The following is a 253752-nucleotide window of genomic DNA, read 5'->3' on the forward strand; positions in this document are numbered from 1 at the left end:
TGAGCATTCTCTAGGGCAGTGATGGTGAACCTATGTCATACATGCCACAGGTGGCACACGGAGCTATATCGGAGGGCACGTGAGGTGTTGCCCCATGTCAGCTCCAGCGAGTATGTTGGCCACCTGATTTTCAGATTTGGGGAAAGTCTGTTTCGTCCCCTAGAAGCTTTAGAGAAGCTTCCTAAAGCCCCGGAGTGGCAAAGCCCAACAGGCAAACCTGAAGTTTGAAAAAACAGACTTCTGGTTTGCCCATTGTGCTGTTTGTCGCACTCTGAAGGCTTCAGAGAAGCTTCCTGATGCCCGGAGCATAGTTCCCTCTAAGCTGAGCAGTGAGCAATGGCTCACTTAAAAATCATCACCAACTCAGAGTTTTTCAAACCTGCCCAGAAGCCGAGAGGGAAAGAGTGAGAGGGAAAGAGTGCCACCCAATCCTGAAGGGACTGCCGCTCAGACACTATACTTTTCCGCCCACCCCCCCAAAAAATTAGAGGGAACACTGGCCCGGAGTATGAAAAACAGCCCAATGGGCAAACCGGAACTTCGGGAAAACAGATTTCCGGTTTATCCATTGCACTGTTTTCCCTGAAGCACAATGGGCAAACCGGAAGTCTGTTTTTCCGAAGTTCTGGTTTGCCATTGGGCCGTTTTTTATGTCCGTTTTTTCATCATCCCAGGCTTCAGTGAGTCTTGTGCGCATGTGTGGGGATGGGGTTGGGCGCATGTGCAGGGACAGCACGCAGCAGGCACATGCATGGGAGAGAGGAAAAGGATATGGGCATACATGTGCTAGTGCACACACACACATCCTTTTGACACGTGAACCAAAAAATGGTGCCCAATCTTGGCAAATTTTAGACTTGTATAATGCAGCTCCCAGAATTCCCAATCCACTTTGGTTAGCTTGCTCTGTAACATACAAACAGATGTGTTCTAATACAGGGATCCCCATCTTCCAGGCTGCAAATGGACAAATCCAATACAAGATATTAAAATTGAATATTGCTTATTTTATATATTCCCAATAAAACATTATTGTTTCCAAGTATAACCTTTTGATATCCACTATTGGTGAGGCCCAAAATAAAAACATGAAGCTTTATTTGCTAATGTATGAAATGAAGTTGCATGCTTGAAACCATCCCAACCTGCCATTCCGGTCTGTGAAACCAAAAAGGTGGAGACCACTGTTGTAATAGATAGGAAAGTGGAAGTAAGAGCTATTCCTGCATTGTTTCTTCAAAGTTGTAGACAGGTAGAGAAGAAACATGTATATTTTTCATTGAATACATCTATGTAAAAATAAAAAACAAAGCACTGAGGTCGATATTGTTTTTTTCCTTTTTTCAGAAAATGTTTTACATCACATGGAAAGTATATTTTAGAAAATTAAAAGAATATTATGCACAATGTGATATATTTACCAACAGGCCCTGAACATTTCTTCCCCAAATAATTTCCTATCAATTATTGGATGAGTAGCATACAACTGAATGATACGTAGCATGGATATCTCTGAAGGAAGGACCAAACTAAATCTTTCCAGAAATCTTTCCAATAAAACCATAATAGGAATAGCATTTAGACATATATTGCTCCATAGTGCTTTTACAGCCCTCTCTAAGCAGTTTACAGAATTAGCATATTGCTCCCAACAATCTGGGTCCACATTTTACCCACCTCGGAAGGATAGAAGTATGAGTCAACCTTGAGCTAGTGGTGAGATTTGAACTGCTGAACTACAGCTAGCATTTAGCTGAAGTAGCTTGCAGTGCTGCACTCTAACCACTGGTGGGTTCTTTGGAAATAAGCAACCCCCTCCCCATATTTAAAACTGTATTTTTAATGGGAAAGGGAAGGACTTGATGGCTTTAGTTCCTGAATTCAGTTTCATTTTGAAGAGTTACTCTTATTCAACTGAGTCAGGAAGGAAAGGGGGTGATGGTGGCTCCAGATGTAAATTGCTTTCAGAATATCTGACAGTTTTTGCCCAGGCACGAGGGCTGCTCTTCTGAAGAGAAAAATGGTAATGATGGTGCTTGTGAAACAAAAATATATGTGTGAAAATGACCTCTCAGGCTTCTTATTTGTCAGGCATCACAGAGTTGCTTTGCTTTCAGTAACTATTAAGCCTAGTCAAAAAAGGAGCGTAGCAAGGAAAGTACAGTGGTACCTCTACCTAAGAATGCCTCCTACTTACGAACTTTTCTACATAAGACCCGGGTGTTCAAGATTTTTTTGCCTCTTCTCAAGAACCATTTTCCACTTACAAACCCGAGACTCCAAAACTGTAACCAGAAAAGGCGAGGAGAAGCCTCTATGGGGACTCTCTAGGAATCTCCTGGGAGGAAACAGGGCTGAAAAAGTCAGGGAGAAGCCTCTGTGGGGCCTCTCTAGGAATCTCCTGGGAGGAAACAGGACCTCCACCCTCCCTGTGGTTTCCCCAATTGCACGCATTATTTGCTTTTACATTGATTCCTATGGGAAAAATTGCTGCTTCTTACAAATTTTTCTACTTAAGAACCTGGTCATGGAACGAATTAAGTTCGTAAGTAGAGGTACCACTGTTCTCGGAATGGGATTTCCTAAAAATTATCCCTTTTTAAATACCTAAACATGATCCCTCTCCTTTTTTTCATCCTAATTTGTTCAGTTGTTTCCCCCCTGTTCTTTTTCTGCCCGAACAGCTACACTTTCCTGAATTGTCAGGCTGTTTCTTTAAATGTTCCATTTCCACTGGGGAATGTGTATATATATTTATATTTCTCTGAGTGAAAGTGGTTTGTGCATGCAGAAAGGATCAGTATTGTAAGTGGGGCACTTTATTTGATTTTGATCAGTAGTTAATAAATTAATAAATGTGGTACCAGAAATTGTACTCGTTTACAGGGAAAATAATTTCCAATAAACATATACATATCAAGGCATAGGGAATATCTAGGGCTGGTTTTAGCTGGAGTTTGTACATAGGATTTTAAAAAGTTCTTTGAAAATTGCAATGTATTTGTTGTATATTGCATTATTGAGAGGAACTGCTGAAATAAAGTATTTCTGACAATCTCTGGAAACACCAAATTTTAGCATTCCTACTATAAATGTATAAAGCAATTTAAATTTATTTTAAATTTTATAGATGCATATAATTCCAATCTATTAGGTTTAAAGTAATTGTTTATAAGTATAAATGGAGTTGGAAAATAAATTGTATAAATGTAAAATGTTTCATTTCACATATATAAACTGATGTTTGTTTTTGAATTTGATTTGAAACTTTAGTACATGTTCCAGTTTTTCAAGAAAATCAATGTGAAAACAAGTACAGCATTTTTAAATGGGCAGATAATTTAGAAAATTGGTTTTTTTAAACAAAAATCAGTTTTATTCCAAATTTATAATTTTCAAAACTGGAAAAAAAAATAAACTTCAAAATTTTAATCAATCAAAAAGAATGGTATTTGTGTATTTATTGCCAATGCTTCAGCTCTAGTGAGAACACAAAGAGGCTAACAATTGTTTTGAAAAAAATTAGAAAGTAAGCATATTAAATTTGTATTAAGATTGCTTAAAATGAAGCTTTACGGTTCTTAATTTTGAAGAGAATGTAGGCTAGCTGAATTATGAAGGAAATGTTGGACAAACAGAAAAAGCGCTCTTCCGTATGTGATATATGAGCCAGACAGCAAAAAAACCAAAAAAACCAAAAAGTATTTTCAGGAACTTAGCACCCTGTAAAGCAGTTCTCAACCTGAAGGTTGGGACTCCTTCGAACGACTGTTTCACAGGAGTGGCCAAACACCATGGGAAAAGTCAAATTTCCTATGGTATTAGGAACTAAAGCTTCTATTCTGGCGCCTTGGAACATATTTTTACAATCTGACCAATCAGGCGTTTACAGTGGAGGTGTCTCTCTGACCTTCTTGCCAATCAGCTTAAAGCTCTGTTGGGAAAACTGGTGCTAGACTTATGGTTGGGGGTCATCACAACATGAGGAACTATATTAAGGGGTCGCGGCATTAGAAAGGTTAAGAACTACTTTGAGAACCAAGTTTGTAAGTTAGAAGTCATCCATTAGAAAGTCAGGCCCTAAGCTAGTTAGGACATACTAAATTAATACTATCAATTCTGCCAGGTACATCACAACCCCACAACACCACCACCACCCCCGTATCTTGAATTATCTATGAATAGCTCATGAATGGATACACAAATTCAGCCTTCACTTAAGAATCTAGTAATATTTTTCAGGGGGAGATTGTAAACCTATATTCTAAAGCTGGTTTTATATTTCCAGTAGCATGAGTATGACTGAATATATGTTCATCTTAATGTCCATCTTTAAGCCTATTACGGAATTATTTATTTAGTGTTTGTCATAAAATGTCAGGGAACTCTACAAATGCTAGACACAATGCAGTCCGACAGCCTAAATTGTTAGTTCATTCGGTTTGGCAATTACATACTTGTCCTTGCTGCATCCTAGAGGGGACGAAGTAGCTTACACCAGTTGACTAGCAGTGCTCGGGTTGTTGGCTTTTCTGTGGGTCTCACCTTGCCTTGCCTCATGTTGCATTTCCTAGCATTCTGGCCAGGTCCAACACCAGCTTCCACTGTTTGCACACACGAACTCACCCACTGAAGTAGTGTCCATTTATCCACTCACACTATTTCGAACTGCCGAGTGGCAGGAACCAGGGAGTGAGTGCCTGTTTTTTATATATACTGTTTTTATGAGATTATTAATTTAAATTGCAACTAGATGGGTGGGCATTGGATTTGGTATTATGTACTGTACTGTTTTTTTATTATTGTTGTGAGCCGCCCCGAGTTTGCGGAGAGGGGCGGCATATAAATCCAATAAACCTAAACCTAAACCTAGAGCTGGGCTTGAACCATCGAGTTTCTGGCCACCATTTCTGGCTAGCAATTCCAAAATCATTAGGCCACTTTGCCACCACATCCCCATTACTGAACTTGGGCAATATTCAATGGTACTTACTGCTTCCTTGGAGTTCCAGTGGCATTGGTATTGGCATTTCAGACTTCCAGATCTTTCCAACACTTATATGTAGATACTGAACTGTACACATGATAAGACAAAACTCTACTGTCAAACAATGATCTCTCAAAATTACTTTCTGGAATCAGTCCAGTTGGAAGTACTGGAGCCAAAACAATCCTCAAGTGGTATATAGACTATTGTGAAAGCTGACATCAAAAGCCGCTGTGAAATGCAAAGGACTAACATGGTTCTTGAGACAGAGTGCTTAGAAACAATATAGATCTCAATTTATATCTGTTCATTTAACAATGGTTCAAAATTACAATAGTCTCTGAAAAAATGACTTGTGATCTGTCATCAAAGTTACGAGTGTCACAGTACTCTATCACAATTTGGATGCTGGGCAACCAGCTTGCATGTATGATGGTCGCAGTGACTTGCTGTCATGTCATTGAAATTTTTCAGCTTCCAACAAGCGAAGTAAATTGGGGAAGCTGACTTTGCTTAATGGTCACATACTTAACAATTACAGTAAAAATGATTGTGTCACAATGTACATAGCGAAATAAATCAGAAGCTTCATAAATGACTGCATTTATGCTGATTCAAATAACCTTTTATAAATATAACAGAAGATTTCTACAATACTACATGTTTTCACAGACCGCATGGCAAGATATTTTCACAACAAAGTACAATGGAGAACTAACTAAACCATGCCATTCTTCTTCCTTAGTTTCTGAACATGCTCAGTCAACACTATGATTGGCTGAGTGAGTTACCAAACAAGATTCATTTTCTAACCTTGTTCTGATTGGTTTTCCCAGTCGGGAACAAATCTCAACAGATTGTTACCGTAAATTATTTCCAGTCACATGATTCAATTTACAACCACACCAATTTATAACAAATCTCTGGTCCCAATTGTGGTCTCAATCAAGGACTACTTTCAGTGTAAACTATCTAGGCCAACTTTTATTCCATATTGAGCTAGGGCTTCAACAGAGGAATGCATTCAGGACTATTTCCAAAATATCAGGTGACTGGATTATTTTAATCAGTTGTCTTCTCCAAATAATCAAAATCTCCAGAATGATCTATTCATAACCACAGAGCTCTATAGATCTCCCTGCTTTCACACCACTAGCTCCATACAAACAGAAAGACTAATTCTGTATGTGCTGCAATGAAATCATTGGGCTAAATGCCAATGAGAACTTGTCTGAATCAATGTGCAGAATACAAAATCCTCAGTTATTTAGGAGTGATGTATTCCAATTTAAAACACAGTCAACATGTGGTGGGACTTGTTTTTTGGCAGTGTATGAGCCACATGGAACTCCATCCCTTTGGAATATCATTATTCCATTAATTAATATTCCATTCATTAAGAAATTAGACTGGCCCCCACTTTGACAAACTTTCGTAAGGCCCTGAACACTTGGTTTTGCCAGCGGTCCTGAGGAATGGAATGGAGCCTATCAAATGACTTATTTGACTATGTCTTGTCACACATGACTTTCCTTGCCACATAGGTTGGCATATAGTTTTACACAGTTGTGAATGAATCACTGCAGTTGATAAGATGGTAACACGATTGTGAGATGAATCTGCTTCCCCATTGACTTTGTCAGAAAATAATAAAAGATGTTCACATGACCCCGGACACTGCCTAGTGTCATAAATGTGAGTCCGTTGCCAAGTATCTAAATTTTGATCATGTGACAATGAGTATGCTGCAGTGGTCATGTGAAAAACAGTCATAAGTCACTTTTTCCAGTGTTGTCATAACTACGAATGGTCATTAAATAAATGGCTGTAAGTCATGGTTCTTTTTCACATCTTGAATCAGAACGAGTGGAATTGTAATTGAAGGACTTATAATACATTTTGGTCTGATTTTCATTTTACTGTTTTTAGTTGCATTGTTATTTTCCTTGTGAGATGCATTAGTTGCTTTCTTTTTCTTTTGTACGCTACCCAGTTGAGTGACCATGTACATGTTATAATAAATAAATATTATAAATAAATATATCTATGACCTTTACAGCTAACTCAAGAAAAGTCAATGGTAGCAACACATTAACTGTCCCACCAACCCTGTTTTTTTAATCAAATTTGCTAATAAGCCCATTGGAAATACAAATCTTAACTTCATTTAGCTAATGTTGTGGTTGGCTCTGGCCCAGCTCCTGCCCCAAGGAATGTGGAGGTGAATGTGGGGGAAACATCCACATGCCACAGGCCTGTTTTGCTCCCGATAGAATCTCCCGATGAAGGCTCCCCTGACGAAGGAAGTTTGAGTGGCAGGGAAGAGGGGAGTTTGGCTGACAGCCCAGGAGATCAATCATCTTTATCATCCCTGGATTCTGAACAAGAACTTATGACAGATCCACGCATGCGTAGAGTGATGCATAGGAGAGAACAACTGAAGGATTATTACAGGAGATACGTGAGGCCATCTGTGGTTGGGTGGGGCTGCTGTAATTAGTGCTACAGATAAAAAGAACAGCGTGCTGGTTTAGCCTTGTTTCATAGTTCGTCAAGATCGTGGTTTTGCTGTTTCCCTCTTCAAGACGGTGTGTGGACTTTCTGGACTTTGGAATTTGGACTCAATTTCCCAGTTGGTGGGTGAGAAATTGGATTGCATTTAACCTGTGCCTTGTGTGTACCAGAAAATCCCTTTGACATTTAAAAAGGGAGTTTTTTCTGCTTTTCTGTATTTAGTCAGACACCAGTTGTGCAAGATAAAGACTTTTGGTTTTCTTTCTATCATGTGGTGTGTGTCTTCCTGGACTAATTACCCTGTAATTACGGGCGGTTGGGACACGCCGGCACAACAGCTAGGTTTCAGTGATGTCAGCTGAAGAGCCATTCAGAATTAAGTGCTAGTTAGCAGATGTTTCACTACCAACTAACTTTGAAACTCTTCTGATTAATTTAAAATTTTAGTCATTTAAACACCTATGAACTAGCAGTAAAAATACTCTTCATCTACTACATATCAATCCTAAAAAAAAGTAAAAGTAGCAGGATCACTTAAATTTGTTGGACATTGGAATATTTCCATTCTGTCATCAAATCCCTGAAGAAATGGCAGAATCTGAGCTGCAAGGAGTTTTTATTGCTGTTGTTGTTATAATGATTTGTCCATTTAGTTTAGGCTTATTTACTGATTTACTAGAAACTGCTCAAAGTAAATTAATGAATTACTTTAGAAATTGTTTTGTTGCATAGCTTATTAAAAGTTAAAGAACTGTAGAACAAAAACAACCCACTAGTTTCAAAATTATATTTTTTATGGCTGTTAAATAATTAAATAAAACACCGAGCAGATAGGTTTAAAAAAATATAGATTTGATTAGTTAACAAAACTTTGATCTGAAACACACACAAACTTTTTTTGCATGTAAGTAAAGCAATATTCATATTCACTTAAAACGTGATTATTTCTCTTGATATCTCATATTATATTAAAGTGCAGATAGTAAAATATTTTTCAAAGGTAAAATTGTAGACAAAATTCATATACTGAAAACAGAGCTGAAACAAACATTTTCTCAGTATTTTGAAATTACAAAAGTCCAACTTGGTGAATAACAAAAAATGGAAACTTTATATATCAACCTGAAAACAATAAAAAAGGAGCAACTCCAAGAATTTTTTTTCCAGAGTAAAACTATTAAAAATTTAATAAAAGTATTATGAGTAAAACATTACAGTGCAACATGATTCTTAGAGTTTAAAATTAGAAAATTATTTTCCAAATATTTCAATTATCAATTATATATATATATATACAGTGAACCCTCGAGTTTCGCGTCCTCAAGCATCGCGAAAGGGCTATTTCGCGAGTTTTGAACCCGGAAGTAAACTCCACCATCTGCGCATGTGTGCGTAGATGGTGGAGTTCCCCAGCTGGGAAGCTGGGCGGCTTCCCTGGGTCTTTCCCCTCTTGCCCCGTAAGACCCCAGCGGCGGCGCGAGCAACGGCGTGGGCGGGCGGGCGGCACGCGCGGGGACACCCCAGCTCCTCTGCCCAGCTGGGGAGCGGATCTGGGGTTTCCCCAAGCGCGCGCGCGTTGCTGGGGCCGCTCCCCAGCTGGGGAGCGGAGCCGGGGTTCCTCCAAGCGCGCGCGCGGGGCCGCTTCCCAGCTGGGGAGCGGAGCCGGGGTTTCTCCAAGCGCGCGCGCGTTGCTGGGGCCGCTCCCCAGCTGGGAAGCGGCCCCAGCAACGCGCGCGCGCTTGGGGAAACCCCAGATCCGCTCCCCAGCTGGGGAGCAGCCCCAGCAACGCGCGCGCGCTTGGGGAAACCCCGGCTCCGCTCCCCAGCTGGGAAGCGGCCCCAGCAACGCGCGCGCGCTTGGGGAAACCCCAGATCCGCTCCCCAGCTGGGAAGCGGCCCCAGCAACTCGCGCGCGCTTGGGGAAACCCCAGATCCGCTCCCCAGCTGGGGAGCAGCCCCAGCAACGCGCGCGCGCTCCCCAGCAACGCGCTGCGGGCGGCAGTGGAAGTAAAAACACCATCTGCACATGCGCAGATGGTGTTTTTACTTCCGCACCGCTACTTCGCGAAAAATCGATCATCGCTTGGGGTCCTGGAACGGAACCCTCGCGATGATCGAGGGTTCACTGTATATACAGTGTTCCCTCGATTTTCGCGGGGGATGCGTTCTGAGACCGTCCGCAAAAGTTGAATTTCCGCGAAGTAGAGATGTGGAAGTAAATACATTATTTTTGGCTCTGAACAGTATCACAAGCCTTCCCTTAACACTTTAAACCCCTAAATTTACAATTTCCCATTCCCTTAGCAACCATTTAGATTATTACTCACCATGTTTATTTATTAAAGTTTAGTAAAAAAAAATTATTAAAGGCGGATGAAAGTTTGGCAATGACATAGGATGTCATTGGGTGGGAAAAACCGTGGTATAAACTTTTCGCGAAGTTCGAACCCGCGAAAATCGAGGGAACACTGTATATATATATATATATATATATATATATATATATATATATATATATATATATATATATATATATATATAATACACATACAGGGGGTGGGGAGTATTTAGTCAGATACCAGTTGTGCAAGTTCTCCCACTTAAAAAGATGAGAGAGGCCTGTAATTGACATCATAAGTAGACCTCAACCATGAAAGTCAACATGAGAAAACACATCCAGAATATCACATTGTCTGATTTTTAAAGATTTTTTTGCAAATTATGGTGGAAAAGAAATATTTGGTCAACAACAAAAATTCATCTCAATACTTCGTTATATATCCTTTGTTGGAATCTGCTGATGAAGGTTTCTCTGACCAAGAAGACATGAGTGACAGGGAGGAGGAGAGTGTGGCAGACAGCTCAGAAGGAGATCAATTATCTAGCTCCTCCTTGGATTCAGAACAAGAGTTAATGATACAGCCACGCATGCGGAGAGCGATGTATAGGCAACAACAACTGAGAGATTATTATCAAAGAAAATGAGGCCAACTGTGGTTGGTGGGGCTGTGGGTTTGGCCATTGTGGAGGATTATCTGATCATTGTGTTCCGTGATTGCTTTACTGATTTTGACTTTTTGTGTGCTGATTTTTCCCCGCTTTGAAACTAAACCAGAGCAAAGTGTGTTTCACTTTGTGAAAGAAGGACTGTGAATTGCCTCACAGCTGCAAGCTAAGTATCACAGAACTGATAAGGGACTTGAACAAATTACCAGTTTGTTTGGAGACAGTGCTCTTTGCTAAACCAAAAGAGGGCTTGGTTTAAGTGCATTTTCATTATAAAGAACATTGTTTTGAATTTTCAAACGTGTGTGTCTGAAATTTGTACCTGTGAATTTTTGGGAGGAGTCTACCAGAGAGCCCGACAGAACATTTGTAGGGGACCAAATACTTCTTTTCCACCATAATTTGCAAATAAATTTGTTAAAAATCAGACAATGTGATTTTCTGGATGTATTTTCTCATGTTGTCTCTCATGGTTGAGATCTACCTATCAATTACAGGCCTCCCTCATCTTGTTAAATGGGAGAACTTGCAAACTGGTGTCTGACTAAATACTTTCCCCCCCCACTGTACATATTTAAAAATATTAAAAATAATACAAATGATGTAAAACAGAGCTTTTACCTATTTCACGGTACTTGTAGATGAATTTTTGGCAAAAGATGAAAAGTGTTTAATGGTTTATTTGGCATCTCCAGATGACAGATCATATTGATCTACAAACTTATTTCTGTCTGATTCAGTACTTATTTCCGACTGAGGCCGTTCGGTAGAAGCACCAAGTTCTCGCATTTGGTTTCTCTGTGTGGTCTCTAGTTCTTCCAAACGTTTGCGAAGCAGTGAAAGTTCTTTCTGATGTTGCTCCTCCTTCATAAGAAGTAAAGGAGATGAGGAAAGGAATGTTATACATTATTTAGCACTTTTATTTTTAAAGATATTTAGAGCCATGGAAGATTCAGGCTACTGGTTCGGGCCATCAATGATATGTTCTGATTGTAAAATATTCAGTTGCATAAGCAAAAAACAAACGCAGTACTTTAGTACGATGGAGACAATAAAGATGCTTATATTTATTTATAGGAATTTACCAGTAGCCAGAGGAATTAAGAAATTAGATTGAAAGTTTAGATAACCTTCACTTACAGAAATTGTAAGATTTTAACCAAAATAATAGAATTAAATAAAATTCTCATTTCTCTTTCAATACTATTGTCTAGGCCAGTGATGGCAAACCTATGGCATGGGTGCCACACAGAGCCATATTTGCTGGCACACGAGCCATTGCCCTAGCTTAGCTCCAACGTGCATGTATGTGCTGGCCAGCTGATGTTTGGCTCGTACAGAAGTTCTGGGAGGGCGTTTTTGGCTTCCAGAGAGCCTCTGGGGCAATGGGAGAGGACGTTTTTACCCTCAGCCAGTTCCAGGGAAGCCTTTGGAGACTGGGAGGGCAAAACACAAACTTATTGGGCCCACCAGAAGTTGGGAAACAGGCTGTTTCCGGCCTCCATAGGGCTTCCGGGGGGCAGAGGAAGCTATTTTTGCCCTCCCCAGGCATTGAATTATGGGTGTGACCACTCGCGCATGCGCGATAGCATGCATGCATGCTCTTTTCAGCACTCGAAGGTAAAAAGGTTCACCATCACTGGTCTATGCCGAAGCCAGTTTTGGGGTGGAGCTTAGGTATGCCACAGTTTATACTACTTCACTATGCATTTTCTATATAATAGGAGGGGGGGTTGTATGAGGTAGTTAGTATGTAGCCATAACAAATTCTTTCTAGAAAGCCAAGGTCATCCTTTGTCTCTGCGCCTCTGCACGGAAGGAGATAGGTGGATTCTGCCAGCATGGCAATACGGGATTGGACAATGTGATGGATTTGTGGGTTTGGGGGCAAGGACTTGAACTTTCAACTGGGTGGTGAAACCTGGGAAAGTTCAGATTTGGGTTTCACCCAGATGTGCCAACATGGCTCTGTTAATAAATTGGAATTTTGAGGAATACTTTGCTTTAGACTATGATTTTATTTTGGATGCTACTTGGAATCCTGACAACTATTATATCAAATTTTATTACGGAAAATTGAAAAAATATGAACTTTAATTTTTATGCTTTTTGAAGCACTATTACCTACTCTGTTATATGGGAATATTACATACCTGAAGGAAGGGGAAGGGTAATTCTCGCCCAGGAATCAAAGATGAAGATAAGTTAGTTGGATTCAGCGTTGGGATGCTTGGAAAAAGAATCAGTCTGCGGAACTCATTATGTCTCCGTTGCAGATCTTTTAGTCTTTTCTGAAGGTGGAGGTGTTCTTCAAAAGGAATATTTTGCCTATAACAAATATAACTAAATAAATTTTTTTTCCTACTAATGGTTTCCTTGAATTGTGGTCCAGCCTTTTCTTTTAATCAACCAAGAGTTGACCCATTGGTTCTGATACAAATTGACAGACAACTTGTCACCCAAATCTGACACTGTGACCCAAAGTCACCAGCCAGTTTCCATGCCTAATGCAGAACTAGAATTCACAGCCTCCTGGTTTCTAGCCTGAAACCCTAGCCACAACACCAAATATATCTCAAATAAATAATGAAATGCTGATGGACAAATCTAACACAAGATATTAAAACTGAATATTGCTTCCTTTACATATTCCCAATAAAACATTATCGCTTCCACGTATAACCTTTTCAAATCCCCTATTGGTGAATCCCAAAATGAGAACATTTTGAGCTTGAAATAGGCTGGTTGAAGGCAAGTAGAAATGCTTTAAGTTTGATATTGTCAGGAGATGGGGTGTGGCCAAAAGCCACGGCAAGACAGAGTTCCCCGCATTCGTTGTCAGGAGACCCAGCTCAACTGGCGCTGTTGGTAAGCTGGGAGGGTGGCAACCCCCCCTCTCCCAGGGAGCCAACATAGACCTCTCGGCCTGTGGCAATTGAAGATAACATTGTTCTAGCTGCGGCAGCCACGAATGGCTGGATTGTTTTTTAAGATTGGAGTCACCTGGGAAGGAAGGTACAAGATTGTGTGCTGGAGAGTGAGAACAAAATGAAAGCCAGTGAGTGTTTTTACCGACAAAAGCTTTAAAAGCCCCTTTTGAAAACTTCATGGCAAATAATTTTTTTATTTTTTTCTCTCCAATCACAGTACAATAAAAATTATAACAACAACATCAAATTGTTTTACAATAAATGAATTCCAGGAAGTTATAGAATATAATGCTACCACCTTCACTTTTGACATCTGAACAAAAATAACTGCCCAATTTTTTAATGCTATAAAAATATACTATTAGCTAAGACCCCATTTAAGCTGTTCCGAATTCTAGTATCTCACATTGAATAGGCTGAAATGTTTCAAATCTCTCCTAATCGCTTCCATATCAATTTTCATATATAATCAATACCCTTTGCAAATAGTTAATGTCTATTAATAAAATACCTTTAAAAACATTTGAAAAATTCTTACAGTAGCGTAGACAAAGGGGAAAAAATAAATCTAATAATATCACCAAATATTGCCTAATAGAAAGTGAAGGGACATCTTTAGATCAGTTCCAAAAGACTGAAGCAGCTTATTTTCAATTTGAAATGACAGTTTCCAATTGAAAAAGGGTTCTTTTACTTAGAAGCATTTTTTATACTTCTAAAACAGTTTTTGATAGGTAGTATCATGGTTTCAAGGTAACAGTACTGCTAACAACAAAACATATGTATATATAGTACATACAACTTTCTAAAATATATTCAGAAATGTGAAAATAAATGCAATGAGCCTATGGTCTTGATCCAGGTGGGCCAGCTGTAAGTTCCTTTTAAAACATAATGCTTTCTCATTAAATAAGACAGCAAAGACTGTACCTAAAATGTTTTAACAGCAACAGTATGAAACATTATGCAATTCAGAATCAAACAAAATAAAAGAACCGTTGTACATACCTGAACGGTCTTCTCAGTGCTCTGGAAGGAGAGTCCATCATGGGTTGTAAACCAATCCTATTGGTAGAGACTGAGTTAATTTAAATAATTAATTAACTGGCACCGCCCCCTTAGCAGCCCCCATGAGCCAGTTTTAAAAACGAAGACAATGTAAAAAGCAGAAAAATTTTATTAACTTCATAACCAAACATAAACTTTAACAGTCCCAGCACTCCGGCGACCTGGCCAAACACCATGCCGGGTGGGTATGGACTCTCCTTCCAGAGCACTGAGAAGACCGTTCAGGTATGTACAACGGTTCTTCTCCATTGACTCTGGAAGGAGAGTCCATCATGGGATATACCAAAGTTCAAGTCCCCTGGGAGGGAAAAGGCTGGGCCGAGGTCGGTGGAGTGACACACACTCGCTGTAAGACACGCCTGCCAAATGAAGCTTCTGCAGAAGCCAATGAGTCCAGTTTATAGTGGCGTATAAAAGTAGAAGATGATGACCAAGTAGCAGCTCGACAAATATCTTCCAAAGAAGCTTGAGTTGACCAAGCCGCCGAAGTAGCCGCACTTCTAGTGGAATGTGCCATAACACCGGTGGGAGGAGATTGAGACCTCGATGAATAAGCCTCAGCAATACAATCCCTAATCCAGCGACTAAGCGATTGGGAAGAGACTCCAAGACCCATCGTGGCTTGAGCAAAGGACACAAAGAGTCTTTCAGTCTTTCTAAAAGATGCTGTCCTCCTGATATAGAGCTTCAAGGCTCTTCGGACATCAATCTTGTGCCAACGAAGTTTGGAAGGATGTTGACCATGTGTGCAAAAGTCCGGTAGCACCAGTTCTTGCCTTCTGTGGAAATCCGAATTCACCTTCGGGATGAACGAAGGGTCCAATCGCATCACCACTCTGTCCGGATGGAACACACACAAGTCCGGTCTGATGGACAGTGCCGACAATTCCGAGACCCTTCGGGCAGATGTAACTGCCACCAGAAACAAAGTCTTAATGGATAACAACCTATATGAAATGGACCTCATGGGCTCAAAGGGAGGTCCCGTGAGTGCACGTAGCACTAGGGTAAGATCCCACGTAGGGAATCGCCGTACTGGGGGAGCGTGTTGATTAATAGCTCCCTTGAGGAAATCCCTCACCCATGGATGGTGAGCCAAGGACCTAAAATCTGATACCTGAATTATAGTGGACAGGGCAGCCACTTGTCGCTTCAGGGTGTTAGGGGCCAATCCCCGCTCAATCCCTGATTGGAGAAATTCCAGAACTACAATAAGCGAGGCCTGCTTTGGATCACAGTGGCGGTTAGAGCAAAAGTTGCAGAATGCAGCCCATGTTGCTTGGTATATTCGCACCGTCGACGGCCTCCGAGCCGCCTGCATCGTTGCAATGACCGGGTCCGGAAGGTGCTGCTGCGTCAGTCTCTCCCGCTCACACGCCAGGCGGCTAACTGGAACCATTGAGGATCCGGGTGACAAATGGATCCTTGAGTGAGGGAGACTAGCTGATCCGGTATCCTCCAAGGAGGGGACACCGAGAGGGCTACCAGGTCTGCGAACCACGGCCTTCGGGGCCAGTATGGAGCCACGATGATGACTTCGGCACTCTCCCGGATTACAATGTCCAGAACTCGTTGAAGGAGACACGTCGGGGGAAATGCGTACAACAGACCTCTGGGCCATTGGGACAAGAGGGCATTGACCCCTTCTGCCCCTGGTGTTGGGAACCGGGAATAAAACCTCTCCAGCTGCGTGTTGGCTTGTGACGCAAAAAGGTCCACCAGAGGGGTCCCGAAGCGTTGAATTATCTGATGAAAGACTCCGGGATCGAGCTTCCACTCTGCTGGGTCTAGAGTGGACCTGCTCAGCCAGTCGGCTTGAACATTGCTGGTCCCTGCAATGTGTTCCGCCGACAGAGAAGCTAAGCGGGACTCGGCCCAGGCGAAAAGGGCCGCTGACTCTACCATCAGACGGAGGGATTTCGTTCCCCCTTGATGGTTGACGTGGGCCCTGGTGGCCACATTGTCGGTTAAGACCAACACATGCTTGCCTTGAATCCAAGGGGAAAAGGCCTGAAGAGCCAGAAAAACTGCTTTGAGCTCCAAATAGTTTATATTGATCGGGCACAGATCCTCCGGAGACCACAGTCCCTGGGCCATATGCAGTCCCATGTGGGCCCCCCAGCCCGACAGGCTGGCATCTGTTGTGAGGATTAAGCGGTCCCGGTTGCAGAAGAGTGACCCCTTGTGCAAGGCTGGGGAAGTCCACCATCGCAGCGACACTTTGACATCTGAAGGGAGCCGCACTAACCTTTGTGAATGACTCAATTTGGCCTTCTGCCATGGAAGAAGGAACCATTGCAGTGCCCTGAGATGATGACGAGCCCAAGGCACTATGCCGATAGTCGAGACCAGGGTCCCCAGAACCTTGGAAAGGAATGCGAGCGACACCCGCTGTTGGTGCTGAAGCTGTAAGATTAGTTGACGAATGTTTGCCATCCTTTCTGGGGACAAGGTCACAGTCCCTGTGGAAGTATTTATCATGGACCCCAGGTGTAACAGTCTGACTGTTGGAGAAAGATGACTTTTTTCCTCGTTGATCGTGAACCCGTGGGATTCCAACGTCTGCCTCGTGACTGCCAAATCGGCCAGCGCACTCTGAGAGGAGCTGGACAGGACAATAAGATCGTCCAGGTATGCTAGGATTCGAATTCCCTGGGACCTGATATGGGCAGTCAATACGTCGAGTAGCTTTGTAAATGTGCGAGGGGCCGAAGAGAGGCCGAACGGCATCGCCCTGTATTGGTAATGGGAGCCGTCTAGGTGGAACCGGAGAAACCTCCGATGAGCCGGCAGGATTGGGACATGCAAGTAAGCCTCTTTTAAATCTATGGACGTCAATAGATCCTGCCTTCGGATTGCAGCCAAGATGGTCGAAAGAGAATGCATCCGGAACCGTCGATACTTGATGTAAGTATTGAGGTTTTTTAAATTGAGAATCATTCGGACCCCTCCCGATGATTTTGGTACAAGGAAGACCCTTGAATAAAAGCCGGTACCTACTTCTTGCCTGGGCACTTCCTCTATTGCCCGTATCTCCAAGAGATGGGCTATCTCCTTTGTAAGTTGTAACCTTTTCTGGGGGTCCCTCTGAACTGGGCACTGAACATAACGGTATGGAGGGGACTGGAGGAACTCCAAACGCAAGCCCTGGGAGACAGTTGCTAACGCCCACCTGTCCGAGGACGTAGTCCGCCAGGAGGCCTCGAAAAACTGGAGCTTGCCTCCCAGGTGTTGATGAACAGAGTCACTTAGGGCGCTTGAAGCCCCTCTGGTTTCCACGAAAGGGCCGCCTCGCCTGTTGATACCCTCTCTGGCGATCCTGGAAGGGTGCTCTATCTCCCCGGAATGTGTTAGAATTATACTGGGGCTGGGAATAGGGTCTAGCATTCTGACCCGCTGGAGCAGAAGAGTCCCACCGAAAGGACGGCCTGCGTTGGTAGGGGGTATAACGACACTCCTGGCGCCTGTAAGCTCTGGGGAGGGACTTCTTCTTGTCCTTGTCTTCCACAAGGACGGGATCCAACGCTTCCCCAAAAAGCTTTTCCCCTTGAAAAGGCGCCGAAGCCAGATTCCATTTCGACTTTAGGTCTGCTGGCCAGCTTCTCAGCCAGAGGAGGCGCCGCGATGCCAAGGTGGCCGCCATACTCCTGGCCGAAAATTTAGCAGCATGCAGAGAGGCGTCTGCAGAGAACTCCGCCGCCGCCAACAGCTTTCCCAGATCCTGTCTCAGGCGGCTTTCATCCGGTCCCAGCCGGACCTGCATCTCCTGCAGCCATACTATAGATGCCCTGGTGAAAAAGGAAGCAGCCGCCGCTGCTCGAAATCCCCAGCTCGACATCTGGTGTGTTTTGCGAATCAACACCTCTGCCTTTCTGTCCTCAGGCTTCAAGCTGTCGCCTGTCTCAGAGGGTACGAATGACTTGGAAATCAGCTGCATGACAGGCTGATCTATAGGAGGGAATTCCAATAACTTCTCCACCTCCTCATCACAAGTGTAGAATTTTCTTTCTACTGCAGAGGGACCCTGAGCTGCAGCTGGGTGTTGCCAGGGTCTTTTCACACTTTGCACAATAATGTCAGAGGATGGAATGTGCTCTGACTCAGGTTGGGGTTCCTTAAATAGGACTGTAGCCGGTTTGGTCCCATCCGGTGTGTCTGATTTTGCAGGACCTGGCAAGTCTACAGTTAGCTTGGCCTTACGAAGCAAAACCCTAAAAGTTGAGGCCTTAAAAAGACCAGCAGCCACAGGCTGTTCTGGCGGTGTCTCATCGTCAGACAGTTCATAGTCTTTGTCAGATTCCTCCAAAGGGTTTGCTTCCTCAGCCCAAGACCCCATACCTGAGGGGGGCGGTGCACACCACAGGTTCTTTTGCACTGGGGGGGTTGCTGAGTGACTTGTTGCACCCCCGCTGCCATCCCCTGAGAATAGGCATTGTTAATTAAATCCTGCACTGATGGGGACATCTGATGCCAGGAATCAGGTTGTGTTCGCAACCCTGCTGCTGTGGGTGTGAAAGTAGCAGATGGCCCTTGGCAGCTCCTCACTGAATGTGATGCAGAGCCTGGTCTAGGCCCACTGTGGCCTGGAGATGGCAGAACCGGATTGATGGTAAATTGCCTATCAGGAGACCAGTCTTTGTCAGAGAAGGATTCAGCAGGCCTCATAGCAGGCAAAGGAGGCAAGACCTCTCTGGCCATAGTTAATTGAGAAGGCACAGAGGGCACTGCTGGGACCAGAAGGGCAGCTTCAAGTCTTTGCTCTAAGGCCTTGATACGCCTCTCTGCCTCTTTAATTGATGAAGAGGAGGCCTGGGATGTCCTAGACTTGTCCTTGGACTTCGAAGCTTTGGCCTTCTCCTTGGGGGCCACTGAGGGAGAGGTCACCTTATCAGGTGTAGCGTGACCTTCCATAGTACTCACAAATCAGCAAACAACACCACAGACTTCAAAACGCTGCTCCTCGACACTCGCTTCTCTCACAGAGAAATAAAATGGCGATCGGGAGCTAAGCAGGCACTGCACATGCGCAGAACTGCCTGTAACGTTCAATCGCGCCCAATAAATAGGCGGAGAGGAACCCTACCGCCCTTCGGGTAAAGAAAAAACGCGGGAAGTTTTCCCCCTTATTTTGACAGCCCGAAAATGGCGGCGCTCTGAGGCGATTAATCAACCTGCTTGAGTCCTGGAACCGAGGCTCCGCAGACTTGATCCCAGCCAGCTGCAAAATTCCAAATACGGCTTTAAAACGCCGCTCGCAGCAAGAAAAACCGGCTTCGCTATAGAAAAGCGGCTGCGGCCGCGGCGGCTTTAATCCCGGCCGCCGAACAGCTGAGAGGCGCTGGCAGGCTTCCAACCCGCTTTTTTCATGCCGCGCAAGCAGGGAATCGCCGATTCAAAGCTTCCCAGTGGGGGGGCGGACCCCCCCACCTTCAGCTCGCAGCCGAGTCTGACCACGGAGGTCAGGGACCCTGGGCTGTGGTGCTCCTCGATCAGGGTGGTACCCGCTGAGGGAAGGGCCCCCCGAGGAGATAACGTTGGGGGTGGTGCCCACGGAGGGCAGAGACCCCTCTGGAAAATCTTCTTCAACCTGTAGTGAAGACAAAAGAAGAAAAAAAATTAAAAAGCACCACTTTAATAACAGTTAACATTGAAAACATAACATTTTAAACACTATTTAAGTACTCAGTACAAAAACTACAGTCTCTACACTTAGACTGAGTTTTTAAAACTGGCTCATGGGGGCTGCTAAGGGGGCGGTGCCAGTTAATTAATTATTTAAATTAACTCAGTCTCTACCAATAGGATTGGTTTACAACCCATGATGGACTCTCCTTCCAGAGTCAATGGAGAATTATACCTGTTTAACACTTGGTTTTCTGTTTCTAGTTCTTCTCTCTTGGCTTCTAAGAGTTCTATCTTGTTCAGTAATTTCTTTTGCTTGTTGTCATTAAGTGTCTTTCTCTGTAATTAATACAATATAAAAAAATTTAAAGGTTGAATCTCATATTTAAATATACAGTTGCATATTTGCAGCCTGACCAAAAACCTTCCCAATCACAAACATTCATCAGGAAAAATAGTAACAAGGGCATCAATTCTTGTTCTTTTGAAAATAACTCTTATGAAAAAGACAAAATTTAGCCCAATTAAAATTAGCATCATGTTTATATTAAGTTCATATATCATGGATTCTCAGCCTCACAAACTTCAAAGAAATGTTGGTAATAGATATAATTATGTTATAACGTTATTTACAGATTAGGATCTTCCTTCAGCTATATTACAGCAAAAACTTTGATTCAACTAAAAAGGAAGAGCTTTTCAAAATTATGCACATGAGACATGCCTTTTTCTGAGCATGCGCTGCTCGATACATTTTCTCTTTTGTTGCTTTATACTTGTCTTCTATCTCTCTGACGTGCTGAGTAAGTTTATGTTTTTCTTCTAGCCACTTTACTTGTTTATCTTCCAAATTCCTAAAAAACAAGCAGTGGTTATTTTACAAATCAATTCTACTTCTTCACAGAAGTGAACATTATAAATCCAGATATGACTGTCTTCCTTGTTTGCTACCTGAACGCATAAAGAATACTTGATATGCCCAAATGAATTCCAGACAATCCTAAAGAATGTGATTATGATTTTAACCATGATGGCAAACCTATGGCACGTGCCACAGGTAGCATGCGGAGCCATATCAGAGGACACGTGAGACATTGCCTATGTCAGCTCCAGCACGCATGCACTGGCCAACTAAGGCCATTTCACCCTACAGATGCTTCAAGGAAGCTTCCCTGAAGCTCCAGAGTGCAAAAAAACCACCCAACAGATAAACCGGAAGTTTGGAAAATAACTTTCCGTTTGCCTGGTGTTGTGTTTGGCTCTAGGCCAGTTCCCGGGAGCTGGAGATTTTGATGTGGATTTGTGGGAGTCCTCTGTTTATCGGAGACCTGTCTGGTTGCCAGCTGACTCGGACAGTGAAACTGGCTCACAAGCAGAAGCAGACAATGGGGGAGAAGAATTAGACAGGGGGATGGGTGCAGCCAGCCCACCAGCCAGTTCTCCAGCTAGGGTATCCTCAGACTCAGAAGCGGATGATATCATGGGTGACCCAATCTTGGATCCCCATGTGCGCAGGATTCTGGAACGAAGGGATCAGTTGCGCAGGCGCCAAAATAGATAAGGGTGTGCAGCTGTTCAGGGTTAATTATCCTACAGAGACTCCGATAAATACTAGAGTTTGGGAGTGCTGGGGTGTGGGCCTTTATCAGTTCGAGTGTTTGGAAGAAGAAAGATTTAAGCAGTGTGGGACTGCTTTGTTTTCAAGAACTCTTGTGAACTTTGACATACTTCAGTTCAGAAGAGCTGTGGGGAATTTGGCGTGTGAGAACTCTGGCTTTATAGCTTCGTAATTTATTCCTCTGTTTTGAAGCGTCGGCATCAGAGAAACCTGGGGTGTGAGTAATTTGTCACCTCTTGGGAATTGTTTTACAAGACTCTGCATATAAAAGAGATTGATTTACTTTTCTTGCCGTGTGTTTGAAAATTATTCTGAATTCATAGGGGGCTGATTGCCATTAGCCCGGCAGAACACCCGTTGTGCTCTTATTTATTTATTTATTTATTATATTTGTATACCGCTCCTCTCTGTAGACTCGGAGACTATTTTGCATTCCATGGCTTTAGAAAGCTTCCCTGAACCCTCCGGAATGCAAAAAAAAAAGCACAACAGGCAAACCTGTTGTGCTCTTTTTTTGCACTCCGGGGCTTCAGGAAGTCCGTTTTTCTGAACTTCTGGTTTGGCTGTTTTTTCATGTCCCAGGCTTCAGTGAGGCCTGTGCGCAGGCAGGGATAGGAGATTTATGCACATGCGCGGGGCAGCATGGGGTGTGTATGGGGGGGGGAAGGAGTGTGGGCGCCTGCACGCATGATAGCACACTCGCACACACCCTTTTCACATGCAAACCAAAAAAGTTTCTCCATCACTGTTATATAATATAAATACTAAGAAAACACTAAGCAAAAAGATAATCTGTGATGGGTTTCATGCTGAGAAATGGCATTTCTTATGCTTCAGAAAAATTTCTTTAAGCTATAGTAAACTGTATTCACTTATAGAGAAATGTATCTGTGAATCCCTTCCCATAAAGGTGGCTTTCTAGTGGGCCTAAGCAGCCCATTTTCTTGGGAGTAATCACTATCCTTTTGAAAAACCTTCCTTCCCCCTGAAATGCAGCAGGCCCCTACTCCTAGGTTTCCAGAATGCATTGAATTGCTCGCTTTCCCCACAAAAATTAATGTACAAGGAGACAGGAATTCAACAAACGGCAATGTTGATATGTGTGAGCATTATATATCATATTTTTGGTGTATAAGACGCACCTAGATTTTAGAGGAGGAAAACAAGGAAAAACGTATTCTGAACCAAATGGTGTAGTATTATATTGTTCAATAAAATACCAGTGTAGCAGAATATTTTTTTACAACCATGTATACTTTTGAAAACCATGAACACTTTTTACAAACTTCAAACTTGACAGCTTCAAAACTTGTGGACTTCAACTCCCAGAATTCCTCCTCCAGTCATGCTAGCTCAGAAACGGAAGTTGAAGTCCAAAAGTCTAAAATTTGCCAGGTTTAAAGACCCTTGCACTCCTAACCCCTAACTCAGGGCTCTTCAAACTTGACAGCTTCAAGACTTGTGGACTTCAACTCCCAGAATTCCTCCTCCAGTCATGCTAGCTCAGAAACGGAAGTTGAAGTCCAAAAGTCTAAAATTTGCCAGGTTTAAAGACCCTTGCACTGCTAACCCCTAACTCAGGGCTCTTCAAACTTGACAGCTTTAAGACTAGTGGACTTCAACTCCCAGAATTCCTCCATCAGTCATGCTAGTTCAGAAATGGGTGTTGAAGTCCACAAGTCTTAAACTTGCCAGGATTGAAGACCCTTGCACCCCTAACTCGGGGATCAGCTTGGAAAATAATAACATTCTTAGATTGCCATAGGGTTTTTTTACTTCTTCCCTGCTGATTTTTTGGCCCTCTTATCCATAATCTAGCAAGGAAAACCAACTAAAGTCCAATAGAGCATCCACTTCATTCCCCTCCCCAACTGGGCTGTTTTCTCTCTGTTTTCTGAGAGAAAATAGCCCAGTTGGGGAGGGGAATGAAGTGGATGCTCTATTGGTCTTTGGTTGGTTTTCCTTGCTATTAGTGGGCCAAAAAATCAGCAGAGAAGAAGAAAAACCATATGGCAATCTAAGAATTTTATTATTTTCTAAGCTGATCCCTGAAGTAAGAAACAAATGCAGCACAGACTAGCATTGCTTCTCTGTCATAAAACTCTCACAGTATCTCTATGTCAGGGGTAGGCAAACTTGGCTCTTCTATGACTTGTGGACTTCAACTACCAGAATTCCTGAGTCAATCATGCTAGCTCAGTAATTCTGGGAGTTGAAGTCCACATGTCATAGAAGAGCCAATTTTGCCTACCCCTGCTCTATGAGAACCTTGCAGAGGAATTATTGGGCACAAGCTCAGAAAGGCAACTGACACACCAAAAAGCTTTAGGTCATATTCCCTATTCATTTACTTACAATTGGTTACTGTTTGAGGAGTCAGATGTTTGGGGAAGGAAAGACAACAGCTGAGAGAACCAAAAAGGTTGTAACTGAGGGAACTCCCCCCCCCCCAAAGGTAAGGACATATTTGCAAAATAACATGGAAATGCCAAATTTCACAGAGATCACACTATATGCTATAATACTATGCCACTTTCTGGACAAAGACCTGGCTCATGTGTCTGGGGTACACAGTAAATGTTCTAGGAGCAGGAGACCGCAGGAAAAAAGCAAAGTTATTGGCCTTTATAGTGGTGGCTTACGGAAGCTGGAGGAAAGTTATATGGACCAGTCATCCCTTTAGTCAGGATCAATTGGCAGGCTGACAAATAGGCCAACCTGAGGAAGAAGGGACACAGGTTTGCTCTCCTTTCCCATCAAGAATCACTTAGAATTTGTTTCTGCAGAAAGCAAGACTAAAATATTTTGACTCTAAATTGTTAAATAATTTTGATATTTTAGAGAAAACTGTTACAGACAAATGAACCTATACTAGATATCTAGGGGAAGTTGCTCTTCCTGACATCCAATTTTTTGGTTGCAAAAAAGTGCAACAGTAACATTGCATTAACAGTGAAATCATACTTCTCTGAATCTGCTTGAGCTCTTTCTGCTTGACTTCGTGCATTCCGACATTCATGTTTTAACCTCTCCAGCATTTCCTTGAGTTTCTGATTGGAATCCAATAAATCTTTCTCTGACTGTGAAAAGGAAGCCACTCGAAGCTGCAGATCATGGAGTTGCTGTAATGGAAATATCTTATGAAATAAGCAATTTCATTTATCAAATTCTAGAGTAGCGGTCCCTAACCTTTCCAGCTTGAAGACTAGAGAGAAGAGAGAGGATGATTCCATGTGAGCAGCAAGTGCACATGTGAATGCGTGTAAGTCTATTTGCATGGGCCCGTCACTTGTGCAAATAGAGCTGCATACAAGAGTGCAAGCGCCCACTGGTCACACATATGGAACTATGCACACACATTAACCTGCTACTTGTGCGGTCCGATTCCAAATGGGCTGCAGCTCAGTAGTGGAACTCAATCTGAGATTGGTGATGCCTGTTCTAGAGTAGGGATAAGCATGGTTTCTGTGATCCCCAGTATGGTCACTAACACACAAATCTGCTATTTGGAACAATGTACTTTATTTTTAAAAAATGTTTTGGAGGATTCAACTAAACACACATTATGATACTGTATGAAAGAAATCCCTGTATTATTGTTGTGAGCCGCCCTGAGTCTGCGGAGAGGGGCGGCATACAAATCTAATAAATTATTATTATTATTATTATTATTATTATTATTATTATTATTATTATTATTATCAGGAATTCAGCACAATTAAAATTGAATATTTCAATGTTAAAAATTTACACTGCTCTACAAAGGGTAGATATTAAAAAATTCTCATGAAGATACTACCCTTCGCAAAACTTAATAAGTCAGAATTAGCTAAAAAAACTAATTGGCAGCAAAGCAGAAGTACTTCATCAAAATCAGAAATCGCTTACCACAATCCATCACCATAAAGTATGGCTCATTTAAAAATGAGATTAAAGTGATAGATGGCCATACTTAGATACCCTTCACCTAACATTTTTCTAATTATGTGAAGTCAGTTGAAAGCTCAGAACCAGAGCAAGAGAATGGTAGAAAATAGGAAAATTAGTGATGGAGAAAGCAAAAATTGGGAATTTAGTAGAGAAGTTGGTGGGAGGAGTATCCTGACTGCTGGCTAGGGAATTATGGGAGTTGCAGTCCAGGTATCTTCAAGTTGCCAAGGTTGGGAAACACTGCTCTAGATTATCTTTTCTTTGAAGATTATTAAGAAGTTTAAACTGGTTCAAAACGAGGCAATGCATGCATTTTCTGGTACTCCAAAGTTCACCTATGCAACACCATAGTTGCATGTATATTTCAGGTGCTATTTAAATGTGCTGCTTGTTATCTTTAAAGCTCTGGTGGTGACATCAAAAAAGCAACTTTTAAACTAGTCGTGAAGGGAAAGTTGGCAAGTGAAGGCACCAATCAGTTCAAAAAGTTGTAGACCTTTCAGAAAATCAACATCAGCACCGTGAAAACTTATATACTGCCCAACTCTTAGCAGTCAAAGAAATAATAATAAAATAAAATGTGCCAAGTGCAATAAAATAATGGATACAAGAAATAAGGCCAATATTGGAAGTGATTAATGGATATACATGATAATTATGTTTTTAAAAGTTGCGAGAAGATCTCATTTCAACGCTAGATACCTCCAAGCCAAGTTACAGAATTAGATATCATAAATGAGAATGGAAACCTGATACAATGAAAAGAATTGATGGCATAGTCATTCTTGACTACAACTTTGTAGGAAGAACAGGTTAAAGGTATATTAAGGGAAATACTGGTGTTTATAACAAAGAGGTATAAAATAATACACTAGACTAATTTTTAGAGTGAGCTGGGAAGTATATAAATTTAATAAATAAATACACTGCAATACCAAATTCCTCATGTAATATGGACATGTAAAAATAAAAATGAATATTTAAAATTGTATCGTTCTTCCTAATACTAAATACTGTGACCAAATAAATTATAGATTCTTGTATGTGATGCTGATTATTTCTAGACTTATTTGTAGCCAATGAATAATAATAATTAATAATAATAATTTATTAGATTTGTATGCCGCCCCTCTCCGAAGACTCGGGGCGGCTCACAACAACGATAAAAACAATATTATACTGAAGCCTCTTTTTCTATTTTTGAAATGGAAGATTGCAATGAAAAAAGAAAAAAATGCAAAATATGAAATAAAACAAAACCATCCTGCGAACTGCTACAAATTAAAATAGATGAAAGAATATAAACCAATTTCATACCTGCTTTAGATTTGCATTTGCATTTTTCTCTTTTTCTAGATCCTCAGCAACAGTAATTCGTTCTTGAATCTTTATTCTACAGGTCAATATGAAGCAGAGCTGTAAAATATTTCCTTCAAAACATGTCTACATAGGTGGTCCTTGAGTTAATTGATAATTGGATCTGAAATTTCAATGGCGAAGTGATGCTGTTGTTCATCATGCATCCATCCATATATATACTATATGCCATCCATCGCCTGGAAGTGACTCTGAGTGGCTTACAATCATTGATTTTTTGCTAGAGGATATCACATGGCCTCATTGCTCATTGACAGAAAACAGATCACTCTTTGGAGAACAGCAAGCATACCTTTCTCACAATGCCTCAGAAGATCTCAGCAGCTTTTCAAAGGCTTTCCAAGCCATCATCTTATCTTGAACTATCTGCAAATAGCTTTCTCTGTTCTCGTGATGCACTATTTAGAGGATGGCATAAGTGGTCTTGAGAATAAAGCCTGACTTGGCCCTAAACTGCCTCATAGAGACCAGGCTGCAAGTGCATTGTCAGCAATAGAAGGAAGACGGCTAAGACCTATTGGGTGTGGCAGGACTTGAGGAACAATGAGGGGTTTGTGAAGCAGAGGCCTGGGAGCAATTGCAGCTAGCTGAGACTACTGAGTGTTCTGGGACCTCAACTTCAGCCCCAACAGTGCCACTGAGGAGTATTGCTATTCAGGGCCACTGTGTAGAATGGCCAAAATGGCAAAAGATATGGGAGAAAGATTGATGGGTACCAAGAGCTGAAACATCATAAATGTGGGTAGACTGCCAAGTACCCAAATTTTGATCTCATGACCATAGGGAGTTGCATCTGACATAACTTCAGAGACTGGTTATAAGTATCACATGTCTACTGCCACTGTAACTTTGAACAGTCATTGAGTAACAGAATTGAAGTATTTAAATATTCTGAATAACTTAAACTCTCCTTTAATTCTTAATTGAGCATAAAATGCCACACAGATACAGAAAAAAATTGGAACAGGCATATTAGGGCTGTTAGATAACTGTTGAATTTCAAGAAATTAATTAAATGGAACATGAACCTTGCAAAATGCTGGGAAATACTACACCAGTTATAATAAAGAAGCAGCTAAGGCTTTATACTCAGGAAAGCATTATTATTGCATAAGTAGTAAAATAAGGCTAAATTATATATTTATCCTTGATAAATGCTAATAAACTGGTAGCCAGGGAAGAAGTGACAAAGAGATAAGGGAGATATAAAGAAATTTAAACATTTTTCTGAGTTTAAACAGCAAGCCCTTTCTTTTTGTTTTTTCTGCTTTTATCCCATCTTTATTATTTTACTTGTGTTAATTTTTCAATCTCAAAATGAATTTTAATAAATTTTGTTTAATAAGGTTGAATGAGTAAAAATGTTGGAGAATTAGATATGGATAGCAAAATCTGTATAAGAAACTGCTGAAAAAAACTTTTATTCTTACCAAATTAATATAAAACTGGTGATTTAATAAAGTGCTTTATAAACAAATAGGATTAGTAATAGTTCTGTGCTTTATCTTTATTGGAAACTAAGTGCTTGCTTTAATATCTAACTTGTGTAAATAAAGTGTTACATTATAAGAACTTTTTAAATACATGATTAAACTCTTACATAGTACCTTACCTAAGATTTTGGATTTCCCTTTTGGTAGACTCTTCTTCCAAGCGCAAAGCAGATATCTTTTCTTCATACCGATCTTTCTCTGATTGTCTCTGAGCATCTTGTTCCATTTTGCTTTTCTCTAGTTCAGTTAATTTAGTTTCAAGTTCTAATCTGAAATATAACAAATAACTTTAAAAAGCAGTTGTTTAAATGATAGGATTATGTTTAATAGGAGGGGAGAGGGGGTGCCTTCAAGTCAGCACTGCCTCTTGGCGATTGCTGGGGGGAGGGGAATTCCTGCAATTTTCTTGGCATATTTTTTCTGAAGTACAGTAGTTTGACATTGCTTCCTTCTTCATTGAAGTACAGTGATCCCTCGATTATCGCGAGGGTTCCGTTCCAAGACCCCTCGCAATAATCGATATTTCGGGATGTAGTGGTGCGGAAGTAAAAACACCATCTGCGCATGCGCGCCCCTTTTTCCTTGGCCGCACATGCGCAGATGGTGGAGTTTGCGTGTGGGCGGCGGGGAAGACCTAGGGAAGGTTCTTTCGGCCGCCCAACAGCTGATCTGCTCTGCAGCGCGGCAGCAGCGAGGAGCCGAAGATGGGGTTTCCCCGTTGCCCAGGCAACGGGGAAACCCCATCTTCGGCTCCTCGCTGCTGCCGCGCTGCAGAGCAGATCAGCTGTTGGGCGGCCGAAGGAACCTTCCCTAGGTCTTCCCCGCCGCCCAGGCAAAGGGGAAACCCCAAGATCGCTTGCCGCTTGCCCGTTCAGCTGCCCGCCCGCCCGCTTCGCTTGCCCGTTCGCCCGCCCGCCCGGCCGCTTCGCTTGCCCGTTCGCCCGCCCGCCCGCTTCGCTTGCCCGTTCGCCCGCCCGCCCGCCCGCTTCGCTTGCCCGTTCGCCCGCCCGCTTCGCTTGCCCGTTCGCCCGCCCGCCCGCTTCGCTTGCCCGTTCGCCCGCCCGCCCGGCTGCTCGCTTGCCGCTTGCCCGTTCGCCCGCCCGCCCGGCCGCTTCGCTTGCCCGTTCGCCCGGCTGCTTCGCTTGCCCGTTCACCCGCCCGCCCGCTTCGCTTGCCCGTTCGCCCGCCCGCCCGGCTGCTCGCTTGCCGCTTGCCTGTTCGCCCGCCCGCCCGGCTGCTCGCTTGCCGCTCGAGAGCAAGAGGGGGAGAGATAGAGAAAGAGAGAGAAGGAAAGAAAGAGATGAGAGAGGGAGGAAGAGAGTGTGAGAGAGGAAGAAGCAAGATAGAGAAAGAGAGAGAGAAAGAAAGATGAGAAAGGAAGGGAGTGACGTCATCGGGTGGAAAAATCGCGATATAGCGATTAGCGATGTTCGAGATCGCGAAACTCGGGGGATCACTGTATAGCCATTCAGACAAGCAGGTTTAAAAACACCTTCTACCCATGGGCTGTCAGACTTCTAAACACAATCACAATCACTCCGTGTACATATAGAAATGTATGACTATTTTTTCCCCCAATTACTTAAATAAATTGGGAACTGTATTGTCTTGTATTTTCAGTTATGGATTGCACCAGTAATCAATTTCAACTAAACCAATTTCATTGTATACATGATGTACAATGACAATAAAGGCTGCTGCTACTATTATTACCATCATCATCACCATCACTATGGCTGAGAGACAGGGACTGACCCAAAGTCACCCTTAGGGCTTTGCCATAAAATGGGATTAGAACTATCAATCTCTGAGTTGCTAGTCTGATGTCTTCACCACCATACTAATCTGACTTTGATAGCCAGACCAGGTCTCAGACACCCATGTCTTAAAGAAATGTTGATATCAACCTAAAGCAGTGAGGCCAACTTATGGCACAGGTGCCACAGGTGACACGTGAGCCATTGCTGTAGCTCCGTTCCAATATGCATATGTGTGCCGGCCGGCTGATTTTTGGTTCCCACAGAGGCTCCAGGAGGGCATTTTTGGATTCCAGAGAGCCTGCAGGGGGATTGTGTTTTTACCCTCCCCTGCCTCCAGAGAAGCCTTTGGAGCCTGGAGAGGGTGAAACACAAGCCTACTTGATCCATCAAAATCTGGGAAATGGGCTGTTTCCAGCCCTCAAAGGGCCTCTTAGGGTGGGGGAAGCTCAGGCATTGAATTATGGGTGTGGGCACTTGTGCATGCACGATAGTACGTGCACACACTCTTTTGGCACCCAAGGAAAAAAAAGGTTCGCCATCACTGCCCTAAGGTATATACATGCAATTTCTGTAACTTCAAAATATCTCTTACTGGCAAAGCCCTAGGAGTAAAGCAAAAACTGTATATGCTGTATTTCCTCATGGATGACGTTGACATAAGTAAATCCATTTTTTTGACAATGGAAAGGACGGGGAAGAAAGAAATGAGGTATCAAAAACGGTATTATAATTTATTATTTATTTATTTATTATTTGGATTTGTATGCCGCCCCTCTCCGAAGATTTTGGAATAATCCAAAACAATGTAATAGAAATGTCAATGGCAATTAAAATAGTATCAATTGTTATAGCCAGGACAGGAAGCACAATGAATTATAATCAAAGAGAATCAAAGGCAAAACATTGCAGCTTTTATTTTTTAAGAAACTGGGGGGAACAAACTCCAAAATGTACATACTTCTCCTCCTGCAATGCTGCAATTTTTTGGAAGCCCTCTTCTTTGGCAGCTTGTACTTTACGTATTAATTCACGGTCCTTTTCTACTGAAAGCGCTTTGTGCCGTTCAAGAGTTGTCTTAAGTATTTCGTTATCTGAATGTAACCCTGTTGTTAAATGTTTTAAAAAGTTATTGTTCTATAGTCCCAATTATGCTGAGTATTTAAAAATATTACAATTTTTACACAAACACTGAAAAAATAAAATTGACTCCTATGTTTCACATATATAATTGCCTAACCAGACAACCAATGACATTTTGGGTAATTCTTTTTTCCTTGACTTACAACAGATCATTTAGTGACCATTTGAAGTTACAATGGCACTGAAAAAGGTGATGTATGACAATTTTTCACACTTATGACCATTGCAGCATCCCCATGATCACGTGATTTACATTTGGATGCTTGACACTTGGTTCATATTTATGACAGTTGTAACGTCCTGGAATCCCGTGATCATCTTTTGCAAACTTCTGACAAGCAAAGTCAATGGGAAAACCAGATTCAGCCATCTGTGTTACTAATTTAAGTTATGCAATGAATCACTTAACAAATGTGGTAAGAAAAATTAGGCAAAATTCACTAAATTTCTCACTTTGCAACATAAATTCTGGGCTCAATTGTGGTCATAAGTTGAGGATTACATGTATAGACTTGCACTGTTTCATATACAGTGTTCCCTCGATTTTCGCGTGTTCGAACTTCGCGAAAAGTCTATACCACGGGTTTTCAAAAATATTAATTAAAAAAAGACTTCGCTGTTTTTTCCCCTATACCACGGTTTTTCCCGCCCGATGATGTCATATGTCATTGCTAAACTTTTGTCTGCCTTTAATAAATATTTTTTTTAATAAACTTTAATAAATAAACATGGTGAGTAATAATCTAAATGGTTGCTAAGGGAATGGGAAATTGTAATTTAGGGGTTTAAAGTGTTAAGGGAAGGCTTGTGGTACTGTCCATAGCCAAAAATAGTGTATTTACTTCCGCATCTCTACTTCGCAGAAATTCAACTTTCGCGGGTGGTCTCGGAACGCATCCCCCGCGAAAGTCGAGGGAACACTGTACAGTAATCCCTCGTTTTTTGCGGGGTATGTGTTCCGAGACCACCTGTGAAAAATGAATTTCCGTGAAGTAGAGGAAAGGTAGTTTTTATGTATTTAACGAGTATTTGGACTTTTAAAACCCACCCTTTGCATTAAACTGTCATTCTATAATGTTTCTCAGCTGGAAATACCTGTGATATCCTACCACTTTCTTTAATAGAGTACACTAGTACTGCAGAAGAATTTTATGAATTTTTAATGGATTTAAAATTTTCAATGGATTTAATGGATTTAAGCCCCCTTTGAAAACCCGTGAAGTAGCAAATCCGCAAAAGATGAATCGCAAAGTAGCGAGGGATTACTGTAATACAATTTCTCAGTAGGAATATACAAATATAATTTATTATGGATACACACATATACCTCTTGCCTAAAAACAAAATGTCACAAATTTTAAATAAATACTGTACTGGAAACAACGAATATTTTAAAGCCAGGCAGACATTTTTTTCTCATCTAGCAATTACTATCATTATACCCCACAATTATTACACTTATCTCTGTGAGCGCAGAGCTAGGTAAGGGTGATAATTGGATAATTAGAGAAAATCAGTTCATGATAATTAATGGTCAAATGTTAATATATAAATAATAATGAACATAATCTCCTCCCTCTATATCCTCTTGCTATGTAGAATAACTACCTACAATTGACTGATTCTATACTAAGTGTAGCAGCTGGGATCACTGGAACTTTTTAAGAACAAGTCAAAGATTTTTCTAGTAACAAAACAAATGATGTGGCCAATGACAAAAGCCATATTTACTGGATAAATTCCCCATTATTCACTCTAGCCATCCAGAAAGATAGGCAGTCAACACCCCCCCCCCCCCAAAAAAAAACCACCACTCCACATTAGGTAGTGTCACCCATGCCTTCTATTTTCTAATAAATGCTGATGGTTCTAAGCCATTGCTGGACAATGCTGCTTCTGCCCGCTAATGCTCTGCAGTATGGCAGTTTTAAAAAACAAAACAAATTTAAGCTTTTAAAAAATAATATAGTGAGCCTACTATGCACCAAGGAATGTGCCTAATGTCCTAATGGTAGGGACCTGCTCAAAAAAACACAAAGTGCATTTGGGAAGTCATCAAATAAATATCAGTGACTGCTCTTGTTATCAGATATTGTTCATTTAGCAACCCCAACTGAGAGATGAAGTGAGGCAATCGCCAAACTAAAGACGACTGAACTGTGCTTACTAATTTTTATTTTAGTCTTCCCTTTACAGCATTAAAATGAAACAACCCCAAATAGCCATATGATTCCAAACAGTGGGTGTTCATTCCAGCACTGGGATAATTAGCAAGAGCTGCTTAAAAGTAAGCAAAAGCCTTTAGAGGTCAGATTCTTAACTTGCTGTCAGCATTTTTTAGGGATGCACTACACTGCAGAGAAAAGCAACTCAAGAAGAGATTTTTTTTTAAGCAATCTTTTCACTTCATGGGGTATGAATGGGCCCAGCACAGGACCAGTGCTAACTAATTGTAAAGGCAAAGACTGAATGTAAGGGAATGGGTGGATGACCTAGGGAATGAGGGAAAGAGATGCCAACAATCAGGAAATAATTAGACAAGAAAGGAAGGATCCCCTGGTGCTTTAACTGTCAGAGAAAACAAAAACGTAGGAAGCACCTGCCTAGATGGATAAAGCAATTAAAAAGCAGTGGCTGGAAGTTTCAATATTTCAACTTGCAAGGTTCTGTTAATATAGCCTTACAACATTGTAAAATTAGCTCATCTAATTATGTTTAATATTTTGTTTACCTGGGAGAGCTGACACAAACAGAGAGATGCTGCTAAGATTGGTTGCAAAGTTAAATTTTCATTACCATCATAATAGCAGATGATCGCTCTCCAAGGCAGCCATTAAACAAGGACTACCTGTATTATATCTCATCCAATAAACATTTGTAGTTGGTATGTTAAATAATTGAAATACCTTCCAATGCACTTTGAATTTTGTTCCTTTCTTTTTCTATCTCACTCTTTGCTCTTGCTGTCTCCAGCTTAATGTTTGTTATTTCTATCTTTTGTGAATGCTTCAGTTCTTCAATCTATAGAAAAAAGAATGTATAATCAATTTTTAGTTTTGGTAAAAAGATACTGCAAAATTGTCTTTTCATAATGGTAGTAAAATGGTAAGATTATCTCATTGCCAAGACCCACAAACACTACAAACTGTTCTTCTGAGCTCCCTGCTTTAGAAAAGTAACCTAGTTTTAGCTAAAAACCTGTAATATTTGCACTCCTCTGCTCTTATGAAATATTTTGCATGTATTATTGTCAAACGAGACTTTGCAGGCTTTGTTAAGAGCAAGATATTTTTCTCAAGTGATCACCACTTTAAAAAACTTCTTTCCTAAAGAGATTTTCTAAATCATCTTGTACTTTAAATTTCTTTTCTTGCTTTTAGCTACAAATAGATTTTGTTTCTGATTTATCGTATCTTCTTACTTTAGTGCAAAAAATGACCAGCCCTATATTGATATTGCTCGATGCTTTTTAATTTAATAGAAGGGAATTTCATTTTCACTTTTTATAGGCATCCTTGGATTACTTGGAATCCCATTTGGGACTGGGATTGCCCTTTCTAAGCAATATGGTCATGAAATGTGATATCTAGTGACCACATTGCTTAGTCATGCCAATCACAGCAGTTCCAATTGCGGATATAACCCTTGGATGTCCTTAAATGGGAAGAGATGGGAATCCCAGGTAAGGAGTATCACAGTGGCCGAAGGGTTACATGGGGAAGGGAAGAAGGTATACAATACCTGGAAAACCCACTATAAGTACCATTTATTCAGTGTTTTCATAACTTTGAGTGGTCTCTAAACAATTGTTTTTAACCCCAAGGACTACCTGTATGTATATTATAAAGGATAGGTGACTAAAAAGTGCTTAAAAGCTGTTTCATACCTTTGCAGGAAATATAAACAAATGTTAAAAAGGAGTCATGTTTCTGGAGAAACATGCTGGGACTTTCAGTAATGTATATCCTTCCCTCCCAACTTAATACCACTTTTCCCAGCTTATCCCTTAGCCTCAATTACACACAAAAAGACTCCCACCTAATGACTTTTAGAAGAGATTTCCTGATATATGTGAATTTCTCCCAATGGATAAGCCTCATGCCTCCCCATCTTCCTTGGAATTGATGCTGATGCTCTAATACAAAACTTATCTCCTTTTGTCTCTGCCTATATGGTTAGAGATGACAGAGTGGGTGTGTGCTCCAGGTTCCTTTTTTAATATTGACTTCTAATGGGAAGTAGAAGATGTGTCATCTCGGTTGCAGTGCCTGGAGATGTGCCCCAGAGTAAAATCGTATTAATATCTAGTTTGACTGGTTTACTATCATCATCAATTTTATTGTGGAGTTTAGCTTTTAATACATATGCTATCCTGAATGAGTTGGGCATAAAATGACCTTTTATAAATATGAGTTATAATTAAACAATATAGTTTATATTGTGATGATGAATGAAATGTCTGCAAGAAAACAACGAAGCTGAGAAAGCATCAAGGGCCCCATAAATAAGCCAGTTTTCATAGTTGTGGAATTCTTGGTGCTCTCTCGCTTCCTTGTTTTCTCGCAGAGCTTTCATCACCCAATTAGGTAACATTTTCGGTGCTAGAATGGAGTGAGATTTACTCTGTTTATATACCGTGGCTTGCTCTGTTGGTGTTGGTGGAAATGTTGTTTTCTGCTTTGTAGTTCCTTGATTGGGGTATCGTTTATTGCTTAATTATTGGCCGGGCGTTAATCCTAGTATTAACCTCCTCAGAATGTTAAGTTTCATTTCCTCTTTTCTCTAAAACTTCCCCTTTCCTATAAACTCCTAAAATAGTCTGCATTAATTCTACTATTTTATCCCCTGTCCATCACTAATACATTTGTTTATTGCTTACTACCTCCCTCTTCCATTTTATCAGAACTTTCATTAAACTAAACTAACAATCAAAGTTAGTGGACGTTGAAATCCCAGACAACTATCAGGCAGGCCAGTAGGCAGATAAATGGCTGTTACAAAATGGGGAATGCCCAAAAGGATGTGAGAGTGGCAGGGAATGGAGTAATTCGAAGTGGCCACTACCAAGTGTAAGAGGGCGCAGGAATGGCAGGGAAGGCGTGAACATGGCACAGTTTGGGGTGGCTACCACCAGGTGAAAGAGAGTGCAAATGAGCATGGGAGTAGTAGTATGGGGTGAGGGGGACTTCAGGTGGCTGCTGGTGGGTGAGGGAAGGTGTGTGTGGGGGGGGGGGTGGCCAGCAGAGGGCCTGGGGTGAGGGTTTGCAGGTAAGAGACACTTAGTACAGTGGTACCTCATCATACGAACTTAATTGGTTCCAGGAGGAGGTTCGTAAGGTGAAAAGTTTGTAAGATGAAACAATGTTTCCCATAGGAATCAATGTAAAAGCAAATAATGTGTGCAAATCCTTCAGGAAAATCCCAAACTTTAGAAGGGAGGCGAACAGAGGGCAGGGAGGAGCAGCTAAAGGGGGCGTGTGGAAGAAGCAAGGCTAGGCTAAGGGGTGAGTGGGAAGGAAGAAAGGCAAGGGGGGCGCCCCTCCCTTTTCTTTCTTAAAAAGACACCGTTTCAGTGCCTTTGCAAGCATGCAAAATCTTTACTCCTCCAAGCTGCCCCTCCCTTTTCTTTCTTCAAAAAAGGGGGGGAAAAGAAACCCCTTCATCCCAGCAGCAGCTGCTTGGGTTCGTAAGGTGAAAATAGTTCGGAAGAAGAGGCAAAAAAATCTTAAACACCGGGTTCGTATCTTGAAAAGTTCGTTAGAAGAGGCGTTCGTAAGATGAGGTACCACTGTATTTTATAACCTTCCCTGCCAGCCTCCCCATTGATTTTGCTTGTGCTAAACAGACAAAAAAGACCACAAATCACAATCATGTGTTATGGAATACTGCAACTTTTGTAAGTGCAGGTTGGTTGTAAAGCCCTAAGATCATGAGTAATTCAGAAAGCAAAACATTCTAAAGCATTCTGTGAGCACCAGTAAGCAGTCTCTGTCACAGCCAATTTGCCATTTCTTTATCTTTCATTTCATTTCATTTCATTTATTGGATTTATATGCCGCCCCTCTCCGAAAACTCGGGGCGGCATATAAAGCTTTATAATTGCAATCTGTCAACTCAATAACATGTATCTTTATGTCAGAAAAATACTCATCTTAACTACAGTTAAATCATGCCCAGTGATGTTTTTCACTGATATTGTTGCCCTCCTCCATTTCCTTATGTTACTCTGCAGGCACTGAATATAGCTATCTTTAGAAAAGAAAATTACAACATGCTTATTTACAATTCAACACAATTTGAAAGCTAAATGTACAGTACTTATCTTCCTGCCTCATTAACCCACACACACACACACAAAACTAGCTTTCAATAGAAAATTTAAATCCAAAAGACAATTACAGTCTGAACTGAGACAATCTATAGTTTAAGTTCTCCTGTACAATAATTACATGTTGGTGATCATTAAGTAACAAGAAGAAAGCTTTTGAAACCCATCCGCAATGTTAAATGTATTCCATAATCTGCTAGTGTTTGGGAGCTCAAAAAAATTAAGCATGTTTTAATTTTGATTATCACTCCCCCACACACAAAAATGGCAGCTAGATTATGAACACAGAATACTATTACATATTATAAATATTTGGTATGTCTCTTCAAAAACTCTTAATTATTACTAAAGGCCCTTCAATTAAAAATAAAAGATTTAATATCTTTGCAGATCAATTTTACATTATCTAATTAGCAACCTCTAATTGCTAATAAAACGATATTTCCTTGATATCAAGTTACTGTGCTACACAACAGTTCATCATAGAAGGTATATCACCAGAACATCTTCCCAAACACCTAGATAAATAGAAATTAATACATGACAAACAATCAAGCAATAAATAATACCCAATCAAGGAACTACCAAGGAGAAAAGAATACTGTACTCCCACCAATATTCACAGAGCAAATTTCTGTATGAAAATTGACTGGCGAGTTGAAGCTGATCAAGAAATGTTAAGAACAGATTTTTCTAAATGCAAGCCTTTATAGGATAGAATAAAAAAGCAAACCCCACTCCCAACTACCACCAAGGTATTCCTCAATTTGTTAATGAAATGCCTATAAGAAAACAACTAAGTTCAGAGAATATCAACTCCAGAGTTCAACCTAGGGCTACATATATTCTCTTCAGTTGATATCAGAAATTACATTGTTGTGATTCTATTAAAGTGATCCCTCGATTAGTGCGGGGGTTACGTTCCAAGACCTCCCGCACTAATCGATTTTCCGCGGTATAGTGGTGCGGAAGTAAAAACACCATCTGCGCATGCGCGCCCTTTTTCCATGGCCGCGCATGCGCAGATGGTGGAGCCAGGGAGCGACGAAAGTGCGGAGGCTGGCAATGGTTGTTTTTAATGTCGGCCACCCACCCAGCGCCTCCAGCCTCCTCGCCGCTACCCCCCGTCCGCCCAATTCGCACCACCGGCTTTTTTTTGCGATTGCAAAGCTGATTGGCCGAGATTTCGGCCAATCAGCAATGGCCGATGTCAGTTTGGTGATAACGTATGACGTCATCAGGCGGGAAAAAACGTGTAGAAAAAAAAACACGGACTATTTTTAAATGTATTATTTTTTGAAAAACCGTGGTATAGCGTTTCGCACTAATCGAGACCGCACTAATCGAGGGATCACTGTATTCTAAATTTTATATATGTGAGCTTCAGCTCACATAGCGTGTGTGTGTGTATAATTTAGAATATATATATATGTTTGTGTGTATGTGTGTGTGTCACATGTTTTTGCTGAATTTTTAAAATTAAGGGAGGCTAGGATAGCGCTCCAACAGAGAAAAACACACACATACACATATATATATTCTAATAGATCTATCCTAGTCTCCCTTAATTTTCAAATTCAGCAAAAACATGTGACACATACAGAATATAGTTTGTCGGTTATGAATAAATTAACTGCCTTGGAAATGGCCCTGGGTTGGGCCGAGAGGCAAAAAAGGAGCTGTGATGTTCCTTCAATATACCAGGGTGATTCGACACAAAAAACATGTAACCCTTCCCTGGTACAGAGCTGAAGGGATTGTATACTGTAGCCTAGATGTTAATTCTCTGCCTTACAAGGCCAAGGTTGCAAGTTCAAGTCCCAGTGAGGGTATGGCTAGCTGATGAGGCCAGAATAAGGATGAAAGAGATCTATCCCAGTCTCCCTTAATTTTCAAATTCAGCAAAAACATGTGATATATATGTATGTATGTATGTATGTATGTATGTATGTATGTATGTATGTATACATACATACACAGTATATATATATTCTAAATTACACACACACACGCTATTATTTCTGAAGGAGAACTTACTTTAAATAGTCCCAGAGATTTTTAGAATTAAATAACTAGTTGTTTGCTTGAATGGTAATAATTTAACCATATACATATAAAATACCAAGGTCAGTCTTTAGCATTTTTGGTTCAAGCTTTCAAAAATTAGGCAAGGGACAATTTTTGGCCTATTTTTGGGTCAGGGCTCCAAGAATTATATGTATCTTTGTTGCCACCCGGTGGTCTACCAGATTTTTAGAGATGGGAATCTAATAGCTCTAATACAGTACTGTATTGTCAATGAGGATTCACATAACTAAATATTATTATATGTTCTCCATATCTTCCAAATAGAAAGTGAATATGTCAAAATAAAAGCTAAAAAGCTCAAATTCTCTAGGACAGTGATGGCGAAGCTATGGCACGGGTGCCACAGGTGGCATGCAGAGCCATATCTGCTGGCACACAAGCTGTTGCCCTAGTTCAATTCCAACATGCATGTATGTGCTAGCCAGCTGATTTTTGGCTCACACAGAGGCCCTGGGAGGATATTTTTGGCTTCCAGAGAGCCTCCGGGGGTGGGTGGGGGGTGTTACTCCCCCTTTGCTCCAAGGAAGCCTTTGGAGCCTGGGGAGGGCAAAATACAAGGCTATTGGGCCCACCAGAAGGTTGTTTCCGACCTCCCAAGGTGCCTCCAGGAGGCAAGAGAAGCTGTTTTCGTCCTCCCCAGGCACTAAATTATTGATGTGGGCACTCATGCATGCACGATAGTGCATGCCCACGCTTTTAGTACCCGAGGAAAAAAAGGTTCGCCATCACTGCTCTATGACATCTACTTTTCCAGGTGAATGAAAAGTTGTCAAATAAAAGAATATTTTATCATTTGAGTTTTGATATCTTGGGAGAAATAACTTGGCCAGAATCAGTATAACTAGTTCAAATGAGAACTAAATCTTAAATATGATAACACTGAGGTCAACTAACATTCTGATTTGACATAAGTGGCTTCATAATAACAGCTATTAAATATGGCCCAATTCGATATGTCTCCTTCAATATACCTGAACATAGAATACTTACTTTAGTATTCAAGGCATCAATCTCTCGTTCAGCTTTGTGAAGCTTGCCTATTAAGTCTGTATTTTGTTCACGGCTTATCTGCAATTCTTTTTCAAAGCGTTCAAGTTGCAACTTACCAGATTGTTTTTCTGCCTTAAAATTAGAAAAAAATGTGTTCATAAATTGAATTCGTTGGGAGAAATTATTTGAATTATATTCTGAGATTTTACGTTGAAGCATTTCTACTGATGTAAATTAAATTATCTTATACTATCTTACATTATCTTTAGGTTGTAGTCTTGAGCATTTATCTAAACATACTATTTTTATTAACATTACAGTGAATGTCCATTTGGATAACAATAGATTTTAACTTTGTAAGGCTATGATGGTTATTGTGTCTTTTACAAAGCAAAAATAGATATTTGTACAACTGTTAAGAAATAAAAAAACCCTCAAATGAAACACCATCAGTTTGGAATCAAAGAGAACTACCATAGAATATTGTTTTGAGTGCTCCCAAACCTCTTTCAAAAGCATTTGTGATTTTACAGATTGCTGACAGCAATCAAGATAAAAGAAGGAGGGGGCGTGGGAGGGAAAAGACTAAGAGAAATCAGTCATCTAGTTTTTATAAGGTTGTCTAATGTAATATAGTCTAGCTAGCATGCAACATTAAATAATGATTTAGCCTAATGTGCAAAAATCTTGTCATATATGACTTCTTTCTTCCAGATGACTTTCATTTTTAATAGAAATTTATTATAGTTCAGAACTATACTTAGCGCTAATTGTGATTTAAGGAAAGGGCTGTCACCCAATTCTCCAAATATGAGACTTCATAGCTGAAAATAACTCACTATTTTTAAAAAGAATAGTTTATAAGAAATTACTTTCTGAAATTCTTAAGAGTTTCCTTTAAGAGTCAGAAGATAATGATTAAGGATTATGATGTACAGAATTTGAGGGACAAAAAGCTTCTACTACACCATGCAGGCATAACTACATAGGTGTAAAGTATTTAAGCTGGAGTTAAGACATTTCCAAAAATATGATTAAGATAAAATAACTTTTACTCTCTACACAACACCACACATTAAAATGAAATTCTGATACACTGTTCTCAAAAGAAGGAATATTGCCCACTGAACAATGTCACCATTTCAAGAATAACAATAATATAATAATACCAAAAATGCCAAGTTATACAAAAATGGCACAAAACCTTACAATCGCAGTCCATTTTTAATAGCTAATTGAAAAAAGTCTTGAGATTTAACAAGTATAATACTATATTGAATAAAGCTGTTACAGAATCTAATTGTTTCAGATACAAGAAGCCTCCTCTCACAAGACAACAAAGAAAACTTAGTCACATAATATCTCACCAGTTTAAAAGGAACCATTTATACATTTTAGGGAACTGTACAATTTTGTTACCTATTTTTTAAAAAGCTGATCATTAATATTCACTGATAGCTTGATGTGCATTTTGAAACTGATCAAATTCTTAAAATTCGTACACATAGCGTGCATTTTTATAATGCTTATACAGAAACAATTCAGGTGGGGGTTTTTTTACCTCCAAAGTTCTCATTGTAGCTTGCATCTCAGCTAACTGTCGCAACTGTATTCTTTGCACATTTTCGGCTTGCACGCCAGAATTTTCTTTCTGTGCTCTTAGTTCTGTTACTTCTGCTTCTAATCCCTTCAATTTCTGCACTAGTTGGGCTTTTTCTCTTGACAGTACTTCAACACGCTTGTTATCTCTTGTAGGATCAATACTAAGCAGTTGATTACGCAATTCTTCTTTATCGTTACCCAGCCTTGTTACCTATTAGAATTTGAACAGAAAACAGTAAGGTCCCAACACTGTCCTCAGGGTAGTCACACTTAGAGCAATATCAAAGTTTACAATTAATGGGGAAATGAAAATACTCAAATTTTTGCAATGTAATGCAATTTTTTAAAAAAAGTAATACTGTGGTACCTCGTCTTACGAACTTAATTAGTTCCGTGACGAGTTTTGTAAGTAGAAAAGTTCGTAAGATGAAACAATGTTTCCCATAGGAATCAATGTAAAGGCGAATAATGCGTGCAATCCCAAAACTCACCCCTTTTGCCTTGCACTGCTGGGAATCCCCACCTCTGGACTTCCATTGCCAGCCGAAGCACCCGTTCTTGCGCTGCTGGGATTTCCCTGAGGCTCCCATCGCTGGGATTCAAAGCAGCACCGGCAAAAATGAAGGAAATCCCAGCGAGGGGAGCCTCAGGGAAATCCCAGCAGGGCAAGAATAGGCGCTTCGGCTGGCAACGGAAGTCCGGAGGTGGGGTTTCCCAGCAAGGGGAGCCTCAGGGAAATCCCAGCAGCGCAAGAATGGGCACTTCGGCTGGCAATGGAAGTCCGGAGGCGGGAAAACCCAGCAAAAGGAGGCTCAGGGAAATCCCAGTGCTTCGGCTGGCAACAGAAGTCCAGAGGCGGGGCATCCCAGTGGCAGCGGCGGCTTGGGTTCATAAGGTGAAAATAGTTTGGAAGAAGACGCAAAAAAATCTTAAACACTGGGTTCGTATCTTGAAAAGTTCGTTAGAACAGGCGTTCGTAAGACGAAGTACCACTGTATATTGAGCAGATTTGCACAAACACTTAAAATTCTTCAAAGTACTGTCCTTGGGCCTCTACACCTTTTTTCCAGCGACTCTGCCATGACCGGTACGCGCACTGGAAGGCGTCTTTGGGGACCCCTCTCAAGGTCTTCGTCATGGCTGATCGAATCTATTCGAAAAGCAGGTTCCTTTCAGAGCTGCCTTAATCTGAGGGAACAAAAAGAAGTCTGTTGGGGTGACGTCAGAACTATAGGGGAGGTGGGGCAGCGTTAGCACCTAAACTTGGCCAGGAACTCAATGACTCGTAGCATGTTGTGGCAAGGCGCGTTTTTTGTCGTGGAAAAAATGTGTAGAGGCCCAAGGACAGTACTTTGAAGAATTTTAAGTGTTTGTGCAAGTATGTTCAATAAATTACTTTAAAAAAATAATTGCATTACTTTTGGAATGCACCCTGTAGAAAGAATACTTCTAAAATATGAGTACATCTGTTTAATCAGATCTATACAGTAGAACCCCGACTTACGAGACTAATTGGTTCCGGAAGGAGGCTCGTAAGTCGGAACGCTCGTATGACGAAACATTGTTTCCCATAGGAAACAATGTAAAGTCAATTAATCCGTGCAACAACAAAAAAACCCGCTGCCGCCGAACGCGGAAGTTAGCGTTCAGAGACAGCTGCGAAGCAGCGCGCGTGATTTAAAACGTGGCAGCCGGCCTGAGGGGCTCGGGGGGAAGCCCCCGAGCCCCCCAGGCCGGCTGCAACCTTTTAAAACACGCGCGCCGCTTCGCAGCTCTCTGCTGAATCCGGAACGCTAACTTCCGCGTTCGGATTCAGCAGACAGCTGCGAAGCAGCGCACGTGTTTTAAAAGGTTGCAGCCGGCCTGGGGGGCTCAGGGGGAAGCCCCCGAGCCCCCCAGGCCAGCTGTGACGTTTTAAAACACGCGCGCTGCTTCGCAGCTCTCTGCTGAATCCGGAACGCTAACTTCCGCGTTCGGATTCAGCAGACAGCTGCGAAGCAGCGCGCGTGTGTTAAAAGGTTGCAGCCGGCCTGGGGGGCTCGGGGGGAAGCCCCCGAGCCCCCCAGGCCGGCTGCAACCTTTTAACACACGCGCGCTGCTTCGCAGCTGTCTGCTGAATCCGAACGCGGAAGTTAGCGTTCCGGATTCAGCAGAGAGCTGCGAAGCGGCGCGTGTGTTTTAAAAGGTTGCAGCCGGCCTGGGGGACTTGCCAGCACCCCCCCGAGCCCCCCAGGCCGGCTGCAACCTTTTAAAACACGCGGGATACGAGCGCCAAGGAGCTGTCTCCTGAAGCCGAAAGCGGAAGTTAGTGTTCGGCTTCAGGAGACAGCTCCTTGGCGCTCGTATCCTGAATGTGAGCTCGGGAGGCGAACAAAAATGTCGCTCCCCTCCCAGCTCTTATCTCAAGTAGCTCGTAAGTAGAGCTGCTCGTATGTCGAGGTTCCACTGTATATCAAATTCAGACAAAATATGAAAAAACGAATTCAAACAATCAGATTTAGCTGTATCCACAAAGACAGAAAAGGGCTAGGACTGGTGCTTTCAAAAACCTTTTCTAACATTTACCCCAATTTTTTTAAAGGATCTACAATCAAACATTAGAGGAATAGCCAAATTTGCTGATGACACTAAATTGTTCTGAATTGAATCCTGGAAGAATCAAGGCAATTTTTTTTTTTTACTCAGGGCATAATTAAACTTTGGATTTGCTATCACGAGATATGAAGTTAGCTACAAGTTTACATGTCTGTTTGTGCCATTGAATCACTGTTGACTCCTGGAAACTGGCTAGATATGTCCCTGCGGGGGAGGGGGGTTATAGTTCATCTGCTATTGTAAAAAGAGACAGCTGGAATACATGGCCAGGGGTATGATCCAGCACGACATGATCATGTTATAAGAGGATCCCTATAACACAACCAAAATTAAAAATATTTTATCAACAATTCTGTTCTTTACTGTGCTTCTATAATGGGGAAGTCACTCAATCTGATAATCCTTTGCTTGTTTTAATAATAATAATAATAATAATAATAATAATAATAATAATAATAATTTATTAGACTTGTATGCCGCCCCTCTCCAAAGACTCGGGGCGGCTCACAACAGCAATAAAACAGTACAATGCAAATCTAATGGTTAAAACTATAACTAAAAACCCACTATCTTAAAAAAAACAATATTATACAGTCACAACCACACATAACTCTTAATGGTCATAGAAGGGGATACACTAATTGCCCCATGCCTGGCGACATAGAGAGGTCTTCAGGGTTTTGTGGAAGGCAAGGAGGGTGGGGGCAGTTCGAATCTCCAGGGGAAGTTGATTCCAGAGGGCCAGGGCCATCACAGAGAAGGCTCTTCCCCTAGGCCCCGTCAGACGACATTGTTTAGTCGATGGGACCCGGAGAAGGACAACTCTGTGGGACCTAATTGGCCGCTGGGATTCATGTGGTAAAAGGCAGTCCCATAGGTATTCTGATCCGAAAAATCATTCCTTTTCGTTCATTTATTTAAAAACACCAAGATTAGGAAGACGGTAGAGACAAATATCTTTATCAATTTTATAATCAGAAAATGATTCACTGTGCCCATTTATAGCGCTCTTCCCAGCACAGAAGCAACAGTAATAGTAGCACCTGCATATTGCCAGTAATATTGGTGTCCAATGTCCATTGTGCATTGCAGTACCTTTTTCCACACAAACTTCAAATAAGCATTTGTAAAAAATCTTTTCATCGCTTTTGACACTTTCAACCTTACATTCCTTCAAAGGTTATTCCATTCCGCAAGGGGAAAACACAAGCCATTTGTGTTCTATGCATGTTAGTCAGAAGGATAAATCTTGTCTTGGATCAAGCTAAAACAATAGCCTATTTCAATCTAAGAATAAAGAGTTTTTTCTGAAATGGACCCTGAACTGAAAATTATGTTCAGTATACAGCCCTATTACTTTCATTTCAAATGAAAGAAAGGAAAAGAAAGTAATCCACTTACACATCTCAAAGCATGATTACAATTTAAAATTAAAATCCTAAGCAAACCTATTTGGGATTAATCTCATTGAAAACAAAAATGAAGTTACCAACAAACATGGAATCATATTGTAAGCTGGATACGCCGATCAATCTTTTTAAAAAAATAATCTAAAATATTATTCTACTGATATAATTTTATATTACGACTCACCTCAGCTTCGTATCTTATTTTATTTTCTTCTAATACACGGGCATGCTTTTCTCTCTGATGTTCAAATTCTGATTTCAGGAAAGTATGTTCATAACGAAGTTTGTTATATTGTGTTCTATATTTTTCTAATTCCTAAATTAAAAATAGCAGGTGTGATTCAACTGGAGCAAAGCAAACAAAAATATAAAAAAAATGTTTTCTTATATGTAGCATAAATAGAATTAGAATTGTAAATGCCTAATAAGAGTTATAACAAAAGCTGCTTGCGCTTCATAATACATCCCAGCAATATTAAAATCATTTGAGGCAAACAGTTTCTTTATGAAGCTCAATTAATCAATCCCTGGTGTCAACCTCTTATAAAGTTTCATCTCTTTTTAAAAACAAACTATTTCAAGTTCTCCATCTTATAGGGTGCATTCCAAAAGTAATGCAATTTTTTAAAAAGTAATTTATTGAACAGATTTGCACAAACACTTAAAATTCTTCAAAGTACTGTCCTTGGGCCTCTACACATTTTTTCCAGCGACTCTGCCATCACCGGTACGTGCCCTGGAAAGCATCTTCGGGGACCTCTCGCAAGGTCTTCGTCACGGCTGATTGGATCTCTTCTATGGACAAAAAATGCACCTTGCAACAATGTGCTATGAGTCCGTAAGTTCCTGGCAAAACACCAGGTGTTAATGCTGCCCCACCCACCCCCATAATCCTGACATCGACCCAGCAGACTTCTTTTTGTTCCCAGCCCTGAAAGGAACCCGTTTTTCATCCATAGAAGAGATCCAATCAGCTGTGACGAAGACCTTTCAAGAGGTCTCCTAAGCAGTGTTCCCTCTAATTTTTTGGGCGGTTGGGCGGAAAAGTATAGTGTCTGAGCGGCAGTCCCTTTGGGACTGGGCGGCACTCTTTCCCTCTCACTCTTTCCCTCTCGGCTTCTGGGCAGGTTTGAAAAACTCTGAGTTGATTATGATTTTTAAGTGAGCCATTGCTCACTGCTCAGCTTAGAGGGAACTATGATCCTAAGACACCTTCCAGGGAGCGTACCGGTCATGGCAGAGTTGCTAGAAAAAATGTGTAGAGGCCCAAGGACAGTACTTTGAAGAATTTTGTTTGTGCAAATCTGTTCAATAAATTACTTTAAGAAAATAATTGCATTACTTTTGGAATGCACCCTGTATGTTATCTTTGGAAGAGCTTGCTTGGTTTATATAAACTGCCAGAATTACTTGTGTGAAATGGGCACCTATATAAATGATGTATATAAAATGTCAAACATGCTACACTGGAAAGGACGAGGACTTGTTAGAAACCAAAATACAGACCAACGTTTTATTGGTTAAATCTAACATTTGAACTATATGATTGGTTATGCTTAATATTACTAGTTTAAAATAAAACATCAAACATTTCATTGATGTAAAAGATATTTTAAATTGTTCTATTTAAACAGTGTTGATTGAAAATAATTAAAACTCTTAATGTTTAAATTGCTGAAGTCATTGAGAAATAATAAAATAAATATTATCAATATTAATTGTGGTTTAAAATGTCAAATATGGTCCAATCATGTGAAACCTTGGCTTGCAATCACAACAATTTACAACTGCAATTATGGGTTCAATTACATTCATAAATCAAGAACTACCTGTATAATTATAGCCATATTGCCATGAAATAGAGCCATGCCGGTTAACCATTGTAGATTTCAACCTATTTTCATTTCCCCACCAGTCTGTAATAAATATTATACTTATACAGGTGTCACTATATTAAACAAAATCTGAAATCATAAGTTTTTTAATGTTTTCCTTAGACCTCAGTTTTATAGAGGACGCAATATATTTAATTGTATTTTAAAGACAAGCATGAAGCATTTAGGAAGCCTGGAAAACAACTGGTGAGAAAACCTTAAAAGTATACAACTCATATAATTTCAAATTAGCCATACAACTCAGGCAGATGACTGACTGCATTATCCATTTAAAAAAAACTTCTCATCAATAGAATAAATCTGCCAAATACTCTTACTTTCATATTTTCAGTAAATGTTTAACAAATTGCTATTATAATATATTTTTTTCCATTTTACTTACATCATCCAGCTTGCAAAAGCGTTCTCTCGAATGTGTCTCTACCTCTTGATGTATTTCTGCTCTCAGCAATTCAAGCTTCTGGGGAGTTATTACCTACAGGACGGTAGAAGTAGCTATAAAGCAAATAATTAAATTGCAGTGGAACTGAAGTATTTACTAGATGACTGGATGACTTTCAGCGGGTCTCTATTTAATTTTATCTCCCAACATTTTATGAGGGAAGATTTAGGGAACAAGCAAATTTGAAGTCACAAGACATTAGCCATTACAGTACTTGATGATGTGACTAGAGCAACCACACAGATTGCAGGAATGGGAAAAAGCAAGTAAGTACACCATAGAACCCAGTCAAGGTTAATAGCAGATGCCCTGGATACAGAATTGGAGTTAATGGGAAAGAATCTGTGGGGCAAGGAAATTATAGTGCTAAATTTGCCCAACTCATTTAGTAAATATAACCCAAAAACCTATAAAACGACTATACATGATTCGCAAATCCAGCAACTATCTGTTATCCTGCATTAGCTTCATGAGGATAAAATGAAAACAGGAAGAATAATACAGCTCCTATGAGCTTTTGGAGGAATAATAGTATAAAACAGCGGTTCTCAACCTGTGGGTCGCGACCCTGGCGGGGGTCAAACGACCAAAACACAGGGGTCGCCTAATGCAGTGTTTTTCAACCAGTGGAGACATGGTCAGGTGTACTGCAAAGAAGGAAGCTCAGGTTCTGGTCTCACAACCTTTTGCTGAGGGCGCAAAGAGCAAAAAGTTGCGAAACAGGAAGCTGAGCTTTCTTCTTCGCGCCTTCCAAGTTTTCCGGCAGCTGCAGTGCCCCGCCCGGCTGGAGCTTCCCTGGCGGCGGCAGGTGAGCTTTGGGGCCTGGCAGGAGGGCGCTGACAGCAGCGGCACAGGACAGTAGCCACGGGACAGCAGCAGGGTGGTTGGCCGAGAGTGGGAGCTCCAGGGCGCCGCGAGCTTTAAAGAAAAAGGCAGAGAGGGCGAGGCGAGAGCGTGTGTCTATGTGTGTCCCCTGTGGGGTGGAAACGGCGGTTGTTCCCGTTGCTCGGCTGACGGCGCTGGCAAAACCAGAGCTCTCGCCTCACCCTCTGTCTGCATTTCTCTTTAAGGCTCGCCTGAAGATGGGAGATTGGGGTGGGGGCCAATGGATCCACGCCCCCTTCCGCCCGACAGTCACGGCTGGCTGAGACAGCTTCGCTCCAAGAGAGGCGGCACCTGACCGGCCCCTGCCACAGCCTTTCTGAGCGCTCTCGGACCTGCCTGTCTCTGCCTAAGCCGAACTGGGTGAGCGTTCTCCTTCTTTTCTGCGCGACCTGAGCGCTTGGAGGGCCCGCTACATTAGAGGAGAAGGGCCTCCTGGGCTGTTCTGCTGCCACGCTTGCCGCTGCCGCCACCACCTCTGCTGCAACAAGAAACTCAGGGGTTTGCCCCAACGTCACTGAGCCCTGCTTGCTGCGCCTGGTGTGGACCTGGCAAATGTGGCCCGTTGTCTCCTTTTCCCTACCCTTTCCTAGGGACTGCGCGGGGCAAAAATCGGCCATCCCGCTGTCTCCACGCTCGCATTTCCTGCTGCCAAGACGGGAGGAGAGCATGGCTTCTGACACCCGGGATGAAGCTTCTTTGCCTAGAAACCCCAGCAGTCAGGCTTAGGGGAAGGAAGATGCTTGCGTCTCTCCAGGAAAGGCTATATTATTCATTGTTAGTCAACACAGAGAAATGAGAGAGACCTGGAGGGAGAGAATGAGAGAGAGGGTGAAAGAGGGAAAAGAGAGGGAGAGAGAAGTGGAGAAAAAGAAAGAAAAGGGAAAGAGAGAGATAGCAAGAGAGAGAGAGAGAGAGCAAGAGAAAGACGGAGGGGGGGAGAAAGCGAGCGAGAGAGAGAGTGTGTGTGTGTGTGAGAGAGAAAGAAAGCAAGAGAGATAGCAAGAGAGAGAGAACAAGAGAGAGACAGAGAGCAAGAGAGGGGGAGAAAGAGAAAGAAAGCAAGCAAGAGAGAGAGAGAAAAAAAGAAAGAGAGAGAAAAGGAGAGGAAGGGGAGGGAGGGAGGGAGGGAGAAATGAGAGCAAAAAGGAGAGAAAGAGAAATGAGAAAATGATTGAGGCAGAGAATGAGAGGAAAGAGAGAGAAAAAGAGAGAAGTGACTCTTGATTTAAAGCATATGATAAAAAGCACCCAAAGAATAAGAGAGAGAAAACCCCAGCCCTCACCTGTTTTTTGGAAATGGTTCAAGAGTTTTTGTGATTAATCACTATGTTTAAATTATGTTGGATTTGTAGAAATGTGAATAGATAATGCAAATCAGGTATTTACATTTTGAATCATAATTGAAAAAATTACAGAAAAATTACAGTTTTGAAGTAGCCACCAAAATTATTTTGGGGATTGGGGTCACCGCAACATGGGGAACTGTATTGCGGGGTCTTGGCATTAGAAAGATTGAGAACCACTGGTATAAAACATCATTTATATGACCGAAATTGCAAGGTCACAAGCCTAGGTCTACAAGCCTAATTATCTTTAAGTTATTACTAATCAAATTTAGCTTTTCTAATCGAGAAACAAAATTGGATGAGGAAAACATTTACAAAAGCAGCATAATTTTACACTTCTTCAACTATCCCAAAAAAGTTGAATGTGGATAGTAACTATTATGGCAAACTAAGTTGGCATAATAAACTACAGAAAACTGTGACAGCTTATGATATTTACTTTTTAAGAATATGCAATGGCATTTTTTTTAGATGTTTAAAGAAAGGAAAGTCTGCAAGTCTAATACTCTAGGCCAGGGGTGTCAAATTCTATTTCATTGAGGGCGACATCAGGGTTGTATTTGATCTTGGGGGTCCGTGGTGGGTGTGGCCAAGGTTGGATATGGCCAGCTCGATGTCACTTGTGTTGGGCCACTTTTGGTAGATAGATAGATAGATAGATAGATAGATAGATAGATAGATAGATAGATAGATAGATAGATAGATAGGGGGGGAAATCCCTTCTTTTTTATTAAAAGAAATTAATAATAAAACAAAACCAAAATCTATTACTATTATTACTATCTTCTCCTCTTTTTCCATCCCTGTCTCCTCCCCCCTTGTGTGTGTGTGTGTGTGTGTGTGTGTGTGTGTGTGTGTGTGAACTCTTGAACCATTTCCAATAACAGGTGAGCTATTGGAAATGGTTCAAGAGTTCACACACACACACACACAAACGGCTGGGGGTTTTTTTCTCTGTTATTATTTGGGTGCTTTTTACCATATGCTTTAAATCAAGAGTAATTTCTCTCTCTTTCTCCTTCTCTCTCTTTTTTCTTTCTCTCTTTCTATTGCTTTCTTTCTCTCTCACTTTTTCTTTCTTTCTATCTCTCTCTCTTTCTTTCTTTCTTTCTTTCTCTTCTCTCTCTTACTATCTCTCTCCCCCCCTTTCTCTCGCTCTCTCTTTCTCACTTACTTTCTCTCTCCCTCTCTCTGTCAGCGAGGGGGCTGCGAGAGCGCTTCAGGAACGCCTGCCCTGCCTCTACTGCAGCCCCCTTGCTGAAAGTCTGGGACGAAAGCTCTCCCAGTGAAGGGGCTGCGAGAGGGGCAGGGCGGGCATTCCCGAAGCGCACAGAGAAAACCCTCTCTCGCAGCCCCCTGGCTAGGAGCACAGAAGTGGAGAATGAGAAGCCACAGCCACCGCCGCGGGAGAAGTCGCGCCCCAAGGCAGGAGGCGGCAGAGGAGCAGAGGGGGCGGATTGGGCAGGCGGGGGGCAGGGCCGAGAGGCACCGTGGGAAGGCAGGGGCAGCCGCGGCTCCCTTCCCTTCTACTGCCGGTGCCTCCCCCCCGCGGGCTGGCAGGGGTATGGGGAGCGTGCGCCCGTGGGAAAGAGTGCGCGGGAGGGTATTTTGGGGTGCACGCGTGCAGCTTACAGGGAACACTGCTTACAACCCTCTGCCAGTGAAAATGGAGTTCGGGAGAGCTGTGTGTGGTTCTCCCAAGCTCCATTTTCACTGGCAGAAGCACCGCAGGCAGGTCCTTCATTGTTTGCAGGACGGCTCCAGGAGCCAGATCTAACCTTCCTGTGGGCCAGATCTGGCCCGAGTTTTGACACCTCTGTCAGCGTATGAGAGATATGAGCTTGGATAGCCATAACAACAAACCAGCTAATGGGAATTGTTTGGTGACTAAAAAACAGGATCTGTTGTGAGCCATGGGAGACAGTTCAGAGCCTGGACATGGCTTAGCTTAACTGGTCTCTATATAAGAATTAGTTCCACATATTGGCTGAAAAATACTTATGGTATTTCTTTATGACACACTGCAATAGTAAAATACTTTAATTCTTTAATAAATGAAACTAGTTCTATTATCCAAAGTCTAAAGATTCTGCAGCATCAGCAGTCCTTCTTAATGCTGGCAAATGGCTTGAAATGGCCAAAAATAATATGAAATGTTACACTTAATTGGAAAAAAAGTAACCTTCTGCCTGATTAGCCATAACAATTCTTGACATACTGGTCAACTTAACAAAAAATAGCCACTGATGAAAACTTGCTAACTATAAATTATCAGGCCTAAAGATTATAATCTTGAACAATATACCAAAAATTTAACATTTTCAAAACTTGTAAATATTGTCTTACCTGTAATTTTAATTCTTCTGCTTCTGTAGTTTTATTTAATAATTCTTCTTTAAGTTCAGCAAGCAGCAATTGAAACTTTTCCTGGACAGTTTTCTTTTCAAATAATGATTGTTCCAACTCTCTTTTTGATTTGATATATTCCTCAACGAGCCTGCAAAAAGTTACATAAAATTTTAAATCATGCAACAAATACGTGCCTGGAAGAGGTACTTGAAGGCGTGGTGTTGTTACTTTTTAGCCCTTTCAAGGACTTCTGTACATGTACGGACACACAAAGAGAAGATACTTTATCAAGGACAACTGGTTCACCACTTATCTCAGAAATGTCGTTCACATACGGCCAGAAAATGTTAGGGAATCATAAACGCAGCCAAGTAGCAGTTTCATGCATTGTAATGTGCATGAAGAGACTTTTACCAAAGGTTTTTAAAAGACTAATCATTCATAACTTGCAGCAAAAGTAGCAAAGGAAGATAAATAAACTGAGGTATAACCGTTTGAAATTCAGACACAGTGGTATCTCTACCTACGAACGCCTCTACTTACGAACTTGTCTAGATAAGAACCGGGTGTTCAAGATTTTTTTGCCTCTTCTCAAGAACCATTTTCCCCTTACAAACCTGAGCCACCAAAAGTATAACTGGAAAAGGCAGGGAGAAGCCTCCGTGGGACCTCTCTAGGAATCTCCTGGAAGGAAACAGAGCTGGAAAAGGCGTGGAGAAGCCTCCCTGAGGGCTCCCTATAGTTTCCCCAATCGCATGCATTATTTGCTTCTGCATTGATTCCTATGGGAAAAATTGCTTCTTCTTACAAACTTTTCTACTTAAGAACCTGGTCATGGAACGAATTAAGTTTGTAGAGGTACCACTGTATTTAAATTAAGAAAATATGAAAACTAAAATATTTTTTCAAGCTAAAACATGTTAAGAAGACTTAAAATAGTAAATGTGCTTTCCTCCATAGTAAACTCAAGATCAAGAAACTAATATTTATTTTACACAAGTTAATAGCATTAGAATTACTTCTTACAGCCTCTTGTTCTGTGTGCAAACTGTTCTTCTGTTATAGCTTATCATAGAAACTCAACTTTTAAAATCACATTACTATAAAAAGTTCATAAAAGAATAGCTTTGATATATTGAATCTATACATTTTATTAAAGTAAATGTGATACCTAGTATGTTCTTCTTTTAGTGTTTGATAATTTGTTTTATGATGTTCACACCGAGCCCTTTCATCAGTTAACAGTTTTTGCACTTCTGCTTGTGAACTGGCAAGATCACCATTTTCGCCCACTGGAGAGAAGATATTCGGCAAAGCATCCATTTTGACTGAATACTAATGAGATGACAATCAGGTAAAAATGCTGTCAGTGCAAGACTATCACCGTCATAGAGACTGCTTTCTCTCATAAGGACATCCCCAGAGACCAAATTATCTGTACAAACAAAAAAGCACCCAATTAATAGTTAGTACATGGTAAAAAAAAATTCTTAAATACATATTGAAAAACTTCATTTTGCTACCAAACAACAGTTCACTAAGAATCTATATTCAATTCAATTCAATTCAAAGTAAACCAAATATACTAAATTGTGAACAATACATTATGATTTTTTTTTCTTTTGCAAGAGTATTGACTGTCCCTTTGGGTGTAAAGAGCTACTCCTGAGGGATACTGTGAACTCTGCATGAAAGCCAATCAAGTTAACCATGTGCTTTGATAAGAATGTATCAGGCTTAACTATATAGAGTATAGAGTAGGCCATATTATACAATTTCAGATTTAAAATTGTCTTAAGGAAGAAATACATATTTTTAAAAGATAAAATCTCACACTTTGAAACAGTACAAGGCATTTTTGTGTGATTTTTTAAAAAATTGTAAATCATTTTGTATTTTCATCTTTAAAATACTTTCTATCCTGGGTTGTGCAGCACTGCTACCTATAAATTGTCTGAAATATATGGAGTTTCAAATGAATATGGACATTAAAAACAGAGCTGCCATAATGATTAAGGTAGAGAAGCTTGCTGCAAGACTAAGTTGGTCATTCTTTTTTAACTAAAACCTACTTCTCAAGAATGTATGTGAAGAAAATTGTAGTGAGTACTTCGCATACTGACTTGAGTTCCTGGGAAAAGATCGGATGCCAATCTAACTGTTAAATATAAATACCAAATATATGAAAACTACAATAGTATTTTGGTATTTGACTGCTACAAAACTCATCAAATTTGGTACTTGATGCATTTTGATGTGAAAATATTGTCCCAGTATTAGTAGTTTCTTTGGTATTTGGTGTGGTGCAAAAGGAAGAAGGGAGACAGCAATAGAGGGCGGATAGGAAGCTGGCCATGCTGGGAAGTTCATTGACATAGGAAAAAGGATAGTCAAAAAGTTCCTCCCAGACTAAACAAACTATCACATGGTAAATCACCTGGTTTATTTTGGCATTCATTGTTTTTAGTATTCAGCGTGTCTTCTAGAACCAATTAATATCAAGTACTGAGGTGCCATTGTATATAGTAATAATATTTCCACATTTTACTTATGATATAATTCTCAAATTTAGTTTTGTTTCTTTGTAAACTGTTTTTAAAATTGTGAATTAACAATTAAACATAATGATTTAGTAAGAAAAAGTAATAAAAGTATTCGGATTTTACTGACACCTTCTGGGATTTTTTAATAAATACTTAAAAATAATTTCTCTAGTCTAAAATATGGGTAATTTATTTTCCATTGTGACCCACTCCATTACAGCTGGGGTTGCACAATGAGACTTCACTGAATTAAGCAATATTATAGCCAGAACCAAAAGTACATGAGGATACCTATCCCCTTCTTTCACTTTTGAACAGCTCTTCCTTTTCATACAAATTACTGAAACATACTCAACTGGATTACTTAATAAAATACAATTCATTGGATTTGTGTACAATTCTAAACTATGGATTATGGATTACCAAAAATAACTACCTTCACACCCAAATTAGGTTTTGATTGTAAGCAATTTAGGGGGAGGCTTTTTTTAAAAGAAATATGAACAGGCTTGTTCTGAGAGCAGCTGGCTTCTGCAAAGTAGACTTTGAGAGCAATTCCACCCTGCCTAAACTTGTAACAAGTCTAAAGTGAAATTTGACGGTTGCTAATTCTATGTTTCTTAAAACAATTTACCAATCATAGTTGCAGACCCAGAGCCTTGCAGTGTGAAATAATATTAGCTTAGTCTGTTAATGAAGTCCAGCTTTTTGATCCATTATTTTAAAATGGAAAATTTTTCTGACACTAACAGCAAAGCTAAAGATCACTGTTGCAATAAAAGCAAGCCTATATCAAGAAGCTATGGTAAGTTACAGATCTTTTAAGAAATGGGGGCTTTTTATCCCTTGTCCAGTTCTAATTCCGATGAAATTGTTTGTTTTATTCATGGAAATAAGTGAATAATTGAGCATTTTAAGGGGTTTGTGTAATGAACCTACAAAAACCTCTCTTCCAGGACTCAAAAAACAGCAACATCAAAACAAACTGCAAGGTTAACACAGAAAATTGAACTAAATCATTTTAGACAACATATTTTGGATACAATTATCAGTATAGATCTATTATTTGTATACTATCACTATCGACCTAGGGTGATAAGATGAGAAGCAAATGTTTACAGAATTTTGTTTTATATATAAGTAAACAGCTGATACAAACCTTCCCTGCTTTCCCCCCCTAAAACTTCAGGTGGTGAAAGATCCTGTCACATTAAATCTTATCCAGCAAAATCTCATTAGCAGCTGCTCAGTCATAAACCCCAATAATTCCCACCTCCCCTCAATGAGCATGCAAAAGCCTGGAGTCTGTTTTAGGATATCAATAAAGGATTCTTGTGGAGATTTCCGCACAATTGAGACGTCTTCCATCCATTTTCCCTAAGTTGCACAGATCAACTCCCCTAGATTCAAGCGATTATCAGGTAAAAGACCAAACCCGATAGTATTTTTCCCCTCATTGCTCAGCAAAAGAAAGCGTCATTTCTGAAATGTATACATTATAAATTCGTGGGCTTCCAGCCAAGGATATTTAATAGGCCGGGAAAGGCGTCGCAGATTTAACGCGAAACCGTATGAGTTCATTAAAAACCACCCTGTACATTACGACATTTTGCAATAAAGTCACATTTGAATTAAAAATATGTGGATTGCCCAATGTGCCGGGAAGTATCCTAACCCTACCGGCCCCTTTTCGCCCTCTTTCCCTCACCTACCAGTTACAGAGCAGGCGTCGGGTGCCTGTTCGGCTGTTTAAAAATGGCGCCTCGGGACTATTGCCCCGCCCCTTCGATTTTATTTGAGACCTCTCGGGATCCGTATGCACTTTTTACCTTTCCATTTTTGTAAACTGCAGGACCGACCCCGCGTCGGTTTAGGGTTTTTTGTCGCTAAGCACCACGGGAATGCGGAAAAAGGATCGCCGCTTTGGAATGGGAATCGAAGCGCGAAGTGACGCGGGAATATAAGAGGCGGAGCTTGTGGTTTCCCAGCGTTGATTGGCTCAAATCAGATTGCCGCCGAGGTCGCTTTTGTGGTAAAGAAACGGCGTTTGAAACCTTCGTTCTGGTGTTAATGTTGATTAGGTACCGTGTGCACAATGCTCCTATTGAGCGTGTTGAGAACGCTGGTTATCTCGAGCCGCCTCTCGGAATAGCACATAGCTTAGTCCCATCCATCAATGTGTTCCACTTTCCTCAGTTTCCTAAGCATAACGCCTCCCCCTCGCCCCGAAACCTGTCACTACACGTCCCGAGTTTGTGCTTATTGATCTTCCCCTCAAGGAAGCTGCCAACTTTTTATTGCAGTCTGAGCTATTTGTATTATTTGTCTCTAAAATTGCCTAGTTTTTTAAAAATATAACTCAAAAGTATCTGAGTTATTTTCCCTCTTATTCAACTTGTACAAGCCTTTAGGTTTCTGCTTTTTGTTGTAGAAATTCTTCATTAACTTGTCTACAGAAAATATGACATTGTTCTGCTTGGGATGAAGCTACTTCTCTAAGCACTATAGTCTTACGTTCTTGAAACTAAGGATACAAAACGATTACTACATTATTCCACATTATGGTCACTAAGCATTGCAGAAACCCTACTACCTTTGACTTAATATTTAACTTTAACTTGGATAATAAATATTATTTTCATAATAAACTTTCAGAATTTTCTTTCAGGCTAAAACGTTATCAAAATGGTACAGTGTTCCCTCGATTTCCGCGGGTTCGAACTTCGCGGAATGTCTATACCACAGTTTTTCAAAAATATTAATTAAAAAACACTTCCCGTTTTCCCCCCTATACCACGGTTTTTCCCGCCCGATGACATCATATGTCATTGCCAAACTTTTGTCTGCCTTTAAAAAACATTTTTTAATAAACTTTAATAAATAAACATGGTGAATAATAATCTAAATGGTTGCTAATGGAATGGGAAATTGTAATTTAGGGGTTTAAAGTGTTAAGGAAAGGCTTGGGATACTGTTCATAGCCAAAAATAGTGTATTTACTTCCGCATCTCTACTTCGCGGAAATTCGACTTTCGTGGGCAGTCTTGGAATGCGTCCCCCGCAAAAATCAAGGGGGATGGGTATGTTTTTCCTATCGCAATAAATGAGGTTGAATGTGAGTAATTTTAGAAGAGCTGTACGTGTTTATATAGTATATAATGTATATTTTTGTAGGCCTGCATGTAATATGTACAGTATGTACACATATGGCATATATACATAGAATTAAATAGTATATTTTGGATGTTCAGTAATAGTAAATAGATAGGGAAAATGTATCTCTTTGAGGCTAGGAGAGGCCAGTCACCCTAGCCCTAACCCTCGACATGAGTGATGTCAAATTGGCCACCTTTAAGCCAGTCACATGGTTGTCAGGCCCCTCCCACCTGATCACATGACCAGCAAGACACACCCACAAAATAAGCCACACCCACTATGTGGTAGTAAAAAAAATTGTGCGGCCCTTCACCACATGCCACTGCTTGTAGCCCATCTGTGGAATCCTTTTGCAGCAGCTTGCCAGGTGATCCATCACTGTTTCCTCAGCTTCTTTGCATAGGTGGCACTTACTGTCTGTTGTTGTTTTGTCAATTCTAGCTTTGTACATATGTCCTTAAGGCCTGGTGTTGAATAGCCAGAATTAGACTCTCAGTCTCTTTCTTCAATTTTCCTGGTCTTAGCCATTGTCAGGTATTATTATTATCTGTCTTCCCTATTTTTTTTAATGTATTGTCCATGTAGTCTTTCCATGCCTCCATTATGCTATTTATTTGGTCTTTCTTGTACGCTGGTTTAGTCTCTCCAGTAGTCAGTAGATCTTCCTTCCAGTAAGCTATTAGTGCATCTTCATCATTGTCTTTCAGATATTCTTCCAAAGCTATTTTTTTTCAACTATCTGATGTATTTGCAACATTCTACACCCAACTATTTGCCTTGGTAGGTGTAGTCTATCAATGTCACTGCGAGGATGAAGGGCATTGTCATTATTTTTCTATCTTCCTGTCCATTGCTTTTAGTTCTGTGTGAGTCCAGTCCATTATTCCTGCTGTTTATTTAATGACTGGAACTGTCCAGGTGTTAACTGCTTTGATGGTATTTCTTCCATTGAGTTTGGATTTTAAGGTATTCTTCACGCTCTTGATGTATTTACATTATATTATTATTATTATTATTATTATTATTATTATTATTATTATTATTATGATGTAGGTTATTCTTCCTCATGACATCATATCACTTATAAGCCATGTATCATTATAATCTTGCTTTAGCATCAGTTACTGGCCAAACCAATAAATTCTTTTAGGATTCCTGGCCAATAACCCTATAATGGGCAATGCTTATATAAGTTTATTTGCTATGAAATTTAAAGGTCAGGAAGAATCCCAAGGGAAATATTTCTAAAACATGTGTCCATTCAAGGCAGTAAACAATACTGCAACATGTCCATTGTTGCAAAGAACCTTCCAGATGATCTACACTTAAGCCTCTAAAAGGGCAAGTGTTCCTGACTGCCTTTTATATCTTAAAAGCCATTTTATTCTGACTAAAAACTTGTTCTTGAGCCAAGTGCCAAGAACATCATTTTCTGCCGGGTCTTTGTAAGTTTACATATTAGGGCAGGGGTCCCCAAACTTGGCAACTTTAAGACTTGTGGACTTCAACTCCCAGAATTCTCCAGCCACCAAAGCTGGCAGGAGAATTCTGGGAGTTGAAGTCCACAAGTCTTAAAGTTGCCAAGTTTGAAGACTTTTGTATTAGGGAATAGCCTAGTGATAAGTACAATATTCATTTATACCACTTTGTATAAATTTTTCTACACTGAAATAAAACTGAAAGTGCAAATAGTTGTGGATAGAGTAACAGGCTACTTTTGAGCTATTCGTGGAAGGTAAAATATCTGGCATATCTCTATAACACTTCATTCAATGTCCTGCAATGCAGATGTAGATCTCAGGCTTTGTGACCCATTTTACATTTGCCTGTCATGCCAATACAATATCTGTAAATACCAACATCCTCCCATCCTGGAGAAATCAACTGGATCTAGTGATTACATGTCCTCTAATCTGGGGGGAGGGAGAATATTTTTATTTCCTATAAGGGGGTATGCAGCAGATTTCACTGCTGTTCTAATGTTCATCTGACTGAATAAATTATTCCACAAATAAAACAATTGTAATAAAAAATGTTTACCAAATTATTTTGAGTGTCACATTGGATAGGTCAGTAAGTATTTTAAATAAACAATACCAACTACATTTAAAAACTTTATTTAAAAATAAAAGTCGGTGTGTCCTTGTCCCCTATGAAATTTGTAGAACACAATAAAGAATAGTAGCACATTTATATGTTTGCAGTGCCCCACAAAACAAACATGGTATGATTATATGTTACATATACAATGACAAAATGTCAATTCAGTGCAAAGGGATTCAGATTTTTAAACATGTATCAACGATGCCCAGTTGTCATTATCTTACAAAGGAAAGATAAGGAGGAAAAAGGATGCCTGAGGTACAATTTTAATCCATGAAATATAGGTAATAAATTAAAATCTACGAAACAGTTCAATCATTCATCATGCAAATAGTATATGCACTGTCCTCAAAATTTCTATCATGAGATAGTTCTATAAACGTTTTAGTAGTCTGTAAAGTTATTAAAATGAAGTATCTTTATTCAATGCAAAAATTGTATGCAACACACTACCAGTTTAGTTCTATATTGCACATTTTGTTCTATAAGCAATGTCATTAACATGATGCAATAGAATCTATATTACAAATAATTCTTAACATGAAGACTTTCTTTTCTCAGAAGGAATTAAACAATAAAATATGCATATGGAACTTAAATCCTTGATGCTTATTGTCAAAACAGTATGCTGCTGTGTTCAATAGTGAAGCAGACTTCACTGATAGTTTGAGGAAGTAAAACATACAATTCCATAAATGGAATAAAATTTGAGAATAAAAATATAAAATAATGTAATGTAATGAAAATTAAAATAATCCAGTATATAGGAGGCTGCCAAACAGATATATGTTTTCCAAAAAAATATATACTTAAGTGTCTTGATCAAATGTAAAAAAGTTTTGTACCCCCAATAAAATATCATATTCTTTTAAGTTCTTCCAAATCATTTTGGATTAACTGTGGCTCATCAGAAATAAAACCTACAACAGTTTATTCATTTTGGGTTTCAGCTGAAACAAAATTTGCAGAGATCGCAGAGTGTTTTTATAGAGCAATAGAATAAGGCTATTACCTATTGTCCATACTCTTACTCCGACACTAATTTTTCTTCCCTCCCTCCACCATCAACCAACACCATTGTCTCAGCATGGCATAATCCATCTACCTCTTCTCTATTTTGCATGTCCATAACAGATATATTGTAGCAAAGGGAAGTACAATAAATTTCAAGACAGTTGCTCAGTTGATTTGATCAAAACAGCTAATCTTGTTTATTATCAGTGTATATCCCAAAAAATTGGAATTGGTTGTTGCTGTTGCCTCGACAGTGCATATACAAATGTGCAAGTACTGCAAGAAATGACCTCCCATGCTCACTGGCAATTTAAGATAGAAGTGAGAAAGAAAAAGATAGTTTAGTAATTTCAATGAATTGTTCCTGAAGATTTATGAGGCACCTTCTTAAGTTTTTAAAGAAGGTTTTGAACATAGGCTTCTGTTAGTTTAAATTGTACTGTTGAATTGATAGTTATCACTTGTACACAAAGTTCTGTTGTATCACACCATTGGCTATTGTTGTTTAATTACTGAGTTTTATCTTATTATTTTCACTCCTTAGAAAGATTTTATTAATAAAAATAGTCTACAAATACTTTGGGGTATGATATGTGTCTGTGTATGTAGTTTTGAAATTACCCGTATATACTCAAGTATAAGCTGACCCGAGTATAAGCCGAGGCACCAGTTTTTGCCATGAAAACGGGGAAAACTTATTGACCCGAGTATAAGCCGAGGTTAGAAAATCCAATGGCTACTGGTAACTTTTAAAAATGGAAACCACTAAAATTACATTAATTGAGACATCAGTAGATTAAATGTTTTAGAATATTTATTTTAAAGAAAACCAGTAAACTAGCTCTGTAAATTTAAAAGAGGGTAAACAAAAGCAATCTGGTATTAACAATAAATTAAAAAGTAAAAAAGTAGCTCAATCAGCAACCAAGCTAAAACCTAAGAGTTAAAATCCTTCAAAACTAGATTCCTCATCAACGGTATGTCCATCATCAACTCCCAGAATTCCTGCATCAGCAATGCTACCTCAGGAGTGGGAATTGAAGTCCACAAGCCTTAATCTTGCCAGGTTTGAAGGCCCTTGCTTAAATCAAACTTCCATATGATAAATATTCAGATTTTCCATTTAAAACATGCTTCGTAAGTTAAAATCATTACTATCTCAATAGATCAGTAAATAACAATTTACAATCATTAATTGTAAAATCTTTCTTCTACATGATATTTATCTTGCATAAAGAGAAACCATACTCTAAAAAAAAAGGTAGATCTATTCGTATTAATTATGTAGAACAAATGATTAATGCTAAAATTCATACTATTACATTATCCTAACCTTTGTATTGTTTTAAACAAGTCAGCATTAACAATCCTCTTGGGTATGATAAGTATAATTGGAAGAAAAAGTTTAGTTATACAGTTATCCCCATTTGAAGCAACATTTTATTACAAAATTACCTCTTCTATTACTAGAAATGAATCAAATTTAAATGGGTAACCTACATTTTACTATCTGATCGAGAGAAAGCCATGGTTCTTTCGTTCTGAAAGTCTCTTCAACCCTCCCACCCTTTTCCCCAGTGCTTCCTGTAGAGGAGCTGTGATTGGTCCAGCCTGCTGCCAATCAGGCAGCTCTCTCAGTGCCTCCCTTCTGTGAAGAGAAGAAACTGATTGGTTCAGCCTGCTGCCAATCAGGCAGCTGAGGGGTGTTGCCTGCAAGAACAGAAGCAGCCATGCAAAGAAAAAAGCCTGGTGTTGGCAGAGCCATCAGGTTTCCTTCCTCCCTGCCTTTCACATTGGAACTGTGCGGCTTTGGGAAATGCTGCACGGGAGTTTTCAGGTCAGTGAAGGTCAGTGACTCGAATATAAGCCGAGGTTAGATTTTCAGTACGTTTTTTGTGCTAAAAATCTTGGCTTATACTCAAGTATATACGGTAAGTGTTGACTTGATTAAACCCAATATAATATGCATAATATTGCCAAGTGGAGAGAACGTGATTAACAAGGCAGGATGTGATGCAATTTAAGAAATTGAAGGGGGCGTCAAGCAAAAATACTTAGGATTGGCTGTTATTCAAAGTGCTTTTTAAACTAATTTATTCCTTTATACTTTAACAAACTGATTTAATTGCTATCTCTTAGCTTGAGAATTATAAATTTTGTAGAATGCCTGTACTAATATGTCATCACTTGCAAATCTCATTTTCAGTAATAATATATCCCCTCTTGTGCAAGACAGAACAACTTAAATGTTCGCCATCTTCCTAAAGACCAGAAGAAAACAGTTGGCCAAAACTTTACCAAAGGGTCTTCTAAAGGTTGAGAGCAGCTACTGGAAATGCTTCCTTCTAAGGCAGGAGTATCAAACTCAAGGCCTATGGGCCACTTCCAGCTTGCAGGATGCTTAAATCTGATAGTAAAGAATCAGCCTCTGGCAGCCAAAATGGGACACAGGGAGGCGCACGCCCTATTTTTTTTCCGGGGCGGCATTCTGCAACACTTTGCCAGCTAAAACAGCGCATGGAGGGCTGCGTGCGTCCCCCATGCCCCATTTTGGGCAGCAAAGCATTGCAGGAGGTATCTGTTCCATCTCCCGCAGCCAGCCTATGGATAAGACTACAATGCTGATCCAGTCCTTGAAGAAATCTAATTTGACACTCCTGTTCTAAGGCCTTCTCGGGTGGTTATCCTATAGGAATGAAGGAAATTGATCCTATTTGATCTGGTCAGATGAGCAAATGAATACAAAAGAAGGGGATCTGCCTTCTAAATCTAGTATTTAAAATTATCATTGATTTTTAGTGAATATAATAGTGAATTATTCCAGGATTCAAGATTTTCCATACATTCCCGATTGCTTTACTCTTCAAAAAACACAAGGGGGGGGGTAGTATGGAGGGGGGGAAATGTAGGAAAAATTCAAATGAATATTTTGGTTCTTGGCTTCAGTCTAAAATATCCTTAAGAATGGAATTGTAAGCACATTGACGTGTTATGACTAATGTTTGGATATTTCATTTAGCCCAACTTCAGGGAAAGTTGTGCTGTTATATCTATAAGCAATTTGACCAAGCTTATGGGTGGAGTTTATTTATAGCAAGGTGACCTGATTGCAAACCATCTTGAATGCTTTTAGCATGCTGCCTTTGTTCAGCAGTGCTAAATTCAATTACATCATTATTTAGTTCTTAAATTAGTCAATGATTTCTTTGAAGCAGCAGTCATTTAATTAAACCAACTGCAATTGACACAGGAATATTGGCAGTGTGGCACATATCTAAATGATTTTAAAATTTAAAGCCAGATTTTTCTGGTTAGAAAATTGCAACAACTATTTTTGAACTACAGTGGTCCCTCGAGTTTCGCGATCTCGATCTTCGGGAAACGCTATATCGCAATTTTTAAAAAAATATTAATTAAAAAAAAAACACTTCCGCGTTTGGCTTCAGGACTCAGCTGGGAAGCGGCGCGGCTGTTTTGAAAGGTCGCAGCCGGCCTGGGGGGCTTCCCAGCAAGCCCCCCAGGCCGGCTGCAACCTTTTTAAAACAGCCGCGCCGCTTCCCAGCTGAGTCCTGAAGCCAAACGCGGAAGTTCGCCTTTGGCGTTTGGCTTCAGGACTCAGCTGGGAAGCGGCGCGGCTGTTTTAAAAGGTCGCAGTCGGCCTGGGGGGCTTCCCAGCACCCCCCCGAACCCCCAACCTGGGTCTTCCCGGCCGCCCACGCAAAGGGGAAACCCCGGCTCCTCGCTGATGCCCGCCACTCGCCCGCCCGCCAGCAAGAGGGGGAAGACCTAGGGAAGGTTCCTTCGGCCGCCCAGCAGCTGATCTGCTCGGTAGCGCAGCAGCAGCGAGGAGCCGAATCAGGTTTCCCCTTTGCGTGGGCGGCGGGGAACGCAAACTCCACCATCTACGCATGCGCGGCCATAGAAAAAAAGGGTGCGCATGCGCAGATGGTGTTTTTACTTCCGCAACCCTACATCCCGAAAAACCGATTATCGCGAAGGGTCTTGGAACGGAACCCTTGCGATAATAGAGGGATCACTGTAAAGTGAGAATAAGAAGCTATCTAAGATTCAAAAATACAGAGATAGCTCTGACATGGTGTCTGACAATCTCTAGGTTAACACTTCTTAATAATACACACAAACAAGTGAATAGAATTGCCGGTACGTATATTGTTTTACTGTTGTGCGCTTTTGAGTTTTGTGAAAACTCAATTTCAACCATAAGAACATGAATTTTCTTCAGTGAAACAGAGGATGGCTCTTAGCAAAAGAACTTGGAGGATTGTACTATAAAGCAGCATTAAAAAACCCCATAAAAATGAAAAGCATAGCTTCTAGGAAGTGAATCTATGTATTCTATATACTTAAATAGGCAAATGTAAACAAGAGATCGTCATTCACAGCAATGGGTCATGTAGTAAGAAAAATATATATTACTGTATCCTGAGAGATAGTAGCCTAAGACATTTTCCTGCCTTCCTACATCTCATGTATAGAAACTAGCAGCAATTGAATCATGTCTCAACATTGGTGACCAAATAATATTTTCCATTATGCTTAACTAGTTTATAATTCAAGACAAGCTGTATGATATATAAACAGTGTCTTCCCAGAAAGAGCAACAGGTAAGATATTCAGCCTGAAGCAGTCTATTATTCTGTCCAACAATTCAAGCATATAGAACTAGAGTCAAAAAGAAGCTTTATAAAAGAATAATTAATAGTTTAGAAAAATAGTTTCAAAGTTTTAAAAGAGCAAATTGCTTTTTGTAACTAGAAGAATACAAATATTTTTGAACATGGAGTTTAATTATTGGCTTAGAATTTGAAACAATCTTATGATTTTTTATGAGAGGGAATGGTGATGTCATGGTCAGGGAAGAACTCAGAAATAACTTACCGGTAATTAATATGAGCTTTAAAAAAAATAAAGCCAGCTCTCAGCTTTGGTATAGATCTCCAAGGCCTATCCAAGCTAATATTTTATGATTTACACAAAACCATAGAATAGTACATGATCTGTTTCAATTACTAGATTAAATTTTGTTCAAAGATAAATTATGGTTCAAAGATAAATTTTAATATGAAGTATATGCTCTTAATATACAGTAAGAGAGAAATAATCAAATATGATAAAAATTAGAATTTTACTAATTTGATATGTGGAAAATAGGATATAGACTTAAAGTATGAATCCTATTTATTTTTTTCCTTTTAAGGTAATCTGCATTGTTTAATTTTCTATGCAAAGTACTCATCTATTAAGTATCACTGGAGAGAAAGTAAGTATTATATTAAGAACAGATTGTATGCCAGTTATGGGAAGGTTGATCAGAATTTCATAGGACTAATTGGTTAAATCCAGATAGCTTTAAAACAATGCCAGATTATTACCAGATTAATAATTGTTTACAGGATTTATTATGATCAATTTAACATTGCCATTGTCTGATGCAGTGAAGGGCTCTCGTTTTTACTGTTAAGTTCAGTTCTACTTTAAAAAATAAAATTCACATATCATTTATAAACTGTTTTATAGTGCAAGCATTATCACTATTTACATATTGTACAATACCATTGCACATACTTAAACATGATTTGGAGAGGTTGCTTCATTTTTCTTTAAAGTAATCACATGTTTTTGACTTGTTAAAACAGCTTTCCCTATTTTTCAAGTTTATGCGAAACCGAAAAAAGAGATGTGAATGCTTTAAAGAGAGCTATGCTTATGCTCATATGCATTCTGAAGCAACACATCCAAATTTTCAAAAGATGACAAAGCATATTGGGCAATCTTATCATTACAGCATCCATACCATTATATTCATGAAACACAGTAGAAACACAACTCAACAGAAAATGTGCAAAAGGATTATAGTGCATGTCTTAAGGTCTCAACCAAGTCAATTTACAAGAAAGTGCTAAAAATAAAATACATGCCTTAAAACAAGGGACATAATCACACTCTTCCATTTCCCATCTTTTCACTTCCCAGCCAATTCTATTCAAGATTATATTAGAGTATTCTTAGATGAAGTCTTGATTCAATACAATCTTCACAGTGATTACGGTGTTACTGTAGGCTGAAACACAGTAATTTGAGAATACTGCACCAATGTTATGCAGATTGGTACGAAAGCAGTATTGCTCAGTATCATAGAGAACGACAGATAGCTGAATAAGGAAGCTAAAGGGAAGATGGAAAATAGAAAGGAAAGATAGTAACTAGATATAAGAGGTCCCAGTTTGAGGTAGAAGGGGGACTCACTGCTTTAGTCATTGATTCTTTCTTTTCCTGGGGAAAGCACCATCACAACCGTTTCTAGTTAGAAGGCTTACCTTACATGCAGTTTGCTGATTCTAACAGTAGTAGGTGAAGTGGCACTTACCAATTGTACAGGTAGATGCCATTACCATTTCAGAATCAATGGTGATGCATATAGGAGGGTATCCAAGCATCCAACTATCTTAGAGCGATATATTCGTTATTTGTGATGAAGTAGTTACTCTAGATTATTGGGGCATGGAAGAGAAAGAAGGACAGAAACAATGTAATGGCACAAGGGAAAGACCTTGGGAGATCAGGTGAAGAAATATTACCTAAGGGATGATCAGATAAGATACAACCCACAGTATTATTGTGGGAAGAGCAACGGGACTCTATTTAAGTTCTCGGACTTTAAAAGTGACAACAGGTAATTTGCTAGATTCTCTTAACGCGGTCTTACAATAAAATAGAATTAATGTGTCTGGTTATGTTTCCTGTCTAGTCAACCTGATAAGGCTAACAAACTGGTTGAAAGATTTGGCCTCAATTTACCCTTCCTTGTCCTATGTTTTGAAACTACCGAACAGTATGTCTTGTTACACTAGATTTGTTTCTTCCCTAATACTAATATGTATATTTGTGCTCCATTGAGAATGATTCTATCTCCTCCAGTTTCTGTAAAAGATGAACAATTTTCTTATTATCTTTTTGCATTTATGATAAATGAGGTGTGTGGTAGGTTACAGAACTTTTCCTATAAAATAAAAGATCCCCATTTTTGGATTAACAGAAGAACCAAGTGTGTGATTTCATTCGTAATAGAGATATCATCTTTAAGATCATGAGGCAAAATCATGGTGGATTAACTTTGAAAGGCAAAATAAATTCCAAATAGTTAATATACTGTATATCAATTGCATGAAAATAACAGAAGATAATTCACCTCAGAATAATTCCTACCACAGGAATGTTGATCATCAGTTAATCTGGGAAATTTGTCTAGCATTTTCTAAGATACAGATATCTTAATTTACTATTTAGAAATCTACTACAAGGAAAATGCTTTAGATAAGAATAGGAGATTGTAAATTTCCATTTAATAAAACGTAATTAATTATTATTTCTTCTATTTTTTCCATTTGAAACTTATCAAGTTAATATCTTTAATTCAGAATTCGGCTGAAATCTGGGGTGTAGAAAAGTTGGTCGGATTAAGGCAAAAAGATGTATACGTATCATCCACTTCATATCAGATTCACGTCATTCCTTATGCTATGATTGCTAAGATGAAAGCATTGGCAGGAGTTTTCAGTCTTACAAGCTGATGCCCAGGTGGGAAAAAAAGTCTTCACCTAGTCTGTCTGCTTAGATTACAGGATTTGGTAGCTTGTTTAGATGTCCAAAATATTTTTTTAAAAAAGGAACGTCTCCATACTTGTGTTTTCATCTCGGTATAATTATCTGTTCTATGGCACAGATAATATGATCCCAATTTTTGCATAAAATTGCAAGAAGAGTTACTGCAAAAAATGTGCAAATAATATGGAAACGGCTTTTCATCATAGGAGCTATAAACTTTGCTATGGTAGAGACACATACAAGGATAACAGTCATGAAGGCCAAGACTACATTTATGCTTTTTCCTAGTAGGACTTTGGCATTAACCGTTTCCGATTGTAATGCTTGCTGTTCTTGCTGGTGGAGCTCCAATTTAGCAACCCGTGTCTGGCAAGAGTCCAAAGTTTCCTATTGGCAAAAAACAGGAAGGGAACACAGTGGAACAAAATGTTAAGGAACTTACATATAAAATAGATTTCCATTACTGTCTGTTGAAGAAGAAATTCAGTCTAATGTATTCTACTGGAAAATGACCCTAAGAATTCCCATCTCCATTATACCATTGGAGACATAGATATAAATCTTAAAGATTACCCTCATTTTGTGTAAAGAATTTAAAATATACCTTGACAATAACAAAAGTTCAAATACTTCTATTCTAAGATATAAAAAGTGATGGCTTTTCCTTTTCACTTTGTCTGAATATATTGATCCTGAAAAATTAAGTCAACTTTTAAACTCTCACACTAAATTTCAAAGGAAGTTATCATGCTTTTTAAGAGAAAAAACATCATTCTTTAATTATAAGAACAAGGCATGTGACATTTTACATACTCTTTCCAGTTAAAGACTTGTGTTTACAAATATTTTTTCAAGGTACCGTAATTAATTTTTAACAATTTAATAAAAAAATATTTTTCTTTGCAGCAAATTAACATTTTTTTCTACTTTCTGAAAATCAATTTTCTGGATGGCGATGTGCAGAAGGGCTTTTTGCACTAACATTCTTTACAAATAGGGAATATTATTATTTAATTTTTAAAAGTTGATACCTGAACATCACGTGACCGCTCGTAAGCCTGATATGCTACTTTTTCTTCAATACTGGCCAGTTCTTGTTTCAAATAGGCTGTTTCATGTTGATGGAGATCAGTTAAATCACTTAGCTGGTCTTCTAAGCGTTCATATCTTCATACGAATTACAACAAAAAGATTTATTAAAGTTACTTTTGGTGTAACTTATGTATCATTTTAAAATTCATAATAACCAGACTTTTCATGAAATGAGAATAAATTGTCTTATATGGCAGCTAGATATTTTAGACTTTTTAAAAATCAAATTGCTGATTATTTTAATTTATATAGCCACCCATTTCAAATGCATCTCTGGGTAACTTAAAACAATTTAAAACATTACAAAAGTACAAAGTACAATCTTAAAAGAAAACCATATAAAATAATATGACACAATCCACAGCGAAGATATAGAAAACACTCAAAACAATCGCTGTATAGGCTCTATAGCACATCTAGATCACCAGGCCTGGGGGCAATGTCACATCTTTAAGCTTTATAAAGGCCAGTGGAGTCGAGCCAATATGATCTCCCAGTGGGATGATATGACAAAGGGTGAGTGAGCTCCATGAAAATAAGGGCTCTCTTCCTGGGTTCTACCAGGTAACGTTCTCTAACAAATAGGACCTGAAGCATATCTCGCCTACCACTTCTAATGTTATGGGTAGATGTAAGCAGAGAAGGCAGTCCTTCAAATAACCTGATCCCATCCCAAGGACTTCATAGATTATCACCGATATATTTAACTGAAACCAGAAACATAATGGCAGCCAATCACCAATAGAGCAGCCGTGTACAATTGCAATATAATAACATATAATTGTATACCTGAATCTTTCCTCTTGCAAGGTCTGAGAAATAAAGCCATGATCTCTTTTGAACTGTACTTTTAAATTCTGAATATCTTCTGATAACTGGGATTGTGCTTCCTTTATTTCCCTCAGTTCTTCCAAGAACATGGAAAGTTTTCCATGGTTGTCCAAAGAATTTGCCCCAACTTGACCAAAGGATTGGTTTCCATTGCTGTCTATGGATCCTGATGTTCCACTTGAGCATTCATCGTCACTGGTGTATTTTGGCTTGGCTACTATGGTGGCACTTCCACCATATGCTCTAGAAGTTGTTTCTGGTCTGAAGTCATCTAAGCTACTCTTCAAGTGAGCAATGTTGTCAGCACTACCGAACTTATTCCGAATCAGATTTGCAAACTCCCTGGATTTGTTGAAAACAAACACTGGAGGTGTCAACGAAACTCCCGGAACTCCTGTTTTGCAGCTTTCATTGGCCTGACTGGTAGCACGAGCTTTTCCTTGTCCATCTTTTAAAGAGTGTTGGATTTCCTTTAGACTGTCTTTGGAAGTATCTCTGGTGCTTTTAGAGGAACTGTTCTGTTCTATTTCTTTTAGCTTTCTGTGATATTGTTCCAATTTTTTTTGCAGCTGGGCTATGGAATGGGCAGACTTCTGATTCTTCTTTTCAAAGACTTGTTTAATTCTTCCAGCTTGCTGTTTGTCTGCACTGTTCACCAGCTTCAAGTATTCGGCCACATTCCCATCCCGAGCTGTTTGTTCTATTTTTATTTGCTCAGTAACTTTCAGGATTTTTTGTCTTAGACTATCTGCACTGAGTTTTACTTTGTGAAATTCAAAGATACCATCAGCTACATCAAAATTCAGATTAGTGTCTGAACCTCCCCGGCGAATATTAAGAGGTAAACTGAGTGTATTCACATCATGTCTTTCCACCTAAGAAAAGAATAAATACAAAAAATAGTAAGGATTTGTGTGTGTGAAGTTTTATATATACAGTCGCAGAACTGTATATATGTATTTATATATGTATTTATGTATTTTAATAAAATCACAGAACAAGAAAAGATTCTACATAGCTCAGACAATTAAAACCACAAAAACAATAAAATACAGTTGATAATAATAAAATAACCTAATTAAAACTGAATTAAAGCCATAAAACATCATCACTAGGAAAGCACAAATCATGTGTTTATCCATCTAGCAGGCTCCGTATTTGCTATAAAGTTTATTTCAAATACTTACATTTTACTGCTTACAAAACGAATAAACAAAGCATTAAATATTTCTTAATGTACAGTAAAATTAAAGCAGTAGTTGGAAGTAGTCACTCACCAGGCTATTTTATGGTATAAACATTTTTCCCCCAGAAGGCTTTGAAATTGCAAGAATTAAATGTATCAATCCAATTGGACTATAGAATAGATTTAACCAGTCAATAAAAATATTTATCCAGAGTCTGGATTCAACTTTATCAACTCCTGATTCCTACTGGAACATTGTTTTAGAGCACACTGGAAAACCTGGAAAATGTTTCTTAAATGTTTGGTTTGGACTCTCTTCAGGACAGACAGACATATTATACATTTCAAGACAAGCCTTGCAGACTTCCACCCTGCATCATCAATAAGTATTCTGAATACAGTGGTACCTCGAGATACGAGTTTAATTCGTTCTGGACCTGCGCTCTTAAGTCGAGCAGCTCTTATCTCGAACGACTTTTCCCCATAGGAATTAATGTAAATAATTTTAATTGGTTCCAGCCCTCAAAAAACTCACAAAGTTAGTCTAAATTAAGTAAAAAGACATTGCAAGAATAAATGTAACTTTACTTATTAATAAGATGATAAGCTGAGAGCTTTCCTTCCCTTCCTCTTTTTACCCAAAACAATCAACATGGCAAACTTTTATTTTTATTCATTAAACTGTAGTTATTTATTCAACTTCACTGCCACCCAATCCTGTAGAGGGAGGAAAGAAGGGAGGAAGGAAAAGGAAAGCAAGAAATGGAGGGAGGAAAGGAAGGAAGGAAAGAAAGAAAGGAAGGAAGAAAGAAAGGAAGAAAGAAAGGGTGAAGGGACAGGAACAGAGGAAGGAAGCAAGGAAACTTATGAAAGGGGAGAGTAACTTCACTGCCACCCAATCCTGTAGAGGGAGGAAAGAAGGGAGGAAGGAAAAGGAAAGCAAGAAATAGAGGAAGGGAAGGTAAAAGAGAGAAAGAAAATGAGCAAGAAAGAAAGCAAGCAAGAGAGAAAGAAAGAAAATGAAAGAGAAATAAAAATAGAGAGGGAGAATGAAAGAAATGGAAGGAGGGAAGGAAGGAGAGAAAGAAAGAAAGAAAGAGAAAGAAAGAAAGAAAGAGAAAGAAAGAAAGAAAGAAAGAGAAAGAAAAAAGAATGAAAGAGCAAGAGAGCAAGAGAGAAAAAGAAAGAGAGAGAAAGAAAGAAAGAAAGGCAACTTCAAAGAAAGGCTCACTGAGCATCTCTCACTCTCTCTCTCTCTTTCTATCCCTCTCTCTTTCTCTCCCCCCTCTCCCCCCCTTTCCCTCTCTTTCTCTCTCTCCCTCTCTCTTTCTCTCCCCCCTCTCCCCCCTTTCCCTCTCCCCCCCCAGGCCGGCAGCGATGTTTTAAAACAGCCGCGCCGTTTGCGAGCTAACTCCTGAGGTGCGGAAGTTCGCCTTTGGCGTTTGGGCCACTCGGAATGTGAAATTCAAAACAGCGTTCGGATCCCCCCACCCCCAGCAGAAGCCAAGGACCCCCAGAGTGGGGCGGCAGGGGAGGTGACTGCCTCTCCACTCACCAAGTGCCGGGATACGAGCCGAGAAGAGCCGGGCTGGCTTACTTTCCTTCCTTCCCGCGCTGATGCAGAGCCACTCGAACAAAGCGCCACGCCCCCCTGACGCTTTTGGCGGCAAAAGAGCCCAGCGTCGCTTCGGAAGCCGCCGAAAGCATCAGAGGGGCGCGACGCTTTGTTCGAGTGGCTCTGCATCAGCGCGGGAAGGAAGGAAAGTAAGCCAGCCCGGCTCTTCTCGCCTCGTATCGCGGAGAGGGGCGGCATACAAATCCAAGTAATAAATAAAATAAAATAAAAAAATGTCTCTCCTCTCCCAGCTCTTATCTCGAGTAGCTCTTAAGTCGAGCAGCTCTTATGTCGGGGTTCCACTGTATTTGCAGAGCATCAACTTGGGAAGGCTGAACTATTTTATGATTCAGGTGTTGTGCCACTTCAGCCAGCTGTGAACTATTGCATAACTCTTGGTTAACAAAACAATGTGTTAGCACAATGTGTGAATTTAACCATTATATGTGTTATATTGCAATGTTAAACTCAAAAGTATGATGTACTCTCATAAAGTTCAGAAAAATGTGAAGAATCAAAGATACATATTAAACAGAAATACTTGGTGCAAAAAAATAGCCTTGATTTAAATTTGATCATACACACACTCTTCTAAGATTTTTAGCATAAAATATCTGATGAGAAAACCAAGAAACATCTATGACTCATCTCCTAAAGAAATGGAAACATCTTGAGTTAGTGTAAACTTAGAGTAATATTATATCCTACATGATTTCTGTTTCTACAGAATATAATCAAAAGTAGTATCAAGGGCAAGTTGCATAAGCTTCAGATCTGGCTGCAGTATTATTTTCATGGTGTAAAAATGTTTATAAATATTACGCATAATCATATGCAATGCGTACCCTGATTCTCTTGTGATTTGAGTAACATGAAATCTCTCTTTTCCACAAAGGTGAATGATTTCCCTATGATGTGCTTGTTTCTAGTGAAACAAGCAAAGTACATTCTTGTTGGATAAAACAAACATTAAATCCAATTACTTATGTTTCAAGCACAATTTACAGCAGGGGATAATAATAATAATAATAATAATAATAATAATAATAATAATAATAATAATAATAATAAAAACAACCGAGCTGCAACGACTCTGGCATAAGCCAGTGAAAGTGGTCCAAGTGGTACTTGGCATGCTGGGCGCAGTGCCAAAGGATCTCAGTGGACATTTGAAAACCATTGGAATTGACAAAATCTCCATCCGTCAATTGCAAAAGGCCGCTTTACTGGGATCGGCAAACATAATTCGCTGCTACATCACACAGTCCTAGGTGCTTGGGAAGCGCCCGACTAGTGATGAAATACGAAATCCAGCATAGTGACCTCGTTTGCTGTGTTGTATTGACATAATAATAATAATAATAATAATAATAATAATAATAATAATAATAATAATAATTTATTAGATTTGTATGCCACCCCTCTCCAAGGACTCAGAGCAGCTGGACCATAGCCCATTACCAGGCCATGGCATATTCAGAATAAGGTCATGTGAGTGGTTCACATGCCAGCCTGTTGTTTGTGCGAACTGAGGTGCATCCTTGCACACCAGCCTTCTACTCACACAAGGGCTGCATATGGGCTCACACTGACTCACTACTCATGCAGCTCAGTTCCCCTGTCCCTTACAGTTCAGCCACCAAGATTGTGGACTGCTACCGGCCTGGCTGCAGTGGGGTAGAGGGGAACTGGGTCACATGCAAGTGCCTGTCAGCTCACCGCTGTGCTCACACGTTGAAGTCAGCCACTTGCATAACCAATGCCAAATATGCCATGGCCCAGTGGTGGTCTGTGGCCTGGGGGTGGGGACCCTGATATGATATAAAAATATGATCTCATTATTTAAAAACAAGTATGTAACTACCGGTAAATTAAAAATATAAAACATATTGCAGCATAAGAAGCAGCTCACAATAAAAGCAAAATCATATTCAAAAGGGAAAAAATGATTACAAAAAATATTGGATTTGTGTTCTAAACATTTGAAAGAACAAAATATTAAACTCACATCAAATACTGTGATGTAGCTACTCATTTCACAGAGCTCTGTTAATTTTAGGTAATAATCATGGAAATACCATAAGTAGATGTCTATCAGTATACATTTCCCCATATCTACCTTATGTACACTTGGCCTCTATTCTTTTACCTTCTCTCTTCTGTTATTGTTTAATATACTGATTATTATGGTTTGAATGGTCTGTTTAATATCATAATTTGCTTTAGAAATGTCCAATCAGAAGTAACTAAAAGGCTATGAAATAAACTCTTAAAACAAAATGAAGCTGATTTGCCAAAAAAAAGAGCACCCCAAAACATTGTATTATAATCTATTGAAAAACATATTGCTCAAAAGAAATGCTAAAATACATTTACTTTTATGAGTCATAAACTTACATTTATTCTAATTCATTTGACTGTTTAGCATAATATACTAAACCCAGTTGCAAGCCAAAAATTTTATTAGGAAGGAAAATGCTCAAGAATGTTTGACAATATGTGTCTGATTAATGCTGTTCTTTTAAATGTGGAATGAAGACAAGCACCAGTTTATTACATTCAGAATAAAACATCATTTCATTGAGATTAAAGTCAAATTACTTAAGATTCAATTATTTCCCCTTGCTCAATGTTTATCTACTAGCTACTTAGTGACATCATATGATATAAAAATGGTCTTTCTTGGATAGTAACTTGTATCCTCTTTGTTTCCTTTTCTTCTTAAAAAATGGAATTAGCAAAAACAGTTTAAAACTTTCTCTTCATAGGTTAATCCCAGTTATAAAAATAATTACACGTGTAGCTGCACAGTGAAACAAAATACAAAAGAATGAAATGCTTCAAATGCCATTATTTGATCCTAAATTCATCAAAGCATAAAAACATGCACAAGCAATATACAAATTAGTCACTTCTTTATTATTAGCACTCTCCCTGGCATTTCTAGTACTTAAATAAAAATCATCCTCGAAAGGTAAATTTAGAGTATACAAGAGAATAAAGGAATATGTTACAAAATGAAGTAATTAAAATGTGCCCAGTATGTGCATTAATTAGAGGACATCAGCACAAAGACTAAATCTTAAATTTCATTCTACATTCTCTTCTGTTAAGATCTAATATCCAAGTAGTGTTCACTAAATTTTAAAACAAATATAACCAAAATGTATTATTTTATATTTACTAACTGCAGCAAAACAATTTCCCTAAAGTAAACACTACAATATATGCACAGCAAACACGATACTTATATTGAGTATCCTGAGCTGCAGCGTCTCATTTTAATATGCTGGAGCTCAACAAAAATAAGCACAATCTTTTTCAATGGTAATGCTAGCTGTGATGAGATGCATTTTTAGAGAACTGCAAAGGAAAGCAACACATACAATTTGTGTCCCCATTCAACTGTGAACTAATTAGATAGAATAAGAAACAGCTCCAGATGTGGTCTAATAGGCTCATCAGCACAGTCTCTAGCTAATATGTTTGCTACTTACAAAATAAATAAGGCATTTGAGAAATGTCTTTAAACATTATGTTGGCTATGGTCATGATGTTCTACAGCTTGACAAAATACCGTAGGTGCTCTTATTGTTCTACCCATTTGACATTTCGGAGCTCGTATATGCCTCTGAGATTCTTTTCTATTGCAGGATATATGTGCTTGCATTGCTAGAATGCTACAGGAATTCTTGCCTGGCAGTTGCCATTAGGATAATGTACTAGTAACAAGATATTAGTTTTTAATTCCAATTCCTTATTTTTTATGAAAGAGAAACTTACATTCATGGCAGACATAAATTAAGCAGAAAAGCAACTCTCTTAGTATATACTTGACACCAATATATGTTCATAGAATTTTAAAAACTGTTTTTGAAATGATAGACTTAAAATCTCAGGCTTAGTATTCCAGGGAGCGATATATTAAAATACACATTAAATATGCAACTCCAACCCAGGAACAATCATATTGTAATCTAACTCATCACCTGTCACTGATAACTTACATAGGAACCAGCTGGAAGACTACAATGGCATCCATTATTAGCCTAGTGAGAAAAATAAATATACAATGTAGTTTTCTTTGTTGCTTTTGTGAAAGTTTCAGTAAACAGTAACATAGAAACATAGAAACATAGAAGACTGACAGCAGGAAAAGACCTCATGATCCATCTAGTCTGCCCTTATACTATTTTCTGTATTTTATCTTAGGATGGATATATGTTTATCCCAGGCATGTTTAAATTCAGTTACTGTGGATTTACCAACCACGTCTGCTGGAAGTTTGTTCCAAGGATCTACTACTCTTTCAGTAAAATAATATTTTCTCACGTTGCTTTTGATCTTTCCCCCAACTAACTTCAAATTGTGTCCCCTTATTCTTGTGTTCACTTTCCTATTAAAAACACTTCCCTCCTGGACCTTATTTAACCCTTTAACATATTTAAATGTTTCGATCATGTCCCCCCTTTTCCTTCTGTCCTCCAGACTATATAGATTGAGTTCATTAAGTCTTTCCTGATACGGTTTATGCTTATGATATGTTTTATGCTTAAAATATAAAAAATATCATATAAGCATCACTGGATACAATTCATAAGATTTTCTTTTATTTATAAACAGAAATTTAGAGACAATGCATAGTTTTATGATCAAATTATAAAGCAAGGAGCAATCGGCTAATTCATCCAGTTTCATAATCCGAGAATAAATTTGGATCCAGGCCAATGGGTTTTCTATTTACCTGCTGTTTCAGATTTCCTTTAGGAATGTCTCTCCCTTGTTTGTTTTTTTCTGACTACTTCAACTTTCTACCATATCTTAGTGTCCACATATATACATATGTGTATGCACATGCTCAGCATCATTGTCCAAAATAGGAGGGCGACAGAAGAAGAAATAGTCATGGCTGTGAGATTTTCTGGGACCATAAGGATAGACAGGGGTACAGCACAATGGGAATGCTGAATCAGTGGAAAATAATCAGAAAGATATGGTGCAGCAAATGTTTTAGCTTCAGTGTATTTGTCTACACAAACCAACATCTAGTAGGCCATGAAAATGAAGTTCCAGTGAAATAAAAAAGCTCAGACTTTATATTAATTGAAATCTACTACATGGTAATTCAGCTGCCAGCAGATGGTGCTGCTTCTTTAATTATCTCTTTATAGAGCAGAACATCAAACCAATCTAAAAAGGTATCCACAGGACTCTCAAATATAGCTTATGAGTAAATTGATGTAGTTGGGGACAGTTGTATACCTTGCTTAATAGTTTTCCCATTTCCAATAATACAGCACCTTCTGTCTTTCTCTCAAAATCAAAAAAACTACATTATGGCATGATGTTATGCTGCAGTAGAGCAGTTTGGAGAAGGACATAAGCAGATGACTATCTACCAATTTAGTGGGCAGAAGTGAATTTTAACAACTGCTTCCTGTAATACATTTAAGAACTAGTTTTTTAAAAACGAGTGTTCCACGCAAGAAATGATGCCACGCTACTGATACTCAGCTATAATTGGATTGCAATACCAGTACTTTTTCCACATGGAGAATTTCCACTTCATTCTTGAAGGAATTAACATAATATTTCACTAACCCAAAACTGTATTATCGTTAACTAAAACTCTACCATCCCATTTGCAATATTATCGTGTGAACACAAATTGAAAATCAACTTCATTTTTTAAAAGGTACTCCTAGTTCTGCTTTTAGATTACCCCATTATTCTAATTCTCAAAAGTTGTTGCTATGACGCAAAATGCCTAGTTAATGTCACAGGAAGCCAACAAATGTTAAACTTTCCAATTGACTGAGATTTCCACATGCAGTTTCATGAGGTGTTTACTAGGGCACTAAGAGAGCACTTGCAAAACATCCCGCAGAGAACGTCTCTTCCTCAAAAATAATATGACTATTGGCGTTTAATTGAATAAGATCATACAGAAATGTTATGAAAATGTATATAGAGTCTTCGGAAAGGGGCGGCATACAAATCTAATTAATAATAATAATAATAATAATAATAATAATTATTATTATTATTATTATTATTATTATTATTATTATTAGTTTAATCTATCACATTGAGTCCCATAGTATCTGCCTAATCGGTTTGAGCAGGTTTGCCACATTCCAGGTTCTATTGATTAAAGAATGCAACCTATCCAGGTCTGGAAATAGGTCTTCTCTGTAGCAGCATCTACTCTAGTAATGAAATTGCCCTCAAGACCCTGCAAATTCTTTTTAATTCTAAATTGAAAATGCTGCATAGTCCTACCGTAATTTATGAGCAAGATATGTTAGTATATAGATAGCTTCTTTTTACCTCTATGGAAATCTGTAGAAGCCTGGTAAAAAATGAAAGCCTTTTCTGTAGGTTTCATTACAACTGTTCCCTTCAGAGGTTTGGGCACTGCAGATCTCATAATCCTCAATTTTGATTATACGTTAAGATTTCTTAAAGGGACAACTCACTATACCAACTATATTGAAGGTATCAGACAGAAACAGGCTGCTAAAGTGGAAAGAGCTATTTCAAATACATGACTGTCTTTCTTTAAATAGATATTCCTTTGCGTACTACATAATGTACAGTCATATAATAACAGGCTAGGAGGGCACTACTGCGACATTAATATATTTTTATCTATTGGAAATATGCTCATTTTATTATTGTTATGCAATCTATCATTCTAAGGCAGTGATGGTGAACCTTTTTTTCCTTGGGTGCCGAAAGAGTGTGGGTGTGCGCTATTTCGCATGCACAAGTGCCCACACCCATAATTCAATGCCTGGGGAAGGGAGAACAGCTTCCCCTGCCCCCTGGAGGCTCTCTGGAAGACAAAAATGCCCTCCCAGATCCTCCGTGCGAGCCAAAAATCAGCTGGCAGCACACATACACACGTTGGAGCTGAGCTAGGGCAACAGCATGCGTGCCAACAGATATGGCTCCACGTGCCAGCTGTGGCACCCATGCCATAGGTTCGCTATCACTGTTCTAAGGTATGATTAAATAAAATAGAGTTTTACAGCTTTGGAACAACCTTAACGTATTGTCTTTTGTTCATCTACATTGCCTTTTAAAAAGAATATCACACTCCAGAAATTATAAATGAAGGAAAATAATGATATAGGTTCATAATAAAATAAATTACGCTATATAAATTTAACAAAAAGATTTTCAAGTTCACTGTAACAATGTCATGAAATATGTATCTGAAACATTTTAATCAATGAACAAAAAAGTTTGTGTGTATAAAATACTTTGAGATACTTCAATAATTTCAGAGTAATGTAGATACAGAGAGATTAAATATGTTTTGTTTTATACTGACTTATAACTGTGATACAATTATCTTCAGATATACAATTTCCTACTGAAGAACAATATGTACTTCCTTGTTCCTATATAACAATGATGTTTTCAGATCCAACATCCAATGATGCAATAAATGAACTTAAGGACTTTTTAGTACAAATTTTATAGACACAATTCTAAAGACTCTTTAGAAAGCTTCCTGATACGCTGAACATTATCCTGGACACTTGTTCTTTAATTAGTATGACAAAACGATTTCACAGGATTGTTGTAAGGAACAGACTCCTTATATGCTACCAGACTCATATCTATCAATGGTCCTTGTCCACCATCCTCGAGTGAGCACCAAACAATGCCAGGAAAAAAAATTGCTATGCCCATGCCAATCCTTATCTTATTTCTGTTTTTTATTTTGAGTCAGTGTTTTATTTTTTCTTCTGGTTTTCTGCCATCCTTTTTTGGCATATCACCAACAGGCAAGGAAAACACCATCAATTAGGGTACTGCAGAGGAATGGTCTGATTTGACTTTAGGATGCTTCTCTAAATTGGTAGGTTTGCCTTTCCCCTCACACCCTATTGGAGCATTTTGCAAGTTAAAATAATATAAAATAAATATATTGGAACATACAAGGACATAAATTGGCACTAGGAGGCCAACCTGAGATGACCATACAACTAATAGATTGCGAGGGGGAGGAGAAATAATTGAAACTAACTTGCTGCAGATAACCACTTTCTTACTTCAAGGAGATTGGGAAAGGTAGTGATTAAAACTGGTGAACAAAAGTGTTCACCAGTTCTGCATTTTTTTTGGTTATTTATTCACAGACTAGGACAATATATGACAACATGACAGAAAATTATTATCAGATCATTAACTGTGCCATGCTTAAATCACCAATGTGCCTACTGTTCCTGTCCTACTGTCCCCCATTTGTTTGTATCCATTTCCTTACTCATAATCATGTTTATACTTATGTCTGTTATCTATACTGTACATGCTTGACAAAATAAATAAATGAAAAGATTGCAATACAAGAGGAAGACAAGTAGTTTGTTAAGTACACCTGAACTGTGATAATAGTGAGTCACTAGTACAATACCATCTGAAGGTACGGTTTCTTTCCCTTATAAAAAGAACCATATTTTCAAAGCTGTATGAGAAAAATTGACCAAATATTAATTATGGAAAAATAATAGATCCACTAACTTCTGAATCCAAAGTTCTATCGCAACTTTGTAAATAAGAGCTGAGGTGGCGCAGCAGGTAGAGCAGGTAGAGTGCAGTACTGCCGGCCACTAAAGCTGACTGTAGATCTGTAGGTCAGCGGTTCAAATCTCATCACCGGCTCAAGGTTGAGTCAGCCTTCCATCCTTCCGAGGTGGGTAAAATGAGGACCCGGATTGTGGGGGCAATATGCTGGCTCTGTTAAAAAGTTCTATTGCTAACATGTTGTAAGTCGCCCTTAGTCTAAGGAGAAGGGCGGCATAAAAATCGAATGAATGAATGAATGAATGAATGAATGAATGAATGAATGAATGAATAACCAAAATGGTTGAGGGTCACAAAGTCTCAACTTTTCCATTAAATAAGACACCACTCTAGCCCAATCATGCTCATATGTTTTGCTTCGCCTTCTGTCAGACCTGATACCATGAATAATTTGTTCTTCACTCTCCAAAATAGCATGTTCTTCACTGACATATTGTTTTAGAACTTCAGCATGATCAATGGCTAAGAACTGTGGGAACTTAAATTCAACATGTCTGATGGCATCAAATGCTCCATTTACAAACTGCTCATACACAGATGACATAGAATGAAAGCTATTAGCAAGAGGACAATAATTTTTCCTCTCTTTCCGTACTAAGGCAACAATTCTTTGATTGTTTTAAAACATTCAATACTGTTTTCCACCTGGAACAACCTGTTCAGCCCTTTGCTAGAAATTAGTGTTTTCAAAGTATACCCCTTGCTTTAATAGCAGTTATGCCAATCCATGCACAGCACCGATTTATTTTAAAAGGGCACAGAAGTTGCTTAGCTTTCCTGAGAGATTTGGCTTATTTGTCTTCCCCTTCCTCCCAGTTTCTAATTCATGAAAATGGAGATCTGCAAGCATTGTCACTTTTCCAGATAATTAAATGTAAAATTAGTCTCACATCATAAACTGCTGTTGTAAAATATATTCTCAATCCAGTAAAGAAAAATTGTGTCTGCGGAATGCACTGCAGCTTAACTGTAAACAAATTACGGTATCACATAATTATTAAACAGCCTGCAAGATTCTAAATTCCAAGGAAACATTCTTTCACCTTTTGGTTTACCCTTCTGGAAAAACTTGATCCTTACAATATTTTTAAGCTTAAATGTTACTGTATAGAATTTGAAGATATTCTAATTTAATAAAAGAATAATAGAAATTAGGCTTCGTTTGCTGAAAAATCGACATCATATTAAGTAAATATGACATGAAATCAAACCAGAGGTGGGTTTCAGCAGGCTCTGACTAATTTTGGAGAACCAGTAGCAGAAATGTTGAGTCTGCCAAGAACCTGCAGAGTCCCAGCTGATTGGGAGGAAATGGGGATTTTGCAATAACCTTCCCCTGAATAAGAATAACATTGATGAATGATAATGTTGTTTTTTCCTATTTGAAAGCAATTGCCAAAACTCCATCTTATGGTCTCTTTCACAATAGGATATATACATCTCATTTCTTTAGATAAAAAATAATCATTTGCTTGTATTGACTTATGTCTCCCAAATTCAAAAATCACACCCTACAAGTAAAACTTCTTCCATACTCTTTTGGAATCCTAGTTCTGGAAGTTTATGTTTGCCGAAGTATTTCTAAACTCTTTCTCCCCACCCCTCTGAAATAGGTTCTTAGAATGGCCTTACAGCTACTCAATAAAATGTAACTGCTACTATAAAAAGTTGGGTGGTTTGTTGTGCAATAAATATGAGCATTCAGCAGTTAGTGTTAAGCAATAACACTAGAACTCTACAAAGGTTTTTTTTTTTAAGATGATTTACTATGTGTGGAAATGCACACAAGTACATTTCCACACCTCTCTACCAATCATTAAATCAGTCATGTTATTTACAAGGCGTAAGTGCCTGCACTATAGTTATGGCTGTAAGATGTACACATCAAATTTTTCATCAGTGGACCATAGTCTTTCTGCCTACATCTTCCCAGATTACAGGATAAACTTTAGAAACAACATATACTTTAACAACTGGAAAATAAATGCACTATACTTGTATGTTTCCCCAGATTACGACATATTATTTTTAAGGCTTGGCTCATCTCTAATAAATAAGAAAATTTATCACCAATTGTGCTAAATGTACAAACCAGCTGCTATAAATAAGTACTGACTTATGAAAGCCAAACCAAACTATTAATAATGATTAAATGATTTTGCCTAACATCATTTTCCATATGGCAATCTAATATAATTAAATACTAATTATTTAACAGAACAGGTATCAAATTCCTCTCAGCTGAAACGCCACAACAGTTATAATTATCTCATCTCTAATCAAGCAGCCTTCTTTTCCACATCTGTCACAAAATTTAAATATTGTATCTAATTAATTGAAGAAATTGGTAACAAAAGTTTTGAGCTGAGCACAATTTCTTTTATAAAAATTAAACTTTTGATGAATTATTGCAAAGATAAGACAAGACCCTTTTATATTGTAATAACAAAGTGAGCTGTTAGTGCTGTCTTCCCCCAGAATTTTTTCAAAATTTAATTAATTCCTTATGGCCTTTATGGGACCATAATAGGGATCTGTTTTCCCTATTTCTTACATTCTAAAGAAGAATAGGAAATATGAGTTTTAAGGAACTTGAAGTTACCGTTCCACCAAAACCACAAGACTAACTGAACAAGGTTTTGCTCATTCTAAAGACCACTAAAAGGAAAACAAAAAGAGATATAGGAGCACATTAAACTTTTGATGGGAGCAAGTAGCACTGGCATAATGTCAATTGTAGTTTTTTTTCACCATGTAACCATGTTAACATTAAAGCAATGAGATCATTCTCTGCTAAGGGATTCTTACACTAAAATCCATGAGTACCATACCTATATCTACTCCATTGCACTTTATTGTAATCTGTTCCATGGGAAAAAATCATAACCCTTCTGACTATCACTGGATTATATTCCAAGTAATTTTTCAGTAAAAGGGTTCAGAATGCTCCTTTCATAGACAGATGTAGATCATATGTGGGTTTTTATTTTTTCATCTTCAGCCGTCAAAGTATGCTTCTCTTGATATTCTATTTTAATTTGAATTGTTTACATATTCTATTTGTGAAAGCAATGGAAAATTTAAAGGGTAACCACTAGCTATAATACTGTACTTTATTCCAATGCCAAATCCAAACTCTCAAAACTGTCATAAAATCGCCTATTTTTATTAGAAAAGGGGCAACTTTATATACTAAAATTATTTTAAATCACCTGACTACTGATCTTCTGAATAGTCACATTATATGTTTTTCAAAAGAAAAAGGTTAAAAGTTATGCATGTTTTGATTTGGAGAATGAGACTACTGTGAAAGTTAGCATGGTGAATGTATAAATGTATGCAGATCCAAATGCAGAACATTAGATTTCATAGATTAATGCATGCAATTTTTATTGCACTAACTGTCTTTTTATTTTAACGGAAAGACATGAGTGTGGAGCCTCCTGTGGTTAGGATGCTGGGCTGATGATCAGCAGGCTTGTATCCAAGACCCAATTGCTGCCACGTGGCAGGGTGAGCTCCCATCACTAGCTCCAGCTTCTGCTGACACAGCAGTTTGAAAGCAAGTGACCATGAGAAGATAGATGGGTACCACTTTAGTGGGTAGCTCAAGAAGATATGAAAAGAGCCTGGGCAAAGGTGTTATCACCAGCTAATTATCTCAATCCAGAAGCACTTCAGTTCTCTTGATACAAATGTAGTAGTAGTATAACAGAGAGACAAGGTATTACCCATTATAACTAAATTCCAAGTACAATCTTTGGAATTCGGAGGACAATTTCAAAGACTTGATCTCAATGTACTAACCCAGTTGTCTAACTAAAGTCTATCAAAGAGTTTAAACTAATTGGCTTTGAACCACATGCAAATCATAAATCATAGTTTGAAAAAAGCTGTAGTTTCCAATAATATAACAGTATAATTTAAATCTAGCAAATTATAATAGTTTTGCAATCGACCATAATATTTTGAGTAATATTGGTATTACCATTCTTTTATATACTGTATGTATTAAATACTGGGCCATCAGAAATTTGTAAAATTTTATTATAATCAGCCCTATGATTATATATGTAGCATGTAGCATGGCACAGAAGTTTAAAAATTAACCTCAGACTTGAAAAGTATGTGCCATAGCTGATGTAATATTCAACTTGAAATGTATGTACTATAGCTGATGTAATATTCAACTTGTTCAGATATTGGGGATTCAAAAGTCATATACAGTATTATCCTTTTACTAGCTTACAATGGCCTGACAAATAAACCTGGATTATACAAATAAAACTATATTTATTTTGAAAGCTAGTCTACTAGTCATTACTCTCATGAATACTATTTAAAAAACCCACTAAGTAAAATAATAGGATATGTGTAAAATATTATTTGGGCCTTTCAGAATCAGAAGACATTGTATGTATTACGATTTACATTTTGAAAGATCCAAAAATTTGTTTATTCGCATTGGGATAGCTATTATGTTATTTAATACTTCATTTGTTTATGTGACCTACCCATCTCACTGGAGTAATTCTGGATGGCTACCAATTTAATAAAAACCTTCCAAAGCAATTCAAACAATAATTAACCACAATACACTCAAAAATAAGTACAAAATATATTTCTCTCTCTTTCCAGATGGCTACCACATGCTACATACAGGTAACAACAAAAATATCACAACATCCCATGGACTCAGACTAACCTGCTAACCCACATGTCCAGGAACATAAGCAGCCCTTTTAAGTTTTTCTGACAAGGATCAGGGCCTCTTTAATTTCAGGATATAGCTTTTTTAATGATAATGCTGTGATGTGGAAAATCCATCTTTACAAATCTCAGAGGTAAACAAATACTTTGTCCAGGCGTCTTTCAGTTTCTCTATTCCCGTCACAATTAATTTGATGTAAATGGGAATTATTCCATATCATTCCTATTCCACTACACCATGTATGTCATCTTCCTCTACAATAACTGAGCAGATTCACTTATGGCTCAGCTATAATGCAAGAGGAACCACCCACAAACCATTTTTCAGCTGAAAATATTAAAGTCTAGGGCAGACAATTTCCTGATTGGATAGACTATTGAAGTTCAGTTCCTATGGCAATTATTCTAGCAGGAATGATGGCTTTACAGTTTTGTAAATAAAGTAAATATACAATTTTTTAATAATAAAATTTATTTACAAAATAAAATATTTTGTAAATAAAGAGCGCAAGGTTTGAATTGACAGGTTTCTGTCAAGGACCCATGGTAGCACAATATTGCAGGCTGACTCTGCCCATTGCCAGGAGTTCCTTTCTGACCATTTTAGGATTGACTCAATCTTCTGTCCTTCTGAGGTTGGTAAAATGAGGACCCTGGTTGTTGAGGCAGGGGCGAGAAACCACTCGGTGAATGCTGTAAAGCACTGTGGAGCGATATATAAGTTTAAGTGCTATTGCTACTCCCTCTGTTTTTCTCTTCGCCTCAGCATGGAACAAGCTCTGTGCATAGTAGCAAGTGTTCTTTTGTCCTTTCTCTCCTTTTTATGTATGTCCAGAAAGACTTTTTATTTACTTTATTTATTCCTCATATTTTTTATAAAACTGCTCATCACACAAAAATTATTCTGGGTAGTGTACAATAAAAACAACCATTATAACAGACAATTAAGTATTCCATGCTTAAGAAATCAAAATTATTAAGAAAAACTAAGAGATCATCTTCAATAGAACAAACATGTAGTCATTGCACCAGTTCTCTAGTTCCCTTGAGATCCCCAAGACACAGCCATACTTTGAGGCTGCAAGAGGCTGCCAAGGATGAGTTAATTTTATCTCAGGAGGAAGGATGTACAGGGTGGGCAGCATAACAAAAAAAGGTTTGCCTCTTCAGACTCACCAGATGTTATCTCCTTAACAGATGGAACATGCATCATACTTCTTATGCTGGACATGATGGGATGAGCATATATGATAGGATGGGCAGATATAACTTAATTTGCTGATGATGTTAAACTATTTAATACCTCCGATAATACTTCTACCCTTCAAAAGGACCTTGACCATGTAGCTGAATGGTCTAACGACTGGCAACTCCAAATCTCTACGAACAAATTCTCTGTCCTAAATATGGGTAAAAAGAATCCAAATACTAAATAGACACTTGGACAAACTGAACTCGCAGAAGACCCTCACTCAGTCAAATACCTTGGAGTACTCATTTCCAATGACCTAAGTGCCAGAACCCACTGCAACAGCATTGCCAAAAAAGTACTAACAGTCACAAACTTAATTCTATGCAGCTTCTTCTCTAGAAACACTGATCTACTAACCAGAGCATACAAAATATTTGTCAGACCAATTCTTGAATACAGCTCAGCCCTGTATTATTATTATTATTTATTATTTATTGGATTTGTATGCCGCCCCTCTCCACAGACTGTATGGAATCCACACTGCATAACAGGCATTAATACAATTGAAGGAGTCCAGAAATACTTCACAAGAAGAGTCTCCCATTCCTCCTCACGCAACAAATTACCTTACTCCTCCAGACTTCAATTATTATGTTTAGAAAATGTACAGCTACACCGCCTCCGAACTGATTTAACTGTTGTTCATAAAATCATACATCATAATGTACTCCTTGTTAGTGACTACTTCACCTTCAACAGCAACAACACAAGAGCACACAATAGATACAAATTAAATGTAAATCGCTCCAAACTAGACTGCAGAAAATATGATTTCAGCAATAGAGTGGTCAACGTCTGGAATTCACTACCAGACTCTGTTGTTTCTTCCCCCAATCGCAAAATCTTCAACCTTACATTATCTACAACTGTCCTCTCCCCTTTTCTAAGAGGTCTATAAGGGATGTGCGTAAGTGCATCTTTGTGCCTACGGTTCCTGTCCTAATGTCTTTTTATCTTTTCTATCTCTACTTTATACTTATGTTAAACATACTACAATACAATACTATATTTGTATGATAAATAGATAGATGGATAGACAGACAGACAGACAGACAGACAGATATGTGTTTGTATGTGTACATACACATACAGTTTATATGGTAGATAATGTATATTTTTGTGTGCCTGTGTGTAATATATATGTACACATATGACATGTATACATAGAATTAAATAGTATATTTTGGATGTTCGGTAACAGTAAATAGATAGGGAAATTGTATCTCTTCGAGGCAAGGAGAGGCCAGGCACCCTAACCCTTGACGTGAGTGACGTCAAGTTGGCCACCTTTAATCCAGTCACATGACCTTTAAACCACCCCAGGCTACATGATCATCAAGCCACTCCCACATGGTGACATGGCCAGCAAGCCACATCCCTAAAATAAGCCACACCCACAGTGTGGTAGTAAAAAAAATGCAGCCCTTAGGAAGAGATGATCCATCAAATAACCCATAGCTACAGAACTTGCCAAAACCTGGGACAGGGCCATGAATTTCAGTTTCAGGTGTATTTGTAAAGTGGCAGTATGAAACTATGCTTTGTGAGATGTTGTGTTCTAGTCACACATTAAGCATGAAAGAAGGCTAGGTGGTCTTAAGCCAGTCATTCTCCCTCAGGCAAACCCACTTCATCGGGTTGTTGTTATGGAAGAGGAGGGAAGAGAAGAAGTATCATTTATGTTTCCTGCTTTGAATTAATAGAGGTGAGATAAAAATCTAATAAATAAAGTAATAATTAATAAACAAGTTTAAAAGCAGAAATGAAAGCATATCAGCATTATGAACCTGGATGACAACCGTGGTATGACCTCATGATAAGTCTGGGAATCTAATCTTATTCTTATTTTTTGTGAAGAGAGAAAAAGTATCTGTTGAGGTAAGATTAAGAAGGTGGGCCAACAATCAAGCAATTATTGGCCAGCAAGAAAAGCAAAGATTAGCTAACAGAAGTGCTGCTTAACTCATTTTCTACAGACATGTAAACAAAGCAAGGATCACACCCATTTTCAGGTTCAATTCAAAAGAATCAATGCGGTATATACATTGCAAACTCAGGTCTGAAAACCAAAAGGATTGCCATTTGAAAATGCTTTGAATAAAAAATTAAGTTTACCATTACCTTCGGAGAGGGGTGGCATACAAATCTAATAAATTATTATTATTATTATTATTGTTGTTGTTATTATTATTATTATTATTATTATTATTTATGGCTTTATAAAAGCAAATGTTCTGTGTATCCGCAGAGTACAGTTCTAAAATAGAATTTTCCATTTTATTTTGGCTAAAAAGTAGATACATATATACCCAGACAAGCCAGTGTATTTTTTTGAAAGTGCCTTTCTCCTGACACCATAAAAGATACTGAGTGAGAAGTTATAATAAAACAGAAACCCTTCTTGTGAAAGTGGGAAACTCCCTGAACTATGCAAAATATCTAATGCAGCCAATTTCTATATAAATAGTAACTTTTATAGAGAACTAAGAAAGAAAGAGACAAGCATGCAGCAAAACAGTATAGCACTATGTAATATTTTTTTTTAATTGCATTATTTACAACTACTTAGCAATGCCAGCTCTGGCTTGGCCCCTATTTTCATATCGAACTAACTTTTTATTTTCACAACTATTTATTTTCATATCGAACTAACTTTTTATTTTCAACAACAATTTATTTTCAATTTTTCTCATACCTAAATCTAATGTTTTTTTCCAGATCAATTTAAGAATTGAAATGGCAGGGTTTTCCCCTTGCCCTTCCACACAAGAACTTAATTAAATTAGAAAAACATGGCTTAATCCTTCTTACAAATAAGGATCTGACTAATCTAATAATCCATAATAATACATTGAATTGAGAACTCTTAAAAGAGCTTTGGGCTCAGCACAAAGTTTAAGCCAGGAACGAATTGACACCTAAAGTAAGAGTAAAAAAGACAATGAAACAAAAGTAAACCCAGCTTTTTCAATTGCAGGACAGAACAAATATTCAGAGGGGCCCCAACCTTTTGGGCACCAGGGACCGGTTTTGTGAAGAATTTTTTTTTCCTGTGGACCGGAGAGGGTATGGAATTACAGTGATCCCTCGAGTTTCGCGATCTCGATCTTCGCGAAACGCTATATCGCGATTTTTAAAAAAATATTAATTTTTTAAAAAACCACTTCCGGGTTTGGCTTTGGGAGTCAGCTGGGAAGCGGCGCGGCTGTTTTAAAAGGTCGCAGCCGGCCTGGGGGGCTTCCCAGCACCCCCCTGAACCCCCAACCCGGGTTCGGGGGGGTGCTGGGAAGCCCCCCAGGCCGGCTGCAACCTTTTAAAACAGCTGCGCCGCTTCCCAGCTGAGTCCTGAAGCCAAACGCGGAAGTTCGGCAGCCGGACAAGCGGCGGCTGGACAAGCGGCGGGCGTGGCAGCAGCGAGGAGCCGAATATCGGGGTTTCCCCTTTGCGGCGCTGCCGAGCAGATCAGCTGCTGGGCGGCGGAAGGAACCTTCCCTGGGCCAGGTGCGGAAGTAAAAACACCATCTGCGCATGCGCGGCCATGGAAAAAAAGGGTGCGCATGCGCAGATGGTGTTTTTACTTCCGCACCACTATATTGCGAAAAATCGAGTATCGAGAGGGGTCTTGGAACGTAACCCTCGCTATATTCGAGGGATCACTGTATATGCTACCTGCATCCCACAGATGGGGCTGTTTGTTTGTTTGTTTGTTTGTGTGGCCCAGTTGCTGGCATGCCATAAACCAGTGCTAATCTACAGTCAGGGAGTTCAGAACCCCTGGACTAAGTGATTGTGTGCAATAGTTCTATAAACTACCAGTAATTACAGTTACAAGATCTAGTCTGCAAAAGTCTGGATGAACGTTATACATCAGCAAAGAATTCAAAGATTTCTGGGTCTCTCTGTTTCCGTCCAATTTCACACCTGGATCTGGTGTTTCAAATACTAAAGGATACCGAAGAATCAAAGAACCAAAAACCGTACTCAGGATGGGACCAAGTAGCTATAGCTAGAACCTTTGCTGTTTTTTCTCTTTCTTCTTTTGGTTATTTTAGTTTATTTTTTTTTACTTTTTATTTTTTAAAATAACATATTAGTTATCTTTCCCCCTCTTTTGTTTATATGTTAAAGACAATTTAAAATATTGAAGGGAGGAAATGTGTCCCCATTTGCCTAAATCAAGATTTCAACCTATATTTTAGGGGTGATATAGGGGTAACCCTATATTTTTAGAAAGATGACTTCCATCTTTCCACTGTGGAGAGTTAGCGAACACTTTTCTCTATCCAATGCATTTTTGAGTAATAAAATCTACTCTGCGTTTGTAACAGCTGAATGATTTTGGATCAGAATCCAAGAGAGTTTGAAAGCCTGGTTCTGCCATTTGTTCTGGGGCTCCTCTGGGGGTATGTCATGGATAATTCTTTACCTCCACCTTGTGCTCATCTAGCTCCCTTCCTTGCTATCTTTCTTAATTTTAATTGCATTTTAATTAACTTTTAATGTTAATATTTATTATTTTAATGTTGCATTTTGCTGCTTTTACTTGATCGTAAGCTCCCCTAGGATTGCCTTTTGGCAAGGTGGGTGACATATAAATTTAATAAATAAATAAAACAAAAATAAAATGTTTCTTTTTTTCCCTTTTAAACATTGTGACAAAATCACAATAAGCAGTGACATGTACAGTGGTACCTCTACATAAGAATGCCTCTACTTAAGAACTTTTCTATATAAGAACTGGGTGTTCAAGATTTTTTTGGCTCCATTTAAGAACCCGAGCCCGCAAAAATTTCCCAGGAAACTTGAGAGTGGCATGAAGGCCCGTCTAGTTTCCTGCCATTCCCCCTGGGTTTTTCTCTCTGGCGCAGTGTATGGGAGGCAACCTCACGCTGGGTGTATGGGAGGCGCGTGCTCCTCCTCACCGGCTCAGAGTCCCTTTTTTTTTTAAGGCTTAAAGTTTTGTATTTTTTTGATTCCCCTCACCTCACCTTCTTCCTTTTACAGTGTCTGTCCTCCTCCTCTTCTTCCTCCTCCTCCTCCCACCCAAATTCCGAGCTTTTATTTCTTTCCTAATGGGTTTGCATGCATTATTTGCTTTTACATTGATTGATTCCTATGGGAAAAATTGCTTCTATTTAAGAACGTTTCTACTTAAGAACCTGGTCACAGAACGAATTAAGTTCTCGGTATAAAAATTTTTTCTCTCCACCATGAAATAAAACAATATATGGTTATAAACACAACAACAATGCTTAAAATCAACCATATACAAACTTTTCTTTTCTCATTACTCGCTCCATGGAGGGTCTTATCTCTCTTCCCGTATAAAATTTTCTGTTAATTTTATACATTATTAGCAATTCTTAAAATTCTAAATTAAAATTTTTCCCTCACCGTCTTATTACTAAAGGTTACAACAATGTAAAGAATAATAAAATATCTTTTATCTAAATTTAATCTTATATCATATAGTTGATTAAAAATTCTCTCTATATATATGTATCTTTAGTAAAAGATATTCATATTCATAATATGTAACCTACATCGTAAAATAAAGTTCTGTATGTTTAAATCTAAACAATAAGTAAATTTTGTGTTATATCATTATATAGTGCTACCACCATTTCTCATCTTTGCGATCTGGCTTGCAAAGCTTGAATCAAATTGACTTGTTTCTATTTTTCCAAAATTAACCAATTACTAATACGAATTAAGTTCTTAAGCAGAGGTACCACTGTACTTAAATGCAGTAGCTCAGCACAACTGTTTCCATAATTTCTTCCAAAAGCAGAATCATAAATCAAAGCTGGATTCACTTATTGCATTAAATTATACCGTGCTCTGTTTATTTTTTTAAGCCTGAGGAGTCTGAAGTTTCCTTAATAAACCAGGTTAAAGGAAAGTTACCGCAAAATCATGCTGTTGTGGATTACAATATATAGGGATGGCGATGGATTCCCTTGGCTTTCTTTCCTCTCCTTCCCACCAAACATCACTAAATGGAATGAAAGCATCCACCAATCACTCTTGTGAAATAAGTATAGAAACAGCTCAGGAGACACAATTTCACAGAAGGTAAGACTGGTGAATTTAGTCATGGGAAAATTCCCTCTGTTATTGCATAAGTCTTTTTGCACAGATCAATTTAAAGAGAGGCTGGTAATTGATGCAGTTTAGCACTATTCTAGAATACAGCTAAGCCCACCTTCCAAAACAGTTGAAGCATGAGCAGAAAGGTTTGCAAATACAGTGTTCCCTCGATTTTCGCAGGTTCGAACTTCGGGAATAGCCTATACCACGGTTTTTCAAAAAATATTAATTAAAAAACACTTTGGGGGTTTTTTTATACCACGGTTTTTCCCGCCCGATGACATCATACGTCATCGCCAAACTAATAATTTTTGCAAATAAATAACAAAAAAATAATTATTGTTAATAAATAATTATGTTTATAAATATCAGGATCACTAAGTGTCTTATTCAATGGTGAGTACCAGTAATAATGGTGAGTAAATGGTTGTTAAGGGAATGGGAAATGGTAATTTAGGGGTTTAAAGTGTTAAGGGAAGGCTTGTGATACTGTCCATAGCCAAAAATGGTGTATTTACTTCCGCATCTCTACTTCGCGGAAATTCGACTTTCGCGGGCGGTCTTGGAACGCATCTCCCGCTAAAATCGAGGGAACACTGTACCTGTACTCTGGAACAACAGAAGAATCAGCTCTACCTCTTACTTCACTGTGTAAGTCACCCCCTGCCACTATCACCAATAGTCAGCTGCTGTGCAGGCTGATCCAGGTCTCTGAGGGCTCATCTTTCAAGACTTGTCTGGTTTGAGGTAGGATGGGGGGAGCCATGTTTGAAAGATCTGGATTCTCCTGCTGCTCAAAAAGAATGGCCCTGAGAGAATGGCTACAAATCAAAATGACAGGATGTACCCACATTAGCCTAAAATGGGTGGTAGTGTCAGGTATTTTTTCACAGGTATATTTTTCTCTTTTCTCAGGTATTTACTTGACTGCAATAAGAACTGGATGTAACGGACGCGCGGAAAGGGCAGTGAGGTCAGTCAAAGAGGCTCCAGGCCGTTTAAGGGGGTCTGACTGGCAGAATAAAGTCAATATGTACTTGCTAGCCCAACATTCCACCCCTTGTCCCATCACAAACAGAAGCCCTGCTGAGTCCCTCATGGGCCGGTGTATCCGCACGAGGTTAGACCATATGCACCCTACTTATGCCCCTGGTCCTGAAATCGACAACCCCAATCCTGCACGATTTTTCGCCCAAGGTGATCTTGTTTATGCACGGAATTATGGGGGAGGGGATCCATGTTGGGAACCGGATGGGAATTCTAAGATAACGGGACCTTCCTCTTACAGGGTCCAGTTAAATGATGGACGGTCTTGGCGGCGACGTGTGGATCAACTGCACCGCCAAATAGTTGATTCATCCACACCAGTTTGCCACACTCTTTGTTCAAACTCCGGAGGTTCCGCCGTTGCACCTACCATCTGACAGCCCGCAACCGGCAGTCCAGGAACCCAGACCTGTTTCACAGGACCCGCACCATAACTTGGGAATATCAGGGAATGATGATCCTCTTGGGGAACAATCCCTAGGTGACTTTCAGCAACTGCCACCCTCCACAAATGCGACACCACCCAAAGGTCAATTATCAGCCTCAGTTCCTGACCTGCACTGTTCCGCACGGCTGTACAAATGTCCCTCATATTTAGGGGACTATGTGTGTTCGAATCGGGTATGTCCCGGGTTTCTGGCAGGAAAATGCAAGACGTTAATTGGTTGGCGGTGCCAAGCAGCAGTGTATATTTATATAGTACTGTTCCAGCTATGAGTTCAAGATGAAATCAAGGCAATGGCATGTGGACATGGCAGAAAATAAGCTTTCTATACTTTGGACGTATGGTGAGAAAATGCCAAAGTGCTTTGTGATAGATAATTCTGGGAAGGAAACTATGTTTTACCCACCACATGAATCCGAGGATAGGATAGCAGCTGAGGAAAGAACAATTAACATATTATTAGAACCACAAATGTTTCATCTAAAACAGAAGCTGGGTTGTCCCTATCTGGGCAACAGTCACAGTCACCTAGGAATATTCTGATGATAATTATATGCAAGAGGCAAAAACAAGCCTGGTGAGCTTTCTGATATGTCACTATTTTTACCACAACACCTTCTTTTTCTGTTCTGGGTTTGCTTTATGCAGCTTGGGGCAGCTGCTTTGGATAGAAACATAGAAACATAGAAGACTGACAGCAGAAAAAGACCTCATGATCCATCTAGTCTGCCCTTATACTATTTCCTGTATTTTATCTTAGGATGGATATATGTTTATCCCAGGCATGCTTAAATTCAGTTACTGTGGATTTACCAACCACGTTTGCTGGAAGTTTGTTCCAAGGATCTACTACTCTTTTAGGAAAATAATATTTTCTCATGTTGCTTTTGATCTTTCCCCCAACTAACTTCAGCTTGTTTCCCCTTGTTCTTGTGTTCACTTTCCTATTAAAAACACTTCCCTCCTGGACCTTATTTAACCCTTTAACATATTTAAATGTTTCAATCATGTCCCCCCTTTTCCTTCTGTCCTCCAGACTATACAGATTGAGTTCATTAAGTCTTTCCTGATACGTTTTATGCTTAAGACCTTCCACCATTCTTGTAGCCCGTCTTTGGACCCGTTCAATTTTGTCAATATCTTTTTGTAGGTGAGGTCTCCAGAACTGAACACAGTATTTCAAATGTGGTCTCACCAGTGCTCTATATAAGGGGATCACAATCTCCCTCTTCCTGCTTGTTATACCTCTAGCTATGCAGCCAAGCATCCTACTTGCTTTCCCTACCGCCCGACCACACTGCTCTACCCCTAAATCCTTCTCTTCTGAAGTTAAGGATTTCTGGACACGTCCTCATCCATCAGAATAGCCGACAAAGCAGAAAAGTTGGGCCTGGAAAGCTTAATGTAGAAATGAAGAATTTCCAATATTGGTGCACAGCTTACTCCGCCAGTTCATGAACTGGCACCACTTGCTTACTTGTATGCTATAATTCTGAAACTGGATAGCTATATATGCCAGGATGACTTTTGTGTAAACATTAGTACTGAGAAATAAATCAAAGTCTACTCCAAGGATTAAACACAATAACCTCCAGAGTATACGGGCATCGCGCCAGCTGGCATCACATCTGAACATTCTGCATAGAGACAGCAACTATGACAAGAGTGCAAAATAGAGTTCCTTCGTTTCCTGCATACCACTTCAGAAATGTCCGCCAGCTATGAGTCTTTCTATGTTTTCCAATAGTACCTATCTACAAACTGTAAAAAGAATCATACAAAAGCATTGAGGATTAAAAAAAACCCATAAGAACAGCCAACAAATGTTTGGTTTAATAGATAAACAATAATATATGATGAAATATTGGTTGAATTAGCAAAGGATACTTGGGGATGTATGATTTATTTATTTTATTTATTTATTTATTGGATTTGTATGCCGCCCCTCTCCGTGGACTCGGGGCGGCTAACAACAGTGACCAAAACAGAATGTAAAAATCCAGTACTAAAACAGCTAAAAACCCTTGTTATAAAACCAATCATACATACAAACATACCATGCATAAATTGTAGAAGGCTAGGGGGAAAGATTATCTTAGTTCCCCCATGCCTGATGGCAGAGGTGGGTTTTGAGGAGCTTCCGAAAGGCAAGGAGGGTGGGGACTATTCTAAACTCTAGGGGGAGTTGGTTCCAGAGGGCCGGGGCCGCCACAGAGAAGGCTCTTCCCCTGGGCCCCACCAACCGACATTGTTTAATTGACGGGACCCGGAGAAGGCCCACTCTGTGGGACCTAACTGGTTGCTGGGATTCGTGCGGCAGAATGTGTGATAGATTATATGTACAGTGTTCCCTTGACTTTCGCGGGTCCGACATTTGCGAAAAGTCTATATCACGGTTTTTTAAAAAAAATTAATTAAAAAATACTTCACGGGTTTTTTTCTACACCGCGGTTTTTCCCGCCCGTGACGTCATACGTCATCGCCAAATTATTGTTAATAAATAATTATGTTAATAAATATCAGGATCATTAAGTATCTTCTTCAATGGTGAGTATCAGTAATAATGGTGAGTAATAATCTAAAGGTTGTTAAGGGAATGGGAGATTGTAATTTAGGGGTTCAAAGTGTTAGGGGATGTCCTGCAAGACTGTTCATAGACAAAAATTACTTCTGCATTTCTACTTCGTGAAAATTTGACTTTCACGGGCGGTCTTGGAACACATCCCCCATGAAAGTCAACGGAACACTGTATATGATTATGCATATATCACATGATATGCAGCGTTAGAAAGGAATCTTAGAAAAAAGCAAGGATGGAAGAAAGGATGGAAGCTAAATTACAGAGAAAATAAAATGGATGGGTGGATGGATACAAAATGTGATTCTTATAAGGTCTTCCAAAAGGAAATATGGTGAACTGAAGTTTCACAGAGCTGACAACTATGGAAAAGACCAAGGAATCAGAGAATAGACCAGGTCCTCGGAACCTCTCCAGATAAAGAAAAGAGCAAATGTGCTCTGGTCAGTTATCCTTGTGCTAGACAGCTATTTTCAAGGAGTTTAGGAGTAGGGGTTTGGGTACTGGGAGACTAAGGAATTGCTTACAAACATGGTGGAGCCTTTTAAAGGGCACTAAATTCACAAATATCATTCTTTAATCACCTTTGAAAATTGCCTATTAACCAGTTTAAAATGGTTAATAAAGTAGAAATGTTCTGATAAGAAGTTTGAAAAGGTTGAGAACCTAAAGAATGTAAAATTAGCAGCAAAAAGCTAAATAAGATTTTGATCTTAAAAATTTATAAATTGTATAAGGGTCCAGATACATTTGTAATATTGAAACTTTTATAAAAAGATTTTGAAATTTTAAAGAGCAAATAATTTCATAGGATCTGTTTTGGTTTTGAAAAACATAAAAGGAACAAATAATGTCAGGATTTAAAAACTGCATTTTAAAGGGGACTTTAGGTAGAGGAAAAACCTACAGTACAAGGCTATAACATGCAAAAATTATAAATTCTCTAATGAAGTTCTAGCAATTTTAAAGCTATGGAGAAAAATGAAAACATTAACTAGAACTCTTATTAAATTATTTAAATTATCAACCCTCTTACAGTAAAGTTTTATATATGTATTATTGATATCTATTAACTAAGAAGGGTTATTAAAAAGGGTTCTTTTTTAATCTATGTCTTGTTTCAAAATGAAGAACTTCCTATTGTTTGACACAATAGATAGATAATAAATAGATCTTATAAGTTATATCAACAATACCTAATATGACTGTCTTGGCTGTCTCTTTAAAAGAGATGTCTTTTCAAGCAAAAGGAACAGCTGCAATATGTATTTTGACATCCGTGGTTATGGATAGGTTGAAAAAATATTCATCTGTCAATCTGGGGATAATGTTATCAACATTTGGATTCTTCCATTACTCCATTTGGAAGATGTTTATTTTCTAATTCTTTGGATCACATATCTGTGTTAGCAGGTTTCTGGTATGTCTTGCCTATTCATTTCAGTAACCTTTCCTTCAAAACAAAAATAGCTTTTACTCTGGAAAGTAAGATTAGGATATCTCTTCATTTCAATAAAAAGCATGAACACAATATTCTCTGTGCCAGGATCTTTTTACAAAGACATTCCATTTACATAAATTAAGAAATAGCATGATAGGACTTTTCATAAATATGAAGCTGGCAAAAAGTAACCCATATTATCTAGTTTTTTAAAGCAATGCCTTCTTTTTCCTCTATGGATAATATCTTTGGACAGAATCTCAAGAACTATGAAAGTAGTAGAAATATTAAACACTTCCCACCAACATAATCTGTATTTCCTAGTTAACAAAAAGTTAACAAAAATAAATGTTAATTTCATTACAAAATAATTTGTCTTTATTACTACATAGGTAATAGAGATTCTACTAAGGTAATGTGCCAATGTCAAAGGCATGCAAATGAATTTATTTAAAATATTTAATTACAGTATAAGGAAATATACATGCAATGCATATGAATGAAATGGAAAACCCAAAAGGAGAGATTTAATCCAAGCAATGATTCGAACTGTGCAATTCATCTATTTTGAAACAGTAGCCTCATTTTAGGAAAAGCCATAGATCAAGCAAAATATTTATGCAAAAAAAGAAGTTATTATTTTATTTTTATTTAACAGGGATAGTTTTAACTACTGTGTATCCTTTCAGTTATCAAGCCTTTGCTCCATTTGCAGTTAGCGGTGAAGCAAATGCTAGCTTAGTCCAAGTTTTTCTCCAAAATTTCTCCAATTTAGGGTTATTTCACACTTACTTCACTTATTTAAACTAAGAAAAAATAGATAATACTATATTATTTTATTCCTTTTATTTTTGTAGAATAACAAAAAAGTATTGGAAAAGATATTCAGAAGCAGTGATCAGTTTACATCTAGAAAGATCAGAATCATTTTACATTTACATTTTACATTTATAGTTTTCCCTGTAATACACAAACAAAAAATGGATTTTGGAGAACCAGAATGGAGAGTACTGACACTCTGGAACTTTATTGTTAGAGAAGAATCCTAAGACTATGGTGGACAGCCAAGAAAATTAAAGAAATGGATAATTGAACAGATCTTGGGGGACAAATGACCAGACTGAAATGATCATACTTTGGGCATTTGTTCATTAAAAGTTGATAGCATGTAATCAATTAATTAAAATGCTTACTGAAGAACAGGCATTCTATGAATGTTCACTTTAAATTTCTGTGTAGTCACATACACCAAAAAGCAAGAGTTCACACAAGAGGATTTCACTTTGGGGGTCTGCATGCCCCAAACTGCATTAGAGATTGTCGTGACCCATTAAAGCAAATCTGCAGGGATAGAGAACATGAAATATAGAGGTGAAATTTGAAAAATTAGAATATCGTGCAAAAGTTCATTTAATCTCAGTAATGCAACTTATAAGATGAAACGTAATATATGAGAGACTTATTACTTGCAAGGCAAGATAGTTCAAACTGCGATTTGTCATAATTGTGATGATTGTGGGGTACAGCTCATGAAAATCCACTATCTCAAAAAATTAGAATATTACATGCAATCAATAAAACAATGATTGTACATTGAACAATATCAGTCCTCTGAAAAATATAAGCATGCATATGTACTCAGTACTTCATTTGGGCCCCTTTTGCAGCAATTACTGCCTCAATGCTGTGTGGCAGGGAAGCTACCAGCCTGTGGCACTGCGGCCTTCGGATCTTCTGCATTGTTCAGTCTCATGTCTCTCATCTTTCTCCTGGCAATGCCCCATAGATTCTCTATGGGATTCAGGTCAGATGAGTTTGCTGGCCAATCAAGCAAAGTTATTCCATTGTCATAGAACCAGTTTTTGGTGCTTCTGGCAGTGTGGGCATGTGCCAAGCCCTGCTGGAAAATGAAGTCAGCATCCCCATAAAGCTCATCTGTGGAATGAAGCATGAAGTACTCCAAAATCTCCTGGTATATCATTGCATTGAACCTGGACTTAATGAAGCACAGTGGACCAACACCAGCAGATGACATGGTTCCCCAAATAAACAGAAACTTTACAATGGACTTCAAGCATCTTGCTATATCTGCCTCTCCAGTCTTCCTCCATACTCTGCATCCCTGGTTTACAAATGAGATGCAAAAGTTGCTCTTGTCAGAAAAGAGGACTTTGGACCACTGAGCAACAGACCTGGTCTGTTTTTATTTAGCCCAGATAAGATGCTTGTTTGTTGTTCAGGAGCAGCTTCACAAGAGGAATACAACATTTGAAGCCCATGTCCAAGATCCGTCTGTGTGTGTTGGCTCTTGATGCACTGATTCCACTCTTGATACACTCAGTCCACTCGTGAAAATCCTCAACACTTTTGAATGGCCTTTTCCTGACAAATCCTCTACAGGTTGTGGTCATCCCTGCTGCCTGTGCACCTTTTTCTTCCACACTTTTCCCTTCCACACAATTTTATATTAATGTGCTTTGATATAGCACTTTGAGAACATCCAACTTCGTTTGCAATTATCTTTCCTTCCTTATGGAGGGTGTCAACAATGGTTTTCTGCACAACTATCAGGTCAGCAGTCTTTCCCAAGTTCGTGATTCCTATTGAACCAGACTGAGAGACCATTTTAAGGCTCAGGAATCTTTGCAGATATTATGGCTTAATTAGCTGATTAAAGTGGGACACTTTGAGCCTGGAATGTTGTATCTTTTTACAATAGTCTAATTTTGGGGGGATTTGGGGTTTTCATGAGCTGTGCCCCATAACCATCACAATTATGACAAATCACGGCTTGAATTAATTAATTAACTAATTAGTTTCACCTTTTAAGTTGCATTACTGAAATAAATGAACTTTTGCAGGATATTCTAATTTTTTAACTTTTACCTTTAAGGCACTTGGCAGCAGAACAAAAATTGGGTTGTGTCAGTCCTTCAAGGTAGTCCAGGCAGGCAATCAGAACCATGAGTACTAATACTACTTTTATTGTAAAGTTACAGTTACAAAATCTTGCAAGTCTGAAAGCACTTCCTTTCTTCCCTGACTTCACTTTGTGAGATACTTTCTCATCCCTCCTCCTTCCTTTGAACTCTCTTATCAGACCATTGTGTAGGTTTTGTGTCTTCCTCTAGTCTCCCATGGTAGTTCTCTAATCCCATTATAGGTTCCTTCCTACTACTTCCATGTAATGTTTACATTAGTTATTTGTTTTTAATTAATTTCCAGTACTTAAATATCATCCCAATTCAAGCAAATTCTGGGCCATTAACAACAAATTAAAGCTTATAATACAGAGAACCAAAAACAAGTAAAACATGTGATATAATAAGCCCACAAGCAAAAGCACTCCAACAAACAAGCTGAAACAATTTGGTTTTAATTAGCATGCCTATGATAAGCAGGATTCTGGCTGGTCCTACATTCTTGGAGTACCAGCCAGATATTTCAGTGTTTGAAATGGTTGTACACTATCAGCTGAAGGCAGGGGTGGGCAGCTGTTTTAAGTGGATACTTCTCTAAGGAGTGGGATATTTCAACAATTTTACAACATTTCTGCCATATGATGTTTCTTTCACCTTAGGACCAGCCCATGGGTAAGCCAGCTTTAAGTTGTCCTGAGCTGTTATGGTGTTGAAGAAACATCTTTCCTCTTATTCCATCACTGTCCAAGGACAACTTCAGGCTGAACCAAATCTATTACTCTATGTCATCCCACACCCTGAAGGGAAGTTAGATTATTGCACTGACGTGAAATATAGAGGAGAGGGATTGGTACTGTGGAAAGCAAATTTCATGCCCATTTGATTTTCTGCTAATTCAAGGATAGGTCAATAGTATTTCAACTGAGCAGTAGGGAAATGCTTACAGGCTAATATATTTGGAGAGCACCAGCTTACGTTTTTATTACCGGTTTTAGGAATGTTTATTTCACTGCTGCCTCATGATAATTATGGAAAAATCACTGCACACAATGCACTGTGAGAAACAGCATGTGGCTGCAAAAATCACTGTCATTGACTGAGTAGTGGGAATGGCATTGCTGGATTCCTCCTCTTTACTTTCAATAAGCCCTGGTAACATTTTCCAGTATTTATTATGACAACATCATTAAGGTTTAATCTCTTCTTCATCCCATTTTCTTATTCTAAAATATTCTGAGAGAGGTTCATGTTTGCAAAACATCCAAATTAGCTCTCAAAAATGGCATTGGAGAAGTTTAACCCCCACCCAAGATGCCACTTGTCTGATCAAATCTGAATTAAGCTGGCACATTTCAATCACATAGATCACATTCATTCTGGCTGGCCTGCATTCCATGAGTAGGTCAGATATTTCAGTATTTGAAATTGCCATACACTGTCAGCTAAAGTAGGGATAAACAACTGTTTTCAGTGGAAAGCCATTCCGGACCTTATTGTTTTCCAAAGAAAAGCGAGGCTACTGAAAAATGCACTTGGCAACGAACAAAAATAGTAATAAAAATAAATAAAACTCAAGAATTAAATAAAATAATTGAAATTAAGTCAATTAATATAATTATTCTACATGTTGTGTTTTATAAATTGTCTCTCTCCATTGTAATTCAAGCAGCTTACAATTTATGAAGGCGTCAACGACCACAAATCATTCTTCTCTGTTTAAAGCCCATTACAAAATGCTTGCAGAATGCAGATTCCTAGCCAGACACAAGAGACGATAAGGGGCGAGAAGAGTGAAACTCAGGGAGTTCATTTTCAGGACTCTCTGGCCACTTTCAGCACATGCAGAGCGCTGAAATCGAAACCTTAAAGCAGAGGAAAGAAGCTCTCCAGAGGTTCTCCGGTTTATTTTTAGCTTTTTACATCAGGCCTGCGAAGTGAGTTTCCTGTAACATCCGAACACAATCTAAGCATAGCCATAAAACCGTATGCTACAAAGTCCTTCCCGCCAACAACTACTTCAGCTTCAACCACAACAACACAAGAGCACACAACAGGTACAAACTTAATGTAAACCGCTCCAAACTCGACTGCAGGAAATACGACTTTAGTAACTGAGTAGTTGATGCATAGAACTCGCTACCAGACTCTGTAGTATCATCACCTAACCCCCAAAACGTTACCCTTACACTATCCACTGTTGACCTCTCCCGATTCCTAAGAGGTCAATAAGGGGCTTGCATACTGTAAGTCAGTGTTTTCCAACCTTGGCAACTTGAAGATATTTGGACTTCAACTCCCAGAATTCTCCAGCCAGCATTTGCTGGCTGGGGAATTCTGGGAGCTGAAGTCCAAATATCTTCAAGTTGCCAAAGTTGGGAAACACTGCTGTAAGTGCACCAGCTTGCCTTCCGTCCCGTCCTAATGTTTCTTTATATTTTTTACTAGTATCATGTATATGAATATTATTATATCTAATGTTTTTTCTTATCTTTCTTTTTACTAGTAACATGTATATCAATATTATTACATCATTACATACCTCCACTATGTACTTGACAAAACAAATAAATAAAATAAAAATAAAAGAAATGTACAGAGCTCGGAGGCCACAACAGCGGCGCACTGCAGAACAGCCCAGGATCCCGCGCAAGCCGCTCGCCCAGTAAAGGCGAATTGAAACCCGGCGTGCGAAGCGCCACCCCAGAAGCACACCCACATGACGGCCGGAGCCGCTTTGGGACTCTGACAGACAGCAAGCAACCCCAGCAACCCGAAGCCCCCAGACCAGGACCGAAGGCAGGCAGGTCAGTCCCAGAAGGGAGCGCGCTCAATACTGGCGGGGCGAGGTTGTCCCGACTTAAAGGCAGGAGGAATGTTAGGAGTTATTCACATTCCAGCAGCCTCGAAGTAGCTGGGACAGACTAGGCAGAGGAGGGGGAGGAAGCGCAGTTTACCCGGGTCTTGAAGCGAGAGTGCCGCTCCGGGTCGGAGTAAGTCCTGTCTACAGTCAGGGCGGTATCGCTGCCAGGCATGGTCTCTCCCCTCACCGCGCAGACGAAGCCTCCCAACCCAGAACCTTCGCGCGCTCAGCGGCAAACTAGCGCGGCTCGGCTTGGCTCCTTCTGCCCGCCTAGTGGGCGGGCCAGGAAAGAGAGCGGCTGGAGAGGTGCGCACCAACAGGAGACTCCCCACATACCCGCGCACACACAAGCGGGAACGCCTTGCACCTTCGCAAAGTCTTTTTGGCGCCTTCCTGAAAAAAGCCGCCGGCCAGAGGAAGCGTCCGCGCAAGGGACGAGAGCCAGCTCCGGCTGCCCCAAAGACCGCTCGGCCGGAATAGCGAAGCAGCCCCGCGGCGGACGAAGCCCGGCTCCTTGTTAACGCCTGACAGAAAAGTTGCCCTTCGCTTTCTTCTACCCTCCCCCCACCCCCGCCGCCGGCTTTTCCGGAGCAATTCCCGCCAGGAAAAGGGCCTTGGCGTCGCCAGGAGTTAAACACCAGGGTCCCGAGCGCATAACAGGAAACGGCCCGCTTCTTATCGAAGATGCCAGGAGGAACGAGAAGCCGCCAGCAAGAGCTTTTCTTCTGCCGAAACGGAAACTCCAGTTACTTCACTAACGTCGAGAGAAGACGACACCTCCGCCGGCTTCTGCTCCGCTTTGTAACCGTGTTGAAAAGTTTAAAAACAAAAAACGAGGGGAAATGTCGTTTGCAAAACTGGGGAAAATGGGAAGGCATCAGTGCATGTTTCCATTGTCCCTCTCTTGTCGATAACTACAGACCAATATCATTATGCTACTCCCATGCAAAGTCATGGAATCAATTATAAACAAATCAATTACTCTCCATCTAGAAACTAATAATTTTCTCTCTAACAAACAATTTGGATTCAGAAAAAAACTATCCTGCAAACTGCAGCTCCTCCACTGAAAAAAATATATGGACAACTCATCTAGATCAAGGGAAATCTATAGATGCAATTTATATCGACTTCTGCAAAGCCTTTGATTCAGTGGTCCACAACAAACTACTCCTAAACTCAAATATTATGGCATGTCAGGATCCCTCCACAGCTGGATTACAGCATTCCTGTCAAACAGACAAGTGGTCAAAATAGGAAGCACTATATCCACCCCTGTCCCAGTTAAAAGTGGTGTTCCCCAAGGTAGTGTACTGGGACCATCGCTCTTCATTCTCTATATCAGTGTTTCCCAACCTTGGCAACTTGAAGATATCTGGAATTCTGGGAGTTGAAGTCCAAATTTCTTCAAGCTGCCAAGGTTGAGAAACACTGCTCTACCTCAATGACCTTTGTGATTACATCGCAAGCAGCTGTGTCCTCTTTGCCAACAATGTAAAACTCTTCAACACCACCGATAACACAACTACTCTCAAAAAAGACCTGAACTCTTTCTGAGTGGTCTAACACAGTGTTTCCCAACTGGTGTGCCGCGGCACACTAGTGTGCCGTGAGACACAGCCAGGTGTGCCGCCAAGCTCCTAGGGAAAAAGGAGAGCTTAAGGAGAGCCCTGCCCAGCTGGAGATTCCCTGGCAGCACCAGGTAGAAGCCGGCAATGCAGCACCCTTTTCCAGTGCCGCGCAAGGAGCTGGACGTTGGAGTTTGGGGTGGGGAGCGATGAAAGTGCGGAGGCCGGTGCCGCGGCTGCCCCCACCCCCCAGTGCCTCCGTTCCCCTCGCGCCCCTGGCTTCTCGCCACTGACGCCCGCCCGCCCGCTCGATCTGCCCCTTTCTCCAGCTCCTCCGGCGAGCGCTTGGAGAAAACCTTCTCACAGCGGAGGTCGGAGAAGGTTCTTTGGAACGTCGGGGGTGCGTGCGCGCGCGTGCCCTATCCCCCAGCCAGCCTACCAGGAAAAGCTTTGCCGGCCTCCGAAGAGAAGGAAGAGAGAGAACAAGAGAGAGAAAGAAAGGAAGAGAGAGAAAGAGATAGCAAGAGAGACAGAATTAGAGAGAGAGAGAAAGAGAAAGAAAGAAAGAGACAGCAAGAGGGGGGAAGGAGGGAGAGAGAAAGAGAGCCAAAGAGAGAGGAAGGAAGGAAGAGAGAAAGAAAGAGATAGCAAGAGAGACAGAATGAGAGAGAGAGAGAAAGAAAGAAAGAGACAGCAAGAGGGGGGAAGGAGGGAGAGAGAGAAAGAGAAAAAGAGAGAGGAAGGAAGAGAGAAAGAAAGAGATAGCAAGAGAGACAGAATGAGAGAGAAAGAAAGGAAAGAAAGAAAGACAGCAAGAGGGGGGAAGGAGGGAGAGAGAAAGAGCAAAAGAGAGAGGAAGGAAGAGAGAAAGAAAGAGATAGCAAGAGAGACAGAATGAGAGAGAAAGAAAGGAAAGAAAGAAAGACAGCAAGAGGGGGGAAAGAGGGAGAGAGAAAGAGCAAAAGAGAGAGGAAGGAAGAGAGAAAGAAAGATAGCAAGAGAGACAGAATGAGAAAGAAAGGAAAGAAAGAAAGACAGCAAGAGGGGGAAGGAGGGAGAGAGAAAGCAAAAGAGAGAGGAAGGAAGGGAGAAAGAAAGGGATGGAGAGAGAGAGAAAGAGGGAGGGAGAAAAAGAGGGAGGGAGAGAGAAATAGAGCGAAAGGGAGAAAGAGAGATTTTTTTTCTCTAAACGTTTTTGCGCCCCTCCCCCCCTCAATGTTCCCCAGGATTTTGAAAATGTGAATAATGTGCCGCGGCTCAAAAAAGGTTGGGAAACACTGGTCTAACACATGGCAACTCCAAATCTCACAATTATGACAAATCATGGTTTGAACTATCTTGCCTTGCATTTTATGAGTACTATATTTTTCAGAGTATAAGACGCACCTTTTTCCTCCCTAAAAGGCTGATAATTTGATAATTTGGATGCGTCTTATACTCTGAATATAGCTTTCTTCTCCCCCCAGTCCTTACTAGCTGCTAACAATCTTCCCGGCTTTTACCTTGCAGGCTCTTTCATTGTTTCTCTCTGCAAAGAATGTTTTCCAAGCCCTAAATCTTTGCAGGGTTTTTCCCATTGCTCTACTTGCTCTGAATGTTTCTTTCCAGGTGCTGATGAAGTTCCCAGCTCTTTCTGGCTTGCAAGCTCTTTCATTGTTACTCTCTCTGAATAAAGTTTTTTAAAAGCCCTAACCAGGGGATAAAATAATGTGCTGGCTAAGGACGCTAGCCAGATGAATACCTGGTAAGCAGATTCTTTTCCTTATTTTCCTCCCCACAAAACTAAAGTGCATCTTATACTCCAAAAAATACATCATATCTCTCATATATTAAGTTTCACTTTTTTAAAGTTGCATTACTGAAATAAATGAACTTTTGCACGATATTCTAATTTTTCGAGTTTCACCTATATCTCAAGAACAAAGTAGCTTTCCTATATTTTTAGTTCCTTCTAGCTAATCGATGACTTGGGAGTCTTCTAGAACAGTGTTTCCCAACCTTGGCAACTTGAAGATATTTGGACTTCAACTCCCAGAATTCCCCAGCCAGCGAATGTTCTGCGAGTTGAAGTCCAAATATCTTCAAGTTGCCAAGGTTGGGAAACACTGTTCTAGAAGATACCTATATATCATCAGCATTCACATTACTACCCTCAAGAGTAAGGATGCAACCTAAATAATCAAGAAATTCACACCCTCTTTAATTAAAAATAAAAGGCTGAAGCATTTTTAATGTAGGGAATGAAGTGCTACTGGAAGCATGATATAGATGTATAAAAATATCTTTTGTGGAAAAATGTTGAGATACTGGCTTTTTCTTGCAAATACCAAAACTTCATGTTTTGCAGATGTTCAGCAGGAAATTCAGGTCAAAGAACACATAATGTATAATTCCCAAGACAATTCCAGAAAAATCAGTGGTGGGATTAAAAATTGTTTACTACAGGTTCTGTAGGTGTGGCTTGGTGGGCATGTGACTGGATGGGCGTGGCATTAGAAGAAACAGATTTTCTTCAGTTGAGTGGCATACAGATTTAATAAATTATTATTTAATAATTGTATGTACAATATGGTGTATGTATATATACAGTATATATATATATATATGGTGATATATATGGTGACAAATATATATATATAGTGATATACTGTATATATGGTGACAAAAAGACTGCCTGCCTTCACTATTCAGAGGCCTTATTAACCATCATTTAGTTAGCAAGCAGCATCGCCCACCTCTGCCGCCAGGCATGGGGGAACTGAGATACTCTTTCCCCCTAGGCCTTTACAATTCTATGCATGGTATGTCTGTATGTATGATTGGTTTTTATATAATGGGTTTTTAACTGTTTTTAGTATTGGATTTTGTTATATACTGTTTTATTGCTGTTGTTAGCTGCCCCGAGTCTGCGGAGAGGGGCAGCATACAAATCCAATAAATAAATAAATCGCATGTTCCAAATCATTTAACCCTCATTAACCACAGTCCATAAAGCCAGAAAAGCATATAATCTTTATATATTATATGCATTTTGTAAATACATTGATACAGGAAAAATCCATAGTAGTTTATCATCAAACATAACTGAATAGTCTGTATAGAGCTGCAGATGAACTGCTCTTATTGAATTTGCTGGATTTTCAGAGAAAAGAGAAGTACTGCCTTATAAGATTACGAGGCGTGCATCAACCTCGATTAAGGTAACATTCATGTGTAATGTTCTCTAACCAGACAAAAACCTCTGTTTGCTGACTGAAAGCCAAGTTGTTTTAAGAGGGTTTTCATTTCACCAAATTGTGCTGGGGCCAAATCCTGTGTTCCCGAATTGCAGTTTGGGGTGATGCTTCTAAGTTCTAACTTTTTTCCAGAGGGAATGAAAGTGTGCACGCAGACCCAGGGAGGGGGGAGGGAGAGAGAGATTCTTGCTCCAGGCCACTTTAAAATGCTTTAAAGCCCAGCCATTCAGCTCCATCAATGCAAAGGTCCCACAGAGTTGGCCTTCTCCAGGTCCCGTCAACTAGACCAGTTGTTTCCCAACCTTGTCAATTTGAAGATATCTGGACTTCAACTCCCAGAATTCCACAGCCAGCATTTGCTGGCTGGGGAATTCTGGGAGTTGAAGTCCAAGTATCTTCAAGTTGCCAAGGTTGGGAAACACTGAACTAGACAATGTCATTTGGTGGGCCCTAGGGGAGGAGCCTTCTCTGTGGGGGCTCCGGCCCTCTGGAATCAGCTATCCCCGGAGATTCACATTGCCCCCACTTTCCTCGCCTTCCGTAAGAAAACTTATTTATGCTGCCAGGCTTGGAGCTATTAAATCCTTGCCCTGTGGCCAATGAATGTGTTGAGAGAAAGTGGATTGAATGAAATGACTGTTCTTTATGGTTTGGGTTTTTTTAAACAAAAATTAATTAATTGGATTAAGATCTTTTATATTGTTTTGTTTTATGTTGTGAGCCTCTCCAAGTCCTCGGAGAGGAGCGGTATAAAAGTCCAATGAACAAACAAACAACAAATAAATAAATAAATCTAACCAATGACTTCCTGGAACTTCTCCTTGTACCACTGAGTTCCTTGGCTTTTTAAATTCAGCACTACCGGGAAGCCATCAGCAAGAGGCCTGGGAGGAGGGCATTCGGCCGGCATTCAGAGGCAGGTGAGAAGCTCCAGTAAGTGTCGGAAGCGGTGCAGACAAGTGGCCTGCCTCCTGGACACCATGAAAATGGTGGGAAATGGTGCGGGCGAAGGAAAGTCCACGCACAGCTGGGTGCGTTTGGCGGCAGGAGGGCACGTGGCACGATAGGGCTGTTTTGTTTCTCCTTAACTCACGCCACTCCATTGCCCATTTTGCCATTGCAGCCCTGGGACACACTAAGGAGCTTTCCCCACCTATTACCGCCCAGATTCCCTCGTTTCTCCCAAGCATTTCTTTGCCTACCTGATGTCTAGCTCCATAGTATTTCTCACCATCATGTGTAGGGAAACAAAAGTTTGTGTGGGGCTAAAAAAAATCAATCAATCAATTTCAATTTTGAGATATCTTTTTCTTTTGTAAGAAGTTGGGATTGATTGATTGAACTTTTTTTTATCCCCACGATGGCGAGAAACACAATGGAACTGGACATCAGGTAGGCAAAGAAATGCTTGGGAAATTTGGAGAAAGCAAAGGCATCTGGGCAGTGGTGGGTGGGGAAAACTCTTCTGCCCACAAAGAGAAGAGATGGGGGAAGAGAAGAGATGGTAGGAGGAGCTCTGTCTCTCTCCATGTGCCTCAATGAAAGGCAGCGGCAGCTCAGCTTCTTTCCTTCCCCTCAAAGAAGGAAGGCAAGCATTGCAGGGCTGCAGAGAAGCGAGAAGGGAAGCCAGGGAAGCAGGTTTGGCCATGGGGACTGCCAGCAAGGCAGGGAAGCATGGCACGAGCGCATGCTGCGTGAAGTAGGGAAGGCAGGCGAGTGGGCCTGGCCATGGGGACCACCCAGAAGGTTGTGGGGAAGGCACAGAAGAATCTGAATCAGGCTCGAACTCCTGGTAATGGACAGAGTTTGCCTGCAATACTGCATTCTAACCACTGCACCACCAGGGCAATGCTAAGAAATCTTCCCTAGCAGGTTTAAAGGGGAATTACTACATTTGTGATTTATGTAGCCAAGCAGTGCCACTTGCATTTTGATATCTTTTTAAAAACCAATTACTGAAACTTTATATCTTTTTTTCAGGCAGTGAACTTTTAACTTTACAGGACTGACGTTCAGACCGGGTGCAGTCCAACATACAATTTTAAGTTTTAGTCGGTGTTTAGCACATGGACTTCAGTCAGATCCTCTATTTTGGAGGGAAAATACTGGCTGCTGATTGGCTAGCCACTAAACTGTCTGGCAGCTGCCTATAAAAGGCTGGATGTCAGACAGAGCTTTTGCTGGGTTGTAAATAATTGCCAAACAGAGAGCTGTTGTTCTGAAGCCACTTTTGTCTGCCTCTTCCATTCATCCTATCTAATAGTCAGAGTTTACATGATTAATGCATTATTATCTCCATGATGCATTCTTCTCTATGTTGAAATTATCAAAAGATGTTAGGCTTCTAATTATAAAGTATTATATCCCAGATAATTTGTCTCTCTTGTTGTGCATATTTATCTTCATTTCTCTCTTTCTCAGACATAATTTGTTCAGAGGCTAAAACATATGAAGAAAGATTGCAAGACATGATAGTAGTGTACCAATATCTCAGGGGTTGTCCCAAAGAAGAGCGAAGCAAGATCTTTCTGGGACAGATGCAGGCACGCATGCTGGACACCCAAAGATGTGCACACCGCTCCCATTTTACTACCAGTGCACAGTGTGGCCCATACCAGGCAGGAACCTGATACAGTGATGCCTCATCTTACAAACGCCTCGTCATACAAACTTTTCGAGATACAAACCCGGGGTTTAAGATTTTTTTGCCTCTTCTTAAAAACTATTTTCATCTTCCAAACCCACCGTCGCCGCTAGGGTGCCCCACCTCCGGACTTCCATTGCCAGTGAAGCACCCGTTTTGGCACTGCTGGGATTCCCCTGAGAGGAGCCTCAGTGAAATCGCAGCATCACAAAAACACAAAAGTCCGGAGGTGGGCTTTCCCATGGAGGGGAACCTCAGGGGAATCCCAGCAGTGCAAAACCGGGCGCTTCGGCTGGCAAAAGGGGTGATTTTTGGGCTTGCATGCATTAATCGCTTTTCCATTGATTCCCATGGGAAACATTGTTTCGTCTTACAAACTTTTCACCTTAAGAACCTCGTCCCGGAACCAATTAAGTTTGTAAGACAAGGTATCACTGTACTGGATCTGGCCCCTGGGGGCCGGCCTGGAAATTGCAGAAGAGACAAGCAGAGACTTAAAACCAGAACAATTTGAGAAGAAGAAAGTTGGTGGTGGAATGGCTGGCAAACCAAGATGGATTTAAAGTAGGCTGCTGGAGGCTGGTTATTTCTTGGACAGCCTGAGGCAAGATTCTTGAGGTGATTGTGAATGGGAAGTATAAGGTTGCTATGGAAGGAATCTTACCTTTTTATTTATTTATTTATTTTATTTATTTATTTGTCAAACAAGTATAGTATTATAGTATATATTAACATAACATAAGTAGAATGTAGTAATAGAAAGGATAATAAGACAGTAGGACAGGGACATTAGGCACATAAGTGCACTTATGCACGCCCCTTACAGACCTCTTAGAAAAGGGGAAGAGGTCAATTGTAGATAATGTAAGGTTGAAGATTTTGGGGTTGGGGGAAGCAACAACAGAGTCAGGTAATGAGTTCCAGGCGGTGACCACTCTAGTGCTGAAATCGTATTTTCTGCAGACAAGTTTGGAGCGATTTACATTCAGTTTGTATGTTTTACGTGCTCTTGTGTTGTTGTTGTTAAAGGTGAAGTACCATACCGGGCAGGAACCTGATACTGGATCTGGCCCCTGGGGGCCGGCCTGGAAACAGCAAAGGACCTGCCCAGGGTGCCTCTGCTAGCAGAAAAGGCCCTGTTTTTTGCCACATCGGACAGTTGCATCCCTCTGCCAGCGAAAATGGAGCTTCGGGGAAGAGGGCTGAGTCCCATATCATGCCCATGGACACCCTCAGCCACACCCACCATGCTCATGCCTCTCTCAGCCCTCTGCGGTCAAATACAACCTTGATGTGGTCCTCAATGAAATCGAGTTTTTGACAGCCCTGATCTAGACAATAGCACACACATAATGGAGTACAGAGCAGGCAGCTGTTATTTGTTCTTTTGAGCACAGCGTATTTTCTTAATTCAGTTTGCCAGCCATATTTTAGTAAACCATTAGTTTTAATATTCTGTGATTCATATTCATCTATTTGACAAAAACCTGACCTTTGCAAATGTGAGCAGAACATTTGTCTCCTTCACTTTTCCCCTAGCATTCTTCAAAATATGGAAATCCTTTTAAAATTATGGAATAAAATTACGGACACTTGTGTCATTATGCCATTTAAGTGGGTTAATAGAATTGTAATGATGCCTTGCATATCCTAATTTATAAAGAAATAATCAGAGAATGTTTTTATGTATGCCTCATAGTACTTATAGTTCTCCAATAGCCAAAGCCCAGGGGTGCACTTTAGGCATCTCTCTAAATCTCATTTCATAGATATAATGATTGTGTTCACTGTATTTAATGAGTGTCAACATCACCGCGGATTTCATAGAGTAAATATTCACTAAAATAGTAAGTAGGGAACATTAGATAGGCTACTATGGGATATATGTATTTAAATGAGCTGAGGCTAACTTCCATAATGAGCTACAATTTTCAGAGATGCAAAGCCCACGATCCACATTATAATTAAATTATAGACTTGGCACCCTTTTCACTTTGCCTCCATAAATCTAAATAGGTTCATAAATCAAAGGAAAAATGCTCTAACTCTATATTTCTCAACCATTTGACAATTTGTTTGTTTATTTATTTATTTTGTCCAATACACAATGAGGGTTTTAGTGGGTATATATCTATATACACATAGTAAAATACATGATGAAGGTTATAGAGGAGATACTCATAATAAAATATATCTAAGAAATAATAGAAAAGAACATATAGTAATAGAACATATCAATGAAAGAATAGAAGAAGAGATATAGGAATAGAAGAAAGGTATAGGAGATATAGGAGAGCAATAGGACAGGGGACGGAAGGCACTCTAGTGCACTTGTACTCGCCCCTTACTGACCTCTTAGGAATCTGGATAGGTCAACTGTAGATAATCTAAGGGTAAAGTGTTGGGGGTTTGGGGGTGATACTATGGAGTCCGGTAATGAGTTCCACGCTTCGACAACTCAGTTACTTGTTTCCTAATTTTAATTTAATGACTTTTTTCCTAATTTTAATCAAACTATTCCTGTTTCTTAAGCATCAATGAAATGAAAGAGATAAATCCAGTTATGATTTTTTTTCTTTTTATCTTTTGCTAATTCAAACGTAAGTGTAAAGTACTAAACATATTTAAAATGCAATAAATTACTACCTTACATCTCTTCATATCTACATTAATGTCTACAAATTAACATTGTACCAAAGTTCTTTTTTAATGTTTTTAAATTGCAGTCTGCACAAATGTTGCAACATTTAAATACAATAAGCTTTTGCAAATTTCTATTTTTTCTAAGATAGTACATCAGAAGATTTGAGATAGGGCTATTGAGTAAAATAAGTAGCAGCTGGGTTATCAGGAATAATTATGTTTTAACTATAACTATGCAAAGAATTGTCTCCATAGACAAAAAATTTAAAATCAATTATCACTTTCTCAATTCTCTGCCATCTCCTTTATGAGCTGTCAATTATTCTGAAATACATTTAGTATAATTATATTACATCCATTCTCTGCAGAATTAAAGATTATAACTTAGCCTGTCGGTCTCAGAGCATTGAGTTCAGAATTAATACCGATTAAAGAAAAGCCATTATGTAATAGAGTAGGTGGTAAGATCAGCTTCCCTTAGCATAAAATACGGCTTCCTACATAGCTACGATTTCAGAAGAATATCTGAAAATTAATACCAGTGCTTTGCCATTTAAAATTGCAGAGATTCATCTATAATTTCTTATCTACACATATTTGCTGATTATGAAATAATTTTGCATTCTATTTTTTAGTAGAGGACAAAGTATAGTTTTACAGTAAGAAAAAAAATATCTATTGCTGGATCTGAAGAATTATCAACCTTAAGATATTTTATAGCAGACTGGTAATGCCATCTTCTATTCAATTATTGTATATTGAATAGATATACTCAATACATTCCAAAGTGTTGAGTTCAGTGGCATAAAATATCTTTATAGTTATATACAGGGCTAAATACATTAATATTCTACAAAACATTTGTGCATAACAAACATAGCTTTTGGTGCATCCAAATTTTATACTTAAGTAACAGAAATATAAGTAAGTCAAATGTTTTAATATCTGAATGTTTTCATGTGCAGAAGTATAACTTTAGGTAAATGAAGTAAACAATTATGTCTAATAATATGTATCTTCTCTAATTAAAAAGATACAAGCAGCAGTGAAATGTAGCATACAATATACTAAAATGAAATGTATCAGTTAAGGCGGGGGTGTAAAACCTGATTTCATTGAGGGCCACATCAGGGTTGTGTTTGACCTTCAGAGGCTGGGGTGGGCATGGCTGGAGTGGGTGTGGCCAGCTTGATGTCACTCATGTCAGGGGCAGCTGTGGTGGTCCAAGCAATCTATCGGCTGTGACAGGCTCCTGCAAACCTCTGCTGGCAAAAATGGAGTTCGCAAGGGCTGCGCGGAGAAGTCCAAGCTCCATTTTTGTTGGCAGAGGCACTGCAGGCTGGTCCTCCGCTGTTTATAGGGCAGGCCTGCTAGCTGGATCTGTCCCCTAGGCTTTGATTTTGACATTCCTGAGTTAAGGAGTGAATCTGCTAACGTTATACTTGAACTATATGCAACCATGATGTGTAGACATGAATTATTACTTGAGGGCTTTCAGGCCAGGGAAAAAGGCTGTGTGAATATGTTCTTACTTTCTAAACACTCAACAATCACCTGGTAATTTTAGCTAGTCTTCTGACAGTGTCCCAGCTTACTTATAAATGCTTTATTTACCTTTTCTCATATAAGCTCCTATAGTAATACATTATTTGGATAATTTATATTTGTATACTATGTGTTTCATGAATGTTATAGCTTAGTTATTAAAGGAGTGAGTTATTGCACACAGGGGAAAAATGCAAAAAGTGGTAAGATGATATACTATCCATCTGAGGTTGAAAATACACTCGACTACTAATTTTGCTGTAGCAAGTCTGGTCAGGTATCAGTGAATCATACATAAATACACATTTGCTAAAACTGTCCAAATGTGGCAATTTGAATCTAATAATCCCTGTCATTCAGTCATTATTTCTCTGCAATCATTACACAAGGTGGTTGGAAAACTAGAAATGATGTTTATGTACTGAGATGACAGATGCAACCTATTGAAATGAAAAAAGTAGGACACCAAATCACCACACCTGTATCCAGGGAGGATGTCTTATCTGTGACTCATGTATCACACATTTCCTCTCAATGCCTCATCTGAAGAGACACACATTCTTTCACCTGTTGAATATGGTGAACAAATCCAGACAACTAGAGAGTGAATAGGGACTTCACCCTGAGAAAATACATGCATGAGTAATAGAAACCTGGAAGAATGTTGGAGGAAGTGGAAAGTGGGGAGGAAAACAATGTTATTTCATAATTTATTTTGAAGCTTACAAATTTCCACAAAGATCGGTTTATAACTATTTTTATTCAGTATAGTTTTGCATGTGAAGATTTAAACCTTGTGACTTAAAAGAGGACAAAGCACACCACAAAGATGATTAGGGGCCTGGAGGCTAAAACATAGGAAGAACGGCGACAGGAACTGCGTATGTTTAGTGAAAAGAACTTGCCTCCCTTCTAAATTCTGATTTGATTTTTCAAAACTTGATTCAGATCAGGTTATAAAAAATGGGGTTTAGTAGTTTAGATATGACAACGTGTTGCAATGCTAGAATTATTGAATTATTTCCCCACAAGCTGGTGATGCACTGGCCAATAGAACCAGAGAATAAAAGGAATATTTATCACTTATTGCACATATAGAATAAGGATTGCACTATTCCACACTAAATCAGATGAGGAAACATATGAGCAATGGAGGCAGCAACTTTCATGCCAGTATTGTTTTCTGCCAACTGAAAGATTGAACATAGCACTACCACAAGGCCAGTAGAAACATAGCACTACCACTGCCAGAAGGCCAGTAGAAACATAGCACTACCACTGCCAGAAGGCCAGTAGAAACATATGAAAAATTAAAGAGACAAATATAAAATTATATATGCCATGGAAAATATTGATAAGGAGATTTTCTTCCTATACTTTTGATACCTATGATACTGAAATCCTAGATTATCAACTGGAGCTAAATGTACAGGGATATACGATTAGTATATGAATTATTCTCCTACACCTAAATATATAGATAGGTAATAACATAGGTGAGGAAGTGCTTAAATGCATTGTTAAACTAAAGAATTTATTTTTATTAGATGTGATAACCATCAATCAATGCAGATTTCTCATTTCTAAATTCTTCACAAGCAATCTTCACTGCTATTGATCGTCGAACCACTGGGGGGGGGAATCATAAACCAATTGTGAGTCAATTGGTATTTCTTTTTGCTGTCAATTTTAAAAATTAAGAGATCAGCCAGAGTGTCCCCTCCCATCTTTGCTGCTTTTAAAAGAAACTCTATGCTTCATACATTTCTCTTAAAGGGAGGGGGGGGGACACGCACAAGAATCTACCCTAATCCATTTTAAACGCTTCTGATGTAACTGTGTCTTAGGCACACATTCTAACAACCAAACCACTAAGACAACCAGGATGAACTGGCTTGGTGTTCTAAATTTTTCTACTACTGATTCTGTAGGCATTGCTTATTTTGTGAGCATGGCTAGTTGCCACACTCTTAGTTCACCCATTTTTCTCAGTGCTGTTGTAAGGTTGTAACTACCTGTATCAATTAAGTCTGGATTTTTTTCTAATAGCAACAATCAAGTAAACAATACCCCAATTAAGAAGCTGTCAAAAAGCCATCAGTAAACAGCCCAACCAAAGAATCTCTAAGACCAATTCCACCAATAATGACAGCAGGACACCAGAATATAAACTGACAGCAAACAACACTTCTTACTAGCACTGAGGATGTTATCTAGTTAACGTAATAAAATATTTGCAATAAAACAAGCAAGCTCAGTGCACCAAGGACCTCTCATTTCTGAAATCTTTTCTATATGGTGGAAAGGCACAAGGCAGATCTCTAAACAATTGGCAACTTCAAATCTCTACCAACAAATGCTCCATCCTACACATTGGTAAAAAGAATCTGAATACTAAATACATACTTGGTAAAACTGAACTAACAGAGGACCCTCACTCAGTCAAAGACCTTGCAGTACTCATTCCCAATGACCTAAGTGCTAGAGCCCCCAGTAACAGCATTGCCAAAAAAGCATTAAGAATTGTAAACCTAATCTTATGTAGCTTCTTCTCTAGAAACGCTGATTTATTAACCAGAGCATACAAAACATTTGTCAGACCTATTCTAGAATATAGCTCACCTGTGTGGAATCCACACTGCATATCAGATATAAATACAATTGAAGGAGTCCAGAAATATTTCACAAGAAGAGTCCTTCACTCCTCCTCATGTAACAAATTACCCTACTCCTCCAGACTTCAAATACTAAATCCAGAAAATTTACAACTACATCGTCTCCGAACTGATTTAACTGTTGTTCATAAAATCATACATCATAATGTACTCTCTGTCAGTGACTACTTCACCTTTAACAACAACAACACAAGAGCACATAATAGATACAAACTGAGTGCAAATCGCTCCAAACTTGACTGCAGAAAATACGATTTCAGCAATAGAGTGGTCACCGTCTGGAACTCATTACCTGACTCTGTTGTTGCTTCCCCCAACCCCAAAATCTTCAACCTTACATTATCTACAATTGACTTCTCCCCTTTTCTAAGATGTCTGTAAGGGGTGTGCATAAGTGCACTTATGTGCCTAATGTCCCTGTCCTACTGTCTTATTATTCTTTCTATTAGTACGTTCTACTTATGTTTTGTTAATATGTACTATAATATTATACTTGTTTGACAAATAAAAATAAATAAAATAATTTACCACCTAGTGTTTTCATTTCCTTTATGTCATGAAAGTTGCCATGTTTGGGACCCATACTTTATGCATTTTCCCAGCATTATAATGAGAACAATACATGAGGCACTCTAACAAACAAACATCTCCTCGCAGGAGCCTTTCTTATATAATTATCACCATGGCATCTCATTGAACTGGAGTGCATCTCATTGGAAAGTCAGCCTCTGGCCACATGGTTAAATCTAGTCCAGATAAATAATGTGGCTGAGGAAGGATAGGAAAGACCAACAGCATGGAGAAACATGCCATTTAGTTTAATATAAAATAATAAAATGTTGAACTCCAGCCATTGCTGCTCCTAATTTAGAGCAAAATCAAATCAAAAACTCTGAAAGATATAAGTGAAATATATACTTGTTTATTTGCTTATTAACTTAGCAGAGACTAAATTAGATTCATTTGCTAAAGCCTGACTGTTTGCCATGCAGGAAGTATGACACAGAGCTAAGACAATGTTCTTTCCTCCACTCTTAATATGTGTTTTCTGTATTAGTTAGTTCCAGATGATCAATTTTTTTCAATTTACTAACCTCCTCTCCACAGATTCTACCCTATCAAAATTAAGGCTATTTCTAAGCCTGCACTAAGCTAAATTTTACAGATAATATAATAAGGAATTTTTATCTCTACAGATACTCAAGAAACATATTACTAATTTAGTACATCAGGAGGTTCTAACATTATCAAAGAAAACACAAAGATGTTGATAAAAATATAAAATTCATGAGTAAAATAGGTTTTAAGGTAAAGAACATAAAATGCTATGTATTAATATGGGCATTAATATGATGCATATAAATTGCATATTTCAAAATAATTAAGACTTAGATTAAATTTTTAAAAGATATATTAAGATGGCGGAACAAGTAAAAAAGTTATTTACAGTTATACTTATACAGTGTTCCCTCGATTTTCGTGGGTTCGAACTTCGCGGAACGTCTATACCACGGTTTTAAAAAAATATTAATTAAAAAATACTTCACTGTTTTTCCCCCTGTATAATGGTTTTTCCCGCCCGATGATGTCATATATCATTGCCAAACTTTCATCTGCCTTTAAAAAACATTTTTTTAATAAACTTTAATAAATAAACATGGTGAGTAATTTAGGGGTTTAAAGTGTTAAGGGAAGGCTTGGGATACTGTTCATAGCCAAAAAATAGTGTATTTACTTCCGCATCTCTACTTCGCGGAAATTCGACTTTCGCGGGCGGTCTCGGAACGTATCCCCCGCGAAAATCGAGGAAACACTGTATTTGCTTTAAAAGAAAATCGGAGGTCATTTCTTTATAATTTTTCTGCTCTTTTTGATTTGTTCTTTTCTTATTTCTGTCGTTTTTGTTTTTCTCTTCATTCTGAGTATTGGTTTTGAATATTATAAGATTTCGTTTTAAACTTTTAATGAAAATATATTTTAAAAAGCAGGGAAGAACTGTAAGTGGAAGTAATATTTTTATCATTTCTGCCCCCTTGTGGATCAAAGGACAAGAAGAGAAAGCAAGATCCTGGAAGGGAACAAGTGGCTGAGGAGATAGATCCCTCAAACCATTTGCTTCCTAACCACTAAAAGTCATTACAGTGCTAAAAAAAAGTTCTCTCACATATAACCCTTGTAGCATCTCTGCAGGTACATGATCAAAATTGGAACTGGCATGAATTTATGATGGTTGCAACATCCCCCAGTCAAGTATTTGCCAGCTGGCAACCTTCTAGGCCAGTGATGGCAAAACCTTTTGGCACTGTGTGCCCAAACTGGATCGTGCTCATGTGCACCGTATTGCCCAAACCCTAAAGACCAGCTGGCGATGGAGTGCTATGTGTACCACCTTTGGCATAGGTTCACCATCACGGTTCTAGACGGTTTCCAACAACAGTCAATAGAGGAAGCTAGATTCACTTAATGTTCATTTGCCTCAATTAACAACCACAATGATTCACTTAACAATCATAGCATAAAGTCATAGAATTGGACATGGCTCACTTAATTATCTTAACTATCAACAGAAGTGGTCATAAGCCAAGGACTACCTGTAGGTAGATTCCTAACCCATGTAGGAAGGAAGATGTTAAGAACGCCTCCTCTTACCAACACAAAGTACAATACCATGGTACCTCTCCCTAAGAACGCTTTTACTTACAAACTTTTCTAGATAAGAACTTGGTGTTCAAGATTTTTTTGCCTCTTCTCAAGAACCATTTTCCACTTACAAACCCGAGCCTCCGAAACTGTAACCGGAAAAGGCAGGGAGAAGCCTCTGTGGTGCTTCTCCAGGAATCTCCTGGGAGGAAACAGGGACCGAAAAGACGGGGAGAAGCCTCCATGGGGCCTCTAGGAATCTCCTGGGAAGAAACAGGGCCTCCACCCTCCCTGTGGTTTCCCCAATCTCACGCATTATTTGCTTTTACATTGATTCCTATGGGAAAAATTGCTTCTTTTTACAAACTTTTCTACTTAAGAACCTGGTCACGGAACGAATTAAGTTTGTAAGTAGAAGTACCACTGTATGCCCATGAAAAAAATTCAAGTTCAAGATAACTAAGGAAGGAACAGTTGTGAGATGTTAGTCCCAGAATTTGGACTTGGGGAGGATAGATTTAAATGATTCATAGAAAAGGTAGGCATATAAAAGCTCTTGAAATTTTGCAGGATAAATCAGTTCATGGAAACACTTAAAAAACAGAACATTCCAAACATATACAAATATTTCTATTTAAAAAATTTAAATGCTATGTAGATGAATAGCACTTACAAACTGAGAAGCAAAAAGAAGACACAATAGAAATAGAAGGGCTAATAATTAAGAATAAATCCAGAAGATTAAAGCTCAGAATGAGAAGAGGTTGCTGAGCAAGGAAAAATGTAATAAGCCATGGATTTAGGACTATGTAAAAAATAAGAATCAGCAAAGTGGTAGATTTGTTGCATAGATAAGGAAGTTGGAGAAATAAATGCTAATGAAAAATAGAGAAAAAGCAGAGCTACTTCATGTCTTTACTTTGGCTTCGGTGTCATAGGATAACGAAGAAAAAGGATTTCCTAATATAACAGGTAAAATGTTAAGTTAACAGTTCAGGACTGATAAACTTACTGTAAGACCTCAAATTGCTTCCTTAAATGAATACAAGTCTCTGGACTCAGACAAATTACATTTTAGGAATGCTGAAAGAAATTGCAGACATGATCTCAGAACCTCTGACTATAATCTTTGAAAACCCTAAGGGTAAGGGTTATTTAAGTTTTTTGCCCTCACATCAAGTATGGTTCTGTGTGTTCAGTGTTGTTTGGGGAAAATGCCACAGAAATGCATGATTTTAGGAGATGAAAATATGAGGAGTTTCAGGGATCCTAGTATTTTTTACAAAACTGTATATTTTAATGCTACCATCTAGTGATGTAGATTTTTGCAGGAGAAATTCAAAATGTTTGCATATATCTCATATTGTTAAGACAACAAAATAAAACAAAATGAAGTGATTCTACTGTTATTTATGAGAGAAAATGATGCCAAGGTTACTGTCCTCAGCATCAGAGGTCATGGCACGCATACTCACTGATAGCCCAAGAATGTAGATACCTAGGGAGACCTAAAGATTCAGAGCCGGATCAGGAGTTACTGGTTACAAAGAAAGACTGCTCAGAATAACAGATATTCTGTTGTGAAAGAACACGAAAAGGAGTGCAAATCTCTCTATAATGAGCAGCCTACCTGCCGAACAATAATTATAGAGGAGAACGATAGCTCCTCTGCCCAGTTCAAATGTCACAGTCCAAAAGCAGGCATGGGGACAAGCACCTTATTGCTCACGATGCTTGTCTGCCACTCATGGCTCGACCCAAAGTTCTCAGATGAAATAAACCCAGGGACTCTATAGTTCAGGAATCTGATGGTTAGAAAAAGTTCACGTTGAATTCCAGGAATATTCTTTGCTACCGAGTTTAAAAATGCTTCTATGAGAAATGGAAGGAATTTTGACACATCTGTCCTAGCTGAAGGACTGAATCAAAAGTTGGGGAGCATTAGAAGGGGTGAGCTGCTGCCCGGATGGAACGCAGTGGGGCTCCACCCTAAAACACCCAATTTGCACTGAAAGATGTTGAAAGAAAAATCAGGGCATCTTGCATAAGCCACACCCACAGTGTGGTAGTAAAACTTTTGGTAGCCCTTCACTGAGCATTAGCAACAGAGGGGTGTCCTCACAGCTCTGACAGATTCAATCCAATCAGCTAAGCAGACAAGATCAACCCATTCCTGGATGATATCTCCACTACTATGGAGAATTAGTCATTTCTAAAGTGGGTCAGAATGAAAAACAGCAACTAACGAAGGTGTAATTTCAGTAGCAAATAATTGTTTTCTTTGTATTCACTAAGATGAAAGAGATTTCTCTCCCATATTAAACAACAAGATTATTGTAACTGTTCTGGGCTTAGTCTAGAAATAGCACTCAACAGTCCAGAAAGTGGTTCTCTTGTAATAATTATCTTACACAGAAAGTAGACACTACAATACCACATTTTTATTAGAAATCTTTAATTTTTAATACTCACTTTGAAGTAACAAATAATAAAAACTGGATGCATATTTTAAAGGCTCTTGCATGCATACCTTTCATATTCAAGAGTGGGTCAAAAGAGAGACAGGGCAATAAACCTTTTTGGGGGGCCATATCATATTGTTCAAGGAATTTGAACGTCAGTAGTAACTACAAGACACACTGAATTCCTCCCATAGACCACGAGAGGGAAAGAGGGAGAGAGGGGGAAAGTGGATGGATGGATGGATGGATGGATGGATAGATAGATAGATAGACAGACAGACAAAGAATAGATAATAACATTGATGATAGATATAAATAATGTCTAATAAGTTAGATAATACAGGTGATATATTGATAGAAAGATGATATAGATAGATGATATATAGATAATAAATGTCATTGATAGATGATAATAGATAGTTAGATAATATGGATGATATATTGATAGATAAATAGATAAAGACAGATGATAGATAATAGATGATGATCAATAATAGACAGAGACAGATGATAGATGATTAAATAGCTGATAGACAGACAGATATGGATGGATGGATGGATGAATGGATAGATGGATGGATGGATGGATGGATGGATGGATGCCTGTGTAGTTTCATAATGGATGCTATTGTGAAAAAGGAGCTGGGGATCTATTTCCTTTTCCCTGCCTGAGGTGGGATGGCGCAGCAGGTAGAGTGCTGTACTGCAGGCCACTGAAGCTGACTGTAGATCTGAAGGTCAGCAGTTCAAATCTCATCACGGGCTCAAGGTTGACTCAGCCTTCCATCCTTCCGAGGTGGGAAAAATGAGGACCCGGATTGTGGGGGCAATAGCCTAGCTCTGTTAAAAAGTGCTATTGCTAACATGTTGTAAGCTGCCCTGAGTCTAAGGAGAAGGGCGGCATAAAAATTGAATGAATGAATGAATGAATGAATGAATGAATGAATAAAATAAGTAAAATAAGTAAAATAAGTAAAATAAATAAAATAAATAAAATAAATAAAATAAATAAAATAAATAAATATATTGTGCTAGAAAAAGCGTTACAAAAAACATAGTGACTTTTCTAGGCTTTCATTGTTAAAATTAGAATTAAGGAAGATGTGTCCCAAATAAGCCATGTTGCTGACCTTGAAAGGCTTGTTCGTAAACTTAGGTTTGTTGTGAATGATTGTAGTTATGAGCTATAATGTATTTTCTAATGAATAGATGGAATCCTGGCATTAGGGGGGGGGGGTTCCTAAAAGAGGCTGAAAAGTAATTCCTAAAGTTATCCTGATTTCATCTGTATGTTAATTTTTTTTTCCTGAGAGGACCATGTAGCAGCAATCTTTAAACAGTAAATTATTCTGTCATCACTTTGCTACTTTTATATCTTGTCATGATCGCTGCAGGGCCACCCAAGGTCATGCACAGATGTAGCACATATAGGAGAGGATCCACAGCAGCACAAATACTACCATGTATCATTTCTAATACTACTAATTTACTAATTGTTAGCTTAAGGCTTCTTTTAATTAGAAATAGAAACATAGAAACATAGAAGACTGACGGCAGAAAAAGACCTCACGGTCCATCTAGTCCGCCCTTATACTATTTTTTGTATTTTATCTAAGGATGGATAGATATTTATCCCAGGCATGTTTAAATTCAGTTACTGTGGATTTACCAACCATGTCTGCTGGAAGTTTGTTCCAAGGATCTACTACTCTTTCAGTAAAATAATATTTTCTCGTGTTGCTTTTGATCTTTCCCCCAACTAACTTCAGATTGTGTCCCCTTGTTCTTGTGTTCACTTTCCTATTAAAAAAACTTCCCTCCTGGACCTTATTTAACTCTTTAACATATTTAAATGTTTCGATCATGTCCCCCCTTTTCCTTCTGTCCTCCAGACTATACAGATTAAGTTCATTAAGTCTTTCCTGATATGTTTTATGCTTAAGACCTTCCACCATTCTTGTAGCCCGTCTTTGGACCCGTTCAATTTTGTCAATATCTTTTTGTAGGTGAGGTCTCGACAAAATTGAACGGGTCCAAAGACGGGCTACAAGAATGGTGGAAGGTCTTAATCATAAAACGTATCAGGAAAGACTTAATGAACTCAACCTGTGTAGTCTGGAGGACTAATAGTATAATAGTATTTTAAATTACTACAGAAGCAAGCTACAATCATATTTATCTTGTGAGGAGCAATTAACTCTCCTTGTTGAAATTTTGTTGGGATCTTTGTTTTTATTTTAATGACCCTGTAAGCCCTTAAATCAGGGTAGAGTCGGGGCATCTGAATGGAGCTGAGCCTTTAAGGGGCTGGTTACCCTTCCTGACACCTGCATGGAATTTGCAGCAGATATCTTCTCTTTAAGACACATTTGGGGCAGCCTAGGATTGAACTCTCAACCTCCGGAATGGGAGATGAGCATCTTCATCACTAGATCACCATGCTGCTTCTGTTAGGCACTCTCAATGACTTAATACACATACCCCAAAGAAAGCAGAAAGTGCCAGTACAGAAATCAATCTTTTTAATAAGGAAAAATAAATCCCCTTGATATTTTCTGTAGTTAAAAAATATGTCTGTTAAGGAACCAAAAAGAAGAAAACCCATGTGAGTTTGCCTCAGCAATGGCTCTCTAGCATCTGAACATGTTATTTTTTTTGAAATGACAAATAGAAGCTGAAAGGTAACTTAGGTTCTCATAACCTTCCCATAGGCAGCTACTTTTCCACTACGCCGAACTGACAAAAAGGAAGAGACAAGCAGAGACTTAAAACCAGAACAATTTGAGAAGAAGAAGAAAGTTGGTGGTGGAATGGCTGGCAAAATAAGATGGATTTAAAGTAGGCTGCTGGAGGCTGGTTATTTCTTGGACAGCCTAAGGCAGGGGTCACCAAACTTGGCAACTTTAAGACTTGTGAACTTCAACTCCCAGAATTCTCCAGCCAGCTATGCTATGCTGGAGAATTCTGGGAGTTGAAGTCCACAAGTCTAAGGCCTAAGGCAAGATTATTGAGGTGATTGTGAATGGGAGGAATAAGGTTGCTATGGAAGGAATCTTACATTTTTATTTATTTATTTATTTTATTTGTCAAACAAGTATAGTATTATAGTACATATTAACATAACATAACATAAGTAGAACATAGTAATAGAAAGGATAATAAGACAGTAGGACAGGGACATTAGGCACATAAGTGCACTTATGCACACCCCTTACAGACCTCTTAGAAAAGGGGAGAGGTCAATTGTAGATAATGTAAGGTTGAAGATTTTGGGGTTGGGGGAAGCAACAACAGTCAGGTAATGAGTAACAGGCGGTGACCACTCTATTGCTGAAATTGTATTTTCTGCAGTCAAGTTTGGAGCAATTTACACTCAGTTTGTATCTATTATGTGCTCTTGTGTTGTTGTTGTTAAAGGTGAAGTAGCCACTGACAGAGAATACATTATGATGTATGATTTTATGAACAACAGTTAAACCAGTTCGGAGACGACGTAGTTGTAAATTTTCTAGATTTAGTATTTTAAGTCTGAAGGAGTAGGGTAATTTGTTACGTGAGGAGGAGTTAAGGACTCTTCTTGTCAAGTATTTCTGGACTCCTTCAATTGTATTAATATCTGATATGCAGTGTAGATTCCACACAGGTGAGCTATATTCTAGAATAGGTCTGACAAATGTTTTGTATGCTCTGGTTAATAAATCAGTGTTTCTAGAGAAGAAGTTACATAAGATTAGGTTTACAATTCTTAATGCTTCTTTGGCAATGCTGTTACAGTGGGCTCTAGCAGCTCATTGGAAGTGAGTACTGCAATGTCTTTGACTGAGTGAGGGTCCTCTGTTAGTTCAGTTTTACCAAGTATGTATTTAGTATTTGGATTCTTTTTACCAATGTGTAGGACGGAGCATTTATTTGTAGAGATTTGAAAACACAATTGCTTGTCATATTGTCACAGAGATCGTTTATTAAAGAGAGTTGTTCCTAAAACACTGCCTTGTGGGACAACATTGTTAACTGGAGCAGGATTAGATATGGCATTACCTATTTTGACCACTTGTTGTCTGTTGGACAGGAACGCTGAAATCCAATCATGCCAGAGATGCCATAGGATTTTAGTTTCAATATGAAGTGTAATGGATTGGTTTATGATGGATTCCACGTCTTTGTAAGTGACACAAGTCAAGGAAATTGGTCTGTAGTTTTCAACATTGTTTGGATCACCTTTTTTGAAGATAGGGATGACTGTGGATAGAGACCAGAGTTTAGGTAGGGAGCTAGTTGTAGAAGATATTTTGAAAATTATGCTTAGGGGTTCAGCCAGGGTTGAGAAGAGCTTTTTAAAGAAGTATGTGCATAGTCCGTCTGGTCTGATAGGAAGGGAAGATTTTAGGTTGTGTAATGATTTTTTTAACATTTTCCTCTGTACATTCAATTTGTGTTAGATCACTGAAGTTAGTTGAGTTGCGACTAGGAAATGCTGGGCATGAGCCCTTGCTGTTAACAAAGACAGAGCTGAAGAAGATGTTAAAGAGGTTGGCTTTAATTGTTTCATTGTTATACTCTTTATCATTAGGTCCTTTAAGGGGTGGGATGGATCTAGAGTCTTTGAGTTTATTGTTTACAAAGTTATAGAAGGCACAAGTTGATTTTGTACGTAGGAGGTTTTCTTCTTGATTAATGTGGCAGTTGGTACATTCAGTCTTTATTTGATGACATAAATTTTTATAGTGGTTTTTAAAGTTTGCGCCAGAGTAATCTTTTCCTTCACAGTTTTTGTGAGAGGCTGGAGACACGGTGAAAAGAGCTCCCTAGGGACAGCAAATGCCTATCTCCCCATCTCCCCATTCACCCAAAAAGGCCTGTGTCAACTCATTAATTATCCCTTTTTTATATTTTAGAGGATGCTATGGAACACAAATGCAACAATGCATGAAACTTTACTTTGCTGCTAATGAAAACTGGGCAATTGCTATCTACAGTTTTCAAATTGTCTCAAAACGTATGCTATCTTTGCATAGATAGGAGTTTGTTAAAAGACATACAGCATTCTCTTAAATAAGTTTTGAAAATATTGACTCAAAAGACATATTCTCTTCATTAGATACACTGAACATAAATTATCCAGGAAACATTGTCTTCATCCCTGAAAGTTTATCTTGAAGTGCTATTTGCTACAAATCCTTTGAAAATAAATGTAAGATGAGTTTGAACAGACTAGAATAAATGTTTCCTCTTTAAAAAAAAGTCTGCATGAAGAAACTGGAAATCAATCATTGCCAGAAACTCTTCATTCATTTACAAAGTATTAATATACTTAAATTCTGTAAATTTTTCAACCATCATAAATATAAAAAACATTTTCCTTTCTAACTATTTATGGTTAACACTACTAATTCTGGTTTTTACTAACTTGCTATTTGACGTACATAATACTATCATGATTAGCGATCACTTGGTTGGTTATTTCTGAATTATCTGATTCTCACACCATCACTTTAATTCCAGTGAAATAAATTTGGTCAGGGAAAACATTTGAAAATTTCATGAATATCTCTTTATTTTTGCTTGTTGCTATTTTAAATAATCCCCTTTCTGTAATAGACTTGCACAACCTGAGTTGTCGCGACCAATGCCAAATAGATGGATACTTTTTAAAAATAAAAATCTCTATCTACCAGTACTAGAAAGCTATTTAGCAGAACTCCTTTTACTCAAAAAATAGATCTAAATGCCCAAGAAACATATTTAAATGTATGAATCAAAGGCTGCAAGAGAAATGTGTGCTGTTACTGGAATTCCTCCTTCTGTTTAGAAGAAATTTAATATATTCTCTGTTCTGGTTTCTGGTAGAAATTTAGCAATTACAAATAACTCTTATTAAATGCATCATTTCATGAATAAAGAAACTCCATTTATTTCTGCTCTCCTATAATTCAAACACATTCCATACAGGCACTTGGGTCCGTTATCTCTCTTAGCTGCATTCCTCACATTCCTTCTCCTGCTCCACTTAACAAGATTTATTTTCCTAACAGCATGACTTTGAAAAACAGCAGAACTAACTGTTAACAACACAGAATCCTTTTGCTTACTTGAGAGCGGCAAGAAACACATCCATCTTCCCTTTGGCAACCTTGAAACTCCACCCTTCTTCTCCACTGACCCCCTGACGTGCCAAATATATCACTACAGTATTTAACTCAGTGTTTCCCAACCTTTTTTGAGTCGCGGCACATTATTCATATTTTCAAAATCCTGGGGAACATTGAGGGGGGGGGGGGCTAAAAAAAAGTTTGGACAAAAAAAATCTCTCTCTTCCTCCCTTTCGCTCTATTTCTCCCTCCCTCTTTCTCTCTCTTCCTTCCTTCCCTTCTTTCTCTCTCTCCATCCCTTTTTCTTTCTTACCTTCTTTCTTTCTTCCTTCCTCTCCTTTTTGCTCTCTCTCCCTCCCTCCCTCCTTCCCTCCCTCTATCTCTTTCTCTCTCCCTCCTTCCCTCCCTCTATCTCTTTCTCTCTCCTTCCTTCCCCCTCTCTTGCTCTCTCTCTCTTGCTTTTTCTCTCTCTCTTGCTCTCTCTCTCTCTGCCTCTCTTGCTATGTCTCTTTCTTTCTCTCTCTTTCTATCTCTCTTGCTGTCTCTCTCTCTCTATCTCTCTTGCTGTCTCTCTTTCTTTCTCTCTCTCTCTTTCTCTGTCTCTCTTGCTATCTCTCTCTCTCTGCCTCTGTTGCTATCTCTCTTTTTCTCTCTCTCTCTCTTGCTATCTCGCTTTCTCTCTCTCTCTTTTTTTCTCTCGTTACACCATGCTGACAACAGCAGCATCGGGCAGTAGACAGGGGTGGCGGCAGAGCGGCTGACTGCGAGCGGGAGCCCTGACGGCGGCAGCTGGACGTGCTGCTGGACGCCATATATGCTGGCACTGCGCTGGGCATGGGCGTGGGGCTGGCACCTCCGGCCTAGCCAGCGAGCCAGTGCCAGCATGTACGGCATCCAGCAGCACGTCCAACCGCCACTGTCGGTGCCTCCACCCTGGAGCTCCCTCTCGCCGCCGCCATCTCCCCGCGACTGCCTGGGGCCGCTGCAGCCGGCACCCTCCCGCTCCCACTGCCAGTGCCCTCCCGCCGGGCCCCAAAGGACACTGATTGCTGCCCCTGCCAGGGAAGCTCCAGTTGGGCGTGCCGCTGCCGGAGCCTCCGCCCTGGAGCTCTTGCCACCACCATCCCCTAGCTATTACTTGGTGCCGCTAGTGATGGCGCCCTCCTGCTCTCGCTGCCGGTGCCCTCCCGCCGGGCCCCAAAGGAAAAAGGAGGCACGAAGAATGAAGCTCTCCTTTTTCTTGCCTTCCTTCTTTGGGGCCCAGCAGGAGAGCACCGGAAACAGCGGCATCGGGCAATAGCCGGGGGACAGCTGTGAGTGGGAGCTCCGGGTCGGAGGCACCGGCACCGGCTGCCCCCCGCCCAGCTGGAGCTTCCCTAGGAGGTTCACGGCACACTTGACCATGTCTCGCGGCACACTAGTGTGCCGCGGCACACTGGTTGGGAATCCCTGATTTAACTCATTCCTCTCCTTAATATCTTCTTCCAGACCTCTGTTCTCTACATTTTTGGGCCCTTCTGAATTTAGGGTTAACCCAGCGAGCATCTGATTCTCCCTCGCTAGATCCTGAACTCATAGCCCCATCCTGTGGTTGGCCTCCCACCTGTTCTACTACCTGTAACCCCGGGCCCCCCACTAATTCATAAACACTATCTGAATCCGAGTCCTCAATATCTTCATCATCCTCCAACTGATCAGGAGTATGTACAACATTCTCAATATATAATCAATCTACATTGTTATAATACTTATTCTTCCAGACGCGTAATCAGACAGAATTGAATTTTGTTCAACAAAATTCATGGGGATGTATGAGACAATTAACAAGAACAGAAAGAAGTTCACATATCCAGAATTCAGACCATAAGCATATTTGTATTTATGCTGGAAAAATTAGCTATGTAGGCCATTTTTGTCTTGCTGCAACAATCTGGATGATTACTAGATGGCTGCACAAAAATACAGTACAAGAAAAAATATTTTTTCTGACCTAATTCCCTATTAGCATAATGTGCAGTGGTTAAATTATGGAATAATGTTATTCCTCCCAGATGTTACCATGCAGATTCTCTTGATTTGAAAAACATAATGGTATTAAGTGATCTGAAGAAATAGACCAGATGGACTCAGCCTGGAGAACTGGCAGGCGATCAAACACCTCTGCAGCTCTGGGAAAGATTGAGTTGGAGGAGCTGATTCAGATAATGAGGGCCAGGTTCTGGAAATAGCAAATTATCAAGCAATGTGACAAGCACCTGGAGTTACCCAAGGTTTTTCTTAAAAAAATCTTGTCTGCAGTTTTAATTTTTAATATCTTATTCAGAAATGAAGCTATTAAAATCTGTAAAACGTAACAGAAAGGGGGGTTATTTAAAATCTAGCATATTGGGTAACATTTAAATATGTTAAAGGGTTAAATAAGGTTCAGGAGGGAAGTGTTTTTAATACACAAGAACAAGGGGACACAATCTGAGGTTAGTAGGGGAAAAGATTAGAAGCAACGTGAGAAAATATTATTTTGCTGAAAGAGTAGTAGATGCTTGGAACAAACTTCCAGCAGATGTGGTTGGCAAATCCACAGTAACTGAATTTAAACATGCCTGGGATAAACATAGATCCATCCTAAGATAAAATACAGGAAATAGTATAAGGGCAGACTAGATGGACCATGAGGTCTTTTTCTGCCATCAATCTTCTATGTTTCTATGTAATTTTCAATATACTGTATCTATTCAGGATACCAAGCAGAGCACAATTTTTAAGTTTTCCAAATACATTCTGAAAATAACACACAATACTGTTCCAGACAATACTTGTATCTCCACTTCTGTTTTTCTCATGTTAGCAGACTGCTGACAATTCACATTTCAAGCGAAGTTCTAGTTTTCTAGCTAATTAACTCTGTTACATTCAGGAAATTTACAATAGAGCAATAAAAAATTTAAAACTTCTGCTGCATAACTGGCACAGAAGATATATTTGCAAGAATACCTCCCATGTGATTCTAGTTGAAATTTACCAGCTACAGTGTATATAATTTTATGTTGAGAAATTATATTTCAAGGTATTTGGGGCATGCTTTTCCCCCTGAATAAGCAATCTGATAATGCAATTCCTTTTTGAACAAAACAGAACAGATTAAATATTAACTATATAAGTAAGGTAAAAACTTAACTGACTCATAAAATTGTTCAATTTTTGTTTACTTTACGTATTTAACATTTTATTTCATTCCTTGCTGTGTTTAATTATGCATTTAACAGCATGAATATTTTATCAATGCAGGAAACTGTTATATGAAGGTGCAAATTTATTATAAAAATTGTATAAACTCAGCAGATTCATTTAATTTATTCAAAGTAACTTAATAGGATCCCTGCAATATCACTTTCAACCTGCAATATTCTAAATTTAGATATATGAACAGACATCACAATTAGGATATTAGATGGGTAGTCATGCTTTGCAAATCTACTCCTAAGAAGCATGGTTTTGATGATGGACTCTTGGTATGATCAAACTGTAACATCTTAGTCAGATATTTGGGGCATTGTAATTCAACTCTAGGCTACATAGTTGTGTACCAGACCCAAGTAGCCCAAGTCGATCTCCCTTGTAGATCATCTTTCCAGATTGAAGAGTACTGTAGTCATAGCATCTCTCAAACTGGATGGAAATCTTATTTCTGAAGAACAGTGCTTTTTAATATTATTATTTATTAGATTTGTATGCCGCTCCTCTCCAAAGACTCGGAGTGGCTCACAAAAAGAAAACAGTACAAATTCAATACTGTAGTTAAAAACAATTTAAAACCCCTTAATATAAAAAACAGTCATACACCTCAGACAAACCGTATACAAAATGGAAACGGCCCAGGGGAATAAATTTCCCCATGCCTGATGGCAGGGCTGGGTTTTAAGGAGTTTGCGAAAGGCAAGGAGGGTGGGAGCAATCCTAATCTCTGGGGGGAGTTGATTCCAGAGGGTCGGGGCCACCACAGAGAAGGCTCTTCCCCTGGGCTCTGCCAGATGACATTGTTTTGTTGACGGGACCCGGAGAAGGCCAACTCTGTGGGAAATAACCGGTTGCTGGGATTTGTGCGGCAGAAGGCGGTCCCGGAGATATTCTGGTCCAATGCCATAAAGGGCTTTATAGGTCATAACCAACACTTTGAATTGTGACCGGAAACTGATCGGAAACCAATGCAGACTGCGGATTGTTGGTGTAACATGGACATACCTGGGGAAGCCCATGATTGCTCTTGCAGCTTCATTATGCACGATCTGAAGTTTCCGAACACTCTTCAAAGGTAGCCCATGTAGAGAGCGTTACAGTAGTCGAACCTTGAGGTGATGAGGGCATGGGTGACTGTGAGTAGTGACTCCCAGTCCAGGTAGGGCTGCAACTGGTGCACCAGGCGAACCTGGGCAAACGACCCCCCCTTACCACAGCTGAAAGATGGTTCTCTAATGTTAGCTGTGGATTGAGGAGGATGCCCAAGTTGCGGACCCTCTCTGAGAGGGTCAGTAATCCCCCCCCCGGGTAATGGACGGACAGATGGAATTGTCCTTGGGAGGCAAAACCCACAGCCACTCCATCTTATCAGGGTTGAGTTTGAGTCTGTTGACACCCATCCAGACCCTAACAGCCTCCAGGCACCGGCACATCACTTCCACTGCTTTGTTGACTGGACATGGGGTGGAGATGTACAGCTGGGTATCATCAACATACTGATGATACCTCACCTCATGCCCCTGGATGATCTCACCCTGCGGTTTCATGTAGATATTAAATAGCAGGGGGGAGAGGACCGACCCCTGAGGTACCCCACAGAGGAGAAACCTAGAGGTCTATCTCTGATCCCCCACTACCACCGACTGTGACCAACCGGAGAGGTAGGAGGAGAACCACTGAAGGACAGTGCCTCCCTCTACCAACCCCTCCAGCTGGCGCAGAAGGATACCATGGTTCATGGTATCGAAAGCTGCTGAGAGGTCAAGAAGCACCAGGACAGAAGATAAACCCCTGTCCCGGGCCCACCAGAGATCATCCATCAACATGACCAAAGCAGTTTCCGTGCTGTAGCCGGGCCTGAAACCCGACTGTTGAGGGCCTAGATAATTGGCTTCTTCCAAGGACCGCTGGAGCTGGAGCACCACCACCTTATCATCAACCTTCCCCATAAAGGGAAGGTTGGAGACTGGATAATAGTTGTTGAGAATAGCTGGGTCAAGGGAAGGCTTCTTGAGGAGGGGGCGCACAAGTGCCTCCTTGTAAGGAGCCAGAAACAACCCCCTCCCCAAAGAAGCGTTGACAATCTCCTGGACCCAGCTCCGTGTCACCTCCCTGCTGGCTGAAACCAGCCAGGAGGGACACGGATCCAGTAAACAGGTGGTGGAATTCACAGCTCATATGGCCTTGTCCACTTCATCAGGTATCACCAGATCAAACTCTTCCCAGAAAGATGGACAAGGATGGGCCCCAGTCACCTCGACTGACTTGTTGTCTGTTGACTCTGTTATCCAATCGGAGTCGAGGTCCACCCGGATCTGAGTGACTTTATCAGCGAAAAATGTGTTAAAGTCCTCAGCACTGCTCTGCAAGGGCTCCCCAACTGCCCCCTGGTTAAGAAGGGAGAGGGTCATCCTAAACAGAGCAGCCGGTTGAGATTCCACTGATGCAATCAAGGTGGCATGATACGCACATCTTGCCGCCTTGAGCGCCACTTTGTAAGTCTTAATATGAGCTCTTACAAATGTTCGGTCGGATTCGGACTTACTCTTCCTCCATCGCTTCTCTAGACGTCTCTTCTGGCATTTCAACCCCCGGAGCCCCTCAGTAAACCAAGGAGCTCTCCAAGGTCTAGTGCCACAGAGAGGTCGCAACAGCGTAATCCGGTCAAGATCCTCCATCGCAGCCTTGTTCCAGGCCACGGCAAGAGGCTCTGCCGAACTGTGGACGAGTGCATCTGGTATAACCGCAAGTGCCCTTTGAAAGCCCTCTGGGTCCATCAGGTGTCTGGGGCAGAACATACTAGTCGATTCTGTCTCCCTGCGGGGAAGGATTGGAGCCAGGAAGTCAAGCCGCAGTAGAAAATGGTCGGACCATGACAAAGGCAACACTTCTAAGCCCCTCGTTTTAAGGTGTTGAGCTCAAAGTGAGAGAAAAATTTAGGCCATATTCTATTAAAGTACTTTTTTTATCTATGAGGCCTGAAAATGGCAAGATGATTTCCTTTCTCTGTTTTTTTACAACTACCAAATTTATTCTTTTTATTAAACATTATGCATTATACATATACATAGAAACATAGAAACATAGAAGACTGACGGCAGAAAAAGACCTCATGGTCCATCTAGTCAGCCCTTATACTATTTTCTGTATTTTATCTTAGGATGGATACATGTTTATCCCAGGCATGTTTAAATTCAGTTACTGTGGATTTACCAACCACGTCTGCTGGAAGTTTGTTCCAAGGATCTACTACTCTTTCAGTAAAATAATATTTCCTCACGTTGCTTTTGATCTTTCCCCCAACTAACTTCAGATTGTGTCCCCTTGTTCTTGTGTTCACTTTCCTATTAAAAACACTTCCCTCCTGAACCTTATTTAACCCTTTAACATATTTAAATGTCCCCCCTTTTCCTTCTGTCCTCCAGACTATACAGATTGAGTTCATTAAGTCTTTCCTGATACGTTTTATGCTTAAGACCTTCCACCATTCTTGTAGCCCGTCTTTGGACCTGTTCAATTTTGTCAATAACTTTTTGTAGGTGAGGTATCCAGAACTGAACACAGTATTCCAAATGTGGTCTCACCAGCGCTCTATATAAGGGGATCACAATCTTCCTGCTTGTTATACCTCTAGCTATGCAGCCAAGCATCCTACTTGCTTTTCCTACTGCCCGACCACACTGCTCACCCATTTTGAGACTGTCAGAAATCACTATTCCTAAATCCTTCTCTTCTGAAGTTTTTTGCTAACACTGTTGTAAAAACGTATTGTAAAAATCCTGAAAATTAAACAAGGTACTGGAATTAACATTTATATCAGTATTTCCTTATTTTCCCCAGCATATGCTTCCTTCATCATCTAGAGGCGGCCAAATGTGCAATTTATATTAACTTATTTCTTTGGTTGGGAAATAAGGAAAATGTGCATAAATAAATTAAGCATTCAAACCAATGCACTTGAGGTGAACATATACGCTTTTTATCTATCTTGGACTTTCTTGGACTCCAATCACCCTTTGCTCAATAAAGAAGGAAAATGACTTGGATTTCAAAGTTAATTAGTAAAGTTTGTGGACTGATATATTCTGGACTGATCTAACATGGAAAATCTGAAGAATGCAATAAAATTTATTTCGGCTACTACAGTATACTGAATTTGAAAATAAAATAGATCAAGTGAAAAAATGGTAATGATTCTACAGTAAATTAACACTACCAAGATTTTTTTTTTAAAGAATTCACTGAAATCCAGTATGGCATTCTTCTACCTGGATACCAGTCTGCTGACATGTTTTAATTACTTATTCATGGAAAAGAAACGGGGGGGGGGGGACATATTTAGCTGCCTCCTTAAGGGATGTATATCTATATAAGTAAAGACATGTTTTATGTCCTTTAGAATTTCATTCAGCCTGCCAGCAAAATCTTTTACATAAAATGCTCATTCAAAATCAGCAATTTCCGGATAACATTTACCATTCTTTGGGTTTTTCTTTATAATGTTCTTCTATAAATTTTAAACAAGCCACAAGCATCGAAAGCTCTGTTTTGGTTCACCAGAGACAAATAATTCAAAGTTACTACACTGGTGAGATCTGACAATCTCTAAACCATTTCACACGTTAGAACTATCTGCTTAACTGCTTACCTCCAGCTGTATAAGAGTCTCTTGTTCGCATTTTATGTCATCCACATCAGAAGGTTGCTCAGTCATTGTCTTGGTCTAAAATTTATCTCAGTATATAATACTTCATATAACAGAAAATACTGTGATTTGTACCAGGCCTTTTCGTTAAGTAAGAAGGAATCTCAGAACTGCTGGTAATAGCAGTTGCAAAACTGTAACAGAAAAATGAAAGTAGCAAAGTTCACAGATAACATTTGTGTTTAATGCAGTTAGGTTGGGCTGCCATGAATGACTGAGAGACACCTATTAAATACATGTCAGTCATTGACAGACAGTATGCAATTATGTAACATTCAGGTGTGGCAAACACAAGCCCAGCTCTGAATCATGCATAAAGGACCAGCCTAAGACAGGATGGTCATCAGATAAATAGTTTCTGCAGCTATAATTGAATGTAGTATATAGCTTGCAAAATAAATAAAATAACTAAAAGACATTGTTTATAATTTTTGTATGGCTATCAATCTAGGCTTCTCAGAAAACAGTTACGATTAGCAAAGTATATTTAGGAGCATGTTATTAAGATAAAAGTTATCCTATATTTTAATAACATGCTTCTAAAGATATGTTCCAAATCATAAGGAAAATATATCATCTGAAACTATGTTTATTTGTTTATTTAAGTGCACTGGTGTGCCTTTCATCCCCTGTCCAATTGTCTTTCCTTTCTTTCACCTATCATATATATTCTCTTCCTTTCATATATCCCCTCCTCTAAGTTCACTTTTACCCTTATATATATTACCACATGTCTATTTTTCTTCCTATGTATTTGTGTATTGGACAAATGAATGAATGAATGAATGAATGAATGAATGAATGAATGAATGAATGAATGAATGAATGAATGAATACATACATACATACATACATACATACATACATACATACATACATACATACATACAATTTATTCACCTTTAACTGCAGAGGCTTTTGATATCATGGACAATTTGTGAACCAATAGCCATCTTAGAATACATCTAGCTCCTTCACTTACCCAAAAGTGATGCATCTATGAATTCTGATTTCACAAGCACATTTAAGTGTATCTTAAGATATATTTGGCTACTAATCATGAAAATAATCTGTAATTTAATCTTTTGTTTTTATACAATGACAATGTACATCTTTAGTACCTGTTGGCTATGCAGCACACATGAAACATATGAAAACATGGAACAGATCCAGTTACACCAAGTACACCTGGAATATCTGTGGAGATGTAAAAACAATGGGCCTTGGAGTAAAGCTCAGGTACACCAAATGCTGTTGTTACATATTAGAATGGGATAGCATGCAAGAGTTGCATTGCATAAAAAAGAAATGGCCATCCAAAAGAATTTGGTTCCAGGACCAAAAAAAAAGCACATGAACCACTTGTTGACCCAACAAAGATATTGCTTCACATACAAAACTATGACTAATGTAAAAGTGATCAACAATGAAGATGAAGGTTTTCCTTATTTAAGACATATGTTTTCAATAACAGCTGATGCCAAGATTAAGGAAGGCATCAGCTGTTGTTGGTCTATGTTGGTCCATAATCATATGCCATCAATGACAAGTGATTCAAAGATCACCTGGAAAGCATTTAAATATATTATTGAGAATTTTCTTGACAACTACAGAATCCCAAATTACATTCAGTTGGTTGGCAAACTTCTTACAATATACAAGACCATGAACTGCAACATAGCTTCATAGTGAAACAGTGAAAAGAAATATTATTTCCCATCTTGTTTTCTCTTTTTACTGTTTGATTTCTGCACAAAAGTAATAACAATCATGATCTCCTCTTGCACATCAAATGTGCCTTCCGTCTCCTGTCCAATTGTCTTTCCTTATCTCATTTATCTTTTCTTCCTTTCAAATATGTTCACCTATACTTTTATATCTTTTCTTCTATTCTTTTCTTTATTTATATTCTACATATCTATTCTCTTCAATGTGTATTATGTTTTGGACAAAATAAATAAATAAATAAAATTGAAAGAAAGTGAGAAGGAAAACAGCTAAGTATCTTTTCTTTTTTGCCTTAGGAAACATATTACAATGAACAAAAACAGACATACGTCTGCATTTCTCAGCCTATATATCAGTGTCCTCCACTAGTTGAGACAACCCAAATTGGCTTGAGATCAGCATTTTTCAAACTTGGCAACTTTTAGCTGTGTGGACTTGAAGTCCCAGAATTTCCTAGGTAATATGCCTTTTCTCATTCCCATTCTCAACCAGCTTAACCACTAACTTAATCATCCAAATACTAAGCAGGTATAAGCTAAACCTTGCCCACTTCCGTGACAATGGCAGAATCAAACTCACTCCAAATAGCCATACAAGGCACCTGCACTAAATTGTTCAACTCTTAAGTCGATCTTGAATGACATTATCTGCAAATACCAAGAACGTTCCTCATATGAACGAGGAAAGAAAGTGAAAAAATCAGAATGCTTTCAAAGCCTTTATGGGTTCTTTCTTGTGCTTGCTTGGATGCACTCTTCATCTTTCTTCAACAGCACTCTGCGTATCTCTTCACACACTTTGTTTCTTGGAACTCTTTGGAAAACCAAGATGAATCCCAAAACTAACATGGGGAGAAAGGTTACATAGGGATAATGCAATCTAAGGTTAAAGCCACAACCCCATTCCAAGCCATCATTAGGACCTCAACCAAATAGCCCACCAGACCTAAGAGAACTGCAAATACTACTACTGGGTTGATCAATTACTTGATGTTGACAGATCTTCTTGTTGTATCTGATTTGGAACTATATTTTGATTTCTTTTTCTTGGAGAAATATTTAGTCTATTTTCAGCTTCAGGCATTCACTTGGAGATTAATGAAATCTGACCGATAGTGCCTAGATTATTCTACATAATGGTGGTTCCTGTTTCACCATGTTTCCCCAATCTATTTTTGTTATAGTTCTAAATTTCTCCATTTCTGCACTATTGCACACCAATCACTTACTTGTCTCATTAGCGCCATATTTTTTATGTTCATATGTAGAACACTGAAGGATATTATTAATTCAAATGGATTCAATCCTGTTGTTTACTAGGCTATATTGATACACATATTTTGAAATGGCTTTATCATTGCCTCTACATTATTTCATGTGGATGCATTGTCTCAGTATCTTGTGTAATCATCCAAGTTAAAATGCCATCCCAGTATTTATTGATTAATTAATTTATTTGTCAAACAAGTACAGTACAGTGGTACCTCATCTTACAAACGCCTCTTCTAATGAACTTTTCAAGATACGAACCCAGTGTTTAAGATTTTTTTGCCTCTTCTTCCAAACTATTTTCACCTTACGAACCCAAGCAGCTGCTGCTGGGATGAAGGGGTTTCTTTTTTTCCCCTTTTTTGAAGAAAGAAAAGGGAGGTGCAGCTTGGAGGAGTAAAGATTTTGCATGCTTGCAAAGGCACTGAAACGGTGTCTTTTGAAGAAAGAAAAGGGAGGGGCGCCCCCCTTGCCTTTCTTCCTTCCCACTCACCCTTTAGCCTAGCCTTGCTTCTTCCACCCACCCCCTTTAGCTGCTCCTCCCTGCCCTCTGTTCGCCTCCCTTCTAAAGTTTGGGATTTTCCTGAAGGATTTGCACGCATTATTTGCTTTTACATTGATTCCCATGGGAAACATTGTTTCATCTTACGAACTTTTCACCTTACGAACCTCCTCCTGGAACCAATCAAGTTCGTATGATGAGGTACCACTGTATTATAGTACATATTAACATAACATAAGTAGAACGTAGTAATAGAAAGGATAGTAAGACAGTAGGACAGGGACATTAGGCACAAAAGTACACATGCACGCCCCTTACAGACCTCTTAGAAAAGGGAAGAGGTCAATTGTAGATAATGTTCATCTGTTTCTAAGACACTCCGCTTAGAATGTTTCATTTCTGCTTTGACAATTTCACATTTTCCTTGGTTCAAGCTTACATTCTGCATGACTTGTTTTACAGAATACTGATTATTCTTAGTGCCATGTACAAAGCACAGTTATGGAGAGCTTATAACTGGCTCTAGCATTTTTTTCCTTTGGTTATGCCAAGCTATCCTGTTCATTAGTCTTACCGGCACCCAAAAAGTAGATTGACAGTTCCTGTCCTCTTACAGATATAACACATAAACAATAGAGGCTGATGCAAATGAGGGGGAAATTAAGCCTGTTTTTTAAAATTAGAATTTGCACAATCATCAAGTAGAGAAACAGAATGTGTGGCCTTTAAAAGGATAATAAATGCTCCAATCATTTGCTGATAGAAGTTAATTGAAGGAAAGTCAGAAGTCAAGGTGATATGCCAGAGAACACTGGGTCATTGATGCCCTATGTGTTTATATAGCAGTGATGGCAAACCTTTTTTAATTTGCATGGCAAAAGGTGTGTGTTTGTGTATGTGTGTGTGTGCTAGCATGCGTGCACATGCCCACACCACTTCCCTCCCCCTCACGCATGTGCATGCCCCCTGCACTGCCCCCCCGGCGCATGCACACAAGCCTTTCTGAAGCCTGGTAGGTGAAAAAAATGTCCAAGCGGGCAAACCGGAAGTTCACACATGCGCAAAAGTCTTGCATTCCTTATCCTTGCACAAAGTTGCAATTGTTCTGTTTTACCTTCCTCCAAACGCAGGAAATACCCTAAATGTTCCACAGCTAATTATAGCCACAAGACTATTTATTTATTTATTAAATTTGTATGCCGCCCCTCTCCGCAGACTCGGAGAGGCTCACAGCAAAACAATGTAGCCTTGTCCCTCTCCCAACCTTGCAAGTAAAGCAAAACTCTAGCCGAGGATATTTTGGAGTAAATTTTGGAGTTGGCCACCTTTAGATTTCACCAACAAAAAAAAAAAAGGGGGGGGGATAAGAGTTTCGATTAAATTCTACTCCACCCAAATCTGCCTTTCATTTTTTCTCCCGTCCCCTCCCCTTGCAACATTTTCCCCTGCCCTGCTGTCTTCCTTTGCTCAATCAGAAAAGCAGACTAGCCAAAAAGGCAAAAATACCTGAATTACGGTTGCCCCGGGAATGCAATATGAGTAAATGCAAAGGGACTCTTTCTAGAGAAACTGGGGAAGGAGCAAAAGGACTGACTTCTCCTATATAAGGTGCAAGAGGGGATCTTAAAGCTGGGCGATGTTTATCCTAAGCCACTACCACCACCCGAAACGTGCAAAGATGCCTGGGATCATTGCTGTACATTTGGGGCTTCTCGGGCTGCTGAGGAGAGAAGAATGGAGATAGCTCCTGCCACCGTTCTGCCCCACCATCAATAGCCTAAAATGTGCGAAGATACCTGGGATCATTGCTGTGTGTTCAGGGCTTCTTGGGCTGCTGAGGTGGGGAGATGGAGATAGTCCTGCCACCCATTGGGTGATTTTTTTGCCTCTGGAGCTTCAGGCCAGCTTCTCTGATGTGTCCAGAGGGCGAAACAGCCTTTCCCAAGGCTGAAACGCTGGAGCTGACATAGGGCAACGCCTTCCGTACCCTCCGATATGGCTCAGCGTGCCACCTGTGACACGCGTGCCATTGGTTCGCCATCATCTTATCAAACACCATTTGGGCTAGTAAGGCAAGCTTAAACTACTAGGTGCTGGCTGCAAAGGAAGAGGGAGGCTAACTGGGCATTTGAAAGCCATTGTTCTTGCCTGTTTCATCTAATTGCTTCTCTCTTAAAGTTACAAACTCCTAATTGCCTCTCCGTCAACACGCTATAAAGTCATCAAGAGGCCCCCTGAGCTGGAAGCCAGAAACTCAGGCAGGGCAACCGAAAGACTTTCCTGAAGCACTAACACCCCCCCCCCCACACACACACACATCCTGGTAGACAGACGCTGGCACAGAACTGCTCAAATCAAAGCAGAAATGCCAATCAAAAAGAATGTACAACAACAAGACCAAAAAGAACAACAAGCAACAATTGATAATCACAGCCATCAATGCTTTAAATGCAAAGACATTATCAATGATCATGATGGTTTCATAAAATGCGAGACTTGCAATCAGTCTGCTCACAAAAGCTGCTTCAATATTTCTAAACATATTGACACATTCCTAAAAGCAAACTCTTCATTTTTTTATATGTGCACATCCTGCGCTCCCAAGCTAAATACACTTAACAGCTTGTCTGATGAGATTAATACCTTAAAAGAAGCCATCAAAACCCAAAAAATATTAATAGAAAGTATTGAACCAAGACTTCTTAAAACACAACAAGAATTGAAAGAAAGTATCGAATCAAGACTCTCATCCATGGAGAAAAATATCCAAACACTGAATCCACCCGACAAAATCCCACTCACCACTCCACCACCCCAACCTCAACCGCAACCACTTCCAATACTCCAAAAACCCACTAATTCTACCAATGATATCTCTACCCTAGTCAAGGATGCCATGGAACATGAACAAAAACGCCAGAATGCTATCCTCTTTGTCTTGATGAAAGTCATGAATAAGATATAACAAGAATAAGAAATATCATCCACCAACATCACTCACATGCACAAACATTCGCCCAAGAAGACATTTTGGAAGTTACCAGAATTGGACCTGAGCACAAGTATAACGATGGCTCAATAGCTCCCCGCTTCTGCAAAGTAGTATGCAAAACTGAACAAATAAAACAGCAATTCATCAAGACCATTAACCACATTGCCAGAAATAACAAATCCTTCAACAAACTCAGATCCAGACCAGATCTTTCTCTCCTCCAACGTATTCGCTCTCGCGAACTATGGGCAGAACTCAGGAGACGCTATGAACTTGGTGAAACAAACCTTTACATAGATTACCGCACAGAAAGCATCAAACCCAAAACCCATAATTCTCCCCACATCTTCCGGTCTAACTTTCAACCTACCATCTCACAACATCAAACTGACACCTGCCAGACCACCATCCCACAACAACAAATGGACAACCCTACCAACTCAAACCAAGAATAGGAAAGCGTGCCCCTTACTTCCTCTGACCACCCCAAAACCAATCCCCAACACAAGACCAATCTCAAATGTAAACTATTAAATGCTAGAAGTTTAGTCAACAAGATATCTGAATTCCTCCTTCTACTTGACACCTCCAATTTTGATATAATTTTTATATGCGAAACATGGTTAAATGTTTCCTACCCAGACTCCATTATCACATCAAAAAACTACCATGTTTTCCGCTCAGACCGTGAATCCCGCAGAGGAGGCGGAGTAGCTATATTTTACAAAAAATCGCTGAACCTAAAAATCCTCAAAGTTGCACAGGATTTATTGGTACCGGAAACTATTGTGTGTGATTTATCCCTAAATACCACAATTCGCTTCTTACTCTGCTACAGAGCCCCGGACTACGACATCGAACATGCTAACAAATTATCCACATTACTAACGTGGGCAACCAACTGCCCATACCCCATTATCTTCCTCGGACACCTCAACCTACCACACATCAACTGGTCCTTAAATGAATGCAGCACGGAAACCATCCATTCTACCGTATATAATACCGTCACCCATCTGGGACTCGACCAACTAATAACTAAAAATACCAGACTTGATAACTGTCTGGATCTCATCTTCTGTAACAGCAAAAGTACAATATATGGCTTACAAATAACAGAACCATTTTCCAACAGCGACCACAGCATGATAAACTTCAGTCTCAACTTAAGCCACACTATGAACCACCAAAATAATACAACACCAAAATTCAATTTCAAAAAAGCGAACTACGAACTCATTGAAGCCCACCTCTCAACATTAAACTGGAAAACTCTATTCTCTGAATGCTACACTACTGATGACCTCTATAATACATTCCTACTCGAAATGAAAATTATTATCAGACTTCATGTACCTCTAACATGTACCATAAACAAAAAAATAACCTCCCCATCTCAATAAGAAAATTACAAACAAGAAAAAAATCTCTCTGGAGGAAAAACAAAAAAGGACAAGTTTCCAACTTCAAAAGCCGATATAAAAGCATTTGCAATCAAATAAAAGCAGAATCCCTTAACTACTACAGCAAACAAGAGGAAAACCTCCTACGCACCAAATCTAATAGAGCTTTCTACAACTTTGTCAACAATAAACTCAAAGACTCTAGACCAATCCCACCTCTCAAAGGACCCAACAACAAAGAATACCATGATGATTCATCCAAAGCCAACCTCTTCAACTCTTTCTTTGGCTCTGTCTTTGTTAACAGCAATGGCTCATCCCCCAATTTCATCAATCGCACCTCAAACTCCCTCAACGACTTAACCCAAGTAGACTTCACTAAAGACCAAGTTGAAAAAGCATTACGTGACCTTAAACCTTCCCTATCAGTCGGACCAGATGGTCTATGTGCATACTTCCTAAAAAAGCTCTCCTCTGCCATAGCTGAACCACTAAGCATAATTTTTGAAAAATCCTTGAGAACCAGCACACTTCCTAAGCTATGGTCGAAAGCAATGGTCATCCCCATCTTCAAAAAAGGAGACCCCTCTCTTGTAGATAACTACAGACCAATTTCACTATGCTGCGTCCCATGCAAAGTCATGGAATCAATTATAAACAAATCAATTACTCTCCATTTAGAAACTAATAATTTGCTCTCTAACAAACAATTTGGTTTCAGAAAAAAACTATCCTGCAACCTGCAGCTCCTCCACTGCAAAAATATATGGACAACTCATCTAGATCAAGGGAAATCTACAGATGCAATTTATATTGACTTCTGCAAAGCCTTTGATTCAGTGGTCCACGACAAACTACTCCTAAAACTCAAATCCTATGGCATCTCAGGATCCCTCCACAGATGGATTATAGCATTCCTGTCAAACAGACAACAAGTGGTCAAATAGGAAGCACCATATCCACCCCCGTCCCAGTTAAAAGCGGTGTTCCCCAAGGTAGTGTACTGGGACCAACGCTCTTCATTCTCTACATCAATGACCTTTGCGATTACATCACAAGCAACTGTGTCCTCTTCGCCGATGATGTAAAACTCTTCAACACCACCGATAACACAACTACTCTCCAAAAAGACCTTGATGCTGTTTCTGAGTGGTCTAACACATGGCAACTCCAAATCTCAACTAGCAAATGCTCTGTCCTACACATTGGGAAGAAGAATCTGAACACCAAATATGAACTGAATAATCAAATTATCTTTTCCCTTCTTTTGAAGTTTGCTCTTTGCTTGCTTTTTCTGTCAAACCTTTGCAAGGATATCTGTCCCAGGCTTCTGGAAATAACCTGTAATTCACGTGAGAATTCGCCGTTTCAGTGAGTCTTTGGGGCAAGGGCGCCCCGCGCTCTCCTGCAGGAGGTTTTTTTAAAAAAAAGAGTCCGGGGACTATTCTGCAAAATGAAAGTAAGACTCGGCGAAGCTTGTTTGTTGACTTGAGGTCAAAGCTTGAGAATCTAGAAAGGTGCCGCTTGGAGAATCAAGAGGGAGTGCCACTATGAACAGGAAATTTGGAGTGCCTGGAATCAGTTACCAGACACTTTTAGCACAAAATTATGGTTTTTTTCTCAAGTTGACACACCACCCGAGTTATGCTGGGTTTTTTGGCGAATTTTGACACACCAAGCTCAAAAGGTTGCCCATCACTGTACTAGAGCTTACAAAACTTTTGCCAGACCCATCCTCGAATACAGCTCATCTGTTTGGAACCCATATTGTATCTCAGACATTAACACCCTTGAAAATGTTCAAAGATACTTCACCAGAAGAGCCCTTCACTCCTCCACTCGAAATAGAATACCCTATGAGACTAGACTTTCAATCCTGGGGCTAGAAAGTTTAGAACTAAGACGCCTTAAACAAGATCTAAGTATTGCCCACAAGATCATATGCTGCAACGTCCTGCCTGTGGGCGACTACTTCAGCTTCAACCACAACAACACAAGAGCACACAACAGATTTAAACTTAATATTAACCGCTCCAAACTTGACTGTAAAAAATATGACTTCAGTAACAGAGTTGTCGAAGCGTGGAACTCATTACCGGACTCCATAGTGTCATCCCCAAACCCCCAACACTTTACCCTTAGATTATCTACGGTTGACCTATCCAGATTCCTAAGAGGTCAGTAAGGGGCGAGTACAAGTGCACTAGAGTGCCTTCCGTCCCCTGTCCTATTACTCTCCTATATACTGTATCCTATATCTCTTCTTCTATTCTTTCATGATATACTCTATTCCTATATGTATATATGTATATATATATATATATATATATATATATATATATATATATGTATGTATGTATGTATATGTATATGTATGTATATATATATATGTATGTATGTATATATTATATATATATATATTCTGTTACTATATTCTATATATTCTATATATTCTATTCCTATATATTCTATTCCTATATCTTCTTTTCTATTCTTTCTTAGATATATTTTACTATGAGTATCTCCTCTATAACCTTCATCATGTATTTTACTATGTGTATATTGATATATACTCACTAAAACCCTCATTGTGTATTGGACAAAATAAATAAATAAATAAATAAATAAATAAATAGTAACATTTATATGGTTAGTATTTTCATCAAATGCTAGAATATAAATTCATTAAAAATGAAAAATATTAAGTGCAACAGAAACATACAGTACATATAGAGTTGTAATGAATAGATTGGATTATTGGAAGTTACTTATAACAAGAGCCCCAAATCTGTTTGTTTAACCCACCACCTGTTAACCACAACATGTAAAATCGGTGAGAAGCATTCTTGATAATATTTTCATCCTAAACCTGACAGATGAGAACGCAGCTGTTTGTAACAGTGATAATGCCCAAGATCTTTGTAACAATGGCTCTGCACACGAAGTTTCAGTGGTATCTCCAATATCTTTTAATCTTGTAAATCCAGAATGCCCGTGCTTATGATTTGTACCTATGATTTGTGCAGCATCTATTTCATAATCATATTTGTCAATTTTGTAAGGATTTCCAGTTTTAGTTGGTACTGAATCAGAAGAGGCAAGAGGAATCACCCACATGTAGATAAGGCTTGTAAAAGACATTTAAATTTAAATATTTAAATCTTTTCTCTTATACCTGACTACTCTCCAGTGAATTACCTAATAACACAATGAAATGTCTACAAACAAATAACAAAGCTCAGAGAACATCAAGGACTCCATAGTTCAATTTTGAGTACATATATTCTCTTCTATTATTTACAATACACCCTGCTTTGAAGCTCATTTACATTGAATTGATTATTTTAGGTTCTATGGATTTTGTTTTAGACTAGTGCAAAAAACAAGTGTTACTATGGTTTTATTTACTTTATAATATATTTTGTTTATTTTTATTTATTTATTGCATTTATATGCTGCTCACTCTGAAACGGACTCTGAGCGGCTAACAACGGTTATAAATACAATACAGGTAAAAAGACAGTAAAAACATCACTAAAATCACGTATATAATAAAAATTTGTGATTTTTATCTATTTCTTTAAAATAGCTATAGTTTGTCAGGGTTTCAATGCATATTTAAAATGTAATAGATGTTTTTAAATTTTAAATAAGCTACTATTTAAAATCCAAGGATGCATATAAAACTAATAGTAGATCTCCCATGTACAGATGGAAGATTATATGACATGTTATGAAAGTCGAACTTATTGTGCAATAAATATTCTAACATATATTTAACAAAGTACAACAAGCAGTTGTACTTTAATCTGAATAATAGTTGACAGTAAAATGACATAATTTTATTCAAGATTACAGTACTTCTTTGAAACCAGCACACACTTGTGTGATAACTGAGATCAAGATGATTTAACTCACATGACATATCACCATGCATTTGAACTTGACAAGTACATCTTGTTGCTGTACAGTCTACAAATCTGCTTGGAGTTCTAAGCTCTATCCCACTCAGTATTTCACTTGCCTGTTGGAACAACTATTATATCATCACCATTGTACTCTTTTTTGGCATTATTTTGGATTTAATAATTGCTTACAATAGAGCTAATAATTATAACAAGAACGAAAGGAAATCAATCGTGCATCAATTTATGCACTTCAAACTTTAGATATGCTCAATAGCTGTGTAATGATTAATAGTCTGGAAACACTTTTATTTCACTTCATCACACTTTCCTCTCTGAATCAAAGACTGTGATTATATGTTGAAAACAATGCTAAAATGCACTAAGTGGTAAGGGCCATGGAAGACAATGAGAGACAAGGTAAACAGAGACTAAAATAAGAAAAGCAATGATCTTTCCAGTGGTTAGATTCCTCAGCAAAACAGCAAAAGTTTGGGATTCCAATGGGGGAGCATCACAGTGGAGCCAGTTGAAAGATTAAAAACAGATCCCACCTCTCTCATCCTGCTCCTCCCCTCCAAATCTATTAATTAAGCCACAGTGTTTTGCTTTTTGTATTAAATTATGTTTTTAATGTATATAGCATTTATCTTTTATGATTGTAAGAGAGGGGGGAAAGGGATAGAGAGAGAATCACATTTGAATTATAGATTTGGAGACAGGTAGCTCCAATCAATTGTGCAACAATCAATTCATTTTGACCTAAATAAATCTTGATTGTTCTCATAAGATAATGGTCATAGACCAGAAATGGACATATTTGGCATGTGATAGTGGCCTTATTATTTTTACTGTGCTTTGCAAGGCTGAAGGAAAGAGGAAAGGGGAGGAACAATGGACAAGATGAAAAGATGGAATCAAAAAAGTTGATGGAATGTCCTTGGAGCTACAAGTTATTTTCAAGGGCAGGTTAAAAAGGCAGCATTTGTCTGTCCAAGTCCCCCAGGACTCAAAGGCATCTAAAGCCCAGAAATAAGATTGTTCCCTACTTTTCCAGCAAGAGAGAATAGAGGATAGTAGAAGAAAGTAATGTAGCTATTCAATAGCTTAACTAAGATAATATATATACAATAATTTATGAAATTAAAACAAATCACAACGGCAGAATGCATATAGATATTCCATCAAAACCAATTCTTGAGACTGCTCTTTGAGATTACTCAGAAACTTTAGTTGGTGCAAAATGAAACAAATCTGAAATTAGGGATATGAGCCGCTCTAGTAGTATACATTAATCAATATTAGGAACACCGCATTGCATTAACAGCAGTTTGTTTCTGGGAACAATCCAAAGTAGTTATTATTTACAAAGCTTCACCTAGCAACTTGATGTTACCTAAGAACCTACCTATCCTGACAAAATCTATTGACCTCTCTTATTTATGTGATGCGATTTTTGAGTTGTTGTTGTTGTTATTGCTATTATTATTATTATTATTATTATTATTATTATTATTATTATTATTGACTTTTACTATCTGCAGTAAAAGAGAGCAGAATACAAATATTATGGAAATTCTGTAAATGAATAGTACAAAACCAATTACTCAATTAAATTCTCTGGTTTCTTAGAAGATTTTCATGAACCAATGCAAGATATGATTGCCTGAATAACTGAACTGGAGATCTATTTATGAGGTCATTGCCATAGAAGTGTTGTATTTCAGGAGTAGGATTCAAACATTTAAGCAACCGGTTCTCTGCCCGATTGCTGAGTGGGTGTGGCCATGGAGGCATGGGTTATTCAGCCTCCTGCACCACGGTGGTGTTTTTGCCCTCGTCAGGCTCTGGAGGCTTCCATTGAGACTCCGTGAGGACAAAAATAGCCTCCCCCAGGCTCTGGAGGCTGGAAAGAGAATACTCTCTGTGATCGAATTTTCTTAGTAAGCTTAGTTGGTAAGACTGGTCCAAAGTTATTTCTTTTAATCCACAGCTTACATTAGAGAACCATCTTTCAGCTGTGGCGAGGGGGGCGTTTGCCCAGGTTCGCCTGGTGCACTAGTTGCGGCCCTACCTGGACCAGGAGTCACTGCTCACAGTCACTCATGCCCTCATCACCTCAAGGTTCGACTACTGTATTTTAGACCTTCCCCTTGACCAATGAATGTTTTTAGTATGATTGTTGAATGATTGGTTTGATAGGTTTTCTTTTAATTGAATTTAATGGTTGTTTTAATGTATTATTAATTGGATTCATATTATTGTTTTGCTTTTGTACTTGCTGTGAGCCACCCCGAGTCCTCGAAGAGGGGCAGCATACAAATCCAAATAAACAAACAAACAAACAAACAAACAAACAAACAAACAAACGTCCTGTCCTGTCCCGTCCCATCCCATCCCACCCTATTCTATTTCTCTATTCTAAAACAGCTTTACTGCTCCCACCCTACTGGCCTTCCAATAAAGAATTCTATCCTATTCTATTTTATTCTATTCTATTTTATGAAATCTTATGTGTGCTACAGTTAATATTGTCTTTTATCATCTTTTCAAATATTTATATTTCTGATTTAGGAGCAGTGTTCTGCTAAACTCATTATTATCCTTGTTGCTTTTCTGAATCTATGCCACTTTGAATTCTTTTGAAAGACAACTGTCAGAACTGAAAATTCTGTTTAAAGTAAATTATAATCAACAGTGTGGAACAATTATCCCCCATGATTTGGAAATTATAATTCTCTTGATGCAGCCTCACACTGCATTTGTTTATAATACTAGTAGTCATATTGTCAGGCATCCATCACAAATCAAACTCTGAAACATTGCTTTTCCAGACTTATTTATTTTTATTTATTTATTTTGTCAAAACATATACAAGATGGTAGGTACGGTGTAGACATAAACAAAAGCAAAGTCGGTACAGGTAAATGGGGCAATAGCATAGTAGCACAGGGATGGTAGGAACAATGGTGCAGTTATGTACGCCCCTTAGAGACCTCTTAGGAATGAGATGAGGTCGAGTGTAGATAGTCCAGGTTAAAGTTTTTGGGGTTTGGGGAAGAAACCACAGAGTCAGGTATTAAATGCCAGGCATTGGTCAATCTGTTGCTGAAGTTGTATTTTCTGCAGTCTAGTTTCGAGCGGTTTACATTAAGTTTGAATCTATTTTGTACTTATGTATTGTTGCGGTTGAAGCTGAAGAAATCATTGACAGGTAGGACATAGCCGCCCTGAGTCTACGGAGAAGGAAGGCATAGAAATCTAATTAATAAAAATAAATAAAATTGTGGCAGATAATTTCATAAACTACATTTAGATCAGATCAAAGAAGATGGAGCTCTAAGCTATCTAAGCCCAAAATTTCAAGGCTGGTGGCATAAGGAATTCTGTTGTGAGCAGCAGAGGACTTTTCTTATGAAATTTAGATACACCATCTTGGAGCTACTGGTGAAAAGCTAATACTAAAATTCTCAGGCTTTTGACCTCAATATAACTTTCAATTTCTCAAGTTTCCAACACAACTGCTACATTGTCCAACCAAAATGGCAGCTGGTTGCTCAGGGACATCCCTCTTCTTCCTCCTCCTCCTCCTCCTCCTCATGCCAGCCAGATGTTGGAATGTGGTTGACTCATCAGTTAGGAATGCTGTTTTGACTGAAGGCTCCATCCCTCTTTCAACTCCAAATTGTGCCAAGTTGAATGCATGTCAGAATGCCCAAGGATACAAACAATCCCATATCCTAATCAAATTCAGGCTTGACACATATTCAGTTTGCAATCAACTATAAAATACTCCAGGTTATTTTTTCACAAATGCAATATTCATTCTTTATGTCTTATATTTTATTCCAATGCACTGAATTTGTTTCTTGACAAATAAACTGTGTGTTTACAAAGCATATGCACCAAAGACTAATTCTTTGTGTGTCCAATCACACTTGGCCAATAAAGAATTCTATTCTATCCTATCCTATTCTATTTCCCTATTCTAAAACAAACCATTAATCTGAAAAATTACCAGGCAGTAATGCTGTGAAGCACATTAAATTCAAATAGAAAAAAATTGCTTTGGATTATGCACAAGTGTGGGGCTAACCTAATGCCTATAAGTAACTCCTTAAAGCAGCTACAGCAGGTGTCCATACTGTTCCCACTCTACTGACCTTCCATAAGGCCACGTAGACCTGGCTTTGCCAGCAGGCCTCAGGGGGCCATGAACTAACAAATGACAGGGCCACACTGTATGAATAGTATGTATGGGATTATGACTGCTTTATAATTAATGGGTTTCTTTTAATGCAGGGTTTTATAGTTTTAGATTATGTTTGACTTTTTTAATTGTTCTGTATCTATTTGTATTTCTATTTCTATTATTTCTATTATTTATATTATTTATATTATTTGTTTGTTTGTTTGTTTGTTTATTTATTTATTTGTATGCCGCCCCTCTCTGTAGACTCGGGGCGGCTCACAACAACAATAGAACAATTCAAGACAAATCTTATAATTTAAGAACATTTTAAAAAAACGTTATTAAAGCAGACATACACACAAACATACCATACATGAATTGTATAGGCCTGGGGGAGATGTCTCAATTCCCCCATGCCTGACAGCAGAGGTGGGTTTTATGGAGTTTACGAAAGGGAAGGAGGGTGGGGGAAGTTCTAATCTCAGGAGGGAGCTGGTTCCAGAGAGTTGGGGCCGCCACCGAGAAGGCTCTTCCCCTGGGACCCGCCAAATGACATTGTTTAGTCGACGGGACCCGGAGAAGGCCAACTCTGTGGGACTTAACTGGTCACTGGGATTCGTGCGGCAGAAGGCGGTCCCGGAGATATTCTGGTCCGATGCCATGAAGGGCTTTATAGGTCATAACCAACACTTTCAATTGTGTCCGGAAATTGATCGGCAACCAATGCAGACTGCGGAGTGTTGGTGTAACATGGGCATACCTTGGGAAGCCCATGATTGCTCTCGCAGCTGCATTCTGCACAATCTGAAGTTTCCAAACACTTTTCAAAGGTAGCCCCATGTAGAGAGCATTATAGTAGTCGAATCTCGAGGTGATGAGGGCATGAGTGACTGTGGGCAGTGAGTCCCAGTCCAGATAGGGCCGCAACTGGTGTATCAGGCAAACCTGGGCAAACGTCCCCCTCGCCACAGCTGAAAGATGGTTCTCTAATGTGAACTATGGATCGAGGAGGATGCCCAAGTTGCGGACCCACTCTGAGGGGGTCAATAATTCCCCCCCCCCAGGGTTATGGATGGACAGATGGAATTGTCCTTGGGAGGCAGAACCCACAGCCACTCCGTCTTATCCGGGTTGAGTTTGAGTCTGTTGACACCCATCCAGATCCCAACAGCCTCCAGGCACCGACACATCACTTCCACTGCTTCATTGACTGGACATGGGGTGGAGATGTATAACTGGGTATCATCTGCGTAAGCTGCCTTAAATCCTTTAGGATTGGGCGGCATAGAAGTCGAATAAACAAACAAACAAACAAATAAATAAATTTTCACTGAAGAACCCTTTGAGTAATCCCTGGGCATTATTAACCACCAACTCTGCACATGATAAGATTAAGAATGATTCACCAGCTGGTAGCTTTTCTCATCTAGCCTTTCACCATATGTAGTAGGCAGGTGGTGTCTGATCCTACAGTGAGGCATTCAAAAATGTTTTTACTGTGAATAAAATTTGTTTTCTCACTTTCTCATTTAATTCAGTTGTCTCTAGAAAACTTTATATATAATGCTGTCAGTTTATAGCTTTGCAGTGTTATATTTGAAGTTCTGGCTGACTACAAATGCTGGCTGATAGCCAACTAAAAATTGAAGATGTACCAATAATATAGTAATAATTCATTGTCCTAGCTATCGAATTGGAACTAAGATATTTTCAGTCATAGGATTTGCATTCAAAATGAGTCCATTTAGGTCCCACAGAGTGGGCCTTTTCCGGGTCCCAACAACTAAACCAACTCCCCCCAGAGATTAGAATTGCCCCCACCCTCCTTGCCTTTCGTAAACTTCTTAAAACCCACCTCTGCCGTCAGGCATGGGGGAACTGAGATATTCTTTCCCCCTAGGCCTTTACAATTTACACATGGTATGTTTGTTTGTATGTATGTTTGGTTTTTATAATAAGGTTTTTTTTAGTTATTTTAGTATTGGATTGGATTGTTACATGCTGTTTTTATCATTGTTGTTAGCCGCCCCGAGTCTACGGAGTGGGGCGGCATACAAATCCAATAAATAAATAAGTAAGTAAGTAAGTGTTGTGATTCCGTCTGAGGCCCCTCAGGGAATGGCTGATCCTCTGCTGGCTTCCTGCTCAGAGGGGGAGGATGAGGAACAGGAGGTTCAGGCAGACGGGGAGGAGGAATCTCAGGCTGAGGAAGAGGGAGGACAGCCAGAGTCCCCCTCGGGGGAGCTCTCCCCAGCAAGCAACCTGGATTCCTTAGATGAAAATGCACAAGCAATCATAGATCTCCGGCAGAGAAGAGCAACACAACGAAGGGGACAATTAGCCAGGTACTTTCAGCACTAAAGAGGCAACAGCTGGGTTTGGGTGTGGTGCTCTCTGGAAAGGCTGAAAAGGCAGACCCACCCTTCCTGGCTTGTGGAGTATTATCTTTGGGAGTCCTGGGACCTGGCTGTGATCTTTGGCGTCTTGGAATTCTGGTTTGTGACTTTGAATACTGAAACCTTGGGGGGAAAAGGTGTGGGTCTTATTCTCTACAGTGGTGGGTGTGCCAGCAAGAAGTCTGCTGTATTGTCTGACCATCAGGACTCTGCTGTGAAGTCTCATAGCCTGCCTGTTGGGAAGAACAGGTTTTTCTCTGTGTTTATTTTTCAAACTATAAAGTGCTTTTGCTTTTACCAGCGTGTCTGGCTGCTTTTTCCAGTTGGTGTTGAAGTCTGGGGGCACCCAGACAGAACAGTAAGTAAGTAAGTAAGTAAGTAAGTAAGTAAGTAAGTAAGTAAGTAAGTAAGTAAGTAAGTAAGTAAGTAAGTAAATTTTAAAATCAATGGATTGAAGCTGAAACACTAAAAGGAGTCATAATCAATATATTAGTCAATGCATTTAGAAAGATAATCTGAATCAGTTCTTATAAATATTTATTTTATATTTAATTATAGAAAAGATTTCTTTAAATGTATTATTTAAATTACATAGTGTGCACTGAAACACTAAATAACAAGATATTGTTAGTTTGATTGTATATTTGGATATAAAATCTGAGGGACCATCTCTTGCCGGTCACATCTACCCAACCCATCAGATTGGGGAGACAGGGAATGTTGCGGGTCCCATCCCTGAGGGAGATACATCTAGCGGGAGCCAGAAGAAGGGCCTTCTCCATGGTGGCTCCCTCTCTCTGGAACATCATTCCCCAGAAATTAGAATAGCTCCTACTCTAATACTCTTCTGATTTTGTTATATTGTACTATATTTATTTTATTCTTTTTGTTACTTGTTATTGTTTTAAATGTGGCTTTATATTCTGTAAGCCACTTTGAAATGCCATAGGTAAATAGGCAGCAATTTAAATTAAACTGATATTAAATTGCCTACCAGGAGGGCTTTCTCCCAAATAAATATAGACTTTCAGTTAAAGTTTTTCTAAAAATTTAGAAATAATGTCTGCATATATCAATTTGTATAATTTAATAATGTCCTGTGTAACATTCTACTAGTACTATTACTACTAGGTTTTTCTCATCATTCCTATCACCCATTTCCCCCCACTTAGGACTGTATGATTGTAACTTGTTGCTTGTATCATAAGATTTTTATTAATGTTGATTGTTTCTTCATTGCTTATTTGACCCCTATAGTAATCATTAAGTGTTGTATCCATAGTTCCCTCTAAGCTGAGCAGTGAGCAATGGCTCACTTAAAAATCATCATCAACTCAGAGTTTTTCAAACCTGCCCAGAAGCCGAGAGGGAAAGAGTGAGAGGGAAAGAGTGCCGCCCAGTCCCAAAGGGACTGCCGCTCAGACACTATACTTTTCCGCCCCCCCCCCCCAAAAAAATAGAGGGAACACTGGTTGTATCACATGATTCTTGACAAATCTATATTTTGTTTTATGTATACTGAGAGCATATGCACCAAGACAAATTCCTTGTGCGTCCAATCACACTTGGCCAATACAGAATTCTATTCTATTCAATGTAAAAGAAACTATTACTGAAACATGAAGTTTAAATTTAGAATTCCTCAGAAAGCCAATCTTGAGACATTGAAATAACATTTAAACCAAATTGTCTACTGCTGATAGAAGTTGGACATATACTAAAAAGCACTTTATAATGTGAGGAAATAAATAATGGAAGAATTATACTTTTTATATAATGTATAAATGATGCAAAAAATCCATATAAAAACAATATTTTGCTTTATTTTCCTTACCTTCAAAAGGCTTAATAAGAATTCATAAACCAATACTAATAAAGAGAATACTAAAACATAGAAATTAAATGTAGCTATTCATTTCTAAATCAGTTAATACAGCTGATGAATTACAAATCAACATGCTTATAAGCAGGTAAAATAGATTTAAGTCTACTTCAATTTGTTGAATACAAGAATGAAAATGACACAAAAAGCCTTTGTAGAGGTACACTGTGGTTTATAAAAAAAGAAATCTTCTGTTTATTTCCTGCTCATCCATCACATACTGTATGAGATTGGAGGCCAAATAAATTCTAATAGCTGGTGGCATGACAATTTTTGAGTACTGTACTTATTTTATTTTATTTTATTTGCCATCCATCTTGTAAGTAAATGACTCTGGGCCACATACAGTGTTAAAATACAGTAATACCTTGTCTTATGAACCTAATTGGTTCCAGGAGGAGGTTCGTAAGGTGAAAAGTTTGTAAGATGAAACATTGTTTCCCATAGGAAACAATGTAAAATGAATTAATGCATGCAAGAAAGAAAAACGCAAAAAACTGCCGCCGCCCGGCTGTCACCTTTTGAAACAGCCGGGCACTTTGCAGCATTCTCCCAATGCCGAACCCGGAAATTCGGCAAAATTCGGGTTTGGGTGGCCACCGAGAAGCCCCACCGCCTGGCTGTCACCTTTTGAAACAGCCGGGGGGCTTCTCGGCATCCTCCCGAACCCGAACGCCAAACCCGAACTTTTGCCGAACTTCTAGGTTCGGTGTTCGGGAGGCTGCCGAGAAGCCCGCCACCCGGCTGTTGCCTTTTGAAACAGCATGAGGGAGTCACCAGAACGAAGTGGTTTATTCCCTCTCCAAGCGCCCAGAGAAAGGAAACACTCCTTTCGTCTGTACTGCCAAAGCCTCCTTAAGCGCCAGCGAAAGACTCCTCTGGCAGCCCAGAAAAGCCCGAGATAGCCCGGATTAAAAGGGGAATGGCAGAAAACTGGCCGGGCCTTCATGCCGCTCTCAAATTTCCTGGGAAATTTTTCCGGGCTCAGGTTCTTAAGTAGAGGCAAAAAAAATCTTGAGCACTCTGTTCTTATTTGGAAAAGTTCTTAAGTAGAGGCATTCTTATGTAGAGGTACCACTGTATCTTTAAAATAATAAAAATGGAAATCCCAAACCAAGATGAAATTATAATTAAAAGATGGGGAGGAAGGGAACAGGATATATGGGGTAAAGGTGGCATTGCTTCACTCTCCTCTACTGTGATGCTCCCCTTCTAGGGTTCCCATAAAGGCCTAAAACACTGGTGAAATCCAAAAATTTTCCTTACTGGTTCTGTGGCTTATTTTGTGGGCATGACTTGGAGAGTCAGGTGGGTGTGGCTTCAGATGGGCATGGGTCAGGTGATTTAATAGGCATGCTTGGTGGTCAGATGACGGGCTAGGTGTCGCCAACTTGTAAAATGTGGTGAAACTCACTTAACAACACTCTTGCTTGGCAACCAAAATTTGGAGCTCAATGGCAATCATAGGTTTTTCCCCCCTTCCTTCTTCCTTCCCCTCCTATCTCTTTCCTCTTTCCTTTCCTTTTTTTTCCTTCCTTCCTTCTTTCTTTTTTGTCTCTCTCTTCTTTCTTTCTTCTTTCTTCCCTCCTTGCCTCTCTCACACACACACCTGATCTGGGCACATAGATGGACCCCTTCGTGGAGATTTCTGCTGCGTGGAGGCGCCCAGCAGTAGCAGCAGCTGTGGGGTTGGGGCAATGGTTAAATGTCAAAAATTTCACTACCGGTTCTGTGGTTTGGTGGGCATGGTTTCTGGATCATGTGACCAGGTTTCTTTCTTTCTTGTCTCTCTCCCTCCTTTGTGTGTGGGGGCAGTAGCCTCTTCCAGGCATAGCACACAGACGCGAAGGCAGGCAATGCAGTCCCAGCATGCCTGTTGCTGGGGAGGGGCAGAGGTCGCCCAGCTAGGGTGGCCTCAACAGGGGCTACATCAGCCTCTAGGGCTGTGTGCTCTTTGATACTCTGTGCATTCATAAAAGGCTTTCCACATGTGCAGAGGGTTAAAACGCTGAACGCAGCATCCAGGCAGGTAAGTTGCAACTAGCGCAGCGGCCGCTACCTATTCTTCAAACCAGGGGTAGGCAAAGTTGGTTCTTCTATGACATGTTCAACTCCCAGAATTCCTGAGCTAACATAATTGACTCAGGAATTCTATGAGTTGAAGTCCACAATTCATAGAAGAGCCAACTTTGCCTACCCCTGCTCCAAACCAATGGTAGCCGTCACTACTGGAACACTCAACCTGGACTCACCCCAGATGCATATGTGTGCCAGCCCACCACTTATCTGGCCCAGTTTCCTCCGCCAAGCTGGGCCACCAAACCATAAATTTGTGGACCACTGGATTAGACCATATGGAATTTATTTATTTATTTACTTATTTATTATATTTGTATGCCGCCCCTCTCTGCAGAATGTACTATGCCATGCTGAAATGTAATCACATTCAAAGAATAGCTTTGAATCATCTATCTTTTTTTTTTTAAGGATTTATTTATTTAAACTAGAAAAAAAATAAATTACGGGGAGGGCGGGAGGAGATTTTATCCCATATAAGAAAAATTTATGACACCAATTATTTAACAAAGTCAAGAGCTGGTGTTACTTGCAAGTTACTAACAGAAAGACATGGAGTATAAACAGGGGGTGGGCTACTGCCCGGATGGGGGGGAACACAATGGGGTAGCGAAAATGGAGCTCTACCCCAAAGCACCCAATTTGCACTGAAAAATGTTGAAAGAAAATGCAGGGCATCCTACATAAGCACACCCACAGTGTGGTAATAAAAATTTTGGTAGCCCTTCACTGAGTATAAATGATTATAATGAGACACAGTCGTATTGAAATCTTTGGATTAAAAACGTATACACATATATTGGTTTATGAGATACCGTTGATAGACACACACAAATCTCCCAGGTTTGTTCTTTTGATTATAAACTGGCGAAGAATAACTATGTACACTGCTTTCATATCGTCTGGAGAAAAGGCAGGACATAAATAAGAATATTTTATAATAATGTTTGATTGCAGTTGAACTGTTAATCTGCTATAGGATGCTATTCTTTCTAAAGAACTATGCTGTTTGCATATCATAAGACTGTGAGGTAATTTTGATCATTGTATCATCATAAAAAAAGCAGAGGGCTTTGAAGCAGATTACGACAAATTATTGTCTGAGAATAAACTACCTTCTATAAATGGCAGCTTAATTTAGCCATTTTAAAGCAATAATGTATTCTGGGTTAAATTTAAAAAGCTGAAGTATAAAAGTCCTATCAAACATTATTCCATGGCAACCATTCTTTATGAAATGTAAGCTAGATCAGTGTTTTTCAACCAGTGTGCCGCGAGACATGGTCAGGTGTGCCGCGAAAAAAGAAGCTCAGGTTCCAGTCTTGCAACTTTTTGCTGAGAGAGAGACAGAGAGAGAGAAAGAAAGCAAGAGAGAGGGAGAAAGTGATAGAGAAAGAGTGAGAGAGAGAGAGAGAAAGCAAGAGAGAGAGAGAGAGAGAGAGAGAAAGCAAGAGAGAGAGAGAGAGAGCAAAAAGGGAGGAAAAAAAGAGAAATGAGAAAATGATTGAGACAGAGAATGAGAGGAAAGAGAGAGAAACAAAAGAGAGAGAGAAGTGACTCTTGATTTAAAGCATATGATAAAAATTACCTAAAGAATAAGAGAGAAACCCCCCCAGTCCTCACCTGTTTCTGGAAATGGTTCAAGAGTGTGTACACACACACACACACACACACAAGGGTGGGGAGGAGACAGGGATGGAAAAAGAGAGGAAAGTGTCTTAGGGTGTCATTTTGTGTCATTTTGGTTGGTGGTGTGCCCCAGGATTTTAAAATGTAAAAAATGTGCCGCAGCTCAAAAAAGGTTGAAAATCACCGAGCTAGATAATGGAAAAGCAGACAGAAATAATATAAGAAATGGAAAAGATTAATTGGCAAAGACAAATTAAGTTGAATTTAATTCTGTATCCCACTTCTCTTTCCAGAGCTCACAGCAGCTAATTCCACTGCCTCCCTCTTCCATTACAATTAAAGAAGGTTGGCTGAGAGAACACTATCTCAGAATTATCCACCAAACCTCTATGGCCAAGGTCAGGTTTGAACCTCAGGCCTCCTTGTTCATAATCCCAAAATGTAAGGCTATACTAGCTCTTTAACATTTAACTAAATGTAAGTTGCTATTAGAAAAGGCTATTTTTCCATTGTTTCACTTAATATAAATTTGCATCTAAGCAGTCAGAGGCCAAATGTAACATACACTTGAATTCAGAGAATCATTGAGTTGGAAAAGGTAAATTATATTGGTAAGAAAAAAAAGGAAATCTTTCCCTAATATCAAGCATGATTCAATATATTATATGTAAAGAGAGAAAACATGCTCTTTTTATAATCAGATATGCCAGACTTGCAGCACAGAAAGAAAATCCTCCTCAATTCTCAGTAATCTACAACAAGCTACATTAATTGCAAGGATTTTTTTAAGTTGAGCTCTTGTAGAATACATAACAATCATTGTGGGTAATGCATGGTAGATGTTCTGAAACTAAGAACAAGTTTTCATCACAGGATGTTTAAAATGGGTATCTGGTTTTTAGCAAAGAAAAAGCAAGCATCTGAAAAAATATATGTAAGTGGGAGTGCTTGCTCAAAAAGTTTCTACAATAGCAGCTAGAAGAAAAGGATGTTTCCAAGGAACTACTCTGTAATATGAATAAAATGTATTGATATTGTGAAATACATTAAAACTTTGAACAAAAAAGAGATGAAAGGCACCTGCAGTGGTTATCACCTGCTTATAAGGCACTATTTAAACAGTTTGTATTAATCTGACTGAAGAGTAGTTATTCTTTTATGAACGCGGCGAAATTCTAAACCTGAAGAAGAGACCCTGTTAAAGATCCTGCTGCCAAGCAAGGCTGCTCAAATTCTTCATTCCAAAATCAGAACAGAACAGAACAGAATAGAAGGAGTCAACAAAGGAGTCAACCTATTCTCCAAAGCATCTGAGGGTAGAACAAGAAGCAATGGGTGGAAACTAAACAAGGAGAGAAGTAACTTAGAACTAAGGAGAAATTTCCTGACAGTCAGAACAGTTGATCAATGGAACAGCTTGCCTCCAGAAGTTGTGAATGCCCCAACACTGGAAGTTTTTAAGCAGATGTTGGATAACCATAAGGCTGAACTAGTGTAGGGTTTCCTGCCTAAGCAGGGGTTGGACTAGAAGACATCCAAGGTCCCTTCCAACCCTGTTATGAATAGATTAGATTAGATTAGAATAGAATAGAATAGAATAGAATAGAATAGAATTCTTTGTTGGCCAAGTGTGATTGGACACAAGGAATTTGTCTTTGGAGCATATGCTCTCAGTGTACATAAAATAAAAGATACATTTGTCAAGAATCATGAGGTACAACACTTAATGGGGTCAAATAAGCAATAGGGGTCATAGGGGTCAAATAAGCAATGAAGAAACAATCAATATTAATAAAAATCTTAAGGATGCAAGCAACAAGTTACAGTCATTCAGTCATAAGTAGGAGGAAATAGGTGATAGGAATGATGAGAAAAAACGAGTAGTAATAGTAGCGCATACTTAGTAAATAGTTTGACAGTGTTGAGGGAATTATTTGTTTATCAGAGTGATGGCATTCGGGGGGGGGGACTGTTCTTGTGTCTAGTTGTTTTGGTGTGCAGTGCTCTGTAGCAATGTTTTGAGAGTAGGAGTTGAAACAGTTTATGTCCAGGATGCAAGGAGTCAGTAAATATTTTCCCCGCCCTCTTTTTGACTTGTGCAGTATACAGGTCCTCAATGAAAGGAGCGTTGGTGGCAATTGTTTTTTCTGCAGTTTTGATTATGCTCTGAAGTCTGTGTTTAGCCTTGTTGGGTTGCAGAACCAAACCAGACCAATAAAGGTGCAGATGACAGACTCAACGATTCCTCTGTAGAACTGTATCAGCAGCTCCTTGGGCAGTTTCAGCTTCCTAAGTTGGCGCAGAAAGAACATTCTTTGTTGTGCTTTTTTGATGATATTTTGATGATAGGTGACCATTTTAGGTCTTGATATATGAAGTGTTCATGTGTTACAGCAATTGCTCTTTGCACATATGCAGTGCCCAAAAACACAAAAATCCCCCCCCCAAAAAAGCTGAAAACAAGATGGCAATACATGTGCTGTGGGCATGCTCAGGGGAAAAAAACAGAAAAAAATTCCCTCTTCCAATTTTTTTTTTTTCAAAACAAAACAAAAAAGATATTTAAAAAGATGGTGCGGTTCACAGACCAGTACTCATCGAGCTGGTTACGTGACATCATTGTAACATCACCACTGGGTTGCTACCGCTTTGGGCAAACCAGTTCAAACCCAGAGGAACCCACCTCTGATATACAACATACATAAACCTAGCGAAATTGAATCTCTGGAAAAAACTCACTTTAAATATTAAAAAGGAGGGGTTTGTATACTCCTCATCTATATTTCTTTTGAAGAATTTATCTCATTCTAATACATGGAAATAATTTTTCTTGCATTCCATTCAAGGCATAGAATATACTTCCTTAAGTTTAATTTTAATCAACGTCTTTAATCTATTTTTAATTGTGTACTTAATTAGAAATGTGGGGCATGAACTGAATTTTCATAGGGAACTAGTTTTAAATTCTCACTGAATTTAAAAAGTCATAACAGATGCGGGAGATTCAGCTAGAGTCAGCAGCTGAAGGCATTTCAGATCCAAATCAACTAGTTTAAATCTGTTATTCTCATTAGGAAGTTGATTAGAGAACATTTTTTTAATTATAAAGGAGCCATGAAAAAAACGCATTACACAATGACTTTAATAGCATAAAGTGCATCTCCTTTGGCGTTTGCTGGCCATTGAAGCCTGAACCCAATCCAGATAAGAATTTTGTCATTTACTTTATGCAATTCAGATTTTAAATTAGTTCTATTTCTGTTATTCATGTTGATCATAATGTTCTTCAACCTCTTCAGTAATTTGGCAAAACTGCATGCAGCCTACTTGTAGCCAAAAGTTAACAAATGCACATTGAATTTCTTTCCATACATTTCTAATTTTCGGTGAGTGCTTCCTGAAAGTTAACTAGAGAAGTTCTAGAATTCTCAGTCTGCACTGAAAAATAAATCTAAGGTGCTTGGTTATAAAGGCATTCTTACATACTTACCTTTAAAAAAATATTATTTAAAAAGTTCTTTCAACTGTCTTGATATACAGTGATATCTCGTCTTACAAACACCTCGTCATACAAACTTTTTGAGATACAAACCCAAGGTTTAAGATTTTCTTGCCTCTTCTTACAAACTATTTTCAACTATTTTCAAACCCACCACCGCCGCTGGGATGCCCCCCCCTCCGGAGTTCTGTTGCCAATGAAGCACCCGTTTTTGCGCTGCTGGGATTCCCCTGAGGCTCCCCTCCATGGGAAACTCCACCTCTGGACTTTCGTGTTTTTGTAATGCTGCAGGGGAATCCCAGCAGCGCAAAAATGGGTGCTTCGCTGGCAACGGAAGTCCGAAGGTGGGGTTTCCCAGCGAGGGGAGCCTCAGTGAAATCGCAGCACTGGAAAAACACAGAGGTCCGGAGGTGGGGTTTCGAGGACTTCGGTGTTTTTGCGATGCTGCGATTTCACTGATGCTCCCTTTGCTGGGAAACCCCACCTCCGGACTTCCGTTGCTAGCGAAGCGCCCATTTTTGCACTGCTGGGATTCCCCTGCTGGGATTCCCCTGCAGCATCACAAAAACACGGAAGTCCAGAGGTGGAGTTTCCCATGGAGGGGAACCTCAGGGGAATCCCAGCAGCGCAAAAACGGGCGCTTTGGCTGGCAAAAGGGGTGAATTTTGGGCTTGCACGCATTAATCGCTTTTCCATTGATTCCTATAGAAAACATTGTTTCGTCTTACAAACTTTTCACCTTAAGAACTTCGTCCCGGAACCAATTAAGTTTGTAAGACAAGGTATCACTGTATATTGCAAGGATTTGTAACATATATTATAAGGATAATTTTGGAAGATAACGATACAGGAGATTTACATGGGGACAAGAATGACAAGACAGTAAAATTCTTAGGAAAATGATTTTTTTTTCTACTGAAATATAAGGGAAAATTTCTGAAAAGTATAAGCACCACTTAAAACATTCTGGACGAGGAGAGAATTTGAGACCACCCATAAGTGTTTTAGACAGCTATTCCTCACAAGGAGAATGCAAGACAGCATTGTCCAGTGGATTTAGAGCAGGGGTCTCCAAACATGCCAACTTCAACTAAGTCCTCCAGGTTTAAAGCTGCCAAGGTTGGAAACCCCTGGTTTACAGCTCTGGAAAATGAGGAAATAACGATCTTGTGAAACCATAGTCAGGGACACTGAAAGGAGACTAAGGTCAGATATTTCTTTTTCAAATCAATTTTGAAAATTGCTTGCTAATTACTGCTATCATGTCATCCACCCACCCACCCCGCCCTTCTTTTCACTAAACTATACATGCCCAGTTCCAGCAATCCCTCTTCGTATGACTTGACTTGATCAAGTTTAAAATAGATATGTTGTTGCCTCTGGTAACCCTTAATGGACTTTTGCTGATATTAGCAATAAAATGGCAATGCTTTATGAAATTTTTATGGATCCTGTTTTGTATTTGTATTTTAAGAGATGGTACTAAGTTACTAAAATTGTTTATACTTGTGATGAAGATGTGAAGTAACCTTATTTTTTTCTTTACTACAAGTAGTCCTTGACCTACACCAGTTCTTTTAGTGATCATTTGAAGTTTCAGCAGCACTGAAAAGAGTGACATGACACTTTTTTCCCATTTACAACCACTGCAGGATGCCCCTAGCTACATGATCAAAATTCAGCCACTGTTCATATTTATGATGTTTGGGACCTTTATGATCACTTTTACCAACCCTCTAGCAAGTAAAGACAATGGGAAAGCCAAATCCAGAGCCATGTTACTAATTTGAAAAATTTGTTAGTAACCTAACTGCAGTGCTTCACTTAACAACTGTCGCAATAAATGTCATAAAAATGGGGCAAAATTCACTTTAAAACTATTTTTCCCTGAAATTCTGGGCTCAACTGTAGTCGTAAGTCAAGCACTATATTTTTATTTTTTGTTTCTATTTTTCTTTCTAATTTTTTATTTTTTTTCCTGCATCTTCTATCCTTTCATTTTACTTTTACTTGTTCATGTTATATTAGTTTTTACTGTTATATTTATAATATCATTTATATTTATTGAAATTACTACTGTTAAAAAATAAATAAAGAATAGTGTTTCCATCACCTTACTTTAGAATGCCTTTCCCTTTTTGACTTCTCAGCATATAATTTTCTGATGATCTCACAATAAAATGTAAACGTGGTTCATTTGTAGTTTACTTTTGTTTAGATTATTTGAGATTGTGTATCAAGGCTATGACTCTAAAGATTATAGATTAATATAAATTTTAGCCCACTGCCTTCCACCACAAAAGTATGATATAAAATGGAAAGCAATTCCAATCTGTTCCAGAGGATAGAGCAGAATTTGGGAAACTATAAAACCTGTAGGGGATGATATAGGTAGAAAATTTTCCATTTTGTGTAAAAATCTAGTTGTACAAAGTTGAATATCACCAGTGTAAGGAAAAATCAATCACTTATTTTTAAATCTTATGAACATGTTTATAAAATCAAATCTAATATTTACTATTAGACAGCATAATGTTTATATTTAATGTGGGGGGTGGGGAGTATGAGAACATAACCTAAATATATGGTGCTTTAATAGAATAAAGAAGATGTGCCATAGGTACCATGATATATATGGACTAAATCATTACTTTTATCCAGGTTATGTTCTCAGCTGGGATAAAATTACTAATGCTGCATTCCAAACCCAAACAATTTCTCAGCAGAAAACAAATTGAATTTTGAGCAGTGGGGCCCATGTACTTGCTGAGATTACAGATTAGCACTGTCCAAATACAAAATATCAATTTTCAGCCTTAGGCCACCAAATGTATTTATGAAATAATAACACTTCTCTGCAGGAATAACTGTGAAAAACAGAGTTTCTCATTGCTGTGGACTGCAAGTTTTTCTATGATTACCACATTCAACAATATTTAACAAATGGTACACTGAAACATAGAAATTACCTCAGTTTGATATGCAATTTTATTTTACATTAGTCAGAATAAGGAAAACTAGGTGAATATTTATATAAAATGGTATTGAATTCTCTGCTGATTAAGCTTGTTTACACGGTGGCTTGTCAAAATGTAATTTAAAAACTTGAAATACATTAAGAAGAAATGAAAGAATATTCAGAAATCATGCTAGTATATCATAGTAGTAAACATTTCAAAAGAGTTTTTACTGTTGAGATCAAGTGTTTATTTTTGAAAGGTTACCGCAATATAAGATATTGCTATTATTAGTTTTGACATTCTGCTCTATTTTTTCCACAATGAAAAATAAAAATTATAGCCTAGCAAAAGAGGCAGGGTCTGGGTGTGGAATCAAGAAAGGAAACAGCATGGAATCATTACGATCCCACAAGCAATACAAGTGTAGCACATTTTAATTCTGTTAACTCTTACCTATTGTGAATTTATTATTCATTTATTTTTTATTGGTTGATTGATTTTGTCCATTGCACAATGAGAGTTATATTGGGTATACATATAGTAAATATATCATGAAGGTTATAGAGAATATACTCGTAGTAAAATATAGCTAAGTAAGAAGAGAAGAGAAGAAATAGGAATAAAATATATCGGTGAAAGAATAGAATAAATATAGGAAAGAAGAATGGTATAGGAGATTTAGGAGAGCAATAGGACAGGGGACGGAAGGCACTCTAGTGCACTTATGCACACCCCTTACTGACCTCTTAGGAATCTGGAGAGGTCAACCGTGGGTAGTCTAAGGGTAAAGTTAATTAGATTCTTGTGTAACGATAAGCCACTGTACTACCCTTATTATATCAAGATAAAGGAGAAGTATTGTTTCCAATTTTTTTTGCGGTTCAATCTCAGTTCCTCTGTTATTCTGGATTGTGGCAGCTCTTTTATGCCAGAGACAATGGTGGTAGTAGTTTTTTAAGCACATTAGCTATTCATAAGCACACCACAAAATGTACTCTGCAGCATTCTACATATATTTATCTATAAGTGAACTAAAAGGTCAACCTCATAAAAACAGAAGAAGCCACATTTAAAAAAAATACCCCAAAACAATAGCACTGACATTGCAAAGCTTGATTATTGCCATGCATGCTAGGTTCTTAGTCCAACTTTACATTTTAAAACATGCACATGTTCAAATTATACCTTTTGTATTCATCCACATTTATTATAGTCACTTAACAATGAATTAAATTCTTTTTTGCCAGCCAGTACCAAGAAGGAATCAGAAGTCTTGGTCTTGATTCTCTCAAGATGCCCTTGATAAGCACCTGTCTAATCAACAATCGGATTACATCAAGGAATTCAATCTTTACCCAAGTAATGTCTCAGGAGGATTTTAAAAAGTCAAAATAATGGCTGTGCCCATGAAATCAATGTCCTCTCCCTTTTTATGGAAATATGTGCACAATGCACATGATTGCACTTAAATGGGGAAATGGTTTGTAAAGTTGCAACTGCTATTGTGATATTTTTGACATAAACACACCAATTCCTGGCTTATCTCTGTTAATACGTTTCACAGTGTTTATTTATTAATTGGACTTGTATGCTGTGTTTATAGGCCTCGGGTCTATCACTCTCCCTCAGACCAACCCCCTCACAGGGGTCTTGTGTGGGAAATAGGAGGAGGAAAGAGTATTAGATATGTTTGCCATCTTGAATTACATAAAAAATGAATGAAAGCGAAATTAAAATCTAATAAACAAAGTGCAGTTTGCTTTCCTGCTTGTATGCTATTCTAGCAGTGACCTACATAAGAATTCATATTGGAATACAGCACCTGGGCCTCCAAATAGCCTGAAAATATAGTCATTTAAGTAAGAAAGGAACATTAATTTTTGTAAGAAAATGTATGGAAGACAAATCCCAGCGACCAGTTAGGTCCCACAGAGTGGATCTTCTCCGGGTCCCGTCAACTAAGCAATGTCGCCTGGCGGGACCCAGGGGAAGAGCCTTCTCTGTGGCGGCCCCAGCCCTCTGGAACCAACTCCCCCCAGAGATTAGAACGGCCCCCACCCTCCTTGCCTTTCGTAAACAACTTAAAACCCACCTCTGCCACCAGGCATGGGGGAATTGAGATCCTCTTTCCCCCTAGGCCTTTACAATTCTATGCATGGTATGTATGTATGTATGTATGTTTGGTTTTTATATTAATTGATTTTTAATCATCAATACCAAATTACTATTGTACACTGTTTTATTGTCGCTGTTAGCCGCCCCGAGTCTCTGGAGAGGGGCGGCATACAAATCCAATAAATAAATAAATAAATAAATAAATTGCCATACCCATTCATACGTGCAATGAGTGACCCAGCTATAGATATAGACAGCGAAGGGCTACCAAAATTTTTACTACTGCACTGTGGGCATGGCTTATGCAAGATACCCTGCATTTTCTTTCAACATCTTTCAGTGCAAATTGTGTGCTCTGGGGTGGAGCTCCATTTTCACTAACCCCACTGCTATCCCCCGCATCCGGGCAGTAGGCCACTCCTGGATATAGATGAACTATAACAATGCTCACAGAAATGATCATTGTTATTTTTAAAATTAGGACCTTCATTAGGGTAGCACGTCGGCAGCTGTTTCATAGTATCCTTTAGGTGACAGTAAAATAAATTATTGATAAGAACATTACTTGTCCTTGGCCATTCAGTGAGAATCATTAAACCACATCTTTCAACCATGTATATCGATTTGTTCTACATCTCCCTCATTCAAGAACCAAGAAAAGTTTAGAAAGATTTTGCCTTAAATGTTATGCTTAAAAACCTGAGTATTTTTTGTACAGTTAATTAAAGAGTCTGGCAAAATTACTCAGACATCATTCTAATCTGAGGTGCTGTATTGACGCTATTAACATGTTATTGCTCAAATTATTACTGTACCAAAACAAAACAAGAGCACACAACAGATTTAAACTTAATATTAACCGCTCCAAACTTGACTGTAAAAAATATGACTTCAGTAACCGAGTTGTCGAAGCATGGAACTCATTACCAGACTCCATAGTGTCATCCTCAAAAAACCCCAACACTTTACCCTTAGATTATCCATGCTTGACCTATCCAGAATCCTAAGAGGTCAGTAAGGGGCGAGTACAAGTGCACTAGAGCAGCGTTTCCCAACCGGTGTGCCGCGGCACAGTAGTGTGCCGCGAGACATGGCCAGGTGTGCCGCGAGAAGCTCCAGCTGGGCGGGGCGCTGCCGGCGCCCCTGCCTGAGTGTCGTCCTGTGGATGGTCTTGGGCTTCACAGTCGCTTCCTAGTTCCCTCTCCTCCCACCGCCTGTGTCTCCTGCCGTCACCTCCCACCAAGCCGTCGCCCGTTGCCGTGGGTTCCTCGAGTGGGAGCTGCCGCTTCCCTCCGTCCAGCTCAGCCACGCTGCCGTAGAAAGCACAGAGGTTATTGCCACCGCTTCTGCCTCCACTCAGGGAGCCACCGTGGGCACCGCGCCTTTTCCTCTCGCTCAGCTCAACCACGATGGCTGCCTGAGTGGAGGCAGAGGCGGCGGCAATAACCTCTTGGCGGAGGGGAAGCGCTGACGGGCTCTCCTCCTTCCCCAACCCCGCGCTTCTCTCCCGCCCTGGCTTTTGCTTCGCCCCATGATTTCCCCGCAATTTCATCCAGGCCACCTCTTGTCTCCTTTTGAACTGCGGGGAAATCTGCGGGCGAAGCAAAAGCCAGGGCGGGAGAGAAGCGCGGGGGTGGGGAAGGAGGAGAGCCCGTCAGCTCTTCCCTTCCGCCAAGCTGCCTGCTTGTCCTCGCGCCTCGTTGCTACCTCCTGCCTTTTTCCAGGGGCCTTTGGAAGGTATCCAGGGAAGGGGGGATTGGGGGTGGCTGCAGCGGCTTCTCGTCCTCCTCATCGGGCTGCTAACGCTCGCCCGGCCCCTCTTGCATGCAGTCCCTTCACCAAGCGCTTTTTTCTTCTCACAGCTGAGGCAGGATTTGGAATGTCGGGTGTGTGTGCGTGCGGGCTCCACATCCCCCTGCCACCCGGAACATTTAAAATAAGAAAAACCTTTGCCGGCCTCCGCAGAGAAGAAAGGAAGAGAGAGAAAGAGAGAGAGAGCAAGAGAGACATAGCAAGAGAGGCAGAGAGAGAGACAGAGAGAGAGACAGAGAAAGAGAAAGAGAGAGAAAGAAAGAGAGCTAGCAAGAGAGAAAGAGAGACAGAGAAAAAGAAAGAGAGACAGAGAGAGAGAGAGAGAGATAGCAAGAGAGAGAGAAAGAGAGAGAAAAAGAGAGAGAATGAAAGAGAGATAGCAAGAGAGGCAGAGAGAGCAAGGGAGAGAGAAAGACATATAGGGAGGGAAGGAGGGAGAGAGAAAGAGAGCAAAAGAGAGAGGAAGAAAGAAAGAGGGATGGAGAAAGAGAAAGAAGGGAAGGAAGGAAGAGAGAGAAAGAGTGAGGGAGAAATAGAGCGAAATGGAGGAAGATTTTTTTTTTGTCAAAACTTTTCTTTAGCCACCCCCCCGCCCCGTTCAGTGTTCCCCAGGATTTTGAAAATGTGAATAATGTGCCGCGGCTCAAAAAAGGTTGGGAAACACTGCACTAGAGTACCTTCCGTCCCCTGTCCTATTGCTCTCCTATATCTCCTATACCTTTCTTCTATTCCTATATCTCTTCTTCTATTCTTTAATTGATATGTTCTATTACTATACTGTACCTTCTTTTCTATTATTTCTTAGATATATTTTACTATGAGTATCTCCTCTATAACCTTCATCATGTATTTTACTATGTGTATATAGATATATACCCACTAAAGCCCTCATTGTGTATTGGACAAAATAAATAAATAAATAAATAAAATATATAAACTCTATTTGAATCTAAACTTTTTTCTATATTTATCTGGCCTTATATGCTCTGCTGTTTAATATTGGTGTTGTAAGAATCCATTTTGTTTTTCTCAGGAAAGCCAGCTTTTTATAGCAATTTAAAATACTGTATCAGTATACATTTTCCATTAGCCAAACCTGTCATTTCATTTTCCTGAAAGTGATTAATTTGTCTAGTTTCCTACATATTACAGCAACGGATTCTTGCCAAATATAACATTTTCTTATCAAATGCTACAGCCAAGTTCTTACTGTGACATGGCCAACAAATAAATACCATAACTTAAACTTAGAACATATGAATGGTGCTGTTAGGTTAAACCAAAGGAATATTTGCTTCAGTTACCTTGTATTGTAATTTGACAAAAAGGGATCTAGATCTGACAAAAAAAAACCAGAAGAGGAATTTCAATACTGGCAAACATAGGAATCTAAATATCAAGTGCAATTGTTATCACGTAATCCTAAGTATTAAAAATGTACCTTAAATGCCGGAATTCCTTCTTTTTAAAAGAAGGAATGCAGTGAGTGACATTCACAGGGAAGTCAAAAAAGTGAAAATGGCAGCTATTATCATGCAATCTAAACTGTAAAGCCACAGAGCTTAAGATACACAGTTACAATCACCATACTGAAATTTTTGACATCTCCACACACATATCCAGATATCCCTGCATGCTATGAATATAGCTATCTATGTAACACACTACATATTATGACAATTTAAATGATAATAATAAAAAATCATGCATATACAGTACAACTAAATTGCTCAGCCCAACTAGTGATAGCAGGGAATTGCAGAAAGTTTTTTAAAAGTATTGTTGAATTGGATTATCTACAAATTATCTGTCCCTTAAGAATTTTACCTGCATTCATGTATCAATGTCAATTGTCAAGCATAGATTAACATTTGTGCAACATTGAAAAAGGAGATTATGTATTATATCCTCTTGGTTCTAAAATTTATTAAAGAAGCAAATAATTCAATTACTACAAATTATATAAAGCAATTAAAACTTTGGTTAATGTTTGTATTAATTAATTTAACACTTTAATTCTCATTAATAAATAAAAAAGGTCCATTAAGGGGTTATTAATGGATATAATTCCCATAATGAATTCCCATTTATGGTTTAATTTAGAAGTTTGCTTTAATAGATCATTGGTGTAAATACCCTTAATCGTGGTTTTTTTACTTATACAATACCCACATGAGTGGACAATAACAAAATGAGAAATGCTCTTATAGTCCATCAATATCTATTAAAGGAAGAGAAGACTACTGAATTTTAAAACTCACGAGACACAGTTGCAATATGTCCATGCTAATGTTTCTGTCCTCTGTTTATATCTTTTGGGGAGGGAGATCCATCCTCCTACTCTTTTACTATTTATCATAACAACTCCTTTTAACTCTATGTAAACATTGTTAATTAAAAATTAAATGCCTTGTTTTTCTCCATTTAAAACCACAAAATGCATCTAATTAGAATGAGCAATAAATCATGTAGTCAAATAAAATACCTTCCTGTCTCTGATATTATAGTAGTGAAATAATTCATGGCTAGTCAATAAATAAAAGATGCAGGCAAAATTACTGTATAACGACAGCACCCTAAAGGTTCCTCAAGACTATTTCTAGGAACCAATTTTTGCTCAACAATGACAAATCCAGAAATTGACATTTCCAGATGTGGGCTGCTACCGGTTCACATCAGTTCTGAGCAGTTCAGAAAACCCGTTGTTGGAAGAAATATTTTCCCACTTTACAGGGCTAATCCTGCAAGCAACGCAGGAAGGAAAGATTCTAGTGTGACTGTATTTCTAGTCTAATCCTTACCTTAATTGCTGCCTCTGCTATACTGTCCACACTTTCTGTCTGACGTTGAGCTTCTTCGAAGCCCCATCCCCAACCTCCGGTCTTTTGTGGTACATTTATTGGCATAGCCATAGAACAAATGGCTGAGAGGCAGGATGCAAGCTTGGCATTCTCTCTGATTTTTTTAACTGCCTTTCTGAGAGCATGGTTTTTCCTTAAATCTGGGTTACTTTAGGATATCTTATGATATGAGTGAGACCAGCTGGTATCCTTAAGTGGTGCAAGTAGATCTGATAATTGCTTCTCCTGGGTGCTTTGTCAGTTCACTGAGCACAGGAGTCTTTTGTCTATGGGGATTCTTCAGTCATCCAGGTCATGGTCCCAAAGGTGCTTTTTTAAAGAGGCAACTGGACTTTCTTGCTTTCCAGAAAGTCCAGTTGCCCCCACCTCCGGACCTCTGTGTTTTTGTGATGCTACAATTTTGCTGAGGCTCCCCTCGCTGGGAAATCCCACCTCTGGACTTCCATTGCCAGCGAAGCACCCATTTTTGTGCTGCTGAGATTCCCCTACATCATTGCAAAAACATGGAAGTCCGGAGGTGTTTCCCATGGAGGGGAGCCTCAGGGGAATTCCAGCAGTGCAAAAACAGGCACTTTGCTAGCAACAGAAGTCCAGAGGCGGGGCATCCCAGTGGCAGCGGCTTGGGTTTGTAAGGTGAAAATAGTTTGGAAGAAGAGGCAAAAAAATCTTAAACCCCAGGTTTGTATCTCGAAAAGTTTGTATGACGAGGGGTTTGTAAGACGAGGTATCACTGTATTTCTCTATCAACTTTCTCAACAAAATGCTAATATATCAGCTTTTGTGTGTGTTACTCTGTAGCTAAAATTTATTTCTAACTTGCATGATTTTATGGCATATTAATAGATCTCATCCCACTTTTCTTCCTTTGAAAAAATACTGGCACAATTATCACTTTCAGAACATTAAGGCTGGGGGAATATTTCAAGACTTCAACCTGAATAGAAAGCCTATTGACTTAAGTTGTTTTTGACAATTTTATGAATTGTTGCATATATGAAATCTGTGTGGTTCTCTAAACCAGCGGTCTCCAAGCTTGGCAACTTTAAGACTTGTGGACTTCAACTCCCAGAGTTCCTCAGCCAGCTTACTGCTTGCAGACCCCTGCTCTAAACCAGAGGTCTTCAAACTTGGGAACTTTAAAACTTGTCGACTTTAACTCCCAGAATTCTCCAGCCAGTTTAAAGTTACCAAGTTTTGGAACCCCTACTCTAAAGCTAGAAAAGAACAAGGACAGAGAGAAGGCAAAACAGGGAGACAATGTTCAATTATGGGAGTACAGTAATTATGATTATTTGGGTTTAGAAGGTGTTGGATCTTATTAATATCTAGATGGAAAACTTCCAGGGCATAGTAGGGTTGCAGGCTATACTGAAAAAAGACAGAGAAAAAACAAAGAATTGCAAATACCGGTAACTTCTTATTTGCTGCCAGAAAAAAACCCTATATAGATTCAAGCATAATTTAAAGAACATGTTTGTTTGGTATTATCCAGAGTAGCTTTCTTTATTTCAGGATAAAGAAAAATTAAATTCAATATTTTATCCACGCAAAAACCAAAATATAAGCCACCATTGAAATTAATAGATTCAGATTCTCAAACTGATTATGTAAATCTAAACAATTTTGGGGTCTTTCGCACGTTAATTACATGCATTTCATTTAAAAAAATGCATGTACAGCTGCATAAAAAAACAGCAACGCTTTTATCCAAAGATATCTAAACATCAGGAAACAAAAAAAAAAAGTCTGCCTCTTTTTCTTGAATGTCTCAACTCCACAGGGAAGACTTCAGCATTACAGCAAAGCCATATTGTGCCTCATTTATATGCAAACAGCTTAGAATAGCTGAAACAATTTTAATACAATCATTTTGCAAAAAAAAAGGCAATACCCAGGAAATTGTATAAAACATTGCTACTAAGAAATAATCGGGTTGTGTCCAAAATGGGGCCAAGGAGGAGGTATACATATGCTTTGCAAGACTCTGGGTTTTGCAGGAGTACAAAAGAAGAACTGAGAAATGAGAAACCAGGAGTGGGGGGAGGTAATCAGTCAATCCCCAAATAATCCACTAAGAAAAGGCCATATTTGTTAGCCACAGAATGCTGGACAGCTCTTGGGCATTTACAGCTAGAGGTGAGGAAGCAGCCTAAGGACTGGAATCCTGACCTGTAATATTGTATTACAGATCCCTCTATGAAAAAAATATGTGATCAGGAAATGTCAATTGAAATATTGTGCAACAATAGTTTGTGTGTGTGCTTCTGTGCAAAATATAAAAATCCCAAAGGTTCTTTTTCAAGAGGCAACTGGATTTTCTCTCTTTTTTTTCTTTGAAGATGTCTGAATAAATACATAAAAACAAGGCTATGGGTTTTAAATAATAGTTGCTCGTGCTCAAAGTTGATCCTCCAGCACACTGGAAATATTGAAAAATTTACCATATATAAATCAATCCTAGACAGCATTAAGATAACTCCTGCTGTTTAAATAGCCCCTGATATTTCACATACACAGGGAGAGTTCAGACTGGATGTACTAAAGCTGGAGTTTTAATCACAACAGTAGCTACACAGGCCATAGATCACAGCAGGCATACAAAAATGGTGCTGTTCACCTCAATAAAATCTTGCATTATCCTGAACTGAAGCACAGTGCCATGCAGGGTGAGAAGAACTGATCTGGAAAGTTACTGCTAGTATTGGCTTCTTGCAATTTGCCTTCTCCATAAATACTGAAAGGAGCTACATTTATATCCAAATATTCTTTTAAAAAACAAAAAACAAAACCAGAGCAGTTTGCAATATTGACATGAAATCTTTGTCCAGAGAAAGAATCCATTTGAAGCAGCCACTAAACGACTAAGTGGACAATTATTTATTTATTTATTTATTTATTATTATTTAGATTTGTATGCCGCCCCTCTCCGCGAACTCGGGGCGGCTCACAACAAAGCATAAACAGATCATACAAATCCAAATAGATTCAAATAAATTTAAATATTTTAAAAAGTTTTAAAAATAACCCCAATATGCTAACAAGCACACACACAAACATACCAAACATAAATTGTACATGCCCGGGGGAGATGTTTCAGTTCCCCCATGCCTGACGGCAAAGGTGGGTTTTAAGAACTTTACGGAAGGCAGGGAGAGTAGGGGCAGTTCTAATCTCCGGGGGGAGTTGGTTCCAGAGAGTCAGGGCCGCCACAGAGAAGGCTCTTCCCCTGGGGCCCGCCAACCGACATTGTTTAGTTGACGGGACCCAGAGAAGGCCCACTCTGTGGGACCTAATCGGTCGCTGGGATTCGTGCGGCAGGAGGCGGTCTCGGAGGTATTCTGGTCCGATGTCATGAAGGGCTTTAAAGGTCATAACCAACACTTTGAATTGTGACCGGAAATTGATCGGCAACCAATGCAGACTGCGGAGTGATTATCTATAAAGAAGTGCATTCTAACAGCTAAACCCAGACAGTTCCATTTCTTACAAGTTGTAAATCCTAAAAACAGGGGCTATGAGACAGGCTCAGATGTGGTATAAAGCTTTGTGTGCCTTCTAATATCTACCAGTCCATATTAAACAAGATGTAAAGTGTTCCTGCCTTGCAACCTTAAGCTGCTTGACTCCTCTGCATATTTCAGCTGGAAATGAAGTCCACTTTTTTTTAAAAAAAATATCAGATTTCAGTCTCTTCCTTCGCTCTTATCAGTGATGATCTGGCACACTATTGGTGTTGAATTTCCCTACTTCGCTAATTCTAGGAAATAATGTCCAGGCTGATTTCTTTTCTGTGGACAAGCCTTTAAAGCAGTGGTTCTCAAACTTTTTTTGGCCATGCCCCACTTAAACATCTCTAAAATCCTGAGTCCTCCCTCCCACCATGACATATAAATCTTATTATTCAAAAAGTCAACTACTCACATGAAGGCCATTAACTAGGTTTAAACAAGGTTCCAATTGACCCCATTGAAAATGAAATTTCCCCCCTGTGGGGCGTGGGCCCCACGTTGGGAAACAGGACTTTAAAGACACATGGTTTCAACTGAGACCTTTTCCAAGAGTTGCATCCACTGTTTCTCTCATATTGAACACCTTCCCATTTGATGCAGGAAAGGTAGATAGGAAAGAAGGGAGGAATCATTTTACTCTCCTTCTGTACATCTAGGCTTGAAAAGAAAACCTGACTCTTTCAATTTCACCATCCCCTTAAGAACCCACTAGAGACTACAATTAATCCAGAATGCAGCCACGCAAGCTCTTGTGGGTACACCCACATCACACTGACACTCCGTGAGCTGCAGTGGCTCCCAATCAGTACACAATTTAAGGTGTTGGTTATTACCTATAAAGCGCTTCATGGTTTAGGGCCAGACTATTTACAGGACCATCTTGTGCCACATACTTCGCAGCGACCGATTGGGACCCACAGAGTTGGCCTCCTTTGGGTCCCGCCGGCTAGAGCTAGACAATGTCGGTTGGGCATTGGAGGGCCTTCTCTCTGGCAGCAGCTCTCTGGAACCAATTGACTGCCCCCCCCCCCGTCCATACTGCCCCCACCTCCTGGGCCAGGCTCTGTTGACAGGCCTGGGGCCGTTGAGCTGGCCAACAAAGAAATGATTTTATTCTTAAAGTTTTAATTGTTTTTATCTTGTTTTTAATTGTTGTTCACAGTCCAGAGTCCTGAAAGAGTTGGGTGGCTTATAAGATTAGATAGATAGTTAGATAGTTGATAGATAGATAGATAGGTAGGTAGGTAGGTAGGTAGGTAGGTAGCTGAGAGAGAAAGAGAGAGAGAGAGAGAGAGAGAGAGAGAGAGAGAGAGAGAGAGAGAGAGAGAGAGAGAGAGATCCAAGAAAGAAATGTTTTATTCTTAAGGTTTTAATTGTTTTTAATCGTTGTTTGCAGTCCAGAGTCCTGAAGGAGTTGGGTGGCTTATAAATTAGATAGATAGACAGACAGACAAACCCCTTAAGAAAGAAAAGAAACACCACCTTCCCATCTTTTGAAAAAAAAAGAAACAAAATGAAGTTCCCCAGTTGAGGTCCATTTAGAAAGAGGGCAGGCAGGTCAGGACAAAATCTCCAGGAGGGCATTGACCAGCGACAGAGGGGAGAAGTGTTAAGAGGGGAGACCCAGTTGTAGGGCGGTGGGGGGATTCTCATCACCACAAATTAAACCCACTAACATAGCCAGCCGACCGGGCAGCGCCTTGTTATTTCCAACCTCCGTTGGAAAACGCTATTTTTTATGCCTGCTAGGAAAAGAAAGCCGAAGACCGGGGACAGGTGGAAGAGATGACGCTGTCGGTCAGAGTCGTCTGTTCCCACGAGGAACAGCGGCTCCGTCCTGGGACAACCTGGTTGTGCAGACAAGTCACCCAACAAAATCCTACGAGGTTGACTTAAAAGGCTCCGCGTTTCCAATGGGGATGGGATGGCGATCGCGTCTTTTTTGGGGGCTTTCCATACAGTCTTTTCCAAAGGCGCCGTCCAAAGAAACGCACTCTCCCTTCCCGCGTTGCTTCATGGCCACGGTTGGGAAGGACGGGGTGAAAAAACAGCCCCCTCCCTCCATCAAACGTGGATGTAAAACGTGGATTACGCGATCCAGGGGGAATTCGCGCAGAAAACTTGGAGGGTGGGGGGGAAACGGACTTACCTTCCGTAGCATGCCGTGTAAGCAGCGGCTGGGGCTCCGGACGCCGCCCGAGCCAGGTTCGTCTTCCTCCCGATCGTTCCTCGGCCATTCACCGGAGCCTTTCTTGCTGGGCGACTTGGCCAGCCCGAGGAGCGCACATTTCATGCCCGCCGTGGCTACGGCTGCCAGACCCGAGCCCTCGCCCGCATAAGTGTGGGGGACGCACAGGGCAGGCTCTCCCAAAGCCAGAGTTGCTTCGTTCGGGAGCAAGCGGGCGGCTTGCCGATGGCCGTGAGCTCGGTGGGAGTGGGGGGGGGATGCACAGAGCGGGTCTGTCGGGCTTCAGCAACAGCCTCCTCGACGGGAAGCTTCCGAGCGAGCGACTCGGCGGTTCCCGCAGCCTCCTCAGCGCGTCCCGCGAGGTGCTGCGCGCGCGCTTCGAGGGATCCCCCCCAAGGGAACGGGTCCTTGCGCGCCTCCGTCGAGATTCGCAGTGAAGAAGACAGCCGGCGAAACCCGGGAGCGGAGGGCTTTACAAAAGGCAGGGCGGGCTCGGGGGGCGGGGCTTGGCTCTGGAGAGTCAGCGTGCCATCCCTCCCCCCTCCCTCCCGCGACGTACACAAAATAATCCCCTTTCAGTCAGGGAGAGAGAGAAAGAGTGGAAGCTGAGGCGAGCAGAGTTTTTAGGTTGCGCTCCTCTAACGGTTCACACAAGGTGCTGGACTAAAACGTAGTTGACTGTGTGCTTCAGTGTGCTGCTCTGTTAGATGAATGGACATTGTGAGAGTTAGCATAGGGTCGGCAGTACACTTCTAATAAATACTTTAACATCTTTTATGCTGGTCTATGACTGTAATAAATATTTGACTTGACTAGTTCTAACAGTATTTTATCTATACAAGACACAATATCTAGTTCACTGGCCCCTTCAAAAAAAATTCCAATATTTTTTGCCTGGTGGACATACAGTGGTACCTCTACTTAAGAACGCCTCTACTTAAGAACTTTTCTAGATAAGAATCAGGTGTTCAAGATTTTTTTGCCTCTTCTCAAGAGCCATTTTCGACTTAAGAACCCGAGCCTGGAAAAAATTCCCAGGAATTTTGAGAGCGGCAGGAAGGCTGGGACAGTTTCCGGCCTTCCCCTTTAATCTCAGTTACCTAGGGCTTTTCTGGACTGCCAGAGGAGACTTTCGGTGGTGCTTAAGGAGGCTTTGGCAGTTCAGAGTGAATGAAGCATTTTCCTTTCTCTGGGCGGTTGGAGAGGGAATAAACCCCTGCCAGTGGCCAGAGAAAAGAAATGCTCCCTTCGCTCTGTGTAGCCCAAAGTGGGCGCTTGGAGAAGGAATAAACCACTTCACTGTGGTGACTTCCTCGCGCTGCCTCCGATACACCCGGTGCAAGTTTGCTTTCCGGAGCATCTGGACACGGATCAACTCGGCTTCAGCCAAACCAAGGAGTCACCACAGTGAAGGAAAGGCTACAAAGCGAGCGAGCGAGAGGAGAGGGGAGCCCTTCAGCATGGGAAGGAAGAGAAAGCAGGCAGCAGTAGCAGTAGCAGCCACCTTTGGTCAAAGGAGCGGGAGGTTTCCCCCTCTCGCCTGCCTGGGTTTCTCCCTGGAGCAGTGTATGGGAGGCAGCCTTGCGATGGGTTTATGGGAAGCACGTGCTCCTCCTCGCCACCTCAGAGTCCCTCTTGTTTAAAAAAATCCTTAAAGTTTTGGTTTTTTTTTTATTCCTCTCACCTCACCTTCTTCCTTCGGCAGCAAATGTCCTCCTCCTCATCTTCCTCCTCCGCCCCCAAACCCAATTCCAAGCTTTTATTTCTTTCCTAATGGGTTTGCACACATTATTTGCTTTTACATTGATTCCTATGGGAAAAAATGCTTCTATTTACAAACTTTTCTACTTAAGAACCTGGTCACAGAATGAATTAAGTTCTTAAGTAGAGGTACCACTGTATTTGGAAAATTGGGAACCTGGTGTAGTAGACTTGTTTGTAAAATAATTTTGTTGGAAACTATTTATCATTACAAAGCACCCATATAATTCCTATTGCTACCACTGTGCTTGTCTTTATACTGGTTCAAGGTACATTGGCATACTTAGATTAGAAACCAAGTACTTTACTGGGGTGAAGTCACCCAGCTGGTTTAGAATGTCATTTTGGGATCTATAGTTATTTTTTGAAAAGTAGGTGATGCTAGAGGCTGGTGTTTTGCATAGGAACAGGCCCATCTCTCCAGTTAAAAAAAATTAATGAGATATTTATTTTTATTTAAATATCACGAAGGTTAGTGGGTACCAAAGGCAATCTATGGGCACAATGACAGACTAGATGCTGTTGTAGAGGCTCCAGCATTAAATGGGCGAACCTTCCATTATATCAGTATCAGAAAATATACACAACCAACTTGCGTAGACAGTTTCTTCTTCATCATGATGTCACCAGAATTACAACATATTTCAAATATTTCATATTTCAGTCACATTTAACTGGTTTATTGAATAAATTGCAAATGACTGGATTTATTCAATATGCTAACTCTTAAACCAAGTTTTACAAGTACAAATATGTTTTGTTTGGTTCATGTGAACCAACTCAGCATGTACAGAAGAGATAAATCAGCTAGAAGGAAACAGAATTCTACAATTATTGCAATATATACTAAAATAAAATTTCTAAAAGTATAGATTCCAGTGAAACGATCTCCATTTCACAGAAAAGTAAAGGTCATTATTATTTATTAGATTTGTATTATTATTATTTATTAGATTTGTATGCCACCCCTCTCCGGAGACACGGAGCGACATTAACACGTGCCTCAATATTATTCATGAACATGAAAATATTGCTATTCATGCAGTGGTTCTCTAAACTAGATTTTTCTTTGATTCTAAAATTCTAATCTTAATTATCTAATTATAAAACCATACATTTACTATCCCCCATATTTAACAAAAAGAAAATTGCTAAAATGTACAATAAGATTGTCATTTTGTATATTTTTTGTAGAACAGTTACTGTTCCTATCCTTGTAATTTAGGTGGTTAGTAGGTGCTATAATAGTATCAGGTGCTTTTATACTCAAACTTGATCAGACTGGAGAAGAAAAGAGCTGGGCTGCTATGGCAACATGCTTGAATTTCTACTTGCATGATATGCTTTGAAGAGTAGGAAATGCTCTTGAGTTGAAGACAGCCTAAAAACAAACACCCATTGTTGCTTTTACGAAAAAAGCAACATTTTATGAGATTCTAGAACCAATACAATCCTATGCATGTTTAATCTGGAATCAGTACTGTTATATCACAGAGGTCCCTGGCCTTCCTCCACTGCTGAATTATCCAATCTTCCCTTGTGTTGCCAAAGATCTATTTCCTGTCCCCACTACCAATCTTATCCTACCTCTATTATCTTTACAGAAGCCTTCCATATAAGAAAAGTCAAGTAGATTTTTTATGTGTTGAAACCTTTTTTATATGTTGAAGCTATTTTCCAGTAGTATAAGACTAAGGGGGATGGGGAGGACACTACTTTAAAACTGGTGCAGCTAAAAGCAACTTAAAGATGCCTCACTCATGGAATGTCAATGAAATAAAAGAATACCAGGAATTGGGGAGAGGAAGGATGGCATTTTCATAGCATGTTTTTGTACTGTGGTTACTATGGATTAAGTAGGAAAAGGCCCTTTGGAGCAGATAAGAGTGTGCTGGTTGTGGGAGGATATGTATGGCTCTTCAGATGTTCCATAATGCAACATTTCTCAGCCTCAGCAACTTTAAAATGTTTCGATTTCAACTCCCACAATAATTGGGCAGGGAATTTTGGGAGCTGAAGTTGTTAAAGTTGCTGAGGCTGAAAATATTTCAATTCCCTACAGAACAAGAATACTAATAAAAATTATTTGTATTTTGAGGAAGGAAAATAATATTTATTGTAGTATAAATAATATTTAATAAATAAATAATATTTAGGCTACCCATCTTACCTTGAGGTAACTCTGTGCAGCTTACAAACATAAAAAATCAAAAGTATATAAACTAAAAGTATAAATGAGATGGGATAAAACCAAATAATCCTGTTTTTATGTATTATTTTATGTTGTATATAAGGCTGTCATGTAATTTGCATATAAGAGACACTAGTTTTTCTCATCATTCCTATCACCCATTTCCTCCCATGTTGACTGTATGACTGTAACTTGTTGCGTATATCCTAAGATTTTTATTAATATTGCTTCTTCATTGCTTATTTGACCCCTATGACAATCATTGTTGTACCACATGATTCTTGACAAATGTATATTTTATTTTATGTACTTTGAGAGCATATGCACCAAGACAAATTCCTTGTGTGTCCAATCACACTTGGCCAATAAAAATTCTATTCTATTCTATTCTATTCTGAGAAAGTTTTGTACCACCCAAGCTTTGTAAAGTTTTATGTACAGTTAATTGAGTTAAGTAAAAATGCGCTTGATTTGGGAGAAAGAGTTGCCTAGCAACTCTAGAGATATTGCTTGATCTCGTCATCATGGCCTTGCCTTCCATCTACCCTAACTTTGAATTGTTTACTGGAACTGGTACACTAATGTTACCTTTACTGTTAAAGGCATTTGAGAGATTTTAATGAAGTCTTATCTTTTAGATTAGAGGTCCCAAGGTCATAATTTTAAATCCCACGGACCACGAAATTCATAATTTTAAATCCCGTAGACTCTAATTCATAAAGCTGAGTCCCAGAGATCCCTAATATTAATTTTTTAAAAGATAAATACAAAATCATAAATGCTTATTTAATAAAGTCTTTAATGGTTATTTAATTGTAACAAAATTATTATCATCATGGAAACCATCCAAATCTAAAACCAAAAAAAGCAAATTATTTGATGCCATTAAATATTACAGTTTTTAATAATATAGTTAAGATAAAACTTAACTAAAAAGAGCATCTGAGAAATAAGTAAAACAATCAGATAAGAATTGGTATCCTCAGAGCAGGGTGACTGTTATAATGGTCAAAACAATAATGAAGCATACATCTTGGCAATGGTTGCCTCACCACAAGTTGGTGACCTAGGTTTTAGATTGTTGGCAATGTTGTTTTGGAAGGCTAAATGCAAAAGCCAGGCTTGGGGCAGGTGGGAGGGAGATGACTAGATTACAACTAAGATAAAATAAATCATATAGAGAACATGAAACTTTGGATTTTACCTAAGCTGGAATTTGATCAAATGTGCCTTGGAGTAAGTCCACTTGGAGCCATTCTGGAACAGCTGTTTGCATCATCCGAGGAGATTACTGGCAAGGAGCTTCTGCAGCAGCTGGCTGGAATGTGCAACCTCTTTTGATTTTTTCTTCTGGGAATAGGTAACTTTTTATATTTTTGTTTACATTTAATGTTTCATTCTAGGTTCAAAATCTGTACTTGTTTTTAAGGCATTTTACTTGCCTTATTAGGTATGTTCTTCAAACAACACTTGGAGATAATGAAGCTCAGAATGTTGAGCATAGGAATAATCATTTTGGGGGCATGTAAGTATTAATTTAACATTTTTGAAAGGCATTGTCCTTCCATAATTATTGTGAATTTAAAAAGTATGAGAGGGTTTATTGCTTTCAGTATGCTAAGCCTATTTTAACCTCAGTTTCTCTGTAATTTCTAACTCAAAAAGTTGAAGAATGTCTAATGGCTACTAGGATTGCAGACTCAGAAGAAGCTTCATTCAGCATTATGTCAATAAATACTTTTCAACTGACTTAGTGTCTCCAGTAAGTGTTGTTTAAATAGATGTCTTCTGTTTTTATTACTTGGGGGAGAGTGTTCCTAGCCAGGCCTACTCATTGCCTGCATTGCCATTTCACAGCAACAAGTACTCAAGAACAGATTTTCCTTATTGTAAATCACTCCTTCCCACTTCACTCACCTTGTCCTCCATGTTTATGTCCTAGCCTACCAGATGAGATATTTTTGGATATAGGATTAGCAGTCTTTCAGAAGAATGGCAGACTCACCTTCAGAAATAGCCTGACAGTAGTAGCAAGAGTAGAACACCTGGAACCAACTCCCCCCGGAGATTAGAACTGCCCCTACTCTCCTTGCCTTTCGTAAGCTCCTTAAGACCCACCTGTGTCGTCAGGCATGGGGGAACTGAGACATCTCCCCCGGGCATATACAATTTATGAATGGTATGTGTGTATGTATGTGTGTTTAGAAAATGGGGATTTTAAAATGTTTTTATTGGAAATTTAGATTTGTTGTAAATTGTTTTTTCACTTTGTTGTGAGCCGCCCCGAGTCTGCGGAGAGGGGCGGCATACAAATCTAAATAAACATAAACATAAACAAACCTCCATTCCTGGGACCTACTTGAGAGGTGACTAATCTAGACATTATAAACACTCACCAAAACTCACCCATCCCTGATCCACTGTAAATAAAGAACAACTAATGGCTGTTCTTCACACAGACATATTATATTGACACTGGAGGGAAAATGAATATGGGAGAATCAACCTTAAACTGTCGCTTTTTTAAACAGGACACTGTCATTCATCAGGGCTGAGTACTAGGATAGAAGAGGGTTAGCAAAGAGAGAGATACAGATTATGCTGATATGCTTTTCTCCTGGTTCACAGACTGAAGGACAACACTTGAAGTGTCCATCTGGCTGTGCCCACAGTTGGGTCAAAAGAAAAAAAATAAAACATTAAAATGATTTAATATTTTAGGACACTGTTGGTCTAAGGGGAAAAGATTATTTTTATTACATTCTAGGAAGTAGTCATTTAACATGATTTTTTATTTAGCAAGGGATCAGTTGACAATAATGTTGTGTGATTAAGTTCTAAGAACATGAAGGTATCACCATAAATCTCAAATGGGAAAAGGTCTGAGACCTCTATCAACCTTTCCTCCTATAACATTTTCTTCAGGATATTGCTATACTTTAAAACCAAGATAGTAAATTCATATTTCCTGCACTAGTCCTGTCCCTGGATTTGACCACCCTCATACAGTAAAAAAATATATTTTGCTAGAATATGGAGAAAGCACATTTAAAATGTGGAGAATGGCATCTGATCACACATGCAATGCTTTTATTATTAAGTCAGCAAAGTTACATTTATCCCAGTGGCTACTGATTTTCAATGAGCTGGGAAGAAATAACTATTGTAGACAATAAATAACAAATCTTAAGACAATTCCAAAATGAAGTCAGAGACCTTTTTACAAATGAATGCTAGAATGTCAAACATGCAGGTTTAAAATATTGTGATCTGTACGTAACATCCATTCAGCATGTTAGTAGGAGCAGAAATAGAAGTGATTAAAGGCTAACATACTGGCATTTATTGTGCATAAACTAAAACGTATATGATGTAGTAAATGTTATCATACCATTGTTGACACTTGGAAACAGAAAATTTTCTGTTATTTTTACAAAATGAGTCACAGGTTTATCATTTTAAAAATCAAGAATGAAATTGAAATCCATTCATAATTACAGATTAACTAAAGCATCTTATCCCAATCTAAGGATCTTTAGATATGGGGAACTGTAAATCCTGGCAATTCCATGGTGGCTGATGGTGATAAGTGAACACCAGGCTGCAACAACAAAGTACATTAAGCCACTATTTTGTTACCTGATAAGTCACAACAGGCTGGGTTCACCATCCATACCTAGTCATAATCCAATTTGTAATCCAAATTAAAATGAGACATCCACTGTATAGATTGTTTGAGGAATAAATCCTATTTTCTGAGTATAGTTTAATTAATAAGTAATTGGCAGAACAAGTTGAATGGACAATTGTGTAACTGGAAGGTAGTCATTTTCAGACTACAATGAACTTAATTGTATATAGTTGAATCTATAAATGGATTCCCAGATTCATAATGAAATTCCCCTTGAAACTTCTGGAGGGTAAGTTTTAAATTCTCTGCAGAACATACCTGCACCATCAAATAGTGAATCAAAATTTTCTTTACAGATTTCACTTTATTTTTTATTTTAAAAGGCTAAACTTTTTATGTATGAAAATCTAGTTTATAAATAAATAAATATCAAGAACAACAGGAAACAATTTGGTAGTTATGCTTCCCCCTTCTTGCATCTAAACCAATTGTCTGAAGGAGAACAAGGAAATTGCTGTAGCGTAGCAACTATGATGTTAGCAAGCATCGAAATAGTATCATTAGCTACAAAAGCACTCTTAGTATCTGTACGATTTGAAAGGAAATAAACCCATTTCCCACTAAAGGTAGAACTGTAATTAGTAAACTAAACATGATTTTTTTTCCATAAGAGATAATGTAGATAAGCAGCACTCCACCATGCCAAATAATTACGACAATTTAAAATGACAGGATTAATGAGATGGGTTCCTTTTTTAAATGACAAAGCAGAAGTCTGGATTCCAGCTCTTTGTGCTCTAAGAGAAAATGGCTCCCGTATAAAATGCAGGGCATCCTGCTCCCTCAGTAATTTTAGCCAGTGCTTCCAGCCATTTTGTACAGCTGTCGTTTTTTTCCTTTGTACATCTCTCATTCTTTGGCCATACTTATTTTCTTATTATTATGTGCATGATTATTTGTCACTTCCATTCTGTATGGATCAACTGCATACAAATTTCTGATGACGTGATATGAACATTCGATGAACTAAAAATGCAGTCATAAGTAACTGAGGATACGTGCAAAAGTATTATTATTATTATTGTTATTGTTATTATTATTTATTAGATTTGTATGCCGCCCCTCTCCATAGACTCGGGGCGGCTCACAACAGTGATAAAAACAATACATAATGACAAATCTAATAATTAGAATCTAAAATAACAATAGTACATTTAAAAAGTCTAAAAAGCAAGGAACCCCAATATAAAAAAACATACATACAGTCATATCATGCACAAAAACTACATAGGCAGGGGGAGATGTCTCAGTTCCCCCACACTTGACGACAGAGGTGGGTTTTAAGAAGTTTACAAAAGGCAAGGAGGATGGGGGCAGTTCTAATCTCTGGAGGGAGCTGATTCCAGAGGGTCGGAGCCACCACAGAGAAGGCTTTTCCCCTGGGTCCCGTCAGACGACATTGTTTAGTCGACGGGACCCGGAGAAGACCAACTCTGTGGGACCTAACCGGTCGCTGGGATTCGTGCAGCAGAAGGCGGTCTCGCAGATATCCTGGTCCGGTGCCATGAAGGGCTTTATAGGTAATGACCAACACTTTGAATTGTGACCGGAAACTGATCGGCAACCAATGCAGATTGCGGAGTGTTGGAGTAGCATGGGCATATTTGGGAAAGCCCATGATTGCTCTCACCTTCTTCTTCTTGCTGAACTACAACTTCTAGGAGACTGTCAGGATGACTACATAGATGGGATACTGAACACTATAATTCAGAAGTATCTTGAAAGATTCCCAACTTCTGTAATGAAAGAATAGCTATCAATTATTAAGTGCTCATTTTATCATGGGGGGTGGGGGGGGTGTTATCTTTTTAATTGTTAAAGTTGATATTTAGAAGACTGTTCTAAATATAAATTTGTTCTATTAATCTGCTCTAGATTTCCCCTGCAAAAGGCAGAGGCCACTAAATAAATAACAGCAAACAGTTATTAGGGTTTTTTGTACCTCTTTGCCATCATCCAGGATTCATATGTATTTTTGCAGCCTAGATAGTAAGCCTTATAACAAACTCAGTTTTTCTTTTGTGTACAGTACAGTATCTGAATGTAATGTACTGTACATTCTACTAATGGTGGCATTCAGCAGATGGAAAAATAGGGAGTCAGATTTTTCTTCTTATTCAATGTTGACCCCAGTCTTATGAGGAAATCTAATATCCTTCTGAAGCAAATTTATTGGGCTTATGTAGGTAAAGGAGGGTGGAGAGTAGGATGGAGTTCTTTGTACAATTTTATACGAGTGGAACACAAAATTGTTTTGTTCCTACTGCAGTCCTTGGTGTTCTTTTTGTTTTGCTGCTGTATCAAAAATAGAAATGAAAATTCCCTAGGATTTCAGAGGAGTCATCTGGGAATGATGTTGTAAAGAAATCAGAGCAGTGGATTCCATTGCTGTGAACCACTCAGGAAATTTGATTTGAAGAAAATTGCACATAGGAGGTATTGCTTGTTATGTTTTGTTTTATGGGATGTTTGGAGAATAGGGACCAATTCATGTTCTTAAGAGTGGGAAACACCTGATTAGAACCACCAAGTGGTATTTTTTATATATAATTGAAAGTAGTATCTTAAGATGCTTCCAATAAGAAATTACAATACTAGATATTGTGTTAAGGCTGTCATAGGAGAAAGGGACCCAGTGGCTGGGCTTGTCAGCTGCAAAGCTGACAGCGTAGGTTCGAGAGCTGAACGCTATGCAATGAGATGAGCCCCCTTTCCTTGCCCCAGCTTCTGCCTACCTAGGCAGTACATGCAAATGTGAGTAGATTAATAGGCACTGCTTTGGTGGAAAGATAACAGCATTCTGTGCACTTCTGGCATGTAGCCATGCTGGCCACGTGATGATGAAAAATGTCTTTGGACAATGTTAGCTTCCTCGACTAAGAAACGGAGACAAGTATCAAGCCCTGGAGACAGATACGCCTGGAGAGGGAACTCTTTACCTTTTTATAACAACAGGGGCTTAATCGTATTATATTTGTTTAGAAAAGGAACAAGTAAATCATACTATAGTTGCAAATGCAATAAGAATAAAGGTTAATTAAAACTTTGTTATGATTTACCCTGACTTTGTAATATTATTTTTGTGAAAGTGTTTTTGAAAATCTGCATTATTTGTAGCTACTGTATATTTATGGAAATTGGAGGAATTCTTTCTTTCTCTCTCTCTTTCTCTCTCTTTTTCTTTCTTTCCCTTTCTCTTTTTCTTTTATTTCTTTCTCTTTTTCTTTCTTGTCTATCTCTCTCTCCCCCACCACACACACACACACACTTTCTCCCTCCCTCTCTCCATCCATTTGTCCATGCTTCTTTCCTTCCTTCCCATTCTCCTTTCTTGTGAAGAACCCCAGAAGGTCTTTGGTACAGGAAGAGGTACCAGATGTTTTGAAACTGAAAAGATGCCATTGATCATCTGGCATTCTTAGAGCTCCACTGTTGACTAGCTTAGTCTAAGGATAGCTTATCAGCCACTTACAATAAGCTCTCAACTCAAACTCAGTGCAGGTGGGGATCCCCAAACAATGAGGGTTTCTTTCTTTCTCTCTCCCTGAAGGCCTCCCCACACCCCTTTTGGGCCTAGCAAGCCTCCCTACAGCCCCCTAGGAACCAAAAGAGGTGCAGGGGATCCTGGAAGCAGGGATGGGTTCTAACTGACCTCACTGCTTTGCTTCCTCCCACGCCACATGGCAAAAAAACCAAAACCGAAAATAAGTGGGCAACCGATTTATTACTGGAACTCGGCTTCTGCGCACACTTAGAAGTGGGGAAAAATAAAATTGAAAACAATGCAAAACTTTTAATAAAAGATGGCGCTGACCAATGCAGTTTGGTGACAGCATTGTGACATCATCAGTGGGTTGCTACTGGTTCAGGCGAACTGGCCCAAACCGGGAGGAACCTATCCCTGCTTCATTATCAGTTTTAAGTATGGTGGTTGTACCTGTAGGTATTAGTTTGGTTACCTTAATTTTAGTCCCATTTTCTCACTGTGCTCCTTGCCTTTTATTGCTAGAATTGGTCAATCCTTTGTATTATCTGCTATCAGTGTTGGTTATTAACACCAACCAAATTTGTCAAAAGCTATCGCCAAAGTTCATGTTCACTATTTTTTTTAATAGATAAGAAAGAGAAGTGGAAAAGGAGCAACATGATCTTCCATCAATAGGTTTTAAAATTCAGTAGAAGAGTGAGTGCTGCTTTAAGTGAATTAGGCTAGAATTGTTTACCTTTTCATTCTTTTTTAAAAGTTCCGTACATTTTACATGTTAGGGAGTGTGAAATATCAGGTGCATTGTGAACTGTCAAATAATGGCTACCACAATGAATGCTTTTAGTTTCAAAACATTCACTTCAGCCGAAAGCCAACTGGTGATCCTCAGAGATAAGCAACCTGCCAAGACTCAAATTACATATTTGTTCCATACAGTATACGAAAACACAGCTTAACAGAAATCAGATTGAGGATACTTAGAATACCTCATCCATTATATTTCAAAACAAATGCAGTATTATAACTGGTGTCCATGGTGAGCGAGATGGATAATCAAAAAGTCCAGATACCAATCAAAATTATGCTGTTGAAGCCCTGCACTTTTCTACCTGTGCATGCATAGACAAGAAAGTGGGGTCATTATATGGTCACTATTGTTATTTCACTTCTGACGCAAAATTACCCAGTCTGTTGCCACTAAATATGTTTTCTTATTTATCAAGTGAAAATGACCAATTTAAACATACCTAAAACAAATGATTAAAATACAATTCCAGCAATAATCTTCATTAGAATTTAATTATGCATAAATGAGTTATCAAGACAGGCAACTTCTAAAATGTGCTGCTTTATTTTATTTCAAATGAATCTTTCATAAAAGCTGAAGTAGATAATTGGGGGGTGGGTTTCAGAAAAAAAAACAAAAAACTCAAGAGCAGGGGTGTCAAACTTACAGTGTCAAGGCAGCGTCATGTGAAGTATCAGGACTTTTCCCCCTTTCACTAAACTGAGCATGGACATGGCCAGAGCATGACGCATCTGGCCCTCGGGCCAGGAGTTTGACAGCCCCGTTTTAGAGTCTAGATCCTTTTTCACTGAGAAATCATTGGGTTCCTGTCAAGAAAAACGATAGTTTTCTCTTCAGAGAGAAAATGAAAACATAGAGATAGTTTAACATAGAGATAATAAAAAAGTTTTATGTAATTGAACAAATGATATCCAATCACTCCTGCAATATAACAGTCTATGGAATGTGCAACATTGGTTTTGGGAGGAATTGCAAGGCTGATCATTATGATAGAGGTATCATGTTACATTCAATTACATGCAATTTTTCAGTATAATTAAAATACCGTATTTTTCGGAGTACAAGTCTCACCTTTCTGCCCCCTAAAACAGGATGAAAATGTCGGTGCATCTTATACACTGAATACAGCCATTTTTGCTGTCCCAATGCCCCATCCCCCACATCCCATTTTTGCAAAAAAAAAATGGGCCCGTTTTTCACAAAATGGGGTGGACAGAGTGTGTGTGGGAAGCCTGCAGAGAACTCCTGGGACTGGGGGAAGGCAAAAACAGGTGAAAAATGACCCATTTCCCACAAAAAATTCTGCCATCGCCCAGCACCCAGGGGTCCTCTGCAGAACCTTTGCCCATCCCATTTTTGCAAAAAAAGAGAGTGGAAAATGGTCCATTTTTCACAAAAACCTTCTAATTACCCCATCTAGCATAACTGGAGGAGGAATTATGGGAGTTGAAGTCCACTAAGTCTTAAAGCTGGCAAGTTTGAAGACTCCTGGGTTAGGGATTAGGGATGCAAGGGTTTTCAAACTTGGCAAGTTTAAGACTTGTAGACTTCAACTCCCATTCCTGAGCTAGCATGACTGGAGGAGGAATTCTGGGAGTTGAAGTCTACAAGTTTTAAAGCTGTCAAGTTTGAAGTTTGTAAAAAGTGCACATGGCTGTAAAAGTATACATGTTTGTAAAAAAATATTCTGCTACACTGGTATTTTATTAAATAATATATTACTATACCATTTGGTTCAGAATACCTTTTCCTTGCTTTCCACCTCTAAAATCTAGGTGCATCTTACACTCCAATGCATCTTATACTCTGAAGTACATAGGTTAATGCAATGTTTCCTTGGAATCTGCAATCACTTAGGTAAATCACATTTTAAAAAAGGCTGATCAGATTTGCCCAAGCAAAGTGAAAACACTATCAAAACTGTTCGACTTTCTTCCATATTTTGTCTGTACAGACCCCCAGTAGACAATTCTAGTCCAAACTCTGAGAACCATTCTGATACATAAAAAATAATAATCAAAAATAGTATCTTTGTTTCTTATCCAACTCTAACATCAGTGAAATTTGTGTAGAGGGATTGGTTTTATTTGTGTGGTGAGAATAACTTGGACTCATTTACCATTAAACTCGTTAATCATTAATCTGATTAGGTGGCTCAATGGCTAAGACACTGAGCTTATCGACCATAAAGGTACTGAAGCAGTGCAACATTTAAGACTCACTGATCTCTATGTTTCTTGTCTGGGGAACTGTTACATTATAATGTTTTGAATATCATTAAGACATTCTCTAGATCAGGGGTATCAAACTCAGGCCTGGAGGCCATCTTCAACCCACGGGATGCTTAGATCTGGTGTATAGGGCCACCTTGGAAATAGCAAAGGACCGATCCATGGTGTCTCTGCTAGCAAAAATGGAGCTCTGGAAGGCCACCCACAGCCCTCCTGAGCCCTGTTTTCACTGGTAGAGGGCTGCAAGAAGCCATCACAGCCAAAAACAGAGCTCAGGCCTCCACAGGCATCACAACATAAGTGATGTTGAGTTGGCCACACCCACCTGGTCCCTGAGGTCAAACACAACCTTGATGCGGCCCTCAATGAAATCAACACTGCAGTGTGACACTACTACTCTAGATGGGCTATAAATGTTTAGATACAGTGAAACAGATTAACTGATTAATGGATGTATAGGGACATATATTATAGCCAGAAAACATAGCAATATACCTTTCAATAAATAGATACTGTACATCTATCACATTAATTTTTATACTCAGGCATAAGGCTGGTAACCTAAACAGTTTGAGACAATTAGTCTGTTATGTCAGATTTCTTCAATTGAGGATCCCTGTTTCTCTTAGGTGACTTGGATATTGCTTGATAACAACTAGGAGTTATTCAGCAAGGAGTTAAACCAGCAAAAAATAAATAAATAGTAGTCTTTAGGGGGTTTCCCCCCCCCATTTCAATTTTTTAAAGTCACAATAGGTATCTTAAAGAATCACTGTTTAGTAATATAGTTAGTGTTGATGCATATACATCAGCATTAGTTTAAAACATTTGCAAGCCCCAATTATTTCTCATCTCTTTTATTTCTTTTGGTATGTACAGGAATTGATTGGATGCCCATATAAATTATATGGCTGAAATTCCACAACCTTGATGAGGCTTTGTTCGTTAAGGCAATCATTCTTAATTACTAGATCAGTAAAATTAAGAATCATTAGCTTAAATTTGACAGTGCATTCCTGTATCCCAATTATTAGATAGCGTACACAATAGAATGTTATGAAACCTCTTACTTTCCTGCACATTTACACTTCATAGTTTTCTAAATGGAATATACAGTATAAGAAGTACAGTCCTTTTCTATCTTTCAAGATTCCACAGGTCCTGTATTGATTATAGATTCAGATAAAACAGAAGCTAATTTACTGAACCAACAGGACATCTTCTTTACTGTGTCTCTGAAGAACATGTCTAATGGCTTCAAATTTCCAAATCTTGGAGATTGCTATATAAAATTACCTAATGTTTACTCTTTCATGAAAAAGCTTTCCTAAACTGGTATTTCAGGGAATTAATGTTTTTCAACACATCTCTATCAAGCAATGTAATAATCTATGAGCAGAAATACTGGCTTAGTCTGTTGCATTTCTCAGTTGAATCATCAGTTATCATTCTTGTCTTCCGCTTATCCTTGTCCCACAATCAAAATTAATTACATCTACTTAATATAAGTAGGATTTAAATAGATTCAAGTGGGAGAATCTTAAAATTTTCACAAAGTCTTTCAGAGATAATCCAAGTGTTGCAATTCCCATAGACAGGTGCATTTATGTTGCAGTTGAAATTCAAAGGTTGAGTAGTCTGTACTGTATATCTAATATTTTAGATGTTCAACAAACAGGATTTTTGAAAGGATTATTTTGTTTCTTTTTTGTCCCAGAAATTAATCCAGAAATACCAAAAATCCTTTTCCTAGACCAGTAATGGCGAACCTTTTTCCCCTCAGGTGCTGAAAGAATGTGCATACATGCTATCGCACATGCATGAATGCCCACACCCATAATTCAATACCTGGAGAGGGCGAAAACAGCTCCCCCCCCCCCGGAGGCCTTCTGGAGATCGGAAACAGATTGTTTCCCAACTTTTGGTGGGCCCAAAAGGCTCTTGTTTCACCCTCCCCAGGCTCCAAAGGCTTCCCTGGAGCTGGGGAGGGCTAAAAATGCCCTCCCCCATCCCCCCAGAGGCTCCCTGGAAGCCAAAAATCAGCTGGCCAGCACACACATGCATGTTGGAGCTGAGTTAGGAAATGGCTCGCGTGCCAGCAGATATGGCACCACGTGCCACCTGTGGCACCCGTGCCATAGGTTCATCATTACTGTCCTAGACATTCTATCATTGTTTCCTGCAACGCATTTTTTCCACTCTTCTCAAAGATACTTAAAGCCAGTATTTGAGGCTATAGAAACTTCATACAATGGGTAGAACATTTGAAAACATGTTTGGAAATAAACATACTATTGTTGCTTTCTGACCATGGAAAATTATGGAACATCATAGAGAACCAGCCAGCAATGATCCATCCATTCATGAATTTTATATAGTAAAATAATAGAAAAACAGAATTGGAAGAGACCTTGGAGGTCTTCCAGTCTATATCCCTGCTCAAGCTAGAAACCCTGTACCAGTGATGGCTAACCTTTTCGGCAATGAGTGCTGAAAGTGCACATGCATGTGCCTGTGACCCGCATGACTCTGTGCATGCATTTGTGACCCCCTGTATGCACTCCTGTGCATGAGTGTGTCCCTACCATGTGTCCTACCCCCGTGCATGCATGTGTGACCCCCCCATGTGCCCCACCCCTGGGTATGCATACATGACTCCCATCCATGCCTCCACAGCCCACGCATACGTGCGCATCTCCTGCATGCACTGCGCACAAGGGTGGGCAGCAGGCAGGACAGGGTGGAACACAGTTCCACCGGAGGAAATGAAGATGCGTGTGCAGCTCCAGCTGATCGGTGGCTGTCACTTCCTGGATTACTGGTCTCAGCTTGGCTCTCCTTTTTTCCCCTGCTGCTGCTGCTGCATCTGCATTCCTTGCTTTTTTCCTCTTTCCTCCTTCCTGGCCTTGGACGAGCTTCCCTCTCTCCTGCTCGGCTCTCCTCCAGCCTTATGTGGCCACCTCCTGCCTGAGGTGCAAGCAGAAGGCGTGGGTGGAAGCGGCGCTGGCAGCATTTATGCTTCTGACAGCACCCATTTGCCTAGATACCCAGCCTGAGGCAGGGGCGGGGGGCGACCCAGGAAGGAGAGCACGGGAAACACGAAACAAATTGTCACCCCAGTGAGCGACACTGGTAAGGTTGTAAGTCGAGGACTTAACAGTTCACTTGAACGATGATGATCGTTCAAGCCACTCTCACTTATTCACATGGCCAGCAAGCCACTCCTACCCAGTCACATGACAATTAAGCCACACCCACAAAATAAGCCACACCCACAGTGTGGCAGTAAAAATTTGGCTGCCCATTACTGACTGCGCCCCTGTGCATGTGCAGAATAAACCCAAAAACCAGCTGATTGGAAGGAGGCACACTACATGTATGGCAAAAATGAACTGGGGTGATGGCTCACATGCTCACATAGAGCGCTCTGTGTGTCACCTATGGCATGCATACCATTTCAGATAAATAGTTGTCCAATCTCTTCTTAATCTCCAGTGTTGGAGCACCTACAACCTCTTGAGGCAAACAGTTCCTATGATTAATTTTTCTAAGTCAGGAAATTTCTACTTAGTTCTAGGTTCTCTCCTTGATCAATTTCCATCCATTTTTCTTGTCCTGCCTTTATATTTGGAAAATATAATAGGTTGACCACCTCTTCTTTCTGGCAGCCCTTAGATTTTGGAATACTGCTATCATATCTGCCATGGTCTTTTTCATTATACTAAACGTACCCAATTCCATGCAATTGTTCTTCGTATGTTTTATACTCTGAACCTTAATCATCTTTGTTGCTCTTTACACTGTGTTCTTTCGAGAGTCTAAACATCTTTTTTTATATCATGACGATCAAAGCTGATGCAATATTCCAAGTGTGGTCTTACCAAGGAATTATAAAGTGGTATTAACACTTTGTGTGATCTTGTTTTTATACCTTTGTTAATAGAGCCTAGGACTGTGTTGGCTTTTTTGGCAATTGCAACACATTGCTGGTTCATACGGTATTTAAATGATTGTTCAAGATTCCTCTCACAGTTATTACTATTGAGCCAGATATCATCTATTCTATATCTATGCATTTGGTTTTTCTTGCTCAAATATAAAACTTTAATTTTATCACCATTGTATTTACTATATTTTTTGGAGTATAAGACACATATTTTTCTTCCCTAAAAGAAAATTTGGGTGCATCTTATTCCAAATGTAGCTTTTATGAAGCTTTTTTCCCGAGCCCTAACTAGGTGTTAAGATCTTCTCGGCTTCCTACTCCTCCAATTTTTTTCCAGCCCTAAGCAATGTTCCCTCTAATTTTTTTGTTGTTGTGTGCGGATAAGTAAAGTGTTTGAGCAGCACATTTTCATGGCTGAGCACCTGAATATTTTTCACAGATGTCACCCAAGACAACAACAAAATCAGTGTTATTGATTTCGCAAAACCTCCTTTGCAGAATGTCTTCAAGAGAACAACTGTATGGGATTTCAGTTTGGGATTGTTTTTATTTTGGTGTGTACTTTACACCTACCTACCTACATACATACATATTTTTGCTGAGAATAAAAAAAGGGAGACTATTATCTATAGTCTATTTCAAGCTCTTCTGCTATCTGCAGCTAGCCATACCCTTACTGGGATTTGAACCTGTGGGGTCTGCCTTGCAAGGCAGCAGCGCTAGTCCACAGGATCACATCTCTTGAGTTTGTTCCAGGGAAAAATCCATATGGCTTTTTTCTGTTGAATCACCCTGGCATACTCATATATGGGAGGGAGCAAACTCTTCCTTTTTGCTTATCAGCCCCTCCAGGGGTCCTTAAAATATGAAGTGTAAAATTTCCACTGTGTTTTTTTATTTCCTCAATCAGTATCCTTATGTTATCCCAAATTAATGAGATTCCCCCCCCCCAATTTTCACACCCCTCCTCCAATAAGAATTAAAGTAGCACTGGAACTCTGCTGGCGATTGGCCCAAAGTCACCCAGGAAGTTTTCATGCCTAAGGCAGGACTAGAACTCAAGTCCCATGATTATTGGTTCCAAGTCACCCATTTGGCTTTTGTTTGATGGGGGCATTAAGTCTTCAGTGATTGGTGCAAAGTCTTTCATTTGCCTTTGATCCCTGGACCCTCCTCAGGGTCTCCTTGCCCACCCAAGACAAAAGGCTCCTTTTGCAGCTGTGCCTCCCAGCTGCCCTCCCCCTCACTCAAACAGACAGCTGTCACTCATCCCTGCCCAGCTGCCTCACTTCCAGGTCAGATAGGGCCAGCAGGTGGTTTGTCTGAACCCCCTCCCCTTGTGCCTGCTGTCTTTTCTCCCTCCCTGGGGCTGGCCGAGTGGGGAGGAATGAAGGGGAGGGGCGCCAGGATGGCTTTCCTCTCAGGGGGGCTACAGAGATGGCTCGTGGGGGCTCCCTGCGTCTCCTCCCTCCTGGGCCACATTGGGGCTCTGGCTCCAGAGATTGAGACACCCTCCCCAGGAGAGCAGCCGGAGGACCCGGGTGGTGGTGGTGGCAAACGTGTCCCCCAGAGCTGAAAGTGGGAGAAGCTCTGAGTGGGCAGGCAGACAAGGGCTCCGGAGGAGAAAGCCAGTCTTGGGAAGAGCGGAGGGGGGCTTCTGTCCATCCAAGGGAGTTGGGTAGGGAAGAAAGGCTCCCGGCTCCTCCGTGAAGGGAGCAGGAGGGGCAAACATGGAGGCTCTTAGAAGGGGGGAAGGAGGCTGATAGAGAGGGGAATCTCCTGGGGGGAAGGCGGGGGGGGGGAGGCTTGTTCCCTATGACTGCACAGCACTTAAAAAGTACTGCGTGAAGGTTTCTTATCACCTGCGCAACCACGCAGCCTGGAGGGAACAGTGGCCTAAGTCTTTGCAGGCTTGTTTTCACTCCTACTCCCTCTAAAAAAGGCTTTTGCAGCCCTAACCAGGGGATAAAATAATGTGCTGAAGCTGAACAGACTAGGGATGCTAGCCAGATGAATACCTGGTAGGTAGATTTCCCCCCTATTTTCCTCCCCACAAAGTAAGGTGCATCTTATACTCCGCTGCATCCAAAAAATATGGTACTTACTGTATATAGTTTGTCAATTGCACAGCAGCAGATAAGACAGTGCCTCATAGGGTTAACATTCTTGCCCGGAGGATCTCTGATTGCCCTCTCCCCTCTTTGGAAAAGCTTTATAGCTCCCACTGCCTTAAGAAAGTTCAAAACATTCTTAAAGATCCATCTCATCCAGGGCCCCTTTTTTGAACCTTTACCATCTGGCAGACGGTATAGGATAATAAAAACAAAGACAAATACGCTTAAAAACAGCTTCTATCCCAGAGCAGTAACTATATTTAATTTTACTGTATAGTGACATGATGGTGAACCTATGGAGTGCGTAATCTCCACAAAGAATAAAGACTATATACATTTTTATTACTTTTTTTTCTTAAATGAGACCAAAGATTCAAATGACCATGTGTACAATACCTTTTCTCAATCCTTCTAAGCCACCAAGGAGGATACAGATAGTCCTTAAATTACAATGGAACTGAGCTGGAATTTCCATTGCTAAGTGTTGCATGTGTAAAATTCAATATCGTGTGCTCACATCACTTAGCGACAGCTCTCTTGGCAGTCTTGGTTGCTAATGCAATCCCAGGATTGTAGAGTTTATTAAGTGGGGAAAAACAGGAGTCCCAGATAGAGAGTAAAGGGGCTTGCATGAATACCAGTCGCTACAAAGAATGATCTACATCTCTACTCTGTGTTGTAGGGGGTGGGATGTCACAGACAGGTGCTATAGAGTGCAAGCAGGTTGGCGGAGCCTGTAAGTAGGGACTGCAAGCCAGGTTGACAGATATTGATGGCTGGTATTATACAGTCAAGAGCAAAAATAGCAGAAGCAACTTACCAGAGCAATTTGCAACTTACCTTACTGGCTTTTCCATTGATTTTGCTTGTGGGAAGCCAACAGGGAAGGTTGCAAATGGCAATCCTGATTGTGGGACGCTGCAACCAATGTGTGAGCTGATTGCTAAGCATCAAAATCATAATCACATGACCTCAGGGTGTTTCAATGTCTGGAACTTTGGGGACTGATTGCAAATATTACTTGTTCAGCAGTGTCAGCATGAACATGACTTTAAACAGTTGCTGAACAAGTGGTCATCATCCAAACGCCGCCTGTACAGTAGTCAACAGCATTAAAAGCAGCTGAAACCTCTAGGACAGTGATGGCAAACAATCCGTTGCCCTAGCTCAGCTCCAACGTACATGTGTGTGCCGGCCAGCTCATTTTTGGCTTGCACAGAGGCTCTGGGAAGGCATTTTTGGCTTTCAGAGAGCCTCCGGAAGGATGGGGAAGGGCATTTTTACTCTCCCTAGCCTTTGGAGCCTGGGGAGGGTGAAACACCAGCCTACTGGTCCATCAGAAATTGGGAAAACGGCCGTTTCCAGTCTCCAGAGGGCCTCCGGGGGGCGGGGGAAGCTATTTTCACCCTCCTCAGGCATCGAATTATGGGTGTGGGCACTTGCGCGTGTGCGATAGCGTGCATGCACACTCTTTCAGCACCTGAGGGGAAAAAAGGTTAACCATCACTGCTATAGGATGATGATCATACTACTTCCACAGGCTCCTCCATGGATCAACAATGATTAACTAATGTAGTTTCTGTCCCGTGCTCAGATTTGAATCCAGACTGTCAAGGTTTTAAATAATTTCTAGCATTTTCCTATCTCAGAGACACATGGCTTTAAACCAGATTGGATTTGCAGTCCCTCTCTCATCAGTTTAATTACCCAGGTAGAATTAAGGGTCCAATCTGTAAGTGGCAGAACTAAAATTACACAGAACCAATTTCCTGCCATTCCCCCTTTAATCCCAGCCATCTCAGGTTTTTCTGGGCTGCCAGAGGAGCCTTTTGGTGGTGCTTAGGAGGCTTTGGCAGTCCAGAGCGAACGAAGCATTTTCCTTTCTTTGGGCACTTGGAGAGAGAATAAACTTCTGCCAGCACCCAGAGAAAAGAAATGCTCCCTTCGCTCTGGGCAGCGACTGTCCTCCTCCTCTTCTTCCTCCTCCTTCTCCCACCCAAATTCTTTTATTTCTTTCCTAATGGGTTTGCACGCATTATTTGCTTTTATATCGATTCCTATGGGAAAAATTGCTTCTACTAACAAACTTTTCTACTTAAGAACCTGGTCACGGAACGAATTAAGTTCTTAAGTAGAGGTACTACTGTATTCTGTTTCAGCCCATTCATTACTCAGCTAACTCTTTCCCAACAATATTTTGATTTCAAAATATTTTTAATTTACGTTTTTATTTTAAATAAAGATACACAACAAACAATCTTTTCCTTGGAAATCTTTTTCTTTCACTTGCTCGGTGTAGATGGTGGAACCCACTCTTGTATCTTCTTACGTGTTGTAGAGTATGGTACATATTGTTTGGGAGTACCACTTGCATTAATTTTATGATTTGGGAAAATAAATTTACGACTCACTGGTGGATGTGTAGTTGGGGGTTCTTCTGTCATACAGTGAATCCAACGATGCCTTGTAAAGAAAAAAATACAATGAAAAAGATTTCCTAAGGACATAAATTTGCACACACAGATTCACAACAAATTATGTTTTATGCGCAACAGCTGTACTATCTAAAAATCAAAAATAGTTAAATTTTAAAAATTATGCAGACTTATTGGTTAAAATTTACATTTCATAAATTTGAAGTCATGGAAATTGAATATACCGTAGTTGTCAAAAAACCAAAGGCAATTTCTCATCATTCAATGACAAAGCTAAGATTAGTTTAAGCTTAGTTCTAAAGACCTTTCTGCTGCCAATGAACAGTAATCAGGAATGTTGAAGTATGGCTGCAGTAGTTCAAGAGAAACTTGCTTGTGACAAGTTGATTAAATCAAAATATGATGAAAGGTCTGACGAGGAAAAACAGGAAAAAAATATCTTATTTATACCAGTAACTATATCAAAGATCCAGAGTGACTGAGCTTATTTTATTCCTAATTTTAAATTCTCAGTACTGTCTCCATATGACAGCAGCCAAATAAAATAAACAAAAATCTAAAGATTTTTACCCTAAGCTTTAGTGAAAGACTGGAAAACATAGGCATGTTTTAACAGAAACTTTTTTCCAAAGCATTTTTTATATACGCAAACCTTCAAAAGTAGCATAATGTTGCATAAATACTAAGTAAACCTTAAAAAAAATAGAACAATAAAATAAAATAAAAGCAGCAAAATCAATCCAAAATGGCTATTGTTAAATAAGACTTTTTCCACTGAAGTACAGTAATACCTCATCTTACGAACTTAATTGGTTCCAGGATGAGGTTGGTAAGGTGAAAAGTTCGGAAGATGAAACAATGTTTCCCATAGAAATCAATGGAAAAGCCAATAATGCGTGCAAGCCCATTAGGAAAATCCAAAACATTAAGGCTTTTTAAAAAAGGGGGGGGGGCAGACTAAACTGAGGCGAACGGAGTGAGGGGAGGGACAGCGAGAGGTGGCAAGAGGTGGCAGTCCCAACGAAGCAAGGCGAAAAGAGCCTCTCTTGAGCTCCATGGGTCTTTCCCTCCTGTTTTTGCCCACCCCGTTCTGCTCATTTTCCCCACACCTTTCTCCTCTTGAGCTCCATGGGTCCCTCCCGTTTTTGCCCACCCCGTTCTGCTCATTTTCCCCACACCTTTCTCCTCTTGAGCTCCATGGGTCCCTCCCGTTTTTGCCCACCCCGTTCTGCTCATTTTCCCCACACCTTTCTCCTCTTGACCTCCATGGGTCCTTCCCGTTTTTGCCCATCCCGTTCTGCTCATTTTCCTCACATCTTTCTCCTCTTGAGCTCCATGGATCCCTCCCGTTTTTGCCCATCCCGTTCTGCTCAATTTCCCCACACCTTTCTCATCTTAAGCTCCATGGGTCCCTCCCGTTTTTGCCCACCCTGTCCTGCTCATTTTCCCCACACCTTTCTCCTCTCTTGAGCTCCATGGGTCCCTCTTGTTTTTGCCCACCCTGTCCTGCTCATTTTCCCCACACTTTTTTCCTCTTGAGCTCCATGGGTCCCTCCCATTTTTGCCCACCCTGTTCTGCTCGTTTTCCCCACACATTTCTCCTCTTGAGCTCCATGGGTCCCTCCCGTTTTTGCCCACCCTGTCCTGCTCATTTTCCCCACACCTTTCTCCTCTTGAGCTCCATGGGTCCCTCCCGTTTTTGCCCACCCTGTCCTGCTCATTTTCCCCACACCTTTTTCCTCTTGAGCTCCATGGGTTCCTCCCGTTTTTGCCCACCCTGTCCTGCTCATTTTCCCCACACATTTCTCCTCTTGAGCTCCATGAGTCCCTCCTGTTTTTGCCCACCCTGTCCTGCTCATTTTCCCCACACCTTTCTCCTCTCTTGAGCTCCATGAGTCTTTCCCTCCCCTTTTTGCCCACCCCATTCTGCTCATTTCTCCCACACCTTTCTCCTCTCTTGAGCTCCATGAGTCTTTTCCCCATGCAGTTTGGAAGGGGGGAGTTTGTCGCTGGGATTCAAAGCAGCACTGGCAAAAATGAAGGGAATCGAGGAGCCTCAGGGAAATCCCGGAGGCTGCTCGGGTTCTTAAGGTGAAAATAGTTCGGAATAAGAGGCAAAAAAATCTTAAACACTGGGTTCGTATCATGAAAAGTTCATATGAAGAGGGGTTCGTAAGAAAAGGTATCACTGTAATGGGAAAATGTAATATTTAATATATTCATAAAATATTCATGTAATATTTAAAACTTATCAATGATGGTGCAATTGAAAATATCCAAAAGTACAATATTACAAAATATTTAATGAAGGCAACCTTGATTAAAAATGTAGGTATTAATATACGTAGTTTTTCAATGGAATTAGCAATTGATAGATTGGAAATCTATCTTCTAAAACAGTCAAAGCAGGAAATGGAACTTCATATGTAATATTGGTTTTGGTTCTAACAAACTTTTGTGTGATCACATTTTATGTTTTGATACATGTTTTTCAGTGAAAGACTGCAGTCTTTGGTGCTACCGGTGCACCCTCCAAGGATGTCGTGCGTGCGCCCACCTGTTGGCGTGAGATTTGGCTTCTGCGCATGTGCAAAACCAAAAAAACCACCAAAAATTGTTGAAATCTCGCTCATACGAACATCTTCACATAAGATTTTGCTTGCTGTGCATGCATAGAAGCCAAATTGTGCACATGAATCAGGGACACCCGGTTGCATGCGTACCCTGAAAATCACTACCAGAATGTAGCACTTCACTGTTCTGGTATCAGGCCATCATTGATGTTTTTTCAGATTTTATCACAATGAAATACTCAATGATGCCATTTAATTTTTCCACAAAATACTACCAATCACTCTACAAGTACATAAAACAAAATTCCAAAGACCCTGGTCAGTTTCCAGTAATAAATATTCATTTATAGTGATGTTTGAATCTAGCACTTTCACTGATCTGATGTAACTACCATAGTTAGTAAAGGGTTAGAGAGCGAGTATAGTTTAAAAACACTCAAATTAATTTACTTTATAAACAGAATTGTTGTGAGATGCCTGTTTTACAAGTTAATAAAAACATAAATAAATGTATGTATGTATAAACTATCTGATTTACCATTCAGGAGGTATCATGCTTCCATCTAAATCCCAGTATGTGTTCTTGCCATCCATTTCTGCAGTATATATAACCCACCTATGACGACCTTAAAGATAACAATTTTAAAAAGTGCATCAGAATTTTTAAAAGGATGAGACTATATATGCTATTTTATTAATTATAAACTAATTTTATTGAGTTACACAAAATCAAGTTTTGTGGCGATCTATATTTTTATTCTCAATTTGGAGAAGGACTAGCTAGACATATGGAAAGAAACAAAAAGTATTAGTCATATTTACAGGGTGTTTTTTTTCAATAGAAGATTGCAGGACATAATGTGTAACTTTACTATGACTTCCCAGGAACCAACATTTTAATTTAGTAATTTAAATAACTATTATGTAGAAAAAAATAACTTCTAATGGTACAATTTCAAATGGAATTACAGTACAAGCACAAATATCTATTCATTTTCGTTAAGATAAACTATTTATTTATACATATAATATAGTTTTAACGAATTATTTATCATTTGCAGATTTACAAATCTGGAGCTTATACATTTATTTATTTTATTAATTCAATTTTTATGCCACCCTTCTCCTTAGACTCAGGGTGGCTTACAACATGTTAGCAATAGCACTTTTTAACAGAGCCAGCATATTGCCCCCACAATCCAGGTCCTCATTATACATCTCTCAAGATTAAATTTCCCTTAACAGTTTTATTTGTATGAGAATTATATCCACATAATTTGATTTTTAAATTTAATTTATTTAAGTTTTAAGCCGCCCAATTCCTAGAGGACTCTGGGTGGCGTAAATTCCTAGGCAATATAAAACAATAAAATATATGGTATTAAATAACACAAGTAATATAAACCAATAAAAAACCCAAGCAAACATTCATTCAATAACATTCATATCTCTGGTAGTTCTAAGTAGTTGTTCTATGGCCCCCAAGCTTGCCGGCAAAGCCATGTTTTCACAGCCTTTCGGAAGGCCAGAAGGGTGGGGACAGTATGAGTCTCTAGGGGCAGTTGGTTCCATAAAGCCAGAGCCATCACAGAGAAGGCCCTCCCACGTGGCCCCACCAATCGGCATTGTCTGGCTGAAGGGACCCGGACAAGGTTGACCCTGTGGGCCTGGTCCATCGCTGGGAGTTTTGTGGCAGAAGACGGTCCCATAAGACACAAGAATACTTTCATTGTTGGTAAATACATTAAATAACCCAAATTATTTAGAAGAATAAATTCAAATAATCCAAGTACATTATTCTTACTTACCAAAAAAGTATCTTTTGTCTTCATAATATTTGTTTCCATACTTATCCGTACCTACTAAGGCACCAACCTTCACATCATTGACCCTATGAATATCCAAAATAAGATAAAAACTTCAAGGGTCTATAGTTATGGGACAGTTTACAAGCTTTGTATGCAGAAGGTCTTTTGTTTAATCTCTGTCATCTTCAAATAAATTGTGAAAGTCTCTATCTGAAAGCCTGGAAATCACTGTTAGACAAGCAATACAAAACTACTGGAAACTACTGTGTGAGTTAACCTTTTTGTTGGTTTTACTTTTCAAATATTTTATTAGGGCAATGAAATGGTTAAGAATTTTTTTCAGTTGCTCCTCCAAATAAATAAAACTATTAGGGGAAGGGGGAAAAGTGTCCCAAAATATTACATTATTAATGACTTATTACATTTTAAACCTTACAAATAACACCGCAGAAGCATTATTTCTACATGCCTGCAACTAGACAAAGTTATTTTTATTTATTTATTTTATTTATGTATTTTTCAAACAATTATAGGATGGTAATTTGTACAAATAAAACATTAGATAAGTAATGATAAAAAGTAACGGTAAAAGACAATAGAACAGTAGGACAGGGATGGTAGGCACAATAGTGCGCTTATGCACGCCCCTTACAGACCTCTTAGAAAGGGAGATAGGTCAACTGTAGATAGTCTAAGGTTAAAGGTTTTGGGGTTAGGAGTAGAAACCACAGTCAGGTAGTGCATTCCAGGCATTGATCACTCTATTGCTGAAGTCATACTTTTTGCAGTCTAGTTTGGAGTGGTTGACATTTAGCTGAAATCTATTTCATGCTCATGTGTTGTTGCAGTTGAAGGTGAAGTAGCTATCTGCCAAATGAGTTTAATCAGAATAGTGTCTTGGATGGCAGCCTGAAAAATTATCCTCAAATAATTTCAATCAATTATCTGTTCTCTTAGCCACCTCCACCATTGTTATTTAAAACGATTGCCATCCCTTTAGCACAGCGCCGGTGAAACCATCGGCGCAAATGTGTTTCTTAGTCCAGTTAGACTCGCAGTGGTTCTCAACTTGGGGGTCAGGACCCCTTTGGGGGGTCGAACGACTGTTCCACAGCGGTCGCCTAAGACCATGGGAAAAGACAAATTTCCCATGGTGTTAGGAACTAAAGCTTCTATTCTAGCACCTTGGAACGTATTTTTACAATCCAACCAATCAGGCATTTACAGTAGGGGTGTCCCTCTGACCTTCCTGCCAATCAGCTTAAAGTTCTGTTGGGAGAATTTGCGCTAGACTTATGGTTAGGGGTCACCACAACATGAGGAATTGTATTAAGGGGTCACAGCATTAGAAAGGTTGAGAACCACTAAGTTAGAGTAACCTTGTTCAAAAGCAACGTCAAGAGGCAAGGAGCAGCTTGAAAGTCAAGAGCCGGGGCAGAGGGACTGAATGCAACCTGGATTGCAATCTGGAAACCTTGGATGGTGTACCATAAACACAGTCCAGTCCTTTCATCAAAACCTTTAACCTTAGACTATCTACAGTTGACCTCTCCTCCCCCTTTCTAAGAGGTCTGTAAGGGGCATGCATAAGCGCATCATTGTGACTACCGTCCCTATTCTACTATCTTCTATCATTACTTTTTATCATTACTTATCTAATGTTTTATTTGTATAAATTACCATCCTATAATTGCTTGACAAATACATAAATAAAATAAATAAATAAAATTTGCGCCCCAGTCAAGAAGAGCCCAAAGTTAGAGAAAGCTTCCCAACAGTGACCTTCCCAACAACCGGCTTTGCAGCCATTGCATTATGAAGTCACCCTAGTTCCCGGCCCCGAGAGAAGCCCGCTCCGAACATCAAAATTCACGCCCTTTCCTTTCGGCCCTTTGCTGCTTAACTCACGAATTTCTGGAAATACTGTTTCCTCTAACGGTCCTCTGAGGGTCACGGCATTCAACCCTACGACCCGCGGTTTTCAGCACGGCGCTCCCCAGCCGGAAAGGACCGCCCGCCCTCGTTCCTCACCGTTGGCGCAAATCAGCATTTTTCACCTGAGAATCTGCCACATAAGGCCGCGGATGCCGCCATGTCCGCCGATCTGTTGGAACGCCCTCTTCATCACCTGCAGGTATTCCGCCATTTTCCTTATTCTCCCGGAGCTCCGCCCCTCCTCACTCGTTTCTGCGCCTGCGTCGCAGCCCCTTGATTTATTTATTTTTGGCATGCAACTGCTTAAGTCAACTGCGCGCGCGCAAGGCGGTATCCTCAATTTCGGTGGTGTTTTAGAGCAGGGGTAGGCAAAGTTGGCTCTTCTATGACTTGTGGACTTCAACTCCCAGAATTCCTAAGCCAATTAAGCTAGCTCAGGAATTGTGGGAGTTGAAGTCCACATGTCATAGAGCAAAGCAATTAATTTGCGTGACAAGATTGAATATGAAAAGAATGACATTTAAACCATTTGGAATTATAACTTTTACCTCACCATTTTATAACATTTTCAGCTTTATTCAGACTGATTATTTCTGTTATGCTTTCAAACTTGGTACTGCATTACCAAACTAACCAGGAAACCAAACTAAATGTATATAGAAATGGGAAAAGATGTAAACTAGTGAACAATAAACAGCTGGAAAAAAAATCTAATGAAGAGCCAGTGTGATCATTTAATGTTAAATTTCAGCAGTATTTAACACGAATTACTGTATATTGAACTGCAATGTTGATGTATAATTTACCTGAGCAGGTTTATTTTTTTAAAAAAAAATGCGATTAACAGGATTCTATAATAAAAGTTACAATTTATTTTTTAAAAATACAGCCAAAATAGAATTTACACTTCTTTAAGTTTAAAGACATTTACAACAGTATATTACAATAAGGTAGTAATTGGGACATTATGATGTGTACACTACAAGTGAACCACTAAAACAAATGAAAAATTGGAATGGAATTCAGAAACAATTTCTATTGACTGCAGAACAGATTTACAGACACTATTTAGAGAGGTGTGCAATTCAAATGATTTTTAAATATGTTTTAAAGCAGGACAAGTTATATCTGTAAGATGTTGCCAAAAATACATCAAAAGCTACCACAAATGTAGATGATTAATTTTTGCATGTGCCCAAGTATATGCATATATTTTGTGTGCATAAAAAATTAATTGTTCAACTCATTATTAGGTGTTTCATTATGAAATATATAAAAAACATCCCTTTGTAGCCAAATGATTTTTAGAACCTTGAAGTAAATCTTACCTGTCACATTACATAAACTCTTTTTTATTAATCAGTAGAGCCCATAATTTCATAGAGGTGGTTCTATTGCTGATTATGAATATCTAAAGGGTGAATTGACAAAACACCACTGTATCCCCTGATATTATATATGGAATTAATGCTTAACTATACCTTTACCAAACAACTAAGGAAAAACCACACTTTTAATAAATCTGAAAAGTGCATTTGGAAAAGTTTTCAAAAACTGAAAATACAAAGTAGCAAACTCAAACATGGAAACATAAAATATGAAATAATTAGGATTCTAGTGCAATCACTGCTATTTAGGAACAATATACCATTTAGTGTGAAATGCGTATATTTTGTCAAGGTTTACTTGCTTATTCACTTATTGCCTTTTCAGAATTTTTTTTCTAATTTTATCTGCATTCTTTTATGAAAACCTGGAAATTAAATCTTAAAGGACACAGAATTCAATAAATTACTTTCCAATAAAAGTGGTATTTCATTCAGTAGTGTAATTCTGATGGTGGAACAGCATCAATCTGAGGAATAATTCTACTCCAACTTTCACTATCTCTATATTCTTCCCAAATTTGGTCCAGATTTAAGATAAGGAAATAAACCTGGGATACACAAAGATATAGGAAAGAAGAGAGGGAACACTGCAAGCATCATTGCTCACATAATACTGGATGTAGCTGAATGTGTTGTTTCACAGAGTTGCATACAATGAAATTCAATAAACTTTTCCAAATTTACCTAGATATACGTGGATAAACATTATTAAAGCATAATCACAATGACAAATTATTTTGCATTTATAAATAACAGAAGGTGGGAAATAATTCTTGATGTGATTAGAATATCTAGGATTATGTTTACTCTGAAATCTTGGCAATGGCTAAAAGCTCTGAATATAACAATTACTGCAAAAGATGTAATCACTGATTTGGAACACTAACATGAGATAAAGCCCTGTTTTAAGTAACTCCAAAATCACCTGTTTCTGAATAAAAAATTAATTTCTGAAAAAAGTAGCTGTGTTATCCAAAATTGAAACTCTGTCCCATCAGAAATGAAAGCAGAAATGAAACTGACAACAGTAAACTTGTAGAAACAAGGTACTGCATCAAGAACATTTGGAAAAGAAGTTTATTTGTCCTAGTATCAGGTTGAAATGTTTTTTGAAGCTTCTCTTTATCAAAGGTTAACTTACGTGTATTTGCTTGGAGTTCACAAGTTCCATGTATAGCTAAGCTACAAAAATAGGATGAACTACACTTCTTGATTTTCGCTAATTATCCAAAATGTACAAAGTTCTTGAAAATCAGATAAAAGGTAAATCATCCTGTACCACTGAAGATATTTCATTGTGTTTTCCAAAAGAATTGCTAAAGAAGAATTAGCACCTTCCTTTATTCCTTTATTTTTTTGTGATATGCCTTCCAGGAAAACTTTTTTTTAAATCTCTTGGAGATAATGTACATTTAAAATCACCACGATTGCCATGGTATAGAAACTGGTTTAGTATTTTTTTATATAGTATGACCAATTATTTGCGAGTTGTAGTCTGCTGTCTCCATTCGTAGAATATATGGTATGATACTGTCAATCTGAACATTTCCAATTAGTCCTGCAAAAAATAGTTCTTCTGTGATAGCTGCACTCATCAGTCTTAAGGCCGGCAATCTGAGAAGTAGCCTAGAGAGCCTGGAAGACAGATTTGACAAACAGTAACAAACTTTTAGATGTACAGATGAGACTGATTCTTTAATACCAACACATATTAGCAAACAAAAAGTATAGTTTTTCAGCAATAAATGCTAAATCAAACATTATTCATATTTTTCATGATGTAATCCTGTTGGCAATTCAAACTGAAAACCTTATTTCTGGAATTTTTGACACAATACTATTGACACAATACTCCTCCAAAGGACCATTTTGCTTTGAATCCAACCTGATGAAGAGCACTACAATTGTAATTAAATTAGAATATTCATTCTGAGTATAAACATCACTACAATTATCTATGGATTATTTAGAGCAGAAACATCAGTTTGATAACTTCATTTTTGTCAGTGACCATCTTAAAACAAGGTTTAACAGAATCCATCTATGAATGTATAATTAATATGGCTATAAGTGAAATAACATGGAACTGCATTCCATTAACACTAAAATTAGGAGCTAAAACTAATATTTAAAATTAGGTTACATTTTGCAAGTGATTCAGTCATAAAAACTGTACAAGATGAGTAACCTTTTAGCTCATCAGTCTTCCTCTAATAGGAAACAGTTAGATGCCACTGACTAGTTCAGTAGCACAATATAGTATACCCAGCTTTACAGTATTTATTGTCAAAAGGACGGGGGGGGGGGGAGTTTCTGTTCAAAAAGCAAGTGGTAGCCAAGAGGGTGTTTGTGCCAACTGGATCTGTACATGGTCACTCATGTTTAGTCATCTCTTGGCTGTATTAATGCAACACATTCTATATGGAACTACCTTTGAATAACTGGAAGCTGCAGCTGATGCAGAATGCAGTGGCACACAATACTGGGAGCTCCTAGGGTTGCACATGTAACACCATTATTGCACTTGCTGCATTGGTTACCAGTTTGCTTTGGGATCCAATTCAAGGTGTTGGCTGTTACTTTTAAACCCTTACATGGTGTGGGTCCAGGATATCTAAAGAGCTGTGTCTCCCAAATAGGACTAACCTGCCCCACTCATGCCAGTGGAAGAGGCTGGTATGGATCCCATCAGCTGAGGAATTCCAGCAGGGGGCTTCAAGAAGAGGCTTTTCCACCATGGTTCCCTTGCTGGGGAAGACTCTACCACTGAACTGCTCCCAGCCTTTTGGTTTTCTGGAAGGGTATCAAGCCTTGGCTTTGCTAATTGGCATGGGACCCCAAGAGTGACATTCACCAATGGAGGTGGTTGATTGGGTAAGATTTCATTCACATCCCCTATCTCTTAGTTCTGATTTCTGTATAGTTTTAAAATCATAATCTGTGTAGTTTTAATGTTTTAATGTTCTCATTATTATTATTTACTTATGCAGCAGGATTTAGACTTCCTTCTGGGATTATTTACAGGGGAGGAGAATTAACCAGTCCAAATTTTAATTTTATAAGATTTTGTTATATTATTATTATTATTATTATTATTATTATTATTATTATTATTATTTAGATTTGTATGCCGCCCCTCTCCGAGGACTCGGAACGGCTCACAACACAATTAATAGTAATTGATTAAAACAGTGTTTCCCAACCTTGGCAACTTTAAGATATCTGGACTTCAACTCCCAGAATTCCACAGCCAGCGAATGCTGGGAGTTCTGGGAGTTGAAGTCCAAATATCTTCAAGTTGCCAAGGTTGGGAAACACTGGATTAAAGGATATGCTACCCTTATTTGTTGAAAATGTTTTTATGCTATAGGAAAAAGAAATCAGCGTTCCGGTGAACACAATATTGCCTGGAACAGACAGAAATTTTACTAATAGTACTAAATTTGAAATATTTACTTGTACAAAATAACTGACAGGTTCTTGATCTGTGTACACTTCAATGGCACCATATCGTTTTATACTAATAAACATTTAAAATGTGTTTTCAACCCTATAGAACAGTGATGGGCAACCTTTTGAGCTTGGTGTGTCAAAATTCGCCAAAAAACTGAGCATAACTCGGGTGGTGTGTCACCTTGAGAAAAAAACTGGGCGGCATAGAAGTATATTTATATATATATATATATATATATAGGTAGGTAGGTAGGTAGATAGGTAGATAGACAGATAAACAAACAAAATATAAATATAAATATAAATAAATAACAAATCCCTTCTTTTTTATTAAAAGAAATAATAAAACAAAACCAAACTCTATTACTATTAAAACTCTCTCTCTCTCTTCCTATCTTCTCTCTCTCACTCTTTCTCTCTCTCTCCCTTCCTTTCTTTCCTTCTCTCTTCCACTTTTTTTTCTTTCTCTCTTTTCCTTCCTTCCCCTCTTCCCCTCCCTCTCTTTCTCCCTCTCTCCCTTTATATTTATCTCTTCCTTCCTTCCTTCCTCTCTTCCTCCCTTTCTCTCTCCCTCTCGTTCACTTTTCTCTTTGGCGAACCCCCAAACTGTTCAGATTCAAGAAAAAGCTTATCAAGGGGGGTGGGGGGTTGTAAAAATCTAGTTATGAGCCACCAAAGGAGGAAGCAAATGGTGCGACGTCCACGCAGGGTTTTTTTTCAGACTCTCTTTTTTGTGAGCCCAGCAAATTAATAACCCGGTAAGGGTTTACCTTAGCACCATCTCCTGTAACACCGTTCTGGAAGGCGAGCAGGGAGCAGAGGGGCGAGGGCGAGGGGTCCAGACCCTGAAATAGGCCTGCAACCCCTCCCCTCGCTCCCAGCGGCCCCTGCGAGCCAACCACCGTTCCTGGTGGGCTCCGATGCTTGGTGACGCGCCAATCAGCTGGGAGGCGGCGCCCCCCCCCAGCTGAAACTGACGTCCAGCCGGGGCGATTCTTCCCCCGGCCGGACAGGCATGCTTGTGCTGCCAAAGGCAGCGTGTGGGCGAGCCTCCGCTCCGCGCAGGCACGCCCAGCTGGGAGGCGGTGTTCTCGCCCCTCCCAGCCATCGCAAATATCGGCCGGGCGAAAATCGCCCGGCCTCTTAATTAAGGGGAGAGGAATAATAATAATAATAATAATAATAATTGTGGTTGCAATTGCACTCCCTAAAGCTCCGTTTCTCCGGCGGCCGCATGTCACCGAAAATGGCTACGCGTGTCAGTGCTGACACGCGTGTCATAGGTTCGCCATCACTGCTATAGAATTAAGTTTTTACTAAACTTTATACAGCCTGTGACTTTGCAGCCTATTATTTTAAGGGAAAATCAAATATGAATTTAAATTTATATCTATTATTCATTTAATTTTATTCCTGCAAGAAAATGCAACAGGATAACACTATAGCAATATTAATCCACAAATGTTAAAAGGAGCATTTTAAAAACTGAAAATAGATACTTGTTTAGATTCTACACACCTGTAGGTATCTTCTGGATATACTTTCATTACATAATCCTGGAATTCCATATATGCCTTTTCTTGAAATTTTTCAATCTGTACCACATTTTCTAAGCCTGGGTGATCTAAAACAAATCTAGAGTTATATTTACTTGAAATAATACAGCTATGAGAAGGGTGCAACTAAACATATCTTATGACAAATATTTTGATTTTAAAATTGTTTATCACATGTTGAGAATTAGGACTGCAACATTTATAGTGACTTTGCTGAAATAATATTTTATTTGAACAGATAGAGACATCAGAACTCAATGGTTCCCATAAAAATTATCAGAACTCAAAATCTATTGAAGTGAAAAATGTTTTCTGACTCACATATGGGAAAGATCATAGTCCTTGTGTGATAACAATTACTCTATCTATCTATCTATCTATCTATCTATCTATCTATCTATCTATCTATCTCGACTTTGCTTTTGAACAAGGTTACTGTAACTGGACTAAGAAACACATTTACGCTGATGGTTTCATCGGCGCTGTGGTAAAGAAAGGGATGGCAGTCGTTTAAATAACATGACGGAGGTGGCTTAGTCCAGTATTTCCCAACCTTGGCAACTTGAAGATATTTGGACTTCAACTCCCAGAATTCCCCAGCCAGCGAATGCTGCCTGGGGAATTCTGGGAGTTGAAGTCCAGATATTTTCAAGTTGCCAAGGTTGGGAAACACTGGCTTAGTCACTTAAGAGAACAGATAATTGATTGAAATTATTTGGGGATATTTTTATTTATTTATTCAATTTTTTTATGCCGCCCTTCTCCTTAGACTCAGGGCGGCTTACAACATGTTAGCAATAGCACTTTTTAACAGAGCCAGCATATTGCACCCACAATCCGGGTCCTCATTTTACCCGCCTCGGAAGGATGGAAGGCTGAGTCAACCTTGAGCCGGTGATGTGATTTGAACCACTGACCTACAGATCTACAGTCAGCTTCAGTGGCCTGCAGTACAGCACTCTACCTGCTGCGCCACCCCGGCTCTTTACAAAATTTGACACATTCCTTCAGAGTAGTACAATCCATCCAGAGTAAAGGCCAGCATTCTATTAACTTCAGCTTCCTAGGTAATCTTACAAATTTAAGTATAATTTATTTTTAAAAATATTTATTGAAATAAAATTAAATAATTTCCAAGATCTTTTATCAGGTTACCAACATTTTGTGATATTTTGACAATCTAGTCTCAAGAAATTGTGAATGCTCCAACACTGATAGTTTTTAAGAAGAGACTGAAAAACCATTTGTCTGAATTGGTATCGGCTTAGGGCTTCCTGCCTGAGCAGGGAGTTGGACTAGAGGACCTCCAAGATCTCTTCATTCTATTTCATTCCATTCTTCTATTCTTATTATGAAACTTTTTATTATGACGTTTTTTTTGTGAACTGTCAATTCCAGTTTAAAGATAACTTCAAAAACATGTTACTAAGACGTATATATTGTCAGATTCCTCAAATTGCTCCACTTCAGCATTATATTATCCATGTAAGAACTCAGCATCAATCTTTGACCATATTCATAGCCCATATGCTGATTTAAAGTTGATTGAGACATCTACATATTTTTAATATTTTTAAATTTGTCAGACTCAGCCCTCAACCCAATGAGGGCTGAGTCTGACAAATTGATATCTTTGTCCTTCTGTCTCATTCTCCCTCTTTGATGAAGGATGATAGTCAGAATTTGCATGTAACTCCCAAAGTCAAGAACAAATAAGAAGATAACAATTTGATCTCTTGAAGGACAGACCAGGCTAATTTGGGAGGGATTGTATGTTAGCTCCACCCTACCAGAAGAGGCGTTTCAGGTAACACCAACGCCCCTTCTCCATAATGGGTGGAGATAGCCTCCAAGAATGCACATACCAAAGCAGTCCCCAGTCTGCGGCACCATGCGATAGAGAACACTGTGACCAAACGCCGCCTCTGCCAATGCAAAAATGTCTGTTTTGTAATGGCGGATAAAGGGAGTTGGTGAGGTTCAAGTGGTTGCCTGACAGACTTCCTTTATGGACGTTTGAGTGAACCACACAGCCGTTGTTGCAGCACTACATGTTGAGTTCGCAGTCACCCTGGTCGGTGGTGGCTAGGACTGCAGATCATAAGCCGTTGCTATTAAGACATGGTGAAAATACCTCCCAAGAATGGGAGCAGAAAAATCATGCGTCCTATTCAGGCCAAGGACTGAGTCAAAAAGGGGGAATGAGGCAGGAGGACAAAGATACAGTTTGTCAGACTCCGTCCTCATTGGCTGAAGGGAGAGTGTCATTCCATTTTGAAGGTTAGCTCCACCAGCTATGGAGAAATGGATGATCTCAGTCAATATATTTATAGAAAAATTAATTATGGCACAAATTATTTCTCCCAAGAAGAGAATGTTTCCACCCAAAATATATTCAAATATGTCTGCATCAAATATATTTGAAATTAGGGTAATCACAAGTAAAATAGCTAAGGACAATCATTTTTATTGCTTTAACAATGATAATTTTTCAACATAAGAATCCTGGATACTTAGATAAATTTAGTTAAAGCAGCCGTGTGTAAGAATTTATATATGAGATGGCAGCTTTTCTATAGGCCATATTTTCACATACACAGAAGAAGGACAAATGCTTTAAAATAATCTGTTTACATACCAGGACTAAAGAGGACAATTGCTTTCAAATAAGCATATTCATAACCATCAAGACAAAGCTTCACCATACTGTTGCAGAACTCCTGAAGTTTGAAGATATGCTCCATCACTAGTTTTCCTCTATCTGCTGACAATTTATCTACGTTAATACACAGCAATACAAAGAGATTATTTTAAATGGAAATAAATTTAAATCCAGATAACCTCGTAATCAGAAAATAGTTAATTACACTTTTCATAATCTATGTAAAAATAATGTTTATTATTCTATCAGCAGTAATAATATACATTTATATATATATATATATATATCGTATATATGTGTGTGTTTCTATACATATATATGTATACACACACACAAAGTTAGACTTAACCTAAGTCTCAGCTAATTTTGATATAATAATATAAATTGGGCTGAGATCGGAGCTATAAAAATGGACTAAATAAATAACAGATGAACAGAAATAATGAATGAATGTATGAAATCATAAACTAGCATAGTATGATAGGAGAATAAAATGAAAATATAACAGGAGAATTATAATTCTTTATTAAAGAATTAAAATGTACTCTTTTTCTTTCAATTGCCTTTTATTCATCTCCTTTTTGCATGAATTTAAGTATCACTAAATAATGATGTCCTTATATTATGTTTTTTCTACTATTATATTTGGCAAAAATAAAAAAGAGGCCCAGTGCTATTGTATCTTCTTTTATTTTATTTTATTTTTTAAATTGACATACACAAAACAAAACAAACATAAAACATATACAAGGGCTTTTATCCACCCCACTCTTTTTAGAAGTTGTTCAGAGTAAAATTTTATCATACATGAAATTTCTAAAAATAGTACATACTCTTATTTGCCTTTTACTTCATTTACAAATATTCAATTTATTTGAATATTCTCTGTAATTATCTTTTTATTAACCATTAATTATTTTCTCTTAATCTTTTATTCTAACCCAGAGGTAGGCATACTTGTAGACTTCAACTCCCGGAATTCCTGAGGCAATCATGCTAGCTCAGGAATTCTGGGAGTTGAAGTCCACATGTCATAGAAGAGCCTACCCTTGTTCTAACCAATTGTAAACCTTGTCCCATACTTTGTAATATTCACTTTCTTCTTGATCTTTTAACTATTGTATCTTCTTTTAAATAGCAAAGAATACTTCCAGAAAGCCACATCAATTTTAATTTCTGGTTTTATAGTAATAAGTATTAGTATTGAGTATGAGTATTAAGATAAGGCAGCTGAGTTATACCCTGACTTACCGTGTTTCCCCGAAAGTAAGACAGTGTCTTACTTTCTTTTTACCCCCAAAAGCCCCACTACGTCTTACTTTCGGGGTATGTCTTACATTGGAAAAAAACTGAAAGGGTCGCGTTCCCGAAGGCGAACCAGAGTCCAGAAGGGCAGCCGCGGGACAGGAGCCTCGTGAGCCCTTTTCCAAGTTCAACCTCAGGGCTCCAAGCGGCGTGCACGCGTGGAGCCACAGACGCGTGTCGGGGAAGCGTGTGTCTGGAGGGGAGGAACCGCTCTGCGCAGTTGGGCAGCCCCACCTGCCTGCCGGAAAGGAGGTGGGCGAAGGAGGGCGCAGCTCCGGCCGCTCGCCTCGGAGCTGGTCGGCCTCGCTGGCCGCTTGCAGCCGAGCCTCAGCAGGACTCGGTTGCTGGGACGAGCGCCTTCGCTGCAAGCCGCCACCTGCTCGGCTCGCTTCGGACCAGCGCCGTCCATCGCTTTGCCAAGCCGGGGAAGAGGCGGTGGCGCCGCGGCGAGGCGAAGGCGAGGGGCGCGCGGGGAGCTTGGAAGCGACGTCATCGGGCTCCCCCCCGGCAATACCCCCGTGTTTCCCCGAAAGTAAGACATATGTCTTACTTTCGGGGTACGGCTTATATTAGCCGACCCCCCTGAAACCCCCGATACGTCTTACAATCGGGGGTGTCTTACTATCGGGGAAACAGGGTAGTTATGTTTGGAGTAGATCAATTTAAATAATTGGAAGGAGTTAGTGTGATTACATTTAAGAAAACTTTCTGGGATTATACTGCCATAATGTACATTTCTCTAATTCTTTGCTATTTCTATGGGTCAGACACACAGGCACAGAAATACACAGCAAACAGTGTATATCATCTGTGCTGTTTGCTGTTTTGCAAATTGCTGGAAGGCAGAGGCCTTTTCTCCTTGTTTTCCTCCCACAAAACTAAGGTGCGTCTTATACTACAGTGTGTCTTATACTCTGAAAAATACAGTAAATACACTGCATTATTTATATTACCATAGAGTACATTAAATTTGATTGGCTGCTATTAAAGATGAAGTCTGAAAACCGAACAAATTAAAATGGAAGAAAAAAAAAAGAAAAAGTTATATGATGCAAAAACAAATATAAGAAATACAATTAGATACAAATAGGCCTTAAGATTTCAATAGCAAAACAAATAACACAAGTTACTGAGACCACCCATATCTATATATCACCCTGGTAAGAATATATTTACCTTGTTGTAAACTGTTGTGAAGGTGATTAACAAATGCAGTTAGGATTGTTGCTACATTCATTACTTGTGAACATTGTGCCAGACCAAGTGTAAAAAGTTCATTCCAGCATGCTTTTACTAATGATATGCTATTATCCTGCCTATTTAAAAAGAAATAAAAACCATTATTTAACCAATTATTTAATGAAAATATGATTCAATTCAACATGGGCATAATTGTGTTATGCAGTCTTTCTTATTATACAAGGAAAAGTTCCAGGCATGAGGAATCAGGGAGCGGAAAAGAGATGGGGTAGTTTGTTTATTTGGTTCACACGCATCACAAAATGCCATAAACGCTTTATAAACTATAATGGTTGGATTCATATAATCCAACCAAACCAACTTTATAATTCAATATTAATGCATTTAAATCCACCCAATGAGTCATATGATAAAATTATTCTCCATGGAAAACTATATTTAAGATGTTACTCATCTATGTGGACATGACAGAAAATGAAACTGAAATGCTGAGAAAAGTATGATTTTTTATGAAGTGTTTTAGTAAGCTGAAAACAATCTATCCTCTTACTTGGCCTTTTGGGAACTGCATTTGGAAAATATCAGATTGAAAAAAGTAATATAAATCTATGTTGTAAAAGCAAGCTCAATTGGAAAAAAACCCTGCTCTTATTTTTTTATTTCTAAAATAAAGGTCAGATAAATGAACTATGGCACTATGCCTTTTTTCCTCATGTGTAAAGCAAAAGAGCAAAAATTACAAGTGAGCTTTAGGGATTTTATTTGGTCACGGCAAGTACATCCTTATTGTTTGCTAATCGTGATCAATAGGAGGTAATTATGAAAGCTGTGTAAAGCAAAGTATCCAGAATATTTTGGCCATAAAAGTTCACTCGGTCAAGAAAAGTTGAAGGGGAGGTTGGAACTATTGGAAAATGCTTAGGATGACTTTAAACAATGCCACTTATGCTTGATTGCTGTCCTCAAACCAGAAAAAGGTAGGATCTTGCATAAAATGTTTGGCTAACTATAAATGTTTGGCTTAGCCAGCTAAAAATTATAGATTTTTAATTATTCATGCACCATAATGCAATTATGTTAGAATTGTCCAAGCTAAATATTTTGACATATGCCAAGAGAAATATTGCTTAGAAACCTGATTATTCAATTTTTCGATACTTACCCTAAAGCTTGAAAGGAAGGAATAGAACGAGCCCAGTGCATAGATAAGAAAAGCAATCTGGATGCTGATTCACAAATATAATGAACATTCAAATATTCAGGCATAGGTGAAGGCATGGTGAGCTGTCAGAAAAGAATTTTAAAAATGAACTGAATTATGTGACATAATTTGTATAATAATAATAATAATAATAATAATAATAATAATAATAATAATAATAATAATTTAATAATTTATTAGATTTGTATGCCGCCCCTTTCCGAAGACTCGAATTGTGTGCGTGTGCACGTGTGCATATTTGTGTTTGTGTTTCAAAGCCTAGCATAGTATCAACTATCAAAATTGGAATACTTTTAATTAATACCAATATTATTAATAATCTGTCTCAGAGAAATGAATTATTAGGAAAGTTTCATGTAAATATTTAAATATAAATGTTATTTCCTTCAATAGAGCTATACTGATAATTAATAATAGCACATTCAAGACAGTTTACAGAATAAACAATGTACTTTTAATCTGTTCCATTTCAATATCACTGTTAATTTAGCAAAGATAAAAAATTATTTTTCCTAAATTTATTTCCCTAAATTCCCTCTTGTACCACCTGGCACAACAGATTGGGGGTTGGGGGTCCCAACTTCCAGGCCTTCTGGAAGGCTGTTAAGACCTGGCTTTCCCCCCAAGCATTAGATTGAGATATTAAGTCACATAATGGTGGGAGGCACGTTTTATGTTAAAAAGACCCCAAACTAGTACATTCTACAAAAACCTGAACTTTGCTTACTAAAAAAATATGTTGCACTGTTTTGATATATGAAATAATTTATTCTTTAGCAGCATATTATTAAAATGTATCACTAAACTTCTTTGGGAAAATCAAGATAGCTGTATCTTATATAAATAACTTAATACTGTTTTATTTAATTTCACATCTAGTAAAATTAATCTACAGACCTCTCATGGTGGGTATTTAGTATCCATATCTATCATTTCTATTGAACCACTCTATTATGTTCATTGACTGCAAAAGTATCAATTCTCCTTACTGCTAAATGTTCTCTGTTGCTACTCCTTGTTTAGTGACTGCCTTGTACAACAACCATTCAGTTACAGTAGTGATAAAAATTAACTTTGTGACAGGTCTCCCATTTATGACCTTTGTAGGTCTGTAAAGCAAACAAAAGATGAAAATCACAAGCACAGTAACAGTTTTACTTAGTCACTGCTCAGCTTAATGACCAAGCTGCCAGTTCCATTTGTGACTGTTAAATGAAGAGCATTTGTACTGTTCAGTTAAGCAATTGTATATATTCTCTAGAGCTCTCAGCCACTCAAACTGAACCCAAATACTCAAAAATTACCATATTTGAGTATTTTGGTTCATTATATTTGGGTTCATTATATTTGAGTATTTGGGTTCATTACATTTAATCCTCAAATATTAAATGTAATGTATATAAACTCAAACTTTAAAATAATCCCTACAAAAGTTAAATAAATAGATGCATATTTTAAGTACCCGGAAAGATACATGAGCATCGGTAAGTAGTGGGCCTTCTATTTCAACAATATTCATGCTTGCTTCTTCTCCAGCTAGATGTGCACTTGCTTCCACACTTTCTGCAGAACTCGGACATGATGAACTTTCTCCTGGGTTTAATGCTTTTGCAAGAGTATCAAATGCCCTAGAGACAATACATTGGATACTAAGATGAATCAACTATGAAAAGCAAAAATATTTTTTAAAAATTATTGATTCAAAGAATACCAAGTAAATTAAATTGTAAGAGGAAAGGAAGAACTGGAAATGAGATTCCAGATCCTGAATTTTGAAGACCAACCAGGCGGAACCTGAAGATGCAATTTACTTTTAGTACAAAGTACTGGGGCATGCGCTACAAACAGGGGTGGGCAGCAGGCAGGACGGGGTGGAACACAGTTCCACCGGTGGAAATGAAGAGGCGTGCGCAGCTCCAGCTGATCGGCGGCTCTCACTTCCTGGATTACTGGTCTCGGCTCGGCTCTCCTTTTTTTCTCTGCTGCTGCTGCATTCCTTGCTTTTTTCCTCTTTCCTCCCTCCTGGCTTTGGACAAGCTTCCCTCTCTCCTGCCTGGCTCCACTCCAGCCTCACATGGCCACCTTCCACCTGAGCTGCAAGTAGAAGGCATGGGTGGAAACAGCGCTGGCAGCATTTATGCTTCTGGCAGCACACGTTCGCCTAGCGACACAGCTTGAGGTGGTGGGAGGTGACCCAGGAAGGAGAGCACGGGAAACATGAAGCAAATTGTCACCTCAACGAGCGACACTGGTAAGGTTATAAGTTGAGACTTAACAGTTCACTTGAATAATGATGATCGTTCAAGCCATTCCCACCTGGTCACATGGTTGACAAGGGTCTACTACCCAGTCACATGACCATTAAGCCACACCCATAGTGTGGCAGTAAAAGTTTTGGCTGCCCATTACTGGCTACAAACACTAGTATCCTATTAATTCATACAGTTCATTCTTAGTATCTGACAGGCCTAGAGACTCAAAGCACATGCAGTCAATATTAAAAAGAAAACTGTTACATAATTTTGAGTATCAGCATATATTTAAGATATTCTAAGAAATTCTGGGTCACACTTCCAGGAAATTAGTTGTCAAAATAATAAATCAACTTCAATGTGTGATGCAAGATTCTGTTAGAGTTTCCTAATCCAGATATAAATTGAAACTATTATTAATTAACCCACAAAATGATGATTCAAGGCACTCTAAAAAGATAAGAATGCTAAAATAAAGGAGCATGAGGGTATAATATTCATGCATATATTTCCTGCTCGAAAATTAGGCAACAAGCATGACCAGGAGAGTTTTTGCACAGCTCCAACTGTGCACCAGCTGCAATTTTTCCTAGTCTCTGACTCCCTGTGCTCAGTTACTCAAGCCCTAGTCATCTCTAATCTGGACTACTGCAAATCTATGGAAAGAAATCCATTCAAAAGTTTCAGCTGGTGCGAAATGGAGCAGTGAGAACATTCTCTGGGCCCCCATATCATATACTTCTGCTCTGCAAACATGACTGTCTACCAATCTGCTTCTGAGGGAAGATCAATGTATTACAACCTTTAAATCTCTTAATGGTGTAGGGTTAAGCGGCATGATGAATCTTAACTGCATAAGTCCAGGTTTATCTTGCCTGTTCTAGTTATGCCAGCAGAAAAGGCCAATTACAGGTACTGCTGGTCAAAGAACTCTATCAGGATCCAAAAGAGCCTTCTCTGCAGCAGCACCTGCCCTTTGGAACATCCTAACCTTCAGAACAGAGGTGTCACAAGCGGTCTGTGGGCTGGATTCATCATGCACAGGCCACACCCACCCGAGCTCTGCAACGGGGAAAACGTGAGGGCAACGTCACACTGCAAATATGACATCTGTACTCAAGAGTAATATCTGTACCCACTCTCCTAGCCTTCCACAAGAGTCTGAAAACCTACCTTTGCCAGTTGGCCTCAAAACCCAATGGGGGTGTTCTATTTGAGGTGGATGCTTCATTGATGGCAGACTTTATCTCCCCTCCTTGCTCTCTGCTCTTCACCCATCCATCTTTGGGTTATTATATTAATATATTCTTATTGTTTTTTCATGGTTTATTTTATTGATTTATTGTTTTGTTTACATTCTTTTCATTTCTTTCTTTTTCCAGGTAGTCCCTGATTTACAACCACAATTGAGCCCAATATTTTTGTTGATAAAGTTTTGCTCCATTTTATCACCTTTCTTGCTAACAGTTATAAGTGAATCACTGCAGTTGTTAAGTTAGTAACATAGTTGTTAAGTGAATCTGGCTTCCCTATTGAACCTATGATCATGTTACCCCAGGATACTGAAACTGTCAAAAATATGAGTTAGTTTCCATTTGCTTACATGACCATGGGGAAGCTGCAATGGTCATTGGCATGATAAATTACTTTCCAATGCTATTCTAACTTTGAACAGTCTCTAAACAAATTGTTATAAGTCAAGGATTAACTGTATTGTTGTAACCCAGCTGGTATAGCTCCATGGCCAAATATGCAGCAAATGGATAGATAGATAGATAGATAGATAGATAGATAGATAGATAGATAGATAGATAGATAGATAGATAATCCTCACTAATAAAATAAAGTACATGTATTTCAACTAGGTATCTCTGTTAAATTCTGTTAAATACTTAGTTGGCTGCTCCATGTTGCCTATTAAGATCCAGTTGAATATTCAACATTATTGTTTCATATGTCTTCAAGATTCTATTATATTTCCTATGTTATGACAGAACATTTGGATATTATTACTCCTTACCTTGTAACATCAGCACTTGCATGTTCATCTTGCTGAAGCTCTGATAATGATGCATCTCCATTGCTTAAGTTTTCTATCATTGACAGATCATCACTATTTTGAGATACATCTTTGGACTTATTTAGATTTGCTAATGAAGTTACAACATTTGCTAAAGTACTTAAATCTCCTTGACAACTTTCAACCTAAAGAGTGAGAAAAAGTAACTGTCATTATTCCTGACATATTCCTGACGTTATAGCAGAATATTTGTTGGTAGTTTTATGCTTGATTAATACCTATAAATCAAAGTACTGATACTAGTCATTACATATTTTAACTAAAATGTATTGCTTAGCAATGTGTTTGACAGAAAGAGTTTTGTAGATACTAAGCTGGTAAACATAGCTAGAATCTTTATGTTGATAACCACTAAAATGTTAGAGGGTACACAACTAATAATGATGACTACAATTATTTTACTTGCAGAAACAAGAATCCCAATAAATCTTGCCATTTAGATATCTATTTAAGAAATTAGCATAATGTTGCTATCTAGGAATTTAAACACAGTCATTTGGGTTTTGAAAATAAAAAGGGGATTCTTGCACATCCAAACTGCCTCTCCATGACAACTTTCTTATCTAGAGATTATTTAGAAAGTACTTTTGTCTTCAACTGAATTTTGATGTATATTTAATCTTTTTGTGGTGAGTAAAGATTTAATTAAACGATCCAAAGTTTAACATAAACACTGAGGTGATGATAAAAGGAGAAGATAAGCATTGAAGAGTAGGCCAGAAAAAAGTACAAATTTACAAAAGGTGCATTTTAACAGAAAAGGTAAAAGCCTTTAAAAAAGACAGTCAGATGAACTCACTTTCTAATCACATTCAGAAATGTTTAATTTAACTTTATGGATATTAGAATATTCAAAACTGTGAGTAGTTTGTCACCTAATGAATTTTACCTTCTTTGGCTTTAAGAAATTTTAAACAGAGACTAAAGAATTTAAGATAATTATACAATTTGCAAAAAGCAAAAAATGAAAAGGATTTGGATTTAAGAAAGTTTTAAACAGATTGGAAGACTAAAAAGATTTTGGAATATTGGTTATTTTTGCTGTAAGAATTGAAAAACAAGAATATAATTAAGTAATATACTTATAGGAAACAACTCAAATGGATCTAAATCTGTATTAGAAATAAGACTTGATGAAGATTGCAAATGGACATTACAGGGAACTAAAGAATCAATCATAAAAGAGTTAAAATTGCTAAGCCAACTAAAACGTTTTTTAAAAAAATAACTGGACTGAGAAATTGTTAACTAAAACTTCAGAAAAGATTCAGATTTTAGAAGATGAGGAAAAAAATGAAAATATTTTTACCTGACATTACAGAATTTGAAGTCATACAAGACAACAAATTTGAGATCACTAAAATGGGAATATAAAAGATAAATTAAAAAAGGTTCTGGATATAGAACAGTTGTGACAAGAAATTCTGGATGATGCCTCTTTATTATTACAAAATAAAACATTGAAAACTCATATTGAATGCCAAAGATTGACGAAAGATCAAAATCTAGGTTACCACTGGAATGATTTAAAGATTAAGATTATGAAGAAAAAGGAAGAAATATAAATTTTTATTATTTAATCAGGAAAAAAATGTTTGATATTTATGCTACCTCCTAATGACTTTTAGTGAACAAAGACTGAAAAGTTAGGCTAGACGGAAAATATATTTTTTTCATCTTCATTTGTAGGTATATTATCACCTTCATTCATCAGATTTTTTAAAAAAAAAAAGTACATTAAAAGAGGGTGGAATACATATTAGTTTATGGATGGTATCATAAAACTGGGAAGCTACTTTTTAATATTATAAAAATATTCTAAAAATCATTTATTTTATCTAATACCTTATCTGCAGTCATCAGCACTGCAGGTTCATTCTTTAATCCAGACTGATGAATATTAACAAACATACCAGACTCCAACATCCCTGTTGATCTGAAATGAAAGAACACAAACATTGCTTCATAGTTTTAGAAAGACCTCAATGTCAAAGAGATTGAAACTAGATTAATATTTGCATACCTTGCTGTTTCACTGTCTGTTACGAAAGTAGGAGTTGCTGTAAGTGGGCTTCGCAAATCTTTTCGAATATAAATCTTTTCTGTAGAAGCTGCACAATTTGAAGATTTTTCTCGTGATGCTTCAACAGGTTTTCTTTCACATTGTACAGCTACAAAGAATGGTGGAATTATCAAAATCAATTCAATATACAACCACATTTGGTTGCTTTAGCTTTTAGAAACCAGTTTTAGATTTTTATGGTATTAAAATTAACCAATTTCTTTTGAAATAACCTCAGATATTGCTGATGATTATCTTATGGTTTGAAGTTTGGTATACAGAATAGCATACCATAATTTCTTTCATATGTAAACTATATTTGAATTAATTAGTATCTATTTATCAAAATTTATATGATTATAAGATCAGAATTCATGCAGGGGAAACAGGAGGTTAGGAATAAGAAGATCATAACTTTATAGCGCTTTTCTAATCATTTTATTACTGAAATGTTTCCAGTATTGTGTTCCTATCAATGCAGTTATGCATAACCTAAATAAGCACATTTATTGTACAGCATTACCAATTTATGTAACCGTATATTTTTGTAAGAAAATATTACTTTGTTAACATTTCTACAACATTATTTTCCAATCTTATATTGTTTTGAAGATATTCATTCAACTATTTTGTCTCATGTCTGAGAGAGCCTTTGGGCTCAATATTTTTTCAGAGATAACAAATACAAGTCTATATTTGTCATCTCTGGAAAAATAGTGAACCCAAAGAGTCTAGCAAAGACTAATAACAGGTTTATTTATTGTATAATTGTGTCCGTTTGCACAGCAAGCTCAATCCTCTCATTTGGTTATATGTTTTTTAAAGCAATTACAGCTACTTATTTTATTGAGAGTCTCTAGAAAGCTCCTAAGGAAGCTTGTGGTTTGTTCAAACAGAATTTGAAAGTGATTGGTCTGAAAAAACTGATGCAAACTGATTTGAGCATCAGACAAAGGTCTCTTTCAACCTAAGTAAACAAACAAGTTGGTTTTCATAGATGTCAATATGTATGGTTCTGTGTTATAATGGTGAAAAGAATGGGACTTGCAAAATCAAAAATATCTTACATCTTTAAGATATACTGCAAGTCTCTTTATCAGTATTATATATGCACACATATAAGAATTCTAACATACAGGTAGTCCTTGACTTACAACAGCTCATTTAGTGACTGTTATAAAGTCACTGAAAAAAGTGACATAACCATTTTTCACACTTGTGACCATTGCAACATCCCTATGGTGATGGGGTCAAAATTCAGACATTTAGCAACTGATTCATATTTATAACAGTTGAAATGTCCCAGAATCACAACAAACTCCTTTTGTGACGTTGTGACAAGAAAAGTCAATGGGGAAGCCAGAGTCACTTAACAACCAAGTTACTAATTTAACAACTGCAGTGATTTATTAACAACTTTGGCAAGTGAGGTCGTAAAATGGGGAAGCATTCATTTAATAAATTGGTCATTTAGCAATATAAATTTTATGCTCAATTGTGATCATAGTTAAGAACTACCTGTATAAGAATCCTAAGAAAAATGATCATTCCAAAATTAATTTAGTCAGCACAGCTTTTAAATGGCATTTTCTTTCTAAACTTTTAATTTATGATTTACCAAGATAAATGTATCATGCAAGAATGGTGCAAACAACAATATAGCATTACATGAGTTCATTTCTTTCGAACTTACAGTCTTGTTTCATTCCAAATGCAATACATCTCTGCAACCTACAGTATTGACATCTGTTTCTATGATGCTTGTTAATCACACAGTCTCTTGTTCCCCGACATGAATACACTAAATTCTTCCGTATACTTCTTTTAAAGAATCCTTTGCAACCTTCACAGGTCACTGCTCCATAATGGCGTCCTGATTTCATAACAAAATGTATTAATTTTACTCTAAGTTTGCTTCTGTTTATCAAATACACACTGACAAATGCACTATTCTCAGAACTGCTGAATGTTCCATATGTTCTCAAAATGCAAAATGTTTTATGCTTAAAATGAGATAAATGTTGCCATTGAGAAAAGAATGCAGGCCTATGGAATATAGACATTTCCATATTTCTATCATACGCTCATCAGAAATACTCATATCAACTTCATGGAAATAGAAATTGACATGCTCAAAGAACTGTGCTACTTATCCCACATAAGGGCTATTCAAAATGTCTCATTTTGAGATCCTAAATGATTTTAGTCTTCAGAGAGGGACGTCATACAAATCTAATAAATTATTATTATTAATTATTATTATTTTATACATCCAGGTCAAAATTGATTTTTCCTTTCTGATATGTGACAAATTGTTTTTAACAGTTTGTAGCTTTGATACAATTATATTTATGCAATATTTAAGTGTATTACTCATAAAAGAAAAAGAAAATTAAGTTTAATGCTTCATAAGATGAACATAGATCTTCCAATTCATGTTGTAAAGTGCATAGTGATTTACCTGAAGCCTTGTCTCCACAAACAACACAGAGATCAAATACTTTATTTGGGGTTTGCTCTGTTGAGGAACTGTCTGTCAAAATCTGGAGGGGGGGAAATTACAAGGTAATACATTTTGTTTTCACTAAATTGTTTGCTTAATTTGTCTACAAACAAATTCCCAAAAATGAAGGGGGGTAAGCATATTTCAAAGGAGGATGTATTTGGTAATATTTTAGAAATTACTAGTTTTACCTATAATTCTACACTTGGTAAAAACCGAACAGGAAAGAATAAAAATAATTTTCTATTTTATGGTATTTCAAATTGAATCTATTCAAAATTAAATTGTACTTATTTTAGAAAATTAAGATTTAATTTAAGATGCAGAATATCTAGAATGGTTATACATATAGTTTTATTTTAATTCTCCTAATTTCATGAATATCATAAACAATAAAAGTATTCACTGGACTACATTATTCATTATCTAATTTATATCAAATAACTCAGCATTTGCATAGTCCTCTTTTCTCAAGTTGCTCTATGTTGATAGCATGAAAATGCTGGGTTGTCGCTTTCATTTTAAAAGGCTGTGTGAGTAAACCATCATAAAATAGGATACCATACCTGAATGTGCTGTGCTGATATATCTGGGGATGTAAAAAACAGTTGGCCTCCTGCAGCATCAGGAGTTGTCAGAAAAACCTTTCCTGGTGTAGCATCTTGTCTTGCAAGGATCACTTTACTTGGGGTAGAACCATCATGATTTGTTAAAATGAACTGCTTGCCTGTTGCAGACTGATCGAGTGCTGTCACAATCTGAATCTTCTGCCCTGTCTGTTGATCTGTAACAATCTGGTGACATATTTAGTTCAACTTATTATTGTGGTTTATTATAAAAAAGTTTTTAAAATATGTGATCTAAGATAGCTATGATATTATCAAGTTTGCCTGACAAAATGAATCTGCTTTCAGAAGGTGAGCATGTATAGTATTCCATAAATTAACATTAAGGACAACTATATTTCAACCTTAAACACTGTGCCCAGATAACTCTCAGAATCCTTGTCTGTGGAAAATTACTCAATGGAATACATTTTATAGTTTACTTCTCAATTTATCAATTATTTAAAAAAATCTATACTTGCTGGCCTGAAAAGAATTGTATTCACTTTTATTAAAGAAATAATAGAAATAAAATGCCTAAAAATGCAGGCACATATTGGAATAGATTCATTTCTTTTCAACATAAGAATTTATTCTTTAAAATATACAATAGGAAGAATACTAGATAGCCATCCATCTTTCTCAGTCAATATGTTGGATAAAAATGATTATTAAACACATCTAAACAACTTTATTTATTTATTTATTCATTCATTCATTCATCCATTCATTCATTCAGCCACCCTTCTCCACGCCGACTCAGGGCTGATTACAACAATAAAACATAATAAAATAATTTTAAAATACCCCAATACATAAATAGCAACAATAAAAAGTTAACCCAATAAAACCATACACAATCATCACTCATACATACTAATGGCTGAGGCGGAGGACCATAGCTTAACGATCCCAGGCCTGTCAACATATGTGTGTTTTTAGTGCTTTTCGAAAGGCGAGGAGAGTGGGGGCAGTATGAATCTCTTGGGATAGTTGGTTTCAGAGGACCGGGGCCTCAACAGAGAAGGCTTTCCCCCGCAGTTCCACCACCTGGCATTGTTTGGCCGACGGGACCCAGAGGAAGCCGACTCCCTGTGACCTGATAGGTTGCTGGGACATATGAGGCAGAAGATGGTCCCTTTAATAATCTGATCCTAAGCCAGGTAGGACTTTATAGGTAATAAACAACACCTTGAATTGCATTTGGAGACCAATCAGAAGCCAATGCAGCTCACGGAGTGTTGGACCGATATGGGTGTATCTAGAAACACCCATCACGGCTCACGTGGCTGCGTGCAGGACAAGTTACAGGCTCCAAACGTTTTTCAAGGGTAGCCCCAAGTAGAGTGCATTGCAGTAATTAAGCCTCAAAGTGATGAGAGCATGAGTGACTGTGAGGAGAGACTCCCTATCCAAATAGGGCCGCAACTGGTGCACCAGGTGAATTTGTGTGAAAGTCCCCGTAGCTACAACCTAGAGATGTTGCTCTAGCCTCAGCTGTGGATCAAGGAGGACTCCCACGTTGCGGACCTTCTCTGAGCGGGTCAGGATCTCCCCACCCTCCAGAGTGATGGATAGACAGATGGCATTATCCTTGGGAGGCAAAACCCACAGCCACTCAGACTTGTCAGGGTTGAGCTTGAGCCTATTGGCACCCATCCAGACCCTCACAGCTTTCAGGCACCGGCACATCACTTCAACTGCTTCACTGAATTGGCATGGGGTGGAAACATACAGCTGAGTATCATCAGCGTACTGATGGAAACCCACTCCATGCTGACGGATGATCTCACCCAGTGGTTTCATGTAGATATTAAACAGCAGGGGGGGGGGAGAGAACAGACCCCTGAGGCACACCACAAAAGAGGAGCCTAGGAGACGATCTCTGCCCCCCCTCACTAATACAGACTGGGTCTGACAGGAAAGGTAGGAGGAGAATCACCACAGAATGGTGCCTCCCACTCCCAACCCCTCCAGTTGGCACAGAAGGATACCCAGGCTGATGTATCTAAAACCGCTGATCGGTCAAGAAGCACCAGGAGAAAGCTTCTTGAGGAGAGGGCGCACAACTGTCTCTCCCCCCAAGGAAGCGTTGACCACTGTCTGGATCCAGTCTCAAGTCACCTAACTGCTGGCCAAAAGCAGCCAGGAGGGACACGGGTCCAATAAACAGGTGGAGGAGCTAACAGCTCCGATGGCTTTGTCCACTTCATCAGGCATCACCAGTTCAAACCTGTCCCATACAACTGGTCTAAAATTAGTCTCAGTCACCACAGTCAATCCTGCCCATTTGGAGTCCAGGTCAATCTGGATCTGAGCAATTTTATCCGCGAGAAACTGATTAAACTCCTCAGCTCTACCCTGCAAGGGTTCCACCGCTTCCCCTGGGGTGTAGATGGGAAGGCTAATTAAATGCATTAATGAGAGATCATTACTTTTATTCTACTGTACGTAAGTAGTATAAAGTAGATTCCTTCCCTCAAATTTATCATCTATTGTTGCATTCAGAAGACAATCTTTTCTCCATAAGAACCCATGGGAGCTTTCGCACTTGCCTGTGTTTTTTTGGAAAACACTTTTATCTGGAAACGAGAGAAATCAATATTCTGATTGTTTTCTTCTAACTTATTTCTTGGCTTGAAGAATTAATAGATACACAAGTCTGAAGAACAGAGGAATGATTTGTAACTCACCCTCTTTCTAATACTGAAAATATTGGCAGCTTTCTTTTGACAAATATTTCTTTTATGTAATAAAATAATGCACGTTATGTTGTATTCTAGATATTTCTACTTTATTATTTTTAATGCATATTTTTCTAGGGCTTTAAAAATCATGTTAGTGTATACCTGATGTTTAGATATCAAAATATTTTCCAATTATTTATTTATTTCAAAATGAGACAGATTTTTACCTGTATCCGCTGTGGTAAGGAAAGTCCTGCATCAGCAGGAACAATCTGAATTCTTTGTGCTGTTCCGTCCATTAATGTCTGTGTAATAGATCCTTGGGAGTGTGTTATCTACAAAAAAAAAGGTGAAAGCTGCATTCTTTATTGCAAGTAAACTCCTCTAGCATGGGATAAACTTATTTGCTCTGTACTCAAGATGTCTATAAAATTCTAGTGTTGGATAATGAGCTGCTAGAAAATTTCTATATACTGTATTCCTTATTATTATAAAACTTTTTTTAAAAAATGTAAATACCTCCCCCATTTGTTGTTCCATAATTTGATGGGCCAATTCCTCAATAGTTGCCATGATTCTGAATCATCAGTATTCCCTGTTAAAGAGATATTTTCCTTTTAAAAAATTACAATACAAATAATGAACAATTTGGGTAAGAGTAGTAGTTGACCTCATGTTACTTTCTTTAATTTCCCTCTTTTTTGCAGAGAAAACTTTGTATCTTTTTCAAGGTGGACTAGATGGACCAGACTAGATGGACCATGAGGTCTTTTTCTGCCGTCAGACTTCTATGTTTCTAAGGTCTAATCCATGTAGGTTCATATTAGCATTTCCTTATTATACCAAAAAAAAAAAAGAACAAATAGTCCTTTTCTGGCAACCATAACTGGTACCAGCAATTTGATTATAAAATGAAGCAGTCACCAAGTGAAACCATGACAGGCCTTATGAACCTATTTCAGTTTTCATTTGCTGAAAGTCTTAAACACAAGAATTGGACATAAAATTATTTTTCATCACCTCCATAACTGCAAACAGTTCCTAAACAAGGTATAACTGCAAGCAAAGCAGTTATTAAATGAGGATTACTTCTATTGTTCTACATTCCTAGCTGCTTAGTCACCCAACATATTATATTAACACAACAGATAAGGAAAAGTTCGTGTTATATGGCTGTATTTTAAAAATGCACTTAATTATATACATAATTATTACCGAAAGTTTTATTTAAGACATCTTTTAAATTTTCATTTTGAACAAATATATATCAATTATAGAAGTGTATATTTCCTTACAAATTAAGTATGAATTTCAAAGCCAGCATAATTTCTGCACATTTCCCCCAAAAGGACATATCTACTAGCAGGAGTGAAATCTACTTACCGGTACCTTCCCTACTGGTTTGGAAGTGTGCATTTTGCATGTGCTATCCTGCATACTTTTTAACCCTCTGCGCATGCGCAGAAGGCTTTGCGCATGCGCAGAGGGTTAAAAACAAGAAAATGGCAACATCCAGGTGGGCGGGAAAAGCATCGTGCTGCTGCCGCTACTGGTTTTCCAAACCACAGCGGCCGCCACTACCGGTACAGCATTTTATCCCTGCTTGCTAGGATAATGTTTTTTGGAAGCAGATATTTGTATAACAGTATCTAAATAGCAATCAATAAAAAATCCAGATAAACGGAAAATCATTTTTTCCCATCTAAACTGAAGCCATAAAAGGCTAGACTGGTGTTTTTCACATACAGTATCTTATTCTGGCATTCACTACAGAGGCTATATAAATTTATTATTATTATTATTGTTGTTGTTGTTGTTGTTATTACTACTACTACTACTACTACTATTAATTAGACTTGTATGCCACCCCTCTCTTTATCTGAAGTACATGCTTGATTTTACTACACACAGTCTTTGACTTATGACTGGGATCTAAATCTTGATTGCTGAATGAAGTGGTTGTTAAGTGAGATGCTCACGTGAATGATTTGCTGAACAATTGTAATGTTGGCACTCCTGGTTGAGGTCATTAAGTGATCTCCAGGTTGGTTAAGTGGACAGAGTAAAAAGCAGCCTACCAAAGTATTTTGGCTTCTCTCCATATGTGGAATATAACTTTGAGATCTGAACTCCGTTTTTGCAACCTGGTGGAGTTCAACTTCCTCCTGTGTACAAAGAACATATCTTAGCAAGGCTGAAGGAATGGATCCATTTCTGGAGTCTCCAGTGAAGGAATTCAGATCCCCTTGGCACTCAGCTCTTTCAACCAGTCGCAAAGATAAGAAGAAATCTTCTTGGCAGGCAGCTGCAGCATGCAACTTCCCCTGTCAGCCTTCCCACTGACTCTCTGGAGAAGCCGTAGAGAAGATTACAAATGGCAATCACATGATTTCAAGGCACTGGTTGTAAGTGCAAATAGGTTGCCAAGTGTCCAAAAACCATTGAGGGGGATGTTTTATGCGAACTGTAATTACTTAATGGACCATAAAGTACCCTTTACATGGCCATTATAACTCTGAATGGTTAAACAACCCAGTGTGTTGAGAACTACCATACCTGTATATAATTCTTTTTTTAAATAAACAAACAACTAATCATTTCTTTTCATTTTTCTTTAATATAACTGTAATTTTTTTATTAGATTTAATCGTTAAAATTATATAATTATATATTAGTCATCCTAAATGACTAATTTACACTAGAAGGCAGCTTTACGTACTTAAAATACCTAAATGTTATTTATGAATACATCAATGTCAGGTGTTTAATTTTTCTTGTATTATTTTTCAAATTTTTCTTTTGTTAATTATTCCAGCTAAATTGAATGGTGAAATATAAACAAACAGAAATCAAGCATTCTTCTTACCATACGTATAATGTTATACTTCAGTTCCTGTATGCACAATCATTATTTGGAGATTCCTGTGAGTTCATAGAAAGAAATATAATTCATTATAAAGCCTTAATAATTCATAAACTTGATTTATAGAAGGATTTTTCAATCAATGCAAGAATTAGTCAAATATCGAGCACATATATTTTATTTAAATTTAATTATTTGAACTGAAGATTGTCAATGACTTTTTAATATTTTTAATTGATTATGACTATTTAATGTATACATGCACACATTCATGAATAGATATGGATTCTAAAGGGAAAGGTGATTTGGTATGCATACACATCATACCTGTCAGCACCTCCTTACAGCAGGTAGAGTGCTGTACTGCAGGCCACTGAAGCTGACTTGTAGATCTGAAGGTCAGCGGTTCAAATCTCATCACCGGCTCAAGGTTGACTCAGCCTTCCATCCTTACGAGGTGGGTAAAATGAGGACCCGGATTGTGGGGGCAATAGCCTAGCTCTGTTAAAAAAGTGCTATTGCTAACATGTTGTAAGCCGCCCTGAGTCTAAGGAGAAGGGCGGCATAAAAATTGAATAAATAAATAAATAAATAAATAAAGTAGATGCATTTTCATCAAATTTGTGTAACAGTGGTTGTGTAAATCAGAAAAGGAATTGCCCATAGTGCAAGATGAGTGCCTACACAGAGGAAAAGCAAGGGCTGTTCAATACTAGACTATCATCTAGTCCTCTAGTGTTTAACTGAAAAGTATACTACATGACAGACAAACACATTAGACAGCATTAATTAGATCCCAAAAGGCAGGATATGGGAGAAATCAAGTATCATCCACTGATTAGCATCTTCCCATGCTAATTATGAATAACGAATCCCATGCAGCTATTCAGACCACCTGTCCTCTCTCCAACAATACTCACTCAGCAGGTGATGAAACAGGGATGTACATTTGTCCCAGCTTTATTCAACTACTCTATACTAGGCCAGTGTTTCCCAATCTTGGCAGCTTGAAGTTGTCTGAACCTCAATTCTCAGAATTTTCCAGCCAGCATATGCTGGCTGGGGAATTCTGGGAGTTAAAGTCCAGATGTCTTCAAATTACCAAGTGGGAAACACTATACTAGGCAAACTATCAAAAAAGAAACACCAGCCACCTACAATGGATAATAAAGAATTCTTGGCCCTTATCTGGCTATGATAAAATTCTATTGAAAATATAAACATACGGTAAGTTTCTTGACTTAGATTTACAAAAAGACCCAAGCTTCAAAAATCTGAAACTTAGGCATGCTAGGAAGGCCATTGTCAGACAACCAATACTTTACCAGCATTTTATATCTAGATGCAAAGGAGTCTGTATATTAGCTGTTCTGCCAGCAACCGTCTGTAATTACAGGTTAATTAGTCCAGGAAGACACACATCACAGGATAAAAGGAAAACCCAAAAGTTTTTATAAACAGAAAAACAGAAACAGCTCCCTTTTTAAATTTCAAAGGGATTTTCTGGTACACACAAGGCACAGGTTAAATGCAATCCAATTGCTCACCCAATAACTGGGAAATTGAGTCCAATTCTAAAGTCCAGAGAGTCCACACACAATCTTGAACAGCACAAAAACCACGATCTTGACCAAACAATGAATCAGATAAACTGCCATGAGGCTAAAACACCAGGTTGCACTTTTATCTGTAGCACTAATTACAGCAGCCCCACCCAACCACAGGTGGCCTCATTTTACATTAAAAAAGTCTAAAAAGTAAAAAAAAACCCAATAGATAAAATACAAACACAGTCATATCATGCACAAAATTACATAGGCAATGGGGGGGATGTCTCAGTTCCCCCAAGCCTGACGACAGAGGTGGGTTTTAAGGAGTTTACAAAAGGCAAGGAGGGTGGGGCCAGTCCTAATCTCTGGGGGGAGTTGATTCCAGAGGGTCGGAGCCGCCACAGAGAAGGCTCTTCCCCTTGGTCCCGCCAGACAACATTGTTTAGTTGACAGGACCTGGAGAAGACCAACTCTGTGGGACCTAACCGGCCGCTGGGATTCGTGCGGCAGAAGGCGGTCTCGCAGATATCCTGGTCCGGTGCCATGAAGGGCTTTATAGGTCATAACCAACACTTTGAATTGTGACTGGAAACTGATCGGCAACCAATGCAGACTGCAGAGTGTAGGAGTAACATGGGCATACTTAGGAAAGCCCATGATTGCTCTCGCAGCTGCATTCTGCATGATCTGAAGTTTCCGAACACTTTTCAAAGGTAGCCCCATGTAGAGAGCGTTACAATAGTCGAACCTCGAGGTGATGAGGACATGAGTTACTGTGAGCAGTGACTCCCGGTCCAGATAGGGCCGCAACTGGTGCACCAGGCGAACCTGGGCAAACGCCCCCCTCGCCACAGCTGAAAGATGTTTCTCTAATGTGAGCTGTGGATCGAGGATGCCCAAGTTGCGGACCCTCTCTGAGGGGGTCAATAATTCCCCCCGCCCAGGTTAATGAACGGACAGATGGAGTTGTCCTTGGGAGGCAAAGCCCATAGCCACTCCGTCTTATCAGGGTTGAGTTTGAGTCTGTTTTCTATGGAGTTCAGGTGAGGCGAGTTTGCTGGCCAATCAAGCATAGTAATTCCAGAGTCATTGAACCAGGTTTTGGTGCTTTTGGCAGTGTGGGCAGGTGCCAATTCCTGCTGAAAAATGAAATCAGCATCCCCATAAAGCTCATCTGCAGAAGAAAGCATGAAGTGCTCCAAAATCTCCAAATCAACAGAGACTGTGGAAACTTTTGCATCTCATTTGGAAACTGTTCTGTCTGGGTCACTCCAGAAGCCAATACCAACCCAAAAAGAGAAGCCACTGGTAAAAGGCAAAGGCAGTTTATATAATTCAAGGAAAACACAGGTAACAGAAAATGTCCTTACAAACAGGAAAAACGCTGGAACTTCAAATATATACACGAAGGGAATAGTCCATGAAGCAATACCAGATTCTTGCTGCCAAGACGAAGCTGTAGATAGCAAACAGACGCCTCCCACTAGTCTTCCAGACTGCGAGGCCACAAGCCAAGATCAGAGACGCTGAGAATCAAAACAGGTCACCGCAACTCCAATTGATAACACTCCACATGGCTTCAAGGCCTTGCCTGCCTTTTAAACCTTGCTGATGAGGATCACACCCAAACCCAGCTGTTTCTAATTCAATGGTGAAAATATTTCTTTAACTGCTCCTTTTGTTGCTGTGAACGTCTCTGTCTCATGTCAATGACAGCTTGTGCGTCATCACCTAATGACTCCAAGCTACTGGCTGGGGAGAGCCCCCCCCCCCGGCTCTCATGCTGTTCTCCTTCATCCCATTCCTGACTCTCCTCTCCCCCATCCGACTGTTCAGCCCCCTCCTCTGCGCTGTCATCCTCTTCTGGGCATGGAGCCAGCAGAGACACAGCTGGTCCCTCAGCAGCCTCAGGCTGAATCACAACAGAAACCAAGGACCCAGAGTATGGAGAAAGAATGGAGAGGCACACACTGCAAGATGCTTGAAGTCCAATGTGAAGTTTCCACAGTCTGTGTTGATTTGGAGAGCCATGTCATCTGGTGGTGTTGGTACACTGTGCTTCATTAAGTCCAGGGTCAATACAGCTGCCTACCAGGAGATTTTGTAGCACTTAATGCTTCCTTCTGCAGACTAGCTTTATGGGGATGCTGACTTCATTTTCCAACAGGACTTGGCACCTGCCCACACAGTTTGAACTATTTTGCTTTGCATGTAATGAGTCTCTTTCATATATTACGTTTCACCTTTTAAGTTGCATTACTGAAATAAATGAACTTTTGCACAATATTCTAATTATTCAAGGTTTACCTGTAAATGCACCTCCACTGCAAGTAGTTCAGAATTAAGAAAGTTAAAATTATAGAGAAGGAATGTAAGGTTGGCTTATTCAATCAAGGTTATAAAAGGTTAAAAAGCATAATTAGTTATATGGCATCCCGCACCAGACTTTTGCTGGTAAGTTAACCCTGCTGTTCTCTTCGAAAAAACTTCCTAATGTTATGTTCGGGTCACATACGACCCGGACCAAAAACTCTTCATTTGAAGTGCTTATGTTTGGTCAATTTGAAAACTTTTTTCACTTGGAAAGTAGTCTGAACATTTCTGCACACAATGATATGAAAATTGAAATGAAAAAAGTAAATCTTATTGGTTTATTTTGCGGATATATTGCATGCCCCCCCCGTTTTTGTGAATCTTTTCAATTTATGGATAGTTTTGCTTGCAAAATCCATTCTATTTTATTAAAGTTGGTGTGGGATTGGTAGCTTGAACATTTCTGAACATAATGATATGAAAATTGAACTGGAAAAATTGAAAAAATTGAACTGGAAAAATTGAAAAAAATTCACAAAAACGGGGGGGCATGCATTATATCCACGAAATAAACCAATAAGATTTACTTTTTTCATTTCAATTTTCATATCATTGTGTGCAGAAATGTTCAGACTACTTTCCAAGTGAAAAAAGTTTTCAAATTGACCAAACATAAGCACTTCAAATGAAGAGTTTTCGGTCCGGGTCGTATGTGACCCGAACATAACATTAGGAAGTTTTTTTGCCCAGCAAAAACTAAGCACCCCACCCCCCAAAAAAAATTCTCATAGAGAGAACCCCTGAAATGATGAAAAGTCATGAAATTTCAAGTTTCAGATATGCAGGGAAAATGTTTTACAGGGACTCAAACTTGGTTTCGGGTCACATACGACCCGAACAGAACAGCAGGGTTAAGAGAGAAGAGCTGAAGAGAATACTCTGAATCTTAAGAGAGATGATAAATTACTTAAATTGTTTGCACTCTTTGGGAAGAGTTGGAATGAAAAGTGACGAACCTATGAGATGGCTGGCCATACAAATTTGATATGCAAGTAAATAAGTTAGTTTTTCTTTATATTTTTAAATATTTTATAGTTTGTATACTTTTTCTTCTATTTATATTATTCAATAAAATTATTTGGGGGGTGGAGGAGAAACAGAAGGATAAAAATCTCAATTGAAGAGAAAGCAGGCTAGCCATGAAGCAGGCAAACAAATACATTAAGGAAAAACCAAGGAGAAAACCAGACCCCCACCAAAACTATCTCCTTGAGCATGCTTTTAGACCATAGTGTTTTTAATACCTTATTTATTTTCCGCAATGCTTGGATTTTTGTATTATATGCTATATTGTGTGACTATATGTCCAGAATCTATTAGGATTGCAGGAGAATATAAATACTGGAAATAAATACCATATTACAACTAAGATGATGGCGATACCATCTATTCAATCCTATCACATTCTCAGTGATTGTATGGACCACCTATCTCTTCATATTTTCCTACTTTCTTTCAGTTGTTTTATACTCTGGTTGGGTCGGCTTTCATGGCATCTAGTTAACATGTTTTCTGGCAAGCTTCTTTTTTTTTTTTAATCACCATTTTGAGCATATCTGTTTTTTCCAGTTAGTTTAATCGCATGATATGGATTTTATGATTTTTGCCTTCCAATGAAATGGCTTGTTTTATATGCTCTTATCACTTATTGTCACAGAAGGTGCAGGAGCTTTCTCCAACTCTACAGCTCAAACAAGTTGATTTCCCTCCTTTAATAGTTTTTTAATGGTCCAAAAACTAATGTGTCAATGAGTAATAATACATTACAACATCATAGATAGCTAACACTCATAATTCTTCAAAGTTATTTTTATTATTTTTCAGAATATCATTAATATGAGCACTGATGCGTTTCATCCCCAACGCCCCCAAATTTTAACCTTAGACTGTTTATTGTTGACCTCAACCCATTCCAAAAGGTCTGTAAGAGACATGCATAAGCATACCAGCATGCCTATCGCCCCTGCCCTAATGTTCCCTTTTATTTACATTCATTTCATGTATTCAAATCATGTTTATACCTATATGTTATCTAATATGTGCTTGATAAATATATATAGATACATAGATATATTGGTAATGAAGCACTATTGACAGATGTGTTGAAATGCATATCAGTTTAACACAGAGAAGGCAATCTTAAAAAGAAAAGCCAAATTTGCACACGATTGTAAGGTCAAAACCAGCACTCTGAATTGCACTTGGAAATCTATGAATAACCAGCTTCACAGCAGTCAGCATTAATTACATCTTTTTGGTAGTCTTAAAAGGCAGACCTTTACACATTACCAATCTGGCATGACAGCATAATCATTTTATGGGAAATAGGTAACCATGTCACTACAAAAAATAGCTGAGTCACACTGTATTACACAATCTTCACATACTGCTGAATTATTGTTGAAATTATTTTTTTAGCATTAGCTATGCAGATTAAAATTGCTAATAGTTATTCCATAATACCCTAAGCATCACAGACATCTTAATCCTGTAACAGCTTCTTATGTTTCTATTTTTGGCAAATGTGCAAATCACATCTAAAAATTACTTGTAAACACTTTAGTCTGGATTGCTTATTCCCTGTTAAATCTACAGAAAGTATTAGAATAGTTAATTCGTATCAGAAAAAAGGGAATCTACACTTATCAAGAAGTGTTTAAGCATAGTTGTGATATTATTATCATCATCATCATCATCATCATCAGGATCAATACAACACAGCAAATGAGATTGCTATGCTGGACTTCGTATTTCATCACCAGCATTATTATTATTGTTGTTGTTGTTGTTATTATTATTATTATAATACTGGATTGAAAGATTCTATATAGTAATGCTTATGCGCAGAATTATCAAATGTATTTATATCTTGTACATTTTAAGAATCTACATTATTTTTCAAAGTATTGAAACCAAATTCTGGGAAAACAGAAATGAACAATAAGAATTTTTTCTGATTTGTAGTAATAGTTTTTAAATACATGGCAATTACTATCAAACACCATAAAGCCAATTTCAGTAAGAATAGAGCATAAAGGTGATCTCTGAGTAATCTGTAAAATATACAATTGTAGGCACATTGCATAGTGAAAATTCTCTAATTTTTATTACTATTATCAGTTGTAATATGTGAACAATTTTTAGGCCACAATTTTAAAGAAAACTTTAATACACACAATTAAAAATACATAGAGAATAAGTACTAAAAAGATGCAAAAACAAATAATTTTATATGGGGCAAGGAAAAGAAATAGTTCCAATCAATTACGGATTCTAAGAAATGCATGTTAGGAATAAGTAAGGGAATGAGCAAGGGAGCACTTTTAATGTCATTTTCAAAGAAAACTTGACATGTATCTCTTTTATTGAATCAAAATGCAACATCTCAGACTTCAAAGCCAGTTACTTTTTGATATCACTAATCAGAAGTATTCTGACCACCAGGAGGCAGTGTCCTATTAGTCTTATTATGGTTGGGACTCATTAGGTACAGTATATACAGTAGTGTACAATTACATATCTTTTCCATTAGATTTATCATGAATTGAATTTGCAGGCAACTGCACTTTAGAAGACTATATATCTCCTCAAAATGAAGTCAGCAAAACAGCACTGTGCAGTTTAGCAAGCTTTAAAAAAACACACCAAAATAAATACTCCATCTCTGTTATCGTTGCCCCTCAAAATATATTGTGGAGTGCCTCCAACATCGCCAGATCCATCAACTCCAGTTCTGCTGACACACTGCTAGTCTCTAATGAGCTGATCAGCATCCCAGGTATTCCTTTGCAACTAGTAATTATTTTTAATTCACCAACACGACCCTTTCATTTTTACAAGTTGTACCATTCATTAGCTTAAAGGAGATATCGTATTTCCCTGAAAATAAGTCCCTGTCTTATATTTTTTGAACCCTGAAATAAGCTCTTAGCCTTTTTGCCATGCCCTCAAAAGCCCAATTGGGCTTATTATTCAGGGGATGTCTTATTTTGGGGAAAACATGGTACTCAGTCCCAGTGGTGAGTGCTATTACAGAGAGGGATAAGGAGAGTCATTAGATGGCATGACATAATGTAACATCTACATTATCTGTGCGAGCTCCCCGTTCCACTGCCAGCCTGCCATGCGCCGGGGGGATGGGGAGACTGAGCACTCCGCCGTGAACTTCATTGTTTCTTATTTGTTATGGTGATGTTTTTGTTTCGTTTTATTTTATTTTCTTCTTTTTGTATTCTGTAAATGTATGTTTGTTTATTTTTTGTTATACAGTATTTTTAAAAATTTAAATAAAACTATTTTTTAAAAATATTCAAAGAGGCTTGGCACCGGCCCATCCGCAGCGGGCGGTACTGGGGACGGCAGTGGCTCCCTCTCCTTCCCCACCGCCTGTGTCTATCGCTGGCGCCTCCCAAGGGGGGGATTGAGCCCGGAGGATATATGAATTTCAGACTTCTTCCCCCCCTCTAAATAGTACGTTCCCATTTTGTTTTTTACTTTAAAATAAGGTATGTGCAGTGTGCATAGGGATTTGTTCATAGTTTTTTTTAATAGTCCGGCCCTCCAACAGTCTGAGGGACAGTGAACTGGCCCCGTGTAAAAAGTTTGGGGATCCCTGATCTATGGTCTGAAAACTGAGAAAAAGTGGACTGTATATACCTGTGATGGCAACAACTCCAAGCCTTCAGACCTGGAAGGACAAAAAAAGGGCCTCAGGCTTCAGTGAGTTCTGCATGCATGCACGGGAGTGGGGGGAGCGTGGGGGGCTTGTGCATACATGTGCGGGGGGAGGGCATTGCATTTTGGGTGCGAGCATGTCCGTGGGCCCTTTTGGCACCTGAGCAAACAAAACGTTCACTGATATATACCATGCTAAAAAGAAATGTAAAATAATTAGCACAGCATTTTCTAAACCAAAAACAAGCAACCAGGTACTTTGCTACATTGGTTACAGATGACAGCTTAAAATCCTAACCAATTAGCACAGTAAATTCTCATCAGCCTGAGAATTCAATTAAATCATAGTAAAAAGTGTTTTGAAAGAATTATGACCCCCACATTGTGCCATAAAAACAGGAGGAATGAATCGAAAAGTAATCTTTTAGCCCATTACTCAAAATTATGGGATAAAAGAATTAGAAAATCAAGCTTAAATCTTTTCAAATTAAAATATTTAAAAATCCCTTCTCTATGGACAGAGTAATTCTTGCTCTCATAGAGAGGAGCTACGTAACTGTAAAATCATTAGGAAAGGTCTGTCTGTCTGTCTATCTTAATTGATTTCCATGCCAACAAACTCAGAGTCAGGGGGTTCATAATAAAAATAGGGATCCCTTTCAGTGACATCTGTGTGTAAAATCATTAGGAAAGGTCTGTCTGTCTGTCTATCTTAATTAATTTCCATGCCAACAAACTCAGAGTCAGGGGGTTCATAATAAAAATAGGGATCCCTTTCAGTGACATCTGTGTGTAAAATCATTAGGAAAGGTCTGTCTGTCTGTCTATCTTAATTAATTTCCATGCCAACAAACTCAGAGTCAGGGGGTTCATAATAAAAACAGGGATCCCTTTCAGTGACATCTGTGTGTAAAATCATTAGGAAAGGGATCGGTCTGTCTATCTGTATTAATTAATTAATTTCTATGGCGCCCAACTCGGAGTCAGGCCGGTTCACAATAAAAACAGGGATCCCTTTCAGTGACATCTAAGGTGCAAAGGACTTTGTTGGTGGGTGTGCTGTTGCCGTTGTATGTATGTATGTATGTATGTATGTATGTATGTATGTATGTATGTATGCATGTATGAGGCGGCTGTATCTACCACCGTTCAATGATACAGGAAGGGATTAGCCTAGTCAGCCCACTTCCTCTGGAGGTTTGATTAACAGGCCTCAAGTATTAAGGCCACCCGTCCGTCAACCAGTCGGAGGGAGGCACCAAGCGCGCTGTCACTCGCCGACACAAAATGGCTGCAACGCTCCGAAGCCTTCCCCCACAGAGCAAAGCGGAAGCCTCAGTAACGACCGGGCCAACTCCCAACAACTCCGTCGCGTCCTCCTAAGCCTGACTGAGAGCGAGGCCCATAATGAAGAAAGGGCCCCGGGGCGCGGCTAGGATCCGGGGAGGGGAGAGGCAAGCCTTTCCTGTGGGTGAAAGGTCAGAGGGGCGGCGGCGGCACCAGGAGGAACTACTTCTACCGCCCCAGCACATGCATAACGGCATCCTGCCACTACAAGGGCACGGAAGAGGCCGCAATTAGGCAGCACCGCGACGACGTCTCGTACAGCCAAGACCCAGAGGAAGGGAAGGCCTCGCTGAGCCGGGATGCCCACCGGCGGCGCTTCGGCTCTCTATCCCCGCCCTCTCCTCCCTCTTACCTGTCAGGCGCAGCTGTAGCTCTTCGGGTTTATTTGTCGGTGGCGGCTCCGGATCTGGGAGGTCAGAGTTCGTGACCTCCTCGCCCTTCGACGTTCGGTCCTGTCCCGGCGTGGCGTGGCGTAACGTTCTGCTTCCCCTCCCCCACCGCAGTTAGCCTCCGCCACCCGCAGAACGGCTGCGCATGCGTAGAGCCAGCCCGTAGCGAAGGAAGAACGAACGTCACCGACGAGGAAAAAGGAAGGAAGGAAGGAAGACTTTTGCCTTTGGTCGCCGTAACAATGAGGGGAGGGGAGAGGAAACAACACGAGACCTGGCTAAGCATTGTCTGCGCGTGCTCGCGGCTTTTCATGTCGATCAAGTTTATTGAAGAGACAAGTGGCGAAGGCTATTGGAATGCTCGTTCAGTATTCCAGGCATTTTGCAGAAAACATACAAGGAAGATGTATTGCTTGGAAGCTCCCGGAGGATTTAGGCTAGACGTTGGACACTAAGAAGGACGTGATCTAATTACTCCTTGGATGGGTGGCCACCATTATTCTAGGGCAGGGATAGCCTAAGTTGGCTCTTCTATGGCTTGTGGACTTCAACTCCCAGAATTCCTGAGCTAGCATGATTGGCTCAAGAATTCTGGGAGTTGAAGTCCACAAGTCACAATAGAACCAGTTTTACCTATCCCTGTTCTAAGGCAATGATGGCAACCCTTTTACTTCTTACGTGCCAAAAATGGGAGTGTACGCATGCATTAGCTTGAACACATGCTAGCACGCATAACACCCTCCACGCTACGCATGCATGCATCCACACACACAAACACACACACCCATTGGGCCATTTTTCACCTTCAGACTTTCGTGAAGCTTTGGAGGACGAAAAATGGCCCCACAGGCATGCCGGAAGTTAAGAGAAACAGGCTTCCAGTTTGCCTGTTGTGCCATTTTTCAGAAACCTGGGGAGGGCAAAAAGGGCCTTCCCCAAGGCCAAAAATCAGCTGGTCAGTACATGCATATGCACTGGAACCGACATAGGGCAACGCCTCACGTGCCCTTGGATATGGCTCTGTGTGACACTTGTGGAATGCGTGCCATAGGTTCAGCATCACGGCTCTAGGGTTTACTGGGAAATTGAGGAAGCACTGTCCTTTGTTGCCAAGAAAGTACACTTTAATCCTTAGAGGTTCTTGGGGTCAAGTTTGGAAATCATCTTTAATCTGGCATGTTATTTAGCATACTTTAGAGAGTTGTTTTTAATACGTTAGGTGAGATCCCTTTTTACTTAAACATTGAGATGTCAGGATAGAAGAAGGAACTGCAGGCAAATTTTCAAAGTGCCTCCTGAAAACCTGTTTGCTGTCAGTTATAAACTAGTGCTATTTATCACTAAAGGAGGCTGCTTCTTTTTGCTTGTGAAAAGGCTTTTTTATTTTTAATTTATTTATTAGAATTGGAAGGGACCTTGTAGGTTATCTAGTCCAACACCTTGGTCGAGCAGGAGACTCTATACCACCTCGGAGAAATGGCAGTCCATATTCCCCTTGAAAGTCTCAAGTGTTGGAGTGCTCACAACCTCTGTAGACAAGCTGTTCTGGTTGGTTGATCGCTCTCATCGTCAGAAAGTTCCTCCTTATTTCCAGGTTGAATCTCTCTTTGGTCAACTTCCATACGTTATTCCTTGTCTGGCCTTTTGGTGCTTTGGAAAACAGCCTGACCCCTCCTCTCTGTAGCAGCCCTCAAGACTGCTATCATGTCTCCCCCAGACGGTCCTTCTCTTCACTAAACTAACAATACCCAGTTCCTGCAACCTTTCTTCGTATGTTTTAGTTTCCATACTTTCTTTATCCTTCATTCTTTATTGGGAGGGGGGAAGAGATTTACTGGGTTAAGAATATGCTTTGGTTTTTTTTGTTTTGTTAGGTTGTTGGTTCTAAGGACCATATATGGAAAAGGGAAATAGGGGCCAGTGTCATCAGTAGAATCATGTTTCTTCTGTAGGAAGGAAAGGCGAAGGGATTAGGAAGTCAGAAGATGACTGTTCCTCTTTCGTGCTGGTTTCTCAATGGTCTTGGGAGAGCATAGAGACCTCCCTGTCCACCTAGAGCAGCGGCCCCCAATCTTTTGGGCACCAGGGACCGGCTCCGTGGAGACAGGTTTTTCCACAGACTGGAAGGGGTATGGTTTTTTGTGCTATCTGATAGAGCTTCACTTGTTTGCACAGCCCAATTTCTGCCATGCTGTGGATCAGTGCCAGTCCACAGAACAGGGGTTGGGGACCCAACCTAGAGTGTTAATCAGGGCAGTTTAATTTGGAACATGAAGTTCTCATTCCTGGTGAAAAAGGCTATCTTGCTTTACATCATTCTGACCTAGCAAAGACTCAGATCTCTCTCTACCTCGCAAAGTACCATTCCAAATTATTGCATAGATAATTTACTCCTCAATGATATCCTAGTGAAATGCTCTGTATAAAAATTCAGATGGTGGCTGGAGTGCTCAAGGCTAATTTGTGTATCCATTGCAAAAGGTTGCAATGTTTGAGGATATACCTGCTGCAAATGAGTTTAAGAGATTGCCATCTGATCAGGGTTTAAGAGGTCAGCTTCAATTACTGTGACCTATATTTCAACAAGAGCACTCGTTTTATGATGGCTATTCAGATCCTTATTTTTATCTATTTATAAATCATATTTCAGTGGCATTGTGGCCTGATGTTCTGACACACTTGCCTTACACTTGAAAGCTTAAGAGTTCAATACTAGGTAGCGGTAGAAGTTTCTCTCTTAAAGGCAGAAAAAAAATCTACTGCAAACTCTGCATAAGTGTCAGGAAGGGCATCTGTCAAGTAAACATTCAGCTTAACCCAGTCACCCTGACACTACCCCTAAGTAAGGGGGTGCAGGGTCACACAAAAATTATAAATCATAGATGTACCGAGGGGTGGGCAGGACGGGGTGGAACGGAGTTCCACTGGCAAAAATGAAGATGTGTGCACAGCTCCAGCTGATTGGCGGCTGTCACTTCCTGGATTACTGGTCTTGGCTCGCCTCTCCTTTTTTTCTCTGCTGCGTCTGCGCTCCTTGCTTTTTTCCTCTTTCCTCCTTCCTGGCCTTGGACAAGCTTCCCACTCTCCTGCCCGGCTCCCCTCCAGCCTCCCGCGGCTCCCTCCCGCCTGAGGTGCAAGCAGAAGGTGTAGGTGGAATCGGTGCTGGCAGCAACATGAGAAAATATTATTTTACTGAAAGAGTAGTAGATCCTTGGAACAAAATTCCAGCAGACGTGGTTGGTAAATCCACAGTAACTGAATTTAAACATGCCTGGGATAAACATATATCCACCCTAAGATAAAATACAAAAAATAGTATAAGGGCAGACTAGATGGATCATGAGGTCTTTCCCTGCCGTCAGTCTTCTATGTTTTAAGACTGGAATCTGATGCATTCTGGTTGTGTCGTATCTTGGACAGAAATGATGAAAGAAATTTGGTCTAATGTCCCTGTCTTCTATACTCATAATCAGCACGTTATTGTATCTGGAAACTCATTGACAATTGGTACAATTCATGTAGCAGAGTTATTACATAAGCACATCTTGCTATTACTGCCTGTACAGCCATATTATGGATTGGGTATAGCTTCCCAGTAGTTTTCAGGTAGAATCTAATTGGGTAAATCCAGTTAATAGTTAGTGTCTCTTTATTGACATTATTTATTTATTGCCTTGAAATAAATAAATCCATAAATTCTAAACAAGCACCCAAAAATAATGACTTGGGAAATATTTCAGCCATTCAACTGCAAGTATGAT

General features: G+C 39.1%; 4 protein-coding genes and 1 long non-coding RNA gene across 13 annotated transcripts; all 5 read right to left on the reverse strand.

Moving 5' to 3' along the window:
• Positions 1 to 11167: 11167 nt before the first annotated feature.
• CEP83 (centrosomal protein 83) lies at positions 11168 to 57718 on the reverse strand. Its single transcript, XM_070755838.1, has 16 exons — positions 57630 to 57718; positions 54546 to 54809; positions 53372 to 53522; positions 48735 to 48827; positions 46642 to 46773; positions 42413 to 42664; positions 40852 to 40983; positions 34352 to 34466; positions 31264 to 31408; positions 28665 to 28814; positions 26993 to 27068; positions 24710 to 24867; positions 20852 to 20981; positions 20363 to 20466; positions 12661 to 12835; positions 11168 to 11371 (listed from the first exon to the last, which is right to left on the reverse strand). Exons 2-16 carry the CDS (start codon positions 54695 to 54697, stop codon positions 11186 to 11188), a joined length of 2151 nt encoding a protein of 716 aa, XP_070611939.1. The 5' UTR covers positions 54698 to 54809; positions 57630 to 57718; the 3' UTR covers positions 11168 to 11185.
• A 9261-nt stretch (positions 57719 to 66979) lies between these two features.
• TMCC3 (transmembrane and coiled-coil domain family 3) lies at positions 66980 to 139983 on the reverse strand. 2 transcript variants are annotated; one of them, XM_070755839.1, is made up of 4 exons: positions 106577 to 106960; positions 71698 to 72614; positions 70848 to 70983; positions 66980 to 70203 (listed from the first exon to the last, which is right to left on the reverse strand). In XM_070755839.1, the coding sequence occupies exons 1-4, from the start codon at positions 106652 to 106654 to the stop codon at positions 69901 to 69903; spliced, it is 1434 nt and encodes a 477-aa protein (XP_070611940.1). In that variant the 5' UTR covers positions 106655 to 106960; the 3' UTR covers positions 66980 to 69900. The 2 variants fall into 2 exon arrangements, with proteins under 2 accessions (XP_070611940.1, XP_070611941.1); XM_070755840.1 differs by lacking the exon at positions 106577 to 106960 and adding an exon at positions 139867 to 139983 and having other exon boundaries at positions 67372 to 70203.
• Positions 139984 to 189524: 49541 nt separating this feature from the next.
• LOC139169535 (uncharacterized) lies at positions 189525 to 195584 on the reverse strand. Its single transcript, XR_011559486.1, has 2 exons — positions 195425 to 195584; positions 189525 to 192219 (listed from the first exon to the last, which is right to left on the reverse strand). It is a non-coding gene; the product is annotated as an uncharacterized lncRNA (long non-coding RNA).
• Positions 195585 to 205264: 9680 nt separating this feature from the next.
• Positions 205265 to 212090, reverse strand: NDUFA12 (NADH:ubiquinone oxidoreductase subunit A12). Its single transcript, XM_070755841.1, has 4 exons — positions 211943 to 212090; positions 209886 to 209968; positions 208616 to 208703; positions 205265 to 205532 (listed from the first exon to the last, which is right to left on the reverse strand). Exons 1-4 carry the CDS (start codon positions 212029 to 212031, stop codon positions 205352 to 205354), a joined length of 441 nt encoding a protein of 146 aa, XP_070611942.1. The 5' UTR covers positions 212032 to 212090; the 3' UTR covers positions 205265 to 205351.
• A 582-nt stretch (positions 212091 to 212672) lies between these two features.
• Positions 212673 to 250158, reverse strand: NR2C1 (nuclear receptor subfamily 2 group C member 1). Of its 8 annotated transcripts, none has more exons than XM_070755847.1 (16): positions 249955 to 250158; positions 239662 to 239717; positions 237315 to 237390; positions 237023 to 237130; positions 234070 to 234297; positions 233462 to 233543; positions 232694 to 232873; positions 230962 to 231109; positions 230784 to 230874; positions 228879 to 229063; positions 226069 to 226234; positions 224547 to 224668; positions 223361 to 223500; positions 220856 to 220978; positions 218180 to 218285; positions 212673 to 214843 (listed from the first exon to the last, which is right to left on the reverse strand). In XM_070755847.1, the coding sequence occupies exons 3-16, from the start codon at positions 237366 to 237368 to the stop codon at positions 214669 to 214671; spliced, it is 1908 nt and encodes a 635-aa protein (XP_070611948.1). In that variant the 5' UTR covers positions 237369 to 237390; positions 239662 to 239717; positions 249955 to 250158; the 3' UTR covers positions 212673 to 214668. The 8 variants fall into 8 exon arrangements, with proteins under 8 accessions (XP_070611948.1, XP_070611947.1, XP_070611944.1 ...); XM_070755846.1 differs by having other exon boundaries at positions 220856 to 220981; XM_070755843.1 differs by having other exon boundaries at positions 220856 to 220993.
• Positions 250159 to 253752: the final 3594 nt, after the last annotated feature.

This window comes from Erythrolamprus reginae, chromosome 6 (assembly GCF_031021105.1).
Source record: "Erythrolamprus reginae isolate rEryReg1 chromosome 6, rEryReg1.hap1, whole genome shotgun sequence".
NCBI lineage: Eukaryota > Metazoa > Chordata > Lepidosauria > Squamata > Dipsadidae > Erythrolamprus > Erythrolamprus reginae.

Excerpts from the sequence above, each read along its gene's own strand:
- TMCC3 (XM_070755839.1), bottom strand. The coding sequence starts at position 106,654 with ATGCCTGGCAGCGATACCGCCCTGACTGTAGACAGGACTTACTCCGAC. Across the intron at positions 70,984-71,697 it reads TTGCAAGAGGAAAGATTCAG|ATATGAACGCTTAGAAGACC; the intron begins GTATACAATTAT and ends ATTCGTATGAAG. Across the intron at positions 70,204-70,847 it reads AGCGGTCACGTGATGTTCAG|GAAACTTTGGACTCTTGCCA; the intron begins GTATCAACTTTT and ends TTTTGCCAATAG.
- NR2C1 (XM_070755843.1), bottom strand. The coding sequence starts at position 237,368 with ATGGCAACTATTGAGGAATTGGCCCATCAAATTATGGAACAACAAATG. Across the intron at positions 234,298-237,022 it reads CCTTACCACAGCGGATACAG|ATTGTTACAGATCAACAGAC; the intron begins GTAAAAATCTGT and ends ATATGTCACCAG. Across the intron at positions 229,064-230,783 it reads TGCTGATGACTGCAGATAAG|GTTGAAAGTTGTCAAGGAGA; the intron begins GTATTAGATAAA and ends CTCACTCTTTAG.
- NDUFA12 (XM_070755841.1), bottom strand. The coding sequence starts at position 212,031 with ATGGCGGAATACCTGCAGGTGATGAAGAGGGCGTTCCAACAGATCGGC. Across the intron at positions 209,969-211,942 it reads CTTATGTGGCAGATTCTCAG|GGTCAATGATGTGAAGGTTG; the intron begins GTGAAAAATGCT and ends GGATATTCATAG. Across the intron at positions 208,704-209,885 it reads AGACAAAAGATACTTTTTTG|GTCGTCATAGGTGGGTTATA; the intron begins GTAAGTAAGAAT and ends GTTATCTTTAAG.
- CEP83 (XM_070755838.1), bottom strand. The coding sequence starts at position 54,697 with ATGGATGCTTTGCCGAATATCTTCTCTCCAGTGGGCGAAAATGGTGAT. Across the intron at positions 28,815-31,263 it reads GCAGCATTGCAGGAGGAGAA|ATTAGAACTTGAAACTAAAT; the intron begins GTATGTACATTT and ends GTTATATTTCAG. Across the intron at positions 20,467-20,851 it reads CAGCGCATGCTCAGAAAAAG|AGAAAGACACTTAATGACAA; the intron begins GCATGTCTCATG and ends TATTAATTACAG.